The sequence below is a fragment of the Tamandua tetradactyla genome, chromosome 1, assembly GCF_023851605.1.
Source record: "Tamandua tetradactyla isolate mTamTet1 chromosome 1, mTamTet1.pri, whole genome shotgun sequence".
Taxonomy (NCBI): Eukaryota; Metazoa; Chordata; class Mammalia; order Pilosa; family Myrmecophagidae; genus Tamandua; species Tamandua tetradactyla.
This window is the reverse complement of record NC_135327.1, coordinates 69,825,403-70,064,975: the sequence shown is the minus strand read 5'-3', so window position 1 is coordinate 70,064,975 and position 239,573 is coordinate 69,825,403. Positions and strand designations below refer to the sequence as shown.

The 239,573-nt window shown below is 38.6% G+C and overlaps 2 protein-coding genes and 2 pseudogenes across 3 annotated transcripts; 3 read left to right on the top strand and 1 right to left on the bottom strand.

Annotated features, from left to right (window-relative positions):
- The first annotated feature begins 1,871 nt into the window (after nucleotides 1-1,871).
- LOC143684811 (dihydrofolate reductase pseudogene) lies at nucleotides 1,872-2,304 on the top strand (annotated as a pseudogene).
- Nucleotides 2,305-10,090: 7,786 nt separating this feature from the next.
- HUS1 (HUS1 checkpoint clamp component) lies at nucleotides 10,091-27,899 on the top strand. 2 transcript variants are annotated; one of them, XM_077118808.1, is made up of 8 exons: nucleotides 10,091-10,661; nucleotides 11,166-11,293; nucleotides 11,385-11,561; nucleotides 13,114-13,221; nucleotides 14,448-14,522; nucleotides 19,928-20,027; nucleotides 21,376-21,495; nucleotides 24,563-27,899. In XM_077118808.1, exons 1-8 carry the CDS (start codon nucleotides 10,547-10,549, stop codon nucleotides 24,643-24,645), a joined length of 906 nt encoding a protein of 301 aa, XP_076974923.1. In that variant the 5' UTR covers nucleotides 10,091-10,546; the 3' UTR covers nucleotides 24,646-27,899. The 2 variants fall into 2 exon arrangements, with proteins under 2 accessions (XP_076974923.1, XP_076974929.1); XM_077118814.1 differs by having other exon boundaries at nucleotides 10,093-10,598; nucleotides 24,563-27,893.
- Nucleotides 27,900-29,765: 1,866 nt separating this feature from the next.
- On the top strand, nucleotides 29,766-202,517 carry PKD1L1 (polycystin 1 like 1, transient receptor potential channel interacting). The gene is made up of 53 exons (XM_077157478.1): nucleotides 29,766-30,221; nucleotides 33,202-33,305; nucleotides 40,777-40,888; nucleotides 43,212-43,336; nucleotides 51,489-51,577; nucleotides 61,225-61,547; nucleotides 74,147-74,320; nucleotides 77,240-77,359; nucleotides 77,858-78,026; nucleotides 78,677-78,916; nucleotides 83,187-83,319; nucleotides 87,506-87,712; nucleotides 91,581-91,762; nucleotides 94,545-94,766; nucleotides 95,936-96,096; nucleotides 98,144-98,518; nucleotides 99,544-99,603; nucleotides 101,483-101,659; nucleotides 102,607-102,684; nucleotides 105,225-105,367; nucleotides 106,666-106,786; nucleotides 109,983-110,094; nucleotides 113,199-113,394; nucleotides 114,218-114,274; nucleotides 118,797-119,009; nucleotides 120,225-120,467; nucleotides 122,104-122,214; nucleotides 122,330-122,487; nucleotides 141,251-141,351; nucleotides 142,514-142,706; nucleotides 144,073-144,156; nucleotides 146,230-146,437; nucleotides 149,603-149,709; nucleotides 150,544-150,760; nucleotides 154,902-155,075; nucleotides 157,112-157,231; nucleotides 157,323-157,389; nucleotides 166,730-166,865; nucleotides 168,072-168,156; nucleotides 168,549-168,704; nucleotides 170,680-170,798; nucleotides 178,315-178,425; nucleotides 183,898-183,906; nucleotides 184,677-184,791; nucleotides 185,321-185,404; nucleotides 186,004-186,173; nucleotides 187,314-187,548; nucleotides 188,208-188,312; nucleotides 188,585-188,725; nucleotides 193,241-193,375; nucleotides 196,086-196,316; nucleotides 201,258-201,419; nucleotides 202,272-202,517. The coding sequence occupies exons 1-53, from the start codon at nucleotides 30,155-30,157 to the stop codon at nucleotides 202,515-202,517; spliced, it is 7,983 nt and encodes a 2,660-aa protein (XP_077013593.1). The 5' UTR covers nucleotides 29,766-30,154.
- A 19,896-nt stretch (nucleotides 202,518-222,413) lies between these two features.
- LOC143684808 (ubiquitin-conjugating enzyme E2 R2-like) lies at nucleotides 222,414-227,148 on the bottom strand (annotated as a pseudogene).
- Between the last annotated feature and the right edge of the window lie 12,425 nt (nucleotides 227,149-239,573).

Here is a 239,573-nt window from a genome sequence, read left to right as displayed (position 1 = left end):
CAACAGCTAGTCAGAAGGTATAATTCACAAGGGCCATAATAATACAAAATATAGACTAAAATAAGAAATTAAAATACTTATATGAAAAAACTCTTAAAATGGCAGTAATGACTAAAAGAAGACTTCAAGGAATGGCAAGACTCAACTATAAAGATGACAATCTCCCCAAGTCAATTTATAAGTTTAACTTGATCCCAATTAAAAACCAGAAAAAAATATATGGTACTTGTGAGACATTTATGAAATATTAAGGAATTGTTGTTAAAAACAAGTTTTAGCTAAGTGTGATGACATTGTTTTTTGTTTAAAAAATAATTTTTACATTTTATATTTGTATACTTAAGTATTTGCAGATGAACTTATATATCTGGAATGTGTTTCAAATAACATGAGGATGAAATCGATGTCAGTATCAATGAAAAAGATTGGCCATGAACTGACCATTGCAGCTGGATACTAGCCCATGGAAGTTCATTATACTATTTTACGTACATTGATCTGTTTGATATTTTCCATTTTAAAAAGTTAAAAAAATTTTTTTAAAACAACAGAGTTGTGTTTTAAATCAAATTGATTTTAAAGTTCATATGGAAATATAAATTTAGTAAGAAGACAGGAAACTTTTGATTAAAAAAAGACAAGAGACAAAAGGATATGATTCTATTACAGAGCTAGAAAAATGATAATTAAAACTGTTTGGTTCTAAAAGTTAAAATAAATTTAGATTGAAATGCTAGTGATCAATGAGAGGGAGGGGTAAGGGGTATGGTATGTATGAATTTTCTTCTGTTTTCTTTTTCTGAATAGATGCAAATGTTCCAAGAAATTATCATGATGATGAATATGCAACTATGTGATGATATTGTGAATTACTGATTATATATGTAGAATGGAATGATCAAAAGTTAAGAATGTTTGCATTTGTTTTGTGTTTTTTGGTATTTAAAAAATTTTTTTTAATTAAAAAAATAAAACAACAACAACAACACACACACACACACACACACACACACACACACACACACACACAAAACACTGTTTGGTTCTGGTATACCCACAGAGCAATAGAACAGACTAACAGGTCCAGAAATATATTTATTATGTGGAAATGTAGGATATCACAAAGGTAGCATCTCAAAGTGGGAAAAACTGATTTTTCAATAAATGGCTTGGGATATTATGGACCTGTTAAGAAAATAAAATTTCATCCGTATTTCATACAACACAACAAAGTAAATTCCAAACAGGGTAAAGATTCACAGATAGATAATGAAAACATAAGTTTTAAAAAGACAACATTGGATAATTCCTGTATCATATTAGAGAGAGGAAGACCTAGTTGAATAAGTCTCAAAATTTAGAAGCCACAAAAGAATGACTATCTAAGTTTTGCTGTATAAAAATCAAGAACCTCTGCATGGCCAACAAAATCTTAAACAAAATAGATATAATATTTGTGACTGGTATACTAAAGAATTAATCTCTCTAATTCATAAAAAGAGTTTCAAGAAATCAAAAATATCAGCTAATTTATGGAAAAATGGCCAAAGGCTTCTGAACAGATTGTTCACAAGAAACACATTAATAGGTATTTAAGTTAATTTATTTTAAGAAAAATAGCCAGAGTTACATTATGCTACCATTTTTCACCAGGGAAATTAGAAAAATAAAAAAATCTGACAACAAGGTAAGGTGAGCGAGTTCTGCAGTATCTGCTGCTGCTGTCATCATGGTTGGTCAGCTGACCTGCAGGGTCGCTGTGTCCCAGACCATGTCCCAGACCATGGGCATCAGCAAGAACGGAGACCTGCCCTGACCCGCACTCAGGAATGAATTCAAGTATCTCCAAAGAATGACCACTACCTCTCCAGTAGAAGGTAAATGAAATTTGGTGATTATGGGTAGAAAGACCTGGTTCTCCATCCCTGAGAAGAATCAGCCTTTAAAGGACAAAATTAATTTAGCTCTCAGTAGAGAACTCAAGGAACCACTTCAAGGAGCCCAGTTTCTTGCCAAAAGTTTGCGTGATGCCTTCAAACTTATTGAGCAACCAGAATTAGCAAATAAAGTAGACATGGTGTGGATAGTGGGGGCAGTTCTGTTTATAAGGAAGCCATGTATCAGCCAGGCCATCTTCGAATGTTTGCGGCAAGGATCGTGCAGGAATTTGAAAGTGGCACATTTTTTCCAGAAATTGATGTAGAGAAATATAAACTTCTCCCAGAATATCCAGGTATTCTTTCTGATGTCCAGTAAGAGAAAGGCATTAAGTAAAAATTTGAGGTGTGTGAAGAGAATGATTAATGTGAAGATGTTTCTTGACTTAATTCAATTTGTTTCCTTCCCCCACCCCCACCCCCCAAAAAAAACTTTTTAAACTTTAAATCTATAGATAATTGTTTCTAAGCATGGGGATTTTACCATTTGCGAAATATTTCTTGTTACAACAGCTTGAATGCCTATTCCTCAAGGGTCAGGAATAAGGTTCCCAGTCCGTGCCTGGGGTAGCATGTCTATCAAGACAGCCCAAAGCTGGAAAGTCCCTGGTAGCATGAGTTGAAACCAGGACCCATGGAGGTAAGAGCTAGCCACATTAGCTCAAAAGACAGGAAGGGATTACTACAACTTGTTATTTTAGAAGAAAATTTAATCAAAACAGGGACTGTAAATTATTCTGGTTATATCATCCTTTTGTAAAAAAAAATTATGTTCACACAGATAGGAAACTAGTGAATTAAGAGCCCCGCCGTATTCAGTAGGGAAGGTAGATATAGGTAGGAGATTAACTTTTTGAGGGTTAAAAGAGGAGAAAAGAGGGGGTGCAAGGGTAGTTCAGTCATAAAATTCTCACCTGCCATGAGGGAGGCCCGTGCTCAATTCCCAGCCCATGCACTTTCTAAAAAAAAAAAAAATTCAACAAATGGTGCTGCAATAACGGATAGTCACATGGAAAAAGAATGAAATGTGACCCCCACCACACAGCATACAAAAAAAGAGAGAGAAATAGTTTGAGACCTTTAAAAATTCTGTCTCATCATTAATGAGATTAAAAGAGTTGTTGCATGATATAAATGAATAGGCTGCTTTTTACAGAATGCTTAATCTAATACAAGCATAATAGGTAAAATTAAACTCGAGGATGTAATGAATTGAGAATGGATATTGCTAGAAACCAAAGTCAGTTTGTTAAAAAATGAGCTTCACAACATTAAGAAATGAAACTCATAATATTTTTTACACATCATGTTAGCAAAGATTTAGATTATTATGATATCCGAGAAAATAACAATTTTAGCCTCATAAATTGGCACAGCCATTTTAAGAGTGTATATTAGTAAAATCAATTAAAATTCCAAAATGTTCCTATCCTTGGAACCCAGAATTTACATTTCTATAAATTAATCCTGAATAAAAAAAAAAAGGGCCAGAGTATTTGTTGAAGATTTTTTTTTTTAAATAACAATTTGGAAACAGCCAAATGTTGATCAATAAAGAACTATCTAACCAATAAAAAATTTTTTTTGACAACAATTTTTGTCAAGCTTTAGGGCAACAGGCTCTCTCACATAGCTGGTAGATATGCAAATAGATACAACCTTAACTGACGGCATTTAGCAACATATTCCAAAATTTAAAATGCACATACTCTTTGACTTAATTTAACAGGTACAAAATAACATTCAAAACAAATTCAATGAAGTTGCTGGATACAACAAGATCAAAACATAAAAATCAGTTGTTTCTTATACACCAGCAATGAACAATATGAAAAGGAAATCAAGAAAATAATTTCATTTACGATAGCATCTAAAAGAGCAAAATATTTTGGAATAAATTTAACCTCCCATCTGTAGAGAATTGATTTTCAACAAAAGTGGCAAGTCCACTCAGTGGGGGAAGAATAGTCTCTTCAACAAATGATGCTGGGGAAAGTGAATTTTCACATGCCAAAGAATCAATCCAACATGGATCAACTACTTAAATACATTGAAGAGTTAAACTCTTAAAAGAATACATTGCAGGATATTTTCAGTCTTGATACTGGATTCTCAGATGTGACACCAAAAGCACAAGCAACGAAAGAAAAAAAATAGGTAAGTTGGACTCTGGGCCAAGGAAAGCCACAATCTATTCCAGTTCAGCTGAATTTTTTAATCCCTTGCTAAACGAATCAGCAGCTTTAGCTCATCATATTCTGTGTCTGTTTCCTACCTGCCATTAGATAGCCCACCTGAAACATGGCAGCTCCATGGAGAAGGTGGTTTTCTGATTAAAACATGAAAGCCATAGAGAAGTTGGCCTTGTAGGGTGGGTGTGCCTGGGGGTGGGTGGGAAGCCGCATGTGGAGTAGGCTGTTGTTAAATGAAGTACACATGTGTGGTGCCTTTGAAAAACTAAAAGGAGTTCAGGAGCTGTGCAAAATAGCCTGAGATGGGTCTGGAAAACATAGCTGGGGCTACTTCTGAAAGTAGATCAAAGATTTTAGAATTTATCTGAGGTGGAATGTTTTTGTAGCCATTCAGGATCTTAGAAAGGGTCATGATATGGTCAAATTTGAGGTTAGACATGTCACTCTGGCTGTTACATGGAGAATGGGAGTTGTCACAATAGTCCAGGTGGGGTTAGGATAATGCAGTAGAGGTAGCATCATGGAGAGAGGAAAATGGAATTGAGAGGGGAAAATAAGGATATGGAATCAACAGAAGAAGTAAGTGGGTTGGTTCACATGCAATCCGTTCTGAGTCACAAATTATTGCCATCTCATGGAAGGCAGTTTGCAAGAGGCTTGAGTATTTACCTTAAGACAGTTGAGCTAGATTCCTTCCAGCAATTAAATGTGGCATGCACCAATACTTGGCACAGTCACCTTTCTCAAAGGCAGTAATGATGCTGGCACTGTTGACATCCCTTTGCGCTCCCTAGGCCCTCCCTGGGTTGGGGAATTGAGTATAGATTTCTATTTCAACTGATGAACACTAATTCCTGTGGGGTGAGGTAAATGTAGAGCACAGGTTGGAAATCAGGAGATGACGGTTTACCAGCTTCAAAGTTAATAATCTCTGTGACCCTGAGCAGTGTTCTGGTAAAGCCTTTTTTTTTTTTTATGAGAAAAAGAAATGCCCTACAACAAGTGCTGTAAATGTGGACGAGAGTTATTATAAAGCTACCAGAAGACCATGAAATTCAAGGACAGGAAACGGAGTATGGACAGATCTCATGAGAATAGGAATGAAACAGCCAAGCGCTAAAGCTGTTCTAACTCATCTTACTTGAAGGCCAATGTGACTGCTCTGACACCACTGAGGGTCTCTGGGGGTAGGTGGTTTAAAAATCACATATTCTGCTCATCCCACAAGATATGTCCCTTGGTCATGTGACTTGGCTGCTCCTCCCATCCAGAGGTGGCACCCATTTCTCTCCACCTTTACATTAGCTGGCTTGGAACTTGCTTTGACCAACAGAATGAGACAGAAGTGATGTATGTTTAGGAGCTCTGGAACCTAAACCTTAAGAGAGTTTGCAGCTTTCATCATCAATTTGGACCACCGTCCTGAAATTATTATGGAAAGTAGCTAGACCATTTGACTAGAGGAGGAGAAGCCAAATGGAGGAGAACTGAGGTGCCCCAGGTAATATCTATCTCCAACTATCAGCCACAAGAGTGAGGCCTTATGGGACCTTCCAGCTCAGCTGACCCTCCAGCTGGTAGAAATAAACGAAGAACACCCAAAGGAGAACAAAGGGTATTCTGAGCTTGTTATAGCAAGAAGGTCAGCCACCATCTCTTGCATTTGGCAGTAACTCAAAGGCAGGCCAAGGAATTGGAAAGCGTCAATGTGGACAAAAGGGGAGATGTCAGGAGGCTGTTGGCATGGAGAAGCTGGAGGCAGGCTGGAAGTGGGGCATCTTATGTGATTGGTTAAGGAACAATATTTGGCTTTTTCTGGTTGGCCATAAATTGGAAGTGGGGGGGGGCGGTGCAGGGATTAGGGATTAGGGATTAGGGAAGCTGTCAGTTATTGATCAAGTCCTGGCTACTGAGATTGACTGTTACAGGGATTGTGATTAAGCTTCCTGGACTGGTGGTTGTAGAAAATGGCCAGCTGTCTGGACTGATTGCTTAGATAGTGCACTAGAGTTTCCTGTTCTGGTTACTGCTGATAGTGGGTCAGAATTTCCTGGTCACGGTATATTTGTATATTCAGTCTCTCAAGCTAAATGCAACCTCATGAGTAAGGCCCGGCAAAACCAGCAGAGGAACTATACAACCAACCCACAGAATCTTGAAAGACATCATAAATCATTGTTTATTTACCCACTAAATTGTGGGGTAATTTCTTACACATTAACAGATACGCTCCTATTTCCCAGTTGTTAACGTTTCTCAGGTTCCTATTCCCAGTTCCTGAAAGAAGATTCTGAATTGGCTGAGCTCCTTCTCTCTATTTTTTTTATTAAGGTTATAAATTGCTGGCAGCCTATCAATTATTTTCCTGTAGATCAAGAAGTAGTTGTCGGCAGTAGTATATGGGTCATGTTCCATTTAGCAATTTACTGATGCATGGTCAGGGCATGCAATAACTGACACTTTTTAATTCTCTCCGCTTCCCGCTTTTAAAAATGTGAATAGTAGCATTTACCTTACAGGGTGTTTGTATTATTGAAATGATAACATCAGTACACAGTGCTATAAAAATTATAGTTATCCACACTGGAGTTGGTTGGAGCTGTATGTACCCTAGAAAAATATGTTCTTAGACTTAATCTGTTTCTGTAGGTGTGACCCCACTGTAAGTAGGACTTTTCAATAAGGTTGTACTTCAGTTAAGGTGTGGCCCACCAGGATAAGTCGTAATCCTATTACTGGAAAAAGCAGAATAAAATTCAAACAGAGAAAGTCACACAGGAAGCAAGACGCTTAAGGCGAATGGAACTGGAAGAGGTGAGGCTGCCCATGGGCATTACTATGTGACAGAGGAGCCCAGGACAAAGGATCACCAGCAGCCAGCCCCAGAAGTCCATGTTTTCAGAAAGAAAGCATCACCTTGATTTTCTTCCAGCCTCGAAACCATAAGCTAATAAATTCCCATTGTTTAAACCAACCCATTGCATGGTATTTGCTTGGGCAGCCAAGGAAACTAAAACACTCACCCTAATTATCAGTAATATTTAGATAGTACTTTGTAAATTGTAAAACTATCCAGAAAACATATAGGTACCCAAGTAACCTTGGTCTTGCTCCTCACAGGTGATAGGTGGTCTCCTTGTCCTCATGTGCTCAACAAAAGTTATGTTAAAAACTGTTTACAAAATTTATCAAAGTACTTTTCTTTAAACATCTAAAAGATGAGAAGACTCTGAAGAACAGCTTAAACACTAAACCTATCCTTCAAACTAGTACAACTCTCAAATGGCACTCACACATGCCACCACTACCTATAAGCTTTCTCTTATTGTACAGTTTTCTCTTGTTAAAAAAAAAAGAAAGAAAGAAAGAAAGAAAGGACAAATGCTGCCGTTTAAACCTAATGCAGAATCTCTGAGCTATGTCAGTTTCTTTCCCCTTGGGTAATTTTTCCAACATTAATAGCTAACAACAGGTCTGCAAATGATTGTTCCACCCCCACCCCTGCCCCCCAGGGACTAGAGAGGATGAATAAGCGACAGTGTCCAAATATAGCTTGGGTAATAGCTAACAGATGCATGATACTTATCTAGGGAGAGCTTACTGTTTGATTAAGAAGCTATAAGAATATGAGTTCCTTTACTTCCAACCACATATTCTGATGGAAGTTACATATACTTCACTATAATTGTTTTTCTGTTTCCAAATCCTGATTTGGGGAGTGCACAGGTGGCTCAGTTATAGATTGCTTACCTGCCATGCAGGAGACTGGGGTTCAATTTTTAGTCTATGCATGCCCTCCCTGCTCCCCCCACCCCCCCAAAAAAACAGATTAGGGCATTTCCTTCCACAATAAATAAACATACTGAACAACATCAACACTGTTCTCCAGATGATTCCGTGCCCATGTTAATTAGTTCCTGTAGTTTGGCTGTTTTTTTTTTTTTTATTATTTATTTAAAAGGCTATTTACTAGTTTAACCAAAAACAATGTAAATATATGGTACATGGCATTAGAAAGCTTGGTAGCATACAGCTTCAAGAGTTCTCTAGTGATCTCATTGCTCCTTGCCTTAACATCATTTGGATAGAGAAATGTTGATATGTTTAATTACCAATTCTGAAATTATTGAATTACTAATTTGCAAAGCCTGTTTAGTTAAGGAAAATTGCAGGAGTACATAAAAGATTCCCTTTTCTTCTAAGAAAAGATAATTACAGCTTAATTATATTCATTAGATCAAAATTTCCTATACTATGTGGGCCTCTGTCTATGTAGAATATGATATATGTGCTGGTTTGATACTGCTATGTACCACAGAAAACCATTTTCTTTCAATCCTAATCCACACTTGTTGGGATAGAGGTATCATTTGAGTGGGATCTTTTTGTTTAAGCTGTTTCCATGGATATGTGACCCACCCAATTGTGGGTAGGATCTTTTGATTAGGCGGTTTCCACAGAGATCTGTCTCTGCCTATACAAGGTGGGTCTTAATCCAGTTACTAGAATCCTTTAAGAGGGAATCATTTTGGAAAAATCTTCGGAGCTGATGTGCAGAGACATATATGGAGCTACAGAAAGAAAATGCGCCCAGAGAAAGCTGTTTGAAACCAGAAGCCAAAGGGCTAGGAGACTACAGCCACATGTTTTCCCAACTGACAAAGGTATTCCTAACACCATCAACCATTCTTGAGTCAAGGAGATTCCAGCCACATGTTTTCCCAGCTGCTAAAGGTGTTCCTAATACCATCAACATTCTTGAGTCAAGGTATCTTTATCTGGATACCTTAGTCTGGACAATTTTATGGCTTTAGAATTGTAAACTTGTAACTTAATAAATCCCCTTTACAAAATCCAACCCATTTCTGGTATATTGCATTCTGGCAACATTAGCAAACTAAAACAATATATATTCAGACAAATCCTCTTAGTAAATTAATAAAAAAATTTTTCATTGCATAAAATTAAGATGTGATTTAAAGTAAAAGTAATATATCATGAAGGATTGTTTACAAAGTTCATTTAAATGTTTTTTCAGTCATATTCATGATTTACATAGCAGCCACCTTCTCATTTAATAAATGATGTTCACTGTTTTAAAATTAATTTATAAAGTAATAAAAACATGCTTTATTGACAAATTTAAAAGCAACATTTTATCACGTTTGGCTTGGCATAATTTGCATATAACAATGTAGACTGGAATTTAACTTCTTGTTATAGTCTTAAAACAGGCTACAACTGATGTTTGCAAGGTTTGTATTTTACACTTTAAAAATAATCTGTTTATTTTTTCCAATTCTTGATTCTGCATATAAAGCTGAAACAAAGTTCTAGGCTTCTTTTTGGAAAGCACTTTACAAGCAGCACAAGCTTAACATGTATAATCTTCAGGCTTTGTAAAACAAAATTGGTTACAATTATTGTTTCTCCTTTCACAGCGTTTTTTTGTTCCTTGGGGGACAGTTCTAAAACTTCATTACAAGAATTTTAATTGGACCTCGTGAAGTTCATCTCGAGACAAAGTTGCAGAATTATCACTTAACATAAGTGTTTTTTAAAAATCCTGCCTCTACCAACTAGTCAGCAATTTGTTCAAAATTGAAAAACCATTTAAAAACAATATTCAAAACCATAACCAAATAAGGATATTACGTTACGGAGGCACCAGTGCTATCGGTTGAGCCTGGAGGTTGTTCTAAAGCTTTGTGGGTGCACTTTATAGGGGTGTAGATAAACGATCATTTAATTTAAACGTTTATAAACGATTTATTTTAATTTGAATGTTTTACAACATAGATTGAAACAGCAGTCATACACTTCTTTCAAAAAGTCAATTCTCAGAATCGCTTCCATAAATTGGAGTTTAGGACTCCCGCGTCACTAAAAGCGGACCCAAGCCACACCCCGGGACCCGCCTCACCCCAGGACGTGACCCGAACGACCCCACCCTCACGCCGGAGCGTGACTCTCAGGCCCTGGTCTTCCCGCCGCCGGGGTTCCCGCTTTGTGAATGGACCCGCGGCGTCCGGAAAGGGAGGCGGAGGCAGGGAGCATTCCTCCTTTGCGGCCGCTGCGTACACCGGGAGGGGCGCGGACGGCTAAGCGTCTGGCACCCGCGCCACTGAGGGGCCAACCTGGGTGCGACCATGACCAGGGACAAAGGCCCGTCCAAGGGTACGGCCGAAATTCCAGAAGCCCGGAGGCGCTGCTCACCTATTGTATAGGGAGGAAACATTCGTGCAATGTTAAATCTTAAGTGGTCTAAAGACGAAGTAAACGGCGGAACCATTATAAGGGCCGGGCGGGCGCCCCAAGCCAGCGGAACCGAGGAGCGCGACCGCATTTCCGACCGGAGGACACGTAGGGAGGGACCCACAAACGTAGGCCTCCGCGGCGCGGGCCGCGAGTGAGGCCATGAAGTTTCGGGCCAAGATCGTGGACGGGGCCAGTTTAAACCACTTCACGCGTGAGCGGAGCGGGCCCTGCCGGAGGGTTCGGTGGAAAGGAGGGCGAAGTGGAGAGGGCGGAGGTGAAGGGAGGGACTCGGGAAGGAGCAAGTGCGCGCGCGCGCGCGGCCGGGGCTCCAGCTGGGGAAGAGGAGCGAGCGGGTGTCAAGGGATGTTTCCACGTCTTGACTGTGGTCACGTTGCTTTTCTTTTTAAACCCATCACTGACTCCCCGTGTCATTACTTGTCTTAGAAATTCCTTCACAATTTAGCTGTTCTTCTCTCCTCCCTGTGTCTAATTATACTCATTGGGCAGTGAGTGCGTATTGAATGAATGCGCCTACTAGCTATTGGTTAACGAGTGAGTCTCAGTTGTCTTAATTGAACACTGTTGATTTGTACTGCATACCTCGCAGGGTTGTTGGAAAACCGGCATTATATTAATACTTTCTAGTGTGATACAAATATAAACTGTTATTTTTTTCACCGGGACATTGCAACATGAGCTGTAAGTTCTTCTAGATGAATTGACCTCGAAGATACATGATTTGCGTTTTAGTAATTCCTTACTTTAACCCCTGCTGCAGGAGTCAGTAACATGATATCTAAGCTTGCCAAAACCTGTACTCTCCGCATCAGCCCGGATAAACTGAACTTCATCCTTTCAGACAGGGTGGCTAATGGAGGGGTGAGCATGTGGTGTGAACTGGAACAGGTAAGCAGAAGTTCCTGGCAGTTTTGGAAATTCGGCCTGAATACCACTGGAAGACCATAAATGCTCCTCTCCCATTTTTTGTTCCCCATAGGAGAACTTCTTCAGTGAATTTCAAATGGAAGGCGTCTCAGCAGAAAACAATGAGATTTATTTAGAGCTGACACCTGAAAACTTATCTCGGGCCTTGAAAACTGCCCAGAATGCTAGAACTTTGAAAATTAAGCTGACCAATAAACATTTTCCCTGCCTCACAGTCTCGGTAGAACTGGTGAGTAGGAGATAGAGCACTTCTGAAACTTCCTGGAAGGGTTTTGACCTTGGAGGAATAAAATAATTCTTTTTTTTTTAATTAAAATCTGGTACATAATAATTTTGTTTTCCATTGAAGTTACTTTTTCCTCATTTTAAAACAAGTTTATGAGCACATAATACTAGGATGCTGCCTTTTCCTACACAGTAAAACTGCATCTTCTCAGATCTGTATTTCCTAGGTTCTCTATTGCTTTTAGTGGTATTGTCGCCTAGTCTAGAAAACATGGTTTTTATCTATTTTCACCATTGAATTGTTTCCCTCCTTCCTTGTATGCTGTAATATTTTTTAAATGATTTCCATTCTCAAGTAAAATATGTCTTATACACTACTGATGAATTTAGCACATGGCTTTTCACACACCCCACAACATCTCTCCCTGGTCATCCCTACAAACGGAATGAAGTTTGGATTTCTTACCATAGCATTCTAACATTCAAAGTTGACCGTTCCTTCATGTATGGGCCAACCTATCTTGGAGACAAATCACAAACTACTACTCTCTGAATAGTGTCTGAGTGTGTCCCATTCTTTCCCAATACCAATCTTTGGAAATGGGGCTTCCACTTGGAATCTGTCTTCTCTTTGAAAACTTATCCTCCTTTAGTGCTTAATACCAGTGCTGCCTCCTTCCAGGTCTTCCTTGGGAGTACTTGGATGTGCTTTTTTTTATCTTGCATGTAAGTTATAGTATTCAGTTTAAAGTTCTTTATGCAAGAGGATTCCTCATAACTTTTTCTCAACTCCGACATTGCAATCAGGCAGTTCTTAGAGCTAATCAGAGTATTCCATATCACAATGTAGGTTTAATAAGTTTCTTTATTGCTTAAGGAAAAGCAAGATAGTAACTTTCTGTCTAAGAGTATGAGATACTTTGACTTTTTACCAGACTTATATCTTGGAAACAGGTGTTCCATTAGACTTTCAGAAGTGTAGAAACCAAGACATTAAGACTTTCAGAAGTGTAGAAACCAAAGCCTCTGAGTGTCTTGTGATCAAAGAATGGTCTCCTTTCTGTTCCTTGACCACAGCAAACTTACTTCAGTCTCCAGGCTTTACACATGTCCCCTCTGCCGGGAAGTTGTCCCTCTTTGTTCCTCACCTCATGACTGCCTTTTCCTTATTTTATTGTGAGCTGAAATGTTACCTTCTACAGAGGCTTTCCCTGACCACTCAGTAAAGAAACCTGCCCGCAATCTCTCCCTTTTCATGCTCTATTTCATTTTCAAGGCTCTAATGAAATATCTTGGACAATTCTGTTTGTTTTTTCTTGCCCCATTGATCACCTGTTTTGGAACATGAGGAACCTTATCTTATTTATCCCACTTCCCAGCTCCTAACAGTACCCACAACCAGGTCAGGCATGCTATAGATGTTTGTTGAATGGATTTTGAGTGAATGAAATGAAAACATTCCGTTTACCATTGGTATTTCAGCTTTTTTTATCTTATGTTTTTATTTTTTTAAATATCGATGCTATGGAAATATAATTAATTTATTCTCTCGTCAGTTGTCTTTATCCAGCACTAATCGCGTTGTGACACATGACATCCCTGTAAAGGTTATTCCGAGGAGACTTTGGAAGGATTTACAAGAACCAACAATCCCAGACTCTGATGTAAGTTGCTTTGTGGAATCTCATTCTTTATTACATATTAAATGGCAGGATTTGAATTCTCTAATTTTAGTTACTGTCCTATAGTATTTTTTATTTTAAACTTGCATACTGCTTGGAAAAAAAGTGCTATTCGTTCTTTTTTTTTCTGGGGAGGATGGGGGGTGGTAATGGGCTGGGAATCAAGCCCAGATCTCTCACATGACAGGCAAGCATTCTCCCACTGAACCACTGTGCATCTCTAGTCATTGTTTTTTGAAGGATTCTCAAAAAGAATGGAACGTGTGTCTTTTGTTATTTACTGAGAACATCTTAAAACAGTGCTAGTGTTGCCCATAATAGAAGTGTCACACTTTTCATAAACAGTGGAGAGAATGCTGTGCTATTGTTTAATAGCATTTAACAAAACTAAAGAAATCCTTCAGAGGGCAGTCGTCTGTTAGGAGTGTTGGCCTCAGGTACCAATCGAGGCTTCATAAAAACCAATCTTTTTTCAGTCCCTCTAGGAGCAGTGCCCACAATATGTGTAAAAGCCAAGAGGCAAGAAGGTTTCATGACTTACAACTTAATTTAACTGTCCTATTGATAGTAATCCCATTGCCACTGACAATAAAGATGATAACAAAGGGTCTTTTGCCTTTGGTTCACAATTCATTTAAGAAGAAACTCTGAAAATATGCTGGATAAAATATTTATTTGACTTTTAATAGAAGGCACCTATATTAATTTGGAAAAGGCCAATAAGTTACAAAGTACTATAACTAACAAAAATCTCAGTTTTGTGGCAGCGATTCACATGCTGTATTTTTGTGCTTTTACAAAAATGCACAGAATGCTACAAGTCCCCCTGAGTCCTGAGTGTACATGTCCCTTAGAGAAATGCCTCTTGCTGAATGCTAGTTTTACTCTCCTTGGGTTTATATAAGGGATTTCTCAGCAGAAGTACTCTGATTCTTCAGAAGAATGCCTACAGTCACGTGGTTGCTGAGGTTACCAGAGTCAGGCATTTGGTCCTTTAATTTTGCTTGCCACACCCATGAGTTAGCAAAATTATAAAATTATTTTTCTTTTCATGTTTTTTAAAAAGAACTTTATTCAGACAATTTAGAAACATAGGATTCCAGAGTGTTTACACATGCTTGCATTCCAAAAATAGTTATTGATCACCTAGTGTCCCTAGTTCTAGATATCAATTATTTTTCATACTTTTGATGCATTGATTTTTTTAGGTTAGTATTTATTTGCCAGTGTTGAAGACTATGAAGAGTGTTGTGGAGAAAATGAAAAATATCAGCAATAACCTTGTAAGTTACAACTTCTTTAGCAAAGAACTCTTAAGTACTTCTATTTGTTTAGACCACCTGTTTGCTTTTTCTGTAAGTACCCTTTGATGTGGACTGAGATATGGGTTGTGTTCACCAGGGGCCATCTCAGAGGGGTGGCCTCTCCACTGAGTCCAAACCTGTGAGAACTCTGGCCTGGGATTAAGAGTCTCAAGTTTATAGTTGCTCTTAGAAACCTATTTTTGAGTGCTTTTCAGCTCTCATTCAGTGGGGAAAGTCTTTATATTTGCCCTTAATTCCTTGTATTTTCATTATCATGTATTAAGAATATATTCAGCAGTCCTGGCTTTTTTTCCTTATGTATTGGACAGCACATTATTTATTTTATCTGCTAATGTGTATTTGTTTTCAATGAATCAAAGATATTATTGACAGTGAGTTTGATGTGGCCTGTCTCCTTGCCAGATGTCTTTCAGTGAACCAGGACAGAGAGACCCCCAATCCATACAAGTCTTATTCTAAGGTATTCTCAAACCAAGTAGCTGGGCACTTTTATTTTTGTGTTTATTTTTGTGAAGGTCTCCTGCCACATGTCCTGCAGGGCCTATAATATGTGACAGAGATGGGGAATGGGGAACGGAATGGATCAGTCCCACTACCATCCAGGATTAACCTGTGTTCTCCCTTCCCTCATCCCTCACCCTCCAGAGAGCATCCTGTATCTTCTCTCTTAAATTCACTGTTAGCTTTTCAACACACTTCTCAGCCTCCAATCTCTTCCTGTTCTATCCACTGGAGTTATCATCTTCTAGACAATACATTTGATCATGTTCCTGAATCTTTGAAAAACCAGTGTTCACATGATGAAATGTAAACTTTTGGTCTTCACTCTCTTTCAGCCTCCCTCCAGCCTTCTCTCCTGTCACACTGCACACTCTCCATGTCCTACCACCCTTGAAAAGAGAAACCCTTACTCTTCTGCATTGTATTTCCCCTGTATCGGATTGATTGCCACTTAATAAGCAGTTCATAAATGTTATTGAGTGAATCTGGAATAAAATTTAAGTTCATGGATCTTTGGAATTGCAAAAGTTTTCTGAAGCCTAAAAAATGTGTAGAGTCTATTTTTTCTGAGTTCTTCTCACTTAAGAGGAATTCTTAAGTCATTGAACTTGGTTGTCTTAAAGTGTTTACTTTGGGTGCACAGGTAGTTCAGTGGTTAGAATGCCTGCCTTCCATGTGGGAGACCTGGGTTCAGTTCACAGACCATACACCCAAAGAAAAAAAAAGCAGTTTAAAGTGTTTCCTTCATGACTTAATCTTTATAGATTTTATTTTAATTTAAAGGCTGCTTATCATGAGAAAGGCTCATTTTCCTCGCAGTGTGTGAACAATGGTGTCTGTCTCTGGGCTAACTGATGTTGATCTAGTTGTCAAGCTTGCTCCCTTTAGAAATTCCCTAGAGACTTCCAGAGAAGTTTAGAGTGACCCAGGAGAGAAAATGCGGGGCAATTAATTGAAGAATCTATTTGTTTGTTCTTTCTGTTCATGGAAATGAATCAGCAAAATAGAGAGGTAGAAATGTAGCTAGATAAAGTCAACAGAGGTGTTTTTATTTGGAATGTTTAAAGCAAATAAAAATTTCATGAAGTAGCTACTATCTGGAATTACTAAATGGAAAGTTATTAAAGTGTAGGGTAAATAAGAATAGTCAACTCCATATGAGATCTACCTGAGTAATGAGAATTCTTTATCTGTAGACTATGGGAGATAGAGTTAAGGAAAACAAGTAAGCCTCAACTCACTGAAAATATCCGCTCTTCCCTTCCCTTATGCTCAAGCCTTCCTCATTGAGTCCTTTCCTTACTTCTGAGAGATGTTATTGATGGGAGTGGGCTAAATAGGTGACTAGTATAGAAGCAGAAAAAAGACCAAGAACTGCTATGATTCTACTTAATGTTTGAAGACATTGCATCTTAATCTCTAATGTGCTGTGAATCCCTTGGGGTTTTGTGAAGATACGAATTCTGATTCATCAGAATTCATATTGAGCCTGGGCTTGAGACTGTGTTTCTAACAAGCTCCCAGGAAATCCTGTCTTTCTTGGGAGCACATTGAGTCACAATGCTTTGAGATAAGAGCTGAACTGCTTTATCCCTTAAATGTTACCTCAGAAACAGTTTATCACTAGACCAGTGTAATGATGAAAACAAGAGGAAGTTTGGGTTTTTGGGCAAGAGGTGTCAAGAGGTGGTGGGAAAGGTGAGTTGTGGTTGCCACACAAATCTGGGCTCAGCTCCTGACCACCCTACTCGACTGTGTTTGATCTGGGGCTGGATGTCTGACCTGCCAACCAGAAATGGAAATAACAGTGTAGCTGTCGCAAGGGCTTTTTGCTTTTGTGTAAGTCTAGAGATAAGTGATGTAAGGTGCCTGGTACAATTAGTAGGTATTCAATAAATGGTAGGTAACTTATAAAGGACATCACCTAAGACAGTAAGATCATATCTGATTCTTAAGAAATAGAGCATATTTAGATTACTGAATCATAAAATAAATATGAGTCACCAGTGTTCAGAGAATTAGTGTATTTGTTCATTCCTTCAGTCATATTGACTGAATGCTGCTGTATGATCAGAAGGGATAGGAAATTTAAGGTGTGATTACTTCATCTTTAGAAATTTGAGGAAAGCTTAGGGGAGTGTTGAAGTCTGAAGTGAGTCTAAAACCAATGCTAGTTGCTTTCTTGATTAAATCTTTGTGGTTATGTGTATATATACACACACATACGTATATATATATATATGCCACTGTTTCTCAAAAACAGAATTTTAAAATATTGGGCCACTTGTGGTTGTTTGAAATAAATGGAAATATCTTATATGTTGACTTTATAGAGTACCAATTAAGGAGTCCAAAATATTCACAATTTTTGTTTTATGTGATTTATTTTAGTCAAGTATTGTTTTCAGTTTGTAGGAGAGCAAGCTAAGAAATAAAACAATTTTACTTTGGGTTTAGTGAAAGAGTAGGGTTCAAAGTGAGTATTTTTCATACAAAGTGAAATTTATTATATTATGAAACAAATTAGTTGGTGGTGGTGGTGGTGGTGGGGCTATTTTTCTGTATAATATGAAAAGCCATTTAAAGTTGACACAGGTAAACCAAAAGCTTTAGTGTTTGTTTCCTGAATGAGAAATATTCAGAGTTCACTAATTCACAAAACAAGAATGAGAAATATTAAATTCTGTTCACAAAATATAGACAGACTTAGCTTTAGCAGTGCTGTGCAAAACAACATTCTCCATTAATTTCATGTGTCTCCTGTTGCTGTACTTTTAGAATCACTTCTGTAAAGTAGGAAAATTGCATTTTTCTTTCTAGTTGCTAGGTGGCACTCTTACAATATTATAAATGTCCTGGAAACTTCAAAGACCTGCTAGGCTTTCAAAATCGTCAGTTACGTACATGAAAAAGAGAAATCAGTGTCCTTTGAGCAGATTAAGATTGGCAAAATTGTAGGCCATATGTATCTTTCTGTGTAATTCACTTCTGTGTTCTCTACAGTTAAAAGAACTTATTGGTCGTGGTAAGGGAGAGACATGAAAAGTAAGAAGGACTCCTCTGTGATACACGGAGCTTGGGGAGTATAGGAGGAGATGAAAGGGAGCTGCTGGCAGGAGGTGCACAGGAGCAGGGAGGGACTTGGCAGGCTGCGGTAGATGTGTATGTGGGGTACAGCTTCTCCCACCTCCTCCTGTGATACTGTGAGTGAAGAGACCATATACTAAGGATACCACAGGCTGTGGTAGATGTGTATGTGGGGTGCAGCTTCTCCCACTTCCTCCTGTGATACTGTGAGTGAAGAGACCATATACTAAGGATACCACAGGCTGCTGAAGTTCTGACAACTTGCCAACAACCTCAGGCCTTTCTGAATTGGGAATCATATTTAACAACAACTGAATTTAGTTTTTAAGTAAAGAGTTATGTTCTCATGCAATTGTAAAGGCTTTATGATCATAATGAATTCATAGTTATAAAGGTTGTTTGGCTCATTGTTTCCTCTAGGCAAGAAAGCATCTTTCCCACTAAATTTTAAGAAGAAACTGATTATTTCTTCTGTATTGGCAAAATTATTCTGAGTACATACTCAGTTAAATTCTCCTTTGTTGACGTAAATTAAAACTTTTAAAAATGCAATTCTTAGATACTGCTATAGACTCCCTAGGAATAATATAAAAATTAGCGGAAATCCTCTTCTTTCCTTTCTCTCTTTCCAAACAGCTGATTTAAAATAATAGCCTATTATACCCAGTTATAAAAATAAAGCAATCGGCAAACTTATTCTGCTTTCTATATTCTCTTCCCATTCTCCCTCCTCCCATTTTATAATAGTTATATTATGTCTACCTTGTCAGAGTATAGAATAATTAACACTATTTGTATCCTCAAATTCAACATTAAATTTTGGGTCTACAGGTATAATTAACACTCATATTTATCTTTTTTCTGTAACTCTTCCAATCATTTTTTTGATGTCTGAAGCTTGTTCTCTATCAAATCACTCAGGATTTATGGGCATGCTTATTGCATTAGTTTTTATATGTTCATAATGTCAGTTTAACTAGATGTAGAGTATTTGACTCATATTTTCTTCCCGTTTACTCTGTTGTCTTCTGGTAAGTAATGTTGCTGTCAAAAAGCCTGATGCCATTTGGATTTATTTTCACTTATGTTTTTCTGGCATGCCTTCTCTGTAGGTATGCTATTTAAGTTATTATTATTGTTCTGTTTAGAATATCTTTGTATGGAGTTGGACCACAAACAATCCTTTTGTTGTTGCAGTTGCAGATGGCTTTCCTTATTCTTTAGGAGGAGGTTTCATTGTACTTGTTGGAGTGGATCAGGATAATTTTCTAGCTTCAATAATTCTAGAGTTCTCTATTCTGTTGTGAGCACAAAATAGCAAAAGATATAGCCAGTACCTCCTGAGAGCTGTCCTTTCTTTCTCCATCCCTACTAGTCTTTAAACCTTCATTCTGTCTTTTGCAGGTGTCCATCCTGTTCAGTTTCTGTATTTACTTCTCCCAGTTTATCCTTAGTGCTGGTCTCTGCCGTTCTGTAAGGGGACCCTGCCACCTCCCCACAGGCTCCATGCACTTACCCGCAAATTGTTCCCGTCCCAGTTCTATCTGTTGCTTCCAGATTGACCCATTTCTTTTGGGGATTTTTGGCCATTTTTGAGTTCCTGGCTCTCAGGACTTGCCTTCTCTTTGGGTCTCAGTGCTATCAAAGGAAGGCCTCACCTGCTTTGTAGACTTGTAAGGTGGTACCTTATAACTTAGTTTTGTGCAAGCTCATGTCCATGTTTTTCTCTCTGCTTTCCTTTTCTCTTTTAAGACTATAAAATACTTAATTTGCAGATTATTGAAGCAAACCTAAATGGAGAGCTGAACTTGAAAATAGAAACTGAATTAGTGTGTGTTACAACTCATTTTAAAGATCTTGGAAATCCTCCATTAGGTAAGTTTTCTAGGGGTTATATTTTGCATTTGATAAACATTTCAGATAACAGGCCTTATTGAGGTCTTAGTCTAAATGTAAAAAGATTGAAATATGATTGACTATATTTTCTGTTTGGGGAGACAACAATAACAAAAAATAAATTAAAGTAATTATTACTGTGGAAGAGTGAAGAGAGAATCTGCCTTGGAATAAGGAGCCGTGCCCCTTAGTAGCTGAATGACTCTGGCACATCATTTCTTTCTTCATCTACAAGGGCAAGCTAAATAACTTCCAAGATCCTTTCCAGATTTTAAGTTCCGATTTCTGATTCTAATGATTTTGATTTCTCATCTGAAATGACGTCAGAAAGATGGAGTAACATTTTTTCTTATTTCTCTTTTTTCTCATAAAACTGGATTAGCAGATTCAAAATATTTCTAACTTGATAATAAATGAGTTTTTGATCTCATAAAAGTCAAGAAACTACAGAATCCATTCAGTAAATATGAGAGAGAAAGGTAGTGATTACTGTTTGGTAAGCTGTAACAAGGATTTACATTGTGTGCTAGAGAATTCACAGCCGGGTTCAGAACAGTTACATAGAGAGGATACTCCAGCAGGAAAGTGAGGCAAAAAGGCCAGGGGAGAAAATGTTAGCTAATGATGTGAAAATCATTTTATGATATACACTTGTAGATCATAAATACAAGCCCCCGTTGTATTTGGAATTAAATAACCCCCGACAGTTTTGGAATTAAAATTTATTGCTACAAATTTGCTTGAAAATAAACACAGGTTTTAATGTACTTTTGCAAGTGATTTTTATCTTATGGTGAAAGGGCATATTGTTCCAGCAAGTGAAATCCTTATGATTAAGGCTTTTGTCATATTTGTTTGAAATTACTTACCTTGGTATTACTCATTCTGTTTATTTTAATCAACACAGAGAAGGTCTTTACCTATAGTACTTTCCTAGAGGTTGAGGAATGTTTTATTTCTTTTTATTCCACTTTAGAAGAAGAGGCCTTTCATTAACTATGTATATTTCCACTTTTAAATGTATAGTGAGTACTGATTAAAAACCATTTTCTTTGACCTAAAGAGGAGCTTGTTTAATATTTCAAGTCTCTGTAAATGAAGATTCCCTTGAAATTAGCATGGGAATCTAATGAAATCTAAATAAATAGCTGGGACTTAATAAATGCTTGCTTAGTGAATGACTACAGTTATAAGTTGCAATATTTCTCCAGGTTACTAAAATCAGATGGAATGTAATTCATCTATTTAAGTAAACAGGCAGTATATTATCTCTGGTTCCCCGTTACGTCTGAGGATGATGTCTTTTAAAGTGTTCATGTCATTTTAGCCTCTGAAAGTGCCTCTCAAGATAGAAACCCAGAACAAATGGCTGAGGTACACATAGATATTAGAAAGCTCCTACAATTTCTCGCTGGACAACAAGTAAATCCTACAAAGGCCTTATGCAGTGAGTATGTTTGTTTTGTTTTCTTAATATGCCGAATAAATAATCATCTGTAGTCTGATGGATTGTGTGCAGTCTTATAAATGGGAAAAACAAAAAAACTGTTACATGATCTCCAGCTTTTTAGGACAGACAAGCATTTTGGATTGTCTCAGATTCAGAAGAAACTAGAGCGTGAAAGCCCCTGCCAGCAGAGAAACAACTCCTGGGCACTGCTTTAGTTCCTGAGAACTTGTGGCCACGGGGTGGCAGGATCCTTCAAGCAGTAGCTGGCCTGAGTCGGCTGCCTTGCAGCTGTGGCCGACCAGAAATATGTCTGTGCCTGAAGAGGAGCTATTAAGGGAACATGTAGTGATAGCCTCATTTTAAAATGTTAGTCTAGTTTTCTTACTCAGTGCTTGATAGGATCTTTCTTGGGTTTATGTTTCCAGATATGCAATCTTGTTTTCTTTCTGCTTCTAAAACCCAGCCTGTATTCATTGTTCCATGTCTCAGTGTCTGCTCTACCTTGGATTTACTGATTTTTACATATCTCTCTTGAATCTGGCTTGGTGTTATCTTCCTGTGGTGACACACCTTCTCTAGCATTCATTGACTGCAATGAGAAAGGGAATACTTGCTCTTTCTGTCTTCATGCTACTAAAATTGCAACAATTCAAAAGAAACTGTAGCCTTCATTTAAAGTAGAACTTCGGCATACCTACTTCCAGGCTGAGCACTTATCCGCCATTGTACAGAGCTGAGAAGAATGTTGATGTGGGGTATACCTAATAATCTTTCTTCTAAAGGATACCCTGGAGAAGGAAAGAACAGTCTAGATGGCCATGTCAGAAACAGCCCTTTTGAATGAGAGACACAAAGAGGAGCAGAAGAGACCTGAGAAGAGAAAACACAGAAGGGACATGGTTTAGATGTTAGCGTTGGATGGAGTGGAGGTGCCCAGGAAGAGATTTTTGCAAGAGAAACAGAAGACCACTGGTAGAGAAGGAAAAGCTGGAATAGCCTGGAATCTTGGGGGAGGATTACCCTGTGTCCACCTATGCTGCTTCTGGCATAGCAGGTATCATGTTTCTAGGGCTGCATAGTAGGAGCTACACATCAGTACAGGTGCCTTCATGATTTAAGGCAGAATTTCTCACAATTTAATGTGCACATAAATTATCTGGGAACCTTGTTGGCTGCAGATTCCTATTCTTGGGTCTGAGGTGAGGCACTAGAATCTGAATTTCTATCAAGCTCTTACATAATGCCCACATTGTTGGTCCTGACTCCCACCTTTGGGTTGTAAGGGTTTAAAGTTCCCCTATTCTGTATAACATGGAAACAAGGGTTGTGCAAGGAGGGGGTTGTCTTAGTTTCCTTGGGTTACTAGGACAAAATGCCACAAACTGAGGGATTTGAAACAACAGAAACTTACTGTCTCGTGGTTCTGGAGGCTAAAAGTCCAAAATCAAGGTGTTGTCAGCGCCATCCTTCCCATGAAATCTGTAGGTTTATGGTGGTGGCTTGCTGACAATCATGGCTTATGGCATAACTCAGTTTCTGCCTCTATCACATGGCTGTCTTCTCTTTGTCTTTCTGTCTAAAATCCTTAAAGGGACTCCAGTCATTTTGGATTAGGGCCCACCATGCTCCAGTTTGACATCATCTTAACCAGCAACATCTTCAAAGATTCTGTTTCCAAATAAGGTCACATTCTTGAGACCAGGAGTAAAGATTTGAACATATCTTTTCTGGGGACACAATTCAGTGGGGTTGGGATGGAGGTAGGGGACCGATGATCCTGAACTGTACCACTTAGACCTTGAGACACCATTTAAGGGATACCTTTTGAATAATCTAAGGCTAGCTAAGAAGCCAGCCATCTCAAAGGCAGTTGACTGAGTCACTTACACTCTTTGAAAGGTGGCTTTGGCACACCTGAATGTTGCAGAGAAAGATGAATTAGCAAATTTTGAGATAGCAAGACATTTTTTTAAAACTCCGCATTGCACTTCTTATACTTTTTCTTAATCTCCCCAAAGCTCTTTTTCTGGCTTGGTGAGTAGCATTGCCTCACCCCTACCCAGAGTCACTTCGGCGACTTTCTGTTCTCTGCTCTAGGGTACTTTGTCTAGCATCCTTCAGTTTACCCCACCTGCATTAAGTGGGCCTCCTCTCTGCCATCACAGCATCTCATCTTCTGCTTGATAATTTCCTTTCCCCTATCTTAGATTCTGCTGTGATTGGGTCTCTCTGCAGCAGGGAGCTCATTTGGGTCTCTTGTTCATGTTTCTGTTTAGTGCCAGGCCGTGTGTCTGGCCCTCAGTTATAATTTCAGCTTCGTTGGGTGGATGGACACTTGCTTCTTTCCTCAGTGTCTCTGAGGTGTGGTGGGCAACCCTGCAGAGCTGCTCCTCTGGTAGCTCCCTGTCTTCTCAAAATAGTGGTGGGCCACATGGGCTGTGCCATTCGTTGCCTCTGCTGGAGTCATTCCTTCTGCCCTACTGTGAATGTTTCTTTTCCTTCACCCCACTGTGAGCATAGTTGATGCTCCATAGACATGAAGTTTCCCTTTTGGCCCTATGACCTGAACTTTAACCTCCATTGGGAATAGTGCCTGCCCTATGGGCCTTCCCAGAATTTCCCAGGATTGCTGAAGCAGCTGAGCTCATCGCTCCTGTCCCACTGCTGTGTGACTCAGCCCTACCCAGGTGTCACTATCTCAGGCACTCTGATTTTTTCTTAGTACATTTTACTGTCACTCATTGGAAAAAAGCTGCTTTTTCACAGAAGTTCATTGATTCGGATGAATGTTGTTGCCAGGAAATTGGGCTCAAAGGTTTTCACCAAAGGCATCAGCAGCTTCACCTGGCTTCCCTGATATAGCTTGCTGTGGGTAAACTAAATTTATTATAAGGCATCACCATAAGGTGCTACTGGAGAGTGGTGAGACTGCAAAATCCACCAGAATCCTTTGGAGGTCCAGTGCTCTAGAAGAAAAAAATACAAAGGTAAAGAAGCTGTTTTAATGTGTAGCAATAAATGCTTGAATGGGTCTTTAAAATGATGTCGTTTTTTATCTTCCTAGATATTGTGAGTAACAGGATTGTCCATTTTGATTTGCTTCATGAAGATGTTTCCCTTCAGTATTTCATTCCAGCACTGTCATAGCACACCACCTTGCCAGATTTGAAAGCTCAAGACCTTGGTTTTAGTGGGAAGAGACAATAGGTTCACGTGTTCTAAGTTATTTGTGTGTCCTCTGAGTAATATAAATCATATACACTTTACTTATTTCTTCCTTTACAATAGTTTAACTAGAAATTGAATTACTGAAACATAGTTGGATCAACAGTATTATTACTTTTTTCCTCATGTCTGTTGTGTTTTGCTTTTGAGACACTGGAAAAAGCTAGGCCTTCTTTATGCAGCCTTTAAATTTCCATTTCTCCTTGGTGAAGTTATATAAATCTCATCTATTGAGAACTGATAAGGTAATCAGAAGATACCACTTAGCATAGGAGAAAATAAAACTAAGTTAGCATCTACATTAATGATGAAACCATATTTCTGTTTATCAAAGCTGGTACTGATAAATATGCTTTCTCATTCTCCCGCAAGCATGTTCTACCGTATTTCTTACAATAATTAAATCTTAGGTGATGAAAGCATAATTCAGTGATAGAATTCTTGCCTGCCATGTGGGAGATCTGGGTTTGATTCCCAGTTCATGCACCTTCCAAAAAAAAAAAAACAGGTAACAATTCAACAAATGGTGCTGCAATAACAGGATACTCACATGGAAAAATAATGAAATGTGACCCTGCCATACAGCATACAAAACAATAATAATAATAATTAAATCTTGTATGTCCTATAGAGGTGGACCTCATAAACATTATCTTAGCTTCATATTACAGAGTTCAGACTTTAAAAAAAATCAGTTGCCTGGGATTAGATGCAGAAATGGGACCAGCGAAAATGAAGGATTCTTTTATGGCTTGTTTAGTTTATTTGGTACAACCAATGACCCTTCCAGTGTTTAATAATGTTAGCTTAAATGTGTTGTAGTGTTTTTTTTAATTAACATTTTTAAATGAGAGTATATAATTTTATTTATCTAAAGCCTCTTTCCCCTCTTTGGCTTGTCACAAAGTTTATTCCAACTGCAAATGTGAAACTTAAAAATCATGGTGCAGAATGAAATGGCATCTGTAAATAGCTTTATACAATTTTTATTTCCTGTTAAACCCGTTAAGAGATTTACCAATCTGGAAAACTATTTCTGATTATTTAAATGATGGTTTGGGATGCATAAAGACAGTACTATATTGATTTTCCTATAAGTTAACAGTAATGCAACATATTTCCTCATCTGCATTACACAAAGTGTCCTTTGTTTTTCCTTGCTCAGGAATTTAGCCTGCATATTTCTTCCATTATTAGAATGTCAAATATCAAGAGGTGTTCCCAGGAAGATACCTTTGGGCAGGGGGCAGGGTCTGTCTAGATTGGAACATCACAGTCATTCCCAGATTATGCAATGCTGCTGCTTTATTTTGCAGATTAAGTAATTGTCAGGGTAATAGTGGCAGGAATTGGATTAGAACCCAGGAATTCTAACTCTGATACATAACCCTTTTCCTCGCAGTTCCCTATGCTGTGTGACTCTAACTAATCATTTGAATGAGGATGGATAATAGATTTCAAAGTTGACATTCACCAATCATTTTATGAGTTAGGAAAGAATATTTTAGTTTTAAATCTGCTATAGTAAAGTACATTTAAATGCAGTTTTTAAAGTGTCATGAAACCAGATGTAATTTCCCACAGCTCTTTATAGAATTGTCATCAGTTAAGACCTGATTCTGATGATTTCATGACTCTTAAGATTTTCTGAGTAGAGTTTGGCTAGTTAGAAGTGTTAACTGGGAGTCAGGAAGCTGGGATCTATTTCCAAGTAGATGAACTTGTTGAGTGTTAACAGGTACCTCTGCAAACATATCTGTAAAATGAAGATGGTTCTTACCTCCCACAGTGGAGTGTGCAAATAGAAACCTCAGACTTAGAAAAATTCACAGTGCCATTTTATTGAACAGTATACCAAAGTAAATTGTGTTAGGTCAAAGAGTAGCAATTTATCCCATTTAGAGAAACAGATAGAATTTGAAAAATTAACTTACTTCAAGGCCAACTTATTGTTTAGATCTCTTTTAAATAACTTTCTGGATTTTAGTGAAAACTTCCTCTGGCTGTAATCATGTAAGTTTTATTAAGCACTGTGGTGGGGCATGACCTCCTCCTTGTCAGGCCAGATGAAATAACACAGCAGCCAGCCTGACTCATACCCAGTACCAGTGGGTTTCTTTGTTAATCACACCTCAAGCTAAACTTTGGAACCAATCCTGGGTTGAGTCAGGGAGAATTAATAATTCTTAACCCAGCATCTCAGTGGCCTTATCATCCTCCTGCCACCCTTCCTTGGTCTATCTAGAACCTCATCACCTGGAGTTCTTCTCCTAGCTGAGTTTACGGCGGTGCCATACCTGGCATAAAAGGTCGTGTTCACACTGGTGTTCTCAGGGACCTGGAGTTTGGTCTCAATATTAGTGTCTGGGACTGGGATTCTGGTACCTGCCTCCAGGCATTGAAGACATTTGACGACATCCATGTTCTTGACATATATTACCAAATTGGCAGAGCTTTGTTTTTGAAGAGATACAATTCTGTACTTCTTATATAGGTTCTCATAGGAGTAGTATCAAAGGAAGCTTGAGAATCTTTGAATTTTTTGAGCTTCTAAGTATAGTTGGTGATGTAGAGATAAATCATTTGTTATAACTGGTATTACCTCAAGATGAGAGAAAGAAATTAACCACTCAGTGTTGGTGGGAAATAAATTTATAGAACTTTACTGAAGTCCATTTTGGTACTATATATGAGTAGCCTTAAAAATGTGTGTACCTTTTGACCTAGTACTTATGCTTATATGAAGTTACTCTAAGATGAAGGTGTTCTAGCACTGTTAAACTGAAAAACTAAAAATACTCTAGCTGAATTCATTGGGGATTGGTTAGGCAATTTATGATTTGATAGAATGCTTCATACTCTAAAATTAATGTCACACACAAAAATGTATTGATATGGTAAAATGTTGTAATTTATAGTTAAGTGAAAAAAAAGCAGATTAGACAATGGTATGTATAATCTGACCTGATTTGGGGGGATAATATGGATGTATATATCTGATTAAAAAAGATTGGAAAGATGAACAACTTTTAAACCTGGTTATTTCTGGGTAGTTTTTATTTCAACTTTTGTACATTTATGTATTTTCTAAAAATTTTATCAGCTTTGTTAAAAAAATAAATTATTTTTGTAAAGGACTAAGTAATCATTCCTCATTGTTTGGATGAATGGAGTAATACTCAGCTGGCAATTATAGTATCATGAACGTCAGAGTAAGAACACTCCCCTGCTCAGTCTCTTCATTTTCACGGTATGTCCTTATTTTCATGCAATACTGTTAGCAGGCATTGTTCTACTTAAATACAATATAAAATGTCAATATAATATGAAGTATCACTATTTGTAAGCCTTACCGAAAAAAAAAGAATTGAACTTGTTCATGGTAAATTCGTTCTGTTCACATTGAGAGCCAGTCTCTTCTGTGGCAGCCGCTGCTCTTCTTTAGCATACAGTTCGGTAAATGTTTGCACTCCACCAGAACACTGTCCAAATGACCCTTGGGCTGAAGCACTGTGGCCAGACAGACTGCCCTGTGCTCTCAGCTGAGAATACCCCATAGTCACTGATTAGCTCACTGATTTAAACTAATAGAAAATCCAGATCAGGTTTCCCGGGTGAGGTCCCTCTGCTCACAGAAGCTAGTGCCCAGACAGAAGTGATAACCACCCAGAGCTACTCTACTTTTTTTGCACCTGATTTTTCACCTTTCTTCACCGTTGCCAATAAACCCTGCCGAGGAGGCACAGGGCATAAAGAGTGAGCAAGAGAGACATGCAGGGAGACAGTACCTCCTTGTTGACACCTTCAACACTGAATTGGGGAGGCCGCCTCCCTCATTTTGTTTATGTAGTTTAAAGATAGGTTTCCCAAAGCAGCCCTTAATCAAGGGTTCAACAGTTTCGGGAATTAGGCAGTCTTGTTACCAAACAGCAATGTAATGCTCAGTGTGATACTGGTGTGTGTGTGGTGGCACATCTGTTCCTGAATGACACAGGTGGGCTTCCCTTTGTGTTGAAGTCTGAAATAACCAGGGAAGTGGGTGAGTTGCTCCAACATGGCCATACAGGAGGAGGCTTTAGATGGGCCATCTGCTTGGGGACAACAGGACTTGTCTTGGATCTGCATTTGCATGGATATCCTGGTGGGGTTTTTTGTTTTTTTTGTTTTACATGAGCAGGCACCGGAAAACGAACCCAGATCTCTGGCATGGCAGGCAAGAACTCTTCCATTGAGCCACCATTGCCTGCCCTGGTGGTTTTCCTTATATAATCTATATCTATATGAATAGCAAAGTTTTCAAAAGGTGATTTAATTCACTATTTAAAATATATCAGTTGCCTGTATCAAATATTTTTATTTGGTGTAGTTTTAGGAGAGAAACCATTCCAGATAATAAGGACAAAAAGAAGAAATCAAGACTATCAGGATGGGGAGTAGGGATGGTATAAATAATTGTAGCCTATTCAAATCTTAAAAAAAATGTATTTACAAATAAATTTAGTAAATTCCCCTATACAATGTGTGTTGTACCTTTCTTAATAATTGCATTGGAACAAGATAAATGAACAAATACTTATGTTAATTACCTGCACATTAAGTATTTTTTGAAGGGGAAAAAGCAAAATGAGCATTGAACCCTCTAATGCTCAGATATGATTTCTACTTTGAACATCATATTCTCAGTGGAATTGCTGCATGTGACTTTACAGAGAGAACAGCAGAACAATTAGGGAATGGGTATCTTCTACTAACAACTAAAAGGCCTCTAATTCCAAGTAGCCAAAAGGGATTTAGGGTCAGTCCACCAAGGTTTTTGAATGTTTGAGCTATGGATATTTAAATTTTACTTTGAAGTCAATGGGAAGTATGAAAGATTTTAGAAGAGAGTGCTATTTATTAATTCAGCAATTATTGATGAGTTGTATAAAATAAAGTACCAACTTTCATTACTGGGATAGCAAATTTGTCTTTTTCCCATGCTGGGCCTCCGTTTTGAAATCTCAGAACTGCCTGCTATTTTCCACATAGTCAAGACACTTTAATAAGTACATTGACTTTAGTGAATCTACTTCTTGAGTTACAAAGATGTTTACACATTTTCCCTTCAAATTAACACCAGTTAGGACCTAGTTTCGTCAGAGGAAACAGCTGAGAATCATGTGGGGGCTCAAGACTCCAAAGCTCACCTAGGGAGATTTGTTTTTCAGGATATACTCACAATTGACTGATTCTTTTAAGGTGCGAATGATGTAAGTGGGGGGAGGAGGCTCACTGCTCACATCCTTGGGGCACAGGAAAGGCAGAACCTGTTGCTTTGGAACCCTTTGTGAGTATGCCCCTACCTGCACTTGTTTGCCTGAAGCCATCTCTGATTTGGAGTGCAGCCCAGGAGGCCCTCCTGGAAGCAGTTTGCTAGAACCTGGAGTGGAGGATGCTGCCTCAAACCCTGCTCTTGTTCTGCTTAGTGCAGCCTGTTCCTGGGATCAGCTCAAAGGATGGTAAGCTTGATACTTTACCAAGATCTTGGCAATCCCCCCTTATTTTTGCCGGAATTCAGCTACTAAAATTTGACCAGATACTGTATTTTATGTTAACGTTATTAAGTATTGAGAGTATCTAATGCTAGAAGAATAAGTCGATACCTATAAGGCCCTTCCTTTGCCTCTAGGAATAGAATGGAAATGACTCTGGCAGTATTGCCAGCCAAGAAGGGAAATTGTCAGGCGTGCACAGTTTCTAATGCTATAAGAAAGTACAGACAATGCTGTCCTTACAGGTGCTTCCCTAGGGCGAGTTCCAATTAATGTTGGGAAAAGAGACATATAGGCTGCAAACTCAAATAAAATCAATGACTCATGTATAAACATGATGCTAGGGTTATATATTTTTTACGTATATACTTGTCTGAGTTGCCAGTGTGATACTCCCCCAAATTCTAAATCTAATCTCATTTAAATAATCTTGTTTAAACTGTCATAAAGTATGAGAACCCATGGGAGGACAATCCCTCATGTTCCCACCTCAGAAAAAAACCCAGCTGCTGAAGCAGTGGCTCCAGTTCTGTCTCTTATATACTGTGGGTTATGAGTGAGTGATTATGTTTGACTTTTTGCTTTCTCTATTGAAACTCCTCTGATGACTTAATTACCTTCAAGTATCTATATATTCTTTTGAGCTACCTAACACCTTCAGTACCTTAAATATTTTGTGGAGTAAGGCAGGACTTAGTTTAATTATTGTTACTCAAAGAGCAGGACTCAAAAATCATTATTAAATCAGAAATACAGAATTTGTGGTTTTTAGAAAATATATCTCTGAGTAGATGGTTTTGTACCTAAATTACATACTACCAAAGACAAAATGAGAGGTGGCTAGCTCTATGTCAGTGCTTTGCCTTCTGGAAGAATCTCCCTAGCACTCTTCCCAGTTGGAGAGTTCAGGCCTTCCACACTGATTTCATTCAAATTATTTCTTCTCTTGTCCCTTTCCTCTCTTTCCTTCAACAAGGTCGAATGGTCCCATAGGAAATCCTGAGTCTTGTGTAGTTCATAAATGAGGAGCTCAGTGTTCGGTGATTGTTAATTAATGGCCTGTGTTAAAAGCCATTTTATTATTTCATTCAAAATCTTTGCACTTAAAATAGTTTTTAAAGCACTACGTTACAGGTTCAAATTGACCTTAGAGCATCCATGTCTGATGTGAAGTGGCACACTCCTCCATCCTCAAGGGCAAAGTAGTTAGTTTGACTCAGTTTTATTCTCCCTGTTGTGTCAGTAAATGATATGTCAGACCCGGGTCATTGGGAAAATCATTCCAGAGTGTGGGAGCATGAGAGACACCCACACTCATCTGATGCCATCCCTCGAAGGCTGCAGCAGCCAAGGATACCAGCACAGCTCTGGGTGCACCAGCACAGACCAGGCTATTCAAAAGAACTCGCGAGATGAGGAAACGTTCTGTTTGGTTGTGGCTACTGAGCACTTGAGATATGGCTAATTTGACTGAGAAGCCGAATTACTAATTTTATTTAATTTTTTTCGTTTAAATTCAAATAGCTGCATGTGGCTAGTGTCTACTATTTTGTACAGCCCAGGTACCTTTCTTCCCTCAATTATGTCAATTTCTTTGCTCTTTCTCATTATCTAGCAACTTTGGTTAGCACCCTTGGCATCCTAAACTTTAAATCGAGTCTTTATATTATCACTATGGAAAGAAAAGACAAGAGATCCAGTCCTGGCATTCATGCCTTCGATGTGCTGATTTTTGTTGTGAGTTCAACTGGGAAAATACCTAACAGGCAGGCTGCTTTATCACCCAGAGGACACTGGGCTTTGGAAGTGAGGCTTTAGATTTGACAGGAAGGTGACAAATGAACTTCCTCCTGTGTCTGAGGAAACCTCCTGTGTCTGAGGGTTTGGGAGATGGGATTTTGTGGGTTTACCTTGTATTTGATTGCAGTGAATCCTTTCCGTCAGCACAAATGCATTGAGAAAACTGTCGCCGATAAAACACGAGGATGCACAATTCCCCAGATCTCAGTTTTACCTCTAACTACCTCAGTGGGGAAGGAAACCAGAGGTACTTACAAGACAGGGGCAGAAGTTTGGAGGATGCTGTTAGACAGGTGAGCCCCCAGGGAACTTTGAGACTCTGAAGCTCTGTTTACTCACCTGTAAGTCTGTTGGTGAAACACAGGATTCAGACAAATTTGCCTGAGTCCACCCCCCACGGGCCATCATCCTTCTGGGAGCCCTTTCATATTCATTTCTGACAACAAGCTTGGTCAGATTTTCCCATTCTTTTGGGAATCACTTTCTTCTAGAGAGAGAAAAATTATCTAGTTTTCTAGGTAAAACATAAACTTTATAAAATCTCTGTTAAGGTTAAAATGTTCATGTTAAAGGATTAAGGGAATTAACAATTTTTTTTAAAAAAAATTAAATATTTTTTTAAAAAGTCAAGGACATTTTATGATGGGAAGGACCCAGTGCAATCCTCTAAATTATGTATCAGGAAAAAGGCCGAGACGAACAGAAACCAGCTCATGAGGTCCCCCAAGGGAGTCTGAAAGGGGTATAGGAAAAGGTATAGAACCCTCGGAAGCTTGGAGGGAGCCTAGGATATTCCTTATTGTTTTTTCTTAGGAAAATTCTTCTAGAACGTATTCTGTTATCAAATATAGTTATTGAAAGCTGTGTCTTTTTTAGTATTAGACTTTTCTCAGCTGCCATTTACAACCCTCTCCTTCCTTGAATAATGATCCAAACTATTATTTCAGGCAGCCATACAAAGATTCCTATTTAAAGTGTATTTAATAAGAAGAAAGTTGGACGTTTTAGGAATAAAAAGCTCTTTCTGATTAGAAAAATATTGGTGTGTTTTTCTCTGTGTGTGGTGTGTGTCTTGCTTGAGTTCCTCGCAAGTACAGAAGCTGGAAGCATTAAACTCCTCCATTTCATTGTCTCTGAGGTGTTTTAGGAGGAAGCTGGTACATAGACTGCTTTAGTCATGACCCACCAACACAGGAGACCTTATTTCTGATGGTCAAGGAGTCAGTTAAAGGCCTTTCTGACAGCCAGGAAAAGGGACTCGGGAAATTTAGTAAGCTATATTTTAAAGTACGCATGCAGTAAGTTTTCTTTCAAAATAATATTTCACTTTTATTGTAATGGAGAAAAAACAGTGGTGATTGGTAAGGAAATGCCCAGATTGAAGAACTAGGCACAGAATCAAGGATAGAATAGCTGCTCTGACCTTGACTTCCATGATTGGCTTGAGATTTAGCACAGGCTACATGGAAATACTCGCAGTTTTATGAATCTTGCACCTTTTCTAACTCTCTGCCCAAAGAGTATGAGCCCTGAAGTAGCCATCTAGACTTTCCTTGTCTTGATTTACTTTAGGTTTCTTTGATAAAGTGATGATGGAAAAATATAGAAAATTGAATAAAATAAAAACAACAACAAAAAAATAATTTTAAAATGATGATGGTAAGCCACGAAGAGGACATAGTCAGCTAAAAGGGGCAGATGATGATGGCAAGCCACAAACAGGACACACTGGGAGCTATTAAGGTGACACTGGGAGAAGCCATCGTCTGAGGGACGCACACATATATTTCAACGGCCTGGGGCCAGCTCTGGTGGGACAGAAGCACCCCTGGAGCAATGGGGCCAATCCCAGCAGTAAAATTTGTGAGAACATGGTGCAGATGGCCTCTTGAGATCAGCTTTCTGCGGATCCTGTGATGGGTTTATTCCCAAAGACATTTGCTAGCACTTTGTCCTGAGAAGTGTCCCTAGCTCTTGCTGCAAAACAAGCAGAGTTCTCAGAACTGCCAGCTGTTCTTGTCGTGGAGAATGAGACACACCCAGCACCTTCATCATAATATTTCCTCAGAGCTATTTTGCGTTTCTGTCAGGTCCCTGACATGAAACCCAGGAATAGAAATCTAGCACAAACCTAAGAGATCACAAGGGGACGTGAGCCGTGGATTTTATTTTCACATAAAATACTCCCACCCTCCTTTTGTGCCACCACACACCTCTTGTGTGGCGGCTTTGTAGTACTCTATGCTTTACTATTAGACTACTTGCTGGTAGGGTGAGTTTGGGCAAGCCCCTTAGGTTCCTGGTCTGCCTCACTGGGAGGTGAGAATCCAGTTGGTCCAGGACTGCCATCTGACCTGGTGCAAGGATACTGGATGAGTGCATATCCTGTTCAATGTGTGCCCAGCAGAGTGGACGCTGGAGTCAAGGCTGGGACCAGGGCAAGTTCCTTAACCTCCTCATGCTCTAGGTTCCTTTTCTCTGAAGTCTCTGAGTAAACCAGCTTTTGCATCTGTAAACACTGTAGGGTAGTTAGAAAGATTGGGTGAAGAAATACCCTTAATAACTGTTGGCCATTATTATTTCTGCCCCTTTTAGCTGACTGTGTCCTGTTTGTAGCTTGCCATCATCATTTTAAAATTATTTTTTGTTTTTTTTTAATTTTATTTTTATTTATTTTTCTGTCTTCACTTTATCAAAGAAACCTAAAGTAAACCAAGACAAGGAAAGTCCTCACACATTGATGGAGGGTTTGCTATATTAATGGTTGGAATTCCTTTGCCTTGTACTGCTGCCAAAAATGGACAGATTTTGTCTGCAGATTTTTTTCCTTGATTTTTTTTTCTTACCGGCTTATCTATTATTCTGAATTTCATAGCTCCTCCCAACTCCCAACGTCTCCACATTGTCACTGTTTGACATCCCAGGCATCAGTGTCCTAAATCATGGACTTGCAAAGAATTATCCCTTTGTCCGTAGAGAAAAAGGGAAAAGGAAAAGAAAGGAGGGGAAGTTATTGACTTCACCTTTTTTTTTTTTCTAACTATACATTTTTACATCTTGTAAACCAAATAGATTCATGGTTGGAATAACCATTGTAATTGGTGTCAAGGCCCCGTTTCTGAAGTAGTGGACTTTTAGGATCTGCTGGGTTAAAGTGGAAAGTTGGTAGGTTGGTTTGTAAAACTGTAAGAGGTTGAATGGTATGCACATCATAAAATGGAGTTTAGGCTTGAAATTGCGTGTGTGTGTGTGTGTGTGTGTGTGCTCTCTCTTCCCAATTTCATCTTATTCCACCATATGAACTACTGCAATCCATTTATGGCTTTATGCTTCCATTCATTGACTTCTAAAGCTAACTCCGATGCATGTTCTCCCAGGATCTTGGGTTACCTAAATTTTATGTTGTAAGTGGTTATGGTGGGGTAGTTGGAATTCTATTAAAGAGCTTTAATAAAGAGCTACAATACTCAATCTAAACAATTAGAGCAATAAAAAGAACCAAAAAAAAAGAAGAGAACTAAAGGAAAGCCATCATGCAAATAGTCACTCAAGGCTATTGCTATCAAATTCCAGCCTTGAACACAAAGAGGATCCAATTTTTCTACTCACCTGCCTAGTTTATTTTGTATCTGTTGGAATTAGAGATCTCTAAAGCTTCCACCTTGTTCATGTTTTGCAGCAAGAATATTTTTCCTCCATACCCAACTTTTAATGAGGCAAATGATCTCTCTTGGGTGTGCTAAGGAAGCTTTATCCTTGGGGAACACCAAGTTACTTCTAGTCCTCCCTGCTGACACCTGCCTGTGTAACTGGGAGAAAACACTGGAATGCCAGAATTCTCACCAGGTGACTCCAAGGGCCTTGCCGGTGGCTGGCTGCCTCTACGAACCTGCGACCTAGTCACTCATTACAGAAAACAACTTGTACGAAATAGGTTTGCAGCTCCGCTCCTTGAGATATCATGAATGTTTTAATCATCCACACTGCTTGGAAATGCTTACGCAGTGTTTAAGAATCTGTACAATAACTTAGTTACCTGGTTCAACTCGTTCATTTAAGGCGCATTCAAAGATGCCTCAGAGACTAACGTTAGAAGCTCCATCAGCATGACTGCCTTCCATTGAAGAGTGCACAGTTAATTAAGAGTAAAGCCATCACCAGCATCTCATGCCTCTGCTACCCAAATGCTACTGTAACTGAGAAGCTAGGAATTAAAGATCATTATGATTACTGAATCATTATTTAGATATTCCTTTTTTAGTTTCTTCTATGTTAGACAGAGGAAAATACCTAATATCTCTAAGTCATAATCCAGCTGCCTTGAGCTCAAATAATGATTATATAACCTTTATCTTGTGCCCTTGTGATTGTAAGAACCTTATATCAGACCCTCATTTGTACCCATTGTATCTGTTTTTTGACTTTAGAATCTTATGATCACTAAAGACAGCCCCTAATGTTTATTAATGAAGGTGCTTGGATCAGGCCAGAACTTTCGGCTATCAAGTCGAAAGTTATCTGGATAGCCTAAGCTGGATCTAACAAAAATAGCATATCAGTGACCTCATTATAATACTAAAAAATCACACCCATCAACATATTAAGTTCTGTGACTAAGCATATAATCAATCTGTGCTTGCAAGATAAGTAGATCATCCCTAATTGCATCATCTGGACCCATTGTGCTCATTATCCTAAAACCTGCCCATTTTTTTTAAACTTTTTTTATTGTATAATATAACATGTATACAAAGCAAAGAAAGAAAAAAGCAGTAATTTTCAAAGTGCTCTTCAACAAGTAGTTACAGGACAGATCCCAGAAGGCCACCATTCTATGATCTTAGACTTTTCCTTCTAGCTGCTCCAGAACTTTGGAGGCTAGAAGAATTTTTTTTTTATCATCACAATTGACTTCTTTTTTTCTTATTCGTGAAAAATAACGTATATACAGAAAAGAAATAAATTTCAAAGCACGTTTCAGCAATTAGTTGTAGAACAGGTTTCAGAGTTTGGCATGGGTTACAATGCCACAATTTTAGGTTTTTACTTCTAGCTGCTCTAAGATACTGGAGACTAAAAGAAATATCAATAGAATGATTCACCAGTCATACTTGTATGTTAAACCCTACCTTCTCTGTATAACTCCACCATCAGTGATCTTTCTCCCACTCTTTAAGAGTATTTGGACTATGCCCATTCTAACTTTTTCATGTCAGAAGGGGCTGTTGATAATATGGGATGGGGGATGGAACTAGTTGATGTTCTGAAGAGGCTGGCCCCTCTAGGTTTCAGAACTTTCTAGTATTTCTTGTAGGGCTGGTCTCTTGATGACAAATTCAGCATTTGTTTGTGAAAATTTTAATTTCTCCCTCAATTTTTTTCTGCATGGGCAGGCACCGGGAACATGCCCATCTTTTGATACTATAAAACTATCAGAATTACTGTACTTTGGGGGTCAGATTTTTAAGCTGATATGCCATCTGATTTCCTGCTTTGTGCCTAGCAATAAACTTTTCCTCTCCTTGAACATCCTGTGTCTCAGGAATTGGTCATTTGAATGCATTGGGCAGAGAATCCACCACTTTTGTCCTGTAACACTTCTGTGGAAAATTAATGGGTCTGTGAAGATGATGCTATTGCTAGAGCCTTGAGATAAAGCCTTCTCACTGGCACCAGGAAAAAAAAAGTCTCTTGTATTTAAATTATCCTTGGCAAATGCCCATTTTGTTATTTGGGAAATACGCACATGATTCTTGTTTTCCTTTACTGGGATTGTGTTTCCCACTTCTCATCTTCAGAGGGCAGGTAGTTTTTGAGGACTAACTGTAGACCAAGGTAGGAGTGTTTTTTCTACATCATATCTGGAACTTATCCAGTCATCTTAGTGTCTCCTTCCCAGTGTGTGCAGCCCTCATGGAGGAGGGCCTAGGAGAGTGACCTGTGCCAAGTTTATTTAATCTTGTATTGGGCCCAAAACTAGGCAGGTGGTCTTACAGATATGGGGTGGGGGGTATTAATCAATGGATATGGCTAGGTTGGTCCTTTTTCTTCAATGCTAGCTGCCCTCCAGATCATTATAGAAATTCTTTTAAGTTGTTCAGTATGGTTTGCTTGATTCTAAAGTTGTCACTTTTTTTCTTTCTTTATTTTATTGGCCTTTGGAAGACAAGGGTAGTTCAGGATAGGCAAGGAAATACTGTGAATTATTCAGTAGTTTAACAAAAGCCTTAGACGTGGTGACCTCCTTCACCTTTCAAAATATAGTTCCTTCTCGCACCCCCACATTTTCCCTAGTGATTCTAAGTAATGTGCTTTTCTGCCATCTGCTGGTAGCATATTGGTCATTGCATCAAGAGTCAGACTTAAAACACACCTTAACTTTGTGAAAGTTGTTTAAATTAAAATCTATATCCTCTATTTTTGGCATATGTACCCAAAAGAATTGAAAGCAGAAACTTGAACACAGATATGCATAACAGTGCTATTCATAATGGCTAAAAGGTGGAAGCAACCCAAGGGTCTGTCAATAGATGAATAGATAAACAAAATATGGCATATCCATGCAATACAGTATTATTCAGCTTTAAAAACAAATGAAGCAATTGCTGAATCATTATATTGATATTTCATTTAATCTCCAGTGTCTTAGAGCAGCTAGAAGTAAAAACCTAAAATTGTGGAATTGTAACCCATACCAAACTCTGAAATCTGTTCTACAACTAATTGTTGCGATGTGCTTTGAAATTTATTGAGGTTTTTTTTGTATATATGTTATTTTTCACAAAAAAGAAAAAAAGTTGATTGTCATGATAAATGCAAAGCTATATGACAAAAATTAATGTAATCATGCATTGCACTAAAAAATGAAGAAGTCAAAAATCTTAAAAAAAAAGAACAAGCCAAATGAAGTTCTGATACGTACTACCACATGGATGAATCTTGATGACATCGTGTTGTAGAAATAGGCCAGACGCAGAAGGACAGATATAGTGAGACCTTAACGTATATGAAATACTTAGAATAAGCAAATTCATAGAGACAGAAAGTAGATTACAATACAGCAGGGACAGGGATAAGGGAAATAGGGAGTTATTGTTTAATGGGTACAAAATTTCTGCTTAAGGTGATGAAAACATTTGTTTCATAGATGTTGGTTATGGTAGCACCATATTGTGAATGTAATTAATACCATTAAATTGTATGCTTGACAGTGGTTAAAATGGGAAATATTGAGTAGTATATACATTATGATAATAAAAAGTTTTAAAATATATATATACTCTAGATTTTGTAGAAGCCCAAGGAAGGAAAAAATATTATAGAGGTGAATACATTTTCAAGGGAAAGGGAGTACTAAGCCTCTAAGATGAGACTAACACCTAACATTGATAAGCACTTGCCCCTTTATAGGTGAGTTCTGATCACCGGCCCATGCAACCCTCCCAGCAACCCCGTGAGGCAGGTCCTGGATCATTTCCCTCTTACGGAAAAGGAGGTTAAGACTTGTATCTCTCTAGGAATTAGTGGAGCTGAACTTAAAACCCCAGTGGTCTGAAGTCAGAGCCTGACCCTTTAACCTTCAGCACAGCTGCCTCTGTGCCAGCAGGAGATTTGGGAAGGTGTACTTGCATAATTTCTGCATTTTGTAGCTGGGAGCTAGGTGTTCCTGCAATAACCCAAACACAGGATAAATTGCCAGTTGAGTCAAGACCAGAACCCAAATAACTCTCACCCTAGTTCAGGGCTACTTAATTCACTCTACACTGATATTCATTGACTGTCTATTAGGTGCCAGGCACAGAGATCCCTGATTCCAGGGAGCTCATGATCTGTTGGCAAGAGGTTGTGAAGTGGGAGACCTTCTAGTAGGGTTGAGCTTTGAACAGCATTTAGAACTCTTTGGAGGAGTTTCCCTATAGGAAGAGCCAGCAAGGGCAAGCCCTCGAGGTGAAGGTGGAAAGCAATTAGCAATGGTTTTGGATTAGTTTTGAACTAGGTTTAAGTTCCCACTTAGAAACAGTATGAGCACAGCCAAGTTATTTTATTTTCTGGGCCCCAGTGGTCTCATTTTAAAAAGTAATTGTATTTAACTTCACAGATTTGTCATGAAGATTAAATGGGAAAGTAAGGAATCTAGCTTTCTGTCTGTCTCCTGATATATATTTTTGTAACTGTTGGTATCATGACAGCCATTTCAAAAGCATATCAAGGTCACAAAGGGGTGAAGGAACATGGTTCATGTTCAGGGTTTTAAGAACTAAGAGGGAATATCCAGGAGAGGGAATAGGAGGCAGGAAGGAGGGAAGCTGAAATGCAGAGGCTGAAGGCATCAGAACCACAGATATAGGCATGGCAGGGTCTACTCTGGGCATCTGAACATGGCCGGGCTGCAGAGGAGAGGATGAGCTGGGAGAAGCAGGAAGAGAGAAGGCGACTATTTTCACCTGTTGTGATAGTCAGGTGAAAAATAGATTTAAGGCCATCTTTGGCCACAGTCTCCAATTTTGTAAAACAAAGTAAAATAATATTATTATTTTTTCAAAGTATGGCTGTCATTTAGAAACAACCTGCCATTTGTCTTTTTTCATTTTTATGGCACCCAATTGTATGCTTAATTTATGAAGGAAATATGTTGATATAGATGAAACAGTGGTCACAAGATGATTGTGAATAAATAATTGTACTTATTTGGATTATTCCTCCATTATTTCCCACCCCCTTTAGGAATTTTTGGACTACTTGCTTCCTTTCCTTGGAAAGCTTGCTGACTGTAAGAGCTAGGGAGAACAGCTGCTTTCATCTTTGTAATCACAACATCTGTCTTGTCCCTGAGAGTGCAAATTGATAAGGCCTTCAGAAGGGGGCATCCCACAAGAGAATATTCCTATTTTTAGTTTACTAATAAAAAGTCTAAAGAATTGCCATTGCTCCTTTAAATTATAGGGATTTTAGAGTTCTCAACTCAAGCTATGCATTTGATCAATCTGAGGATCTTTAAAAACCACTACAGAACATAATTTAAGTGGTAGGGGTGAGTCTCTGGTGTCAGTATTAAAAACAATACAAAACATGGGAATGTCATGGGAAGATCATATGGGATTCATTTCAGTCATTTAGTTTCTTTCTTCTGGCCTCCCCCAAAGGTAATTTTTCTTGTTCAGGGACATGCCAGCTTGTTTAAAGAGGTCAGAATTTCTCCTCAGATACTTTGACCCCCGTAGCCTCGATGACTAACTGGTTTTAGAGAAATGAAAGTTTCTTTCCTATTTCAGTGCATTAAAGAACTTACAAATATTTATTCTCAGGGATATAGTCAGTTCAGGAATTTATTTCATATCGAGAGTGGCACATATAGCCTTATACCTGTAATTGGCAAGTCAATTACAATTGTAATCATATTTTTAAAGACCTCTCAGGAACATGGCCTTAAATTATTTTTCTTCAGTTCTTACTAACATGGGATTCTAAATACCAGACTCTTTTATAATAAATACTGGCATTGTCTCAAAATATTTGGATTGGATTCAATACTGTCCTAGAAAGTTGAGAGTGCTGTGGAAAATTGAGGGGAAAGTTGAAGACCTGTATACATTTTTGGATGGTGTTAGTGGAGATTATACAGGATTTGAAAGCATGTCCTCATCTTAGGAGGCAGGTATTTAAGTTCTCTTGAGAGAGTTATTGAAGAATGGGCTCACACTACCATGGGTATTGCAAATCTAAATTCTGTAGGGCAAGCCACAAGCTAGAAACTTAAACAAAAGAAGTGATTTTTGAAATCCAGCATATCCAAAGTCTGTAGGCAGGTTAAATCTGGAAACTCCATTGAAGGGGATGTTTAATTCCCCAGGAGAAGCTGGTTATCTGGAGAAGAGGCCAGAATTCTTCCTTCTGACTTCTGAAATCCTTAGTAATGGCTTCATGACTTCCAGTTGATTGGAGTTGTTGACTGTAGATGTCATCAACCATGGATACAATCAACTAACTACTGCTATAAATCCATCTGTAATAGTTACCGTCACAGTAGCAATCAGGCCGGTACTTGCTTGACCAAACAACTTGACACCATAACCTAGCCAAGGAGACACATGATGCTCAGTAATAACCTAGCACAGCTCAAAAACTTACTGCTCTTAGACTTCACATAGATCTCCATTCTCTCCTTTCCCTGAGTGAAGCTGATCAAAATAGGAGACTGAGTGTCAAAGGAGCATAGAGAGAAATTGATCCCCTTACAGGGCATGCCAATCAAATGAAACCAACATAGTGTACTTGCCTCTTTTTCTCATCCTCGCCCACCCCCGACTGTGCTCCTCTCAGGCTCTGGGAATGAAGTCCTTTTCACCAAGGGGCCCCTGCAAGGGATGAGAGCCTGCTGAGGAAGTCAGCTCTCACTGACTGCAGCTGCCTGGCTTCTTGCCGAGCTGGGCTCTTTGTAGGGCCAGGTCTCAGCACACAAAACGTTTTGTTATGGAAAATTTCAAACATCCACCAAAGTTGTAAGAATAGCATCAGCAATAACCTTGAACCAGCTTCAACACTTCAGCTGTGTGCATTCTTCTTTCATCAGTTGCCCCATAGACAGGGCCAAGATCCTCCCCCTCCTGGCTGGGTAGATGCTGCCTTGTTTGCAGGGTGGCCTTCTTGACCCCAGAGATGGGGAAATGTGAATATTGGTCAGTGCCTTCCTCAGGTCATGTCTGGATTACCATTTTGGAAACACCCTGGATATTACACTTAAGAATGTTTTTAATCATTTCCATATTTGCTCAACAAATCCCCCCAACACTTCCTTTGGTTTTGTAGTTTCTTTTCCTTTCATATACATCCTCCAAAACAGGACTCCTTAATCCTAGCCATTTTAGGACTAGACCCTTCGATGTATCTCCTGAAAGAAAACATTCCTTTTCCTAAGTTCTGTGTCCTGGTTCCTTTTCTTTGCCTAGTTTATGCTTACATCTAAGACACAAAATTCAGGCACAGCATCAGAAATCTATCCCAAGAGGAGCATGTTCTAGAACACCAGTACCCTGGCATACTCCCCAAGGTGGCTTTAATCTTATGCATGATCTTGAGTCTTTTGCTTATAAGAATGCAAAACCTGTTCTCTTCACTGTTCAGGTCAATCATCGGACTTTGTTGTTTGCTTTTCTCTAGCAGTCCATGCTAATAATGGGCTATTCGTGAGCAATGGGGAGTCTGACTGGCCTCCATGTGTTCTGAAAGGAAAGGCAGAAGACATGGAATTCAAGGATCTGTCCTCATCAGCTACATGGAAGAAGGTATTTCTTAGGGCTAAAATGATTCTCTATCTGGGGGAATTAAACTTTTCTTCCTGGAAATAGTACACACTTATACTACAGCCCCCAAAATAAAATAGCTTCCATATTTCAGCAATTTATTAGGTAGCATTTAATGTCATGTGAGTTTTTGTTAATAAAGCCAGTTTAAGTTTTATAGCTTAATTCTGTTGTGACAAACTAGAATGAACCTCAGAAGATAAAAGCAGAATAGCAGGACCTGCACCTCATAAGGCCCCAGCATAGGCAAGTCTCAGCGGTCACCCAAGGCACTGAAAACTCTGTGAGATTTCTTTGAAGGTTGCTATTAAAATGAGTCGGTGTTATCTGGCGGTAAAAATTAGTTGACTCATTTATCAAAATATCCAACAGAGATCAGGGCTCTAAAGGCATGGGAAAGGGGACAAGTACATCTCAGTGCAAATGAGAGGCAAGGAAATGATCTGAATGATAAGAAGAACATGGAGAGGAAAAGAGAGCAGAACAAAAACGACCCAAGTTTGACACGCATTTTTCTAAGAATGAAGTTTGACTGCAAACAGAAAATTTCTGTCAACCCAGAATTTTGCATTTACAGGTTCAAACTGAGGAAATCCAGCTCTGCAGAAGCTCCTAGAATCCCCACGTCCCTTTGCAAAGATCATCCTAGAGTTCAGTTTTTGGTATTCCACACACAGACCCGCTTTAAAAGCTTTTCTTCCACTCATGCCATGCATACCCAACAGCATAAGTGTTTGAAAATTAATTTTCTACCACTGAGAGATTTTTAACTTCTTGGTATATATATTTTTAGTATTTATCTTTGGGAGTATTTGTATGCTTAGCTGTCACTTGTGAAGAGGAAAGTCCAAAGATGTATGCTCTAGTTTGCAAGCTGCTGGAATACAATATACCAGAAACAGAAGAGCTTTTGAAAAGGAGAATTTATTAAGTTGCAAGTTTACATGTTCTAAGTCTGTGAAACTGTCCAAATTAAGGCAAGGCTATGAAAATGTCCAATCTAAGGCAACCAGGGAAAGGTACCTTGGTTCAAGAAGGCCGATGAAGTTCAGGGTTTCTCTATCAATTTGGAAGGGCACATGGCAAAAATGGCAATATCTCTTAGCTTTCTCTCCAGGATTCTTGTTTCATGAAGCTCCTCCAGGGGCATTTTCCTTCTTCAATTCCAAAGATCTCTGGCTGCATGGGCTCTCGTGGCTCTTTCCAAAATGATTCCCTCTTAAAGGACTCCAGTAAGCAACCCCACCTTGAACAGGGGGAGACGCATCCCCATGGAACCCATCTAATCAAAAGTTACCATCCACAATTGGGTGGGTCGCATCTCCCTGGAAACAGTTAAAAAACTCCCACCCAGCAATATTGAGTGAGGATGAAAGAACTTGGCTTTTCTGGGGTCCACAACAGATTCAAACTGGTAAAACATATTTCCAAATTAATGAGAAAAGATATTTAGCACAGATAAACTTCTAATGATTTGAAACAGGCGATTGGGAAGAAATTTTCTGGGAGATAGGATATTGCCTGTGTTTCTCATACCACACAATACAACATAGCTATTTACAATGACTTCCCAAAGCTTCTCAGCACTTTCTCTGGAACTTAACTTGCATCTTCCCAGATACAACGGGAAAATAGACCTCATCCATCCTGAACACCTGTTGCAGTTTTACTCTGTAGGCTCACCTGTGGAGCTTTAAAGAACACTTCCCAAACTCTACTTCAAAAGATTTTAATTAGAACACTTCCAGGTCAAGATGGCGGCTTAACAACGTGCGCATTTTAGTTCGTCCTCCAGAACAACTACTAAATAACCAGAAACAATACAGAACAGCTCCTGGAGCCACGATAGTGACCAGACACACAGCATACCCCAGTCTGGACCAGCTGGACTGGCTGCAAGCACCCCCCAGAACCGTGAGTTCCCAAAGCGGTGGCGGCCAGCGCCCCTCCCCCACAGGCCGCTTCCCAGAGGGGAAAGGAAAGGACATTACCAGCAGCAGGAACTGGGCACAATCAAATGCCAATTGTGGAACTAATTAACAAATTCTGACTACTAAAAATAGGTTCCCAGCTTAGGTGAACCTGATCAAAGTGGAGGTTGCTCATTTTTGCCCCAGTGCCAAGGGGGCAGGACTGACAGAAAAAGGGGAAAATAAAAAAGAAGGAAACAGAGGTTTTTGTGGCTGTGTGTCTACAAAGGCTTGACTGCCTCTGGATACAGTGGCAGGACTTCTCAGGCTGCAACTGCCCCAGGCATAGGCAGAAGTGAGCTCTTTTGGGGGCTTATCTGGAGCTTGTGCCTTCCCCAGGGGAGGGGTGAAGACCCATCCAGTTGGAATCCCTCCATCAAGGAATTCAGACACCAGGGCTTGGTAATTTGAAGTCATTAAAACCAGCCTACAACCTCTCCTCTGTCTCCACCACGCCCCCAGCAGAGAGAGTCTGCCAAAGTTAAAGGTACCACATCATCTTATGCTGGTGGGACCTGCAGTCAGACAAGTGCCACACACAGGGCAGGATAAGAAAAACAGAGTCCAGAGACTTCACAGGAAAGTCTTTCAACCTGCTGGGTCTCACCCTCAGGGAAAACCGACACAGGTGACTCTTTCCTCCTGATAGGAGGCCGGTTTGGTCTGGGAAAATCTGGCTGGGGTCTATAATATCTAAGTAGACCCGCCTAAGTGTGTGTGGGGGGAAGACACCACACAAGCAGGGCAAGAAACAAGAATACAAGAACTGAAAAATTCTCCTCTGTTAAACAAAATTTAAGCTAAAGGTCCAGATAAAGCTGAATGGAATGTCAAAGAACAGATAGACAACAAATTCATCCAGCAAGAAAACCCTAGAAAGAAGAAGTGAAAGCAATCTCCAGAATAAACTAATTAAGGGAAGTAAATGCCTAGATGCCAGCAAAAAATAACAAATCACATTAGGAAAATTGAAGATATGGCCCAGTCAAAGGAACAAACCAACAATTCAAATGACATACAGGAGCTGAAACAATTAATTCAGAATGTACGAACAGACATGGAAAACCTCATCAAAAACCAAATCAATGAATTGAGGCAGGATATAAAGAAGGCAAGGAAAGAACAAAAAGAAGAAACTGAAAGTCTGAAAAAACAAATCACAGAATTTATGTGAATGAAAGACACAGTAGAAGAGATGAAAAAACAATGGAAACCTACAATGGTAGATTTCGAGAGACAGAACATAGGATTTCTGAACTGGAGGACGGAACATCTGAAATCCGACAAGAAACAGAAACTATAGGGAAAAAAATGGAAAAATATGAGCAGGGACTCAGGGAATTGAAAGACAATACGAAGCGCATGAATATACGTGTTGCGGGTATCCCAGAAGGAGAAGAGAAGGGAAAAGGAGGAGAAAAACTAATGGAGGAAATTATCACTGAAAATTTCCCAACTCTTATGAAAGACTTAAAATTACAGATCCAAGAAGTGCAGCGTACCCCAAAGAGAACAGATCCAAATAGACATACTCCAAGACATTTAATAATCAGAATGTCAGAGGTAAAAGAGAAAGAGAGGATCTTGAAAGCAGCAAGAGAAAAGCAATCCATCACATACAAGGGAAGCCCAATAAGACTATGTGCAGATCTCTCAGCAGAAACCATGGAGGCGAGAAGACGGTGGGATAATATATTTAAATTATTAAAAGAGGAAAACTGCCAACCAAGAATTCTATATCCAGCAAAATTGTCCTTCCAAAATGAGGGAGAAATTAAAACATTTTCAGACAAAAAAATCACTGAGAGAATTCGTGACCAAGAGACCAGCTCTGCAAGAAATACTAAAGGAAACACTAGAGACAGATATGAAGACAGAAGAGAGAGGTGTGGAGAAGAGTGTAGAAAGGAAGACTATGAGTAAAGGTAAAAAGAAGGAAAATTAGATATGGCATATAAAATCCAGAAGGCAAAATAGTAGAAGAAAGTACTACCCATGCAGTAATAACACTGAATGTTAATGGATTAAACTCTCCAATCAAAAGACATGGTCTGGCAGAATGGATTAAAAAACAGGACCCATCTATATGCTGTCTCTACTCAAAGGACACAAGGCCAAGGACACAAATGGACATTTACACACCAATGTTTATAGCATCATTATTAACAATTACCAAGAGATGGAAACAGCCAAAATGTCCATCAACAGACAGCTGGCTAAACAAACTGTGACATTTACATAAGATGGACTATTATGCAGCCGTAAGACAGAATAAAGTTATGAAGTATGTAACAACATGAATGGACCTTAAGGACATTATGCTGAGTGTGATTAGCCAGAAACAAAAGGACAAACACTGTATGGTCTCACTGATATGAACTGACATTAGTGAATAAACTTGGAATATTTCCTTGGTAACAGAGACCATCAGGAGATAGAAATAGGGTAAGATATTGGGTAATTGGAGCTGAAGGGATACAGATTGTGCAACAGGACTGAGTATGAAAACTCAGAAATGGACAGCACAATATTACCTAACTGTAATACAATTATGCTAAAACACTGAATGAAGCTGCATATGAGAATGATAGAGGGAGGAGGGCTGGGGCATAAATGAAATCACAAAGAAAGATAGACGATAAAGATTGAGATGGTGTAACCTAGGAATGCCTAGAATGTATAATGATAGTGACTAAATGTACAAATTTAAAAAATGTTTTCGCATGAAGAAGAACAAAAGAATGTCATTACTGCAGTGTGCTGAAAATAGATGGTACTTAATAATTTAATATTTCAACTAATGTGTGAGACTAAAGCAAAAAATGTTTATTTGGTACAAATCTATACTTTGACTAGTGCATCTCCTAATATAACTTATGTAGATAGTTGATTGAACACCTTAAGTACGTGGAATTTTGTATAGGACATGAGATTTTGTTGGTTTGTCCACATGATGCCCTGATGAATCCCAGAGTGATTTGATCAGTGAGTGGAAAAGTATTTGCAAAGTCCCCTTCAGGAAATGGTGAGAACGGGGGAAAACTCAACTTCCCTAAGTTGTATTCTTGATATTCTCACAAGCAGTGTGGACAACCAAAGCTATAGGCTGAGCCCCCAGTCTTGGGGTTTGTTCATATTAAACTTAACCCCACAGGGGATAGGTCAAACCTACTTAAAATTAAGCCTGAGAGTCACCCCCAAGAGAACCTCTTTTGTTGCCCAGATGTGGCCTCTCTCTCCAGCCAACACAGCAAGCAGAATCACCACCCTCCCCCTGTCTATGTGGGACATGACTACCAAGGGTGTGGATCTTCCTGGCAGTGTGGGACAGAAATCCCAGAATGAGCTGAGATTCAGCATCAAGGGATTGAGAAAAACTCTAGAATGAGCTGAGACCTAGCATCAAGGGATTGAGAAAACCTTCTCAACAAAAAGGGGGAAGAGTGAAATGAGACAAAGTGTCAATGGCTGTGAGATTCCAAACAGAGACGAGAGGTTATCCTGGAGGTTATTCTTATGCATTAAGTAGATATCACCTTGTTATCCAAGATGTAATGGAGAGGCTGGAGGGAACTGCCTGAAAATGTAGAGCTGTGTTCCAGTAGCCATGTTTCTTGATGATGATTGTATAATGATATAGCTTTCACAGTGTGACTGTGTGATTGTGAAAACCTTGTGTCTAATGCTCCTTTTATCTACCTTGTCAACAAATGAGAGGAACATATGGAATAAAAATAAATAATATAGGAAACAAATGTTAAAATAGGTTTAGTTTGAAATGCTAGTGATCAATGAATCGATGCAAATGTTCTAAGAAATGATGAATACACAACTACGTGATGATATTGTGAATTACTGATTATACATGTTGGTGTTTTATTTGGTTTGTTAATTTTTTTAATTAATAAATAAATTAAAAAAAAGATTTTAATTAAATGGGTTAGGAGTGGCATAGGAAGTTGACGACTTTGCCCTCTCCCCTGCCCCCCCAGGAGACTCTAATATGCCGCCATGCTGAGAACCTCGCTTTCAACACAGATTGATGTCTTTTGAGTTTGACTACAGTTATTCCAAAGGCTTTGGCACTATGAAATGTTCAGTTCAGGGCAACTTTGTGTTTCCAGTGGACTTTGAAATGATATTCGCACTGTTCTTCAACAGCCTCTCCTCTCCATTCACTCAAGAGGTGGCCATGTGGTGCTTCAAGAAATAGCCAACCAAATAAAGGCTGGAGACTGATTTTCCTTTGTCAGTCTGAGTACTAAAATCCCAGAGGTGCTAGGCCGCCGCTACAGTGAATGCACCAAAGTCGCACGCTGGCCCCTGCCAATTTTTACCTTGACCTTCTTGACACTTTCACATCATGCTCTGTTGAGGAGCTAAAGTGTCTGGTGTCCTACAGTTACAGAGCTGCAAAAGGGCCCACAGCATAGTTACAGAACTCTCCCAGGTACATTTAGAAGCTAGTACAGATACGATTAAGGGCTGGATTGGAAACAAGCTGTGAACAGAAGGAAGAGTACAAGAAAAATTTCTAGGCCAGGCACCTAGAAATTTTTCTTGCATTCTTCCTTCTGTTCACAGCTTGTTTCCTGGGGCTTTCTTGGTAGGCAGAGTTAGAGTCACACTGTCCCCTGCCAGATGGGCCAGGTTCACAGGTTCACGAGGAAGGGGGTGGGGTGCTAGGCCGCCGCAACAGTGAATGCGCCAAAGTCACATGCTGGCCCCTGCCAATTTTTACCTTGACCTTCTTGACACTTTCACATCATGCTCTGTTGAGGAGCTAAAGTGTCTGGTGTCCTACAGTTACAGAGCTGCAAAAGTGCCCACAGCATAGTTACAGAACTCTTACAGTTCAGTAAGAGTTTCTCAGGAGAGAGGAAGGGGTCATTTGATATTCTGTCCCATTCTATCCCAACTTATTAATTAATTGAAACTACTTCTGATAGAATTTACCTCACGCTGCCAAATGAAACTTTATACATAATCTGATGAATGGTGACTGCTTTTGACATGCATTTCTGTAATGGAAAAATCGTTGAGAGGCAAGGGCTTTTTATGTGTGTGTGAAAAATGAGGTTGCAAACCTTAAAGAGAGGATAGTGCCTCTCCCACCTTCCTTTCAAGCTGGGTGCTCTTCCTTGCCATTTTGCACTGGTCAGGAACTTATATTTCCTATGTGATCAAAATCTACAGTTGGACAAAGTAGAGGTCAGTGACACTCTTTGATATAAGTTTCATGACATCATGATGGTATTGAGCTTCAGGCATCCCTCTGCCTACCAATGCCCCCACCCTCACACCCACCTATGCTTTAAGCTGCTTAGGCCAGGCACCTAGAAATTTTTCTTGCACTCTTCCTTCTGTTCACAGCTTGTTTCCAATCCAGCCCTTAATCGTATCTGTACTAGCTTCTAAATGTACCTGGGATGGACCATTTCTCACCACCTCCATGGTGACCCTATCTAAACTAGTCTCTTTGCCTTCATCTTTGCCTCCCAAGTCTTTTTTCAGTATAGTAACCAGACTGTTGATTCCAAAGCATGAGGCAGATTTATGCCATTTTTGTGCTCAAAACCCTCCATCTCATTCAGAATAAAATTCAAAGTCTTCTGGCTTGAAAGACCTTTTGTGTAGCCTCCACTAACTTGCTGGCACCATCCCCTGTGTTCTCTTGGAGCTCACACTCATCACCGCAGTCACACTGGCCTCTTTGAGATTCCTTATATATGGCAAGTTAATTAGAGGCTTTGACCTTGCTGTCCCTTTCCAGGAAGACTTTCCTCCCAGGCATCTCAAGTCCCTAGTCTTTGCATGGCTCTGTATGCCTCTCCCTTCAGTTCTCTGCTCAAACATTGCCTTAGCAGCATGGCCTACCATGGTCCCTCTATACAAAATAGCACCTGACTCCAGATTCCCTAATCCCTTACCCTGCTTCCTTCTTCCATACAGTGCTACCACCACCAGATGTATTTTATTTTTCTTTGTTGATTTTCTGGTTTCCGTGAGAACAGGGGAGCTTGTCCTCCTTCTTTAGGGCACGGAATAGTGCCTGACATCGTAGCAGGAGTCAATTACTAATTTTTGAAGGAAGTAATGTTCCTTTCCTCAATTTACTAGGTTTTTGTAAACAGCCCTGAAATTATTTTATTGTTTTCTCACAGAACATGTTGAAAAGAATTAGTAAAGCGACGTTAAATTTTGTCAATGGAAAAACACAGGCTGCTCCAGATTGGGATAACAGTACCAACAGGTATGTCAATTAATTGTAACAGAGACCAGGCTTTTCTAAACCTACAGCTAGGCCTTATAAAGAAAAGGTCAATGTCCAAAAGGGGGAAGAGAAATGAAACAAAATAAAGTTTCAGTGGCTGAGAGATTTCAAATAGAATAGAGAGGTCATTCTAGAGGTTATTCTTGTACAGTATATAGATATTCCTTTTTAGTTTTTAGTGCATTCGAATAACTAGAAAGAAATATCTGAAACTGCTGAACTATATTCCAGTAGCCTTGAGTCTTGAAGATGATTGTATAACTATATAGCTTTTACAATATGACTGTGTGGCTGAAATCTCATGGCTGACACTTTCTTTATCCAGTTTATGGATAGATGAGTAAGAAAATAAGGACAAAAATAAATAAACAATTATGGAGATAAGGGGCATGGAATGTTTTGGGTGTTCTTTTTCATTTTTATTTTTATTATAAGTATTTTATTTTGGAGTAATAAAAATGTTCAAAAGTTGATGGCAGTGAAAGCCTGATCTCAACTATATGATAATACTATAAACCATTGATTGTTCACTTTCAATGATTATATGGTATGTGAATATATCTCAATAAAATTGCATTGAAAACAAGAATGAGTCAGTTTCAAGTTCAAGGCTTAAACTTACGTGAACCTAGGATGAGTTAGAAAATGCATCTCTGAGATAAGAGGGATTGCAAAGAATACACAGTGTTTCAGTTTGCAATATACTAGAAATGGATTGGCTTTTACAAAGGGGATTTATTAAGTTACAAGTTTACAGTTCTAAGGCCATGAAAATGTCCACATTAAAGCATTTAAAAAAAAGAAACCTTGACTCCGAACAAAGGCCGATGGCATCTGGGATTCCTCTGTTGCATGGGAAGGCATGTGGCTGGCTGGCATCTGCTAGTCCTTTGTTCCTGGGTTGCATTGCTTTCAGCTTCTAATTCCAGTGATTTTGTCTCTGGGCTTCTGTGGGTCTTTGTTTGCTCCCCCAGGGACACATCTCTGAGCTTTCTGTGTCCTGCAGATCTTCTCTTAGTGTCTCTGGGGCATTTCTCTCTCTTTGCGTCCTTCACTTGATTTCATCACTCTGCTCTCTGTATCAGCTCTGATCTCTCTCTCTGTTTTCTGTCTTTTTTCTCTTCATAGAGGACTCCAGTAAAAGAATAAAGACCCATGTTGAATTGGGTGGGTCACATCTCCATGGAAACAATTTAATCAAAAATTCCCACCCAACAATAGGTCTGTACTCACAGGGATGGATTAGAAGAACATGGCTTTTCTGGGGTATATAAGGGTTTCAAACCAGCACAAGAGCATTTAGCCAAGATGCAAAAGAATTGTATTTTGAAACTAATCTGAAGAATGAGCTCAGCAGTGTGACAAGTTAACCTCGAATGTTGGGGGCCATCCAAGATCGTGCAGATGGGGTTACAAGACCACTTATATTATCATCATTATCATAAGATAATCAATTGTGATGGCCCATAAGTGCTGCAAAGAACAGTTAAATTAGTCACAATTCTTTCTCATCAGCTTCCAAAGTACTTGGCCTTGACTCTATGCTACTATTTATTTGTAATCTCTGTCCCTCCTTTTCTCCCCCTAACTCTCAAGAAACAAATACAACACCACACATTTATCAAAGCCTACTATGTGCTCAACAGATACAATTTCTCACCTCAGTTTGCTTAAAGTCCAGCACAGAAGACAACTCTAATACCACATGATACAAATAGTGAATGAGGTAATGCCAGCATAGACCCAAGGTATTGGAATCCAGAAAGGTGCAATTAGTTACACCTCAGGAGTCAAGGTAAGGTTGGATGGAATCAGGAATCAGTTAAGTAGATATTTGTTAGGTGAAAAAAGAAAGATATCATTCCAACAAAAAGGAAGATTAAAAAGAAAGTCAAACCTGTTAAAGAAAATAGCATGTTTTGGGAAAAGTGGGTAGTTCTGTATATCTTTGTGTTTTAACTGTCCTAGCTAGACTATGCTGCAGTAACAACCCCATTTTTAGTGGTTTAGACCAACAAAGGTTTATTTTCTTGTTAGCTGTGGCCAGCAGTGGTTCTGCAGTGCAAGACTTCTTCATTCTGGGGTCCTACCTGAAGAAGCAGCCCCTGTTGTCTATAGACTATTGTTGGGCTGAGGAAAAGAGCAATGGTACATATCACATCCACCCAGGAGACCAAGCCGATGTCAGTCATGTGGGAAAAGTGTAATTTCACAGGAAGGGCGGTGAAAGGCAGGAATAATAACAGTCTCCCTTTCTAGTGTCTGGTGGGAAACATTGAGGGTGGGGAAGGAAGGGGCAAGAAAGGCTGCAGAAAAGATGGGGCAGGCTTATTACAGTAAGCTCTGTGCCAAGGAGTTGGGCATTATCTCTCACAATTGGTATTTATGGGAGGGCTTTCAACAGAGAACTGAGGCTCAAATTAATGTGTGTTCTTGCATGACAAGCATAAAAGAGGGAAGAAAATGTGGAAGGTTGGGGCCTGTGCCATTTCCCACCAAGCTTCAGGCTACCATCCACACAATCCGGAGAGCAGATAGGAGTTGGAGCAATCTGTGCTTGCAGCCAACAGCATAACGCTGAAATGTAAGACCTAGATCATGTAAAATCCACCAATTTAGCCACAAGCTATCTTGAGATAAGAAAAATCAGTGAGGGTCATCTTATAAGAGAAACCCACTTTAACACATCTGCTCATGCTTTCCTGAATATTCCCTTCTCTGTCTTTGCAGGCAGTAGTATCTGGGAGAATGGGACCCTGCTACATGGTTTGTGACCAGTCCACTAGGTGTGTGAGCCCAAGGCTATTGACTTCCAAATTCCACTTACAATTGATAGGTTTTCCTTTTATAAGAGGGACTTGTCTATCCATCTGTGCCTTGGGATTTTGATATCTTAGTCCTTTTTTTTTTGTCGTTTGTATTCTGTGTAGCATACATTTCAAGATAGAATCCCTCAGAGTGGAATTCCTACTCCTTTTTTATTTTCCTGGAGTCTTCTCAAGCTCTAGTGTTGAGAAAACTCACTGTTTGATGCTCCAGCAGAACAATGTTCTCCTATACTAGGGCAAATTGAAGACAAATTTTACAATTTGTTTTTGAAAAATGAATTAGCCAATTTATAAATAAATATTGTTCAATTAAAGTTAACCCTTTAATCGGAATTAGCACTATCTGTGTACCCCCATGGAAAATGTAATTATTGTTTCTTTGCCACATCCTGGGAGTAAATTCAGGGGACAATAAAGTAAGTTAGAAAAGGTCTAGGTCTTTTCCCTGTGCCAGAGCTCCTTTCTCCTGAAGAGAAAGCTCCTCTTTCTACCTCCTGTCCAGCTCACATAGTCCATCACTGGGCCTTTGTAGCAAACCATGGGTTGTTGCATGAGCAAGCTAGTGCAGTTTGACAGATGGAAAGTGCCTTCTTCCCTAAAAATAAAAGCAACTCTTAGGTTTGAACAGAGTAAGAGTTTTTGGACAGGGAGTGGTGCTCCTACGTCTGGCTTCATAGATAAGTGGGTGCAGCTCATCCCTCTCCCTACAACACTAACCCTTTTTTTTTTTAGTGGCCTTAAAATCTTTAATCTTGGCAAAGCATGTGGACTTTTCCATTTGTCTCTGGACCTCACCTAAGATATGTAGCCTTTTTTCTTTTTTAAAGAACATCACTACTTTAATAACTAAAAAGCTATGTTGGGTATTGAAATGTGTCCTCCACACAAGACTGTTCAATATTAATCAATGTTCTAGTGGGTCTGAATCTATCAGTAAATAGGATCTTTGATGATGTTAAGATGAATCAAAGTGTGGACTTCTTCACCAATAGGATCTCTAAAGATCCTATTTAGCTATGGCCAAATTGAATCTGGGTGGACTTTACTCCTTATTACTGGAGTTTTTTTGTCTGTTTGCTTTTGTTTTTATAAGAAAATGGAACTGAACACAGAAGTAGAATCCAGAAGCCAGAATTAGCCAAGAGGTTAGCAGAAACCAGAAGTAGAAGCCAGAGAGGAGGGAGAGATCACCAGAACACTACACGCTCTAGGAGAAAGCACAGGTCTTCTTCCTTCAAAAACACATTCTTATTGCTTAAGTCAACTCATTGTGTGGTATTTATTGTAGCACCTCTGGCAAACTAAGACAGGATATAAAGAAAAAATAGGAAGAAAGTGACCAGGATAATGAATGGGCTGGAAAACGTGTAATATTAGGAATGATTGAAATAACTTAAAATGTCTATTCTGAAGGAGAGAAGGTTCAAGAAGGACATGATAGCTAAACAGTAATGGGAATCAATTTCCAGTGATAGAATAGAAAGAAATTGTGGCCCTGTGCAGTTGAGCTCCAGAATCAGAAAGTCGGATGATGGGGGAAAGAGAAAGTCTTGGAAATAGATACACAGAGCTTAACTTCCAGGCATGGGGTTGGTCAGCAGAGTCAGGATAACAATATCAGATAATATTTGCATTGTATTTTGAACATAGCTGGACACTCTTTGCTTTTATTTAAAGTGAGCTTAATAGCTCACTTCACAAGGTCAAGTCTCTTCTCTTTAAGAGAGTGAGTTCTTTGGACTCCCAGCACATTAAAGATCAAATGAACTGAAAAGCAAAACAAGGAGGCCCCAGACTGATCATTATTATGTAAATGAGGGAGCTGAGATACTGATTATCTTGTCCTTGACCAAGGACAGGCAGAAAGTGGTCAGAGAGAACCTACATCTGAGTCTCTAACTCCAGGACCTATGCCCCACACGCTACATCTCTCATCCATACCACTACATCTAGAAAACTTCTGCAAGCCCAGAGCTTGGGGCAGGGTATATGTATTACTTTCCTAGGGCTGCTATAATAAGGTGCCACAAACTGGGTGGTTTAAACAACAGAGATCTATTCTGTCACAGTTCTAGAGGCTAGAAGTTCAAAATCAAGGTTTCTGTAGTGCCATGCTCCCTCCAAAGCCCCTAGGGAAGAATCCTTCCTTGCCTCTTCTAGCTTCTGGTAGCCCCAGGCTTTCCTTGGCTGTGGCAGCATCACTCCAATCTCTGCCTCCACTGTCACATGGCCATCTTCCCTCTGTGACTGTTTCTTTGTGTCCAAATTTCCTTTTTCATGTAAGGGCACCTTTTATATAGGATAATGACACAATCTAACCCAGGATGGCCTCAATTTAACTTGATTAAATCTACAAAGAATCTTCTTTCAAATAAGGTCATATACACAGCTACCAGAGATTAGGACTTTTGGAGGACACAGTTTAGCCCAAAACACTGGGTTATAGGCAGTGTGGATCCCCTGTGTCTTAAATATTTCCTGTCCAAAGATATAACTGTTTTTACACTGTAACCAGCCTAAAGACAGAGACATTCAACTTCACCTGCCTGAAGTGAGAGGTGGGAAAACAAGGTTGTTTTTGCAAGAGGAGGTGTGCTGGTTTGAAAGTATTGTGTACCCAAGAAAAGCCATGTCCTTTAATCCTGATTCATATTGTAGGGTAGAATCCCTTTGATTAGATTATCTCCATGGAGATGTAACAATTCCAGTTGTGCCAACTTGAGACCCAGGCATTTGGAGATGCAGGGCCCAGCAGATGTCGCCATGTGCTTTTCCATGAGATGCTAAGCAAGTCAGAACCCAGAGTTGTGTCCCAGAGGAGTTATGTGAAGGCCTACAGATGCCAATTGAGGAAGGCCTACAGGTAACAGAGGCTGAAAGCAATGGAGCCCAGAACAAGGGACCAGCAGATGCCAGCCACATGCCTTCCCAGCTGACAGAGGTGTTCTGGATGACATCAGCCTTTCTTGAGTGAAGGTAATCTCTTGTTGGTTTCTTATTTTGGACATTTTCATGGTCTTAGGACTGTAAACTTGTCATTTATTAACTTCTGTTTTTAAAAGCTTTTCCATTTCTGGGAACTTAACAAACTAATACAGGAGGGATGCCAGAGAAAAGAACTACAGAATCACAGCTGAGAAAAGGGACAAGGGTCTAAGTATTCTGAGCCTGAGTTGTATGGCAAAGTCCCTTCCTGGTGGGCTCATCGTAGCTCCCCAACCAGGTTGAAGCATTTATCGATAACTGTGAACATAGCCCTTCTACAATGTGGCATGACGCTGGTATCTCTAATTGATTCTCATTCTTGCCAGCCATAGTCACTTCCAGCAAGTCCTAGTTCCAGCCCCTCTTTTCCTGCCACATTTTGAATATTCTGAATATTGGCAAGCAGTTTCCTTGAGCTAGCAGCAGTGCTAAGGCCTCTCCTTTATGGCCCTCCTTAGTCATAAATGAATTACTGCTAATCATTCTAGCACTGCCTACGTTCACTCTGGCCCTGAGGCCCAGAGATAGATGAGACAAAGTAAGTGAAAGCCTTCCTTATAGAAGGCTCCTTTAGGGCAGAGTCCAAATGCAGTTCCCTGTTTGGGTTAATCATCTGATTTAGGGTATCGGTTGGACACAGATTTTAGTAAATGGTTTTAAATAGACTCCACTCTATCAGTGAAAAATTTCCTTAGAATACTTATCCCAGCCTTTCTAGTTTGGTTTCTGTTATATCCTTCTGTAATTAAGAAACACCCAAATCCTATGAATAGGTTTCCAATTAAAGTGAACATCTTTCCAGGAAATCCCAGGGGTATAATTACTAATTGGATGCATCAAATGAGTGGTGTAAATGCCATTGGGTTTCCTTCTCTTTTTCCTTCCCCCGCCTTTATATTTAGAATACCCCACAAACCTCTGTTAAAATCAGAGATTTTCAAAGCAGCAGGGGCCCCAGCTCCATTCGCCAACAAATGTGTGCAATTGGGAAAGCAAATATTACATTCTTTAATCTACTTGAGGTTGGTATCTGATCTATGCAGGTTAGTTTTATGAAAGCTGCTGCTAAATGTCTGGGAGATTCACCCATGTGCAAGTGGTTGTGGGTATTTGTAAATGAATTACATTTTGTCTTTCTAGTCCTTTGGGCTTGGCTCATGCAGAATGAACGTAGAAATAAATTTTGTTACCACCATAAGAAAAAATATACTTTACATTTCTGATGTCTGCAAAAGCATCATCTCTGTTTCCGGACAAAGGCCATGGGTTATTTTGCCTGATGCACTCAAAAACCAATTCCTGAGACACTGGAGTTTCAAAGAGAGAAAGAGCTTATTACTAGGCTCATAGTAGGAGAGCAGATGGCCTAGCAGCCCAAGATCTTTCTCCTTGAACTGCAATAATTCTGATAGTTTTATTAGAGAAAAGATGGTCAGAGTTTAGGATAATGAGCACAGTGGCCCAAGATGATGTAATTAGAGGTAATCTCTTTATTGAGCATGTGCAGATTGATGATATGGTTAGTCAGAGAACATATGTAAGAAAATGGTGGAATGAGGCATAGACTTAGTTAAAGTCTAAGCTATTGGACATGGCAGGTGGATCCATATTTGTTAGATCCAGTCTTGGTTATCAAGAATACTTTGAACCTTCGGTGAGTTAGTTCTGGGCTGACCCAAGACCCTTCATTAATAAACATTAGGGGTGGTCTTTAGTGATTACAAGACTCTGAAGTTGAAAAACTGAAGGTTAGTCACAAGATTTTTAACATCACAGGGACAGGAGATAAGGGCTTTACAATAAGTATCAGAGATTAAGGCAGCTGGGTTGCAATTTAGAGATTTCAGGAATTTCCCTCTGTCTACTCCAATATACCAGAAAGCAAAAAAGAATATCTATATAATGATTCAGTAATCAAAATCATCCCTTAAATCCTGATTTTTCAGTTACATCTCTAGCCTGTCAACTTTGATTTATAGCTGATGATATGAAATAACTAATTTTACATTTGCTTAAACTTCTTAGTAAAAGAGGCCTCTTGTTCCAGCTGAGGGTACCAATTTGGCATTCTCTTGACACAGAAAGCACAAATAATCTCACTCTGGCTTGCCATTTTGTGGGAGACCAATTTGGGGTAACCTCCTGAAATAAATGGGAGACTAATTTGGGGTAACCTCCTAAAATAACTAGGAGACTTCAGCTGAGTATTCTCTATTAATTTGCCTTTTGACAATGGAGTAAATCAAAACGCTGATACCATTCAATGAATCCTCAGCTGTTAGGAAATTTTAAAAATTTCACTGCAACTCTTTGGCAGTAACCCTCTACCACTTGAAAACAGAGGTCCCCAATTGGAAACTGTGTCATTAGACATCAGGGAGTTGCTTCCAGGAGCTGGCATGGAATTGACTGCTGTTATCTACCACTTGAAAACAGAGGTCCCCAATTGGAAACTGTGTCATTAGACATCAGGGAGTTGCTTCCGGGAGCTGGCATGGAATTGACTGCTGTTAAGATGGGGTCCCAGGTCAAGGCACATGAATCTGTCTAGGCTAGCACCAAGCCAGTTTCACATTTTCTCACCTTTCTCAGAAGATAAGGAAAGGTGCTGGCTGGTGGACTCTCTGCTTCTTAGTGTTGCTCTCTGTGAATCTCTCATTCTCCAAAACGTTTTCCCTTTTATAGGACTCCAATAAACCAATCAAGACCCACTCAAATGGATGGAGACATATCGTCCCTTAATCCAGTTTAACAACCATTCTTGCCTAAATCACATCATCCAGGGAGATGATCTCATTACAGTTTCAAACATACAGTATTGAATAGAGATTATTCTACCTTTTATGAAATGGGATTTATGTTAAAACATGGCTTTTCTTAGGGGGCATGCTTCCTTTCAAGCCAGCGCATTGTAGTTGCAGTTGTACCCAGTGCTTTTCAAGTAGCAATGCCACAGATTGTGTAATTGACAACTTTTTGCCATTAGAGTCCTTTGATACACGGTTTCCTTTATTTTCCAAAACTGAAAGTTAGCTTGTTTGTGTTGTGACAGTTGCAGTGACTTGGAGAAAAGGGTAATTCAGGGGAGCATGCTAACTGGTCATTGACATACTTAACTCATTTCGGTTGGATGAAATTTTTCTCTTTCTGCTTTGAGGATTTTTTTTATCCTTTAGTTTATACTGCCAGTTACCTAATGGTACCCAAACCATATGCATCAAACTGAATAGCTTTTTAAAAATAAATTTTCATCATGCAAGAACTGTGTTATTGGATGCTGAAGTTGGAGTAGTCTAGCTATTCTCAAGACTTCACAGCATATCCACAGGACAAAGAGATACATATAGAACTGATGGCACTCCACCTACAAAATTGTTACAGAAACATAGGAGATGGTGACTTTTGGGAGACACCGTCTTTCATGTCCATGCATTCAGTGATAAGAGAAAAATATTTCATTATCATCATTATTACTGTAAGAACAGCAGTGGCTCTCAAATTTTAGCTTACCCTGGAATCTGTCAGGGACTGGCTTGACCCATCTCGAGTTTCTAATTCCATCACTCTGGGGTGGGACCCAAGAACTTGTATTTCCAACAAATGCCCAGGTGATGCTGATGCTGATGGTTGGGATCCCATTTTGAGGACCCCTGAGCTGGTTGTTAGGGCTTCACAAGCCTTGTTTTCCACTGTCTAGCCTCCAGATGAGGCTCCCTGCCTCCTGCCCTCCTCCCCCTCTGGGTTACTGACACAGGCAGTGACCCTGTTGGATGGCTGTAAGATCTGAAGTGCTCTGCTTCTCTCTGCCCACAGCCCTGACAGCATTCTACCTGGCACTCACCAGACCCTCAGCCTCTCAGCATTGGAATCGGGTCCCAAGAAGCTCTGCCCCCTCATGCAGTGTCTTCCTGGGGCCTTACCTTCACAAGTTCCTTCTGGGATGATGAATCCTGTCACCCAGGGATTACCAGAAAGTGGCACACCGGCATCACAAAATCTGGGATTCCACATTCAAACAGCTTCTGGAGCAGTACTTTGTCTGGTGATTGACTTCGGGGATGGTTCGGTGGTTCAAATGAGGATCCGAAACATGTCTGATGAAATACTGGTTACAGCCTGTCACCAGTATGGGAAAGGTACTCTACCCAGTTTTATTATTGGGAACATGGAAAGCAAATACAGAATTAGGAGTCATAGCAAGCAGTGTTCAGAAATGGAGGGGGAAAGCATTGGGCAAAGAAGGAAATTCATTTCCTCTTCACTCACCTTAGCTTTCCTAGAATTGCTCCATGCCATGTATTGATCACTTTCATATCTTGCACTGTTGTCTATTATGTGTATTTTAGCTCAGTTCATCCTTCCATCAGCCCTAGGATATAGGTATTATCAACTCCATTTTAGAGAATAGTAAACTGAGGTTAGAAGAGGCTAAGGGATTTGCCCTGAGGTAACACAGTTAATACAATGGCGTAACTTCTTACACAGAGGTAAAATTTTAAAGTGAAATTTTTATTGAAAATCCTTTAAACTCTCTCTCCATCTTTATGTATACATATTTACACTAATTCTTTTGCTCTAAAATGTCCAACCCTTTGCATTTAGATTAAAGAAAGAGGGCAGGTACAAATCTTTATACAGACATCTCAGCATTTGAACCATTCTACCTTAGACAGCTACTAAATCCTTTAAAATGGTTGGGTGGAATGAATGGAGAATTCTGATGCTTTCCTGATTACTGGCAGGGTTGAATTTTTTTTTCTCCTTTAAAATTAATTTTTTGAATCCAGTGCACTCACAAGGTTCAACCCCCCCACCTTACACAGTACAAGGCCATCCTCCCACTAAATGTCCAGGAGCCTTCTCCTGGGGCAACCAGCATTCATTTCTTATACCTTTCATGCATATAAACATATATAAGTATTATTTTCTCCTCTTTTATATAAATGGAAGCATACTATATACAATGGTCAGCTCCCATCTCACTTAAATACATATAAATATCTCAGAGATATTCCTACATCTGTACAGAAAGAGCTTCCTTGTTCTATTTTATAGTTTCATAGTATTCCATTAATTTGATGGGCCAAATCTATTTAACCATTTTTTTATTTGAAGGACATTGACATTGTTTCTAATCTTTCAGTATTACAAACTATTGCAGTGAATGATCTCATATATATGTCGTTTCATAGGAAAGATGAATAATTACCTCAAATGCTGTGTGTATCTGTAACTTGATAATTATTGCTAAATTGTTCTCAATTAGGTCCAGTTTATACCCTGATGAGTGATGCAGAAGTGGAAATGTTCAGTGAAAACAGTATTTTTATGCAGTTTTAATTTTCATTTCTCTTATTTAGATTCAGCCACATTGTGGTGGTTTGGAATGGTGTGTACCCTAGAAAAACATGTTCTTAAACTTTATCCATTTCTGTGGGTGTGGACACATTGTAAGCAGGATCTTTTGATGACTTGACGTCATATAAGTTGTGGCCCGCATAAATCAGAATGGGCTCCATCCTACTGTTAGAGTCCTTTATAAGCACAATGAAACTCAGAGAGAGAGAGAGAGAAGCCACAGAAGGAGTGGCCAGAAGCTGAGCAGCAACAACACCCAGCGAAGGGAGAGACCAGGACACGCTGCCTCGTACCTTGCCATGGGACGAGCTAAGGACCACAGATCACAGGGAGCCAGCCCCAAATGCCGCAGTCTTCAAGGAGAAAGCATCAGTTTAACAACCACTCTTGACTAAATCACATCATCTAGGGAGATGGTCTGATTACAGTTTCAAACATACAGTATTGAATAGGGATTATTCTACCTTTATGAGATGGGATTTTGATTAAGACATGGCTTTTCTATGGGGCATACTTCCTTTCAAACCAGCACAATATGGAAATTACATATTTATGAGGTGTCTTACTTTTTGTGTGGTTGTAAATGAGATATTTTCTTCCATTTTTTGTCTTCAAACTGGTTGTCATTTGGATTTAGAAGAGCTGCTAATATTTGCTATTAACTTTGTAGATTCCTGTCTTACTGAGCTCTCATATTGTTTAGCTATCTTGGAGCTGATTCTTTCATGTTTTACAGTTATGTAAACATATTATTTATAAATAGTGATATGCTAACTTCTCATTTCCAATTTTATTCCTCCAGTGACTTTCTTTTGTTTAGTAATATTGATAAACAAGATAGATGATAGGGGATGCTTGTCTTGGGATGCGTCTAGTATTTTCCCATTAAACTTGGTCTCTATTTTAGGCAAGTATAATTTATCATGTTAAGGAAGTTTTCAACTTCTCTCTTTTTATTTAGGCCTTTTTTGTTTTAACAGTAGTGGTTGAAGAATTTGTTAATTTTTTTTTTTTGGCATCTTAGAGCTATTCTTCTGATCTTCTGATCTTTTTTTTTTTTTTTTGCCTCTTTAGAAGTGTGAATATCATGAGTTCTATTAACCAATATCTTAATATTGAGTTATTGAATTCCCGGGAGGAGGACCCTTGATTTTTATGTATTATTCTTTGCATGCTCTGCTGAATTCAGTTTATTAACTTTCCATTTATGATTCTAACATTGATAATCATCTAAAGGATTGGCCTATAGTAACAGCTTTTTGTGCAATAGTTTTGGAATTTTGGTATCAATATTATGAGGAAGATTTCTTTATTTTTCTTTGTCCTAAATCAGTTTAGAAAGCATTAGAAATAGTTTTTCTATTTTGGAGACTTTCCTTATTAACCCTTTGGAATTGGTACATTTTGTCTTTTCTTATTGGCTGGGGGGTTACTCATTGACACCTTCCTCTGCTTCTTATATAGAAATTCATCTGTTTAGATTTTGTATTTCTCCTGTAGTCAGTTCTTTTAAATTATATTTTCTTAGGAAATTATCCATTTAACCCAGGTTTTCCAATTTATTTGCGTAAAGCAAAGGAGGCTCTTATAATTCTTTAAATTTCATTATTATATATGGCTATTTCCTTCTGTCATTTCTTATTTTATGTTTTATGCTTTCTCCTCTTCTTTTGTCTTCATTAGGTTGGGTAAAATTTCCTTACTTTATTTAAAGAACCAGCTTTTACAGTTTATTAACTATGCATTTCCCCCTTAGTTTATTCATTTCTGCTTTTATCTTTCTTCCTTCTTCCTTCTTCCTTATTATTATTATTATTATTTGGCATAGGCGGGCTCTGGGAATCAAACACATGTCTCTGGCATGGCACATGAGAATTCTGCCACCGAGCCACCATTACACTGCCAAACAAAGGAAGGTTTTTTTCTGTTTTTGGCATGTGCATGCCTATGTGTTTTTGCTCTTGTTTTCCATTTTGAATTAGATGCTTAAACTTTTCATTATTGTTTAAGCAATGTTTAAAATTTCTGATGTCATGCCCTTTTTTCATGTTCTTGTTTCATTATTGACTTCTAATTTTATTGAAATAGGATAAGCAAATACTTTCTCCACTGTTTTATTTTTATTTTTGTAGTTCTGAGAGTGTCTTTTTGGCTTAAAATGCAGTCAGTTTTGGAGTGAAAATCCATGGCTGCTTGGTAGGTTACAGGCAAGTTACAAGCCTGTGTCTCTCTGACAGAGCAGGTGGTATCAAGATGACATCTCCCATCTTCTGAGCCCCTTTGCTCCCCTCAATTCTGCCCTTTATAGCCACATCAGCACCAAGAAAAGCTGGTGTGGAAGGCGGGGAGGAAATGAAAGGAGAGCGGGAAGTAAGGAGAGAGCTAGAGGGGCTAGCTCCCTAGAGTTCAGCGGGCATGCTCCTTCCACATCGCTCACACCCTGTCCTAAGCACAATACCCTAATCCATCCCTTTGCCCTTTCTTTTTTTTTTTTTCACTTGGGCAGGCACAGGAAATCGAACCTGGGTCTCTGGCATGGAAGGCGAGAACTCTGCCACTGAACCACCATGGCCGGCCCTGCCTTTCCTTTTTACTATATGTTCTAAGTTCATTCAATAACGCATGTGATCCAAGCACCTCATTTTTGTCTGTGATCCATTCTCTTTTGTACTGAAGTGGAGTGTCTCAAGGCCATATTCCATCTCATCACAGTGACCTAACATATTTTGGTCACCCTTTTTTGGAATCACTAAGTTTTTGAAAATTTATTTATATTTTATTGATTTAAATTATATATTACCATACCATGTAATCATCCAAAGAGTTCAGTGGTTCACAATATCATCATATAGCTGAGGAATCACTAAATTTTTTAGATTTCTTTTGAATACAGAGAAGTTGACTTTGCTTCATGATCTATTCAGACAATCTTTATTTTAAAAAGATGAGTTTACTAAATTTATATTTACTGAAATGGCAGATGTTTGGTTTTATTTTTCTCATGATTTACATTATGTCCTCTATGTAAATTTTAAATTTTTAAATAGCCTTATTTCCTTTTTCACTGTTTGTCTGAGTTAGGCTCTGATAGTTGTAAGGTTTATAGTCTTTTTCTGCTGGCTCCTTTTTATTTATAACTCTATAAAATGTCCTAATCTCTATTTCTTTAGGCAAGATTTATTCATTACCCATTATAGCAAACTATAAAATTCGTATATTCTCCCTTTCTTCTCCTTACCCTCCCTTTTCTTCATCACCCAATTTTAATCATTTAAATAACCCTTATAAAGTATTTGCTTGTATACTCTTAAATGTGCTTATACCTTTGTTAGTTGTTTTGCCAAGTTTACATGATTCCTTTTTATTTCTAGCAATTATATATGAGACACATCTGCGTTATTCTTTTGACCCTCCTCCCCTTTTAACCTTTGTTTGCCAGAGCTGCTATGACACCACACTCTGGTTGGCTTAAACAACAGAGGTCTATTGGTTTACAGTTTTAGAGGCTAGAAGTCCAAAATCAAGGTCTCCACAAGCCATGCTTTCTCCTGGAGTTTGTAGTGTTCTGGGACTGACTTACCATAATCCTTTGGGTTCCTCTGTCACAAAGCAATCTGTCTTATTTTCTGACTTCTTACTTTTGACTTTTGGGCTCTACAGATTGTATCCAAATTTCATCTGCTTAAGGACTCCAATCATATGAATTAAGGCCCATCCTAATTCTAGTTGGCTTCATCTAAGTAGGATCTTTGAAGATTAAAATGAGTCCACACCTTAACTAATAATATCTTCAGAGGTCCCACTTAAAAATGGTTTTACACTCACAGGACCAGGGATTAAAACTTGAACCTGCCTTTTGTGGGTTATATGAGTCAATCCCCAACACCTTCCAATTTTGGTTTGTTGTAAATTTCCCCATTTCTAGTACATATATTTACATTTTTTCACCTGATTTCTCACATTTATTATAGTTCTAGTTCTATAGTTAAATATATTCGATTCTCACCTTTAGTCCTCTTGCCATAGTTTTCCCGAAGTTTGTCTTCTTGTAGATTTTTTTGGGAAGATTCCTGGAAATAGTAGTCCCTGAATTCCTGCATATTCAAAATTGTTCATTGCTTTTATATTTAAGTGGTAATTTGCTGCCTCTTAAATCCTTGAACACATGTCCTTTTTCTGAGGACTTTAGATGTTTTCTTTACTTTATTCTCACATGTAGCAGTGGTTCTCAAAGTATGGTCTTTGGACCAGAATCATCATCATCATCTGAGATTTGTTTGAAAGGCAAATTCTCAGGCCCCACTTTATACCTACTGAATCATAAGTTCTGTGGATGGGGCTCAAAAATCTGTCTTTTAAGAAGCCCTCTAGGTAATTTTCCAAGCATTCCCATGCTGCGGTGATCCAAAGATCAGCCTTCCTTTTTTTCCCTCTTATAGATGACTTAAAGTTTTAATCTGGCTGCCAAAATAATTCTTTCTTTATATTTGAAGTTCAGTTGCTTTGTCAGAATATGTCTCAATGTTGACTGTGCTGGTACTTTCTCAGGTACACAATGTACATCTTTTACATGTGTAGATATGTATTATTTTTATTTGGTTCAGGAAAGATTTCTTGAATTACATCTTTAAATATTTTCTGTTCCGATAATTCCATTTCATTTTTAAGAGACTTGGGTTATACATATCTTAGATCTTTTTTTTCCTCTCCAATCCTTTCATTTTCTTCCTTTATTTTTATTTATCTTGCTTGCATTTCTCATTTCCCTCTGTCTTAATCTCCTTGGCTGCTCAAGCAAATACTATGCAGTAGGTTGGTTTAAACAATAGGAATTTATTAGCTTACTGTTTTGAGGCTAAGAAAAAGTCCATATCAAGAGGTTATCAAAGCAATGATTTCTTCCCAAAGGCTGGGGCTGTACTGATGATCCTTGGTTCTGGGCTCGTCTGTAACATGGAAATGCACATGGTGGCCTCTCGTGGTCTCTCCCTTTCCTTCCAAGTTCTGTTGAATTTAAACTTCTTGCTTCCTTGTGGTTTTCTTTCTATCTCTCAGAATTTCATTCTGCTTGTAAAGGACTCCAGTAATAGAATTGAGACCCATCCTGATTGAGGTGGGGCACACCTTAACTGAGGTAACCTCATCAAAAGGTCTTACTACAATGTGTTCATACCCACAGGGATAGATTAAGTTTAAGAACATGTTTTTCTAAGGAACATACAACTCCAAACCACCACATCCTCAATACCCCTTCTTTTGTGTGCTATTGTTTCTGCTATCCATAATATTCTTAGAAATATTGCCTTCATTTCTTACATTTCCGCTCTATATTCTTGCATCATAGAAACTACCAATTCTTTACATTGTTAAACCCTTTTATCTTTTTCTGGGCAATATTTTTCTGGCAGATAATCTTTGTGGTAGTTAGGTTCAGGTGTCAACTTGGCCAGGTGATGTTGCCTAGTTCTGTTGCTGTGGACTTGAATCATTAGCATGTGAAACTCATCTATGGCTGATTACATCTGCAGCTGGTTAAGGGGAGTGCCTTCCACAAAGAATGATGTTGAATTTTATAAACTGGAGGCTTAAAAGAGAGAATCAGAAGAGATCTTAATGCAGCACAGCTCAAGCAGCTCAGCATACCTTACCTCAGCACTCACAGCTCAACCCACTTGTTTGGAGATGCAGAAAGGAATTGTCCCAGGGAAAGCTGTTGGAACCCAGAAGCTGGGAGAGAAGGCTAGCAGACATCACCCTGTGCCTTTCCATGTAAGAGAAAACCTCAGATGAAAGTTAGCTGCCTTTCCTCTGAAGAACTATAAGTTTTTAACTAAATAAATCCCTTTTTATTAAAAGCCAATTCATCTCTGGTGTGTTGCATTCTGGCAGTTTTGGCAGACTAAACAATTATGATTATATCCTAGATTGCCTGCTGTGTTAGTATGGAAGCTGCTGGAATGCAATATACCGGAAACGCAATAGCCTTATAAATTCTCTTTATAAAGTTCTAAGGGAGTGAATGCGTCCAAATTAAGGCACCAACAAGAGGTTACCTTCATTCAAGAAAGGCCACTGGGTCTAAAATACATCTGTTAGCTGGGTATTCACATGGCTGGCATCTGCTGGTCCCTTGTTCCTGGGCTCCATTGCTTTCACCCTCGGTTCGTGTGGGGTTCCTCACTTTGCTTCTCCAGGGCTAGCCTTCATCTCTTGGCTTCCCTTTGCTTTCTGCACATTCTGGCCTGCTTAACATCTCATGGTGATGTCTGCTGGGCTCCAAGGATCTCCAGACATCTTTGTCTCTGTTCTCCAAGTGTCAGCATCTGTGTCAGCTCTGCTCTGAAGTTTCTATCGACTCTCTCTCTGTGGGCTGTGGGACTTCTGTAATTTCTCTTCTCTCTCTAAAATGTTTCTTCTTTTAAAGGTTTCCCATAAACTAATCAAGACCCACCTGGAATGGGTTGAATTGCATCTCCGTCTAATCAAAGGTCACACTGAAGATTGGGATTCATGCCTCTTGGAGATAATCTAATCAAAAGTTTCCAACATACAGCAATGAATCAGTGTTCTAGTTTGCTAGCTTCTGGAATGCAACACACCAGAGACAGATTGGCTTTTAATAAAATGGGATTTATTTCATTAGTTCTTCAGAGGAAAGGAAGTTAACTTTCATCTGAGGTTCTTTCCTATGTGGGAAGGCTCAGGGTAATCTCTGCTGGCCTTCTCTCCAGGTCAATGGGTTCCAACAACTTTCCCTGGGGTGATTCCTTTCTGCATCTCCAAAGGCCTGGGCTGAGCTGCAGTGCTGAGATGAGGTATGCTGAGCTGATTGGGCTGTGCTAAGTTGAACTCTCTCATTTAGGCACCAACCGATTAACTCAAACATCATTCGTTGTAGGAGGCACATCTCCTAGCTGACTGCAGATGTAATCAAGAACAGATGAGGTTCACGTGCCATTGGCTCATGTCCACAGCAACAAAACTAGGTGCCTTCACCTGGCCAAGTTGACAACTGAATCTAACTACCACATGTCCACCCCTTGTCAACTTGGCAATTACATACATCACCTTAAACAGTATTAAGGTGCAAAAAATTCTCTTGTGGTTGCAGACCTGTGAATCTCAAAACAAGTCCAGTGCCAATATGCAAAGGAGGATATTCACAGGCTACAGGTTTTCATTTCCATAGGAAGTAATTGGAAGAAACACAGATGTAAAACCTGCAGGGCAAGCACCATTGGATTTCAAAATCTGAAAGCCATTTATCCTTCGGCTTTAGAAAGTGGCAGTCCCACCCCTTCCAAGGGCCTTTGCAGTGGCCAGCCTCTTTTCAAATCAACCTCGGGAAACATTGAGAAGACCATCTTTTTCTTAGCTCCACTCTCTCCAGGCATCACGGCCACACCTGGGCTCTCTGCCATTTCCAGGGCACACGTTCAACCCCTCCATGTGGTGACAGCCAGGCTCTCCCAAGTCCCCCAAGGAGTGTGCTACACCTTTTCCAAGGCCTGAAGCTGCACAACTCTTCCATTGCAATGAGAGGGGAGACTCATCCTCACCCTTCAGGGTAAACCCACCCCCTCCATGTACATGGGTGGGTCCACTCTCCTGGCCAAGGTTTCTTGGCTTCAGACCTGAACTTCCATGGTTCTCACTCTGCAAACTCCAATTTTTTCCCTTTTGTGTCCTCTTTTGTCAAGATTGGCAGTGGTTCCATTTATACCAACAGTCTCTTCAAGCACTCCAGGACTTCTCGATCATTCTCTTCACAGTTCCTCCAAAATCTTCCCCTTAGCCATCCAAAAAACTGTTCCAACATTTCTGGTATTTGCAAACCCACAGCAGCACCCCACTCCTGGTACCAAAATCTGTTCTAGTTCACTAGCTGCCAGAATGCAACATACCAGAAACGGAATGGCTTTTAACAAGGGGAGTTTAATAAGTTGCTAGTTTACAGTTCTAAGGCTGAGAAAATGTCCCAACTAAAACAAGTCTATAGAAATGTCAAGTTTAAGGCATCTGGGGAAAGATATCTTGGTTCAAGAAGGCCAACGATGTTCAATGTTTCTCTCTCAGCTGGAAGGGCACATGGCAAACATGGTGGTGTCTGCTGGCTTTCTCATGACTCTACCAAAAGGGACTCTCTCCCAAATGTTTCCTCTTTTAAAGGATTCCAGTAAGCAACTCCACCTTCAGTAGGTGGAGACACACCTCCATGGAAATCATTTAATCAAAAGTTACCACCCACAATTGGGTGGGTCACATCTTCATGGAAACAATCAAAATGCTCCCACCCAGCAATATTGAATGAGGATCAAAGGGCATGGCTTTTCTGGGGTCCACCACAGATTCAGACCAGCACAATCAGCATTAAAAAAATTGGCTGCCCCCACAAGATTGAATCGGGATTAAAACATGGCTTTTTCATGGGTGCATAATATTTTCAAACCAGCACCCCTGCTCTAATTCTTTAAGTACCTTGTCTATATTGAATGGTTTCACTCCCTCTCTCTCTCTTATTCCCTTCTTCACTCCTTCCCTCCCTTCCATCCTTTTTTTCTTCCTTCCATTCTTCCTTCCTCTTCATAGTATTGCATTGTCTTTTACCTGAACTAGGTTTGCAGGTGGTATGTGTGTGTCTGTCTCCAAGGCTGTATTACAAAGTAATTGAGTTTTTTTTAATTCAATAAAGTTTTACTTGTGAACTGATGCAATCTTTTCTTTTCTCTAGCTAACAAAGTTATCCAGTAGGAGGTTTTTTCTGCAATATAGGCTTTCTTCTCTACTACCACAGAAGCAGGGTGCTTCTCACAAACGTGGCTTGTCTGTATGATATTTCAATTATTCTTTCCTCCCCTGCTTCTCAGAATCAAACCAAGTCCAAATAGAACCATGTTCTGAGCCAGTACATTTCTAGTCCCATGGAAAACAGGGGTGTGTGTTTTTACCCACCATGATATTTCCCTCACTTTTGAAAAATATAATGTGTGTGTGTATTATGATATTCACAACCATGGAGTCCTCTCATTACTCCAAAGACAAGATTTGTGGTCTTCAATGCTTGATTTCTGTTGCATTGCATTTAGCAGCTCTTGCATTGTTTATGCATTCTGAACATGGTAGCTAAATCCTTAAACCAAAAAAAAGAGTGTATCATTTTGTTCAGTGTTTTCTGTATTGCATTCCTTGAATGCTGACTCTATCTCTATGTTCAAATCATAATTTGCTCCATTAATTTTTAAGATCTATAGCTTTAATATACATTATTTTATTTCTTTATTGCTTTAAGAATGAAATAAAGAATTGGTGTTACATTCTCCCAATTGGGGTTAAGTGAAATTAGATTTTAAATTAAATATGCATAAGATTTTATTGCAATATAAAAGAGGTAGAGTTCAAATGCCAAAAGTGAGTTTTCTTAACAATTAAAATAAACTGTCATTCTTAGCTCTTGGTCATGAAATTGCCTTTTTAAAATGAAATATGAGAAATGTATTGATTTATGTCTAGCACATTTCTTCACAAAGTTCTTGTCCCAGTGAATGTGGTGACTTGCAAAGATGCTCCTTTTGCTTTTCTCTTATCATTAAAATTCATATGCATAATTTGTTTGGACAGTCACGAGAAGCAGTGGTATAAAAAAGTTGGAGAAACTCTATAAATGATATCGAGGCATTTAAGATGTAGCTTCTACATGAGATTATAATTTGGGAAAGTGTCCCCGTTTCTTGTATAGGTTATTCTGCCCCATGCTTATATAAGATTTGCTTCTCTCTGGCCTTTGCTTATCAGTGTTCCTAAATCCTCCTGTATGTCACCACATACATACTCTTCCTCATAGATATGAGGTTGCTTTTAAAACCAGTCTTTCTTTTCTACTTCTTGTTACACTATGCTTGCAACCTTCTCTACATAAATATATTTATTCCATGTAATTTAGGTGCAGAAAATGAAGGGAGAAAAGACTATCCTAAGAAATTCCTAAGAAATAATTGCATACTCTGTGCCCAGGAAAAATAATTTAAACTCTTTGAGTTTGTTTTCCAGTCTGCAAAATTCTACCAGTGATTTGATAAGCATTCATTGTACATCTACTCAGTGCTCTGTGCTGGCGTTTCAGGGAAAGAAAGATGGATGGCGTAATAGGTCCTGAAAGGCAAGAACAACCCAAGTTTATGGTCAAATGCAGGATGAAACCACTATTTCTGCCTGGATAACCAACAGAGGCTTCAGATAAGTCTTAGCTGGCCAACATGAGGAAGGGCAGTACAAGCTGAGAGAAAGCCTGTGCAAAGGTACAGGGTTGTGAGACCCTACGGGGTGTCCCAGAAGTACAGACTAGTTCTGTGTGGACAGTGAATCAGGTGTGTGTGTAGCAGAGCCAGGGATGGGTGAGTGGAACCAGTTCAGCTCAGTGTATAGGACTAGCACAGACTCAAGTTGTGGAGAAATAGGCTCCACCACTTAGTTGGAGGAGCTATAAAGTCATATTATTGTTTTATCATATAGGTGTGAAAACAGGGGAAGAATTTGGGTCTATTTTTATAGTCTACCACAATAGTTCTTTGATATATTTCCATTTGACTGTCTTTTTTACCTAGCTGTAGGACAACTAATATCTATTTCCACTCTTGTGAATATTTTCTATTACAAGGATTTGGCTACATAATGTTTAGGGCTCAGTGCCAAAAAAAATTTGAGACTCCTTGTTAAAAAATTAAGAATTTCCTTGTGGTTGACAATGTCTGTGGTTAATTGTATAAATATTAAAAAGTTATTTCATGAACTAGAACAAACTTATTACACTATTGCAGGGAATTAATTATGGGGGGATATATGGGGGGAAAATGCACCTATTGCAAACTATGAACTAGTTAACAGTATATTTTAATATTCTTTCATCAATAGTAACAACACACCAATACTATGGGTCAATAATAGAGGTGGAGGATTTGGATTTTCTTTTTTATTGTTCTTTATTTTATGAAATAATGAAAATGTTCTAAAATTGATCATGGGGATGTATACACAACTACGTGATGATAATATGACCCAGTGATTATATACTTCAGATGGTTTGTATGGTATGTGAATATATCTCAATAAAATTGCATCTAGAACAATTATCAAGAATTTTAAGACCATGAAAAAGAGAACCTTAACCAAAGGGTGAGGGCCTTTTTAGTGTGGGTCCCTGGAAAACTGCACACAGTGCACACTTTTGAAGCTAGCCCTGTTTCTATAAGGGATAAGAGAAATAGATTTTACTTTATAAGTTCCCATGTTAGTCACCCCACCATAACCATTCTTTAAATGTTAATTGTTGTGCCTTTATTTAAAAATTCATTTAATAACCATTCTCTCTTTTTTTCCCCAGAAGGTGTCTATATGCTCAAGGCAGATATTTATACTGAGTTTTATGGAACTGAAGTGGAGCTTGGACCATATTTTGTGGAAATTGGCCATGGGGGCATATCTGTGTTCATGAATTCCAGCAGCATCCAGGAGAATGAAATTCTCACCTTTGCTGACCCCCATATAAGTCAGAAAAGTAAGACCCACACCTGGAGTTTAAGCAACCAAATCTCACAAATAAAATGATTCTCTTTCTGCCTTAACTATATCATTCAAGACGCGTTCTATTACAACAATTCTAAATTCAGATGTGTTCATCATGAATTCTTTATTCAGGATATATTAATTGCAGAATACTGTACGCTGGGGTACATAATGGTGAAGCCATGTAAGGTTCTGGTTTCAAGGAACCTATAATTTAGTGAAGGAATGAAGATAGATTTATGGAAATTATCAGATGGCCAATAAAAATGCTAAGAGAAAGGCATTGCTAAGGGGCTAGGAGATTCCAGGAAAGGAGGAATTATAGGAAACTGAGGGATGAAGAGTACTTGATGTAGGAACTGGCAAATGCAATAGGCCTTGAAGAGTGGGATGCACGTGAAGAGCCATTGTAGGGAGGAGCATTTCAAGCAGATGGCATGACAATAAGCAAAAGCACAGAAATGAGAAGCAAGGCACTACAGTTTATTCATTACTTCACTCTATCGTTGCAGCCACCCTATGAAATGGGTGCTCCTTTCATCTTACTTTTTTAGAGAAGAAACTTGAAGCTAAGAGGCCAGTAGAGCTGGGAATGGAGGAGTCCAGCCAAATATTAGCAATATTACGGAGGTAAAACATGAGTGTGATTCAATCAAAGATGATTCCAAAGTGTTCAGTTTAAGTGTTGAAATTATGATATTACACTTCCCAGAAAAAGGAAGAGGAGGGGCAAATGTAGGAAACATCATGAACTCACTCATTCATATAAAGAAGGTTGTATAACTATTTCTACATAGTCACAGTACATTTTTCATATAAATAGCCTGTTAAGAAACTCTCTATACAAGAAATTATAAAATGTGTATGGAAGTATTTCTTTAACCTACCAGTACACCCTAACTAGCTAATCAGACACTCAAATTTAGTTATTTTGTTTAAATGTTGCTACATAAGCAACTTGTCTACCCAAGGTAAAGACACACAATCCTTATAAATCCCCAGTCTGTTCTATATCAGGATTTAGAATGAAAAGATCTAGGTTTTAATCTAGGACCATGGTGTACCCATAAGTGTGTAATCTTGTACACCTGAGTAAATTGTACTTTCCCCAGACTGTAGTCAGAACTATTTAGACATTATTAATGAGATAATGTCACTCTTATTTATGGAATATTTATTTTTCAGCAATGCTAATGGATTGGTGAAGGACAAACTATCCATTCTACTTTATTTCTATTATAAACATTTTCTCTTTATAAAGAGAAAAACCATGCAGAAGAATATATTTTTTAAAATCCTCCTCTCAATATCTCTTTATAATAAATGAAATTTTCTAAATCTTCCTAGATACCTCAGACCTTTACTAGAATCTGACATCTGATGAAATGTTGGGTATCTGCCTTCCTACTACACATATATATATGAATATGTATATGTGTGCAATATGTAAAAATGTACGTGTAAATACATACATGTGACATGTTGCATAGAATTTCAGAGGACTTAACAGCCTGAGACTTTTCCTTGGACAACTTTTGAGGAACCCTAGTGAAGCAGAATACTCAGCATACGCATTGGCAAAATACAAAGCAGGGCTGTCTAGCAAAGTATTTCAAAGTAATTAACATCTTTACTTCTATATAGATAGTTCTCATGAGAGATGGAAGATGCTTGAAGAAAATTTAATGAGAGAAGTTCTGTGACAAAGTTCCTATTTTCCATCTCTGTCTGATAAAAACACATGCTTTACAATTTGAACAGTGAATAGGAAGTATTTGCAGAGTCCCCTAGAGGGAATGGTGAGAAAGGGGAAAATTCAACTTCCCCAAGTGGAGAATTCTTGATACTCTCACAGGCAGTGGGGACAGCCAAAGCAGTAAGCTGAGCCTCCAGTCTTGGGGTTTGTGCATATGAAACTTAATCCCGAAAAGGATAGGCTGAGCTAACTTAAAATTAGGCCTAAGAATCACCCCCAAGAGAACCTCTTCTGTTGCTCAGCTGTGGCCTCTCTCTCTCGGCCAACACAGCAAGCAAACTCACTGCCCTCCCCCTCTCTAGGTGGGACATGACTCCCAGGGGTGTGGACCTTCCTGGCAACGTGGGACAGAAATCCTAGAATGAGCTGGAACTCAGCATCAAGGGAGTGAGAAAATCTTGGCCAGAAGGGGAAAGTGCAAAATGAGGCAAAATAAAGGGTCAGTGACTGAGAGATTCCAAACAGAGTCAAGAGGTTATCTTGGAGGTTATTCTTACGCATTAAATAGATATCACCTTGTTAGTCAAGATGTAATGGAGAGGCTGAAGGGAACTGTCTGAAAATGTGGAGCTGTGTTCCAGTGGCCATGTTTCTTGAAGATAATTGTATGATGATTTGGCTGTCACAGTGTGACTGTGTGGTTGTGAGAGCCTTGTGTCTGATGCTCCTTTTTTCTGCCTTATCGACAGACAAGTAAAACACATGAATTGAAAATAAATAAATAATAGGGGGAACAAATGTTAAAATAAATTTAGTAGATTGAAATGCTGGTGATCAGTGAAGGGGAGGGATAAGGGGTATGGTATGTATGAATTTTTTTCTGTTGTCTTTTTGTTTCTTTTTCTGAATTGATGCAAATATTCCAAGAAATGATCATGATGATGAATATGCAACTGTGTGATGATATTGTGAATTACCGATTATATATGTAGAATGGAATGATCATATGTTAAGAATGTTTGTGTTTCTTTGTTGTCATATTTTTAAAACATTTTAAATTAATAAAAAAGATTTTTAAAAAATACTTGCTTTGAACTTTGAAATTAATTGGAATTCAAAAAGAGAAATTTAAAAAGTAAATATTGATCATGTTTCTTGAGACAAGTGAATTCATTTTAAAACTATTCTCTTGCCTTCTTTTTTCCCCCATTTTAGGCACTGTTATTATACATCATTTTCCAGTCATCTCCTCATATAATGTGTCCTTTACTTCTCAAGATCAAGTGGGTGGCAGCCAAGCTTGGTCCAGCGTGACTGTTTGGTATAAGATACAACGTATGTTTTTGTTCTAATTCCAGGTTTAGCACAGTCTTCCTCGTATGATCAGTTGAGATTATGAAACCCCTAGAAGGCACTTGCTCTGTTATCAGCTCCGCCTTAGATTTTCTGGCATTTAACAGGCTCTTCATTCAGGGAGTTTGCTCTAGGACTTCACCAGAAATCATAGTTATAAACTTTCCAACTAAAGGCAGGTTATGCCAAATCACCTGCCACCTCCCCATACATTAAAATGCTCTTTAATGTAAAATTCCCAAAGAAGTTGGCCATATCACTTCATAAATTATGCTTTGATGACCTTTGTACTCATGCCAAAATTGCTTCTGAGATTCCTCTAGGTGCCTCCCTTTATATAATCCTGCATTCATATTGGGACATTCACTACTCATCACTCAAATCTGTGACTAGGTAAGAAAGGAAAGATACTAACATCTACTGGACGAATTCCAGCCCTTCTATTTTGAAGTCTCTGTACCTCCCTTTCTTTTATCACAGCTGTTTCTGTCTACACAAATGGAACTGTGTTTGCCGCAGACACTGACATTGCTTTTATAGCTGTTACCAAGGAAACAAGCCCTCTGGAGTTCGTTTGGTACTTTGGAGACTATCCACCAGTGAGGACAACCTCGAGAAGCATTAAAAGAAGACTCAGCATCCCCCAACGGTCTGTGAAAATGGTCGTCATGATGGGTGGCTATTTATCATGCAACCGTAACTCAATCTGAAGTTTATCATGCTGCTATTAGATAAGGGCATTAGGGCAGGCCGTGGTGGCTCAGCAGGCAGAGCTTTTACCTACCCTCCTGCCCTGCTGGAGACCTGGGTTTGTTTCCCGGTGCCCATGCAAAAAAAAAAAAAAAAAAAGATAAGGGCATTACGTATGGATTGTAACAAGCCATTAAGCACTTCTGGGAATTGAACTAAGATGTAGATTTAAAGTGTTGATGGACCTCCTTCCCTTCAGTATGCACCGGATGAAAGGACATGGGCTTTGAAATCAGATTAGCCTGCATTCAAATCCCATCTCAACTACCCACATGGCCTGAGCAAATCCTTCATCTAAAGAAGGGCAATGATGCCTAGCCCATTTGCTTTAAAAATGATTAAGTAGTGAAGAAGGGGTTTTCAAGAAATATTACTCCCTGTTTTCCCCAGTAAGATGAAAATCATCAGGTATTGTGATAATTCCTATGAAGTCACTGCCAAAATTCCTCTGCCTTTCTCTTTGAAGTAATGTGGAAAATCTCTCTAAGTCTAACCTGGTGTTTATCTTGCCACCTGACTTTCCTGCCCTCTTATGGCCTCATCCCACAGATATCTTGTGATGGTCAAGGCTTCCAATGGGATCAGTAGCGTATACTCTGAGCCTCACCCCATTAGTGTTCAGAAGAAAATTGTTGCCAATCGGCTCGTGTCTACCACCTCTGCTCCGATAAATTCCAGTGTGTTCTTTGAGTGTAGAATTAACTTTGGCACCAATATTACTTACCTGTGGAACTTTGGAGATGGCACCATCAGGCTGGGTAACAAAACCTACAGTCATGTCTTCAACAGGTAAGCTGCTCCAGGGACAGGTAAGAAGCTTTCTGCAGACAGAGGCTGAAATGAGTTTTCAAGGCATCAGCCCTTGGGTTCTCCACAAGTGACCTCACTTTCAGTTTATCTAGTTGACAGATATTAAGCAGAGATAAATAAAACCCAGGTACTGCTCTGGAGGCACTCATATCCTGGAGAAAAACAAAAAGGTAAATAGATACTTTCAGTACAGTGGGTTAAATGCTACAAAGAAGTGTGAGGTGTTATGGGAACACTCATTCTTCTTTGGAAAACCAAAAAATAGCTGACAGTGGCATTTGCAGATGAGCTGAACATTAAATCTTGAATAGGAGTTTGCAAAAGGGGACATTGGGGAGTAGATTTCAGACAACAGTCTAGGCGAAAACACCAGGGACGGGTTACCAATGGATGGGGCATGTTCAGAAAAGGAAGAGTTTGGAGTGATTAGTAGTGGCAAGTTTAGGAGGGCAGGATAAGCAGAGGTGGCAGATCAAACTAGAAGGTACTCAGGCATCGATTGTAAAGGACTTCATTGTTATACTGAAGAGGTTGGATGCTATCCTCTAATTCAGTACCCATTGTTACCTTGAGAAAAGCATCATGGACATACAAGAAAAAGGTATGACTGCCTTTGTGCAAAAATAAACTTAGTATTTCTTTGGGATATGGATTGCCATATATAAAGGTTAGGATAGAATTTAGCCTGTCTCTGGCTCCTTGGCCTCTCTCCGACTTCTCCCAGTGCCTCTCATCTGAATCTGCCCTCAACCATTTCCATCCTCTGCCCATCCTCAGTCTGAGGCACATGACCTTCAGCAACCCCAGGCCCACCACATGCCTGGGACCTGAGGTCCAGAAGCCACCCCTGTTCTCTTGAGGACCTCCATGGCTGCCCCCCAGGACCAGCCTTAGGACCTACAGAGATGGTCCCTGGGCCAAGGGCTCTCTGAGAGTTTCAGCTTTCCCTTAGCCACTGGGACTGGACATCTCCAGTGGATGACCATTCCCTTCTTGTGATTAATTAATCTGCTTGGTTCCTTAGTCCCAAGGCCAAGGGTTCCGCCCAGAATTCCCTCAGCCTTGCTTTGACCGTGGTTTTCTCCCTGGGTTGAATATCCTTCCCTATAAGCACTGATGCCAGACAACTGTGAGTATGGATGGACTCCCCAGACTCAAACTATGGCCTCCTTACTCTGAAGGTCAAGCCCTCCCTGCATTCTAGTCATGGAAGAACTCTTCTTATTTAATTTAACCCCCCATTCCTGACTGTGGCTTACACTTTGGCTAAGCCATTCCTTTGGAAAGCAGGTTTTGCCCAACAGACAGTCCCTTCTCCCTAAGGTCAGTGTCTTCTCTGTGGTTAGGACCCATTCAGCATTCAGAGAGCCATGCTTCACCTCACTCAAAGGGGAGGTTTAGAAAGTGGTATGCTCAGCCAGTCCTGGGAAGTGAAGCATCTCTGGTGGAAGGATCATGGGCAAATACTTAAAACACAGCTGAGGCTGAATTCAAGGCTTATAACCAGAAGAATTCTGAATTATTAAGCAGGGTACAGAGAAAAAAAGTCAAAGGATGAAGCCAGAGAGGAGTGGGTGAAGTAGTTCCTGAAACTGTAGAAGGTAGAAGTTTATTTGCCTTCTCCTTAGACTTCTACATACCCCTAAAGGTCATTTCCATGTGCAAGCCAGCTCCATATAAGAAAGGCAGTATCCTGATCATCTTCTTTCTATTAGTGAATAAGTTATTCCTGGTTTTATTAGTAGGTAAAGGGATGAGCTACGTGTCTTGAAGAAACAGAAGCTGAAACCTGGCTCTAGACCCACTCTTTTGGGGAGTGTAAAGGAAAGAGGGGTACATTAGAGTGTTCCTGTATGAATATGATCTCATCTGTGCTTTGCAGTAGTCTGTCATGTGGGAATCCCTATCCCCACTTGACAGTTTAAAAAACTGAGCATCAGAGAAATTAAGCTCAAGTTTACCAGCTGAAAAGTGGCAGAGTCAATATTTGAGTAGTGATCTTACTATAACCCCTGTGTTCTTTTCTGCATACTAAACTGAGACACAGACCCACCTGCAAGGGCAGGCTAGCCCCTAGGGAACAGGTCAGGAAATCCAAAGACATAGCTTAGCCAAAGTGTAGGCTAGGCCCCAGATTTCCATCAGCCAACATACCGGACAGGTTACCCAGTGTACTTCAGAACCCAGAACCCAAGAAAAGATAACTTACAACTTCTGTGCAGAACATAAAATAGCTTAGAGTGAACCCCGAACTCCTTAGCTTGATATCCATCTTGAGGACCCCAGGGTCTCTTCTCTGATGACTTGCTGGCCTCTGTCCTACCTCTCCCACCTCCTTTTAGCCTCTGGGCAGCAGCATACTTGCAGTTCCCCACATCCCTACATTGGACTTCTATGGGAAATGCCCTTGGACACCTGGCCAATTCTGACCTGGGCTTCATGACCCAACTCTGACATGACCTCCTCTGTGTAACCTTTCTATGTGGCACAGGTAGATTTTGACCTCCTCCTTCTGAGCTCTGTGGAAAAGCTGTGTAAATTTCAGTTAGTGCACTTACCACATTGTATTGTGGCTCTCTGTTTACTTGAGGCATCAGAGTTTACTAAGTAGTAATAAACCCAAAAAAGATTTGGGGACTTAGCAAAGGAAAGAAACAAGCCATTGATGTTACCTCAATTAAGGAATGTGATAACATGCAGACTAAGGATAATTTGTTCCCAAATTCTAGCCTCCTGGGTTGTTGCTACTTAAACTGGTCTTCCCTCTGTTTAGGATTCGATCTGGCACCTGGGGTGGAACTTAGACACTAGGGGGTGAGGTTGCAATAGTCATGGAAAGACAAGATGGCAGAGGCTGAGCATCCAGCTGGTGTGAAAGTCTTTTGTAGATCTGCCCTGTGTGCTGGTGTAATGGAACTTTAAAGTATGCAGAAGTGTTCAGGAAGGGCAGTGTGATGCTGGCTCAGTGGCAGAATTCTTGCCTGCCATGCTGGAGACCTGGGTTTGATTCCTGTTACCTGCCCATGTAAAAAAAGAAAAAAAAAAAAAAAAAAAGGTTCAGGAAGTGAGGTGCATCGGGGTAGAGAGCATCAGGGCAAGATTTAAGAACTTCCTTCCATGCCATACTTCTGCAAGAACTCACACCTTGGGGTTTCTCCTAGCTCAGATGGGAACTCCTGAATGGCCCCATTACTAGCCATGGATTCACCTTTCCAATGGAAATAGATTTTCCCATAAGGAAAGAACTGAGCTGTGGAAAAAGTGCCCTGGGATGTTGGGGAATTCTGGGGGTCTGGAGCTTAGGTACCTTGGAATATGTTATGGTAGTGAAGGACCCCTTTCTTGCCCTATAGGTGCCTCTACCATCAGCTCTAGAGTTTATTGTTGACCCTCCATTAATCTAAGATAAACTGTCTTGACTTCATTTTGGTCAATAGAACCAATCTGTCCTACCTTTCTCCTTGAAGATTCAAGATGGCAAGTGACATTTTGGTCCTTACAAACTTGAATTTGTGGTCTTCTGATGGGGATTGTTTTTCCGTTTCGTATTTAAAAGTTTGGAATTAGTCATTTGAATTATTTCCACTTTGTAAAATAAGCATGTATTTCCTTTTTAAATTAGGATCTGCTTAACCAGAGCTGCCTCACAGCTCCCACCATCTTGCATCTCTCTGCAACTGGGACCCTCAACCCTCTTCTGAGGTCTAGAACCATCTCCAGGGTCTAGGATGTGCCCCGTCCCTCTTGTATTTAGAGAACCTTAAGAGACTGGTCAGGAAAACTGATCCATGGAGGAGGATATAGAACAGAAGACCATGACCAAAGGTCCCCTAGTTAGGGGTCAGGAGGCACCCTATCCCACAGGAAAAACCCATGGATGTCTTCTTATGATAGACAGGGAGTCCAGACCATGGACTTCCTGGAGGGTTGCCCAAAAAGGGAAGCAATATGAGAAGACATTTTATTTTTATTTATTTATTTTTTTTTTATATAATGTGTCATCATTCTGGGAGTTTAGCCTTATATATATGAGTTTAGCCTGACCCACACTGGGTGGGTCTATTACCTGTACATTAAATAGCCTATGTGGAAATCAACCTCATGGCCTTTGTCTGTCTACTCTTATTCACTGAGCTGACTTGCCATCAATTACTATAATTATTCAGATATAAGATGGTTATGACAAATTAACAAAAGACTGACATATGGTGTCATTAATCTTTATTTCTATGCATTTTCCCCCTTCCAGGGAAGGTGAATTCACAGTAGAGGTTCTTGCCTTTAATAATGTCAGTGCTGCCTCCCTGAGAAAGCAACTTTTCATCGTGCGGGAACCCTGCCAGCCCCCACTGGTGAAAAACCTGGGGCCCGGGAAGGTGCAGGTAGGCTTGGAGCCTGTGAAATAGTTTAAAAGTCTCCTTTCAGCTTTGCCTGTGAGTTGGATCCAGTATTACGAATGGCAAGAGCTTTGGGGAATGAAACAGTGCTTTGTCATATTTATCCTGCTGCATTTTGCACAAAGGAAAGCCTGTGAAGGGGTTCAGAGCACAGGTCGTGTGAGTGGGAGAAACATGGGCCCAGGTCTGAACTGGGAAGGGAGAAACCTTAGTCCTGGCTTGTGAATAAATTCTTTTTCGCCTATATTATACTGAGATTCAGCATGGCTCACTTTGAGAAGGGCTTTTTTTTTTTAATTGATGTGTCTCAAACTCTAGAATTATCAGGGAAAGAAAAATTTAAATATATAAGACACAAAATTAAAAGAAATGGTTTAGTATGTATAAGTTTAAGAAAAATAGGATTTGCCTTTTTATTTCTTTGGTTTTGGGTTTTTTGTTTTTTTTTTTAACTTTGACTTAGGGCAAACTCTCTCTTTTAGAGCAAAGTTGCTTAAACGACAAATTGGAGTTAAGCTCTGTACCTTGGCTTCATTTTTCCAAATGCTTTTGGTGGCTTTCTGGACCCAAGAGGTCAGGTGCTGGTCTCTTTGTCTTGGGTCACTAGTGTCTCCCCCAGAGTGAGGCAGTAGATTAAACCAGCACCTGGCCAACTGCCAAGGTCCAGGCCCGGAGCTGCCTGAAAGCCACACCTGCGCAAGGCCAGCTGTCACGGGACTCCGCGGGAAGAGGGCATGTCCCCTTTACGCAAGCCCACAACCCTATGTGCAGGTCAGTCTGGTGTGCATGAGTGGTGGGGAGGCAGGTGGTATTCTACATGTGTGGAGATGAACAAAAAAGGGAAGGGTACTAAAGCTTAGAGCCATCATGCAGAGGATTATGGGACCCAGAGCGACCAGCCTGGATCCTGACACTGGTCTTAGGCAGAACCAGGTGACCCTGCCTTTGTAGAGGTTAAATATGGCTGAATACCAGCAACGTCATCTAGTTCAAACTCTGTGTGACCTTGGGTTCATTTTTAAAAATAAATTTGAGCCTGAGTTTCCTCACCTGTTAAACCCTCACAGGGTTGCTGTAAGAATTAAATGAGAAGATATAAATAAAATATCTAGGATATTTTCTTACAAATTTGATGAACAATGCTTTATTGTTAGTCTACAAAAGGGAAATTCACTGTGGGGTAAAGAACACATTTGACTAAGTGTCAAGCCTAAAAAAAAATTATAGCATTCTTTTTCTAAATATACCATAATGTATGCCCATGTAGAAAATGTGTAAAATAATGAAAAGCTGTCACCATCTGAAATCCTTCAATCAGGAGATAGCCAGTGTGAACAATCTGATGTATTTATTTTCAATATTTTTGTATGAGTCATTATATATGTTGTATGTGTGTGTGTGTATAACAAAATGGGATAACTAGTTTATTGTGTGATATTTTCTGTTCTTACTAAATATTTGATTAATGATTTTAATGGCAGCATAATGTTAAATCATATACAAATTATACATCACTTAACAATTTCCTTATCATTGAACATTTGTTGTTTCTAATTTTAAATCAATATAAATAACTAGACAATAGACTTTCTTTACACAAGTCTTTCCGTACCTCTATGACATTTTCATAGGAATAATTCCTAGAAATTACTACAGCAAAAAATATTACTGCCTTTTCCAGACTCTCGATAAACTTTGCCAGTCATCTTCTGAAGAGACTGTGTCATCTCACAAATGTCTGCATCTTAGAAGAGTGCCCTTCCAACATATTCTCATCGACACTGGGCATTTCATATTTTTCATATTTGTTATTATTAATGGACCCTCCACCAGTGATGATCCCTGGTTAGCCTCTGTTGCCTGTTCCATCCTTACAAACTAACCAGACCTGAGTAACATCAGGCTCAGGCTATGGGCTGGACAGTCACCTTCTCAAAGAATAGAAAAGGGCATAAAGCAGGTTGGAACAGACAGTGAATGGGAGGGATGTGGTTTGTGGATAAACGGGGACAAATATTTTCTCCTTCATTGTATGTTTTGTGTTATTAATGTGAGCAAAAAATATTTTATATACTTATGCATGGCAATTTACATTTAAATTTTTTATTATGAAAGATTTCAAATATAAATGAAAGTAGAGAATATAATAATCCCATCACCCAGGTTGAACAGTCATCAGTGTTTTGCTATATTTGCCTTATCTATTTTTTTTCCTTTGCTGAAATATTCTAAAGTCGATCCTAGGTATCATGTCAACCCTTAAATACTTCAATATGTATCTGTAAAAACCAAAGACAGTTTCTTACATAAACCGAATACTATCATCATACCTGAAAAATTAATCAGTTTTTAATATAATCTAGATCTAGCCATTAATCATATTTTTCCAGTTATCTTCAGGCTATCTTTATGTAATTGTTTTGGGATGCATAAAAATTCTTTTGTTTTAAGGAAGAAACAAACAAAAAAATAAACCCTTTCTGTCATCAACTGGGACTCTGAGGTCACCTAAAATATGATTTGTTCTGAAAAGCAAGAATTCATGCTTAATTCCTTTCCTTCATTATCAACCTCAGATTAATAAACTGTGGCATTAGCTATTACTGATGGGAAATGAGTTGTATGTGTACATGTGTGATACACATGCAGTAAATGTCAGGGAAAGCCTATCTCATACTTTTGGCATCACTGGTTTTTTTAAAATATTAATATTACTGAATCACTGTAGACTTTATCTTTCTGATGCTCAAAGTGTCCCATGTAGGGCCTGCAGGACTCTGTAAACTGCCTCTGGTGGTCTTCTGACATGACCCTGTCAGTCCTGCTCCAGCTCTGGAATTGGCCAAGTCTCTATGGGGCTCTGTGACTTTTAGGGGTTTGAATGAAATCTAGAACTAAGGGTATTCATTGTCCCTGGTTTGTCCTTGCTTCTAAGATTTTCAATATATAGCACTAGGAAATACGAATTCAAAATAAAGTAAAATAAATCACGATTTCATACTGATACTTCCCTTTCAAACAACACTATTTATGTAAAATTTACATTATTATTTTTTAAATTTTGTACTTGTGTTCTCTCATACTAAGATCTTGGTTCTTAAAACTTCAACACACTTATAGAATGTTTGCTAATAAATACATGTCATACTTTCAAAGTAACAATGTCAATGTTGTCCCCAGAAACAAACTGATGAATGAATTTTCAGATTTCTTTGTAGTTCTTTTTGTCAGTAGAATATATCTCATTCAGAATATATATACTCAAAATACTGTGCTTTAAAGTCACTGGAAATATTACTTTTTTCTCTGTAACTTGCTTGAAACATGGTTACCTTCCTTTGTTTCAGTTTGTTTCCAATTTTTAGGGATCAGTTTCATTGCTTTTTAATTTTATTTTGTTTTTGAATATGTAAAACATTTACAAGACTGTACAGTCAAAACTATACCCTAAGTAACTGCCTATATTTTATTTTGTAAATTGCCCAGACATGTCTTTGCTCATTTTTCTATTGGACTATTTGAAAATTTCCTCTTGAATTTAAAACAGGTTAACTCCATCCTATATATTTTAAATGAATTTCTTCTTTTCTCTGTTGTATGCTTTGAAAATTATTTATATTTTGAGACTCAGAAATTTTAAATTTTTATGCAGTCAAATCTATTAGCCATTTCTTTTGATATTTTCCCAGTAATTTTATGCTTAGAAAGTTTTTTCATTGTGAATATACAAGTATAAATATTTACTTATTCTTTCTTCTTATTATTGTTACATTTTGACTTTTTACTTTTGTCTCTTAAGTAGATGCAGTATTTGTTTTCATTTTTTTTACAATTTATTTTTGTATGCTATATGACAGGAGTCACATTTTTTTTTTCCATGTGACTATCCCATTATTGCAGCACCACTTGTTGAATTGTTTTTGGTGGGGGGAGTACATGGGCCAGGAATTGAATCCAGCTCTCCCTCGTGTCAGATGAGAATTTTACCATAAACTAATCTTGCACCCCCAGTGTTTGTTTTAATGTTATCTAAAGTCCAGCTCTAAAATCTTATCCTATGATTAAACAAATAATTGGAGTGTTACAGTTAGAGAAACTCGTATTTTTAAAAATTCAATATTACATCAGACATTGGAAATTTCAATGAGATATTTATTCTTTTTATAAATAGGTATGGAGGTCTCAGCCTGTGGAACTAGGAGTGACATTTGAAGCTGCCATTCTCTGTGACATTTCCCAAGGCATTTCTTATACTTGGAGTTTTGTGAAGTCTGATGGCTCCCGTGTAACCCTCCCTCCTGCTGTCGACTATCACAGACAAGCCATTACCCTCCCTAGCTACTTTCTGGAGTGTGGGAACTATACTGCAGTTGCCAAGGTGGGCTAGCTGAGAGGAAGCTGATATTTTAAACTCTCCTTACTCATTTGCACAATAAAACTGTTACCTTCTACTAGCCATTGAGCGCAACATTTTTAACTCTCCACGTGTTCTAACCGAGAAAAGGGGATTGTTAGGGAAAAAAAGTGTAATAAGATTTGAGAGAAATGTTTCATCCCCTAGAGAAAAATTTGATTCCAACATTGACAAAGCAATCAATTGAAAACTACTTCTAAAACTCCTCATATGTTTAAGGAAACTTTCCACTGCACCTGTGTTGACTAAGCCATTGTGCTAGTAATGGAGAAGTGAGAAGAATGTTTGACTCTGTTATTTAGTAGCTGTCTCAATTTATCAGAGATGCTGTAACAAATATTACAGATTGGTCGACTTAAACAGCAGGAATTAATTGTCTCACAGTTTTGGAGGCTAGAAGTCTAAAATCAAGATCTCTGCAGACCGTGCTTTCTCTAAGGTCTGTATAGTTCTGCTGGTTTGCTGCTGATCCATTACTCAGCCTCTGCCTCCATTACATGGCCATCTTTCTGTCTCCTCCTCATTCCTCCTGCTGCATCCCAATTTCCTTGGCTTTTAAGGACTCCAATCATACTGTATTAAGGCCCACCCTGATTCAAGTTAACCTCGCCTTAACTAATACATCTTTGAAGATCCTCTTTACAAATGGGCTCCCGCCCACAGGACCGGGAGTTAGGACTTGAACATGTCTGCGGAGGATGTGATTCAATCTATAACAGTAGCTTGTCGTTTAGAAAGGAAGAGGATGTTAGTCTGAGAGCGAAGCCATAAAAGAGATGTCTCTGGTGACTGGCCTGGGGTTTTTTGTTCTCGGCAGCTGCTTGGTGTATTGTGGTTGAAAAAGTGGCAAAAGTATGTAGGTTCAGAAGAGGGAGAGGTCACATCTGTTGGAGTAGGCGTCCTGGAAGAGAGGTTCTGAAAAGAGAGTAGAGAGAGTCTGTTCAAAGGAATAGAAAGTTGGGGGCAAAAACAATAGCTTGGGCAAAAGCCAGGAAGGAGGTGAGGGCTTATGTGCTGATATAGTTGGCAGAGAGAAACGCCAGGAGGGAGTTAGCCCTGGAAAAATTGTTTGGGATCAGACTGTGGAGGTGGTGAAGGCCAGGCTCAGGAGATGGGACTTGAGATCAGACCCGTGCCTTCAAAACTATCTGCAGTGAAGGAACTTTTTTTTCCCTCAGTTATGGATGGCTATGTGGTGCTACTGTACATCAGTATCCGCTCATGCCACATTCATCTCATCCCAGCCATTCCTCAGCATGCATGTGGGCCCAGATCTTATTCAAGGGGATGAGTCCATTGATGATCCTCTTGAATGTCACAGCTGTGTCAAACTGTGATCAAAGTTTCCAAATGCTTCTTCTCAACCTTTGTACTTATCTCACATGGGCCAGATTGGAAACAACTTGCCCATTGACAGAGGGCTACAGACGACTCTTGGAGTAGTGCTGTTCAGATGCAGGTAGTAGGAAAATTTGGAGGTTTCAAAGCATGATCCATACCTCCCTTTGGAAATGTTCACTGGGAAACAGATTGAAGGGTGGGATGTTGGCAGCGTTTGCTAATAGAGAAGTCAAGAGTTAGAGACTGAAACAGAACAAGGGCAGTAGGACTAACGACCAGAGCAGGGTGCATATAGGGCGCATTGGAGTGGGCGGGTGGGAATTAGAGTAACTAGAAGAAATAAAAGGGAAAATTCAGGACTAGTCTGAATGCTGGGTGAGTGAAGGAGAGTATGGATGCTCCTTCATTTTCCTAATGTGAAATGGAGCATCTGTTTGTGTTCAGCTCCATGGAGATGTGAAAGCTTGTGGAGATGTGAAAATAAATAAGGGAAGTTAGATGGGTATTGAAATGTTCACTGAAACATCCATAACACAAAGCACACATAACTTAGTGCATCTATCTCTATATTACAGTGTATTTTTCCTGGGCTCACACAGTTGGGTTCACATGCACCTCTCTCTTGGCAACATGGGAGGAGTAGTGCCAACATTTCTAAGCTTCCATGCTTAATAACAGCTTTCATTTGGCATCTTTATTCTTTAACTATGTCATTACTCTTAGGTAGGATTCCTCTGTATTTTTTGTTTAGCTTTGGAGGCTTCCAACTTGATAGGGTGTTTTTCCTGATATCTGATCTTAGCCATCTGTTCTAGTTTGCTACTACCGAAATGCAACATACCAGAAACAGAATGGCTTTTAAAACGGGAAATTCAATAAGTTTCTAGTTTACAGTTCTAAGACAAGACAATGTCCCAATTAAAACAAGTCTATAGAAATGTCCAATCTAAGGCATCCAAGGGAAAATACCTAGGTTCAAGAAGACCAATGACATTCAGGATTTCTCTCTTGGCTGGAAGGGCACGTGGCTAAGTCTGCTAGTTTTCTTTTCAGGCTTCCCATTTCATGAAGCTCCCTGGCAGGCATTTTTCTTCTTCTGCTCCAAAAATTTCTGGCTGGTGGACTCACTGCTTCATGGCTCTGCTGTGCTCCCTGCTCTCTCAGAATCTTGTGGCTTTCTCTCTTGTTGTTCTCTAGCTTTTTCCAAAGTGCTTCTTCTTTTAAAGTATTTCAGCAAAACCAATCAGGACCCACCTAATCAAGTTTAATATGCACACTTGATTGATTCACATCTCCATGGAGATAAACTAATTAAAGTTTCCAACATACGGTACTGAATAGGGATTAGAAGAAATGGCTGTCTTTACAAAATGGGATTAGGATTAAAACATGGCTTTTCTAGGGTACATAAATCCTTTCAAACCAGCACACCATCCTATGGTACATTTAGTTGTCAACAATCAGAGTTTTCAAAGCTCATTCCCTTCACTGTCATCTTTGACAAGTAGTTTCCCATAGTACTTCTATTTGGGACACTATTAGTAGTCCATTGGAGTCAGAATAGCAGGGGAAGCAGAGACTGGAAATATAAAGTGTAGTTTAATCAGAAACTCAGGAGACTGACCAAAAGGAAACCATGGGAATCCTTATGGGGGAAATTGAGAGTGACTGAAACTGGGACTTGGTCAAAATAACAGCAAGTATTAGGCTATATATTTTCAAATTGCATCAAAATTTTAAAAGAATAATTTTGAGGGCAGGTCACAGTGGCTCAGCAGGCAGAATGCTCACCTGCCATGCCAGAGGACCCGGGTTCGATTCCTGGTGCCTGCCATGTTAAAAAAAAAAAAAATTTAAAAGAATAATTTTGAAAGGTGTATTTATAAAATATTTTACTATTCTTGAGTTTAAAAAATGCTGTCATAGATTTCATTTACAACTCTTAAATTCCATAATACATTTGGAGGTTAAAAAGAAAGGTAAACTAGGGTGGGCCACGGTGACTCAGCAGGTAAGAGTGCTTGCCTGCCAAACCCGAGGACCCGGGTTCGATTTCCGGTGCCTGCCCATGTGAAAAAAAAAAAAAAGGTAAACTAAACAAAATCTAAGACAATGGAAAAAGTTATCGTTGGAGGGAAGTTTGAAAACTGTAAGCTATGTATACACATGAAAACTTGTTATTTAAGGTGCCATTATGTTTACATATCTAGGGAAAAAAACACTTTTGCATATTAATACAGACTTGGTTAAGAAAATATCAGTGATTTCATCGATTCCAGCCACTTTCTCTCCCAAAAGGCCAAAGTAGGTTGTTAATTTTAGCATATCCAACTGGTTGCTGATTGAGAATAATTAAGCCTTCCTGTGCAGCCCTTGAAGCCATTAGTTGGAATCAATGAAACATTGACTTTCTAATTTTGAGTCATGCATCTTGCTCCAGTTATCCTATTTTATCATCCGAGTGATCCCACCTTGTCCATTCATGCTGCAGGTTCAAATCGAAGGCAGCGTGGTGCACAGTAACTACTCTGTGGGGGTAGAGGTACGATCCAGAGCCCCTGTCAGCGTGATCTCTGAGGGCACTCACCTTTTCATCACCAAGACCCCTTCTTCCACGGTTGTCCTCAGTGGGTCCCAGTCCTATGACCCAGACCATCCCATGATGGCTCTCAGGTGAGCGCCCTAGAAGCTGTGTGACTGCACTTATACTGTACCCCACCTTTATCCTCATCCTCCTTGTGTGACTTTGAGCATTTCAAAGCTGTCCAAGAGAAGTCAGGACCATGAGATGGAAGTAGCACATGGTGAGCTTTATTCAGGCAGTGCTTGGACTAGGTTGCATAAGAATAGAAGTCCCTCTCAGCAGGACACCTTCTAGAGGCAGAAGGTAAGCAGGCAAGAGAACTCCCAAGGGGAAGTGGGGTACCAGAGAGAGGACTTGCATTTCATCAGCATGATGGGGAGTCTGAGTCAGGGAGGTCTGAAGGGCAGTAAAGGGTTGGGTCTTTTATCGTTATAGGATTTGGGCAACAGATATTGGGTGCAGTTTCATGGGGTATGCAAAGCAAGCTAAGCTCTAAATGACTGACAATATGCTTATTGGACCATATCTTATACAGTTGAATGCATAGGAGTTTTAGTTTGGCACTGGTGAGCTCTGAGCACTTGTCTTAGCCTGACATAGAGATAAACAACACAGGGTTCAGTACATGAGGGCCGTTTTGGCCCATTTATCTTACTCTCCCCCTTCTCTAAATTCAGCCTTTGGAACTTTGAAATATTTGGTTTTAGAATTCTGCCAATATAGTTAATATATTTTTTAAGTATACCAACTATAATTAATTGCACAAATGTTTTATTTAGAATCAAAATATAAAGAAATTCAAGAAGGGGTTGAAGTCAAACATTAGCAGCTTTATAAGATGGTATTTTAAAGTATGATATATTTTGGAATATGACGTTTAAATATATTATCTCAGTATTAAAATTCTTGATTTGTGAGATGCACTTGGTTTATGGGAAGCTTGATTTCCAGACACTTCACATTCTCAGTGCCTCTGGGGCCTGCTGTGCTCTGCCTCCTGCCCACTGCCTCTTTCTTTCCTACTGCTCTCCCAGTCATTCCTGTGCCACATTGGCCTCCTCACATGCCCTTGGATATGACAGCATGCATATCTCTCTGCACCCTTGGACCTGTGGCTCCATCTGTGTGCAGTTTCTTCCCTGTGCTGGGTACCTGTTACCACCCTAACTTCCTTCAGTGTGTGCTCAGACCTTCTCAGGGAGCCTGGTTAGAATAACTACAATGCCCTCCTAGTACCAGATACCTCTCACCCTGCTCTGTTTTTTGTTTCCCTTAGAAACTTTCCCCATTCTCACATCTGATAACTTACTTCTTTATTTTGACAGCTATTTATTGTCTGCTCCCTACCCCTCCAGGAATATAAATTCCAGAAGGGTAGAGTTCTTATTTGATGGATTCCTAGCTTGTGGCACTGGGAATAAATAAATAAATATTTATTTAAATAAAATATTATTTATTGAATAAATAAAAGAATCCCTCATACACATATTTGCCACATTTCAGGTGTAAGTTTTGGTGTTTCTTTATCCAGTGATGGAGAGAGAGATGTCTTCTTGAATATCCCAACTCTATCCAATGGTCTTTATCTTGCACAGACCCTGGACAGCGCACTCAGTTGACTAAGAAATGCCCTGTCCCCCAACCCCCCACCTAAGGAGACAGAGCTCCATTTTGTTCATCTTTGTAACCCCAACTTCCAGAGCCCCCAGTATGGGGCCTGAAAATGGGAGCTCAGTGTACATCTGCTGAAATGAGCTGAATTCACTCCCTGGAAGTAAAGAATATTCCATATGAATCCTAGAGCACTATTACCCAGCACTACAAGTGAGCTGGACTCACCAGCTGAACCAGCCCTGCTGGGCAGGTGCCTCTGCCCAGTTGGGAGATGAATGGAGTGTTTCTGAGCCTCATGTAGGCTGTAGGGAGGGCTCAGGAAACCGAGATGTTTAAACTTAGTGCCTGAGTTCAAATTGCTTACAATCCAAGTAGGAAAGTGGAAGACAAACTGTGCTGGCTCAGTGGCAGTTCAAACACTAAACTTCATCTGGACAGAGGGGCTTCTGGCTGTAGGAGGGCACAGGTGCTCCATAGTGGCTGGCCTAGGTTTCCCCGATAATGTTTATCACACTGCAAGGTACTCAATCCCTCCAGGTTCAGATCAGCTGCAGGTTGGGGCTCTGGCTGAATTCTTTTGCTTGACACAGAGTAGGCACATGCATCTTTGTTAAATGAAGCAACTGTGATGGTGCAGAAAGATCATGAGATTGGGAGACAGGACACCTGTAGTTCATCTCCCAGGTAGGCCACTCACCAACTCTATGTCAGGGCACTCCAGAGACCCCCAAACACCTTGTTTTTCCTAAAACTGGAATTTTTGAAAACACACACCTTGTCTATCACATAGGATTGTGAGGTTAAAATGCAGTGTATGTGATGTGCTTTAGTGGAACGTGGTTGTGTCACTTGGTCAGAAGGCAGAAGTATTAGCAAAAGGTATTCACTGTGCTAGGAGGAGGGGAGATACTGAACAGTTGCTCAAAGACCAGGTATGACAGGTATGGGCAGATAAACACAGGAGTACAGTGGCTAAGGGAAGGGAAACCATAGAAGGAGGGGAAAAGCTGGAAGCAAGAATGTGCATTTGTTCAGGGAACCCTTGTGCAAGTTCTTGGGGTTGGAGCCAAGACTAGGCCTGCTACTACTAGGGAACTGTTCCCACTTTTGAAATTCTCCATCTCAGCTATATTATTGATTAAGGGAACTGTCCTCTCCTCCTGACCCATGGTCTACTAGCAGGCCACTCAGGGGAAGCCCCTAAATGAAATGCAGCAGACTGCTGAGTCAGGTACTCTCCGATGGCGTTTCCACCAGGTACCATTGGAGATGTGCACCTGCCAGTAAGCCTGACCACCCATGCTTCAACACTCTCCTGCCAAGTCAACTAGATACGGGGGCTCCCATCATCTCCTTTGCAGCAAAAGATCTCAGCAGCAGCTATGACCAGTTTCTAGTGACACTTATCATCTCCAGTGCTGGCCGGAACTCCTCAGAAGCGCAGGTGTTCCTCTCCATCCGCTCTGACTCTGTGTTCAGGTACCAGCCCCTCCACACACATTCTCCAGGTTCAATTCCACAGGTGTTTGCCCTGAACAGCTCAGTTCCTGGCTAGAGTTTAGAGCAACAAAAGAAATGTTTTGGTTGGTAAGGGGTTTGGCGTGAGGCATGCAGGGGTTTTAGCCATGTGGGGTGGCTACTGAGGAGTAAGAAAGGAGTAATTCGGTGAGGCTTTGGGAAGTGGATCTGCTTTCAGGCTGACCTCTGAGAAGGCAGAGCAAGTAAGGGCTACCAGCCAACAGCTTGTGGGCTGCAGGATTGCACTCAGATGGATGAAGGATGGCAGCATCAGGAGCAGGAGGTTCCAAGCTCCCCTGTCAAGCAGATACCCACCAAGACTGTAGAGCTGCTCCCATGACCATCCTGAGGCTAAGCATCTGAGTCCCCAGGCAGGTGTTTCAGGGCTGAGAAGCAACCATAGCAGGACACCTAAGTGGGCCTAGTTGTAGCATCTTAGATTGTGAAGAACATAGGAAGCCAAGAAATACTGTGAACAAAAACCAAAAAGCCAAAAAAAAAAAAAGAAGTACCACAACACAGAGATCAGAAAGCACCCAAGGGCCCTGTTGTCACCCTAGGTACTGGATGCAGGGCTCTCAGAACCAAGGGGCAATGGCTGGGGCAGGGGTGGACTTGGACGCTCATTGCCTCCCTCCCCAGTGGGGACTGGGTGAAGTAGTGAACAACTGAGAGACTGAAGACTGAGCCCTGCTGCCTACCTGCTTTCACTTGTTCCCCTCAGGGCCTGGGAATGCATGTCACAGATGGGATGCAACAGCTGATCCCTGACATAGCTCTGTGTGATGCTTGAGCCCAGGTGGGGAGTCCAGCAGACCAGTGCAAGTTCTGGCTCTCTCCTAATTCAGTGGGACCTGAAGAAAATCTCGCAGCCTCTCTGAACCTTGATGTCTTCTGAAAAAGAAGGATATTATAGTATCTCTGAGGATTTCATTGGGATTAGATGAGATGATTCTTACATTGAGCTTACATGTGAGTCACATCATAAACTCTCAATAACATCAGCTGCAATGCTGTTATTGATTTAACATAATAAGGATTCAAGGCAGGGAAAGCTAAAACATCACCAATGAATGTGGCCAAAAGACCATTGCACTATTTTAATCTCAAACCTGATTTGTATGTTCCAGATTCGTCCATATTTCCTGGGTCAATTTTAAAACTATCTTTGTTAACTGGAATGAAGAACTTTCTCTTCAAGCTGTGTGTGAAGACTGTGATGGAGTATCCAATATCTTCTATACCTGGGATCTCTTTCTAGTCAATGCAACTGTAAAAAATACCATAAAAGGTAAAAATTATTACTTGCTTTATGGTTGACTGAGAACAAAATCAAGGTTAAGCTGAGATTGCAAAAATTTTGCAAAATACAATTAGTTCTGAATTTGTGCATCTGACCTTGACCATTGATTTGTCAGAGGAGCCTAATTCCTCTGGTTGGTACACTCGTGTGGGTTATTGGGATGCAGCGAAAACATACAAGATTCAAATGTTGCTTCTAATTAACATTTACGGTTGCTATGGTTGCTTTGGTGGAGCCGAACCCAATATTCATTTACACAGTTTTATGGCTTTAGAACATAGCAAGCTTCTTGAAGTGACAAGTGGTTTGATTCACTCTTCCAGGGCCTTTGTCCCTTACAATCATGCTTGTCCTTTGGGAAGGCTGGGCTGGGAGAAGAACAGAGAAGCTCAAGTCAGAAGACCTCATTCCAATCCTCATTCTGCACTCTAGCTTTAGAACTTTAAGCAGTTGTTTAAGATTTAATTTTCTTGGGTGACAGATGTAGATCATGTTTCACAGAGTAGTGGGTGAATTAAGCAAAACAATATGCAAAATAATGCCAAACACTTGTCTTAGTTTGCCTGAGCTGCTATGATAAACACCACACAATGGGTTGGCTTAAACAACAGGAATTTATTTTTAGTAGCTCACAGTTTTGAAGCTAAAAGAAGCCCAAAATCAGGATAGCAGCAGGACTTGCTTTCTCCCGGAGTCTGTATGTTCTAGTGCTGGCCAATGACAATTCTTCATGTTCCTTGGCTTAAATCCCTACCTTCCATGACGTGGCAATGTCCTCTCTTTTCTGGCTTCTGTGATTCTGAGCTCTTTCTATAAGGCCTCCAGTAATACTGATTAAGACCAACACTTATTTAGTTAAGCTGCACTTTACCTAAAAATAACATCTTCAAGGAATCCTATTTACAAAGGGCTCACACCCACAAGTATGTGGATTAAGATTAAGAACATGTTTTGGCTTTTTAATTTTTTTTCTTTTTCTGGAGTACATAACTCAATCGACCACACTAGTGACAAGTTCCTTAGCCTTTGGTGTTGTATGATACTTACAACAGTATCATAAACAGCTTAGGTTTGACCCTGAAGCAAGATTGTGTTCTCATGTGGATGAATATGCTGTGTTTTTTATAGGAAATATTTTCTGAATAGTGAACAGAGAAACTTTTATTTCTGAGCTGGTTGGCTAGCTCTTTCAACAAATGCTATGCCAAGCCCTCACTGACCCTGTACATTTATTTCTTTATCCATTCAGTGAGGCCATACAAAGGCTTCTATAGGAAGAACACTGAGAGCAGCTTCTCTCAGTGGTGAAAGGGGCATGAAGACACATAGTGCAATAATGCCTTTCTTGGCAACAAGGGGATTCCTAAATTCTTATTGGTAAATTAAATTTTTCTGAATCAAAGTTCATGCTGAATGTATCAGAAGAGTTGCAGTGGAAATTAATCCAGTGGCCAAATATGCAGCAAAGCAAATGATTACCTCTAGATTGTTATGCCTCAACCTTTTCTATCAAAGAAACTGGCTCTTCCATGGTAGAAAGTAAAAGCTTACTTCATTAAGACACCATCTGTATGTCCATGGAAACATTTTCTTTGTTATTAATCCTTTGTTCTAAATTCGAAGACAACATTTTTGAGAATTGTTACACTAGAGACTTACTGAAAGGTGAGTGAGTGGGGAAACATTACATGCCTAAGATTGTTTCCAGAACAGTCCATACTGGGAGTGTTCATAGGATTTGGCAAGTTAAGTCTCAAGTAATAGGAACACTCAGAGGAGCAAATCCCAGGTAAAATGGCCATGTCATGTTGTGTCCTGCTTATATACATTTGCATCCTACTATTGGTCTCCATGCCACTGGATAGAAGCTGCTGCCCATAGCTTTTGTCTCATAAGTGTAGATTTTTGAATTTGTCAGATTTGCTTAAAACTGAGCATTCTTATATCATCTGTAGACCTTTTAAAACCAAATGTTTGAGTTTTAGTTTGTTTATTTTTGGTCCCCATTTTTAACCTTGTTAAATGTTTGTTTAAGTTCCTTTTTGTAGATCAGTAGAGTTGCTGGGCTCAAGATTTGATGCCATTTTGAAGTTGTCAGAGTTGGATCCACTGAACACAGAGCCCAACCTGAAAGCATCTGAATTAGCAACCCTGCCACCCTTTTGGGAGACTTCATGGAAGCCCATTGGTCAGTCTACCCTTTTAACCATGAGGGGACCCTCCACGGGGTCCACAGCCGTGCCTCAGATTAATGCTGCTGGTGACACTTCAGTCCAAGAGGAAGCCCCTGGTGAGGCACCAGTATACCCAGAGCCAGGATTCTCAGATGTGGGATCAGCAACTGGCCCACCTGGGACAGCAAAGCCATCAGCAAAGTTACCCACACCCAGCTTTTTCTCTTACTTCTCTGGTAAGTGCCACTGCCTTTGCATCTTAACCCATTTATGTGGGCTCCAGAGTTTCCTTCAGAAGGAACAATGACAGCAGTTTGTGTATGAAACCACAGCAACATATGCCTTTAAATCAGAGAGCCCTGGATTTGCACCTCCACTGGCTCATTCTGTGGCATGCAGAGTCTCAGTTTCCTCTTCTCTAAACTGGGAAAATAAAAGTGTCTACCATAGTGTGTTCTGAGGATTCAGCAACATCTCACATGTGCAGTGTCTTGTTTAGAGTAAGTAATCAAGAGCCATCAGCTTCCTCATTGTTCTCTCTTCCCTAAAGTTCAGTTTTTTGGTTGATGTTAATACTTAAAGTTAATGTTTAAGGTTGAATGGAAGCTATTTTTATGTTTAAAAAAATTGAGAGACGAGTTCATTGTGAGGAAAATTCTGCCGCATTGATTGCTTTTGCCCTCATTATACCCCACCCCCCCACTGACTCCTTTGGCTTTGCTGCTGACATTAGGGCACTTTCTTTCTCCAGGTCTCCATGCTTTAGGTTAGCTGGAAGGAGGGGACCTCTGTGAATTTTTCAGTCCTTGGGAGGGAAAGGCTGATGGGACAGTAGAGTGATATTCCAACCAGGACATTCATAGGTCCATATCTCTTCATCCAAGAGAGAACAGCAAGAAGTGTTCTTGGAAAGTACAGTGAAAAACTCACATGAACAGAGGACAGTATTCTGTGCTTGGAATCAGAAGAATTTGAACCTCAGTTCTCTTACTTATTAGCTTGGTTATTTTTAGAGAACCACACACCTGCCTGAAACTCCAACCCCTCCTTTGGGGAAATGCGGGCCATGGTCTCTGCCTCTCCCAACTGAGATGATGATGAAGTAAAATATTGCATTTGAGGGTATTTTGTAATCTACACAGCACTTTATGGAATCTACAGTGAAACAGACAAAGATTTTGATCTATTAGGAAGGTTGGTATAAATTGGATGGGATTCTGTGATTTCAAATGAAACATTGTGATTTTGTCCTTTCATATAGATTTTGAAGCTTACTATAGTGACATACAAGAAGCAATCCCATCAAAAGGAAGACAACCAGGTAACTGTGAATCCATGATTGTTACCTCATTCCTGGAGCGCCCCTGTGTCCATTGTCTCTTTCTCATAGTTGATCCAGATGTAATATTCCACTTTCTCACATCAGTGCTGCTGAGAGCTCTCCAAAGCCAAAGGGAAAGGTTTCTACCCCTTTGTATGATACTTAAGGACCTAAACATATATTTCTAACAAAGTACTTCTGCACTTCTTAAACTCTATGCTTCAAAGAAACTGAGAGTAGGCACTCTCCATCTTCTATGTCTTGCTTCATGGAGTTTTCTCTGTCCAAATGCATCCCTCAGTACTCTTCCCAACTTGTCAGCTTATCGAGAACTCCTTCAAGTGCTGGGTCAATAACCACGTCTCTGGAAAGCCTCCTGTCTTTCCCTATAGTTACTCCTCATCCCATTCTAGTTATTCCTACATTTAAAAAATTTTCTTATTGTGAAAAATAACATATACAAAAAGCAATACATTTCAAAGCACACCACAACATACCTGTATTTTTAAAGCATATGCCACTATGTATTCATTCACTGTTTCTACGTCTCTCTTTTTCTCCTCCGAGTTTTCCCTGAGATCTTTGAGAGAAACTTCTATACCTAATTTCACTTGTGTCCTCAGAAGTTGCTCAGCTTCTAACATATTGACGCTCAATGAGTATGTTAGTGAATGAATTTATGAAGGATCAGTGAATGAATTATTCATCTAATTTACTGCAGTGATTCTTTGACAGTCCTGTTGAACCATCTTCAACTTTAGGGTGTCTTCAGCCTCTCTGTCTTCCTTCCTGTTGACCATGTACATTTGTTTTAGAGGTTCACTGATATACTTTTCATAGATGCTTAATAAATAAACTTGGATGAATAAAGAAGAATTCTGCCTTTACATTACATTAATAAAATTACTTTTCATGACAGTGAGAATATTTTAACCTCCCAACATTTTTTGTTATATCTTGTTTCAATGACCTTTATTTGAAGTCTTAAATTAACCTTCTCTCTGTAAGCGAAGTCTAACCATCATCTCTTGCCTAGACTCTGCAGTAGCCTTTTAATTTGTTTCTTTATTTCTATTCCTGCTCCCCATAATCATGTCACCACAGCACAGCCTGAGTAATTTTTAAAAATACAAATAGATTGTTGCTCCCCTGTTCCAGCCCTCTGAGGGCTTTCTGTTACATCTGTGATAAAATCCAAGGACTCTGTGGCCCAATATGATTTTTCCCATGGCTATTTCTTCAGCCTCACTTCCCATCATGTCCTCTCACTCCGCCCCTCTAACCACACCACACAAAATCATCCCCATAGCATGTTCTTTTTCCTCAACCTGGAACCTTCTTCCTCCAGGTCTTCAAAAAGTTCATACAAGTTTCTGTTCAGAAGCCAGTTCTTAGAGAAGACCTCCCTGGCCACCCTCTAAAACGAACCCCATTTCTGTTCCCACCACTCTCTCTCTCTCTGTTCCTTGCTTCATATTCTTTCATGACACTTACTATTAACTGACTTTGTAATATTTATGTAAGTGTTTTCTTGTCTATTTTTTCTGGCTCCCTCACTAGTAAATTCCAGATAGTGGGGACCTTTTTGATCTGGTTCACTGCTGTGTCTCCAATTCCTAGAATAGCGCCTCTGGCTTAGTGGGCTATAAAAAATATTTGTTGAATACATGGATGATGGAAAGAAGGAATATGCAATTGTTCAACTAATTATATAATAACCAAATACATCTCTTGAATATAATTAGTTCCATCATTTTTGATCTGTGGTATCCAGCAATAGTAGATAAAGCTATTAATACCGACTTTGAATCACTAATGCCTTATAAAGATCGTTATGAGATATTTTTCATCTCCCATTGTCTTGATTTATCTTTCTTAGGGAATAAGAGCAACCTTCCAGGATCAGAGCCTAGTGAAAATGATCATGGAAATCTCAGTGATGGGGACAACCTCATTGATCCATTCTACTCCACTGACAGAGCCATGCCTTCCCTCATGATTGACTGGTCCAAGTCCCTGATTAGTCAAGCTACTTTTCAAGGCTATACCTCATCAGGTATGAAGCTTCTCTTTGCATGCTGGATTTTACACATGTGACACATGTGCAAGGCCTAGGGAACTGTGTTTTCTTAGTGTGCCAAACATCTTGATTTACGCATTTCTCCATTACGGACTTTTATAGTGTAGATGAATCATTTACATATATTGATCAAAATAAAGCTATTCTTGAATTGCAGATGACCTTTTTTAGCCCATTTTCCCAACATAGATATGGTGATTTTGATCTGTTTTCTTGGGTTGTCACCTTAAGTTTATGGCATACCTAAAAACTTCTCTGCTGAAGCTTCGGATTTCACAATATTTTTAGATAATTTTTATCTTCACTTTTCCCTCTGGATATTTCAGGAAATCCTGTTTTAAAAATTATGGTATTGAAAAACTGGCCTTGTTTGGAGAATCAACCTTGTGGTTTTGATCTTTCCTATTTTCAGGTGAATTGGTGAAGGTGGATTAGGATTAGCCTCCATTCCCTAAGAAAGTGATCCAGTCAACAAATGATCAATAATTAGACCCACATTTAAGCATTTTTTCATAAACAGTGCACTGCAAAGACTTACAAGTTGATTTAAAATACCTCAATCATACTTCCTGGAGAAACCAAATTTATAAAATAACCAAATTAAATATCAAACAATTTTAAATATGCAAAATAAGTTCTTAACAGTATTGTTTTGTTGCTGACTGGCATTCTCAGTACTGCTCATTTTGGGCAGCTGGCATCTGGAGATGAGTTTTTAGCTCTTTATAGGAAGGTATAAAATAAGCAAAATAAGGATGTTTCCCACATAAGAACAAGTACATTTAACTAGTGCCTGTTTTACCCTTGCAAGTGTGTATAAAACCTCTAGATATCTAAGAATTTGTGTGACCTCTTTATTGAGTCATCCTGCCCTCAGAGTCCAACTGATCATTGTTTCCATGCGGACACTTCCTTTTCCATAGGCATCACGGAACAAATTGTGACAATAAAGCCATTTTCACTGAGAAGTGGAGAGACATACGTCATACAAGCTTCTGTAGGTATGTGATGCATTCAATTTGATTTGGTCCAGAGAAGGGTAAAGTTTTAGTTATATTCATACTATCTCATGGAAATTACAGTTATTTCTGACTATCACAGGCTCTTGTTCCAGAGAGTTCTGACTTTTCCCTTCTTTCCAGCTATCATTTTCTGCTCATTATTGCCTACTTATATTAGAGGATTACCCTGTTTCTATAAATTTACTCTACCTTGTAGACAGATGCCACAATTAAAAAAAAAATTATTATATGTGCATTTAATTTGTGCTAGACAACAGGATAAGTTGACTCCACCCTGAAAATTTTTCAGTAATTTCTGTATGTTTATATAAAACCCAACAGAGTGCTACAGCTGTTCTTTTGTACAATGAATCTTCCATGCTCTTACTTCCTTCTTTCATTTCCATGATTCAATATGATATTGCTTTACTACAGCTTCAAGAAATATTCCTTTATAACATTTGTTTTTTTGTATAAGTCTCCTGGCAACAAATTCTGTCAATTATTGTCTGTCTGAAAATATCTTTAATTTGTTTTCATTTTGGAAGTATTTCTTTTTGCTGAGTATGAAATTGTAGGCTGCCAGTTGTTTTCTTTCAGCAGTTCAAAGATGCCATTTCATTGTCATTTGGCTTTCATTGTCAGCTTTCGGTCTTATTATTGTTTTTTTTTTTTAAAAGAATGTGTCTTACCCCCCTCTGGTTGCCTTCAAATTTTCTCTTTGTTCTTGTTTTAGTAGCTTTACTGTGATGTGCATAAGTCTGGTTTCCTTTGTATGCATCTTGCTTGGGTTTCTTACCCCTTCTTAAATTTGTGGTTCAGTGACTTTGTTCAATTTTGGAAAAATCTTAGCTTTTTCAAACATTGCTTCTTTCCCTTTCTCTCTTGCTGCTTTTTTTTTTCTTTTTATGAGAGCAGTCACACAAACATTAGATCTTTTTACTATACCCCATGTTTCCCTTATATTCTTTTCTTTGTAGTTCATTGTTTTTCTATACATGTTTCATTTGGAACATTTCTACTGACATATTTCACAGTTTATTAGTCTTCGCAGCTGTGGAAAATCTGCTGTTAAAATCATCCGTTGAATTAATTTCAATTTTCGTAATGTTTCCATTTTAGAATTTTCATTTGATTCTTTTTCCAGTGAACTGGTAATTTTTCCTATTTATATGTATTTTTTCTTTTTTAGAGATGTTGTGGGGCTTACAGAAAAATCATGTATTAAATAGTTTCCTATATACCATCCTTTTATTAACACCTTGCATTAGTGTGGTACCTTTGTTACAACTGACAAAAGCACATTTTATAATTGTACTAACTGTAGTCCATGGTTTACCTTAGGGTTCACTGTTTGTGTTATACAGTTTCATTGATTTTTTTATTCTAGTAACATATATACAACCTAAAATTTCCTCTTTTAACCACATACAAATATATAATTTAGTGCTATTAATTACATTCACAATGTCATAGAAATTTAATTTTATCTCTGATTTTCTATTGTTATAGTATCTGTCTTCCCCGCGACTATTAAATAAGATAGTATATGAACAGTATCTAGTATGGCATCTGGTATTGTAGTAAAGGCTCAGCAAATGGTACTTGCTGTCTCCATGGTGATGATAATCACCATCATCATCAATACCATCAAAAATTTTAAAGAATTTGGCACATGAATTTTACACTTATAATTTATCTTAAAAAGAAGACATTAAATGTAAGAAAAATCTTTCTATGTAAGGGTAATCATTATAGAATGATCAATAATAGAAAATAGGAAAATGTTGAATCATTGGAGGAATATTAGTTGTGTATATTAGGCTATATCTGCTCAGTGGAATGTTATGCATCAATTTAAAATAGTGATTTTGAAAGTATATGGCAACAAGGAAAATATTTGTGTTATTAATGTGGTTAATAAAAGCAAAACAGAAAATTGTATCATCAGAAATTTGTATCATTACAAATTCAACTAAGCTATACTTAATGTGTGTAGATGGATAAGACTTAAGACAATCCAGGAAAATGGAGAAAGTTTGATTTGCTGGGGTGATATGTTCATTAGTGATTTCTTCCCCTTAAAATAGAATTTCTCTTAGGGTTGTGCTATCTACCTGCCAGCTAGAGAGCACAACATTGGGCAGGAAATTGGTCTGTCTGGTCGACCTCCATCTCCAGGATTGAAGGGCCTGGGATTGTGACAGCTCTACAGAGAAAACACCCAATAAATGTGTTATATTAATGCATACTTTATGGCAATGGTTCTCAAATTCTAGAATATATCAGAATTGTCCAGAGGGCTTGTTAAAACAGGTTGCTGGGCCCACCCCTGTGTTCCTGACTTAGGAAGTCTCATATAAGGCAGAATTATTTAGAGATTTCACATGTCTTACTAGTTCCCAGGTGATGCTCATGCTGCTGGTCCAAGGACCATACTTTGAGAGTCACCACTATAAGGTTTATGTCATATAAATTTAATCTTATGCTATTGTAATTCTCTTTAATGAGTTTAATCTTCATTTAATCATTTCCTTTAGCCTCAAAACACAGCCTATTAGGTAAAGCTCAGTTGTATTTGACAGTCAACAAAGTTCCACAGGATGTGACCTGTCAAGTGCAGCCCCATCGTGGCTATGAGGCTCACACACTCTTCAGTGTTTTCTGCATGTCAGGAAAACCGGTACGTATTGATGAGCCCATGTTGGTCACGATGGAATAAAGATGTTTGCAAGTCTTGAAAGTTATGGCAGGCTCTTTGAATAAAGTTCTATAAAAATGTAAACTATTTTTCTTCCCAATCTGTGAAGAAATTTGGACTAAAGTTTAATGTTTGAAAGTTACTGAAGCATAAATAGTCATCTCCTCCTCCCCACCCACATGCCTCTCTAAAGTATTCCAAAATAATATCCAGTTCAGAAGAGGTAAACTCTGTGAGGAGGATGAACATATGTAGGGGCCAGTGCATGGTAACAGGAAGGGTATGATGCTGGTGGGATAACACAGAAAGAAAATGGGTACCCACTCACCAGGGCACGTAACTGGGATACTTATAGCCTCCACAGAGAGGTCAGAATAGAGGACTTTCAGTAATCCTGTGACAGTAAATCAGGATGATACACAGTGAATGGGCCAGCTGACAAGTCGTGAGTTCAATCTCTGATGCTGCCTAAGGTGCATCTCTAATACAGACTCTAAAGCTGTATTCTCCTTATTTGTGCAAAGGAGAAAATAATTGTGCCTTTTGCACAGGCTCTTGTGAAGATTAAATGAGAGGATGGGTTTTAAAGATACCTAATGCTTGATCCAAAGATTGAGTAGTAGGAATTATAGTCTTACTATGGCATGCAATAATGACAGGACCTAAACTTGCTCTCTTAGCATTGGCTAAATCTCTTCCATTCTCTTGACCATAGACGCCCACATCTGACTTTTCTTGTCCTTGTGTCCCACCCATGGTGTTCCTTCTGTTACAACCTATCTTTGTTTTCTCAGTCCAGTACCAGTCCTGGCCTTGATTCAAGACCTAGTTCAAATGTCTTCTGCTTCTGGACACCAAGGGGGTGTTAACATTATCTCTCTCTCCTGCTTCCCATTTGCTGCTTTGTACCCCATTGGTGGGGAACCTGAGGTGAAACTCGAGTTCCCCTTCACCTTGAAGAGACCAGATGACCATCCAAGATTCTGGGTCAGGAGGTTCTCGTGCAAGGAGAGCAAAAAGACCATGAATGATAAATCCTGGCTGTCCTTGAGGTCCTTGTGGAAAACCCTTTGAGCCCTGTAGGAAAGAAGACCCTAGTGGGCAGGGAAGAAGTCACCCCATGTGCACTGTGAATTTGTGGACCCTGGATTATCATTAGTTAGCCTGGTTCTATCTGTAAGAAAATGCTCAGTGGAATGAAGTATGTAGGTGTGTTTACTGGTGAGTGTAATTCAGTTTATTCATCCATAATATTTTTTTCCCTATGAAATGGATTGTAGGACTTCCAATATGAATTTAGTTACCAGATAGGAAATGCCTCCAAGCATACTTTGTTCCATGGGAGAGATGCCCAGTATTATTTTGCTTTGCCAGCTGGTGAGCCACTGGATAATTATAAAGGTAAGTCACAGTGTGAATTTGATTCACTGGCTGTATTTGCTTATGGTTCTAAACCTTTCTTCCTTGGTTTTCAAAAACTGCAAAAATTGTTAAAACTGTGTATCAACAAAATAAAATTCTTTTTATTTATCTTGATAAGCTTAATATTATTTTTTATTTTAGGTTGATTACCCATTTTTTAGTACAGAAAGAAAGCACTATTATAAAAAAACAAAAACTGTGAAACACAAATGTTGAAATCTGACCTATAACTACTTGTTAAAATGTACTTGGAAATTTATTGCTTTTTTGTAAATATGTTATATTTCACAATAAAAAAAAGTAAAAAAAGAAGATCAGAAAAAGCCATTTGGGTTTGAAGGTTGACCCTAGCAGTGTAATAACTGAAAAGAATTGAAAAACCTTTTTTTAAAGAAAAAAGAAGGCATTATTGTAAATAAGTATTTTTTAAATATTTTAAGCTACAACTGCAATGTAATATAAATGATAAAATGACAAAATGTTTTTCATGTATGAATTAAATACTTAAGACCAAGATATCCCTTTTATACTCATGACATGTGGTATTTGGTAAGTCTTGCATTTGTTATTGACTAACCCAAATCAAAGTATTCTTACAAAGAAGAAAATGTTGGAGTAAAGAAATTTTGAAGGGGTTTTGGAAGACAGTACTATGTTAGCATATTACAATCTCAAAATAAAATTAATTCTGTAGTGTCAACAACTTTCTCCTCTGACCTCCATCACTGAAGTTCTGTTCAGTTTTAAATCAGCCCCTGATGACTGGCCTCAGCTTAGCATGTTAGTGATTTAACCATTTAGAAAAGTATCTCTTTCTATAGGCCCTCAGTCTAATTAAATTAGGATCTCTGGTTGTGCAAGTATCCTCTAAACAACCAGATGACTCCAATGTTTCGACAGAATGAGAGTCACTGATCTGGATGTTTCTTTGATTTGGGCTGAAAAGATTATTTCAGCCTGAAGTATGAACTAGTTCAGTCCACCTGATTCATTTAAGTCTCACCTCTCCTCTAAGCCCAGCTAAAATATTTTCTTCTTCATGAAAGCTTGCCTGACATCTCCAATTAGAAGTACTTCGACCTTTTTCTAGATTCAAGTCAGTTAAATTGAGCACAAATATACTGAGCAGGGTACCTTATAATCTTTTAGGGTGAATATGTTCTGCTTTCTGTAACAGTCCTTTTGTACTCCCATCTTACATTCTTGAAGTTTCTTTAAGTTTAGTAACAAGACTAAATGCCACCTTAAATGTTGATTGAATGTATGAATGGGCTTTTCATCTGACTTAGCTCAATAAATTGTGCCTTATGGAAGTTCTCAAAATGGATGCTTGTCCCAAGGTACCCCATTTCTTAGTGTTAGGCATGTAGGCAGGGACTTATCTTCAGAGCTGGGTAAGTACAAGACTTGCCTCCAGAGGAAAGGAAGCAAAAATTGTGGTGGACATCCTTCTCATGGCACTTGAAATGCCTCTCACAGGAGTGGTGTATTTCAGGGATTTGGGATCTCTGTCAACAAAGCCACCTGGAGACCACAGCACTAGAGCATATATCCGAAGAGAAGAATCTTGGAGTACGGCCTCAGCTCTGTTTGAAAGAAAGAATTTCTTAACATAAATTTGTAGAACCAACTTTCACTTCACAATCACACATGGTTAGTGGTGTTAGATAATTCAAAAGCATGCCAGTTGGCTCTAATTTTCAATGTCAGTATTATCAATTCTGGTTGATATTTGAAATTGAAATTTATAAACAAGTACACATATGCAAAATAAATATATTTTAATACGTATCTTATCCTGTCCCACCTCATGCATGAGTGTCATACACATAGTTCAGATCCAACTTGTCAAAACTGAATAGAATCTTACTTGAAACATGTTCTTTCTACATTCTCTATCTTGATTCATGGAACCAATGTTATCTGTATTAAAATGACTTGGTAAATTGTAGCTCCAGGGGCCACCCAATATCCACTCACTAAGAATCTTGGGGAGAGGGTGGAGCCCAGAATTTGTTTGTAGACACATTTCCCAGTAATTATGCAAGTACCCATGGACCACATTTTTGGAAGTGCTAACCTTCAAAATTAAGTTTCCAAATCTTAGCATTGTGTTTCTGGATGATAGTATTCTTATGGAGATATCTGGAGTGCACATGTGCTTTGTACCTTCTGTGTGGTTCACATGGCCATATCTGTGGCCTGCCACCATTTGGCCTTCATCTACCACACACAACTTCATCTGCGGGTCTCCTCATCAGAGACTCTGGACCAGTGTCACCCAAAGTGACTCGTGTTCCCAAAGAAGCTGTTTCCTGCCATACTTCTGTCTTCATGAAAACTTCCCCTCTGGCAAAAATCTTCATCTTTATTCTAGACCTGTCATATATCTATATATCGTTTAGGAACTGGCTAAAATATTTCCAACCCTTGACCCCATTGAAGAGTTTATATTTCATTTACAGGGGCTCCCATGGCTATTTAAGCACTCATCACATTTTTAATATGACTGATACTGAATGGACTACAAGTTTCTTGAGAGCAGAGACTGGTCCTATTCACCTATGGCATCTATAGTAGGCACATAATACTTGCTGGCTGAATGAATGAATGAGTGAGAACATGTGAATGAATGAACAATTTCCTGACTCCTCTAGTGCACAGTGGTCTCTTTTATTCAACTCTTGTGACACCTCCTGGCTGCCCCCATCTGTCTGGTAATCAGTGCTTTGCACTGTTACCTATTTTTTTTTTTTTTGCATGGGCAGGAACCAAAAATCGAACCCAGGTCACCAGCATGGCAGGTGGGAATTCTGCCATTGAGCCACCAAGCACTGTCCTGTTGTCTACTTTTATATGTCCATATGTTGGGCCTCCCTAGGAGGATAAAAGAACCTCTAAATCAACCTCACCCTTAGCTTTATCTTGATATTTCTGTCATCCATCACCATGCTAGGTACATAGATCTGCTCAACAAATATTCTGTTTATTGATTTGCTGCTATCCAGAGCGAGTACAAGTTGGGAGGGAAAATAGCTTGCAATTCCACCTCAGTGTGAGCTTTGCCAGGACTGAGCCCATCCTCACTTGGTGGTTAATTGATGTCAATCTGTGAAGAGATATTTCTCTATCCCATTTGTCCAGGGTGACTCTCTTCTGCCATATTCTCTTACAGTCATGATTTCTACTGAGATCACAGATGGCGAAGGCTCCAAGTTACAGCCCTGTGCTGTGGCAGTGACTGTGCTGCCCCGTTTTCATGGCAATGGCTGCCCCAGCGAGGATCTGTGAGTAATAGTACACAGAGACATCCTACAGCAGGGTTTATATTTTCTAGGGAGATGCCACTTCCCCAGACTGTCATCAATATGGAGTAAAAGTATGACAAATCTCATCCCCTCCAAATGAGTGAAAGAAATAGATTTAGCTCTACTAAATCTGCCAACTGGTGTTTCCATGGCATTTGCGTACAGACTTCAGTTCCTATAAAACGTATCCTTCTTTTCTATCAATAGGCTAATTGAGGTATCATTTACATACCATATAGTTCGCCCACTTCAGTATTCAATTCCATGTTTTTTAGTATATTTATAGAGTCATGCAATCATCATCATGATCCAGTTTTAGAACATTTTCATTATCCCCCAAAAACCTGCTCACTAGTAGCTTCCTCCTCCCAGCCCCAGATGAGCACTGAAACTATATACTTTCAGTCCAGTTGCTTGTCTGGACATTTCATATAAATGGGATGATACAATATGTCATCTTTTGTAACTGGCTTCTTTCACTTAGCATAATGTTTTTGAGATTCATCCATGCATGTATCAGTTTTTTATTTGCTTAATAATATTTTATTGTATGGGTATACCACATGTTGTTTATTCATTCATCAGTTGATGGACATGTAGATTGTTTCCACTTTTGGGCTAATGTGAATAATGCTTCTATGAGCATTCTTGTGCAAATTTTTGTGTGGACCTATGTTTTCATTTCTCTTGGTAGATACCTAGGATTAGAATTTCTGGGTCATATAGTAGCTCTGTGTCTAATCATTTGGGGAACTGCCAACTGTTTTCTAAAGTTACTGTATGATTTTACATTCCTACCAACAATGCATGAGGGTCCTACTTTCTCCACATTCTCACCAATGCTTGTTATTGTCTGTCTTTTTTATTATAGACTTCATAGTAGGGTGTGAAGGGGTATCTCATTATTATGGTTTTGATTTGAATTTCTCTAATTACTAATGATGTTGAACATCTTTTTATAAACTTTGGAGACCTATGTATTCTCATACTTTGTCCATTTTTTAGTCAGATTATTTGTCCCTTTTTATTGAAAACTTGACATTTTAGATAATATTTGAAACAAGTCTCATACTGATGTCCCACCCCCTAACTTTTCCTCATCTTGTTGTTGCTTTATTTTCTCCATAGTTTTTGTTGTTTGTTGTTGTTCATTGTTCTAGTTTGCTAGCTGCTGAAATGCAATATACCAGAAACGGAATGGCTTTTAAAAAGGAAAATTTAATAAGTTGCTAGTTTATAGTTCTAAGGCCGAGATAATGTCCCAATTACAACAAGTCTATAGAAATGTCCAATCAAAGGTATCCAGGGAAAGATACCTTGGTTCAAGAAGGCTGATGAAGTTCAGAGTTTCTCTCTCATCCAAGAAGGCGCAGGGTGAACACAGTCACAGTTTCTCTCTCGGCTGGAAGGGCAAATAGTAAGCAAGGCATCATCTCCTAGCTTTCTCTCCTGGCTTCCTGTTTCATAAAGCTCCCCAGGAGGCATTTTCCATCTTCGTCTCCAAAGGTCGCTGGCTGGTGGGCTCTTGTGGCTATGTCGTTCTTCTCTGACTCTCTCTGAATCGCTCTCATTCTCCAAAATGTTTCCTTTTTTATAGGACTCCAGAAACTTATCAAGACACACCCAAATGGGTGGAGACACATTGTCACCTAAACCAGTTTAACAACCACTCTTGATTAAATCACATCTCTAGGGAGATGATCTGATTATGGTTTCAAACATACAGTATTGAATAGGGATTATTCTGCATTTACAAAATGGGATTTTGATTAAAACTTGGCTTTTCTAGAAGGCAGACATCCTTTCAAACCAGCACATTCATTCACTCATTTTGTTACTGACTTGACAAGATCAAGTCTGTGAAATATATTTCTCCACAGTGCTCAGCCTCTGATGTCCCTGATCAGATTTTTTATTTGTTTGTCTTTATCTTTGAGCCTGGCTTACTAGGGGTTGACCCTCTTTCTTCATAAACCACTTATTTCAAAAGTTATACAAAAGCTTATGTGCTTCAGAGCCTATAAATCATTTTATAATTAATTAGTAGTAGAGCTATATTTTAACTTCTGTACTCCTTGCAGTGACTTTGTGGTATATTCAGATGAGTATCTATATTTTACACAATGAGAAACTGAGATTCAATTATTCAGTTAAATGATGTTCTTGAGGCTACATAGCAAGGAAAGTGCAGAACAAGTCTGAAATTATTTTTTGGCTTCACTTTACTATATCATGTTACCTTTCCAAGTCCAATACGTGAAGTAATCGGTATGTAAAAAAATAACACCCAGTAATTGAAATCTGAAATCATTAACTTGTAAATTTGCATCAAACCCCAAGTGTAATACAGTCATCCACTCTACTGTGGGTGCAGGCACCAGTAATCAACTCCCTATTGGGATGCTCATGAAGCTTCAACTGCTATAGCTGTGGTGGCATCATTATCTAACTCTGGATTACCTGCCCTCATGCCCTCATGCTTTTGTATCATTCTCTGTTTGACTTTTTGTATCTGTTTTAAACTGGATAAAAGGAGTTTTATAAAATTTTTAACTGTCAGAAGGAAAATTATAGGTCTCTGATCTGCCTGAGAGATCATCCCTTCCATTGATTTGCTCAGAAGGTTCTTAATCTATAGATGTTTCCTACCTCCCACCATCAACTCCCCTCTCCCTTTCCCCTAAACTCCCTGTCCAGTTACAGGTTTTTGCTGTTAACTGCACCTTGGTTACTTGAGCATAAATTGTACATGAATATAAAGTATTGTGTCCTGTGCTTTGAGCTACAATTGACAACTCTAAGGTTAGGCAGAGGAAATTAGACAGCATAAATTACCCTGAAATATTTCTGTTTCAGACTTATTTTGTGTCCCTGCCATCTCTCAGTCATTTGGTACTGTGTCTCACTGTGTCCTTTTAGAGTTTTCTTTGTACATAATGACTCTTCTTTGAGTCATTTTCTTCCTGCCCTGACCCACCCAAGAAGCTTATGATACTAGCAAATATCATTCCACTCTTGGTAAACAGGCTGAAAACTTCTGCAGGGCTCTTGAATAATCATGACAACTCTCATGTTTCCTTCAGATATAATTCAAGCCTGAAAAATCTCTCAGTTCTCCTGCTGATGGGGAGTCATACAGAAACCAGGAACTATATCACTATGATCACCAGGATTCTGAGTCGTTTGGCTAAGGAAAGCAGAAGCTTCTTGTGTGGTCAATGGTCACAAATTCAGGATGCATTAATTTCTTCCGTATGTAAATTAGCTTTTGCAAATCAGGTATGAGCCAAAGTAGGGTCAATTTAGCGTTTGTGAAACTGTCTCAACCTAGGAGCGTTTATGACTGGTTGGCTTATCAGCCAGAGACTATGCATAGGAAACAATCAAGAAATGAGACCAAGTAATTCAGCCAGCTTGCCTCTGATAGATGGTTTCTCTACCCAGTTTGTGTATTTCACAAATGAATACTGCTGGTTTATAAAAGAAATAGGATAATACAAATCAGTCATCACCACAGATAGTTGTGCTGAAGTTGCTGTAACTAAAAATTATGTAAATCTAATCTGATTTTATCTTGTTATAAAATAGTATGATAGAGAGTTAGGTTTTTGCTCCCAACATTTCTGTAACTGCTGTCTTATAATTGTCTCTAGACAACTTACTCATCCAAAAAAAAAGAGTAATAAATATTACACATTTTATTACATATTTACATAATTATATACATTGTATAATTTTATTACATCATAATTAAAAGGCATGTATCCTTGAACTAACATTTTTCTTCTTCCATCATTCTCTCTTAGGCTTTTTCAAAGCTTTTCTTAGCTCTGTCCTCTTACTTCCTCTTTCCTCATGTCAGTTGCCTGATGTGGTCTGAAGAGGCTGTTCCGGGAGGCACATAAGAGGAGACTATTAAAATAGTAGGGAAATTTTGAGGCCAATGTACTGGTCTCTCTAAAGAATGTCTGGCCTCCAGTTAGTCTCCTAAATGAGAAACATAGTCTCTTCTTTATTTCTATATAAACAGGTGTAAAATATAAAGCGTTACACTGGTTAAGCTAACTTTCCTTTTGTTTGTTTGTTTGTATCTCCTGGTCAGGAAGAAATAGTTGATTCTGTTCTTATGTTGAATGACCTCTTAAGCTTCCCTAACAAGGTGAGTCCTATTTCTTTTCAGGTATATTTTCTTCTATTTGCATAATTATGAGAACATTGGTCAGTTCTTGAACAATGTGCTGTCCGATGTTATATTTTGGCATTCATTCTGGAAATATGACACCCCCCCAAAAAATTAATCAGAATGGCATTGGTGAAGAACGTCTTTCCTGATATATAAGTTTGAAAACTCGAAGTAGAAATGGATTAAAACAAGAATTATCCACATTATAAACACTTGTCTAAAGGTATTAATCCTTATTAATAATACATGGTATTGCATTTTCTCATCTCCATGCATTCTTTTCTTCTCAATTCTCTGACACCTTTTTTTCTCCCTTCAATTGATATTCCCATTGCATTTCTGAGAGATAAGGGATCCCATCAGAATTCCTCATCTATCACCAAGGTACAAATCTAACTACAGCTATACCTGTCTTCCACATTCTATCATCATGCAAGGAGTTTTCTCCATGGCCACCTCATTGCACCTCATTTCAGACAATGTAACTGGTGCTTCTGGAGTTGTGCAATGTCTGCCTGTTAGGCTATAGGTGGTGGTCCTGCCTCCCATTCCATTTTGCCTCCTTCTCTGCCCCACTCTCTCTCTTTCTCTCTCTCTGTTGGGTGATTTTTAAACATGCTTTGAATTTCACTCCTTTAAAAATATACCTCCTTGAAACTATACCCTCTTCCAGGTATTACCTAATTTATATGCTTCTCTTTACAGCAAAACATTAAGAAAGTGAGTTCTGCTCTTGCTGAAGCTGATACTTGCGATATCCTATGTATTTTAAACTATCAAAATCTAGATTTCATCATCATCTGTACACTGATACTGATCTTGTGAAAGTCACTAAAAAGCTCCATATGCCAGGTTCACTGGTCCCTCTCTTTCCTCACCTTTCTTCCCCTCTCAGAAACATTCTGCTGGATATTCATCCTCCTTTGGGGAACACTTTTCTTTTGGTTTCCTGAACCTACAGTTTTCTGGTTAGCCTCCTTGACTCTTGACCATTGCTGGATCCTTCTCTTCCACGCGATCTTTAAATATTGAGCACCTCAGGGTCTGGTCTTGGGCCACATTGACTTCTCTGCCTATACTTTTTCCCTGGGTGATCTCATTCACACCCTTCCCATCAAATCTACATGATTATGCTTCAAAAATTTTTATCTTCAACACAAACATCTCCCAAATCTCCAGACTTATGCATGCAACTGCCATCACATGGGTGATTATTGTATGTTTCAAACCCAACATAGTCAAGGCAAGACTCCTTACTCTATTCCTCTAGTCCCTCTCTTTTCAAACCCTCTCTTCAGGAAAGAGTGCCACCTTCCACCCAGAACCTTAAATGAAAATTCTAGTTCTCATCAAAGATTTCTCCCTTTTTCTTATTTATCCACTTATAGTTGAGACCTGTCAGTTCTTCTGCAAAAAAACATATTTAAAATCATCCTACTTCTCTCCATCTCTACTCTACCAAACTCTCATGTGAGCAAGCATCATATTCCATCCAAATTAATAATATTGCCAAGTGTTCTCCCTGCCTTCTCTCTACCATCATATAATATGTTCTACCAAAAGCAACCAGAAGGGCTATTTTTAAAAGCCTGAACATTAATGCCACTGTCATGCTTAAAACATCTTACCTGGCCTGAATGATTTGACTCCTTCTTATCCCTCCTTTCTTCTCTCTTGGTTTTCTTCCCCTGTCAAATAATCCTCTAGGCATACTGGCCCAACAACTGAATTCTCAGAGTCTGATTTCCTTTCCCTGGTGTGTCCTACACTTTTTCACTGAATAGCTGAGATCTTTTCATTCAGCTCTAAGCTCCTATGTTGCTTTCTCAGAGAAGCTGTCCTTGATCTGTGTTCTAACACAACCTTCTTCTATTACGTGGTTTACTTTCTCAGAGAAGTTGTCCTTGACCCACAATCTAACATCATCTTCTATTACCTGGTTTATTTCCTTCAGTACTTTCACAATCAGCAACTATCTTATTTATTTCCCTATTGCTTTTCTCCTATCACCGAAACATAAACTCCTTGATGGAGGTGACCATTCATTCCTGTTTACTACATAACTTCTGCTGTGATACATAACAGGGATTCAGTAGATAGATGTGAAATAAATGAATGCACAACTAGATCGAAGACTCTGTCACCTTCTTTCCAGCTCTCCTGCTTTGATTCATGTCCTCACCATCTTGCATTTGTTTTACTGCAACAGTCATCTATCCAGAAAGGAACACTGATCTTCCCCTTATAACATCTCCTCATCCCTGCTGCCAGAGCTATCCTCATTAAATTAAAAAAAAAATTTTGTCCATCACTCCTTTGCTTTAAAATATGTAGTGATTCTCTAGCACTTCAAGAATAAATTTCAGTTCTTTAGCATTTCAAACAAGAACTTCACCTGGTCCCAGTTTACTCTCTGCACTTCCTACACAACCACCTTCACATAACCACCTTCCATGTTCCAGTCACTCCCAATATTCCTTACTTACTAAATCTATGAGACCATATAAAGCCTCCCTGAAATTGTGTTTTCTCTCAGCTTGGATTGCTTTTAGGCTTTCTTCCCTTGAGAAAATATTACTTTCTTTTCAAGGCTGTATTCAAATGCCACCTTCTCCATAACATCTTCATAGATGCCTGAAGGCACTGTTCATTTTACTCTAGACAAATTTGTACATGACTTCAATGCTTTTGACTTGTAATTATTTTACAGACATCTGTCTTCCAACTCTAAACCACATAGCCTCTTAAGATCACCAAAGTCACAGGGTCTCAACACAACAGAAGTTTATTTCTCATTCACACACCTTCCTTAGAAGTTGTTCAGTGGTTGGTCTGCCAGTCTCCTTTCATCTCATGCCTCCAGCATCTCTATTCTGTGGATTCCTATGTTGGGGGAATAGAGCACAAAGAAGTGTACCCCTTGTTACCAGTGTTGCTCTGAAAGTGGCGTATCTCACTGCTCTCATATTCCATTGGAAAGAACTAGTTGCATGGACACTTCTGTATCCAAAGGGTCCTGGGAAATAGAATCACTTCACAGAATTGTTCCTTCACGAGGGTTGCAGGGATGATTCTGGTGAAGAGCCAACCATCTCTGTCATAGGTCTGTCTCCATCCATCTCTGAACCTCAGGGTTGGTTATTGTTCTTAACTCAGGGTGGTAAATAAAATTGAATATGTTTATGATTTAAAAGGTAAACATTTCTGATATTTTTGGTAGCAACAGTGACAAAAAGGCCAGTGTGAAAAATGGGCATAAAGTATTCTTTGAAGCACTTGTTTTATTTTGGATAAAGATCTTTTTTTTTTTCAATTTTGCATTCTGTTTTAATGGTATGCTACTTCTTCATGGGGCCTTTAATAGTAGTTTCACTGTTTGCAAATAGTTTAATTTTATTGTTTGTGAAAGAGTTTAATGTTAGAAGATATCTCCAAGCTGCATTTTGGTTAAGCAAACATGACCTCCAGAAAATATAATTTTCATTTCATTCATTTATTGTATGAACACACCTGCTAAGGAGCTGCTAAGCTACATAGAAGAAAAAGATTTAGTTCATATCCTTCAGGAGCTAATGAATGAAGTTAAATATGTAAACAGATATGCTTCAAAGAATATGCTAAGTCTTATAATTAGAATGATACAGTTCCTCAGAAACTCAGGCAACAGTGCAGCTAACTTTGGTGGACAATTAAAGTTGGTTTTAAAAGATAAGTAGGAGGGAATCATTATCAATTTTGTTAGGTATTATAAGGGCATTGTGGCACATTTTTAGAAAGAGTCCTTGTCTGTTAGTGAAGTCACTAAAGTATTCATGGATAAAAATAATGTCTGAGATTTATTTGAAAATAATTTTTTTAAGTTGAGCAGGTGATAGAAGAAAAAATATTTCCAATGAATGATAATTGTTAAAGTTGGTCATATTATATTACTATGCTCTGTGCACTATCCTTGTGTATATTTTTAAATGGTCCAAATTGAGAGTTTAAATATAAAAGAGACAAAAGGAAAAAACAAGGTAAAGGCTAGGCAAAGATAGGGTAAACGTATTTTGGCATCATGCAAAGGTCTCGATTATTGGAACACTAAGAGGTTCCCAGTGTGGCTCAAGAATAAAATGCATATGGTGATGGGAAGAGAGAGAGCTGTAGAAGGAGTTTGGAGCTAATTGGTGAAGGTATTTCTTGTGGTTCAAACCAAGTAGTATTTTAAAACATAAAGGACCTTGTTAGAGACCATCTATTTCAATTTGGTCATTTTGTGGGTCAAGAAACTGAATATCAGAGAGCAAATTGTTACTTATGAAGTCAGCCAAAGATAATCAGCCAGCAAGAGACCAAACCTGCACTTGAATCCAATTCTTTTGAACCTTATTTCAGTAATTTTGAAAAAATAAATAGAAACTACACTCTTCTGAATTTCTAATGATAATAAAAGAGGCGAAAATATATGCATCATGTGTCATGAAACCATTCATTTACACATTTTCTTTTCACATAGTTAACCTTCATGAGTGCAGTTCTCATCCTTAAATACACCCGAATGCTACTTCCTCAAAGCCACTTCCCTGGGAGGTTGGTGATTGACAGAGAACTGATGTCTGAACTCATCTCTCTTGTATCTGGAGTCTTGAAAGTATCTGATCAAGAAAAACCTAGGAATGTGGACTATTTACATGAGGAAGGAATTAAGGTCATTTCAAATTTATTATTAGTAAGTCAAGCTTTTCTTCACTTACAAAAAGACAACTGTTTCCACTGCCCCAGGAGGTTTACCTGTATTTATAATCACTTCTCAAAACCAAAAACCAAATCAGTTTCTGAAGTATTACATTTATTATCCTGGGTGGTAGCTTGGTATTTAGAAATTTTCATTTTGAATTTTGCATTACATGATAATATTATAATGTTTCCAATGAAATTTTGCTTCTACTCCATTCTCTTGTATTTTTGGTGGATTTTCTATGGACTATTTAGGACAGGTTGACTTAGAAAGCTCCTCTCAGGGGAACTTCTGTTTTGTGATGTGGAATAATGTAAATGCTTTCAACATGCATTAATTTAAAAAGTAGCCCTGCTTATATAACTGCTAAAAACACACAACACTCTAAACCGATGCAAATGTACTAAGAAACAATGATCATGCATCTATGTGATGATGTTAAGAATTACTGAGTGCATATGTAGAACGGTATGATTTCTAAATGTTGTGTTAATTTCTTTTTTTCTTTTTTTCTTTCCGTTAATAAAAAAAAAATAAAAAAAAAACACACAACACTTTATTTCATTTCTTTCTGCTGGAGTAACTATAGAAAATTAGCTCAGTGGTCCTTTTTTTTTATCTTATGAAATGTCTAATGCTTTCCAAAAGCAGTAAATTATTAGAACAGTACTTTGGTTACCCCTCTTCTATTATTTATCATTGTCCTCCATCTGGGTCTACTGGTTTATTTAACTGATGGTTCTTTAACATTTGGGTAATTAGAAAATTAAAAAAAAAAAGATCCTTTGTGATTCTGATAATAACAATCATCATTATCAATTGATATTTTTAAAAACACTTATTGCATACTTACCCTGTACTAAGCCTCAGGTATTATGTTCATGTTTACTGTTGAGTCTCCGAATTTAAAAAATAATCATGTTAAAACTCTTCTTTCTTAGACTAACAACCTCTAAGAAGCATAGCAATTATAGAATTAATCAAATGTCAGAGAAGGATGTATCATAACAGAAGAAAACAGTTTATGTTTCATTATGATTGGCCATTTATATCTTTGTATCAAAATCCTTGCTTAGACAAATGAATCCAGCCTAATTTGGGATTGGCTGTCTTTTCAATTATTCTTCGCCTGTCCTGAGTCTGTCTTCAAGACAATTGACGCATTTGTGTTATGAACATTGAAATCTGCCACACTGTTTATTTCAGAATTATTTCTCTTCGAGTAATGAGCTTCAGCTCCATGTGGGCACCGATCAGATGGAATTCCAGACCCAGCTCCATCATGACCTTCAGAATACAATTCAGAGTGTTGGGCCTGTCAGGGTCCACTTACCAGGTGACCTCGCTGGACTCAGTCCTGCTGGAACAGAAATTCAGAGCACATGCTATATCAGCCAACTCATACTCTTCAAAAAGAACCCATATCCAGGGGGACCAGCTTCTGGTCAGGTACAATATCACAGATGGTCTGTCGCTTGACCATATCAAACTTTGCGGTAATTGTATTTTGATGATAAACAGATAAGGTTGGCACATTCACATTTGTTTTTCAATTCCAACTGAAGGGCTTCTTTTTTGGTAACCTACACTTATCCTGGAGGATCATAAAAATCTTGGCAAATTAGGTATCATTGTTATTTCACTAATTGCACCCATTCAGTATTTCCCATGGAGACTTTAAAACCCATTGTCAGAGAGTAAAAACATTTGTGTGGAATGAAATGTGGTATAGTGATTATGCCAAACAGGGCTTGTTGATCTCTTGGATCTGTTTACTTGTTTCTTAAATCAATGGAACTTAAGAAGGGAGAACTTGTCTCTTTTCTTCTACACCCACTTGAAGTGTCCATGTAGGTTGGACCCCTGAGGAAGTCCTTTGGGTCCCTGAGAAGTTGGGTATAAAACTTTCGTCCCAGAGTCAGAAGAGGAGGTTGGGATGGGGAGGTCAGGAGGATTGTCCCAGATGCTGGGCAGTTTTGTCAACATCTGCATCAACCTTTCATGATCCCAAAACCGCTTTGAGGTACTAGAGGACAGAGTGTGTCTTCTATATGCTTGTGTCCTCAGCCCTAGCTGAAATACCTGAGTCGTTTGGGCATCCAATAAATGAATGAATGTATAAATTAATGGTGCCCTCTTAAGAATATCTCTATTTTGATAAAATCTTCATGTTATAAAGCATTTTTTTAGAGACGTAAAAATAGCTAATCAACAAATGAAAGTAATTCACTGAACAGACAATAAAAAAACGGAAATTAAAATGAGAAGTTTATTTTTAAATTTATGAAAGTACAATCCTTTAAAAACACTTACACACTTGTGGAGATCTTGTGAGTTAACCAGGTCAGTTGATAGAATTTCTCTGATATGCACTTTGTCACTATGTACCAGGAGTCTCCAAAATCTGGACCTACTTGTTATACTTCTAGGAATTTACATTGAGGAAATGAGGAAAGGATGTTTTATTCATTTATTCCAAACAATATTATTTATGATAAAATTTACCTAATTTAGGGTAACAGTTCACTAATGATTTATATGAATTATGATAATCTATATACAGCCAATTAAAATAATGTCAACAGAGACTTTTTAGTGATTTGGGAAGATGCTATGCAAAAACAAGAAAATAGATCATGGAATTTTCTACTCAGTATGATCTCAACACACAGAAAATGTTTAGATAGTGACTCCCCAAAAGTATGATTTCTCTGAGCCATGGGATGATAGGCAAGTTATCCTTGATTCTTTTATACACCTTTTTATGCCTTCCCAATTTTTTACAATGAGGAGTATTCCCTTTTGTCTGGGTTTTTAAAATGAAAAATAGAATAAAAAAATAAAAAGTTTAACTATCAATTTTAATAAGAGCCTAAGAATAAAAGGGATAAATTCAGCCAAAATCTTGATATCCTAACTAATAAAACTACTTTTCTTTTTCTAAGTTACTCTCTATATTTTGTCTTCAGGTTCATAATTTTATATAAGTATAATAGTAAGCATCATTATGCTTTTTCCTTCTGCTTTTCTCACTTAAACCAACCACTTGTTATCATGTTCTCTGAGATAGTCTTTGTCTCCAAAGATTGATGGAGCCATTGGCCTCAGCCTCTACCACTGCCCCAGCAGAAGACTCATCAGTAGACAGCGGCTGAAGACGCCGGTGACTGTCGAGTTTGGCGAGGAAGATGGCCCAGTAAGGAGAGCCTTTGCCAGTCATCCCCATTTCATATAACCTGTACTGGCTGATTTTAACACACTTCCTTGAACAAAGACAAATTTTGCTTAACTTATTTTCCTTTTGATGACAGGGCAATCAGAAAAATAAAACAATGTATATATTGTTTCGGGATAAAGTGAATTTTCATCAGTTCATTGGGATTTCGGAAAATTCCCAGGAATCTCTCCAGATAAGAATTGAATTTTCTAAACCCATCACAAGACCATTTCCTATAATGTTGCTGGTAAGGTGTGTTGTGGGATGATCAGTGATGGTGGTAAAGGGGTTAGAGCATGGAATATCAACCTTAAGTAGGCTTTGTGGGAAAAATCTGAGTGAATTAAATTGAATTTTTAAAGCAATAATTAGGTTCATTGTCTAAATGACTTATAGTATGTACTATATTGCCCAGCTTCCATACTTTGTTTTGTTTTATTTTAATTTTTTTATTGTATAATATAACATATATACAAACCAAAGAAAGAAAAATGTAATAATTTTCAGAGCATTCTTCAACAGTAGTTACAGGACAGATACCAGAGTTTGTCATGGGCTACCATACTATCTTCTCAGATTTTTCCTTCTAGCTGCTCCAGAATATAGGAGGCTAGAAGGAATAAATACTTTTTTGTCATCACAATCAACTTTTTAAAATCTTTTTTTTTTGTGAAAAATAGCATGTATACAAAAAAGCAATATATTTCAAAGCACAGCACACCAATTAGTTGTAGAACAGACTTTAGAGTTTGGTATGGGTTACAGTTCCACAATTTTAGGTTTTAACTTCTAGCTGCTCTAAGCTGGGTTACAATTTTAGGTTTTAACTTCTAGCTGCTCTAAGCTAACTGGAGACTAAAAGAAATCTCAATTTGATGATTCTGCAATTGTATTCATATGCTAAGACTTACATTTTCTGTATAACTCCACCATCACCTTTGATCTTTCTATCCCAATCTTTAGGAGTATTTGGGCTATGGTGATTCTAACTTTCTTCATGTTGGAAGGGTCGTTCACTAATATGGGGTAGAAAGATTGGAACTAGCTGATGTTCTGGAGAGGCTGGGCCCTCTAGGTTTCAGGACTTATCTGGTCCAAGGATCCATCTGGAGGTTGTAGGTTGCTGGAAAGTTACCCTAGTGCATGGAACCTTTGTAAGATCTTATATATTGCCCTACGTGTTCTCTAGGTTTGGCTGGAATGGTTTTGAGTGGGGTGTGGCACGTTACAATAGGTAGCAAAGTCTAAATGAAGCTTGCGTAAGAATGCCCTCCAGAGTATCCTCTTGACTCTAATTGAATTCTCTCAACCACTGATACTGTATTGCACTTCTTTTCCCCCTTTTGGTCAGGATGGAATTGTTGATCCTATGGTGCCAGGGCTGGACTCATCTCTGGGAGTCATCTCCCATGCCCCCAGGGATACTTTCAACCCTGGATGTCATGTCCCACATAGGAGAAAGGGCAATGATTCCACTTTCAGAGTTGGGCTTAGAGCGAGTGAGGACACATCTGAGCAATGAAACAGTCCTCCAGAAGTAATTCTTAGGCATATTTATAGGTAGGCTAAGCTTCTCTGCTATTTACATAAGGTTCACAAGAGTAAGCCTCAAAATCAAGGGCTTGGCCTATTGATTTGGGTGTGCCTAATGTTTGACACAGTATCAATGGATTCCCTGATGGTTAACTTTAATAGTTCCATATTTTTTCTCCTATCCCTCAAGGGACTTTGCCAATACTTTTTGATTATCTGCTTCCTATGTTTTAGGATTTATTCAGGCATTACATTCAGCTAAACAGGATTAAAGGCCCTCATTCTTATTCTGGGTTCCCTGTGTTTCAGTTGTTCAAATGAGCTATCCAGATAGGTTGAGTTAGATTATGTGCCACAGAAAATTTAGGTTCCAGACAAAACAAACCTTTCTTACTTTGGTCTCAAAGAGTAGGTGCTATTCTAAAATACAGACAATATCTTCCTTACTCCTGTGTTCTGAATTACCTTAATCTTGACCGGATCAGCTTCGTTCTTATCTCTAAATACCAGCTTATAGGTATATAAAACAGCCTCTTAAAATCCAGAGATAATAATTACCATTCTGGACTAAATGTATCTGCTATAAAAGCTTACAATCTAGGCCCCTGTTTTCATATAAGCATTTTCTAAAGGAGACATACAATAATTATTCTTTCATTTCTGGCTTATTTTTGCTCACCGAATGTCCCAAAGATTTATTCATATCGTTGCTTGTCTCACAACTTCATTCCTTTTTGTAGCAGCACAATATTCGATCATATATATACACCATCGTTCATCAATCTACTTCTCCTTCAGTGCATCCTTCACCCACCTGCATTGATTAAGTATCATGTAAAATGCTCAAAGTCCACAGTCCATCAACGCTCTCAATTTTAAATAAATCTTTCTTCTGAAGAGAAAAATAACCAATAAACACACCCTCACCAAATAGGAAATCTAAACCTCCCCTTTATCGCTTTTCCTTCCCTCCATCATTTACCCCTGCTGTTGCTGTGGTACTGCTGATGTTTTCTTGTTAAACATAGCCCATAGCATGCAAAGCACTTTCCCCCCATACCCTGGACTTAAACCCTCTTTGTTCAAGAATCATAACTTTGAAGTAGTTCATGAAAAAACTTATTTATATTTCTAGTGTTAATCAGTGGGACACATAGGTCTATACAACCCCTTTCATCTTGTTCACCTTCAATGTGGTAATATTACTTATAGACCCATTAGAGAACTGCTTTCACTTCTTTCTATTCCTTTGCATTTGAGTTCAACCTCATTGGCTAACCATTCACCCATCTCTAGCTTCTACGTAACTCTAAGTCCCGTATGTTCTGTATTAAAAGCCTCTGATTTTACCTTTACCATGGTCATAAAAGTGGAGTCATACAGTGTCTATCCTTATTTCACTCAGCATTATGTCCTCAAGGCTCATCCATTTTTTCATCTGCTTCAGGGCATCATTTTGTCTTACTGCTGTATAATGTTCCATCGTGTGTGTATATATATATATATAGACCACATTTTGTTAATTCACTCGTCTGTTAACAGGCATTCAGATTGTTTCCATTTTTTTTGATGATTGTGAATAATGCTGCTATGAACATCAGTGTGCAAATGTCTGTTAGTGTCACTGCTTTCAGTTCTTCTGGGTATATACCAAGTAGTGCTATTACTGGGTCATAGGGCAACTCGATATTTAGTTTCCTAAGGAACCACCAAACAGTCTTCCACAGTGACTGTACCATTATACATTCCCACCAGCAGTGCATAAGTGTCCCAGTTTCTCCACATCCTCTCCAACATTTATAGTTTCCTGTTTGTTTAATAGCAGCCATTCTTATAGGTGTGAGGTGGCATCTCATTGTAGTCTTGATCTGCATTTCTCTTACAGCTAATGAAAGTGAGCTCCTCTTCATGGGCTTTTGAGCCATCTGTATTTGCTCTTCAGAAAAATGCCTATTCATATCTTCAGCCCATTTTATAATTGGGTTGTTTGTTCTTTTGTTGTTGAGTTGTAAGATTTCTTTGTGTATATAAGATATTAAACCTCTGATGTATGACTTCCAAATATTTTCTCCCATTGGGTTGGCTGCCCCTTCACCTTTTTTTTTTTTATTAATTAAAAAAAGAATTAACAAAACAATTAGAAATCATTCCAATCTACATGTACAATCAGTAATTCTTAATAACATCACATAGTTGCATATTCATCATTTCTTAGTACATTTGCATCGATTTAGAAAAAGAAATAAAAAGACAACAGAATAAGAATTAAAACAATAATAGAAAGAAAAAAGAAAAAAAAAAACAAAAACAAAAACAAAAAACCTATACCTCACATGCAGCTTCATTCAGTGTTTTAACATAATTGCATTACAATTGGGTAGTATTGTGCTGTCCATTTCTGAGTTTTTATATCCAGTCCCGTTGTACAGTCTGTATCCCTTCATCTCCAATTATCCCTTCTCTTTTTTTTTTTTTTAATTAACGGAAAAAAAGAAATTAACCCAACATTTAGAGATCATACCATTCTACACATGCAATCATTAATTCTTAACATCATCACATAGATGCATGATCATCATTTCTTAGTACATTTGCATTGGTTTAGAAGAACTAGCAACATAACCGAAAAAGATATAGAATGTTAATATAGAGAAAAAAATAAAAGTAATAATAGTAAAATCAAAACAAAACAAAACAAAACAAAAACCTATAGCTCAGATGCAGCTTCATTCAGTGTTTTAACATGATTACTTTACAATTAGGTATTATTGTGCTGTCCATTTTTGAGTTTTTGTATCTAGTCCTGTTGCACAGTCTGTATCCCTTCAGCTTCACTTACCCATTGTCTTACCCTGTTTCTAACTCCTGCTGAACTCTGTTACCAATGACATATTTCAAGTTTATTCTCGAATGTCCGTTCACATCAGTGGGACCATACAGTATTTGTCCTTTAGTTTTTGGCTGGATTTACTCAGCATAATATTCTCTAGATCCATCCATGTTATTACATGGTTCATAAGTTTATCTTGTCTTAAAGCTGCATAATATTCCATCGTATGTATGTACCACAGTTTGTTTAGCCACTCTTCTGTTGATGGAGATTTTGGCTGTTTCCATCTCTTTGCAATTGTAAATAATGCTGCTATAAACATTGGTGTGCAAATGTCCGTTTGTGTCTTTGCCCTTAAGTCCTTTGAGTAGATACCTAGCAATGGTATTGCTGGGTCGTATGGCAATTCTATATTCAGCTTTTTGAGGAACCGCCAAACTGCCTTCCACAGTGGTTGCACCCTTTGACATTCCCACCAACAGTGGATAAGTGTGCCTCTTTCTCCGCATCCTCTCCAGCACTTGTCATTTTCTGTTTTGTTGATAATGGCCATTCTGGTGGGTGTGAGATGATATCTCATTGTGGTTTTGATTTGCATTTCTCTAATGGTCAGGGACATTGAGCATCTCTTCATGTGCCTCTTGGCCATCCGTATTTCCTCTTCTGAGAGGTGTCTGTTCAAGTCTTTTTCCCATTTTGTAATTGGGTTGGCTGTCTTTTTGTTGTTGAGATGAACAATCTCTTTATAAATTCTGGATACTAGACCTTTATCTGATATATCATTTCCAAATATTGTCTCCCATTGTGAAGGCTGTCTTTCTACTTTCTTGATGAAGTTCTTTGATGCACAAAAGTGTTTAATTTTGAGGAGTTCCCATTTATTTATTTCCTTCTTCAGTGCTCTTGCTTTAGGTTTAAGGTCCATAAAACTGCCTCCAATTGTAAGATCCATAAGATATCTCCCAACATTTTCCTCTAACTGTTTTATGGTCTTAGACCTAATGTTTAGATCTTTGATCCATTTTGAGTTAACTTTTGTATAGGGTGTGAGAGATGGGTCTTCTTTCATTCTTTTGCATATGGAAATCCAGTTCTCTAGGCACCATTTATTGAAGACACTGCTCTGTCCCAGGTGAGTTGGCTTGACTGCCTTATCAAAGATCAAATGTCCATAGATGAGAGGGTCTATATCTGAGCACTCTATTCGATTCCATTGGTCGATATATCTATCTTTATGCCAATACCATGCTGTTTTGACCACTGTGGCTTCATAATATGCCTTAAAGTCAGGCAGCGCGAGACCTCCAGCTTCGTTTTTTTTCCTCAAGATGTTTTTAGCAATTCAGGGTACCCTGCCCTTCCAGATAAATTTGCTTATTGGTTTTTCTATTTCTGAAAAATAAGTTGTTGGGATTTTGATTGGTATTGCATTGAATCTGTAAATCAATTTAGGTAGGATTGACATCTTAACTATATTTAGTCTTCCAATCCACGAACACGGTATGCCCTTCCATCTATTTAGGTCTTCTGTGATTTCTTTTAGCAGTTTTTTGTAGTTTTCTTTATATAGGTTTTTTGTCTCTTTAGTTAAATTTATTCCTAGGTATTTTATTCTTTTAGTTGCAATTGTAAATGGGATTCGTTTCTTGATTTCCCCCTCAGCTTGTTCATTACTAGTGTATAGAAACGCTACAGATTTTTGAATGTTGATCTTGTAACCTGCTACTTTGCTGTACTCATTTATTAGCTCTAGTAGTTTTGTTGTGGATTTTTCCGTGTTTTCGACGTATAGTATCATATCGTCTGCAAACAGTGATAGTTTTACTTCTTCCTTTCCAATTTTGATGCCTTGTATTTCTTTTTCTTGTCTAATTGCTCTGGCTAGAACCTCCAACACAATGTTGAATAATAGTGGTGATAGTGGACATCCTTGTCTTGTTCCTGATCTTAGGGGGAAAGTTTTCAATTTTTCCCCATTGAGGATGATATTAGCTGTGGGTTTTTCATATATTCCCTCTATCATTTTAAGGAAGTTCCCTTGTATTCCTATCTTTTGAAGTGTTTTCAACAGGAAAGGATGTTGAATCTTGTCGAATGCCTTCTCTGCATCAATTGAGATGATCATGTGATTTTTCTGCTTTGATTTGCTGATATGGTGTATTACATTAATTGATTTTCTTATGTTGAACCATCCTTGCATACCTGGGATGAATCCTACTTGATCATGATGTATAATTCTTTTAATGTGTTGTTGGATACGATTTGCTAGAATTTTATTGAGGATTTTTGCATCTGTATTCATTAGAGAGATTGGTCTGTAGTTTTCTTTTTTTGTAATATCTTTGCCTGGTTTTGGTATGAGGGTGATGTTGGCTTCATAGAATGAATTAGGTAGTTTTCCCTCCACTTCGATTTTTTTGAAGAGTTTGAAGAGAATTGGTACTAATTCTTTCTGGAACGTTTGGTAGAATTCACATGTGAAGCCATCTGGTCCTGGACTTTTCTTTTTAGGAATCTTTTGAATGACTAATTCAATTTCTTTACTTGTGATTGGTTTGTTGAGGTCATCTATGTCTTCTTGAGTCAAAGTTGGTTGTTCATGTCTTTCCAGGAACCCGTCCATTTCCTCTAAATTGTTGTATTTATTAGCGTAAAGTTGTTCATAGTATCCTGTTATTACCTCCTTTATTTCTGTGAGGTCAGTAGTTATGTCTCCTCTTCCATTTCTGATCTTATTTATTTGCATCCTCTCTCTTCTTCTTTTTGTCAATCTTGCTAAGGGCCCATCAATCTTATTGATTTTCTCATAGAACCAACTTCTGGCCTTATTGATTTTCTCTATTGTTTTCATGTTTTCAATTTCATTTATTTGTGCTCTAATCTTTGTTATTTCTTTCCTTTTGCTTGCTTTGGGGTTAGCTTGCTGTTCTTTCTCCAGTTCTTCCAAATGGATAGTTAATTCCTGAATTTTTGCCTTTTCTTCTTTTCTGATATAGGCATTTAGAGCAATAAATTTCCCTCTTAGCACTGCCTTTGCTGCGTCCCATAAGTTTTGATATGTTGTGTTTTCATTTTCATTCGCCTCGAGGTATTTGCTAATTTCTCTTGCAATTTCTTCTTTGACCCAGTCGTTGTTTAGGAGTGTGTTGTTGAGCCTCCACATATTTGTGAATTTTCTGGCACTCTGCCTATTATTGATTTCCAACATCATTCCTTTATGGTCCGAGAAAGTGTTGTGTAAGATTTCAATCTTTTTAAATTTGTTAAGACTTGCTTTGTGACCCAGCATATGGTCTATCTTTGAGAATGATCCATGAGCACTTGAGAAAAAGGTGTATCCTGCTGTTGTGGGATGTAATGTCCTATAAATGTCTATTAAGTCTAGTTCATTTATAGTAATATTCAGATTCTCTATTTCTTTGTTGATCCTCTGTCTAGATGTTCTGTCCCTTGATGAGAGTGGTGAGTTGAAGTCTCCAACTATTATGGTATATGAGTCTATTTCCCTTTTCAGTGTTTGCAGTATATTCCTCACGTATTTTGGGGCATTCTGATTCGGTGCGTAAATATTTATGATTGTTATGTCTTCTTGTTTAATTGTTCCTTTTATTAGTATATAGTGTCCTTCTTTGTCTCTTTTAACTGTTTTACATTTGAAGTCTAATTTGTTGGATATTAGTATAGCCACTCCTGCTCTTTTCTGGTTGTTATTTGCATGAAATATCTTTTCCCAACCTTTCACTTTCAACCTATGTTTATCTTTGGGTCTAAGATGTGTTTCCTGTAGACAGCATATCGAAGGATCCTGTTTTTTAATCCATTCTGCCAATCTATGTCTTTTGATTGGGGAATTCAGTCCATTGACATTTAGTGTTATTACTGTTTGGATAATATTTTCCTCTAACATTTTGCCTTTTGTATTATATATATCATATCTGATTTTCCTTCTTTCTACACTCTTTTCCATATCTCTCTCTTCTGTCTTTTTGTATCTGACTCTAGTGCTCCCTTTAGTATTTCTTGCAGAGCTGGTCTCTTGGTCACAAATTCTTTCAGTGACTTTTTGTCTGAGAATGTTTTAATTTCTCCCTCATTTTTGAAGGATAATTTTGCTGGATATAGGAGTCTTGGTTGGCAGTTTTTCTCTTTTAGTATTTTAAATATATCATCCCACTGTCTTCTAGCTTCCATGGTTTCTGCTGAGAAATCTACACAAAGTCTTATTGGGTTTCCCTTGTATGTAATGGATTGTTTTTCTCTTGCTGCTTTCAAGATCTTCTCTTTCTCTTTGACCTCTGACATTCTAACTAGTAAGTGTCTTGGAGAACGCCTATTTGGGTCTAATCTCTTTGGGGTGTGCTGCACTTCTTGGATCTGTAATTTTAGGTCTTTCATAAGAGTTGGGAAATTTTCAGTGATAATTTCTTCCATTAGTTTTTCTCCTCCTTTTCCCTTCTCTTCTCCTTCTGGGACACCCACAACACGTATATTTGTGCGGTTCATATTGTCCTTGAGTTCCCTGATACCCTGTTCAAATTTTTCCATTCTTTTCCCTATAGTTTCTGTTTCTTTTTGGAGTTCAGATGTTCCATCCTCCAAATCACTAATTCTATCTTCTGTCTCTTTAAATCTATCATTGTAGCTATCCATTATTTTTTCTATGTTTGCTACTTTATCCTTCACTTCCATAAGTTCTGCGATTTGTTTTTTCAGTTTTTCTATTTCTTCTTTATGTTCAGCCCATGTCCTCTTCATGTCCTCCCTCAATTTATCGATTTCATTTTTGAAGAGGTTTTCCATTTCTGTTCGTATATTCAGCATTAGTTGTCTCAGCTCTTGTGTCTCATTTGAGCTATTGGTTTGTTCCTTTGACTGAGCCATATTCTCAATCTTTTGAGCGTGGACAGTTATCTTCTGCTGCTGGCGTCTGGGCATTTATTCAGATTTCTCTTGGTGTTGGACCCAGCAAGGTTGTAATATTTTTCTGTGAAATCTCTGGGTTCTGTTTTTCTTATCCTGCTCAGTAGGTGGCGCTCGTGGCACACGTTTGTCTGCGGGTCCCACCAGTAAAAGGTGCTGTGGGACCTTAAACTTTGGAAAACTCTCGCAGTCCTGGGGGTTCGCTAGCCGAAGCGGCTTGAGCCGGCCCGGGGTCCGAACGCAGGGAGGGTGTCCGAACGCAGGGAGGGTTGCTGGTCGCCGCAGCCAGGGAAAGAGCCCGTCCGAATTTCCTAGTCGGCCCTGGGCAACAAGCGTGGCGGGAGGGCGCCAGCGGCAGCGGCCCGCCCGAGAGAGTGCACGTTCCCCGGGAGTCACGGGGTCACCGTTCTCCGCGGCCTGGGGGTTTCCGATCCAATTCTCTCAGTTGGTCCGGGGGCTGCGCGTGGTGTGGGCGCCAGTCGCCTTGGTTTCAGGGGACCACCTCTCCAATTCTCCCAGCCGGCCCAGGAAGGGGGAAGGGAGTAACTCCGGCCGCTTGCCACCCCGCCCGGTAAGGCCCGCGCGCCTCGGCGATCTCACCCGAGCTGCTTCTCTCAGCCAGCCAGCCGTTCCAGGATGGGGTACGCTGTCTTTTTTATCTCTGTTGTGGCTTTGGGCGCTTTCTGTATCGTTTCTACTCGCCTAGTAGGTGTCCTGGAGAAGAAACTAAGATCCGCGCGTCTTACTAAGCCGCCATCTTCCAGGAAGTCCCCTCTTCACTTTTTTGACAAAGTCTTTTGAGGTGCAGAAGCAATTGATTTTGAGGAATTCCCATTTATCTATTTTTTCTTTTGTTGCTTGTGGTTTGGGTGTTAAGTTCAGGAAGCTACCTCCTATTATAAGGTCTAGAAGATGTTTCCCTACATTTTCTTCTAGAAGCTTTATGGTGCTAGTTCTTATATTAGGTGTTGCATCCACCTTGAGCTAATTTTTGTGTAGGGTATAAGATGGGGTCCTCTTTCATTCTTTTGGCTATTGATATCCAGTTCTTCCATGCCCATTTATTGAAAAGACTATTTTGTCCCAGTTCAGTGGATTTGGGGGCCTTGTCAAATATCAGTTGACCATAAATTTGGTGGTCTATTTCTGCACTCTCAATTCAATTCCATTAGTCAATACTTCTATCTTTGTGCCAGTATCATGCTGTTTTGACCACTGCGGCTTTATAATAGGTTTTAAAGTCAGGGAGTGTTAATCCTTCCACTTTATTCTTTTTTTTTTTTTTTTTAGGATGCTTTTAGCTATTCAGGGCCTCTTTCCCTTCCAGATGAATTTGGTAATTAGCTTTTCCAATTCTTCAAGGTAGGTTGCTGGAATTTTGATTGATACTGTGTTGAATCTGTAGATCAATTTGGGTAGAATTGACATCTTAACTATATTTAGCCTTCCTTTCCATGAGCAGGAATGTCTTTCCATTTAATTAGATCTTCTTTGATTTCTTTTAGTAATGTTTTGTAGTTTTCTGTGTGCAAGTCCTTTACATGCCTAGCTAATTTCATTCATAGATACTTGATTCTTTTAGGTGTTATTTTGAATGGAATTTTTTTCCTTAATTGACTCCTCAAGTCATTTCTTGTGTATAAAAACATTACTGATTTTTGCATATTAATTTTACATCCCATCACCTTGCTGAATTTCGTTTTTAGCTCAAGTAACTTTGTTGTAGATTTCTCAGGATTTTCCAAGTATAGTATCATGTCATCTGCAAATAATGAGCATTTTACTTCTTCCTTTCCAAGTTGGATGCCTTCTATTTCTTTGTCCTCCCTGATTGCTCTAGCTAGAACTGTTAGTATAATGTTGACTAATAGTGTTGACAGTGGGCATTCTTGTCTTGTACCTGATCTCAGGGGGAAGGCTTTCAGTCTTTCACCATTGAGTATGATGCTGGCTATCGGTTTTTCATATATGCATGCTATCATATTGAGGAAGTTACCTTTGATTCCTATCTTTTGAACTGTTTTTATCAGAAAAGGATGTTGAATTTTGTCAAATGCTTTTTCAGCATCAATAGAGATGATCATGTGATTTTTCCTTTTCAGTTTGTTAATATCCTGTATATCATGAATTGATTTTCTTGTGTTTGACCATCCTTACGTTCCTGGTTTAAACCCCACTTGGTCATGGTGTGTAATTCTTTTAATGTGTTGTTGGATTTGATTTGCTGGTATTTTGTTCAGAATTCATGCATCTATGTTCATTAGGGAGATCGACCTGTAGTTTTCCTTTCTTTAGCGTCTCTACCCAGTTTTGATATTGGCTTCATAAAATGAGTTAAATAGTGTCAATCTCTTTACTTATGATTGGTTTGTTGAGATCTTCTATTTGTTCCTGAGTCAGTATAGCTTGTTTGTGTTTCCAGGAATTTGGCCATTTCATCTAAGCTGTCTAGTTTGTTGGCATATAGTTGTTCATAGTATTCCCTTGTGATTTCTTTGATTTATTCAGCATCTGTGGTAATGCGCCCATTCTCATTTCTGATTTTGTTTCTCTGCATCCTCTTTCTTTTTTTCTTTGTCAGTCTTGCTAGTGGCCCGTCTATTTTACTGAGTTTTTTCAAAGACCCAACTTTTGGTTTTACTGATTGTTTCTATTGTTCTATTTATTTAAACTGCTTTAATCTTTGTTATTTCTCTTCTTCTAATTGCTTTGGGGTTAGTTTGCTATTCTTTCTTCAAGTTCCTCCAGGTGAACAGTTAAGTCCTCAGTTTTTACTCTTTCTTGATTTTTTGGGGGGTGAGGGTGGGGGTGGGGGTGCATGGTCCAGGAATAGAACCTGGCTCTCCCACATGGAAGGCAAGCATTCTACCACTGAACCACCTGTGCACCTCTCATTCTTGTTGTTTAGTATAGGCATTCAGGGTAATAAATTTTCCTCTCAGCACAGCCTTTGCCACATCCCATAAGTTTTGATATGCTGTATTCTCGTTTTCATTAGTCTCCAGATAGCTACTAATTTCTCTAGCAATTTCTTCTTTGGCCCACTACTTGTTTAAGAGTGTGTTATTTAATCTCCATATATATGTGAAAGTTCTTGTTCTTTGTTGGTTATTGATATTCAGCTTAATTCCATTGTGATCAGAGAAAGTGCTTTGAATAATTTCAGTGTTTTTAAACTTATAAAGACCTGTTTTGTTCCCCAGCACATGATCTATCCTGAAGAATGTTCCATGAACACTAGAGAAGAATATATACCCTCGTGTTTTGGGGTGTAATGACCTATATATGTCTGTTAGATCTAATTCATTTATCAAGTTGTTTAACTTCTCTATTTCCTTGTTGATGTTCTGTCTGGTTGTTCTATCTGTAAAGGAGAGTGGTGTATTGAAGTCTCCTGTCTTTTCTTTTCACTTAGCAGAATTCCCTTTAGTATTTCTTGTAGGCCTGTCTCTCGTTGACGGAAAACTCTCCTAGGTCACTTACACCCTAGAGTCGCTGCCTCAGTCGCCCTCCCATCCCTTCTCTAGCTGTTCCTTGGAGCAGAAATGAACTCAATCTATCCTATTCTGCCATCTTCCCAGAGCCAAGCCCATACTTTGTTTTTTAGACTGGATTCCTGCCTGTTGTGTTTATTGTAGTGAGAAACAGCTGTATTATTGTTAGTAATAATACATGCATTCTCATTTGGGAAACTAATTATTTCTGAGTATAGACCCTAGCCAGAATTCTTTGATTTTTTTCTTGTTTTCCCAAAAGGAAATACATTCAAATTGACATAATAGGAGATGATAAATTAATCATATTTCTCAGTACTGTTGCATTCACGGGACTTGCATGGGCCCCATTTTATGACTGAAATTCCATAGAAGTGCTAAATAAATGACTACTGAAAAGATCCTCTTCAGATCTTACTTTAAAAGTACTAACATAAATCACTAGTTTATTTTTTCTTTCTTGTGAAAAATAATGTATACACACAAAAAAGGAATAAATTTTAAAGCATATCTCATCAATTAGTTGTAGAACAGATTTCAGAGTTTAGTATGGGTTACAATTCCACAATTTTAGGTTTTTACTTCTAGCTGTTCTAAAATACTGGACACTAAAAGAGATATCAATTTAATGGTTCAGCATTTATATTCATTTAAGTCCCATCTTCTATGTATAATTCCACCATCACCTTTGATCTTTCCATACCTCTCTTTGGGGGTTAGGCTACAGCAATTCTAAATTTTTGCTATTGGAAGGGTCTGTCACTAATATGGGTAGGGAGATGAAACTATCTGATGTTCTGAAAAGACTGGGTTAGGTTTCAGGATTTATCTGGACCAGGGACCCATCTGGAGGTTGTTGGTTTCTGGAAAGTTACCCTAGTGCCTGGAACCTTTGTAGAATTGTATATAATGCCCTACATGTTCTTTAGGATTGGCAGGAATGATTTTGGTTGGGGGTTGTCAAACTATAATTGGTAGCAATGTCTACCCGAAGCATGCATAAGAGTGACCTCCAGAGTAGAATTCCGACTTTATTTGAACTCTCTCAGTCATTGATAACTTTATTTTTACAGTGTGATAATTCTGGATAGGCAAAAGGCTTTCGTTGGGAAAGCACGACCTTGGTCATTTTTCTTCTCTGAGTTCCCATGTATTTAGGATATCTGACAAAAATTATAGCCCTTGAATTGCTCTGGGTTCTTTTACATAGGCATCTTAACTGGAATGAAAGGTACCTATAAACAAGGGCCATATCTTGTGCAGTGGTGATATCCATGCTTTACATAGCATTTCATCAGTACCTCTTGTTTCGCCATATGAGCTAAGCCATTAAATATCTGAAATGTATCTATTCCCTTAAAGGATTTAGATTGTAAGTTACTTTTAAGTCACACACGAATAGGTAAATTGGTTCTAACTAATTTCTTAGTCTAACTTTGTGTTTACTATCCTTAATTTGTGAATCCCTAACACCACTAACAGGTTAACATAAATAATACAAAACCTATATGTAAGTACAATGGTGTCCCACCTTCCTAGCCACAAGGAAATTCTGCTGCTTCTTTCTCTTTTTCTTTTAAAATACTTAATTTATTTTTAATTATGGTAAAAAGTAATGTGTGTGTGTGTGTGTGTGTGTGTGTGTATATATATATCATTTTAACCACTTTAAGCAGATAATCCTTTTCTGTTAAGCACGCTGGTAATACTGTGTAATTTTCACAATTACTTCCTGATTGTTTTAATCATCTCAAACCAAAACTTATACTCATTAGTGATAACTCCCCATTTTTTCTTCCCCCACCCCTGGTAACCACTATTCTGTTTTCAGTCTCTATGAATTACTTATTATAAGTATTTAACATATGCGTAATCATACAATAGTTAACTTTTGTGTCTGGATTATTTCATTCTACATGATGTCATCACAGTTCATTGGCATTGTAGATGTGCCAACACTTTAACAGTGATAACAATGGATATCCTTATCTTGGTCCTGAACTTAAAAGAAAAGCTTTCAGTCTTTCATCAGTTTGATATTTGCTATGGATTTTTCATAAATGCTCTTTAATATATTGAGAAAGTTCCTTTCTGTTCCTAATTTTTTAAGTATTTTTATCATGAAAGAATATTGGATTTTGTCATACATCTTTTTTGCATCAAGATGGTTGTGTGGTTTTTTCCTCTTTGTTATACTAATGTGGCGTTATATTAATTGATTTTCTTATGTTGAGCCATTCTTGCATTCCTGGAATAATCCCATTTGATCATGGTGCATAATCCTTTTAATATACTGCTGTATTCAGTTTGCTAGTATTTTACTGAGAATTTTGCATCTGTATTTGTAAGGGATATTGGTCTCTAATTTTCTTTCCTTGTGCTACCTTTTTCTGGCTTTGGCATCAAGGTAATGCTGGCCTAATAAAATGAGTCAGGAAGGAAAGAATCTCTTCTTTCCCATTTTTGGGAAGAATTTGAGAAGAATTCATGTTAAATTTTTTTAATTCTTGGTAGAATTGAGGAGTGAAATCATCTTGTCCTAGATTTTTCGTTTTGGGGCGGTTTTTAATTAATGATTCAGCTTTTTACTTGTTATGAGTCTTTTGAGATTTTCTGTTTCTTCTCATGTCAGATTAGATAATTTGTGACTAGGAATTTTCTGTATTGTCTAAGTTTAATAATTTATTGGCATATAATTGTTCATAATACCCTCTTTTAATCATTTTTATTTCTTTAAGGTTGGAAGCAATGGCCCCATTTTTCATCCTGATTTTAGTTATTTGTGTTCTCTCTGACTTTTTCTTTGTCAGTCTGGTAAAAAGTTTGTCAATTTAATGGATCTTTTCAAAACTTTTGTTTTAGTTGATTCTCTCTATTGTTTTTCTATTGTCTGTTTCATTTATCTTTGATCTAATCTTCACTATTTCTTTTCTTTTATCAACTTTGAGTTTAGTTCGTTCTTCTTATTGTAGTTTATTGAGATGTGAAATTAACTTACTCATTTATGATCTATCTTCTTTTTTACCATCAGCATTTAGAACTATAAATTTCCTTCTGAGCTTTACCTTCACTGCATCTCATTTGTGATTTCTAAGTTCCTTTGTGATTTCTTCTTTGACCCATTGGTTGTTTAATAGTGTGTTGCTTAATTTCCACATATTTGTAAATTTTCCAGTTTTCCCTCTGTTATTGACTTATAATTTTATTCCATTGTGTTCTGAGAAGATACTTTGTATTATTTCAAGATTTCTAAATTTATTAAGACTTGATTTGTGGCCTAACATATGGTGCATCGTGGAAAATGCTACATGTACACTTGAGAAGAACATGTATTCTGCTATTATTGGGTGGAGTGTCCTATGTATGTCCCTTAGGTCTAATTGTTTAATAGGGTTGTTCAAATCCTCTACCTCAATGTTGATCTTCTATTTAGACATTCTATCAATTATTGAACGTGATATATAGGAGTCCACAACTATTATTGTAAAACTATCTATTTCTCCCTTCAAATCTGTCAGTTTTTACTTCAAATTTTAGGGTCTCTGCTATGAGGTGCATATATATGCATATAATTGTTATATCTTCTTTCTGTGTTAGACCTTTTATTAATATATAATATCTTTCTTTGTTTCTTGTAATATCTTTTGACTTAAAGTATATTTTGTATAACAAAAATATAGTCACTCTGCCTCTCTTCTGGTGCCATTTGAGTGGAATATCTTTATCCAGTCTTTTACATTTAACCTTTTTTATTTTGTACCTAAAGTGAGCCTCTTGTAGACAGCGTATAGATGTGTTATGAGTGTGCTTTCTCATCCAAAATGTAAATCTCTGCCTTTTTATAGGGGAGTATACTCCATTGACATTTAAGATAATAACTAAGGAGGAAGGACTTACTTCTGCAATTTAGCTATTGGCTTTCTGTATGGCTTCAATGTTGTTAGTTCCTTAATTTCTCCATTATTGGTTTTCAGTGTATTTACTTGCTTTTTTGGAGTGTACCATCTTGATTACCTTCTTCCTTTTTTCTGTATTTTAAATTTTTTTAGTGTTACCTTTATGATTACAGAGAAATCTTAAACTAATAATAACCTAGTCCAACTAGTACCAACTTATTCAGTAGTATACAAACTCTCTACCCCTATATATATCTCCATTCCTCCTCCTTTAAGTTATCATTGACTCAGATTGTATCTTTATACATTGTATACCAATTAACATAGATTCAAAATGTTAATGTATACATTTGCCTGTTAATTCATGTAGGGGGAGCAATTATAAACCAAAAGTACAGTAATACAGAATTATGTGTTTTCCTATGTAGTTATCTTCACCATTGTTCTTTATTTCTTATTCTGGCTTTGAGTTACTACCTATTATCCTTTTATTTCAGCCTGAAGGACTACCTTTTGCTTTTCTTATAGGATAGGTCTTCTGGTAATAATCTTTTTCAACTTTTTTATCTGTAAACATCTTAACTTCTCCTTCATTTTTGAGAGATAATTTTGTCACATATGGACACATTTTCTTGGTTAGTACTTTTTTCTTTAAAGACTTTAAATATGCCACTCCACTGTCATCTGGTCCCAGTGGTTTCAAGTAAGAAATCTTCTATTATTCATATGGGGACCCCTTGTTCATGACAAGTTGCCTCTTTCTTGTTACTTTCAAAACCCTCCCTTTGTTTTTGGATTTTTACAATCGTGCTATAATATATCTTGGTGTAAACCTCTTGGAGAGTCTATCCTGCTTGGAGTTCATTGAGCTTCTTGGATATGTATATTCATGTCTACCATCAGACTGGTGAAGTTTGGGCCATTATATATTCAAATGCTTTTTATGCAAACTTCTCTCTTTCTCTTGTTCTTCTAGAGCTCCAGTGATGTGTATATTGTATACTTGGTACTGTTCCACAGATCCCTCAGGCACTGTTATTTTTGTTGTTGTTGTTATTTTTTTATTTCTGCTCCTCACACTGGACAACAATTTTGATAGTATTGTCTTCAAATTCACGGATTCTTTCTTTTGTCCATTAAAATCTTCTGTTGAATCTATCTAATGAGTGTTTCACTTCAATTACTATACTTTGCAGGTCCAAACTTACTGTTCAGTTCCTTTTTTATAATTTCCATCTCAATTTTCTTCAGATGTTTTTCCAGTTGCCTTTAATTTTTTGTTACGTATTCTTTTAGCTCCTTAAATATACTTAAGTTGATGCAAAATTTTTGACGAATGGTTCCAATGTATAAGCTTCCTCAAAGATGATTTATGGCATTTTTTCCTGTGATTAGGCCATACTTTCCTGTTTCTTCATCTGTTTCATAATTTTTTTTGTTGATAACTGGACATTCTGGTTACTATGTTGTTATAACTCTGGAAATACAATTCTCCTATTCCTCTGGATGGCTAATGTTTATTTGCTGTTGTTGTTAATCTTTTTTATCATTATTATTGTTGAGGTTTGGAGTCATCAATTTGTGACTTTTCCAAACTATTTTTTTTCTCCCAAACACAGAATAGAAAAAGACAAGAAAAAAAAAATGAGTATTGCCTCTTTAAACTTCCTCTGCTGTTTCATAAAAGGAGGTTGGAACAATGGCCATCAATGCTGCCCCCCACCCCAGTGATCTGAAGTAGCTGGCAAAGGAGTGATCATTAGTCAGACCACAACACCCCCAGATTTTGGGTGACTAGACTCCTGTAGCCCATCCTGGCACCAACAAGCTGAGCCAGGAGCCATTGCTGGGGGTTGGGAGGTGGTAGCCACTCCACAAAGGTTGAAATTCACCAATATTTACTACAATTTACCAGCCTTTTCCTCCACCTCTTTCCTGGATACTATTCAGTGTTCCACTAGACTCTGCCATTTCGATATAGTTAATTCAGTATAGTTAACTATTTCAATAGTTGTTTTGTGGAGGAACTGATTCCTGGAGATTCCTATTCCTCCATCTTCCACAATTCTCTTTGCCATTTCTTTTATTTCTAAATCTGTGGTGGTTTTTATTGTTCTTATTGTTTCCTGATATGTGTGTTGTTTTTTTAATGAAATTAGGAATGAAAAGTTCTCTGTAGAAGTTTTATTATATGACCCAATTGGTATAGCAGAATATTGACTCCTTTTATTCCTGGACTGCTTCTTTATAGTGAAAAGAATGTTTGGCACAAAATTGTATGGCTGAAATCTTTGGAATAAATAAAGCCAACCTAAGATATCACCACATTTTTTTTCTCCTAGATTCTCCAAAAAACCTACTCCTTCTGACTTTCTTGTGAGACAGATCTATTTCTGGGATGAACAAATTGTGCAGATTTATATACCTGCTATTTCACTGCAAGGTCAGTGGAAAAGAGATCTTTTAATTTCCTTTCTGTTTATGTGATGAAAATGTCTGCTATTACATTTGTATCAGGTAGCAACATTTATTTTATTCATGATGAAAACATCAATATAATTTCTTTGACAGCTTATATTCAAACTGTGGTTAATAATAGAAAAGAAATATGAAAATTAAACAATGAATTATGGTCCTTGTTATGAAGTAAATGTAGGGGATATGTTTACTATTCACAAAACACTTCTCATTCTCTGCCAGCTGCGTTCCAGTTACATCCATTCCAGAGCCCCTTCACCCATTACCCCGACCGTGCTTTTCCTGCACTTTTGCTGCTGTACATGCTGCCATCATGTCGAAGTGCCCTCCTTTTTCTTTCATCACACTAACTTCTGCTAATCTTCAGAACACAACTTCCTCCTTTGGCAGTTCTTCCTTGACCCTAGAATAATTAGGCGTCTCTGTTCCTATAGCACATCAAATTTTCCCTATGGGAGGTCCTGGGCTTTCTTTGTCCTTCAGGTATAAACAGAGATAACAGGTTGAGATAAATTGAGATGATATGGTTATGGTACAGCAGACAGCTGTTGGCCCCAGGGTTAGCAGATAGATATTCAGTTTTGGGATCACCCCTACTAACAGTCTGTTCTGGTTCCTTATGACCTGAGTCTCTGCAATCTCCTCTGCAAAGCAGGAAACTGAAGCTCAAAGTGTTTAAGTGAATTCAAATAGGACTAATCAGTACAAATGTGTCCATATGATTTCCAGTATGTCATGACCCCTGAAAGGAGGAGTCAGATTCTGTCAGATGAATGGGCCAGTCCCATAGTCTCTACTTTTCATGTTTATACCAGGATATAATATCCTCATTAGGGTAGTTGGATGATCCAGTCAAGTTATTCAGAGGGACTTGAAAACACAAGCAAATTTTGGAAACACTGTTTTCCTTCCCAATACTCTGCTATTCCTAAATGAAAATCTGCATCCAGAAGCTCTGACTACGTATATTTAGCTCACAATTTAAATGCTCCTGGAACATGTGGTCTTTCAATCCCTGCCTATTTCCCACTCCTCATCCCCACCCATCTGTTTTACTCTGTGGAATGTATTATGCATTTTTGCAAACTTCAGGGGTGTTTATTTACTTAATTTTTTTCTATTTTCAGTTGCCAGCCCAGGTTATTTAGCCTTATTAGATGCTGACTATGACAGAAAACCTCCAAACAAATATTTAGCTAAAGAAGTGAACTATACAGTACATTTTCAGTGCATCCAATGCCTGGTGAGGGATAAGAGAGAGTGGACATCTGAAAGCTTCTCTCCACAACCAGGAACATCTCCAGAAAAAGTTAACTGCAGGTATAGACATAATAATAAGAAAGAATTTGGGTTTTTAGTAAGTGACTATATATATATATATATATTTTTTGCAATTGGCCCAGCACCTGAAGCCTTCCCTGAATCTGGTCCTCCTATAAAAAACTGAAGCAATTTTGGGTTGTATAATTCCAACAGCTTGTGCCTTTCATTCCCTTCTATTGTCATTTTTGGTCCGTAAATCTTGTTTCTCCTACTCTGTTGAGACTTCCAAGGAGCATTGTCTAGTTTTAAATTCTCTTTGCACCCAAGTCCTCTCTGTGGTAACTGGTTTGTACCAGATGTTTAGCAAATATCTGTCGAATGGATGAATCAGTAGATGAATGCTAGTACTCGGGACTGACTGGTTCTATTATTCTGAAGTCCTAATAACTTTTTAGGAGTGGGCAGTTTGTGGTCAAGCAAGACAAACAGAGAAATTCTGTTCCCACCGTTTTCCACCCTGCACCCCACTTCTTCATCTGTAGAGAAGTCCACTTCATGGCATGGTTGTGAAGGAGAATTTTATGGTATAAGAAAAATCTCTGTGTAGACTAATGAACAAACTTCTCAAGAAATTTTAAGTTATTAGACATGTCACTAAATTAGAAATTCTTTACTATGTAAATGCAAAACTGACAATTCTACTAGAAGCTAGGTCATTCATTTTTGTGTCATTACCTATTCATTATAATAATGAATAAGATGCATGTTTAGGAATAGAAATAGTCATTTCCTTCTTAAGTAAAGTTAAGCCATAAAGAATTGCATTTTGTGGTTGCCTGTTAGCAGTCAACTATGTACAGATCATATTATATATCAGTGTAGTACATAAACCATTTAACATTTATGTTGTTCACAAGATAATGAGGTAGAAGATAGGTTTTATCAAAACATTACGGATTTGATGGTGGTTGCAATGTTCATAGCTACCAATTACGGGATCTTGGAACGTTGGGGACTGGCATTTAGGACAAAGGACAAAGCCTTCAGAGCTTAACTAGTTGGCATAGCCCGCAGCTAGGCTATGATTTGCACCTGAGACACTCTAATTCTAAAGGCTTATAATAGAGATGTATGTGATTTGGTATTAAGTCAAGAGGGAGAATGATTAGTGAGAGGACAGCCTAGGTGGAAACTCCAGCTCCAAGACCAGAGGACTGGTATACCAGATGTCTAGTATAACATCAAAACAGAGTCCCTCAGCTCTAACTTAGGTTGTAGCTAAGCTTAAACTAAGTCTAAATCATAAAGTTATAGTTCGGAATCTGTCTTCCTTTTCATACTCCTCTCAGCCAACACATCAGTGCATTGTAAACAGCCGTTGTTCCCACACATTTGGCTTTCCTAATCAGCATTTCTCTCCTAGCTATAATCGCCTCGCAGAATACACAGTCCTGAGAAGAAAGCTGAATGCAACTTTTAAAATGAGTGACATTTCCGAGTTGCAGAGGTAAGTTCCATTTTCTAAATGAAAATATAATTTTATTTGTACTACTACCACTCAGTATGCCCAAATTTAATTCAGCAGATACTTTTAATCTATGATACTTATCTTATTTTTTGGAATACTCATATTAGTAGATAATTGTCTTTAAATATTATATAATTATCTATCTATATCAGTCTCTTTGCACTTAAATTCACTGACAGGAGCTGCATAATACAAGAAAATCAACGTAATTTTCTTTCTTCTAAGTTTAGCTTTCATTCACTGTGAATTTGGTCACTTGTTATTGATTGGGTCAATACCTATGTTAACTCTAATGCCTGATTTGCCTGTCCTGGTTTATGCCTATCACCAAAACCTAAGTATTAATGGCTCCCTCTTTCTCTCTCAAATGTATCTCATTTCATATCATAAATTTAAAATTCACCCTATTTTTATAGCCATTGTTTTATAAGAACAAATTTATTGAGATTATGTAATATATGTGAATAAAGTATCATTTCCTTGAGAGCAGAAACCTCCATCATATTCAGCAATGTAACCCACACTTAGTCTAAACTTGGATCATAGCAGATACTTAACAAATATTTACTGAATGAATATCACTGGCAGAATCTACATTTTTTGGTGAGCATTGAATGTTGTTTTTCTTCCTTATATTTATTAGTAGGGAACTCTGCCTTACTTTATTATTTAATAAATCATCAGAGAGTTGGTTCTTTGTAGACTAGGTTAATGGATCAGCTAATTAGAAAATAAGGCATTAATCATGCATGCTAAAGATTGCTGACCCCATGAGATTACAAACAATCCAGTCATCGTGAAGGACTCAGAGTATGGCAAATTCAACTATAGTTTCAAGCAGGCATTAATACCAATAGGATGTAACCACTGAGTGGGACCTCATGGTGGGGGACATCCAGACAAATGCAACACTAGAAGTCATGCATGAGCAATAACATTCAAGAGATCTGTCCAGAATCCAAAACATTCCACAGGCTTGATACAATCCTAAGAAGATCAGGCTAAAGCTAAGGAATCTGTGAGTGCCCTGCCAGGGTGATGGGAACAAGGCACTGTTCTTGGGGTAAGATGAAGTATCAGGCAGGAAAAAAAAAAAAAAAAAAAAACCAGACCAGAGCCCAACCTTCAGATGGAGTCAAGCTGGGCAGGGAAAAGGAGGACAGCATTCCCATGCACTGTGGGCACCCAAAGCTTACCCCTTGACATTCCATCAAATGTCCCCAAGACTTGGTTCCAATCAGAATGCCTTATCAGAGTTAGTGTCCCTACAGAAGTGACCTGATGAGAGGCCCATTCTGTGAGTCTGCAGGGTTTCCATTATTTGTTCCACAACCCAGGCTTGGTACTTGGGAACAGGATGTGAGTAAAACCTGCATGTACACAACAAAGTGGCCCCCTCTCCACCTGATACAGAGGCTGGGTACCAGTAACATCTGATAGTCTTGTTCTGCTGAGAGGGAAAGAAAGGAGGTAGGGAATGGAGGGAACATTTATTGCACCTGTATGTTTGAAGCATTTTATGTGTGTTATATTAGTATATTTTTATTATAATTTGGTGAAATTAGTATACTTTTCTATATTTTACAAAGAAAGTTTCTCCAAGAGATGAGGTGATTGGTCCAAGATAGCTCAGCTTTCAGAGATGTAGGCTAGGTTCTTCACAAATCCTCTTTGATTCCAGAGTTTGTGTTCTCAAGGTCACCTGGACTGCAGAGCAGCTCTGTATTTTCCAAAGTCCTCTTAACTCAGCATCTAGCACCCTCTTCCAGATGCCCAGAGGGGTCAGATGCCACTCTACTCCATTCCCTCCATCTTTACTTTCCAGTCCACTTGCTTCAATAAAATAAACTCTTCTCTTCCAGTTACAAAATGAAAGCTCAAAAACATATCAGTGAAGGTCAGAGGGGGCGTGTGAGTGTATGTGTGTGTGTGTGTGTGTGTGTGTGTGTGTGTGTGGTGGTGGGGCTGAGAATGGGGTGGGGAGTGTCAGTCTTTTCTGAATATACATTTTCATGAGTAATTTCCTTTTTATTCCTCTCCTTTTATTTATAGCCGCACAGAAAACCTGCTTCCCAGTATTTTTATTGTGATTTTAATGATGCTGTATGCATTTTTGGTTACTCAAAGCAAATGTGTAGATCGTCGTGCAAAACAAAAAATGGGTTACATTTTTCTACAAGAAAACACTCCATCAGATCAGCAGCTGTACGCAGTCATTATTGACACAGGCTTTCGGGCTCCATCCCAGCTTACTGCAAAGGTAATCATGAAGAGCTTGAGAGAAACAGCTTGGCCCTTTGTTAAGGGTGTTGATGAACGTGAGTGATGGAGCCAGAAATGCAGGGTTGTTTTCTCTCATAACCGATTCCATCTTAGTACTGAAGTAGCACTTACTTGTCCTTATCACTGCATTCTCCCTCCGCCTGCATATCTATAAGAGCAGAAAGCAGGAGTCCCCTACTTCTTCAAAGCTGCCAGGTCAAATCCTGTCTTCTTCCTGTGCCTTCACTATTAAAGGCACCTTGTAACAATTAGTTCTGTGTCTCAGTGGAATTTTGAGAACCCAGTTATACTCTTCTGATTTAATGTTAATCCATTACCTACTACCCAGAGGTAGATCTAGGGAGAAAGGGGTAAGAATTTTCCAGACCAACTCTGGGGAGAGGCAGGGGCTTGGACGAGTTGGGGCTTGGAGCTAAAGAAAAATTTCCCAGAGGGGCTGATGGAATATGAAGTAGATGGGGTGGATTTACTATCAAATTGGAAGGAAGACAAAGGAGATAGTCTAGTATCTGATTCAAGTGTGAGTAACCTACACAAGGGTAGGTTACAGACGTGAAGTTCGTCTGGGCAGAAACTGAAGCCCTGGTCAGAGATGTCACAGAAAAGGCAAAGCAGAGGCATGCTGACACAAAGCCTACACAGAGTTCTTTCTGACAAAAGAGTTTTGTGTGTAATTCAAATTTATTCCCCTATTTCTGGAGGGAATCATCTGTTTCTTAGTTATAATACCAAAGCAATAGAATCCATCGCAAAAGAGAGCAAGCAGGCTTGGGAGTGTGGAGAAGGGGGACTAGTTGAGGGAAAGGTGAATGGAGGGGTTGGGGTAAGACAGGTTATGATGGCGTCAGAAGACAGTGGGGGCACAGTGTGTTTTTTAAAGCTTGTGTAGTTTTTACTTATTATAAGCCCATTCTATCAGCTATATTCATAAATATTCTAATGTTGTTAAATTTTTTTTCACAGACAATGCATATAGAAGGGGATATCCTTAATGTAACAAAGGATATTTACCTTAGCAGCAACCATTATGTTTAATTGTGAAACTTTAGACAATTTCTAAGGGTTGTATGCACTCATTACTATTTATCATTGTACATCACATTGAACCCCAGTGATGGGAGTAAAACAAGAAAACTAAACAAAAGTGTAAGGTTTGGAAGGTGAAAGGCAGGAATTGCTATTTGCAGGTAATGTGATTGTGTACCTAGGAAATGCAAGAGAATCTTCAGTCAATTAGAACAAATAAGAAAATGTAGCAAAATTGATGGATATGTGATTGAGATAAAAACATAAAACAGCAGTAACCATTTAGAATATGTACTAGAATGCAAAACCTACTTCATCACAACTTTAAAATGATGAGGTGTCTAGAAATAAATCTAGCAAATACATATAAGACCATCATAGAGAAAATGATCAAGTATATATAAAGAGATCCAAATAAATAGCTATATATTCATGGGTGGGAAAAACTAATTTTCATTTATTAATATTCCCAAAGTTTATTTATAAATCTAGAGCTAATAATAGCAGTAGCTGACACAAATTGGGATTTTACTATATGGCATCCTATTAAACCTTAAAAACCCTATAAGCTCTATTAATATATCCATTTTATGGGTGAGAAACAAAGTTGTAAAGAGATTCAGTTGAATGAAATGCCAATCAAAATCCCAGGAACATGTTTTGTGGAACTTGAAAAATTGACTCCAGAAAAACTGAAGAGCAACGTTCCAAGAATATTCATGCCAACTCTAAAAAACAAAGCAGGGTGCTATCCCAGCAAGCTTATTTTGAAACTGTTGTTAAGAGAATGTAGCATTATCAGGAGACAGACCAATAGGTACACAGAATAGATCCCTGATCCCAGGACCAACCCTGGCACGTAATGAGGCCTCGCAAACCAAAGGGGAAGGGCTGGACCATTCAATAGTATGCTTTGGGGTAATGACTGACCTTGCAGAAAAAGGTAACATTGGATCTTTATTTCATGTTATAACACAAAAATAAACTCCAGAAGATTAGAGACTTAAATATGAAAAGCAAAATTTAAAACTACTCAAAGAAAATACATACATTGGGATGGGGAAGGATTTCAAAAACAAGAAATAAGTACTGTTCTAGTTTGCTAGCTGCCGGAATGCAACACACCAGAGACAGATTGGCTTTCAATAAAGGGGGATTTATTTCATTAGTTCTTCAGAGGAAAGGCAACTAACTTTCAACGGAGGTTCTTTATTAACATGGGAAGGCACAGGGTGATCTCTGTTGGCCTTCTCTCCAGGCCTCTAGGTTCCAACAACTTTCCCCGGGGTGATTTCTTTCTGCATCTCCAAAGGTCTGGGCTGAGCTGCAAGTGCTGAGATGACGTATGCTGAGCTGCTTGGGCTGTGCTGTATTGTGCTCTCATTTAAGCACCAGCCAATTATGTCAAATATCATTCATTGCAACAAGCTCACCTCCTAGCCAACTGCAGATGTAATCAGCAGCAGATGAGTTTCACATACCATTGGCTCATGTCCACAGCAATATAGCTAGGCATCTTCACCTGGCCAAGTTGACAACTGAATCTAACTACCACAAGTATATTCTCTAAAGAAAGATTGATACACACACTACATCAAAATTGTAAATTTATGTACAATAAAAAACACCAATAAGGCATGACAATCCCAGCCCCAGACAGTAAACATGCATTACAGGGCGTGTCTCCTGGAACTATGGATGTAGCCTGCCCTCCAGGGTTCCCCACCCAACTTTGATACCCAACAGACTTCCTCCACTCTTTCCCTGCCCATTTGAAGGGAGGAAGATGGTCCGTTGTGTTCCACCGTTGTGTTTACTTGCCTGTATGAGAGGAACAAAGGTCCTAGAAAATCTTAGTGGGTTTTACCTTTTCTAGATAAAATAAATGAAAAATTAACCAATTCTACTCGGCACCTCTTCTGGAGCCTTCTCCAGAGCTCTCTCCTATGGTGGGTGACTGAATAGACTTGCTGCTGGGACACACAATGCTTTTAAGGGTGGTTTTTGGAAGGTTGGGACATTAGGAGCACTATCCAAGGGAGCCCCTGCCCTAGTGTCATTTGGTTTCTTGCGCTAAACATCTTGAACTCTTATCCCCATGTCTTTGTTTTGTGAGGTTTACATGGTTTTATGTGGTGAAAATGGACTTTCTGAAACCAAAGAACTCTATTGTCCAGAGAAATCTCTGTTTGAAAGGAATTCCAGACATACGTTTATACTAAGGTATTTTGAAATATTTTGACTACCTAGTTTGGGAAAGAGAGGCCAGTCAGAATTAGTGTAGGCTTATTACAAATGCAAAAATGTAGAAATGCATAGCATTAGTTTCTAATGGGGAGCATCAATTTACATAAAATTTTGTAAAGTATTTCTTGAGTTTGTTATTTGAAGTAGAATGAATAGTATGTTTATGGGAAGGAGGGAGGGAGAGAAAGAAATTTATTGATTCTATATGCTAATAAAGTTCATCATCATGGGGTTTTCTGTGTCTTTTTAAACCTGCTTAAATAAATTAGGTTCTTTCCAAATTTGGACAAGCAAGGGCACATGACAATACAAAGGTGGTGGGGTTGGAGAAAGAGAGATAATTTGCCAAGATTGCAAGCACCTAATGTTTTCATAAAATAGGGCAGTACTGAACTGAGCATTTTTTCCTCTGGAAAATTTTGTTTATAATATTTCAAGATTATTGTGTCTTCATAAATAGAGTAAAAGTTAACTTCAGACTCATCCAAGCCCGATCCATATAAATGAATGAGATTTTATTGAGTTTGGTCAAACCTACTGGTTTTCCAATAGGTGTGAAACCCCTCTGTGTACAGTCCCTGTGCTCTACTCTGCTCTAAAAAATCTGCTATTAAATTATTAGAAGGGGGCTTCTAATCAGCTTAGCCACTCCTGCATGTTCCAAAGGACCTTCACATGTCATTCTGCATAATAATTATTTCTTTATATGTCCATTGTGTCTTAAGGACAAGAGTCAGGATGACTCTGTTTCCCAAGGACCCCCAAAATCCCATGCATCTGACTGACACAATGCTCTGTGTGTGTCCCCAGTGTTCCTGAGCATCTGGGCCCTCTTCAGAAGATCCGCCTATGGCACAACAGCTGTGGTCCCTCTCCTGACTGGTACGTGAGCCATGTGATGGTGAGAGAGCTGTGCACCGGGCAGAGCTGGTACTTCCCTGCCGAGTGCTGGCTGGCAGTGAGCCACAGCGTTGGGCGAGTGGAGCGGGAGCTTGTTTGTCTACGCGGCGGCCTCAGCTTCCGAAAGGTAGGTGGGCTCCTCACCACTCACTCATCTAACATGCAGACTGTGGTCCTGCTACTCTCACTGTAGTTAATTTTTTTTTCTCTCTTACTTCCTCTTGAATCTATTTAACATTTTTATCTTATTTTATTTTGATACTTTTTATTAGAGGCGTTTTAGATTTACTGAAAGATCATGCAGAAAACACAGAGTTCCCATATACACCCCCCCCCAATACACACAGTTTCCCCTATTATTAGCACTTTACATTAATGTACTGACTTTGTTACAGGTGGTGAAATAATATTTGTAGATAGTTTGTATTATGGTTCACTGTGTTATACAGTCCAATAGTTTTTTTTTTTTATTTTCATTCTGTTAACATATAGAATCTAAAATTTACCTTTAACCACATTCAAAAACACAATTCAGTGTTGTTAATTACATTCACAATGTTGTTGTACCATCAACACCATCCATTACCAAAATTTTTACATCACCCCAAACAGAAACTCTGTACCAATTGAGCATCAACTCCCTATTCTCTGTCCCCAGTTCGTCCTCTGGTAACCTATATTCTAGATTCTGACTTTGTGAGTTTGCGTACTCTAACTATTTCATACTAATGCTATCATAGAATATTTGTCCTTTTGTGTCTGGTGTTTTTCACTAAACATGATATCTTCAAGGTTCATCCATTTTATTGCATGTATCAGAACTCCATTCCTTTTTATAGCTGAATAATATTCCATTGTGTGTATGTACACTACTGTTCTAGTTTGCTAGCTGCCAAATGCAATATACCAGAAATAGAATGGCTTCTATAAAGGGAAATTTAATAAGTAGCTAGTTTATAGTTCGAAAGAAAAGAAAATGTCCCTTAAACCAAATCTATAAAAATGTCCAGATTAAGGCACCAACAGGAGGTTACAATCACTCAAGAAAGGCTGATGACATCCAGGGTTTCTCTCTTAATTGGAAAGGAACATGGAGAACATGGCGATGTCTTCTAGCTTCCTCTCCAGCCTCTTGCTTCATGAAGCTCCCCAGGGGCATTCTCCTTCATCTCCAAAGGTCAGTGGCTGGTGGACTCTATCATTCTTGTGTCTCTGCTGCTCTCTTCATCTTTTAAAGGATTCCAGAAAAGTAATCAAGACTTTGATTCCTTCACCCAAGGAATGGGTGAAGTTATATCTCCTCTATTCAAGAGTTAATATCCACAACTGGGTGAATCACATCCCCGTGGAGGTAACCTAATCAAATTTCTGACTTAAAGTACTAAATAGGGATTAGAAGAAATGGTTGCTCCCACAAAATTGATTAGGATTAAAGCATGGCTTTTCTAGGATACACAAATCCTTTCAAACCAGCACAACCACATTTTGTTTATTTATCTGTTGATGGACACTGGGGTTGTTTCCATCTTTTTGCTATGGTGAATAATGCCACTATAAATATTGGTGTGCAAATATCTGTTCAAGTTCCTGCTTTTAATTCTTTTGAGTATATACCTAGTAGTGGGATTTCTGGGTCATGTAATGATTCTATACTTAAGTTTCTAAGGAATTGCCAAACTGTTTTCTACAGTGGCTGTATCATTTTACGTTCCCACCAGCAATAAGTGAATGTTCCTATTTTTCCATATCCTCTCCAATACTTGTTAACCTCTGTGTTTTTAATAGTGGCCATTCTAGTGAGTATGAAATGGAATCTCATTGTAGTTTTGATTTGCATTTTTCTGATGGCAAATGATGGTGCACATCTTTTCATGTGCTTATTGACCATTTGTGTATCTTCTTTGGAGAATGTCTTTTCAAGACTTTGCCCATATTTTAATTGGGTTGTTTGTCTTTTTGTTGTTGAGTTGTAGGAACCCTTTATCTGTTCTGGATATCAGACTCTTATTGGATATGTGGTTTCCAAATATTTTCTCCCACTTTGTAGGCTGTCTGTTTCCTTTCAGCATAAAGCCCTTTGATGCACAAAAGTTTTTAATTTTGATTAAGTCCCATTTATCTATTTTTCTTTTGTTGTTCATGCTTCTGATGTAAAAGCTAAGAAACCATTGTCTAGTACAGTGTCCTGAAGATGCTTCCCTATGTTTTCTTCTAGCAGTTTTATAGGTTTGGCTTTTAATTAAGATGTTTGATCCATTTTGAGTTGATTTTTTGTTTATAGTGTGAGAGAGCGATCCATCTTCATTCTTTTGAGATCCAGTTTTCCAAGCACCATTTATTGAAGATGCTATTCTGTCCCCATTCAGTGGAGTTGACACCCTTATCAAAAATCAATTGGCCATAGATGTGAGGGTTTATGTCTAAAATTTTAATTTGTTCCTATTTTAAGTTTTTTAAAGTTATGTGTATTATTTCAGCTTAGTTAATTATTAAGCAATCAATACCATAAATGATGCATTCATTAAATTACCATCCAAGCATGGATGAATTGCCTTGACCAATGATTAATAATTGCAGTAATGTTTTCTACTTTTAATTGTAACTATAATAGCATTCATTAAATTTATACTTGCTGGTGGTCTGTGATGTCCTCGGTGTCCCTAATTAAAGACTCTTTAAGTCCACAGTGTATATCTTGAACAACCAAGATAACAATACAGACATGATCAGTGACAGGAATTGAGACTGTAAAAACACCAAAAAATCCCCTATAACCTCACAAGCCCACTATGAAAGGTTTCATTTTTGCATGTTCCCTTCTCATTTTTCCTCATATGCTAACATATTTTCAGCAGTTATAATAATCATTCTTGACCATTTTGCATTTTCTCATTTAATATTTTAAAGTAAATTTTTTATACATTTTCTTTAAAAAAAAACAAAACATTGTTTTAGGTCCACTGAGCAAAATTCTTTGCTTAAATATCCACCTATTAAACTATTTTTCCTCATTTATTTCCATTATTGAAAATGCTGTAAGAAATACTTTTATGTATACAACTTGATGTTTCTGATGAGTGAGACATTTTAGGCTGCCTCAAACAGTAATAATGTATCAATTAGTGTTGATGGTTTCCCCACTTTTACTAGCTCTTGCCATGTTCTTTCTTTCCCATGGATTCTGTCAAACTGCTGTGTATGGAGTGCCACATTTGCCCCTTGGACATTTTCAGGCCTGACCCTGATAATTTCATAAGTAGAAGTCGAATGAATGAATCTGAAGCAGAATTTTCAATCAGCCATATGGAAATTCTTCAGCACCTAAAACTGAAGGACCAATTCAACTAGGACTTTCCTTAGACAATTATTTCTATGTAAGCATGACCATTTAGGTGGTTAAATATAGTTAAAAATAAGAGAAGCACATTGTATATTCTCAAACTATTTTTGCTTCAGAACTCTTTGTGAAAAGCCCATACTTAACTAATTTACTAATATATAAGCACAATGTCTATGCCTTACGAATCATCTGCTGGCCAATCAATTAATATAGAAAAGATATTATTGTCATTATGTTAAAACTGCTTTGCTGGTATTTGCACCTATATTCTGCTTATACTGCATAATATCAGTTCTACGCACTGTTCTTTTTTTTCCTAGAATATGGCACACCAAGCATTATTTGAATTGGATTACAGCTTTTAAAACTTAGCTCACTCACTGGTGGCAGATACTGTGCAGGCTGATGATACAGAACTCAGTAAACATTAACTGTGTTGCTGGGGAAAGTGCTGGAAATGGAGGTTTAAAAAAATCTCTTAGGAACATAAATGAGAGATATGATGGATTCTGCAAGTGAGATTAGGAGGCAAAGGCTCTAGAGAGAAGTCCACTTTGAGTAGAATGGGAAGGTATTTGAGAGTCAGATGGGTCTGGAAGGACATTCTCAGTGGAAGGAACTGTATGTGCAAATGTTCAGAGGCTACCAAACTGAAGGCCAGTGATTTAGAGGGCCCGGCTAGAGATGAGTCTGGGGAGGACAGAGCCCAGCTGCAAAGGGTTGGAGTGTTGACTGCAGGTGTTTGCCTGCACCCAGCATTCAGCACACAGTGGATAGGGAATAGGACTATAATGAAGTGACAAGAAATGTTTCAATGGCATATTTAGGGTCTACTTTCAGGAAATTACTGCCTATCTATTTGGATTTTACTCTGTTGTTATAAATGTCCCATGTCAGTAAACACTTCTCTCAATGGTTTCTGTTGTAGCTTTTGTATTCGAAGTTCACGGAGTATCTGGAAGATGTCCACATCTGGATCTCTGTGTACAGCCGGCCCTCCCACAGCCGCTATCTGCACACCCCACGACTCACAGTCTCCTTTTCCTTGCTGTGTGCGTACTCGTGTCTCACTGCCTTGCTCACAGCCATGGAACAAGTACAGGTGCGAGGCATCATGTTTTCCTTCAAGTGCTTTTGCATCCCAGATCTGCAGGGAAAACTGTAAGTGTGTTTATTATGACAAGCGCATGGCCGTCCACAGGGCCTTCCCCATCAGGCTCAGTGAGACTCTAGAACACGATAATGCAGGTTTGAACGAAGCAGCTGTCTCCAGGGTCAATCCGATGACTCATTACCAGGCATGGTCCCTTGATCTCATGGCACTATATTTTCAGGAGTGTACTAAGATTTTTCAAAAGGAGAATAATATGTGCATAGCATTTGTAAAAAGATGATAAAGAAATATCAACTGTCAAGAACAGAGCAGTATACCCCTGGGAAAAGAACCAGGCCAGTGGTCAGGACGCTAAAGCTCAGCCTTCTCATCTGACAGTGACAGGTTCTGTGATCCTGGAGCCAGTGGCCACATCCCTCTTCTCACTGATCCACTGTGGACATTAATTCCTGCGTTTTTCACTGTAGTAAGGATTAAATTAGGTAAACCCGTGGAGGACACTGAGCTTGGTACCTGGTGTAACACGGGTATTCAGCAAATATTCATTCAATCTCAGAGGATTTCTATAGGAGGAAACCTGAAATAACTACTTTTGGTGATTTTTTTTTTTTCACCCCTGGGATGGTAGGTCAAGGATTAAGGGAGAGAGAACTTTTATTAAATATATTGTATGCATGCACATCAGATGTATTTGTAGCACTTCACCCACTAGGATGACAATTATCAGAAAAATGGAAAATAACAAGTGTTGGTGTAGCAGTGGTAAACTCCAAACGATACCCAAGAAAGCACCAGAGCCTCTGAGAAGTGGACAAAACTTTTATTGCCAGCAGTCTCAGAGGACTCCCATTCGAATATTTGCCCTTTTATGCCTGATTATATAGGTTAGTAAGCAAGGCAGGAGTTACCATGGGAATGGGTGGAAAACACTGGAAAGGTTTGGAATTTCTTGTGTCTGAGACGGGACATGGGCCGAGGACTCCTGTTCTGTGAACATGAACAGAGGCAGGGTCTGCGGATGTGACCAGGGACAGGGTCTACAGATGTGACCAGGGACAGGGTCTACAGATGTGACCAAGGCCAAGCAGATGCCGCAGACATTTTGTTTTATTTCCTGCTTTCTACATACTTTAGGAGTACATAATTTCATACGTAATTCATAAGGTGATATGCACAAATGCACAAAGTAACACATGTAAATTAATAGAGTTATACGGTCATAATACTGGGGTTAAACTTATGAACTACCTCATTGGAAAGCACATGGAGAAATAAGACCATTCATTCATTGTTGGTGGGAATGTAAAATGTTACCGACACTGTGAGAATGCAGTTTGGAAGTTCCAAAAAAAAATTAAACATAGAATTACCATATAACCCCACAATTCCATTGGGATTGAGAGAATTGAAGGCAGAGACTTGGGTGTTTTTGCACCAATGTTCACAGAGCATTATTCACAATACCCAAAGGTTGGAAACAACCCAATGTTCATCATCTGATGACTGGATAAACAAAATGTGGTGTATACATATATGGAATATTATTCAGTCATAAAAATGAATGAAGTTCTAAAATATGCTACAACTTGGATGGTTGAATGCATTATGCTGAGTGAAGTAAGTCAGGCACAAAAGGGCAAATATTGTACGATTCCATTTATATGAATGTTTAGAAGAAGCAAACTCATGGAGAATGAAAGCAGATTAGAAGTTACCAGGGGCTGGGGCGAGGAGGGAATGGAGAGTTATTGTTTCATGAGTACAGAGTTTCTGTTTGAGGTGATGAAAAATGTTTAGAAATGGACAGTAGGTGATGGTTGCACAGCATTGAAAATAGCATCAGTGCTATAGAATTGTAAACTTAAAAATGGTTAATATGGTGAATTCTATGTTATAGATATCTTGCCAGAATAAAATTATCTATAATTTAATATACATGTTAAAATATATGGTTACCAAATTATCACGCACTGTAAGCAGACTTGCTTTGGCAGGCTCTAACCTTGGCTGTTGGGTGATTGCAGCTCCCATGGAGTGTTTGGTCCACTGATGTCACTCTGGGACCCTTCAGAGTGAGTCTCCTGTGCACCTTCCTGGCCTCTCCAGGGGCCCTGCTTTTGTCGTTGCTCTTCAGGCTCAGCAAGGTACAGTGTGCCATCCGCAGAGCCCTCTCTTCTGAGTGGCAGCCACGCCCTGGGGGCCCCTCTCTGAACGGCCTGTGTACTTCTTTTGTAGGAAGCCACCCAGCCTTCCCCAGTGGGGCCCTGGGGCACCCCAGGAATGCAGAGGGAGGCAGCTCAGGGTGAGTGTATATTAAAACACTTACAAAATGGGTTTTTGTTTGTTTATTTTTAAATCAGCACAACAGAAAATGCTGAGGGTCAAAAGGGAGGGTCAAAAAAACTCTCCCATTATGGCTAATCTTTTCTGGCTGATCTACCTGGTAGCCACTGTGTCTCTTAGTTTTAATTTGCATTTTGCTTATTATGAGTAAAGTTGATCAGCATCTCATGTTTAAAAGCCATTTTGTTGTGCTTTCTTTGATCTGTTCATTTCCTTTGTCTGTGTTTATATTATCCTTTTAATATCCTTCTTATTGATATGCAAAAAAAGTCTTGCACATTGAGAAAATTAGGGCTTTGTCAAATGGGTACTGTTTTTCCTAGTTGCTCGGGGCAATGAAATTGGATTACTACCTGCAAAAAATTTAATGTAGTCAAGTTTATCGATTTGTTCAAGATTCTCTTTACTTTTTTGGTTAAATGTTTACTTCCAGATGCTCTGTTTCCATGGGGTAACTTTGGAGGTGTGTGAGGGTCCTCCAAGCCCAAACCAGGATAGGAACTTTAAAAAGGCCTGGTTCCAGTCATTTCCTTTTTCTAAGAAAGTTTCCTTCTGGCAGAGTCAGGAGGGAGGACTATTTCATGAAGCAACCACTATCCCAAATAACCTTTAACCATTCCCTAGCTCAACGGTATACATTTACTTCTTTTTTGTTATCAGGTCCTAATTCCTATAGAAGGATTCCAGATACACAGGAGGAATATAAGGTAAATAGATGGCTTAGTTATAAGGGCTGCTATAACAAATACCACGCAGACTTGTTGACTTAAAGGAATTTATTGTCTCACAGTTTGTGAGGCTAAAAATACCATATCAAGGTATTGGTATGCCTTGCATCCTCCAGAGTCTATAGCCTTCTGCTGGTAGCTCAGTCTTTGCATCTGTCATGTGGCCATCTGTCTCCTTCTGTATCCTTCTCACTACTAATTCTGTGTCCAAATGTCTTCTGCATATAAGGTCTCCAGTCATTTTTAATTAAGGCCCATCCCCATTCAGTTTGGCTTCATCTTAATAGGATATTCAAAGGTCCAATTTACAGATGGATCCACACCCACAGGACTGAGGGTTAGGTTTTGAACATGTCCTTGGGGGAACAGGATTCAGTCCCCTATGCATAGTAGCTAATTATCCAGTTTAACCTTCTAACAATTAGATTTGTCTGGCGACCTCCCTTAGCTGTAGTCTGGATCTGGATAAAACAAGCTGAAGTTGAGATGAAAAGATCTACAAACATCCCACTGTGCTCAGTGACAGCGAGAGAACAAAGTTGAGTCCTCTGGGAAGGGGAAGGCTATTTGCCAGGACACAGGATATGGGGTTTCAGAGAGCAGCTGTCCGGAAAGGGTCAGGGAGAATGAATCTCAGCTAAAGCCTGAAACCAGAAGGGGTGCAGCCCAACAGGATTTGAAAAGCCAAATGTGTCTATTCTGTGGAATATCAAAAGATGGGCCAGAGGAGAGAGGAGGGGTTGACAGGTCCTGGTCAGACAGGCACTGAGGCAGCCAAGCAGGTGGTGTTTGCTCAGCCAACACCTTTTGGCCCTTCCCGACAAGAAGGGTATCTTGGAGAAACCATTCCCAGTGTTGAGTGAGCTCCATTCCATGTCTTCCAGGAACAGGCATGGCCTATAACACAAGGTAATTGGAAGGACAAATTTTTAAATGGCTCAACCACATCATCACATTGGTATGTTACTTATATATGAAGTTTAAGTACAATTCTTCTACGTGGAGGAGTGTTACAGCACATATGACTCGTTTTTGCAAATCCCTGCCTTTCTTCTCCACCAATTCCATGGCTCTCATTTCCTGAGCTCTGGGTCTGAGTGCCATCTCCCTCTCGGTTCTTACCCCTTGTGTTAGTTAGATTCAGTTGTCAACTTGGCCAGGTGAGCATACCTAGTTTTGTTGCTGCAGACTTAAGCCAATGGTATGTGAACCTCATCTGCTACTAATTACATCTGCAGTCAGCTAGGAGGCATGTCTGCTGCAATGACTGACTTTTAACTTAATTGGCTGGTGCTTAAATGAGAGAACGCAACGTAGCACAGCCTAAGCAGCTCAGCATTCCTCATCTCAGCACTCACAGCTCAGCCCAGGCCTGTGGAGATGCAGAAAGAAGTCACCACGGGGAAAGATGTTGGAACCCAGGGGCCTGGAGAGAAGACCAGCAGAGACCATCCTGTGCCTTCCATGTAAGAAAGAACCTCAGTGGAAAGTTAGCTGCCTTTCCTCTGAAGAACTGACAAAATAAATCCCCTTTTATTAAAAGCCAATCCGTTTCTGGTGTGATGCATTCTGGCAGCTAGCAAACCAGAACAGAGTTGGTACCGGAGAGTGGGGTGCTGCTGCAGTTTGCAAATACCAGATATGTTGGAACAGTGTTTTGGATGGCTAAGGGGAAGATTTTGGAGGAACTGTGAAGAGAATGATGGAGAAGTCCTAAAGTGCTTGAAGAGACTGTTAGTGTAATGGAACCACTGCCGATCTTGACAAAGGAGGACACAAAAGGGAGAGATCGGAGTTTGCAGAGTGAGGACCATGGAAGCTCGAGTCTGAAGCCAAGAAACCTTGGCCAGGAGAGTGGACCCACCCATATACATGGAGAGGGTGAGTTTACCCTGAAGGGTGAGGATGAGCCTCTCATCTTGTTGCAGTGGAAGAGTTGTGCAGCCTCAGACCTTGGAGAAGGTACAGCACACCTTGTGGGACTGGGAGAGCCTGGCTGCCACCACATGGAGGGGTTGAGCGTGTGCCCCAGAAATGGCAGAGCCCAGGGGTGGCCCTGATGCCTGGAGAGAGTGGAGCCCAGAGGTGGTCTCCTCGATGTTCCCCGAGGTTGATTTGGAAAGAGGCGGGCCACTGCATAGGCCCTCGGAAAGGGTGGGATTGCCGCTTTCTAAAGCCGACAGATAAATGACTTTCAGACTTTGAAATCCAATGGTGTTTGCCTGCAGGTTTTCCTTCCAGTTTCTCCCTATGGATCCTGTGTTTATACACCTTTGCATATTGGCATCAGATAACTTGTTTTGAGATTCACAGGTCCACAGCAAGAAGAGAATTTTTTTTTTTTGCACCTGTTTAAGGTGATGCTTGAAGTTGCCAAGCTGACAAGGGGTGGACATGTGTTAGTTAGATTCAGTTGTCAAGTTGGCCAGGTGAACATACCTAGTTTTGTTGCTGCAGACTTAAGCCAATGGTACGTGAACCTCATCTGCTGCTAATTACATCTGCAGTCAGCTAGGAGGCATGTCTGCTGCAATGACTGACTTTTGACTTAATTGGCTGGTGCTTAAATGAGAGAACGCAACGTAGCACAGCCTAAGCAGCTCGGCATTCCTCATCTCAGCACTCGCAGCTCAGCCCAGGCCTTTGGAGATGCAGAAAGAAGTCACCCCGGGGAAAGTTGTTGGAACCCAGGGGCCTGGAGAGAAGACCAGCAGAGACCATCCTGTGCCTTCCACGTAAGAAAGAACCTCAGTGGAAAGTTAGCTGCCTTTCCTCTGAAGAACTGACAAAAAAAATCCCCTTTTATTAAAAGCCAATCTGTCTCTGGTGTGTTGCATTCCGGCAGCTAGCAAACTAGAACACCCTTCTCCTCCACTTTCCCTGAGGAGTGACGAGCAGATCCCTTGGTCTCCAAACTCCCTAATGGTGCTCTGTCCCATTCTAGTTTTTCCCACGGTTTAAGAATTTACTGTCAAGTATCAGGTAATATAACAGCCTCTCTAAAAATTTCTAAGTGGGAAAGAGAAGTCTCACACATATCTCCCATTTTCTAGAAGGTGACAGTAAATAACAGTTTTAGACTGCCAACACACAGCCCATGTTGTACACACAGCTCCCTCCAAAACTGGCAAAATCTGAGGTGGCTTGTCAGTTATAAGAGGAGATCAGAGTGTGACCCATGTGTCCCAGAGAAGGGGTAGAAATCCCCCATCCTCACTCCATCCTCTAGCAGGATCACTTCCTCTCCCAGTACTTTTTAAAAAAAAAACTTTGTATTGTAGTGGCATGTATACAGCTCAAAATTTCCCATTCTAACCATTTTCATGCATAATTCAGTGGTACTAATTACATTCACAATATTGTGCTACCATCACCAACGTCCATTACTCCAATCTTTTCATCACCTCAAGTGTAAATTCTGCACTCATTAAAGTGATACCTCTCCCTTCCCTCTTCCCTACAACCCCCGCACACTCCTGGTAACCAGTATCTACTATCTGTCTCCTGTTTATTCTAGGTATTTCATATATGCATGATCATGCGATATTTGAGTTCTTATGTCTGGCTTATTTCACTCAGCATCATGTCTTTAAGGTTCATCCATGTTGTTACATGCATCAGAACTTCATTCCTTTTCAGAGCTGAATAATGTTCCACTGTATGTATATACCACATTGTGTTTATCCATTCAACTGTTGAAGGACATTTGGGCTACTTCCACCTTTTGGCTACTCTGATTCCACTTTATTCCTTTTCTTTGTTTTTGTAATTTTTTTCAGTTTTATTACTTTTTTCCCTCCAGTTCCTTTTTGAGTCTCTGTTAAAGCAATTTCTTCCAGCCAGAATTCTCTCTTCTGTCAATGTCTAAGTCGTACATCACCAAGAACAGATGTGCAATCACTTGCCAACCTTCCCCCGAGGATGCCCAGCCAACCCTGTGGGTTATGATGGAGGTGGCCCACTAGTACCACGTGGGCTTCCTCTTTCTGGCCCTCTTTCTCAGACTTCATCAGAAGCCTGATATTAATAAGGTCCCTGCCAGAGCCAGGCCCATCTTTCTGGAACGGCTGACAAAGCACATCACCATTGACAGCAAATATTCTATGTAACATCCTATCCATGCTGCATTAACACTGTCCTAACTTTTTTCTAGCACAATGCATTGAACGTTCTCTCTGGGAATGACAGTAGCTGGATCCAGGCGGCAGGCAGCAGTGGCACTGGCCATTGGCCTGCTGAGGGAGAAGCCTATGGAATTCAGCCCCATGAGTCTGCAAGGAAAGAGAAGAATGAGCCCCCCCCTTGCCACTTGCAAGGTTGTATTGGAATGGATGTACCATACGCAGCTCTCCTCCTTCCCTGTCCAGCATCAACCTGCAGCTTCTGGGAAGGGGGGGACGTGTGTGTGTGTGTGGGGGGGTTGGGTCAAATCTTCCTAAATATTCTAATCAGTTTTGAAAACCAGAGCACTGGCCTGGCTGAAACTACAACACTGAACTTTGTTCCAAAGTCATAGTAATTTCTGCAGATACCTATATAAAATTGGCCATATCTCTCTTTAATTTTTTATTTTGAAATACTTTCAAAGTTATAGGATAGTCACGAAAATAATACAAAACCCATACAGGAAACTGCAACATATACTTACCAACCCCCCACCCCCCGCATTAGCCAAATACTAGCTCCACCCATTTTAACATTTTGCCACATTTGCCACATCATTTTATCTCTCTCCATCTGTCTGTCTGTCTATCTATCTATCTATCTATGCATCCATTTTCTGAACACTTTAGTGTAGGTTGTATACGTTATGCTTCTTGAATACTTAATACTGCCATGTATATTTCCTAAGAACAAGAATATCCACTTTTGTAACTACCTAAGCACAATTAACAAGTTCAAGAAATTTAACATTGATATAAAACTTACAATCTATATTCCAATTTTTTCGTATGTCCCAATAATGTCCCTTTGAGGCTTTTCTCCTCCCTTGCTAGAGCCCATCTAAGAACATCCATTTCGTTTAATTATCATTTTCTCTTTAGTTGCTTTGTCTTTCCTATTATAATTGTGAGACCATGTAGAACATAAACTTTCTTATCTCAACCACTCCCAAAAACCCCATCAATGGGATTAATTGCATTCACATTATTGCGGTACCCTCACCACCTTCTATTATTAAAACTTTCCCATCTCTCCAACCAGAAACCCCATACCCAAGATGCATTAATTCCCCATTACCCTAGATCACCTGCCCTGACAGACTATATTCTAATTTCTGACTCTACGAGCTTGCACACTCTCTGATATTTCTTTGTGGTTACCATGGGAATAAAATTTAACATCCTAAATCTATAACAATTTCCCTTGCTTTGATACCAACTTCACTTCAATAGTATACACAAACTACATTTCTATACACCTTTGCCTCCCCGCTTTTATGCAGTTCTTGTCACAAATTATATGGTTTTTTAAAAGTTTTTTTTATTTATTAATTTAAAAAAATTAACAACAAACAAAAATATTAACATATCATTCCATTCTACATATACAATCAGCAATTCTCAATATCATCACATAGTTGCATATTCATCATTTCTTAGAACATTTGCATTGATTTAGAAAAAGAAATAAAATTATAACAGAAAGAAAAAAAAGATTATACATACCATACCCCTTACCCCTCACTGTCATTTATCACTAGCGTTTCAAACTAAATTTATTTTAACATTTGTTCCCCCTATTATTTATTTTTATTTCATATGTTCTACTCATCTGTTGATATGGTAAAGGAGCATCAGACACAAGGTTTTCACAATCACAGAGTCACATTGTGAAAGCTTATATGTTTTTTTAATTATTATGATTCAAAACCCACTGATTTATCATTACATTTTATGCATTTGTCTTTTAGATCCTGTGGGAAATAAAAATTACAAACCAAAAATACAGTAGCCCTAGCTTTTATATTTACCCATCTTGTTATCCTCAGTGGATATCTTTATTTATTCATGTGGCTTCAATCTGTAGTCTTACCCTTTCTCTTCAACCTGCAGAACTCTCTTTAACATCTCTTTTAGGAATGGTTTAGTGTCAAGCTCCCTCAATTTTTGTTTACTGGAAATGTCTTAATCTCACTCTCATTTTTTTGAAATACAGTTTTGCTAGATAAAGAATTCTTTGGTTGGTGCATTCTTCCTGAATGCACCAAGAGACTCCCACATTGGAGATGATGAACCAATCTTCATTCCCACTCCAAATAACTAAGCAGTAGATCCTGTATCAGCAGGTTCTGCTAAGATTTGGATCAAGTCCTTACATGCCATTAGGGACATGAGTACATTTCAGACACATCGTTCCCTCTCTATTAGGAGATTTCTCTAGTGCCACACACATAATCAGACAGTCATTCCCACTCAGTGCTTTAGGCCTCCCAGGGGAGTTGTATTTTCTAAGGTGACAGCTCTTATAGGTGAATCCACCCTTTGTAGCACACCTTTTTGCTTTTATCACTTTAGATATGTCATCTCACTGCCTTCTTGCCTCCATAGTTTCCATTGAGAAATCAGTACCTAATCTTATTGAGGCTCCCTTGTATGTGACATGTTGCTTCTTCTTTAGACTTTCAGAATTCTCTCTTTTTCTTCTACATGCAACGGTTTGATCATCATATGCCATGGGTCTACATCTCACTGTACCATTTTGATTGGGGCGGGGCTCCAGCTATATCTGTTTGAAAGTCAGTAATAGAATCTTAAATTTTCATAAAGTTTTCTGAAACTTGAAGCTTTACATTTTTTGGAAACTATTTAGAGAATTAGCTTAGTAAAACCAAAATATTTTTTGGAATTTTAAGCTTTGCATTTCTGTGTGAAACAAACTAAAAGAATGTCATCAGCTTCCAGTTGTGTTGAAACCTCAGCAGTTAGACAGGACCAGGGAAATAAACCAGAGCAGAGGAATCTGCCTCCCTAGAGGACTGACTGCAGGCACCCAGACCCCAGAGGCAGCCAATTTCTTCCCAGTAATGTCCAGGTGGGACAGTCATCTTACCTGATTCCCCAGGAAGCTCAAGGCCCGGAGGTGGCTCATGGGTATTGGACCATATGAGCAGATGGTTTTCTCATGCTCCTGGTGGAGAGAGGTCCTCAAGTCCTAGATCCAATGGTTGAGAGTGAAGGCTGCTCTGTGGACTAGTGGTTGGCAGGGTCCTGCTGGTGACTGAGGAGGATGTGTCTGATTTGGCCCACTGTTGCAACATACTCAATATATGGCACAGGCCCAAAACACACTCCAATGAATGAATGGGACCTCTGGCCCATGAGCAGCATTCAGTACGGGACTTCAACATCAGATGGGAATCAGAGGGCAGGCTAGTAGCTGGGTCAGACCCTGGTCATACGGACTGACTATGCATGCCCCAAAGCCTAGACCTGCATACAGGTCAAGGATAGAGAGTTGGAAAGTACAAAGGCACAGGCCAGACCCACCCAGTGTGGCAGAGGTGGGTCCATTAGGCCTCAGCTCTACCCTACCATCCTGGCCAAGGCCCAATTCCCTTCTTTGCTGTTAAGCAAGTGTCTCTGTGTTGGTGTAATACCAGCTTCCTGGTAGAGCTCTCTAGTCTGCTGAAACTTGGGTTTGGTTGCTTTACAACAGCATGGAATTCAGCTCAGATAATAGAGCTGACTCTAGGTGTGCTACATAGGATGGATTCACCTATAAGAGCTGTCACCTTAGAATATACAACTCCCGTGGGAGGCCTAAAGCACTGATGGGAATGACTGTCTGATTATGTGTGTGGCACTAGAGAAATCTCCTAATAGAGAGGGAATGATGTGTCTGAAATGTACTCATGTCCCTAATGGCATGTAAGGACTTGATCCAAATCTTAGCAGAACCTGCTGATACAGGGTCTACTACTTAGTTATTTGGAGTGGGAATGAAGATCGGTTCATCGTCTCCAATGTGGGAGTCTCTTGGTGCATTCAGGAAGAAAGCATCCAGAGAAGGTACTGTGCTCTAGGGGATGCTGCCACCCACCTGCCCTCCCCTGCAGAAGCACACAGCCCTCTATATGCTCCCTTATTCCTTTCCTTACTCCTTAGGCAGATCCCTCCCTCCCCCAGTCCACTGTCGTCCTTTCTGTTCCTTCTCCACTCCTCACCTGCAATGACAAATACAAAATGTTTGCCAGATATAGAATCCCAGACTGTGGCATCAATTGGATAGAAAATACTGACTTAAACAGCAACTTTCCTCTTTGAATGACCATAGGAGACAGGCTAGGATGGTGCCCACTCAGGGCACATGTCCACCACGTAGACCCTGCTCCCTCTGGAGGAAATTACAAATCCGATAGAATCATAAAACCATGGAAACAACAGTAGAAACACAAGATCCAAGGAATATCTGGAGAAGGCAGAGGGTTCATGAAACTTTGGGTTTCCTATCAAGATAAAAATGGGAAAAGAGGGAAAAGCCCCACCTGCATAAAATTCAGAATCCCTGCATCAATGAAAGTGGAGAGCTTTATTCACATACTGTTATTTTTGTTTCATTTTCCCTCAGCACACAGAAGTGGGTTTGAAGGATCTGCTCCACCATGGCAGAGGCTGTTTCAACCCTGGTCCAGCTTGGTGGCATGGGCCATCTGTGGGATAGTGTCCATAGCCTGTGGTTTGGGGACAGGATATCTAGGATACAGGTGAGTCATAAGATTTTTCAAAATCCTCCAGCCCTTTGTTTGGAAGTCAATCATTTATAAGGAAACTCATGCATTTCTGGAAACTCAGAAAATGCAAGCATGAGAGTCTCTATTGCTAGTTTCTCCCCCATTGATCACAGGGGATGAATCAACTCCCATGCAAAGCCAAAATGCCACTGGGCCCAGACAGTTCTGGGGCTACAGCTCCATCTGGTCTGGATTTCTGAGTAGTAATAGGAGAGAAGGGGGAATGAGGGATTAATGGAAGGGAGGGATGGAGGAGGAAAGGAAGAAGGGAGAAAGGAATGAAAAGAGGGAAAGAAGTAGAGAGGAGGGAAACAATGAAGGCAGGTGGAAGGGAAGGAGGGAGATACTGAAGTTCTTGAGCTCCTAAAAGGTGCCAGCTCTGAGTGGGGTGTACTAGTATAGAAATTATCATTAATCATCTCACGTTATTTTAAAAAGCATGCACCAGAAGACAGGTGTCAGGATTCATAGTTCATTGATTCAGATTCTGCCTCCCTGCATATGCTGCCCCTCACTCTGGTTCCTGGAGCAGCTCTTGCCCACTGTAGACTGACTCCATAGGGGTCATGGTCAAGGGGTCAAAGGCTGACCCCAGATCCAGTTCAGCATGGCTCCCTTGGGCCCACGTCTTCATCAGACATGAAGAGTCACCACAGAACTGAAAAACTCAGTTTCCTGCTTTCTTTTGTCCCAATTGTATGTGTTGAATATATGATGATGGGCAACTTATTTAAAACCTCTCCATGCCTCAGTTTGTCCATTTATAAAAAGGGGATACTAATAGTGCTTTGTTCATAGGGTTTCATGAAAAGTGAATGAAATGCTGAATGTGATCCTTTAGCACATGCCTGGCTCCTGTCAGTGCGAGGTAGATGTTAAGTTCATTATTATTGTTATCAATATAGCCTGTTCTCCTTACCTGCCTGCTGGGTTTTCCTTTCTCCTTCCCACTGAGCAGCTTCAGGGAGGTTGACATTTTCCTTCTTTTGACAGCGAGAGTGACTCTCCTCCAATGGGTGGGGAGCCCAGTGCCCAAGGCCCCCAACCCCCTTCCCACATGCTGCCCACTGGCAGGAAGGCCTGCCTGTCTCCATCTTGTGTCTCTGGGTTTAACAACACCAGCTGGGGGCGACTGGCTTTCCTGAGGGGTAGTGACCATGGCCCTTTCTCTGTGAGCAGGTTTGGCCCGGTGCAGTGTGGGCAGTGGCTGCATCTGCTGTTCCTCTCAGTGGTATGCTGTGTTTTCATCACCCAGCCACTGATGGTAAGAAATGTACTATGGTTGATTTCCATTAGCAAGAGACCTGCAAAGAGTGGCTCCATTTTGGTAATGTATCATTTCTTTTTGGGTTGTTTACGGAAGCAATGAGAAGAAACTGCAAGCTAGGACCTATGCTGTTTTATTTAATTCTAACAAAAATCTGATGCAGCTTGGACTACTTTGACTCCCCATTTTATGTTTGAGAAAGCTGAGGCTTATGGAACTGAAGTCTAGTTAAGGGTTGGGCTAGAAATCAAAGGCATTGACTACTAGTGTCTGTGTAACACTAGAAATGGAGTCCTGTTTGGGATTAGAATCAGAAAGAAAGCTTGGTGTGAAACTAAAACAAACTTTGTGCCACTGGTTCTTGAAGTATGTCTTGTTTTTCCTTCTAGATATGTTTCATGGCACTGGGCTATGCTTGGAAAAGAAAAGATGACAATGACTTTTTTACTGAGTCTTTACGAGATGCCACCAAGAATCTGAAAGCTGAATTGGAGCAACTTTCTTCAAACTGTTATATTCCTGACCATGCAAGTAAATTTGAAAAAGTGAGAAAGTTATCTATGCAGCTTTAATAGAGCTTTAGAGATCAACTTTCTGTTCTTATCATACATGTCTGAAATAATTCTTGATATTCATATTTGGTAATATTTTTGAAGAGCCATGGGATGTATTTTAATTTTCTATGATTAATGGTATGCATACACAAAGTAAGGATTTATTTCCTTGCCTTTATCCCAGTTCTGAAGAAATCAGAGCATCATGAAATCAGACATATTTTAAAATATTGAAGCAAATGAAAAATGCAGTTCTTGACCATGATTTTGGAGAACTTTTAGACCATTTGCATTTCTACTGACCCATAGAAAACATTTTTTCTTTCTTTTTTTTCTTTGATCCTCTCCCTCTTCATCCCTTCCTCCCTCTCTCTCTCCCTTCCTCTTTCCCTTCCTTCCAAGTTCAGTTTTGTCTGTTGTGCCTATAGCATCCTCTGGGGGCAGTATGAATGACATAAAGGACTTGTCATCAAGGAAAAAACCCAGGCCCCCATCTCTGCCTCTCCTCAGCTCGCCCCTACTCTGAAAGAAGACCAGGGAGCTATTTGTGTCCAAACCACTATGTCAAATATGTCCATGGCCTCCTCCTCGGCAATCTTTTGGCCTCACCTGGAACTCATGATCATGATGATGATAAATATAGGTTGAGTAGACATTCTGCACTCACCAAATGTGAGCAGTTTGCTTACATTTATTATATTATTTGCCCCTAACGCATCTTATGAAGTAGGTAGCATTATTTTAACCCATTTTAAAGATGAGGAAAATTGAGTCTTGAGGAGCTGACAGGTCTAGGAGCCACACCTCCGATAACCCCTTTCTTCTGCCCTCCTTCCCACTCCATCACATCAGCGTTTGAGAAGCAGCATGAGTCTGGTTTTCCTTACCCTGATTGGATTTCAACTTTCTTCTTCAAAGCCTCCTTTTCCTAATCTGTTTGCCACATGAAGCTAAAACCAAGTGCCACCTGGCCTGACCTCCTTTCCATTATTTCAGCTCAGTAACATTCCTTCCCGTGAGTTCAGCCACGATCTCAATGCTGATATACAAGGCGGCATCTCCAAACTCCCATTGCCACCTCATATGTAAGTCTCAGTAGCACCTCAAAGTCAGTGTGCCCCACACATGTGAGCGCCTCCACCGAGCTGAAGTCCTCTCCAGTGAGCCCAGCAGCAATGCCGTGACCTTCTCAGGGCTCTTGCACTTAGACTTGGAGTAGCACCTGATTCCCCAAAGAGCCCTGTGTACCACTGGCATTCGCAACTTCCTGCTTTCTGTTTCTGTCATTTGTGTCTTTGATAAAAATTTCTTAAAAACTAGGAACTCTCTGAGAGAAAGGTCTGCTTTTAATTTCTTATGATCTCACAAGCCTCTGAACCAGTGCCTGGCTCTGTGCATGTGTCTCAAATGAATAAATGAGTGAATGAGAAAGAAGTGAATGAATACCTTCAATGGATTGATTTTTTTGGCCTACTGTAATGCCCTGACTATAGAAAGCTATACTATGAAAGCAATGATGCTTTTTTTTTTAAAAAAAAGGAAAACAAAGATCATTTCTTACTAAGACTGTGGCTTTTCCATGTTTTGAAGGTCTTCTAAGAGAAAAATACTGTGCAAATACAAAAACTGATTGTTCCTATAATATAGCAGTATTAGACATACCTCTCATGTAAAGCAAATCTTTTTAATGCCCAGCTGCAATCCCTGCCAAAACAGCTTGCCTGAAACATAGCAGAGTTTTAAATGTGGATCTTACCCCTTTCCCTCCCCCAACAACTGGATATATATTACTGGTATAAAGTAACTCTTCATTCCTAAAATACCAGGCACGCTCTTTATTCCCAAAATACCCAGCACAATACATAGCATGGTAGTGACACTTTTCCCTGGCTTAGAAGGAATGCCAAAGACCCTTCTTCTTCCACCAAGCCAGGCTGCTGACTCACAAGGCTCTTGTCTCTGACAGATCTTCGCTGCCCGACAACGAGCACGACGTCTACGCTGGGCCCATCCACCCTCCCCAGCCCACCTCAGGGTCACCAAGGAGAGAATGAGAAAAGAGAGTCGGATGCAGGCTGTTCTGAGGTGGGTGGAAGTGCCCTCCTTGGGTTTGCTCTGGCCCCTCCCCTTTCAGAGAAGGGGTCCTCCAGATTAGACAGGACTGCAATCAATTGTTCAGGAGACTGTACACGTCTCAGAGTGAGGAGGTGGAGGTGGAGGTGGGAGAACTCTCCTTACCCCCAAATCATCCTTTTCAACATGACAAACCATGCTTTCAAGTGCAGAGGATGCAAAGGAACTGTTTTAGAGGCAGAAAACTTGTTTCTGCAATGTTCTAATTATAAGAAATTGGTTAAAAATCTTTACCACTCTGGACCTCAGCTTCTTCCAACATAGAATACATTCACACACCTGATAGGATTGATCCTCACAAATGTACCTTTAGCAAGCCTCCTGGGACTTGTGCTTCTCCAACTGTGATCCAGGAGTGTAAGAAATCATAAAATAAATATGACACCTCCTCCTAGAGTATTGATTTAACTCAATAACAAGTATTTAATTTAAAATGTTTAATATTAAAAATGTGCATGAAACATGGTGCTCAATGCAAAATCGGTATGGCATCTTAAAATAAAACACAAATCTTAAGAAATATCATGCTTCTGGCAAACCTCAGACAAATTTCTCTCAATGGTAAGCCATCCTCCCTCCTCCCATACATTCATGATGGGTGTTGGTTGGAACTACTGCAAAAAGCCTTCCAGAAATACTAGTTGAAACTTTTCTCTACATTCTTAACATTATTTTGGTTTCTTTCAAATCTTTCTAATGTAGCTTGTCAGTGACTTGGAAATTCCTGGTATTTTTCTAAAACTGGTATTGCTAAAGTGTGTAATGAACCACCTCCAACTATTTTTCTTAAAAATTCCTTCATTACAACATGAAGCATTACTAACTCCCCTTTAATATAGAATACATCCTAACATATTCTCTTCCAAGTAGAAAAGCTGTACTAGCGTTAGAATATCAAGTTTAAAGGAAGACTGCAAGAGGAAAATTCTAGGAAGATGGAGCACTGTGACATAGATTTTTTAAATTTGTATTGTGGTAGCATAAATATAACATAAGATTTATCATTTTAATGATTAAAAATCATTGTATACTTAAAAAGTATACAATGTATACTTTGTAAAAGTATACAAAATCTAAAACTGGATGTTTTCATGATACCATATACAAATAAAGATTTAAATGTAAAAAGGAAAACCATACTTAAAAAGTATACAATTCAGTGACATTGATTCCATTTATAGTATTGTGTTACCGTCACCAACATCCGTGACGAAAATGTTTTCTTCACTGCAAATAAAAACTCTGTACCTATTAGGCATGCCTCTCATGTAAAGCAAATCTTTTTAATGGCCCAGCTGCAGTCCCTGCCAGAACAGCTTGCCTGGAACATAGAAGCGTTTCAAAGGGGATCTTACCCCTCCCCCTCCCCCAATATCCTGGTAAGAATAACTCCCCAATCCTTCCTGCCCCCAGCATGGGAACCTCTGATGCCTTCTGTCTCTTTGTACAATCATATAGTAGTGGTCCTTTTGTATCTGACTTATTTTACTCGGTGTAATGTTTTTGAAGTTTATCCTTGCTTTGGGGTTTATCCATGTTTCATGGTTGATTAATATTCTATTATAAGGATATACCACATTCTGCTTATTCATTCATCTGTTAGTATAAGTGAGTTGTTTCTACCTTTCGGCAATTGTGAATATTACCACTGTGAATATCTGAGTGCAAATCTGTTTGAGTTCTTGTGTTCAGTTCCTTTGGAGTAGAGTTACTGGGTCAAATATTTATGCCATGTTTAACTTTTTGAGGAACCACCAAAGAAAAAGCCAGGTAGAAGTTTTAATAGAAAAGAAGACTCACCTCAACACAGCAAATAAGCAAAATTCAATAAAATACTTAAAATAATCTTAAAAAGAAATGCATAAAACATATAAAAACTATAAAACACTTCTACCCCTCTCTGCATGGGACATGACTCCCAGGGGTGTGCACCTTCCTGGCAACGTGGGACAGAGATCCTGGAATGAGTTGAGACTCAGCATCAAGGGATTGAGAAAAACCCTAGAATGAGCAGAGAATTAGCGTCAAGGGATTGAGAGAAACTTCTCGACCAAAAGGAGAAAGAGTGAAATGAGACTAAGTGTTAATGGCTGAGAGATTCCAAACAGAGTCGAGAGGTTATCCTGGAGGTTATTCTTACACATTAAGTAGATATCACCTCGTTGTTCAAGATGTAGTAGAGAGGCTGGAGGGAACTGCCTGAAAATGTAGAGCTGTGTTCCAGTAGCCATGTTTCTTGATGATGATTGAACAATGATATAGCTTTCACAATGAGACTCTGTGAATGTGAAAACCTTGTGTCTGATGCTCCTTTTATCTACCATATCAACAGATGAGTAAAACATATGGAATAAAAATAAATAATAGGGGGAACAAATGTTAAAATAAATTTAGTTTGAAATGCTAGTGATAAATGAAAGGGAGGGGTAAGGGGTATGGTATGTATAATATTTTTTTTTCTGTTATCGTTTTATTTCTTTTTCAGTTGTCTTTTTATTTCTTTTTCTAAGTCACTGCAAATGTTTTAAGAAATAATGAATATGCAACTACATGATGATAGTAAAAATTACTGATTATATATGTAGAATGGAATGATATGTTAATGTTTTTGTTTGTTGTTAATTTTTTAATTAATAAATAAAAAAGGAAAAAAACACTTCTAAAAAGCATAAATGTAAACATAAGCAAATGAAAACATACACCATGTTTTCCTTAAGTTCTCTCTAAAATTAATTTATAAATGTAATGTAATCCCAATAAAATGCCATCAGATTTTTTTTTTTTTTTTTTTTGCTGGTACTGGTCAAATATGAAGTTAGGAAGAACAAACAAGGATAGATGGACGGGCGGGCCGCGGTGGCTCAGCGGGCAAAGTGCTTGCCTGCTATGCCGGAGGACCTCGGTTCGATTCCCGGCCCCAGCCCATGTAACAAAAACGGAGAAACAGAATACAATAAAAACAAGAAAATGTTTAAAAATGTTTCCCTTTCTTCCTTCCTTCCTTCCTTCTATCCTTCCTTCCTTCCTTCTCTCTGTCTTTCCTTTAAAAAAAAAAAAAAAAAAAAAAAAAGAATAGATGGAAAATCCTGAAAGAGTAGAGCAAGAAAATTGGAGTAACCCTACTAGATATGAAATAGACTGAAAAGGCTCTATTAAAAGAGTGTGGTTTTTGGCATGGTTAATATACAGGCCCAAGAAACAGAATACAGAATTCAGAAATAGACCTAAATACAAATGCCAAAATTAGGATGTGGGTAAGGTGGTATCTCAAATCTTTGGGGGAAGAAGGAGTTCTTAGTGGGTGGTATTGGGGTAATTGAATAACCATGTGTAAAAAATCTAAAACTGGATGTTTTCATGATACCATATACAAATTCCAAATGAATAAAGATTAAATGTAAAAAGGAAAATCATATAAGTTCTTAAAGAAAGCATGAGTAAATCCCTCTATAACCTGTAAGGAAAACTTTTCTATATCTTAAAATCTCAGAACAAAAAGGGCAAAGAGAATAAATTTGACTTTATAAAACTTGGTGAAAAAAGCAAAAGCAAACTTGGCTTAAGTAAAAAGCTAAGTAAAAAGACATGTTTAATGTCCCTAATATATAAAGAGCATCAAAAGAGAGGAGGTCAAAGGCCAACAAATCTATAGAACAAGAAATGGGCTAGAGAAATGAACAAACAGCTTAGAGGGAAAAAAAAAAAAAGAAATGTAAACAGTATCCCTTCTTATCACAATAAAAATGCCACAATCCAAAAATTTGACCACATGCTTTTTTGTATTATATCTCTAATACAATGCCAGTTTGAAGTAAAATGGAACAACCCCCACTTGGGGGCATTTGGAAATTTCTCATGCAACGATAGATGCATTCTTCCTTTTACCCAGCATTTCCACTTGTAGAAATCACTTCCAAGACACATTCACATAAACAGAAGAAGACACACACACAAGGCAGTTCATCAGAAGACATATACTCAAGACAATTCACCACAGGATCTTTGTAATAGATCCTGCCTGGAAACAACTCAAATGTCTTTCAGTAGGCGGCTGGAACACAGCAGAGTAGTGTTCACCTATAACAAAGAAAGAGGACCATCTCTACAGATTACCAAAGGAGAGTGCTTCAGGATTTGTTCAGTGCAAGAAACAAGGTGAAGAATGCGCACTGTTATGCTGTCAATCACTCAGCAGAGGAGGATAAGAATGTAAATGTATATGTATCTGCTTATAGTAAATAAAACAGAGGAAAAATAACCCATCCCATTTTAGAAAATAGTTAACTGTGGAGAGAATTACTGAATGTATCTTGTGGGAACATAGGCTCAGTCATGACAGAAACTTTCAACAAATGACTGCCTTATTACTGACAAAGTATGAAGGGTCCAAAAGAATAGGGGCTGAGATTCCCCTTGTGGCCATTTCCTGATGAGGCGCCGTGCTTGGGTCAGGGGCATTGCATGGCAGCTCTGCACACCCAACTTCCTGTGGGAGAGAAAAGGCAACTCTGTGTGGCCAGAAGGCAGGGTATTATATAACCCAGGCGGAGGGAGCATGCCACAGAGAATTCCTGCCCTGATAAACAGCTGGGAATGCTTGTTCCTGGTTTGGGGTTTAAGGTCAAGTCAGGCCATTCCATCAGACCTAATATTTCCCCTGGGCTGCAGGATGGAAACATTAAGACATCAATCAGCACAGGATAAAAAAGGAGGTGAAGTAGGCAAGGGCAGGGAGATGGTCCTTTATGCATGTCCCTTGACTTCCCCAACAGTAACTTTTAGGGGAAAAAAAGGAAATAGCATTTTAAAAGGTTAATATTAAAATTTTTGACTTATTTTGTCATTCCTCTTGTCCTTAAAAACTGGAATTCTTGGTGTGGGAAAAGTAGATACAGGTTTGAATTATTAAAAAAAGCTAAAAAAAATTTCTTGGTCCTGAATTTGAATTGAAAATTCAATTCAATGAATTTGAATGAATTTTATTTGTAAGAATGAAATTTTATTTGTTTTTAAGGGAAAAAAACTATTTTTTTCTAATTCTGTCCATCCAAAACAGGCCTGGAAACAACTCAGGACCAAGGAACATCGGTAGAACCCACATACTGGTCTAAAATACTGTCTTCCATGGTAAAGAACCAGGAATCCTTAGAATTCCTGATTTGAGGCCTAGGGCAGAAAATGTACAAGATAAGCCTGGATCATTTCTTAAGCAAGGAACCACTTAAATGCTACCTAGAGTTATTGCTAAAGTATTCCAGAGCCAGGTTGAAGAGGCTCACATTTGTCAAAGATGGGGTAATTTGGCATCAAATCAAGAATAGTAACCGTAAAAGATTGAAGCACATCAAGTATATTTAAAGCCATGAGTTTGTGATGACACAAAACCATAATTGACTGTAACCTTTAATGGATTAATGAATCTGGAAATTGATCTTTAATAGCTGCCATCATAAAAAAAGAGAGAGGGAGGAAAAAAAAACCCAACCAGATATTTTGTGTCTTCAGATGGAAAATACACCACCTTCTGTGAGGCACTTCTATGGTAGTTTGACGCTGTGATGTACCTAGAAAAGTCCATGTTGTTCTAATCCATTCCTGTGGGTGTAGACCTATTTATTATAAGTGAGATATTTTGATTAAGTTATTTCAATTGAGATATGATCCACCCCATTCAAGATAAGTCTTAATCTGCTAACCGGAGTCCTTTATAAGAGAATGTAATCATACAGAAGCTAAGAGATGAAATTAAGAGAAACTCACAGAGAAGAGGACAAGAGAAGCTGAGAAAGGGAGCCACTGAGCCAGAAGCTGAAAGCAATGAAACTCAGGAAAGAAAAACCAGCAGACATTAGCATGTACCTAGTCATGTGACAGAGGCGCCCCAGATGCTAGTAACCTGTCTTCAGAATCCAGGTAATATCCTGAGGATGCCTTGAGTTGGACGTTTTCATGGCCTAAGGACTATAATTCATAAGTTAATAAATCCCCACTGTGAAAGTCAACCATTTCTGGTATATTACATTTTGGTTGCTTTACCAAACCAAAACAGCAACTCTAGCCAAAAAAAAAAAAAAAAAAAGTCAAATCTTAATCTGATCAAGCTTTTTCTTTTGCCAAATTCTAGTTTACAGTAAGAATATATTAAATAACTCTGTTGGGAAGCAATTAGCAAAATCCAGACTGTGTGAAACTCTCCAATACAAAGAACCAGTTTTCTCAACAAAAATAGATGGAGGTGCTACCTACAGATTAAAAGTGATTTAAGAAGAAAATTAGTTATTAAAATTCATTATATTAACAAACTAAGAAAAAACATATGATCATCTACGTAGATGCAGAAAAACATTTGACAAAATTTGACATCCATTCATGAAAAAAAACTATCAGCAAACTAGAAATGGAAGGGAGCTTCCTTAACCTAATGAAGGGTATCTATGAAAATTCTACACTTATGTCATACTTAATGGCAAGACACTGATTGCTTTATAGATCAGGAACAAGGCAAGTGCCCTTTCTGTTCAACATCATACTAGAAGTCCTAAAGGTATATGGGTTTAAAAGAAAGAACTAAAAGTCTCTATAGGGAGATGACATGATTTATTTATGTAGAAAATCCCAAGAAAACTACAAAAATCTCCTTCAACTAATAAGTGAATTTAGCAAGTTGACAGGATACAAAGTCAATATATACAAACGTCATTTGTGTTACTATATACTAGAAATGAAGTATTAGAATTAAACAGTTTTAAATATCATTGAAAATAGTACTCAGATAAAAATCTCAGAAAAATTGTGCAGGATCTATATGCTGAAAACTGCAAAACACTAATTCAAGAAGATCAAAATAAATGGACTGCTATATTGTGTTCTTGGATTGAAAGAATTGATATTGTTACAATGTTTGTTCTTTCCAATTTGATCTATAGATTCAGTGTAATCCCAAACAGAATCCAGCAAGTCATAGATGTCAACAAGCTGATTCTAAAATTTAAATGAAAAGCAGAATGACCAAAACAATTCTGAAAAAGAAGAAAAGAGTTGAAGGATTCATGCTCTCTGATTTCAAGACTTTCCATATAGTTAGAGTAATCAAAAGAACATGGTATTGGTGAATGAAGAGATGCTTAGATCAAGGGAACGAATATAGGCCCATGCAAATATCGTCAACCAGTTTTTTTCTTAAACTTTTTAATTTCAAATAGTCAACTTATTTTTGACAAAGGCACAAAGTCTATTCAATGCAGAAAGCTGGGTAGACTTCTCAACATTGTTGCTGGGAAAATTGGGTGTCATATGCAAAAAAATGAACCTCAACACATAATTCACAGCTTACATCAAACTTTTCTTTCAGAATGTCCTTCCTTCCAAGGAGATAAAAGCACAGTTTCATTAAAAATGATTTGTTGAATGAAAAACTGTATGCACACAGGTATGTTAGGATGCTACTTTTAAAATTTCTTTCTTGTAGGGACGTTTTCTGGAGCATCCTCCTGCTGCTTCTGCTGTTGATCATAATATATGGGAAATTCTCCCGGGATGAACATTCTCTCAATCAAGCTATCCGAAATGAATTTACAAGGTAGGAAGGTTTGATGGGCTTCTCTAGATCTAGGCCATTGCAGAAGAGTCACCTATTCGTGGCAGGATGCACCCACTGGGAAGCCCTACACCCAGGCTTCCAGGAAAAGGTTGTCTTGACTTGACTTTGTTTCTTTGAGCAAGCCAAATTGTCTTTAACATAGAGACTACCAGAGAGAAAGGGGCACTGGAGACCATCTAATCCACGCACTCTATCCATTTTGCCTTTGTGAGTTTGATGCCCAGAGTAGGTTCTTCATTTAGATCCCACAGCAAGTTGGAGACAGAGTTAGAACCTCTTCTCCTCTGATAAGAAATACAGGAAAGGTCATCAACTTGATTTAGACATTACTCTCCCAGTGTATCCATTTACAGACATGGGAGCTTTGGGCACATTCATAGCATCTCATTTTGATAAATAGTGAAACAATGATATTTCAAGGCACTGTGTTACGTGATGGGCCCAAACAGGGTATTTCTTTTGTGCCAAAGACAGTTTGAGTTCTTCAATCAAAGGCTATTGTTGCAGTTCATGATGACACCCAATTCCCTATAATGTAATACATTCTCAAATTTGCTACCTTTTCTCAATTATTAGGTAGATAATTATTTTAAAAATGGTAGATGTTAGATAGGTAAGCATAGAAAGAATTGAGAAACATAAAGCAGAAAAAATTCCATAACACTTCCACCCAGAGGCAACCACTGATATAAAATTTTGTGTGTCACATTTCTCTAATTCTAAAAAGCTTATTTTCATGTTTTAACATTTCTGAAATTGGGATCTATATTATAATCTGTGTATATCTAGGATAGTATTCTTTTTTTTTTTAACTGAAAAAATGTTATTCAATCAGTGGTTAGACTTTATTTGCTCCTGCCAAAATATTTAGTCTTATAGTTCTTTCAGAAGTTTGGCTTTGAATTCTGGAAACCATGATAGGAATTAATATTGGTTCTTTAATATGGTTTCAGTGGCGGGAAATAAGACAGTTCAGTACTTGCCAAGGTTTACTCTCTCTATCTCAGGAGAATATTTGAGAAAACATTCCTGAAACTTCTCTATGAATGTATTGCCTTTGACTGAGTGATACGATTTGATATAAATTGTTTTTACATCAAAAAATAATGACTGGATTTTTTTTTTGGCAGGGGCAGATAACTGGAAAATCCAGTCAATTTTATTTGCTCCTAAGGTCATATTAACTTTTATGTTCTACATGAGAGAGGGAGATTTTAACAGCCAGATAACGGCTAGCCAATGTCAGATTTATGACCCAGAAATAAAGTAAGGCCTGGATGTCCCATTAAATGAATTTGATTCTCCATTACTCAGTAATACAAGTTTTTATTGCTGAACAATCTGGCAGTGAAATTAGATGGTTCCTGCCTCCCATTTGCAGAAATTTGTTATTTGTATTAATGACCAACTTTCCTCTCTCCCGTCTGTGCAGGCACACAGTTTATACCAGTAGGTGGTGCTGTGTGCAAAACAAAGTGACCATTTATGTAGTTTTTGGAAATGCGAATCTAAATGTGAAAAATTCCTGGTTCTTGCTAGTTTATTTTCTATCTCAAATTTCATAAATCAGCATTATTTGATATATTTTTCATATGAATTGTTTTCTTGTGATATTAAAATCTGAAGCATTACAGCTAAGATAATATTTGTGATATATCTTGTGTTCATCTATAATATGCTCAGATTTAATGACGCAAAGATTGACTTGTCAATCGTGTGTGTCAGACCTCATGTTTCCCACAACAGTGCAAGGACCTCACTACCTCTGGCTGTTCTGACCATCAGGCAGAGGAATTTATGTGTCCTGACTGATAATGGAATATTTTAACTGGATCCTCTCCCTTTCTTTCTATCCTCTCCCCAGTATACAATCCTGAAACATCAACAGTGCTTTAGGATTTGACTATGTACTGATACCCCTGATAGAAGAGCTAAAGCACAGTATTGGGGAAGCAGATGAAACAGAAGTCAGAAACTGGGGTTCTAGCTCTCATTTGGCTGCGTGGTGACTTAGGGCAGGTCCTTTGACTCTGAGCCTTTTTTATCCTGATCTGTAAAGTGAGGGAACTGGGCTACTTGTTTCTTATGTCTTACCAAAAAAAATGACTTTGTTAGTGGATTCCTTCATATTTAAATTTTGTTATTTACATGGTTCTACAGTTAATAAAATCTTCATGAAATTCCAAATCAAACAAAAAAAAAAAGCCACCAAAAATAAAACACACCAAATAAAGCACCAATAAACGATGAAGGTGCTCTATCCAAGCACCTTAAATGGACAATAACTATTAATTTGATCATTTGCATTGCTTACCTAGCTTTGTGGAGCAAGCTTATTTAATTACTCTAATTAGTCCAGACAAGACCAGAATATTCTTGAATTGTTTGGCTCGGGCTCTGCACTTCAAGTTTGTCAAGTATGAGGTGTGAGGTGGATACAGTCTGGGTGTGGAATGTTTTGTTGCTGCATCTCATTTAGTTCTTGACTTAGTTTCTTTAATGTGACCTCACCTGGGAAGCAACTGTTGAAAAGTGGTAATGTTTTACCAAAAGCTGTGAAAACTCAACATGACTTTAAATGTCTATAATACTAGTATTATTTTTTAAAAAGGACCCCCACACAATGTGGAGTATATTATTCTATAATATTCTAAGTTTTTCTGTCAAATGGGACAGACATTTTTAAGGGCAGATTTTCAGAGCTGATGATTAAGAATTGTTGCGCAGAAAAAAATCCCTTCCCCTCCCTCCTTTCCCTCACTTTCTCCCTCCACTTCTCCCTCTCTTTCATTGTTTCTCTTGCTCATCTTTTTCTTTCCTCCGTCTGGGTATGTGAATATTTGCAGAGCTGTGTCTACTTACTTTACCCACCCCCAATCTCTTTCTCCTACATTCTCCTTTCCTTGTGTCTTGCTGCACCCTCATCATACCCTCTGCATGCTTAGGCAGGTTTCCATCCTGCTTTGCATTTGATATGTACTCTAACCTGGTTTTAAAGAAGTGTAATGAATTGGGAACCAGCACGCAATAAAGGGCCTGCCACAGATTAGGCTCTGAAAATATATAAATCCCTGAAGGATCAAATGCAATTAATGTATTACCGGACAAAGGAAGTGGATTTTTTTTTTTTTGCTTGATGCGCTCACACGACCAATTCCTGAGATACTGGAGTTTCAGAGAGAGATAAAGTTTATTAGTAGACCCGAAGTAGGAAATCAGATGGCCCGTCAGCCCAAAATCTGTTTCCCAGAACTACAGTAATTCTGATAGTTTTATTAGAGAAATAGATGGGCAGGATATGTAAAAAAAAATGGTAACCTTAATAGGATAATGAGTGTGATTTTTTAGTGTTATAATGAGGTATAGGTGACTTGTAGGTTAAAGTCTAAGCTACTGCGCATGTCAGGTGGGCCCACTTTGATTAGATCCAGTCTCAGTTATCAAGATACCTTCAGATTTGGGGTGGGTTAGTTTGACACTGACCAACAATCCTAGACATTAGGGGCCGTCTTTCGTGATTACAAGACTCTAAAGTTGAAAAACTGGATGAATGGGTACAAATGAAGGTTAGTCACAAGGTTTTTACAATCACAGGGGCAGAAAATAAGGGCTATGCAATCATTATCAGAGAGCAAGGCAGCTAGATTACAATTCAGTGGTTTCAGGTATTTCCCTCTGTCCACTCCATATACCAAAAAGCAATAAGGAACATCTATACCATAAGTCAGTAATCAGAATCATCTCTTAAATCCAAACATCTTGGTTACAATTGGGTGGCTGAAAATCCCTCAGTAAGGAAAAAGGAAATAAAACCAGATAAAGTAAATTGATTCAGTAGATTTTTATTCTCACATACCATGGAAAGTTTTGAATGCATTTAAATGGTCGGTTAAGGTTATGATTATTTGCTTCGCTTTATTAATCTATTTATTAAGATGTTTCTTGTTCCTCAATTTCTTTCCCTCATGACCTTTAGGTTTTAAAAGGCTCTTAAATCATTTCTAAAAGCTGCCCTCAGTCAGGAATACAATATCTGTTCCACAGGCCTGACTGAGAACACAGTCTCAAGTTGTCTGTAGCTATCGGTGTGCTGGTAAACATTTGACAACTGGCCCTCTGGGGAACAAAAGCAGTGTGTATTGCATCTGCCTGCTAATTTCTGAGGTGTAAATACTCCCACCTTGGCCTATTTAACACATCAATGTGACATCATTGAGCACAGAGTTGAGGGGAGATGAGCTCAATTGGCCCCCAGGAGCTGGTTACGTAAAGCCAGCACCAGCACACCACTGCCTGTGCCAACTTTGCTCACAAGTCTAGAATAATAAAATGATGGCTATCATTTGAGGAACTTGTAGTTGGTCCATTCTTTGGAGTAGTCTGGGTTTGTTTACTGGAACAAGCAGGACAGTTAAAATTGTACGTCCCTGAATGCCTTCAGTTTATATCTTTTTCTAACTTCTTATCACTTTCCAGTAATATGACTGTCACTGAGGAGCATTTCATTCTCCCCTCTTCATGGAGGGAGACCTGGATGAATAGCCATACCAGATGTGTTCTCCAATTGCTGTAAAGATGCCCATGTAGATTAGCTGAGAGATACGTTGCTTGCTTTGAAGAACAGTTCATATTTTCCTGTTTTGATCACCTCCTATCCACCCCATTGGTAAGAAAGGGGTTCCTGTCCTAGGGTTATAGGACTGACCAAACACCAATATGACACAACATTGGGCAGCTGAGATGGACAGCAGGTTATCAGTCACATAGCCCCGGGGAGGGAGACACCATGCACCAGGCAGGAAGTGGAATGAACAGCCAGAGACTGTGGGCAGCAGGCCTTATAGGAACAGGAGGCCAAGTAGCCCCTGACTCCCATGGGATTGGTTTCTTGGAATAATTCTTCTGAAGCCCACTATTTAACTATAAGCAGGTGTTGTGCTTGGTGTGTGTGATGAAAGGGGTTGTTTGCCTAGGGGAACATGTCTATTGGAACAGAGGGTGAAGGAACTTGTGGCTAAGTCCTTTGAGGCCCTCCTGGTTTTGCTAAATGAAGAGTCAGCACAGAATATTGTACTTAACTCTAGGCCTTACCCCACAGTCCCTTTTTTCCTTGGATGGCAACTGGGAGCAAAGTATATGCAGCATTGGCCTGTGAGTGAGGACTTACTGCATTGTTGGAACAAGCTAAAATGAAAAATTTTGTAGCTTGAAGTTATTTCAATGCTTTCTCAAATTAGTCATTTGGTTGAAAAGTGAAGCAGAAATCTAATAAGTATATTACATAAGTCAATTATAAAGAAAATAGACTAACATTTGTTAACTTCTTCTGTGTGCCAGTACAGCATTTCATCTCTGCCTTCTTGTCTAATGCTCATGTCCATCTCAGCTGGCAGGATTTTGTTGTTGTTGTAATTGTCCTATTTGGGGTGGGGACATGGGAAGACAGCTAAGGAAAGCAAGGTTAAATGATATCAACATGCTCAGTAGGCAGTAAGTGACACTGAAGGGACAGGGATTTTGATCTGTTTGACCCAGAGCCGCCTCCTTCCACCCCTTTCCCACTCCTTGCTCTGTGCCTACCCACTGTTTCTAAACATGCTCAGGACATTCTTTTCCCAATGCTTGGCCCTTGCTGTCCTCTGGGCCTCAGATGTCCATAAGACTAGTTCAGTTCCTTCATTACCTGCAGGTCTTTGCAGAAACATCACCTTCTGTTGAAGCATTCCCTGGCTCCTTCAACTAAAATTTCAACCTACTCATTGCACCATTTCCTGTCTGTCTTTCCTGTTTATTTTCCCCCTTAATATTTATTGCTAACACTATGTATATATATATATATATATAAATAAAACTTTTATTTATTGATCTTGATTGCTCATCTCCCCACACAAGGCAGGGGTTTGATTTTTCTGTTTCCCAATGACTGGAGTTGTGCCTAGCACAATCACGTTTGTTGAGTGAATGAGTGAGTGAGTGAGTGAATGAACAAGTGCTTTATCCACTCTACTATAAGGAGCAAAATTAGTTTCAGGGTTTTGTACTTCACACTAAAGATGACTTTGGTTTGAATTCCTACTTAGTCCCTGAGAAGTGTCTCATTTAATTTGAATTAGAGAAAGTTTGACAGGAAAACGTGATTGTTCATGCGCCTAATTGTTTTTTGTAGATGCTTTTGTTTTTGTCCTTGTATGAAGAACAGTTTTTTTTTTTCTTGCCTTAAAAAATTCTAGAAACTCCTTCAGTGGCATGAGCAATGTGGATGATTGGTGGGACTGGAGTTTGACCACATTACTGGATGGCCTGTATGGGGAAAACTCTTCTCACGCTAACCTGCAGCATTCTCAGGTGGATTTTCCACTTTCCTTTTTGCGATACTATCCTCTCAGCAAGGCAGTGTCACAATGGGGTGAAATCGTAAAAAAATGCATTAAGTACAGTGTTACATAGCCCCTAGATCAGGGCTGTCCACGGTAGACACCAGTGGCCAAAAGAGCGTTGTCTTCCTTATCCTGTCCAGAGCCCTTTTGCCCAATCCCATTGCAGTCTCCTTAACTGTACCACATTTCCAGGTTCCTGTACTTACCTAACCCAAGCTACAGGCAGGGGTTATAGTAGGTCAGATGCTCCTCAGGCTAATGGGGAAGAAATGCAAATAAGCAGAAGGTTCTATCTAGTTCAGTACAGAAGGTGCTGAGATGAGGGGAGTATATGGTGTACCTATGGAACAGAGGGACAGCAAATGGCTAAGACCAGGGTGTCATGAAAACTTCCAGAAAGAGGTAAGCCATGTCCCAAGTTCTGAAAGAAACTTTAGGATGATAATGTTTTAGGTTTATAACACATTTAGCCATTTACATTTTTTTCGTTCTCTTAGTCTCTGGCTCTTGAAGGAAAATTCTACCTAATAGGCACTTCAGTAATTGAACAGCAAAAAGCTTCTCCTAATAGCCTATTCAAGGTAAGATACTCTCTTTCTTTTCTTCCTCTAAAAATAAACTGAATTAGAAAAAACTTAGGAGACATTGGAACAGGAAACTGGTAGATTATTCAATCTTCTCTGAGAATTTGGCTCGTGATTCGTAATTTGTCCATGGTGGGGTTGGGGCAGCCCTAAGCCTTTGCCTCCCTTTCCCTTTCACTTGCCCAAAGCATCTTCCCATGGTTGACATTCTGCTTCAAATTTAGTGAGTTCATTCTTTTGCCATTAGAGACCCAGCCTTCTATATGAAACCAGAATATTTTTAAATGCTAAGAGTAGAATACTCACATAATGATTTCTGATGGGGAATGGGTACTCTAAAGATGGACTTTTCCCCAAAATGGGAAAATCTCCAGATTATCCAAGCCACGGGCTGTTATACAATTCAGGAGCTACCCTAAGTAGGTAGACCCTCTTTTTAACCAAGACCATGGGACAGACCTTTGAGGGAACCAGGGTACTGTGTTTTGGAATATCCCATGGGCCCTTGTGCAGCCAGGGTTTGGAAACACAACATGCAAGGTGGACTTTTGAAATTTGGATCTGTTTTCTCTTCTGACTGATGGCTTCTTTTCCAGCTTCTCAGCCCATCATCAGTTCTTACCAAAGACTCTCTTTGTACCTCTTGCCCCAAAATTAGAGGCCTTGAAAGACTCTCCATGATAGACCCAGAGAATCAAAATGTGACCCCAGGAGACCATGGGGTCTGCAGGGAAAGGGACTGTGTGCTGAGCCTGGGCAGAACAAGGTCAGTGTTTTCAGAAATTCAGTGTTCATCAGAGCAGATTCATATCTGCTTCCATAGAGGCACTGGCTCGACCTGTTAGTTATCTCTGCAGCCACATGCAGTCCCCAAGAGGCCTGGAAGACAGACATGCCGCTCCATGGTGATGGAAGCAGAGGCTCCAGGGAGCTACAGCAAAGCTTGTCATTATTGCTAAAGACTAGAAAAGTTGCTTGCCCAAGTTCACACGCATCCTGTGTGGTAGAATTAGAATTGAAAACCAGGTCTTCAGATTCAAGGTGCATAGGAAAGGACAAAGCAGGACATTCTTTTGAAAATGCTTAATTTCACACTAGAAGGTCAGTGGTCATGGAATATTGTAGACATTTATCATGTGCTGACTTTGTGGTAAGCTTTATCTTCACATTACCTCATGAATTACTGACACGATTCTATGAAGTGGTCAAGTTCAAGTTTTGTACTACATTTTACAGGTGAAAGAATTGAAGCTCACAGAGAGGAAAATCACCCCCCAACTTGCAGCCAAGATTTGAAGTCAGGCAGCCTGCACCCTATTCAGTGAAAATCACACAGTTTCCCATTCCCTGCCTCCCTGACTCACTGTGGGCACACACTCCTTTGCAATTGGTTAAGATTATACTAATACAGACTATGTAATGTTGAATGTCTTTAGTTGACAGGGAGCTCTGATGGCTGTTATTGTAATGTATGCCTTTGAGTAATATTTTTTTGAAAAGGAAATTTTATCATTGTTACTATATATAGATTGTTAAAAATAATTTCTTTCAAATGATGTGATCACTCACAGAAATAGAAAAATGGATATTATGGAAATTTGGGAATTTCTCCCTCACGTTTCACCAGTGGGGAAATGGGAGTGTCCCTCCCCCATCTTCAGTGTCCTCTCCACCCCCCCATGATGTCCCACCCTGAGAGAAGGGCAAGGAAAGAGAGACAAGGGGCCATTGAATGGAATCTATAAAGTACAGAAAGGCCCATCTGTCCAGTACTTTGAAGCCAGTGGTTGTTTTTCCTTAAGAATGCTTGCATTAGGCATTCCCGGTGTGGGGCCTGCCAGTTGGATACTTTTGAGGACTTCAAAGCCTTTTCCCTTTGACTCCTTTGACCCCTGCTGCTCAGCAGGCCTGAAGCCCACTCGACCCTGACCCACCTAAGGGCCAACAGATGGATTGATGGAAACACCAGGGCCCTGTCGGTGCACTTTGCCCTCTATAACCCTCCAGCCCAACTCTTCACCAGCGTGTGCCTGAGGGTGGAGATCCTCCCCGCTGGGGGACTCCTTCCCTCCTCCACGGTGGAGTCATTCAGCATCTTTCACAGTGATTCAGCCCTGAGGTTCTACCACAGGCTTCCCGAGGTGAGTACAGGCCAGCGCCTCTGGGCATGGGACTGTCAGGATTCAACCTGAATCAAAATTCAACCTGAATTCAAAATTCAACCTGAATTTTGTGAATTCATAACTCACAAAAGGTGAGAGAACCACACAAACAGAACTTTTAGAAATTCCTTTTATAGGTGCCTTTAAAGGATTCATTTGGCACAGGAAATTGATAATACACACAAATGCGTGCACACACGCACACATGAACTCAAATTTGCACACGCACACACACACATAAAGCATGCACATACATGCACATATGCACACACAGGGTACTTATTCTTTTGATTAGTGCAGAGGAAGGACCGAAAGGGACAGGCATGGTCAGGAGCCCTCCTGGGCAACTGTGTGATGTCCCCACCCCATGGTTTCCAAGAGCACATGGTCCAGCATGAGAAATTTGTCTTCCTCGCACCAGCCACAGAGTGGAGCTCTGTGGAAGCTTGGTGCGTGAAGAGGTACCAAGTTACCCCAAGTGCCTTCTGAAGAGCACATTCATTATCAAACCCTGAGTAGCAAGAAATTAACTTGTATAATAGCCTTTCAAAAGATGAATGGCATGAGAGCCAGCCAGAAGTTTATACCTCCAAAAGATGCTTTATCAGTATTTAGTTTGTTTCTCTTCTCTCCGTCAGCTGGCCTTCCTGGTGCTCACCCTGATCCGCATCTGGTTTCAGCTCTACGTTATGGCTGAGGAGGGCGTCCTCAACTATTGGCAAAAACTCAGCAACTGGCTGGAGGTAGCCTCTCTTGAGGTCATTTCCTTCAAGGGAAATAATAATGATAATGGACTTTCGTGTGAAAAGAGAAAATAATTTTAATAGGAAATAGATTATGCACTAGCTAATTCCTACATTGTTGCAGCTCTGTCTTCTGTACTGTTAACTCCAGAGCAGCTTTAGGAAAAAAAAAGTCTATTTAGCGTTTGTGCCATTAATTTATGATCCAAGTCACAGTGGGATATCAAGGTAGGGGCTTATCTGAATGAACTCTTTTCTGTTTAATGTTTCAGCTCTCTGTGGTTGGAATGACCCTTGCCTACTACACAGCCTCCAGTTATCTCATTATTCTTTCTGAGGAAGCCATTGACCAGATTCACAAAGGACTTTTTCCAATATTTATGGACCTCAGACTTATTGCATCATGGAATCAGGTATGTCAAGGTGATCAGTGCCACAAAAATACAAGCCCCTACACTTGCTGCAAGCCAAAGGAAGAGGTCATGCAAGTTATAGAAGTGGTGAGATGATGGATTCATTTTACATTAAGCATTAATGCCCTGTGCTCTCAAATAAGGGTGACCAGGCAAGGAAGGGGCTAGGATCCTTAGAATGCACTTGGAAGCTGGGAGGACACATATTCTACGTAGAGTAACTCAAGAACATGACATTACTCAAATGACTAGAGGTTATAGGTAAGCACATTGTAGTTCAGCGTGAAGGAAAGAGACTGATGTCACCTGCGTAGATACTTCATGTCTGTTTTCTCTCTGCACCTGACAGCAGTCCTAGAAGTAGGACTTTACAAATGAATAGACCAATGATCCAATAAAGGTCTAGGTCCCACTATAGGAGAAGTCTGGCTTCAAAGCCCATGCTTCTCCCTCCATCCTTCAGGTGGGGATTCATGCATGGAGTGGTCTCCAACTTGGGACAGGGAGGTCTCTGCTGTGAGGAGCAGTACAGATGCACAGATGGAACTGGCAAGTCCCAGTGAGGAATCCCATGGTAAGGGGTGTTCTAAATTTGGGAGGATGATTGGACCAAAAAATGGGTCAGGTCCCATGCCAAGACTCTGACTTTCATTTAATGTATGGAGGTTGAGCCCTCTTACTCAGCTCCCTTGCTATGCTGCCTCCCTCATCCCTCACTTCTCCCAGGACCTCCCTTTTCTACACAGTGGAATGGTGTCAGAGCCCCAAGGCTACCCATAAGCCCAGAATGGCCTCACACCTCCTGGACTGGGTTGGGTCCCAGGAGCACCTAGAAGAAGCTCACCTTGAAGCTGCACAAGGACAAATTATCTTCCTCACCCAGCTCCATCTTGCTCCTGGATGATGTACCAACTTCCTTCTTCCCCTGATTATTCCATCCCTGCCTTCTCTCAACTTCTTCTCTTACTTTGTTCTGCAATCTCCACTCCTTATCCAGCCCTCCCTACCCCTCTTTGTAGACATCCAGGTGGGGCAAAGCCCTTGGTCTTCCACACTTCTTTGCTTCTTCCACCTAAGCTGGGTCACCATATCTTGTTCATTGTTGGCATGTGTGTCCCTTCTTCTCATCTAAGATCATTTCATTCATTGCAAACAATAGAAACCCACCAGCTCAAAGGGAAAGAAACAAGAGCTTGGAGAGAATCCAAACAGGGTTCCAGCTTTGTGAGCCCTTCTTAAGAAAAATAGTATGCAATATCTTTGCAACCATACCAAAACTGTGACCTTAGAGCACATTGTTAGGACTCTTCCAGGGATGGAAGGGGTCTGTGCAAGCACAGAGCTCTGAAGTCAAACTGCACGGTCTATTAACCTTTAAGCTCATGGAGAGAAGTGCAGCAGGGGCTCAGGGGTCCAGGAACTAGGCACAAAATCAGGAAGACATCCATCAGCCAATCTTCTCACATCTTCATGAAATATCACCTTCTCCTTGAGGTCCTCCCCCCTCCATCTCCCTCACCTCCTGTCCCTTATCCTGTCCTCATCGTACTTACTAGCATCTTCTACAATCCGTGTCTTACTTATTTTGCTTATTGTCTGTCCAGCACAAGCCTAGAAGCACCAGGAGTAGGTCCTTAATAAATGATTTTGTTTTGGGCTTTTTGTTTGCTTGTTTTTTTAACATTTCTCTCTGGGACAACAAGCTCTCCTAGCCTAATTAGCATGTCTGCAATAGTCAACCCTCTTTCTGCAAGCTAGATCTCTCAACTTCTCCAAGGTTGCCACTGCCGCATAGTTATGGCTGTTGTGCGGTTTGGACTGCTATATAAACTCTGACTCAGTGAACCACACTGGCTGTTTGTTAGCTTTCTCCTCTGGCACATTCTTACCAGAGAATCTCATGAATCATAGATGCTGTGGTCACATGACCTCAGGAAAGGGGATGGCATGTGCAGTGCAAAAAGCTTTGTAGCACAGTTCCTTTCAGGGGCAGTGGGCAGATTTTCTAGAAGACAAAACTGAATGTGGTCCAATCAATATGCCCATCTGATGAATTTCTGGTTCGATCTTGGAAATGAGTCTGCCTTTTATTATCCTTTCTTTCTACTGATGTCGATCTTTGACAGTGTTCAACCCTTGCCAGAAAAACTTGCCTGGGAGTTCCCTCTTCTCTAGCCGAAGCAATGATTTCTGATTCTGTCATTAGCTTCTGAGTGAGAGCTAACATATATCATGTGCCAAGCCCAGTGCCAGGCACTACTGTCAACCTCCTAAAGAAACAGGCACAAAGATTCTACTCATTTTACAGATAAGGAGAATGATGCTCAGAAATATTAAGCAATGTGCCGTAGGTCCTATACATACATCTGATCAAAAGCAAAGCAATAATTTGGTTTCTGGGACCTGGGAAGCACATCCCTAAGCATTGACTAAAAGCCAGAAGTACCACAGCGGAGATGGCTGCACTGTAGCCCTGGAATATCTAGTTCTGTTGTTGCATTATTGAGTGTTCAGTAACAGCCCCCAGATATGTGGACTAGACAACGCTGTCCCCGGTTGCCTTCATACGTTCTTGATGGTGACTCCCACACTGCAGTTTTCTCTCCTGAATTCTCCTTCCATGGGCACCTCCCTTGCGATTGTTAAACAAATCCCACAAAGAGAGAGTTAGAGGGAGTTAGCTTTAACTTACACTTAAGCTGCATACCAGGCACTAGAAGAAGGAGCCACCTTCAGGATTGAAATGAATGCTTCTCCAGTGATTGGATTTAGCAGATGGGGATAGAGGGCAATATGTTTGAGCAAGGCCTAGGAATGTGTCGAAGTAGAACAGCACAGGCTCTGGATCAGCAAACTTAGGATTTAGTTCCAATACTTTTCAGCCATGTGACTTTGGGCAAGTTACTTAACTTTCTTCAAGTCTTAATAAGCCAGACCTATGAGACATAACTTGCGGGGTTTTGTTAGGATGTGTTTGCATGTGTAGCTTGTGTGTGTACTCAGAATTTGCCATGTGGTAGGTTTTCTATAAATGGCAGCTATAATAATGATAATTAAGAAGTCTTATGTCACCTCTCAAATCAGTGTAGATAGGAAAGGGGTTCCTTTCTACTCTATATTCAGAGAGTTTACAGCTGTACTATCTGATACAGAAACCAAAAGCCACCTGTGGCCACTGAACACTCAAAATGCTGCTAGTCCAAACTGAAATATGCTCTAAGTGTACATACTTGCTAGGTTTCATAAACTTAGTAGGGAAATTAAGAATGTAAAATATCTCAAAAGTGTTCTATTGATTGCATGTTGAAATGACATTGTAGAAGTCTAGGTTAAATAAAATATATTATAAAATGAATTCCATCTATTTAATTTTTCCTTTTTAAAATGCGGCTGCTAGAAAAGTTAAAATGACACCTGTGGCTGGCATCCTGTTTCTCCTGGGTGGTGCTGGATAAAGCCTAGCTCATGGCTGTTTTCCACAGGCCCACGGTGGGGCCTCATACCCTAAAAGGTACCAGAAGAGTGGGAACCACTCACAGCTTCAAACTGGGTTTTGATTGTCAGAGATCATTGTTGACCTCATACCAATTAATTAAGAAACATATCAAATAAATAAACAAGGTGCACAGGTGGTTCAGTGGTAGAATGCTTGTCTTCCACAAGGGAGACCCGAGTTCAATTCCTGGATCATGCACCGCCCCCCCCCCCCCAAAAAAAATAAAAAGTTCTCCAGTCAAGCAAACAAACAGAAAAAAGTCCTTGATTTTTTGGTCCTGTAGATTTTAAGATATCCAGCTTTTATTCTTTCTCGTTAACTTAGGATCTTGATGAGAATAGAGGAGTTCATTCCCCAAAAGTACTTTCCCAATGAAACCCCTTGTAGAAACATGAGGGGCCTTAATGGGCCCTTGTTGGGGAGAGGACAAGTGTGCTGAATGTGGTGTCCAGGTTTGAACCCAGCATCTCGCATTTAACCAGCTGTGCTGCTTCCATTTGTCCACCTTGTTTATCTGAGCTTTAGAATCCACAGCTATAAAATGGGACTACTTCTAGTTTTTGTGAGGATTAAGTAATATACACACACACAAACAGAAGGTGTTTTCAACCTGCAAAATATTCTGTAACTATAAAGGGAGGGAGGGAATTACCTGCACTGAAGATTTCCCCTAGGTTCTAGCCTCCATGGTGATATAGTGGTACCATGAGCTGAGGCTCAGGGAGGGGAAATGTCTCAGCATGGATCTAATCCTGCTCTTTATAGAACTGGCTAGGCCAGAATTCAGACCTGGTCTTTCTGAAAAATGCATTATATTTATATTTAGTCCATCTGGTAACCTACTCTCCTCTAAAGATATTTTCCACCTTCTGTAACTTGGAGATTCCTGATCTGTACAACAATCCAATTCAGTCAGTAATCATTGCAAACTTTGCCTTGTACGTGGCTTTCAAGTATAAATATGTCTATATGCTTTCTTGTCATTGATTGACCCACTGCATTATGTTCTTCTGTTTCAGAAGACCCGATGGCTCCAAGGAATCCTTTTATTCCTTTTGATGTTCAAATGCATTTATCTTCTTGGCCTTCAAAAAGCAATGACTTCTTGCTCTTTGATGATGCATTGTTTAATCTCCAGCATCATTGCACCAGGGGTAAGAATACTCCTCTTTATCCAGTTATTTCCTTAATAAGCCAATAAAATTAGTGTACTCTCTTTAGTTAGCCCTTTCTCAAGGGAAAAACATCTCTCAAGGTGAAGCCACCATCTAGAACTCTAGTCTCCCAACCCATTACAGTGTGATTTTAGATATCAGTATTTATATAATAAATTATGGTCATAGCAACACTAATCATAATTTACTGATCACTTGCTCTGTGTTATGCTTCCCCGTATGTATTAGTTAGGGTTCTCTAGAGAGACAAAATCAATAGGGAACACTCGCAAATATAAAGTTTATAAAAGTGTCTCATGTGACTGCGGGAATGCAGAGTCCAAAATCTGCAGGGCAGGCTGTGAAGCCGATGACTCTGATGGAGGGTCTGGGTGAACTCCACAGGAGAGGCTTGCCAGCCGAAGCAGGAATAGAATCTGTCTCTTCTGAATCCTCCTTGAAAAGCTTCCCATGATTAGATTAAGCATCACTCATTGCAGAAGACACTCCCCTTTGGCTGATTACAAATGGAATCAGCTATGGATGCAGCTGACATGATCATGATCTAATTCTATGAAATGTCCTCATTGCAACAGACAGGCCAGCGCTTGCCCAACCAGACAAACGGGTACCACGACTTGGCCAAGTTGACACATGAACCTGACCATGACACCATGGCACATGGGACATGACTCCAAGGGATGAGCCTGGCCCTGGCATTGTGGGATTGAGAAAACATTTTTAACCAAAAGTGGGGAGACAAATGAAACATAATAAAGTTTCAGTGGCTGAGAGGTTTCCAATAGAGCCAAGAGGTCATTCTGGAGGTTATTCTTATGCATTATATAGATATCTCTTTTCAATTTTTGGTGTATTGAAGTAACTAGAGGGAAATACCTGTAACTGTTGAACTATAATCTAATAAATAGTCCTGATTCTTGAAGATGATTGAATAGCTGTAGAGCTTTTAAGGTGTGACTGTGAAAATCTTGTGACCATTACTCCCTTTATCCAGTGTGTGGATAGATGAGTAAGAAAGAGCGATTTTCATCTACTGAGCTTCTTCTAAGTGCTAGGAATTGTACAGAGAGCCTCTCATATATTACTCAATTATCACAACCTAACTGTGGGCTATTGTTCTTTCACAGAGGTTAGTGGCATAACTAGTAGGTAGAGGATGCTTACCTGTGGGCATGGGTTTGCAGAAACACCTGCCTTTAAAGACCATGTTCTTTCTCCTGCAACTCACTTCCTCCAAGGCATTCTGCTACAGAGTATTGCTCCATCTGGGACTGGCCCCAAAGGCTGGTCTTAGGATCAAAATACAGGAGGGCTAGAGCTCAGCTTGTGATCCTTGTGGCTCTTAAAGTCCATGGCTCTCACTGGACAGAAAGCCAGGCCCTGCTTTCCTGCTCCAGGGAATATGTTCCTCAAACCCTTGCCTTAGCCTTGGTGGCAAAGGCTCAGCAAGCCTGGGGAGAAAGAGCAGGCTTTGAAATCAGACCTGGACTGAAACCCAGCTCTGCCCCTCACCAGCCCACCAAACATGGCCAGTTACCAAACCACAGAACACATCAATGGTGTGTGCCTAGAATGGTATTGATGAGTTTAGAGATTATGTATATATGGAATTATCTAACTGTTCAGATGTTTGTTATTAAGACCACTTAGCATCCTGTAATTAGGCCTTTCTGTTAAGAAAAGAAACCCCAGAATACGAATTATGTCCAAATTAAGTAGCAGAGTTCTAACTGTTAAGAAATCATGATTGCATGTGGAGAGGGGCACAAAACAGCTTGATTTGTTGAGATGAGGGACTTATGGATTGTGTTTTCTTTCTTATGATTTCTACTAATGTTTTCATGATTCCACTTGTACAGTAAGTAATAATATAATGAGTACCAGTATATTAGTAGGAAAATCTTTGGGTGCGATAAATGGAAATGGGAGGTCAGCTGGGACCTATATGAGAATGGATTTTGTGGCTGTAGCACCTGCTCAGAAGCCCAGGAGAGCATTCTGATGGTTGGTTCCTATGTGAACATGTAGGGTCCTGGGAAGACTGTCAATAGTCTGTCATCCAGATAGAGAAAATATTTATTGGCGCCGGTACTTGCTTGAGTGAATTGAGTGTATAAGATGCACAGGGCTCGTCGAACAAACCTCTCAGATCCCAGACCTAGTTCTCAGTCTGTTACAGTGACCAGGACAGCGAAAATTATCAGAACTATATTTAACTTAAAATTAGCCTCCCTGCCATTAAGTGGCTTATTTTACAGAGCCTTTGCCGGGGACTAGGGAATGAAAACACCACCAACCTTGTGATAATTGTGGTCTCCTGGAGGAAAAAGCCTAGCAAGGATTCCTGAGGGGCAGAGAGAAGGTAGCAGTAGCTGATCGTTAAAGACAGAAGTAATACTTTCCGGAGGAGAGGAGGTTGGATGGAGTGCAATCCATGGGACCAGTCAGGAATAGCACATCTGATAGAGGAAGGAGCATGAGCTTCAAGAGTTGGTCGGACGCCAGGCACGGCATGGGAAGGGCAACAGTAAGACCCAACAGGGGTTTCAGCCAGACTGAGATTGGTCCAAAATTTGAGGCTCCAACTTTGCATTATTGTAAAGCATTTAGTGTCCACAAATGAGTGTTCTGGTCTGTGAAGCATGGTGCCAAGAAGGTGAACTGTGGTGGGTTTTTCTCCCCCCTGCAGCTGGCTGGCATCCTGGCGCTGATCGCCCTCTCGCACCTGCATAGACTTCTGCTCTTCACCCAGCCTCTACCCTCCAGCACCTTTGTAGATTCCATACCCAAGCTGCTCTCTCCGTTTCTGGGAAGGCACCCAGAAGAAGCATTCTTTGGCCTTTACAAGTCTAACCAATGTGCTATGGCTTGTTACTATGGGGCCTTTTGCATGGTTGTGGCCATTTTGTGGTTTGGAATGGTAAGTACCTGTGTCCCAGAGTTTGAAGTGAAGGTTTTTTAAAATTTCACTTAATGTTTGGGTGAAATTCTTTTTGGTTCATAACATATATTTCCACTCTGCCCAGGCCAAATCTTATGATAACAAATCCCTGAAGCCCGTTCTGACCTGCCTTGGGAAAGGCTGAATACAATTTGACTCTGCCTTAGCCTAGAACAGTCCAGCAGACCACTAATCACTCCAGGAAGCCTCCCTCATCCAGGAAGCCTCCCTCCTCCAGGAAGCCTTCCTGGTCTCTCTTACCCTGCTCTGAGCCACACTGATTCTTTCTCTTTGTTTAACTTATACAATCTCATGCTGTTGTGAGGGTATCTCTTGTCTCACTATCTCAGTCTTTCTGTCTTAAAAATGTCTCTCCAGTCAGCCATCACATAGTGAGTACTAGAATTCAATTATTTCATCTATTTTCTGATACACCTAGGTCATTAACTGGATATCTGAATCTCTTTTTATCATACCGAGATTTTTATTGCAGAGAACTCCAAAATGAAATGCATTATCCTTTTTTTTATGCTGTATTGTTAGGGTCACATTTCATTCTTTTTCTATGTGAGTATCATATTATTGCAGCACCATTTGTTGAATTTTGTTTGTTTGTTTGGTTTTTGTTTGTTTGTTTGCTTGTTTGTTTGTTTTTGGGGAAAGTGCATGGCCCAGGAATCGAACTCGGGTCTCCTGCGTGGCAGGTGAGAATTCTACCACTGAACTACCCTTGCACCCCTGGCATTATCTTTTTGTTCAGTATGGACCAACTCACCTTGCCTCCATACTATGAGGACTATTTGGTACAACTCTTGTATTTATTATGGATCCTCAAGTTCTGGTCATTTTTGTCCAACAGCTTTTGTAGCCTTGACTGTTTACTTCTATCCTCTGGGGCTCAGACTCTTTGCCTGTAAAATGGGGAAGGTGGATTGATTGATCTGCCAAGAAGTCCCTGCAGGGTTAGCGTTCCCAGTCCTGGCTTCGAGCAAGGGGATGGAGGTGGCTGTGGGGGGTGGGGTTGGGGAAGGAAAGAGTGTATGCAGTCTATGATTAGTGGGATTTACAAACAAATACTTTCTAAATTGTATATTTAGGCAAAATATTCTCTTTCCTAGTGGTTAGTGGCGCTTCTGTCTGCTTAACAGGTGATATTGAATGTGTAAAATGATTTGCTTGTTCCCATGTAGCCTTCCCACAGATCACCATGACAATCAATTTGACTCCCAGATATCACTGCTTTTACAGGAAGCTTCCTCATTATCCTCACTTCATTCATCCTGTGCTGAATTACATCATACACTGTCCCGTCATATACTATTGCAGGGGTACCTCTTGCCTTGTTATCTAAATCTTGCTTTCTTAAAAACATTTAAATCAGCCAACATTTATTAGATATGTACTCTGGGTGTGGCGCTTTCTGCTTCCCACCCTCTAACCCAGTCACCACTTACGAATCTGTTCATGTTACCCCCAGTTAAAAATCTTTTCATGGTAAAGGAGATCCCCACAGCCTTGCCCTGCCACTCTACATAGAGTTGACAGATTCAGAAATAAAGATAAAGATAACTTTAAATTCCCACTAAACAAGAAATATTTTTTTAGCATAAATATGTGCCCTACAATAGTTCAGACATACTTATACTGTAATGAATAAAAAATTATTCATTGTTTATTTGACACTGAAATTCAACTGTATATCCTTTATTTTATCTGGTAGCCCTACCCCACTCAGCTACCGCTAGCAGCCCAGCTCTTCTTTAGGTCCCACCCCAGATTTACTGCATCAGAATCTCAGGGGATGGGTCCCAGGCACAGCCATTCTCAAAAGCCCTCCAGGGATCCTGTTGCATATTCAGTGTGAGAAAACCTTGCTCTGTGTTGGACTATGAGCAGCACTCCTAGCCCAGCCTTGGTTGCACTTTTGAGCCCCTGTATGCGATGCTCCTTCAACTTGCTTACACCTTCCCTCTAGGTCCCTCTCCTACTTGACACTTGGCCAAAGTCCTACTCGACACTTGGCCAAAGTCCTACTCATTCTTATAAGACAATGTTAAATTTGGGGTCACCTCTTGAATGTTTCCCTGGCCTTTTCCCCCACCATATTCCCAGCTAGCAAATCCTCCTCTTGACTCCTGTAGGATTCTGCCTGTGGCTCACCTGTTTTGCCTACTGAATTATGCTCATTTTCTATCTTCTCTTGGAAATCTGGCCATTTCATAGCTGATACATGCACTATGACAGACTTGTGGCAGTTCTTGACACATTGTAGAGCTCACTGAAAGTTAAATGAATTGAATTTCTAAGTGGGTAAAATTCTTTTGTCTGTAAAAGTCTACCAGTTTAGTAGATGAAGTGAAATAGGAAGTGATGCTGCACATACTCATACCTTAATAATACAGGCCCAAGTCCTTTGCTTCTTTAACCCTCCTAGCAGCTACCCACTGCTCATTCATTCAGCCAACCATCCCTTCATCCATCCATCCATCATTCCATCCACTTACTCATTAATTTACTCGTGCATTCATTCACTAATAATTTAAAGAATACCTATTGTATGCAAACAATAGTGAAACAAAGATAATATATAGTACCTGCCCTAAGGTGCTCACAGCTCCTAAGAAAGACATGAGTATAAGCAAATAATTATGGCAATTTTATATATTTTGGATGAAAATTCTTTATTCAGTGTGTGATATGCAAATATTTTCTCCCAGTCTGTGGCTTGGCCTTTCATTCTCTTAACAGTGTTTTTTGTAGGGCAAAAGCTTTTAATTTTGATAAAGGCAAATATATCCAGTTTCTCTTTTCTGGATTTTGCTTTTAGTGTCGTATCAAAAATTCATTGCCAAACACAATGTCATGTGCATTTCCTATTTTGTTTTCTTCTAGAAGATTAATAGTTTAATGTTTTATACTTAGGTCGATGATCCATTCTGAGCTTTTTTTTTTAATAAGTTGTGAGGCATGGGTTGGAGTTAATGTTTTTATATATGGATATCCAATTGTTCCTGCACCATTTTTGGAAAGACTATCATTTCTCTATTGAATAGTCTTTTCACCTTTGTCAAAAATCTGCTAACTACATCTGTGTGACTCTATTTTGTAGTCTCTATTCTACTCCCTTGATCTGTCCTTTTACCAATACCACACTTCCTTCATAACTATAAGTCTATAGTAAATATTCAAATAGGGTTGGAGAGTCACCCAACTTTGTGCTTCTTTTTCAGTTTTGGCTATTCCAGTTCTTTTGCCTTTGCATGTAAAATTCATATCCAGCTTGTCATTATCTGCGGGGATAGCTTCAGCCGGTTGCGCAGCCGGGCGGTTTCGGCTCCAGACTTCGGGTGGTTTGGGGGGCGAGCTCGCTGGGATATAACCTGTGGTAAGCCGGGCCTGCTCGCCTAGTGCGGCGAGGGGTCTAAAGGACTTGAGCCAGAGGCCAATTAATCAGTACAAAGCGTCTTTATTGTTACATGGGACAAGCTTAGGTACCGAAGCGGCTCAAGTGCTCTAAAGACCCCGAGGCTACAGGGAGCTGAGGTTATATACAGTTGCACAAGGGGGGGGGAGTAGGGGAGAGGGTAGGGGGTTCGGAGAGCCAATTACACAAGCTAAAAGGTAGTTGCTAGGCAAGGGTGGCAGAAGATAGCTAGAGGCAAGGACAGAATAACAAGAAGGCTTGTAGTTTTGAGATAAGCTACTGAGACGGGAGGTTACTGACGAGGGGGGGAAGGGAGAACAGTGAGTTAGGCTACAGACATGAGAGACAGGGAGAGAAGGTAGAAATGATTGAAAATTTTTAAGTATGACTAGGCTCCAATCCCTGAGAAATATGCCACAATTATCTACCCATAAAAGTATGCTGGGATTTCAATTGGGATTGCTTTGAATTTATAAATCAATTTGGGGGAGAATTGACATCTTAATAATGCTGTCCTTTCTGTCCAAGAATCCTGTACATACATCCATTTATTAAGATGTTCTTTGGCTTCTTTCATCAGTGCATTAGAGTTTTTAGCATACAGATTCTGTCCAATTATATCCAGTTCTAAAGTCTAAGGAGAAGTTTCCTCAAAAAGCAAGGAACACAGATGAGGAGCTAGTTTGTTCTTCCAGAGGAGACTGGAAAACCTTCACATAGCATAAGTGAAATCTGATTTCAGTCTTGGTGGATGAGCAAGAGTACCGCTCATGGAAATGATTGGGAAGAATATTTGTAAGCAGGGCCCAGAGCAAGAGCAAAGTAGTAAGGGAGGGTCAAGGAGAAGTTCTGGTTGGAACAAACATAATGCTGCAAAGAATGGTGGGAGTCTGAAATGGAGGACCTGGAAAGTCATGCTAAAGCATTTGAGCTTTATCACCCAAAACAGGGAGTACTAACATATTAATATCTCTGAATATGAATCAGGCCCACAGTTCTCACTGTCTCTGGGGATCTTTTTTCTGGCAAAGCAGTCAAGGCCTACCACCTGCATATAACTGGGGACAGTTTATAGACCAGTTTTCTCTCCAGTACCTGTGCATCCCTATACAAGTAGGACACATGAAGGCAGACAAGACCCACCTATCTGTGCATTCCTTCCTGTTTCCTGGGTACAGTCGTGTGCTGTCACATGCACTTCACAGCTCATCTCAGCTATGCCAATTAAGACAATGTCTTAATAATTCTAATCTTCAGATGATAGAGTGTGAAAATACCCTTTTGATAAAATTAATTTCTGTCACTAAGTTTATCTTACTGCAGTTGAACTCAATTCATGAAAGGTAATTTCCTGGTTTTACTAAGAAATTTGCACCTTATCAAAGGGTCGTAAAATAGCATCATCAGATATAACCTCCATTTCATCGTTTTTTAATTAACAAAGCAGTTTATTTCTGCTAATTATAAATTTGTTTTTACTTTTTTCTTTTCTGCAGCTGAGAGTTTCCCTCCTGACTTTTACCAGAAAAAGAAAATCTTTTCAACGTAAAGACTTCGTAAGACTTAAAGATGTTACTGCTTACATATGGAGAAAGACCCTTGCCTTTCTAGGACTGGAAAGGCCAACGCTGGAAGAGACTAAGATGGTTGAGAATCATGTAAGCCATGAGATTCTTGCATTAGTGAACCCAATATCACATGATTTGATTGCTTTCAATTCTTAAAGCATAATGGTGATTCTGTGCCAAACATCATTGCAAAGACACAAAATTAGTTCCCGACCATAAAGGCATTCATAAAATATTCCTTTGAAATTATAAAGCACTTTACAGTATACCAAGCATATTCTCTTCTTTCAACTCATTATATCCTCATAATCACCCTGTAAGTTTAGATGGTAGTTTGTAATCCTCCTCCTAGCACACACACATAGTTCTGTCCCCTTTAGAGTTTGTGATTTGCTTTTGGTATCTGCTACCAAAATAACACTTTTCTCTAGAAAATGGAGCCTTAGACCTGATATTTGAGTTCAGTTACCCCAGATCTGAATGCAAACAAATCAAAGCAGGTATTTGTGCACCAAGTATCCAACTGTTTCCCATTGCTGATATTTAGGCATTGCCCAGTGCAATTCTGAAACCAAGTCATCTATCACCATGATATTCTGCATTTATAGAACTTTACTGTTTATTGCATACTTTTCCATATCTTATTGCATCTGAATCCACTCAGTAGTCCTTTATGTGGGCATTATTATCCCATAATATTTATATAAATACCTGTATATGATAAACGAGATGTGAAGAGAGAGGCCTGGAACCCTGTATATGATAAATGAGATGTGAAGAGAGAGGCCTGGAACCCAAATCTTCTGACTCCAGGGCCCAGTATGTGTTTTAATATAGTATATTGTCATCTAAAATTCATACCACCAACTGCTTCAGATAGTGAGGAAAGAAGGAAAATTAGGTTCGTGAATGCATTTACTAATCTAATTTTCTTCCCTTCAGAATTATTACCTGGAAGAATTTTCAAATCTATTAGATGAGCTGCTGTTGAAGATTAACAGTTTGTCCGATAATTTACAAATCCCTGTTCTAGAAAAACCACCCATCAATACAGTGGAGGCCAGGACAGAAGACAGTCCTTCAGTGAATATCTCTGATCACCAACCTACTGGGGTAAGCATAAGCAAAATTATTTTTGTTAATTTTTTTATAGCAAAATGCTTACATTCTAAAAGGGACTGGAAATAATTGTCATTCCCAGTCATGAGGCCCATTTGTATAAAGTTAGTACGGGTGATGAAATGTGCTCTGACCAGAACTGAAGAACCATTTAATCATGAAGAATAAATGATATGACTTCTAATTGAACATGCTGTCATAAATATGTATCCACATCCTTATATCTGTTTACAACTGAAATCAGCAAAGAAACTAAGAGAAATGAAATCTCTGCCTACGTTGAAACTAAGAAATATCTATGACTCAGAACCATGACCAATAATCCCAAGAATGGCTGCCAAGTACAATGAAAATTAGATCAAAGGGAGAAAGGATGCCACCACTTACAATAGAACACAAAATTCTCCAAGTTAGTATACCCAGAGGGACCAATCAAAGGCCTTGGTGGTAGACAAAGAATAATAGAGCAAAGAAAGTCTCTCACAATCTCCTCAAATCCTAACTAACACCACCAAGTTTTAGGGAACAAAGCATTGAAGGAGAGAATACGCCAAAAAAGTCATATTTATAAGAAGCAGTTGGTTGGCCTGGCAGTCTAAAGGAGGAAATGTTGGTGGCTTGTAGAGCTAGAGTCATAGCGCTTGCCAGCAAAAGAAAAGAATCCATACATTATGTAATAGGTATCCAATGAAAAAAAAAAGAAGATACAATCTGTGCTCCAATGATAGGCACCTTTCAGTGGTAACTTCTCTGAGGCTCAAGGAGATGTTTTGCTGGACAAGAGCAATCGTATACACAGGTCAGAGCAGCAGTGAGTGTTGCCAGAACACAGGTAAGAATTTGAGGGACTTCTACTCAAGCTAACTCCCCCAGCCACTTCCAGACCCTAATTCCTCAAGCAAAATGACCTTCCTTCATGCAAAGATGATTGGTAATAATAAAAGCATATCATTGTTGGATTTCTGCAAACATGCTGCAAGAAAAAAAGGAAACTAAAAATGACCAAAAGAGAAGGGGTTGGAAATCACACCTTCAAAAATAATTGCCATAGGCAGGTAAAAATTGTAACCCAGATGTTCTCTGCACAGTAAAATAAATTAATGAAAAAACTGCCTCTTTGAAAAAAAGAGTACAAAGCAAAGATGAATGTGCTTAAAGAAGAAATTAAAATATTTTTAAAAATTTGTAGTGTTGAGGAAAGAAATGGAAAAGGAAAAAAAAAATGCCAGAATTGAAGGCCATGCTAGAAGTGTCACAACAAAGTGAGGGAAGGACATAGAAACAGGTTTAAGAAAACTGAGTAAAATGAGATGAAGAAGACCAAAAAGTTACAATGGATTTTAGGGAAAATAATACACATGGGAATCAGACAAAGAAGAATAGGCATAAGCCAGAGAAAAAGTATGTGTAGTTAGACTACCCCACCCACAAAAAAGCCCAGAAATTTGAATAAAAAATATTTAAAGTTACAATTCAAGAAAACTTTCTCAAAATAAAGCTTTAGCTCTATATATTTAAAGGGGAGCTGTCTACTAGAGAAAAAAATAATGGATTGAAACCTATTAAAACCAGAGCAAATCCTAGTAAGTTTACTGGACTTCAAAAATAGAGATAATGCTATTGACTTTCAAACCCCTTCCCTACCCACCCTCCCCCACCCCCCAACAAAACCAAGTCACAGTCAAGTCATTAAAAAGTATTTAAAATGTACAAATGTAGTAGAAAATTGGGCAAAAGGAGAACATTTTAGTATAGGACATATAAATGGCCAATAAATATTTTTTAAAACAATCAACTTTATCAAAGTTGTTTTCATTTTCAACCATTTTATTGACCAAAAATGTTAATAGCAGATAACATCCAGAGCTGGACAGGAGTTGGAGAAGAGGCCCTTACATTTAGGGTTGTTGGAAATATAAACTGCTACAAACTTTCGGGAAAGTAATTTGGAATTAGCAAATATTTCAATATACATAATATTTGATTCAGAAATCTCATTTCTAGAACTCTTTCATATAGGGATTTTTTTTAAAAAAGCCCATATGTGCTAATACAAGGATATTCTTTAAAGATTATTTTCTTTAGTATTGATCTTGTACCTTGCAACCTTGTAGACTTGGTATATTCTAAAAGTTTTTCAGTGGATTTCATAGAATTTTCTATATCCACAGTCACCTTCTTGCTTTCCAATCTGGATGAATTTTAATTCATTTTCTTGCCTAATGGTCTTGGTTAGAACTTTTAGTACAATGTTGAATAGAAGTGGGAAGAGTGGACATCGTTGCCGTGTTCCTGAACTTAGGGGAAAATATTCAGTGTTTCACCATAAAGTATGATCAGCTGTGGATTTTTCACACATACTTTTTATAGGGTTGAGGTAGTTCCTTTCTATTCCTACTTTGTTGAATGTTTTTATCATGAAGGGGTGTTAGATTTTCTTTAACACTTTTTCTGTTACTATTGATACGCTCATGTAGTTTTGTCCTTTATTCTCTTGATATGGTATATCACAATAATTGAATTTTGGATGTTAAAACAACCTTGCATTCTTTGGATAAGTCCCTTTTGGTCATGATGTGTAATCCTTTATATGTGTTCCTGGATCAGTTTCTTGGTATATTGTTGAAGATTTTTGCATCCATATTCATGAGAGACATCAGATTGTAGTTTTCTTTTCCTTGCACTGTATTTGCTTCATTTGGGTATCAAGGTAATGTTAGCCTCATAGAATGAGTTAGGAAGTGTTCCCTCCTCTTATGTTTTCTTGAAAGGTTTGTGAGTAATTGGTATTAATTCTTCTTTAAATATTTGGTGGAACTCACCAGTGAAGCCAACTGGACCTGGGCTTTTTGTATGAGGTTTTAAAATTATTAATTTAATCTCTTTATTGTTATAGAAATATTCAGATTTTCTGTATCTTGTTGAGTAAGTGTTAGGAGTTTGGGTCTTTATAGGAATTTGTCCATTTCATCCAAGTTATTTAATTTGTTGGCATAGAGTTGTTATAGTACTTTCGTTTGTCTATTTTTTCTCTAAAATTTGTATATTGTCTCTATATTTTGACTCTGTGCTGCCTATTTTGTCAGCTATTAGTATAGCCAGTCCAGGGTTCTCATGGTTACTGTTCTCATGTATAGCTTTTTCCATCCTTTTATCCTCCATCTATTTGTGTCCCTGAATATAAAGAATGTCTCTGGTAGACAGCACATAGTAGGATCTTGTGGGTTACTTTTTATCCAGTCTTACAATCTCTGCCTTTTAATTGGATTGTGTAATTCATTTACATTCAATGTTAATATTGATATGATTACATTAATGCCTGTCTTTTGTTTTTGTTTTCTATGTCTCATGACTACTTTTTTCCCTTTTCCTCCTGTACTACCTCCTTTGTCGTGAGTATTTTGCAGTGTATCATTTTAATTCTTTAATGATTTCTAAGTATATATATCACTGTTTTCTTTTTTTTTTTTTTTTTTCGGCAACTAGTTTTGCTTTTTTTTTTTTTTACTTACAATTTAACTCAATTTATTAAAGTTCAGAAATATGCAAAGTATAATAATAAATTGTTTAGAGACTGAAACATATGTGATGAAAGGATATAGAAAAGCAAAGGAATAATGAGTTCAAAATTCATGATAGTGATTACCTCTGTGGGGAAAGAAAGAAGGTGTGATTAGGGAGGGTTCAAAGGAACATGATCATGTTCTTTTCCTTAAACTGGGTGATATGGACACAGGCATACACTGCATCATGTTTTGTTACACCTTTATATATGTTTTATAAATCAATATTTTTTTTAAAATTTTTTTTATTAATCAAAAAAAAGAAAAGAAATTAACACAACATTTAGAAATCATTCCATTCTACACATGCACTCAGTAATTCTTAGTATCATCACATAGATGTATGATCATCATTTCTTAGTACATTTGCATCGATTTAGGAAAAGAACTAGCAAAACAGCAGAAAAAGATATAGAATGTTAATATAGAGAAGAGAATTAAAATAATAATACTAATAAAATATATATATATATATAAAGGAAAAAGAAAAAAAACAAAAACAAAAGATACAAACACACAAACAAACAAACAAAAAACCATATTTCAGGTGCAGCTTCACTCAGTGTTCCAACCTAGTTACATTACACCCAGGTATCATTGTGCTGTCCATTTTTGAGTTTTTGTATCTAGTCCTGTTGCAAAGTCTGTATCCCTTCAGCTCTAATTACCCATTATCTCACCCTGTTTCCAACTCCTGCTGGTCTCTGTTACCAATGATATATTCCAAGCTGATTCTCGAATGTCGGTTCACATCAGTGGAACCATACAGTATTTGTCCTTTAGTTTTTGGCTAGACTCACTCAGCATAATGTTCTCTAGGTCCATCCATGTTATTACATGCTTCATAAGTTTAATCTGTCTTAAAGCTGCATAATATTCCATCGTAGGTATACGCCACAGTTTGTTTAGCCACTCGTCTGTTGATGGACATTTTGGCTGTTTCCATCTCTTTGCAATTGTAGATAATGCTGCTATAAACACTGGTGTGCAAATGTCCGTCTGTGTCTTTGCCCTTAAGTCCTTTGAGTAGATACCTAGCAGTGGTATTGCTGGGTCATAATCCATTCTGCCATTCTATGTCTTTTGATTGGGAAATTCAGTCCATTAACTTTTAGTGTTATTACTGTTTGGATAATATTTTCCTCTACCATTTTGGCTTTTGTATTATATATATCATATCTGATTTTCCTTCTTTCTACACTTTACTCCATACCTCTCTCTTCTGTCTTTTCGTATCTGACTCTAGTGCTCCCTTTAGTATTTCTTGCAGAGCTGGTCTCTTGGTCACAAATTCTGTCAGTGACTTTTTGTCTATAAATGTTTTAATTTCTCCTTCATTTTTGAAGGACAATTTTGCTGGATATAGGAGTCTTGGTTGGCAGTTTTTCTCTTTTAGTAATTTAAATATATCATCCCACTGTCTTCTAGCTTCCATGGTTTCTGCTGAGAAATCTACACATAGTCTTATTGGGTTTCCCTTGTATGTGATGGATTGTTTTTCTCTTGCTGCTTTCAAGATCCTCTCTTTCTGTTTGACCTCTGACATTCTAACTAGTAAGTGTCTTGGAGAATGCCTATTTGGGTCTATTCTCTTTGGGGTGCGCTGCACTTCTTGGATCTGCAAATTTAGGTCTTTCATAAGAGTTGGGAAATTTTCAGTGATAATGTCTTCCATTAGTTTTTCTCCTCCTTTTCCCTTCTCTTCTCCTTCTGGGACACCCACAACACGTATATTTGTGCGCTTCATATTGTCATTCAGTTCCCTGATCCCCTGCTCAAGTTTTTCCATTCTTTTCCCTATAGTTTCTGTTTCTTTTTGGAATTCAGAAGTTCCATCCTCCAGTTCACTAATTGTAGCTTCTGTCTCTTTAGATCTACCATTGTAGGTATCCATTGTTTTTTCCATTTTTTCTTCTTTGTCCTTCACTCCCATAAGTTCTGTGATTTGTTTTTTCAGATTTTCTATTTCTTCTTTTTGTTCAGCCCATGTCTTCTTCATGTCCTCCCTCAATTTATTGATTTGGTTTTTGAGGAGTTTTTCCATTTCTGTTCGTATATTCAGCATTAGTTGTCTCAGCTCCTGTATCTCATTTGAACTATTGGTTTGTTCCTTTGACTGGGCCATATCTTCAATTTTCTGAGCGTCATCCATTATTTTCTGCTGGTGTCTGGGCATTTGATCAGATTTCCCTGGGTGTGGGACCCAGCTGGTTGAAAGGTTTTTCTGTGAAATCTCTGGGCTCTGTTTTTCTTTTCCTGCCCAGTAGGTGGCGCTCGTCTGTCTGCGGGGCAGTCAGGCCAGGAAACCGCGCGTGGAGGCGGGGGTCGCTGGCCGCCGTGGCTTGGGGGAGTGCCAGTCCAAATTGCCCAGCTGGCCTGAGACACCAAGCGTGACGGGAGGGCCCCGCTATCCAACGTTCCCAGTCAGACCGGGGAGCCACGTGTGTGGAGGGGACCCCAGTCGCCAGCCGCCCCAGCCGGGAAAACGCGCGCCCCTCAGGTATCTCACCGCAGCGGATTCTCCCTGCCCGTTCAGCCGTTCCAGAATGGGGTACGCTGTCTTTTTGGTCTCTGTCGTGACTCCGGGAGCTGTTTCGTATTGTTTCTGTTTCTTTAGTTGCTTTTCTGGAGGAGGAACTAAGACCCGCGCGTCTTACTAAGCCGCCATCTTCTCCGGAAGTCTGTCACTGTTTTCTTAGTGTGCATATTATATATATATTACAAACCCAGCAGTACAATGTACAATGGTATAATTATTGTTTTCTATAATATTATCATTTACAGAAAGCAAGAGAAGAAAAGAGAGAATAAATATATTTTAGAAATTTTTATTTATTAATCTTCTTATTAACTATTTTGGTTCTTTTCATTCCTTTCTGTGGGTTCAAGTTACTGTTTGGTATAATTTCCTAACTCTAATATTGTTTCATTCCCATGCCCCTTCTTTGTGTTATTATTGTCAAATGTATTGTATTTCTATATGTTGTAGTTCCAACAATACCGTTTTGTATTATTTTATGCAATTGCTTTTTAAATACTTCAAGACAAGAAAGACAAAGAAATATGTAATTATACTTTCTGTCTGTCTTTTACCATACCTTTACATAATCAGCTTTGCAAGGAACTCTTTGTATTTTCATGCGCATTTGAATTATCGTCTGATGTCATTTCCCTTCAGCCTGAAGAACTTTATTTAGTATTTCTTATAAATTAGGTTTCCTAGAAACAAATTCTCTCAGCTTTTATTTATCTGTCAATAAACAAATCTTTTGCCTTCGTTTTTGGAAGATATGCCAGATATATGATTATTGGTTGAAAGTTTTTTTCTTTAAACACTTCCAATATTTTGTCCCAATGCCTTCTAGGCCCTGCTGAATTCAGCAAAGTTAAAAAAGATGAATCAATGTAAAAAGAGTAGTCTTTTCAATAAATAAAGCTGGAATCATTGGGTGTCCATAGGTTGAAAAAAAAAAAAGATCCTCAAACCATATTTTGCAACACTTACAAAAATTAACTCAATTCGTGTCATAGACCAAAATGTAAAACCGAAGTCTGTAATCTTATAAAAGCATATTTTTAAAACTTTGTGAATATCAGTATGCAAAGATTTCTTGGATACTATATCAATATATATGTTAAATTGGGCTTCATCAAAATTATAAATTTCTGAGATTAAGAGATTGAAAACCCAATCTATAGAATAGGAGAAAATGGTTTGCAAATAACATTCCTGATAAAGGACTTGAATCCAGACTATGCAAAAACCTTGCAATACTCATAAGAAAACAAACCACCACAAAAAAAAAAAAAAATTGAAGAAGCACTTCCCCAAAGAACATATAGGTGGAAAACATGCATATGAAAAGAGTCAACATCATTACTGATTTGGAGAATTCAAGCCAAATTCTAGCTTGATATCACTCTATGCCTGTTAGAATGGCTTTTTAAAAAGAAACAGTACCAAGTACTGACAGGAATGCAGAACAAATATTGTTCAACCACTGATGGAGGAAATGCAAAATAGTACAACTGCTTTGGAAAACAGCTTTGCACTTTCACTTAAGGTAAACATTCACTTTCCTTATCAACCCAGGAGTCCTACTTGGAATTACCCAACTGAAATGAGAGTGTATGTTTGCACAAAGTCCTGGATGGGCATGTTTATTTGTAATCACCCAAAATTGGAGATAACCCGAATGTCCTTCAACTGGTGAAAAGACAAATAAACAGTGGTGCACCATACAATGGAATACCGCTCAGAACATAAAAGGTCCTGATGCAACAAAATAGATAAATCTAAGTGCATTATACTAAGTCAGAGTCAAAAGTCTTAGACTCTTTGATTCCATTTACATGATATTCTTGCAGTAGTGATACTTGGAATGAGTAACAAATGTGTGGATGCCCGGTGCTGCAACAGGGGGAGGGGTTGACTTCAAAGGGAACAGAATTATTTTGAAGGAGTAGAGGAACTGTTCTATTTCTTGATCGTGGTGTGAGCACACAAATGCATACATCTATCAACACTCACAGAGCTGTACACTGAAAGGGTACATTTTATTGTATGTAAGCTATACATTAATTTTAAACATGAAAAGAAAAAAAGAATAAGACAGTCCCAGTGATGATTCATACTCATAAAAGCAAAATCTCATGTGGTAAAGCACACGGCCCCTCAAGGGATGGGGCAGGGCTGGCAAGGATTTGTGAGTACTGCTGATATTATTTATTTCTGTTGGCCACGGTGCTAAGTCTGAGATCACTCTGTAATAATTTAGTAACTGTATGCATATAGTTTATTTACTGTTATGTATGTGTGTTATATTTGAAATTAAATACTTATAAGAGGAAAATAAAAATCAAACCTGGAAATGACCACAGTCCTAAATCCCATACTATGAAAATTACATCTCCAATTTAGTGAAGTAAGGACTAAATTAGGGGAACAGTTCAAAGAAAATGCTTATTTCTATAGACTTTTGAGTAGCACAAAGAATTCTGTAAATTCATGAAATCATTGAAATCCATGATTTCAAATAACTCCATCAAAAGACAGAGGAAAGGGGCCAAATAAGGAAACAGCTTAGTTATAGGAAACTGACTTTTATAGAGTGGGGGAAGGGGGCGTTTATTTTTTTTTGTCATTTTGCTTTGTTTTGCTTTGTTTTGAGGACAGCAGCAAGTGGTTATTGTGGTGTGGTTATGTGAAGCTAAGGTTTTGACGAGGTGTGGAGCTCTGCTCTTCTGCTTGTCCCCTGCTATAGACATTGTCTTGGCAGTCACGGGCCATTGGGTTCCTTGTTGTATGCTTTCTTACTAGAAATAAGCTTGGAAGCAGCACAAATTCTAGAAGATCCAGTCTTTCTTGTTTTCTTCCCTCTTGTTCACGGACTGTGGAGAGTCTGAGTAGGGTTTGTCTATGTGTTTTTGAATTTGTGTGATGGCAAGTAGAGGGGGCCATGCAACTCTCATCATCTTTCTTGCCAAAATATTTTCTTCACTCACCAAATCCTCTGCCTCTCCTCTGGGATTACAGCTTCTCAGAAAAAAAGACGAGATGATTCTGTACATTTATGCTTTATCCCCCTGACCTAGCCTTTCCTAAGACATTAACTGTGCATAATTGAAGGAAGGAAAGAAAGGAGAAAATACAGGATGAATTGCAAGGATTCATAACTAAAAATATATGTGCTCATAATTATTAACAAGACTAAATGCCAACCAACAAACCTAGAATAAAATGTACAGCACATGGGTGAAAAAAATTCCAATTAATATATGAATGAGGGTATAAATAAGTGTAAAGGTGTAATTTTCTTTGATATGAAGACATTAGAAAAGTGTCATCTTTCCTAAAATAATATATAAATATTGCGTTCTTGGGGGTGGAGAGAGAACTTGACAAAATTCTATTCAATTTATTTGAAAGATAAAACATTCAAGAAAAATTAGGAATGAGAATAAAGAATAGAGAAAACACTATCATTATGAATTTGTAGAATCCACATGCTCGTTGTTTAAAAAGCAGTGGAAATAGACCTGTATACATATAAGAATTTAATACTTATATTTCAAATAATTAGAAAACATATATTTTAAAGATTTTAGAAAAACTGGCAAGCACTTAAAGAAAGAATGATTCCCAATTCTAGTTCCTTTTTTATGCAAAGCAGGGAAGAATCAAACTTTTGAATATAAAAATGTGTAATCATAGAAATACCAGAAGGGATGAGAATTTTTTTTAACCTTAGATTGAAATTGTTTTCAATTCAAAAATGTAACCTAGAAGCTATATAAGGAGACCTCATTTTGGCTTCATAAAATTTAGAAATGTTTAAATAACAAAGAGTATTGAAGAGAACATAACAGAAGGTACAAAGAACAAGCAAAATAAGAAACAAATAGTTATCAATTGTCAACTGCCCCAAATTAATCTACGAATTTAGGGCTAGACTAACAAAAATACTAATAAATTCAGCTGGAGGAGTGTTTGTGGTTGATTTTTGTTTTGTTTTGTTTCGTTTTGTTTAAAAAAACAATAAATATTTATTGAGGTAGTGTTTTAGTTTCCTTACTACTAAAGCAAACACAGTGAAATAGGTTGGCTTAAACAATGGGAATTTGGGGCTCCCGGTTTTGAGGCTAGAAGAAGTCCATTATCAAGGCATCTTCAATGTGATGCTTTCTTCCAGGAAAACTTGAGTCTTCCGTCACAATGCCACGGGCTCCAGGCTCCTCACTGCTCTTCCAAGTCGCATTGACTTTTAGCTTCTGGCTGATCCCTCTGGCTCTTGTGTCTGACTTTAACTCTGCTTATAAAAGACTCTAGTAATCTGGATTGAAGCCCAATCTGATTCATTTGGGCCACACCTTACCTGAAATAATATCCTAAAGAGCTCTTATTTGCTATGCGTCTACAACTACAGGAATGGATTAAGTATAAGAACATGTTTTTCTGGGGCACCAGAGATAAATAGAAAGTTACTTTTATAGCTTTATCACACCTTGTAGCATATAGAAATGATATTTGAAGTTTCAGATTGTCCATGTGTTCAAGTCAAACTTCAATTATGTTTTAAATAACAGTGGACCAATTAAATAAATTAAAGCACAATATTTATCCTATCTAAAAGGGTCCAAAGAAAGTGAAATTATATATTCTTAAGAATTATATTAAAACCATCTTCATTCTGGAAATGCTACTTTAGAAATTATAATCCTATAAAACCTCAATAAGAGCAAACGCAGCATTAATTCAGTGGCGAAAGTTAAATGAAAAGACATCATCAGAGTCATCTTGGAGAAATCACATCAGATGTCCAGCTATATAGTGGATGTCCAGGGTTTAGCTGCTATAAACCTGAATCAAACCTTCAAGTGACCCAGAATTCCTCATATTCACAGCTCACACCTCTGCTTTTTTGGGACCTGATGATTGTGTGGATGCCCTGACCCTCTCTGGCAGAGGGGTCAATTGGAAAACCACAGTGCCATTTGTATGCTTTTCCACACTATCATAAATGGAATTCTTTCCTTAACTTCATTTGGGAACTTTTATTGCCAGTGTATAGAAGTACAATTGATATTTGTATATTCTTTTAGAACTTGCCAGCATTGTTGAACTTGTTTATTATTTCTAAAGTTTTTTATTGGATCCCTTAGGATTTTCTATATACAAGATTATGCACATAGAGTTGTTTTATTTCTTCCTTTCCTATCTTGATGCCGTTTAATTCAATTTCTTGCATACTTTCCGTGGTGAAAGCTGACAGCCATGTTGAATAGAACTGGTAAGAGCAGACATGGATTCTTGTTCCTGATTTTATGGGGGAAGCTAACAGTCCTTCATTATTAAGTTTGATGTGAATTTTCCATAGATGTCCTTTATCAGGTTAAGGAAATTCCTATATTGTTTGTGGAGTGTTTTTTTTTATCATGAAGGGGTGATTGGATTTTGTCAAGTACTCTGCATCATTTGAGGTGATGATGTGACTTTGTTCTTTATTATGTTGATGAGTGTATCATAATAATTGATGTTCAGATATTGAATCAACCTTGCATTCCAGAGACAAATCCCATTTGATCATGTAGCATCTCTCTATATGTTGCTGTATTTGGTCTGTTAGTATTTTGCTGAAGATTTTTGCATATATATACTCATAGTCAATATAGTGATGCATAATTTAATTTTCTTGTGATTTCTTGGTCTGGTTTTGGTATCAGGGTAATATTGATACCAGTATTACTGATACTCAGGCCGCATAGACTGAGTTGGGAAGAGTTCTCTCCTATTTTTGCAAGACTTGGTGAAGAATTGCTACTAATTCTTATTTTAAAGCTTGATTGAATTCATCAGAGAAGCCAGTTGGATCTGGGTTTGGGGGGATTTTTTTAAAGTTAATAAATTAATATCTTTGCTCTTATAAAGCAGCCCAGATTTTTAACTTATTCTTGAGTCCATTTCAGTAGTTCGTGTCTGTTCTAGTTTGCTAGCTGCCAGAATGCAACACACCAGAGACGGATTGGCTTTTAATAAAAGGGGATTTTTTTTGTCAGTTCTTCAGAGGAAAGGCAGCTAACTTTCCGCTGAGGTTCTTTCTTACGTGGAAGGCACAGGATGGTCTCTGCTGGTCTTCTCTCCAGGCCCCTGGGTTCCAAAAACTTTCCCCGGGGTGACTCCTTTCTGCATCTCCAAAGGCCTGGGCTGAGCTGCTAGTGCTGAGATGAGGAATGCTGAGCTGCTTATCTGTGCTACATTGCGTTCTCTCATTTAAGCACCAGCCAATTAAGTCAAACATCACTCATTGCAGCAGACACACCTCCTAGCTGACTGCAAATGTAATTAGCAACAGATGAGGTTCACATACCATTGGCTTATGTCCGCAGCAACAAGACTAGGTATGCTCACCTGGCCAAGTTGATAACTGAATCTAACTAACACAGTGTCTTTCTAAAAATGTGTCCATTTCATCTATCTAAGTTTTGGCATACATTTGTTCAGAGTATTTCACAGACATTCTTTTTATTTCTGTAATTTTGCTAGTGATGTATCCTCTTTCATTACTAGTTTTAATATTTTGAATCTTTTCCTTATTTGTCTGCTCAGATTAGCTAAGTTTTATCAATGTTGTTCATCTTTTCAGTGACCAATTTGTAGTTTCTTTGATTTCTCTTCTATTTTTATCTTTATTCATTAATTTCCAATCCTTCATTCTGCTTCCTTTATTTAAATTTGTGCCTCTTTTTCTAGAATTTTATGATGGAGAATTAGGTTACTGACTTTTAGGTCTTTTTTTCTTAAATGTAGGCATGTATAGCTATAAATTTCCCTCCAAGCACTACTTTAGCTGCATCCCATAAGTTTTTGCATGTTATGTCTTCTTTTTCATTTACTTCAAAGTATTTTTCTAATTTTCATTTGACCTATTGGTTATTTAGGAGTGTGTTGATTAATTTCCACAGATTTGCGAATTTTCAAATTTTTCAACTATTGGTTTCTAATTTCATTCCATTGTAATAGAAAAACATATTTTGTATGATTTTAATCCTTGTAAATTTATTGAGGATTGCTTTATATTGTAACACATGGTCTTTCCTGGAGAATGTTCCATATACACTCAAGAAGAAGATGTATTCTGCTGTCCCTATGTGGAAATGTTCCTAAATATCTGTTAGATCTAGTCAGTTTATAGTGTTGCTCACATCTTCTATTTCCTTGTTGTTCTTCTATTCTATTTAATAATGTATTTATACATTATTTATACAATGTATATATATATAATAATGTATTTAATAATACATTATTAAAATGTAGTATTGAACTGTTCATCTGCTTCTGTTGATTTGTCTATTGTCTATTTTGTCTATTTCTCCCTTCAATTCTGTCAGTTTCTATTTCATGTATTTTGGGGCTTTGTTGTTAGGTGCATAAATGATTATAATTGTTGTATTTCCCCATTGATTTCACCCTTTTATCATTATAGAGTCTCTCTTTCTGCCCAATAACATTTTTTTAAACTTTTTTATTGGATAGTGTAACATATATGCAAAGCAAAGAAATAAAAAAGCAATGGTTTTCAAAGCATTCTTCAACAAGTAGTTACAGGAGAGATTCCAGGTTTTTGTCATGGGCTACCATACAATCCTTTCATATTTTTCCTTCTAGTTGCTCCAGAATAGAGGAGTCTAGAGGCTTAAATATTTGTTGATCATCACAATTGACTTTTTTTCCTTCTTTTTTTGTGAAAAATAACATATATACAAAAAAGCAAAAAATTTCAAAGCACAGCACCACAATTAGTTGTAGAGCATATTTCAGAGTTTGATATGGGTTACAATTCTACAATTCTAGTGTTTACTTTAGCTGTTCTAAAATATTGGAGACTGAAAGGGATTTCAATTTAATGATTCAGCATTCATATACATTTGTTAAATCCTATCTTCTCTGCATAATTTCACCATCACCTTTGATCTTTCCATTCCTCTCTTTAGGGGTGTTTGGGATATGGCAATTCTAAATTATTCATATTGGAAGGATTTGTCATTAATATGGGGTAGGGAGATGGAACTATCCAATACTCTGGAGAGGCTGGGCTAGGTTTCAGGACTTATCAGGACCAGGGACCCATCTGGAGGTTGTAGGTTTCTGGAAAGTTACACTAGTGCATGGAACCCTTGTGGAATCTTATATATTGCCCTAGGTGTTCTTTAGGATTGGCTGGAATGGTCCTGGTTGGGGGTTGGGAGGTTATGATAGGTAGCAGTGTCTAACTGAAGCTTGCATAAGAGCAACTTCCAGAGTAGCTTCTTGACTATTTGAATTCTCTCTGCCACTGATACTTTATTAATTACACTTCTTTTCCCTCTTTTGGTCAGGATGGAATTGTTGATCCCACAGTGCCAGGGCCAGATTAATCCCTGGGTGTCAACTCCTATGTTTCCAGGGAGACTTCCACCCCTGGATATCATGTCCCACATAGAGGGGAAGGCAATGATTTCACCTGCAGAGTTGGGTTTAGAGAGAGTGAGGCCACATCTGAGAAATAAAAGTGGTCCTCCAGAAGTATCTTTTAGTCATGCCTATAGGTAGTATAAGCGTCTCCTCTACCTACATAAGCTTCACAAGTGTAAGCCTCAGAAACGAGAGATGGCTTATGATTTGGGTGTCCCTAAAGTTTGACCCAGTATCAGGTGATTCCCTCATGGTGAGGTTTAATAGCTCCATATTCTTTCTCCCATCCCTCAAGGGACTTTGCCAATACTTTATGATTATTTGCTTAATATACTCTAGGATATATCCAGGCATTACAATAATCTATACAGGATTAAAGGATCTCATTCTTATTCTGGGCTCCCTATGTTTCAGTTGTTCAAATGAGCTATACAGATAGATTGAGTTAGATTATGCACTACCGAACATTTCAGTTCCAGACCAAATAAACCTTGCTTCCTTTGGTCTCAAAGAGTATGTGTGGTTCTAAAATACAGACATTGTCTCCCTTACCCTTGTGTTCTGAATTACTTTAACCCCAACCTGATTGGCTTCATTCTTATCTGTAAACATCAGGTTATATATATATATATATATATATATATATATATATATCAGCCTCTCAAAATCCAGAAATAATAATCACCGCTCTGGACTTAATGTGTCTGCTCTAAAAGCTTACAATCTAGGCCCCTGTTTTCTTATAAGCATTTTCTAAAGGTGACCATACCATTGTTGTTCTTTTGTTTCTGGTTTATTTTGCTTCACCAAATGTCCCACAAGTTCATTCACATTGTTGTATGCCTCACAACTTTGTTCCTTTCTGTAGCAGTACAACCTTCATTCGCCAGTCAGCTTCTCAGTCAGTGCATCCTTCAGCCACCTGCATTCATCAAGTATCACATATAGGGCCCAAACTCCACAGTCCATCAACATTCTCAATTTTAGGTTAATTTCATTGTTCCCAAGAGAAAGAAAACCAATAAACATACCCTTGCTAAATAGAAAATCTAAACCTCCTCTTAACTCTGTCCCTCTCCCCATTATTTACCTCTGCTGTTGCTGTGGTAGTGCTGATGTTCATTTTTTGTTTTAAAGTCCCATTTGTCTAATCTTAGTATAGCCGCACCAGCTATTTGAATCATATATCTTTTTCTATCCATTTGTTTTCACCCAACTTTATCTTTGAATCCAAGTTTTTTCTCTTATTGACAGAATATAGTGGAATCTTATTTTGTTTTGTTTTTTACCTAGTATAAAATTCTCTGATTTTTAATTAGATGGTTTTATTCATTAATGTTTAATGTTATTATTGATATATAATTGCATTTATGCCTGTCATTTTACTTTTGTTTTTTGTGTTTTATGTCTTTTCTGTTCCTTTTTTCACCTTTGCTGTCTTTTGTATTAAGTGAATTTTTTTTCTAATTTACCCTTTTAATTCGTTAAATGATATTTTCACGACATTTTCTGCATTATTTTGTTAGTAGTTATTTTGGGGCTTACCATACACATCTTAACTTATCAGAAGTTACTTAAGATTTATTCTAAATTTCATTGAGATGCAGAAGCCTTACTCCTATGTAACTCCAGTCCCTCCTCCCGATTTTTCTTTTATTCTTATATATATTACTCTACATATGTTAGCAATCCAAAAATACATGTTATAATTATCACTTTATGTAATTTTTTGTCTTCTAAAGAAGCTGAGAGAAGAAAGGAGAGAAAGTATATATAGAGAGACTTTGTTATATTAATCTTTTTATCTTTTCTGGTTCTCTTCATTTAATTGTTTAGATTTGAGTAAACATCTGGCACTTCCTAGTTACATCACTACAGCCTGCTTTCTTTGTGCCATTACTTTCAAATATATTACATTCTTATATGTTATAGACCCAACAATGCAATTCTTTTCATATTGTTTAACATAACTATTTTTAAAAAACAGTTTTGAGAAGAAATATGCATTTTAACTGCCTTATATATTTACAGAATTATCTTAGCTGCTTTTATTTGTGTTATCACAGAATTCAAATTACAATTTAGGGACACATGCTTTTAGTCTGAAGAACTTCCTTAGTGTTTCTTGTAAGGTGGGTCTGCTAGCAAAGAATTCTCTCAATCTTTGCTCATTCCGGAATATCTTTATTTCATTTTCTTTTCTGAAAGAAAGTTATACTGGATAGAAGATTTTCACTTGAAAGTTTTGGTTTGTTTTTCCTTTTGCACTTTTTGTATATTATCTTACTACCTTCTGGCTTCTGTTGTTTTGGATGAAAAGTCAGCTGTAAATCTTACTGAGGTTTCCTTATATGGGATGAGTCATTCTTATCTCGCACTTTCAAAGCTGCCTCTTATTCTTTGACTTTCAACATTTTTACTGTGATATGCCTGGGTGTAAATATCTATATTGCATCCTACTTAGGTGTCATGGTTAGGGACAGGTGTCAACTTGGCCAAGTTGTGGTACCTGTTCATCTGATTGGGCAAGCGTTGGCCTGTCTGTTGCAATGAGGACATTTCATAGGATTAGGTCATGATCACGTCAGCTACATCCACAGCTGATTCCATTTGTAATCAGCCAAAGGGGAGTGTCTTCTGCAATTAGTGATGCTAAATCCAATCATGGGAAGCCTTTTAAGGAGGACTCAGAGGAGACAGATTCCATTCCTGCTTTGGCTGGTGAGCCTCTCCTGTGGAGTTCGTCCAGGCCATCCATTGGAGTCATCGGCTTCGCAGCCTGCCCTGTGGATTTTGGACTCTGCATTCCTACGGTCACGTGAGACACTTTCATAAATTTTATATTTGCAAGTGTTCCCTGTTGATTCTGTTTCTCTAGAGAACCCTAACTAATACATTAGGGTTGATTAAACTTCTTAAATGTATAGAGTAATGACTTCTCATCAAATATGTAACGTTTTTCAGCCATTATTTCTTCAAATTTTTTTCTGCTCTTTTCTCTCTCCTTTCTTGTTGTAATACTCTCATTATGCATATATTGGTACAATTAGTGGCATCCCACTTTTCTCTGAAGCTCTTTTCATTTTTCTTAATTCTTTTTTTCCCTGGTTCTTGAAATTGCCTATCTCTATCAATCTATCCTCACATTTGTCAATTCTTTCTTCTGCCAGTTCATACTCTTGAGTTCCTCTACTGAATTTTTCACTTCAGTTATTGTAATTTTCACCTCCAGAGTTTCCATAATGCTCTTTTTATAATTTCTGTCACTTTACTGATACTCTCTATTTGATCAGCTATTGTCATCATACCTTCCTTTATTTCTTTAAGCATGGTTATCTTTTTTTATTAATATTTTCATTGAGAAATCTTCACACATATTCATTCCATACATAGTGTACAATCAGTGGCTCCCAACATCTTTACATAGTTGTGTATTCATCATCATGTTCATTTTTAGAACATTTGCATCACTCCAGAAAAAGAAATAAAAAGAAAAAACTCATACATACCATACACCTTACCCCTCCCACTCATTGATAACTAATATTTCCATCTACCCAATTTGTTTTAACCTTTGTCCCCCCATTATTTATTTATTTATTATTCATCTTTTTTACTCATCTCTCCATATCCTGGATAAAAGGGACAGCAGGCACAAGGTTTTCACAATCACATTGTAAATGTTATATCTTTATACAATCGTCTTCAAGAATCAAGGCTATTGGAATACATCTCAACAGTTTCAGGTACTTCCCTCCACCCACTCCAATATACCATAAACTAAAAAGGGACATATATATATATATATATATATATATATTGCATAAGAATAACCTCCAGGATAACCTCTCAACTCTGTTTGAAATATCTCAGCCATTGAAACTGTGTTTTGCCTCATTTCTCTCTTCCCCCTTTTGGTCAAGAAGCTTTTCTCAATCCCTTGATGCCAGTTCACAGTTCATCCTGGGATTTCTGTCCCATGTTAACAGGAAGATTTATACCCCTGGTAGTCATGCCCCATATAGAAGGGAGAGCAGTGAGTTCCCTGCTGAGTTGGCTTAGAGAGAACAGCCACATCTGAGCAACAAGAGAGGTTCTCTGGGGGTGACTCTTGGGTCTAATTTTAAGTAGGCTTAGCCTATCCTTTGCAGGAATAAGTTTCATAGGGGCAAACCCCAAGATTAAGGGCTAGGCCTATTGATTTGGTTGTCCCTACTGCTTGCAAGAATATCAGAAATTCTCCAAATGGGGAAGTTGATTATTTCCTCCTTTCTCTCCATTTCTCCAAGGGGACTTTGCAAATACTTCTTTATTCATTGCCCAAATTACTCCAGGATTTATTGGGGTATCACACTAACCTGGACAAACCAACAAAATTTCACACCCTATTCAAGATTCCAAAGCATGGTTTTCTTTGATTGTATTTGTAATAGGTGCTTTAAGTATTTATCTGCTAAGTCTGAAACCTGGGCCCTCCCAAAGCTATCTCTATTGCTTGATTTTTCCCTGTGGATGGGTTACATTTCCCTATTCCCTTTTTAAGTCTCAAAATTTTTGTTCAAAACTGGACTCTTCAGATAATATATTGTAGAAATTATTTATACTGATCTGTCCCTACCTCCTGGGCTAGATTTTGCAGTCTTGTTGGTTGTGTTGTTTTTTTTTTCCCTATGTAAAGTATGGATATTTATTTCAAGTTTTAGATCCCAATTAATCTCCAAAAAACAAAACATGACTTCTCAGAGTAGCTGAGGCTGTTAGGATGATTTCAGGGAGGCTGCAGGAGTTTCAGGCCCTCAGGAACACATTTCATCTATCTTAATAAAAAGTCCCTGACATCCAATATACTTTTAAGAGTGAAAAGAAACAAAATTCCAACATGGGGCTGAGTCATTCAATGTGCACACACAAATGTAAATGAGCAGCTAAACCTTGGCAACTCTCTAAGAATTTTTTTGTGGGATTTTATGGGGTTTTAGTTGTTGTTGTTTTCCACTTTCTTTTGCTACCCAGTCTATTTAACACTTGCGAACTCCCAATGGGTCCCCAGCTTTAAGTACATGAAATATCCTGATGAAATTAGAATTACTTCTCCAACAATCTAAAAACAGACCAAATGTGTTTTGCTGTGAACGCTATATAGAGAAAAAGTGAGGAGGGAGTTTGGGTTTTTTTTTTTTTTTTTTTAAGAGTTAATACAATGATGGAAGAGTAACAAATGCAAGAATTCAGACGTTCTGCGGAAGGGTTACTTTCTCTCTGTTATGAAATCCATAAAAAGGAGCAAACTGAGCTCCAGAAGGGGAATGTGCAGGAGCCTTGTTTGTTTTCCCCACCTGCTGTGAAAAAGTTTTTGCTAAGGGGCGAATGTTAAGTCCCCACTTACTCCCCTCCCTGTGGCCTGAGATGGGAGGGCAGCACAGGGGCATCGAAAGAACATGTCATGACTCCTCATTCAGAATCATCAGCATCTTTCTCCTTCCCATCTTCATCATCAGTGTCGTCATTGTACAAGTGGTCATAAAGCAAATCTGAGCTGGAAGGCACTTTAATTTGGGTGTGGTATTCCTCCAGGATTATAAGGACCTTTACTCTAACATTTTTTACTTTGGCTTTAGTGGCTGAAACCTGTTTCCTAATGATTTCAGCATATTCTTTGTATCTTCCTTTACTATCCCTCCATTTCCCAAATATAACTTGAAGCATCCAGATTGTCTGGGAGAAGGTGCTGGGCACATTAAGCAGTGAGATTACACTTGCTAGGATCCTCCTGTCATTCTGAGTAGGATTCTAGCTTTCGGAGGGCAGTTTTCCACTCTGTGGGTCATCTACAGGTGGATGAAGAATTGAAATTCATACTTCTCCATTTTCATAAATGTTGGGATATCACATTTTGGTCAAGAATCTGAAATTAGGGAGTAAATATAGGTAGTCAGTAGGAAATTTAATATGGGCCTTGAAGTAGCCACCTTCATTGCAGATTTTGGAGGGGGGTTTTCTGAAGATCGCCACCTCCCAATTGTGGAGATTAGACTCATCCATCAGGTGATCGAGAAGCCCTCCACTGGTTCCTCTTGCAGGGATTTCAGCTCGAGCATTAGGGTATTTTGTGAACTGATCATCTGCTATCTCACTCATCAACTAGGCCAGACCAGGCCCCTCCCTTCCACTTGCCCTCCAGACAGGCCATACTAGGCCCCTGTCTTCACATTATTGGTGGGCTAGACCAGGCCCCGGACAGCCCATGAGCTGGCCTGGGGTCATCCTCACACACAACAACATGGGCCAGGCCAGGTCCTTCTCTTCACACTTGGGCTAGGCAGGGGAGAAGCAGTCTCTGTCCAAGGCCAACCCCGCCCCTACTGGAGGGGGCCTTAACTTGGGTGGGGGTAGAGGTGGAGGTGGAGGTGGAGGGAGGCAGCAGAGGGTAAATGATTTGAGGGAAGGGGGCCAGAGAATGCCATCCTTGCTCACCCGCTTGTCCTCCTTGCTTGTTTATTTATTTGTGACTTGGCTGGACAGTGTTAGTGACGTGTACAGCATGGAGGTTCTGATACCAATGCTCAGATAGTACACTCTTGGACATGTGCAGTCACCCTGTGATGAGAGTGATTTTAGCAGGGTTCCCTTTGACTGTCTTTCCTTGAAATCTGTGTTAATCTGTCTGCCTTTGTTCATATTACACCCAGCTTTTAGTAGTCGCTAATTGCCAGCTGATTGCTCTATTGTTTGCAACAATATCCTGAGACATGTATAGCTTTATATTCTTATCTAATTAATAATCTTTGAGGCCAGTTATTGAGGTTTGTTCTGGTCCCCAGAGAGCTCTACTTATCAATCTCTTTCACTGGTCCTCTCTGTTAAACTAGCTGATCTGTTAATCATATTGCTTTCAAGGCGCTACCAGCCTCCTCTTAATTGCTTACCACCAAAATCCCCATTAGTTTCAAGAACATCCTTCTATTTCCCCATAGTATATTCCAAATAATGTCAGTTCACTTGGGTGGAGCTTTGGAGCATTCTGTTATTATAGCCTGCCTAGTTTTATCTCAAACTTTAAAATAGCAATATAGAAATAAATGGATGTGAAGAAAAAGGACAGTATTTTACTGATGCCTATTTTGCAGTTAAAACAGGACTATAAAAGGCTACTTCCATAATGGTGTCATAAGGATCTCTGTGGACCCTCTCCCGGTGAAACAAGAACAACTGGTGAAAATGATAAACAAACAGGCATTTTAAAGGCTCTGAACAAATTCTCTGTGTCAGTCTTCCAGAGTTAGGGGCAAGGACAGTGGCCTCCTTATTTCAGAGTGGCACCCCTGCTTTATGAGCAGAGAGCTTTGCTGGGGCTACAGCCTCTGGTCTTCTTAGCTTATCTTTCCTGATGTCAAACCTCTACCTTAAAAGCAAGATGTGGCAAAGGATATCAGGGCCCTGGTATGCTCAGACTGTGCGCCTTATGTAAACCTTACACCTTACCCGTGGGAGCTGGGTGAAGGAAGGAAGACCCAGTCTTTCAGCCACACTCACCTGGAATTTAGCCTCTGCAACACAGAGTTGGGGGAGAATAATAAATGCTGACAACCTGTCCCTTCTGGAGAGAAACTTTGACTAGAAATTGAAGGTAAATGGAAGCCGCTAGATGAAGCTTCTATAATGATAAGCAGAGGGGAGGGAGAGAGAGAGAGAGCAGGTTGTGCTTCAGGTGCCACAGACTCTTGCTGTTTGTGATGGTTTGAAGCTGTACCTACCCCAGAAAACATCATGTTCTTAAAGCCCATCCATTCTGGAGGGTGTAGACTTATCGTGGGTGGGACCTTTTGATCAGGTTATTTCAGTTGAGGCCTGTCCCAGGTGGTCTTATTCCTCTTATTGGAGTATTTTTTTGGTGGGAGGGGTGGCTCATGGTCCCCGGAACTCAAACCCGGGTCTCCCGCATGGCAGGCGAGCATTCTACCTCTGAACCTCCAGTGCACCATGGAGCCCTTTTTAAGAGCTGAGATTTAGTGAAGTGCACAGAGAAGCTGTGAGAGAAGCAGTCAGAAGCTAGAAGCAAGACAATCAGGGAGAGAAGGGAAAGGATCAGGAGACATGCCGTATGCCTTGAGGATTGCCAGTGGCTGGTTACCAGGGAGGAAGCATTGCCTGTTGATGCCTTGATTTGGACATTTTCATGGCCTCAGAATTGTAAACTTGTAAGTTTATAAATCCCCATGGTAAAAGCCTGTCAATTTCTGTTATATTGCATCTGGTCAGCTTTAGCAAACTAAAACACTACACTTAATGAAATTTTGATAATCTTGAATAAATGTTTTTTCATTTGCCATAACCCTTAGGACAATCTCCAGAGACTTTAAAATGCCTGTTTGTTTACCGTTTCCACCAGTTGTTGTTTCACTGGGGAGAAGTTCCACAGAGCTGGTATTTCAGAAGTAGCCTTTTATAGTCCTGCTTTAACAGCAAAATAGCTACCAGTAAAATACTGTCCATTTTTTTTCACATCCATTTATTTATATATTGCTACTTTAAAGTTTGAGATAAAGCAATGCTTTAAAGTAACCACAAAAAGTTAAAAATTAAAAGCAGATTATAAATTTATGTTACATAGCATAATCCCAATTTTGTGAAAAAAATCAGAATATTCAGAGAGAAAAAATATAGAGTAGCATTTATTACCTTTGTAATATAAAAAAGAAGAAAAGTATTTAATAAAATTACTCAGAAGATGACTATATGCATTTATGTCTATACCAAAATGTTAACACTTTTATTTCTAGATGATAGGATTTAAACAAAGAAAGATTCATGCTGCTAAACTAACGCTATTTATTGCATATATTACTGAGTAACAACAAATTAAACTAAGTATGTAGTAATTTCAATAAATTAGGAAAAATGTACTCCCCCCAACACACACATGCACAAGTAAGTAAAGCAGAAGGAAGGAATTTGTAAAGATTAAAAACATGACTATAAAATTAATGACAAAAATTAAGTAATCAATCCAGGAGGTAATTCTTTAGGCAAAACAAATAAAACAATACCTTCCTAATATAAAGCTCAATATGATAAAAAAAGATTAAGTATAATAAATATACCAAATAAAAATGAGAAAGAAAAATAAATTTCAGAAAATTAAATTAATTATTAAAAATTTTTAGGAGGATAGAATAGCTATCAACGCTCAACCTATGTACCAAAACTGATTCTAGCAGAGATAGAAAACCTAAATATAGTGTTTGAAGATCTATCCTTCTAATAGTACCTACCCATATGATTTCACAGGAAAAATATACCCAACTAATTTAGAGGAATATAAGCCCAAAATGCTTTTGAAACTGTTACAGGAAATATAGATGGAAAAGTCTTCCATATGTGACACTGGTATCAAAACTGGACAAAGATATCACAAATTTTAAAACAAAACAACTTCATGCCAGTCTTACTGACATTCATGCCAAAAAAGAACTTTAAATAAAACATTAGCAAACACAATCCAGCAGGAGATTAAAAGAACACTATACAATGATCATATGTGTTTTAAATAAGGAACAGAAATGTTTTACTATTAGGAAATACTAACTTAAAATATGAATGACCTTCACCAAAAAAGGGAAGAAACTATCATTTGATTTTCTCCATAGTAGCATTTGATAAAATTAAATATTCACTCCTAATTTTAAAAATATACTCACTATAAAAGAGATTGGTATAATTTTTTAGAAAAATAAGAATATATCTCAGGTCAAAGTCAGCACTATTTAATGGTACAATATCAGAAATACTGCTAATAAGATCAATTCAAAATTCTCACAATAGAACTTTTAATGTATATTTCTTTTCTCATTGTTGAAAACACACTTACTCACATGTTTATTAATTCTTATAGCTAGAGAGAATTTTCCATTTATAATATGGCTGAGTAGTATATTATGTTCATAATACAGGCTATTGTGAGTCCTTGCATAATCACAGTATATAGTAATTTATACTAATTTCCTAAGGCTTAAAAAATAATTTCACTCAAATTATTACAGAGGTTTATAGTTGTTGTATCTCTGCCCTCAAGACATATTGTTCTTGCTTATGATGTGGGAAATTTTCAGCAGTGATGCAATCTCCAATTTTATTTTTTCCCATGGGGAAATACAATTCTTTTCGGCACTATCACTTTTTGAGACATTCATCAAAAGCGCATTTCACAAAAAGGCAGCGCTGCCGGGAATGAGCCTTCTCACCTAGCCCCCACATGTGTCTATGCCTGCAGAACTCAAATTTCTGCAATGTGAATGTAGCTGGCCTCCACTGGAATAGAGCTATAACTGTAATTGGTATTTGAAAAGGCCAAGTAAGCTGGACTTTCAGAACAGACCCTCTTTTGTATGAGGTGATCTGAGGAAACAATCAGTTTGAATTTCCTAACTTCAGGGCAGTTGTTCCTTCATCTTAACCATTAATAATTAAGATTTGTATCTTTATAAAATAGAAGGCTTGGATGCCCGAAGCTATCAATAACCACCTGCAAATCATATTGTGCTTTGTATTTTTAAGTGACTCAATGCAACAAAATGCTGTGGGGTTGCCAGTCTCCACCTTTCCCCTCCTTGGCCGGCTCGGCTCCCTTAACAGTTCTTGGCTCCGTTTATCCCCTCAGCTATGCCAATTTGGACCAGGAAAAAAGCTCCAGGCCGGTGGGCTGCTGCTGGAGCAGAAGAGCTTGGTTACCTGGGGGCACCTTTCCAAGCTCCTGTTGATGCCCAAGTCTCTTAGTGAGTGCCAATGACTCAACTCACTTCGCGGAAGCTGTAACAGGCCAGTGACTCTGCGGATGTAATTTAGAGATGTGAGAAGGGTTTTCCCCCCTCATATTTCCCTCTTGATTTGCTTTGATGAATAAAATTGAGTAAGACTGGAATATCCAGATTGCCAGCACCTGACCTCAGGGTGCACAGTCTGCATGAGCAGTTTTTTGCCTTTTTTAAAAAAAAAAAAAATGTAATTCCATAGCAGCCACCTGCCATAAAGGAATTTGAGAAGTGTTGTCTAACTGTGGAAAATCTTAGTTCACTTTCAGCATTTGGAGTCCCTGTAGCAGGCAATTTGGGTTTGAAGAGAAGGCTGGTTTGTCCACCCCAGGCCTCTGCTTCCAGAAAGATTTATGTGCTGAACTCTGAGCCAGTCTCATTCACAATGCAGGGAGTGATCAAAGTTCAGCCTCTTCCCTTAACTTTGCCAGTTTATGGGATAATTTGAGGAAATTTTTGAATGGTTGGCTTTCCTTAATATAAGCAGCCAGAAAGGCTAGGTCAGAGAAACCTCTCAAAAAAATTAATTGAGCCTCTTCCTCAGATCATGCAGTTTTTGTAATTCAAGAGTTCTCTAGACCGAACTCACTAAATCTTCAGTAACTCAAACTATCACCTAACTGGTGACACAAGATATGTAAATGCTTTAGACTTGAATTCTTGAGGCAAAAACAGGCTTTGTTCAGAAAATACAGACCTAGACAGAAGGTGAAGAAATTATAGCACCCTAGATATATCACCCACATTCCCACCAATAAACCTTCCATTACATTCTGGGAAACGTATTTCATTATGCTTAGAAGACTTAGAAAAATTCTGAGTTTTGCCACTTCATTTTGCATCTGTTTCAGCTTTCTTTTACCTATTTATTCAAATTACATAGATTCTTGGATGGCTTCTTTAATAAGCACACCTTTTCATAATTTTATCATAAATATTTCTTCCCATCAGTGAATATGGCTTTTTCAAATATAAATGTGAAAAAGGACACAATGGACATTTAATAGAAAATGGTACATAAATAGATAATAAGCATACAAGAAAATATTCAATTATGTAGCAATGAAGTAAATGCAAATTTAAATTTGCTTTGCACATCAAACTAGCAATTAAGATAAAAACACAATGGACATTTAATAGAAAATGATACACAACTAGATGATAAACATGTAAAAAGTATTTAACTATGTAGCAATAAAATAAATGCAAATTGAAATTTGCTCTGCACATCTAACTAACAAGGATTATGAAAACTGCTAAGACTCAAAACTGGTTGTGATGTGGTTAGATGATCACTTATAAAATGCCCTTAGGGAGCAGGCCATGGTAGCTCAGCAGGTAGAGTTCTTACCTGCCATACCAGAGATCCAGGTTCAATTCCCGATGCCTGCCCATGCAAAAAAAAATAGACCATCAGTCTATGGTCAACTAATTTTTGACTAGGCCCCCAAATCCTCTGAACTGGGACAAAATAGTCCTCTATTTTAAATAAAATAAATTAAATTAATATTTTATTTAAATAAAAATAAATTAAATTAATATTTTATTACCTTAAATAGCCATTTAATAAATAGGCATGGAAGAACTGGGTATCAGTAGCCAAAAGAATGAAAGAGGACCCTTACCTTATACCCTATACAAAAATTAACACCTTATACAAAAATTAACTCAAAGTGTATTAAACACTTAATATAAGAACTAGCACAATAAAGCTTCTAGAAGAAAATGTAGGGAAGCATCTTTAAGACCTAGCAATAAGAGGTAGCTTCCTGAATGTTACATCCAAAGCACAAGCAACAAAAGAAAAAATAGATACATGGGAACTCCTCAAAATCAAATGCTTCTGCAACTCAAAAAACTATGTCAAAAAGGTGAAGAGGCAGGCAACTCAACAGGAGAAAATATTTGGAAATCACATATTGGACAAAAGTTTGATTTTCTGTATACACAAAGAAATCATACAACTCAACAACCAAAGAACAACCGAATTATAAAATGGGCTAAAGATATGAATAGGCATTTTTCTGAAGAGCAAATACAGATGGCTCAAAAGCACATGAAGAGATGCTCATTTTCATTGGTTATAAGGAAAATGCAGATCAAGAGTGCATACTACCTCACACCTATAAGAATGGCTGCTATTAACAGGAAATTATAAATGTTGGAGAGGATGTGGAGAAATTGGGACACTTATGCACTGCTGGTGGGAATGTATAAGAGTGCAGCCACTATGGAAGACTGTTTGGCAGTACCTTAGGAAACTAAATATGGAGTTGCCCTATGGCCCAGCAATACACTACTTGGTATATACTTGGTAAATACCTAGAGAGCTGTAAGCAATGACACAAACAGACATTTGCGCACTAATGTTCATACCACCATTATTCACAATTGCCAAAAGATGGAAACAAACCAAATTCCCATCAACAGAAGAGTGGATTAACAAAATGTAGTATATAGATACAATGGGATATTATGCAGGAGTAAGACGAAATGATGTCCTGAAGCACATGACAAGATGGATGAGCTTTGAGGATGTAATCCTGAGTGAAATAAGCCAGACGTAAAAGGATAGCTACTGTATGATTCTACTTTTATGACCATGGTAAAGGTAAAATCAGAGACTTATAATATAGAATATAGGGGACTTAGAGCTACATAGAAGCTAGAGATGGATGAGTGGTTAACTAATGAGGTTGAACTCCAGTGTAAAGGAATAGATAGAGGTGAAGGTGGTTCTCTAGTGCGTCTATATGTAATATTACTGTATTGAAGATGAGTGAGATTAAAAGGGGCTGCATAGACCTATGTGTCTCACTGATTAGCACTAGAAATAAGAATGGGTTCTTGCAGGAACTATTTCAAGGTATGATTCTTGTTCAAAGAGTGTTTAAGTCCAAGGTACAGGGGGGAAACTGCTACTGTATACTGTGGGCTATGTTTAAAAGGAAAACATGAGCAGTACCGCAGCAACAGCAGAGGTAAATAATGAGGGGAGGGACAAGAGTTAAGAGGAGGTTTAGATTTCCTATTTGACAAAGGTGTGTTTATTGGTTTACTCTCTCTTGGGAAAAATTAAATTATCTAAAATTGAGAGTGTTGATGGACTGTGGTCTTTGGGCACTATACACGATCCCTGATGAATGCAGTGGCTGAAGGATGTACTGACTGAGAAGTAGATTGGCAAACGATGGTGGATACTTATGAATGAATGTTGTGCTGCTACCAAAAAAGGCTTGTATCGTGAGGCAAGCAACGATGTGAATGAAAGTGTGGGACATTTGGTGAGGCAAAATAACAACAACAAAAGCACAGTCTCCTTTAGAAAATGCTTACAAGAAAACAGGGGCCTAGATTGTAAGCTTTTATAGCTTTAGTTCTCAGAGGTTTATTTATATATTTATTTTTTTGAAGACTCCTCAGGATTTTTTACACAGACACTCATATAGCAGACACATTTATACTGCAGTGGTAATTATTATTTCTGGATTTTGAGGGGCTGTTTATTATATATTTATTTATATATCTCCCAATATTTAAAGATAATAATGACCAGGTTGGGGTTAAAGTAATTCAGAATACAGGGGTAAGGAAGACAATGTCTATATTTTAGAACGACACATACTCTTTGAGACCAATGGAAGAAAGGTTTATTTGGTCTGGAACCGAAATTTTCTTTGCTTTGTATATATGTTATACTATACAATTAAAAAGTTTTTTTTTTAAAGTTTAAGATTGTAGAAGAGGAAAGAACATGTCCCAACTCATTTTTATGATGACTGAGGTACTAAAATCAAAGATAGTACAAAAAAAGAAGCCACAAACCAAAATCTTTCATGAACAGAGATGCAAATTTCTCAAAGAAATATTAGCAAATATAAGCAGCAATTTATAACAAGAATTATATGCCATGGCCAAGTGGAATTTATTCCAAGTCTCTAAGGCTGGTTCACTCTTCAAAAACCAATGTAATTCAACACATCAACAGAATAAAAATCATATGATCATATCAACTGATGTAGAAAAACATTTATGATAAAAACTCTCAGTAAGCTAGGATTAAAGAGAAACCAGCTCTACTGTTTGAAGACCATCTACAAAGACCATCTATAGCTTTCATCATACATTATGGCTAAAGATTGATTGACTTCCATCTAAAACTGGGAAGAAGACAGAAATGTCTCTTTCATCATGCTTATCTGTTATTTAGCAGAGTACTGGAAGTTCTAGACACTGCAATGAGACTAGACAAAGAAATAAAAGGCATTCATTTTGGAAAGGAAGAAATAAAACTACCATTATTTTCAGATGGCATGAGAGCCTATATAGAAAATCCCAAGAAGTCTTCAAAAACAATAAATATACATATAAACCTCTGAGAACTAATAAGTGAGTTTAGCAAAGTTACAGGATACAAGATCAACACACATATGCTAAATGTATTCCTATATATAAGCCATAAACATGTGGAAACAAAAATTTAAAACATAATACCATTTATAATCACTCCAAAAAATGAAATACTCAATTGTAAATCTTTAAACTACATGCAGAACTTGCATGCTGAAACTTATCAAATGCTGATGAAAGAAATCAAAAAAGACCTAAGTAAATGGAGAAACATTCCATGTTTATGGATTGGAAGACTCAATATAGTTAAGATGCCAGTTCTCCCCAAATGGATCTACAGGTTTAATGCAATTCCTATGAGAATCTCAGCAAGATTTTTTGTTGACACAGACAAGCAGATTCCCAAATTTATATGGAAAAGCACAGGCTCTAGAACTCTAGAATAGCTAAAACAGTTTGGACAATCAAGTAGAAGGAATAACTCTACCCAAGATTAAGGCCTACTATACAGTTACAACATCCAACATAGTATGGTATTGGCAGAAGGATAAGCACATAGACCAGTGGAACAGAATAGCGAGCCCAGAAATAGACCCAAACTTTTTGATAAAGGTGCAAAAACAATTCAATGGAGGAAAGCTAGTCTTTTTGACAATGGTGTGGGAGTGAGTGGACATCCAGGGGCAAAAAAGTGAAATTCACCCTAAAACTTACACCTCATAAAAATGGATCATGAACTTAAAGGCAAAGCATAAAGCTATAATTCTGTTGAGAAGAAAAACAAAAGAAGATCATACATAAAAGAATGATAAATTGGACCTCATCAAAATTAAAACCTTTGTGTTCTACAAAACAGCCTATTAAGAGGATGAAAGGACAATCTACAGACTGGGGGAAAATATTTGGAAAGCAATATCTGACAAAGGACTAGTATCTAACATATATAAAGAATTTTCAAACCTCAACTGTAAAAATATAAAAATTCAATTAGAAAATGGGAAAAACACATGAACAGATATTTCACTAAATATGATGTACACATGACAAGCATGATAAAACCATGAAAAGATGTTTAAAATCATTAACCATTAGAAAAATACTAATTAAAATTGCAATGAGGTATCTCTGGACACCTATCAGAATAGCTAAAATAAAAATTAGTGATAACACAAAATGCTGGTGAGAATATTAGAGAAACTGGATCACATCTCCCGCATGGAAGGTGAGCATTCTACCACTGAACCACCCATGCACCCCAATAGTACTCTTAAATGAAGACTTATGTTCACAAAATTCTTCATTGCTATCCCGTTATTCTAATTTTGAGCACTTTCAACTGTTATAAATCTAAGATATTGAGCAATAACCTGCCTTGTAAATTGTACCAAACAGTTCTTTGTCCTAGAGTCAAAATTAATCAATATAATCTCTTTTCTGCATGATAGTTATTGAGGTATTTAAGGAAATCATATGTTCTTCTCTGCTACCTTCCCAGCTCTCCTATCTTCTTTCCCCCAGACTAAGTATATTCAGCAAACCCACCCCCCATCAGCCCAAAATGACATTAATTTAAATTACCTCGCCTTCTTAGTGACACCTGGTGATTCCCTGCTGGCCCAAGTTGCACTTTTTGTTCTCCCCAGAATACTAACCGATAGTCCAAGAGTAGGTTAATTAGGAAAAAAAAATCCCAGAGAAATGAAGACTGATGTTCACAGAAAAACCTGTGCATGAATATTCATAAGAGCTGTATTTGTAAAGCCCCAAACTGGAAACAACTCAGATATGTTTCAGGGGGTGATTGGGATACATTCACACCATGGGACTTTATGCAACAATAGAGGAGCAGCACATTGATACAAACAACAACTTGATGACTCTCCAGAGAATTACACTGAATGCAAAAGGCAATCAGTCCCAAAAGCTGACGTACTGTATACAGTTATATAATATTCTTGGAATGACAAAATTATAGAAATGGTGAACAGATGAGGCCCAGAGTCAGAGATGTTGGGGCAGGGAGGAGGTAGGTGGGCATGGCTATAAAAGGGCTACAGGAGGGATCTGGTGATGGAGCAGCTCTGTACCTAGACGGCATCTATGTCAGTAATAGGACTGAGATATTTTACTATGGATGTAAAATGTTACTACTGAGTATAGGTGCATGGGATTTTTCTGTATTGTTCTTACAACTGCATGTGAATCTACAGTTATGTGAGAGTAAAGGATTTAATTTTAAAAGTTTAAGGTTAACTAATTCAAAATTAATATATATTAAAATTGTATCATTTAAAAAGTCATTTTAAAACTCCAAGTGATTTTCCTAACAGACAAGAGAATGACTCCAGTTAGAAATATGCCTTTCAACTGTTTCTGGATCCATGTTCCTGGGCCCCTCATTTCTCCAAGCTGGCCCATGGTAATCATTTTCCATTATCTTTTTTAGGTGAAAGTTCCAGGTCATGAAGGCATCCAAGATCCTCTCATGGGCTGAAATCCTGAATTGCCCTGATGTCTCCCTCATGAGATTCCCACCTTGTCTGTGGACTCCATAATCTATGTTGCAACTTTCTATTGTACCAAGACTCTGAGGGGTATGGATAGAAGATGCTCCACCACTTTAGATTCTAAAAATGGAGAGCCATTCTTGGAAGCTCATAAATCCTGGGTTCTTTGGAATCAGAATCATATGTTTGTATCAGTAACCAAATATCTCCATAGAGAACACCAGCAGGAAATGTGAGTAGAAGAAAAGTGGCCAAGTTGCTGAGTCTTTGAAGACCTGCTTGTAGGCATAACACACTCTCTGACATTTTAGCTGAACTAGCTAACAACCCTCTCCTTACAAAACAGCACATTTCAGCACTGCTTCAGCCATGAAAGACTCACTAGAATTTCAAACAACAGCATATCCCAGACTGAAATTGACAAAAGAAACTGATTCTGCCAGTGGCTACAAAGAATTGAGCCTCATCATGTTTTACCTTGATAAATTAATCTCTGTTCCCCTATAAAAGGACCTGCTTGACTGAATCTGTAGCCTTCTCACTTATTGTTAAGGCATCTGCTGTCAGCAGCATTTAATTTCTTCTACTTTGGGATCCATGTTTGCTACTTAAAAAATAAGTGGAAACATTTGTGGAGCTGGAGAGGGAACAATGATGTATTTTTGGTGCTCTTAAGACCAGATTAGTTAGTTAGTTATGAGTTAAGGCTATGAAATCATATATTTTCAAAGACTGTTGAGATGCTCTCCTTGGGATAAAAAGTCCTAATTTAGCTACTAATACAGTAACTTGTTAGCACAGTCTCATTTATAGTCCCTTGTGTTTATTCCATAATGGTGGATTTTTGTATTTCTCCTTATTGTTCTATCAGTTTTTCCCTCACATCATCCTTACTTTTGTTTCGATGTATGCAAAGTTTTCTCCTTTTCTTTTTTTGTTTAAGAGTTTTTGCTTTCATACTGGTTTTGAGAAATTTGATTATGATGTGCCCTAGTGTGGTTTTATTCATATTTCTAATGCTTATATTTTGTTTATCTTCTTAGATATGAGGGTTTATAGTTTTCATAAATGTTTGGTCATTATTTCTTCAAGTATCTCTTTTCTGATCACCTTCCCCTCTTCTCATGTTCATTTTCTCCAATTAAACATATATTATGCCACTAGAAGTTGTCCCACAGCTTATGGGTGTTCTTTTCATTGAATATTTTTTCTCTTTGTATTTCATTTTGAATAGTTTATATTGCTGTTATCTTCAAATTCACTGATCTTTTCTTTTGCAATAGCTAATTTGTCCTTAGTATGGTCCAGCATATTTTTCATCTCATACACTATAGTTTTCATCTTTAGCAGTTTGGTTTTTTAAGTATATATTCTGTCTCAATTTAATTTTGTGACTATTTGGAATGAAGCAATTAAATAACTAATTTAATTGCCTAACCTGCTAATTCTAACATCTGTCAGTTCTGGGTCAGTTTTGATAGATTTTTCTCCTTATTATGGGTCATATCTGCTTGTTTGCATACCTGGTAATGCTTTTATTAGATGCCAGACTTGTAAATTTTACCTTGTGTGTTTTGGATATGTTTGTATTTCTATAAATATTAATGAGCTTTGTTCTGCAATACAGTTAAATGACTTGAAAATAGTTTGGTCTATTGACTCTTACTTTTCAGATTTGTCAGTCAGAACTAGTACAGCTTTAATCTAGAGCTAATCATTTACTCCCACAGAGGTAAGTCCCTTCTGCAATCTATGTGATGCCTCATAGATTGTGAGATTTTCCATTCCTGACCCATGTGGGCACCAGACACTATTCTAATCCTCTTGGCTTGTTCTTCCTTAGTCTTGGATAGTCTCTTCACTTGCATTGGCCAATCATTGCTCTGATGAATAATCAAAGGGAACCTTATGCAGGTATATGAAGTTTTCTCTCTGTGACTCTCTCTCTCCTCTCTTGTACTTTGTTCTGTAAACTCCTGCTACCTGAGACTCCCCAGACTCTGATCTCCATCTTCTAAACTTGGCAAATCTGCTGGGCAATTCCTGGGTTACCCTTCCCTATGGCACAACTTGGAAACTCTGACACCAACAGCTTAGATGATATAGGGCCCATATATTCCATATCTCTCAGGAAGTACTAGATATCATTGCCTGATGGCCAGAGTCTTGAAAATCGTTGGTTTGTATATTTTCTCTTTTTTGGGGGGGAGGGTGGTAGTGATGTTGGCGAAAGGTTCTTTCAGGTAGAGAGGTAAACAAATCCTCATAGCTCCTTCTTGTCTAGAAACAGTTTTTTAAATTTCCTTCTCAGCACTGCCTTTGCTGCATCCCATAAGTTCTGATGTGTCGTATTCTCATCTTAATTCATCTCCAGATAGTGACTGATTTCTCTAGCAATTTCTTCTTTTATCCACTGGTTGTTTAAGAGTGTGTTATTTCTCATTACTCTGAAAAAAAAAAAAGGTTGTGTTTTTTAATCTCCATGTAATTGTGAAAGCTCTGGTTCTTTGGTGATTATTGATTTCCAGCTTCATTCCATGTGATTAGAGAAAGTGCTTTGAATAATGTCAGTCTTTTTAAATTTATAAAGACCTGTTTTGTGCCCCAGCATATGATCTATCCTGGAGAATGTTCCATGAGCACTAGAGAAGAATGTCTGTTCTGGTGTTTGGGAGTGTAATGACCTATATATGTCTGTTAGGTCTAATTTATTTATCAAATTAAGTTCTCTCTTTCCTTGTTGGTCCTCTATCTGGTTGTTCTAGCTATAGAGAAAAGTAAGTGTATTGAAGTCTCCCACTATTATTGTTCAAACATCTATTGCTCCCTTCAGTATTGCCAATGTTTGCCACATATACTCCTTGATTAGGAGCATAAACATTTATGATTGTTATTTCTTCTTGGTAAATTGTCCCTTTTATTAGTATTTGGTGTCCTTCTTTGTCTCTTATGACGTCTTTACATTTAAAGTCTATGTTGTCTGGTATTAATATAGCTACTTGTGCTTTCTTTTGGTTACAGCATGCATGGAACATCTTTTCTCATCTTTTCACTTTCAGTTTATTTGTATCCTTGGTCTAAGATGAGTTTTTTATATGCAGCATAAAGATGGATCATATTTCTTCATCTACTCTGCCAATCTGTAGCTTTTTTTTTTTTTTTTTGGCTTTTGTGCTGGTTTGAAATTATGTATGTACCCAAAAAAAGCCATGGTTTAATCCTAATCCCATTTTGTAAAGGCAGCTGTTTCTTCTATTCCTATTCAGTATTGTATGTTTGGAACTGTAATTAGATCATCATCTCCCTGGAGGTGTGACTCAATCAAGAGTGGTTGTTTAGCTGGATTAGGTGGAAGCACCCCTCACCCATTTGGGTGGGTCTTGATTAATTTACTGGAATCCTATAAAAGAGAACGACAAGAGAGAAAGCCAGGAGATTCAGAGAAAGCAGAGAATGCTGCAGCACCACAAAGCAGAGTGTCCACCAGCCAGTGCTTTGGAGATGAAGAAGGAAAATACCTCCCGGGGAAGTTCATGAAACAGGAAATCAGGAGAGAAAGCTGGCAGATAATGCTGTGCTCACCATGTGCCCTTCCAGCCGAGAGAGAAACTGTGACTGTGTTTACCATGTGCCTTCTCACTTGAGAGAGAAACCCTGAACTTCATTGGCCTTCTTGAATCAAGGTATCTTTCTACCTGGATGCCTTTGATTGGACATTTCTATAGACTTGTTTTAATTGGGACATTTTCTTGGCCTTGGAACTGTAAACTAGCAACTTATTAAATTATCCTTTTTAAAAGCCATTCCGTTTCCGGTATATTGCATTCCAACAGCTAGCAAACTAGAACAGCTTTCAAAAAGGAAAATTTATTAAGTTACAAGTTTTCAGTTCTAAGTCTGTGAAAATGTCCAAATTAAGGCAAACCTATAAAGATGTCCAAACTAAGGCATCCAGAGAACGATAACTTGGCTCAAGAAGGTCGATGACATTCAGGATTTCTCTCTCAGCTGCCAGGATACATGGCGATCCCTGCTAGCTTTCTGTCTAGACTTTCTTTTTTTTTTAACTTCTTTTATTGTACAATATAATATATATATACAAAGCAAAGAAAGAAAAAAGCATAAATTTTTCAAAGCACTCTTTAACAAGGAGTTACAGAATAGATCCCAGAGTTTGTCATGGTCTGTGATTCTGTCATCTCAGATTTTTCCTTCTAGCTACTCCAGAACATTGGTGGCTAGAAGAAATTTTTTTTTAGTCATCACAATTGACAATTATTTTTCTTTTTTGTGAAAAATAACATATATACAAAAAAAGCAATACATTTCAAAGCACATCACAACAATTAGTTGTAGAACAGATTTCAGAGTTTGGCATGGTTATAATTCCACAATTTTAGGTTTTTACTTCTAGCTGCCCTAAGATACTGTAGAATCAAAGAAATATCAATACAGTGGTTCAGTAATCATACTCATTTGTTAAACCCTACCTTCTCTGTATAATTCCACCATCACATTTGATCTTTCTCCCACTCTTAGGCTTTGCCCATTCTAACTTTTTCATGTTGGAAGGGGCTGTCAATAATATGGGATAGGAGGATGGAACTTGTTGATGTTCTGGAGAGGCTGGACCCTCTCAATCTTTATCTTTTAATTGGTGATTTTAATCCATTAACATTCAAACTTAGTATTGTATAGGCATTTCTTGAATCTACCATCTTATCCTTTGGTTTTTATTTATCAGATCTATAATCTTTTCCCTCTTTCTGTTTGTATCCTTTAGGTTACCCTTCAATTCTGTGTCCTCTCTCTCCTGTTTTGTTTTGTTTTTTCTCTTCAGCCAACTGAACTCCCTTTAATGTTTCTTGAAGGACTGATTACTTGCTGACAAATTCTCTCAACCTTTGTCTGTCTGTGAAAATTTTAATCTCTCCCTCACTTTTTTT

Bases quoted from the DNA above. Each gene is read 5' to 3' on its own strand.
- HUS1 (XM_077118808.1), top strand. From the start codon at position 10,547: ATGAAGTTTCGGGCCAAGATCGTGGACGGGGCCAGTTTAAACCACTTC. The intron at 20,028-21,375 runs GTAAGTTTTCTA...ATGTCATTTTAG, and splicing joins TCTTGGAAATCCTCCATTAG to CCTCTGAAAGTGCCTCTCAA. The intron at 21,496-24,562 runs GTGAGTATGTTT...TTATCTTCCTAG, and splicing joins TCCTACAAAGGCCTTATGCA to ATATTGTGAGTAACAGGATT.
- PKD1L1 (XM_077157478.1), top strand. From the start codon at position 30,155: ATGCTGCCTCAAACCCTGCTCTTGTTCTGCTTAGTGCAGCCTGTTCCT. The intron at 106,787-109,982 runs GTAAGTCACAGT...ATTCTCTTACAG, and splicing joins GCCACTGGATAATTATAAAG to TCATGATTTCTACTGAGATC. The intron at 144,157-146,229 runs GTAAGTTCCATT...TTTTATTTATAG, and splicing joins GACATTTCCGAGTTGCAGAG to CCGCACAGAAAACCTGCTTC.